General features: G+C 49.2%; 1 protein-coding gene and 1 long non-coding RNA gene across 7 annotated transcripts; one reads left to right on the top strand and one right to left on the bottom strand.

Moving 5' to 3' along the window:
- The first annotated feature begins 4,717 nt into the window (after window positions 1–4,717).
- QKI (QKI, KH domain containing RNA binding) lies at window positions 4,718–145,957 on the top strand. 6 transcript variants are annotated; one of them, XM_037520696.2, is made up of 8 exons: window positions 4,718–4,907; window positions 38,822–38,964; window positions 58,558–58,674; window positions 105,161–105,304; window positions 134,328–134,415; window positions 135,732–136,031; window positions 138,790–138,864; window positions 142,804–145,957. In XM_037520696.2, exons 1-8 carry the CDS (start codon window positions 4,766–4,768, stop codon window positions 142,818–142,820), a joined length of 1,026 nt encoding a protein of 341 aa, XP_037376593.1. In that variant the 5' UTR covers window positions 4,718–4,765; the 3' UTR covers window positions 142,821–145,957. The 6 variants fall into 6 exon arrangements, with proteins under 6 accessions (XP_037376593.1, XP_037376597.1, XP_037376596.1 ...); XM_037520697.2 differs by having other exon boundaries at window positions 4,735–4,907; window positions 135,735–136,031; XM_037520698.2 differs by having other exon boundaries at window positions 4,735–4,907; window positions 135,756–136,031.
- Window positions 88,057–94,029, bottom strand: LOC129146256 (uncharacterized). Its single transcript, XR_008552840.1, has 3 exons — window positions 93,701–94,029; window positions 91,387–91,559; window positions 88,057–88,150 (listed from the first exon to the last, which is right to left on the bottom strand). It is a non-coding gene; the product is annotated as an uncharacterized LOC129146256 (long non-coding RNA).
- Window positions 145,958–286,637: the final 140,680 nt, after the last annotated feature.

A 286,637-nucleotide genomic window follows, 5' to 3' on the forward strand; every position in this document is an offset into this window, starting at 1 on the left:
AGTATGCAATTGGACACCTGTGATTTTTAACACGTATTTCTTGTGGTTGTTTTGTGACCCCACATCTGTACACACAGTGACTACAGGCACACAAATCACATTTGTGATAGAGATAAGAGCATTTTATTCCAAATCAGAGCATTTGACAACTTCAAAACACTTCCAATATCACTTAGTTAAAATCTCAGGGGGAGTTACCCATCAATGTGTGAGCATAGAACTGACAAGGCCTTTTATACCCAGCACAGGGTTCTTTTCCTACAGGACACCAGCAGCAGTCCAATTAGATGTTTGTTTATTTTTTTTTATTGAGGTAATGTTGGTATACAACACTGTATATGGTTCAGAAGTATAGAAGTATACTATACATCTTTGGATGTATGTTACCATATCACACTTAAATGGGTAGAATAAGAAAGAAAGACTCAAAGATGATAATATTTTAATCATGAAACACTTTGACCTTGGAGCCTCCCACCTTAACTTACAGATGTCACACAGGATGCGGGAGCTCCAGTTTGAATCTTGTCCCCAGCATTTTCTAACTGTGTGACAAAGTCATACCAGTCAGTTAACGCTCTGAGCCCCGGCTTCTTCAACTGTAAAATGCGGGTAATGATCAACTCAGAGCTGTGGTGTAGACAGTGAGATGACTGGGTGCCTGGGATGTGTGAGATTCAGAGGGACTCTGTGTAGTCAATCCTCTCTATGTTTCTGGTCCCACAAAGAACTCTGTTGAGAAAGTAGGAATACACAGAAATTAATGGAAAAATGCAACATGTAGACTCTAAGTTAAGTTTTAGTAAAGGGTAATGTCACTGGAGTAGATATTAAGAACATGAGGAGGCATTTCTCTGCTCATAAAGTGTTTACTCACGGTACTTGCTTAAAACCAACTTCTGGAGTACGCATTTTTTATCATGTTAAAACATGTAATCACAAATATGTCCTGAAGGAGCCACATTCTAAAGGAAAAACAACAAGAACAGCAAATCAACCCGATCCAGGGGACACAATGGACATTGCTTTGCAATCATAAAACTGTGAATCAGCCAAAGTTGATCAAAACAAAATGCACTTTTAATTCATTTTAGTTCATTCTCATTTTCCTGTAATTCACAGACAATTGTTTTTAGTTAAAGTTTCTGTTTAAATATGGGATGAAGATTGGATTCCACGACACTAGGGCCAGCATCCTGGCTGAGATTGTTTTTACCTCTTAAGTTTCATTTTGGATCAGACACCACCAGTTAACATTTAACTGCTGCTCAGTGGTTTTTTTTTTTTTTTTTTTTAATGTTAGTATTGCTTTTGCAAGGAACATCAGAAAGCTAGAAGGGGTAGTGCCTTCATTTGACAAATGCTGTATTTTTCCTAAGAGATAGAAATATACCTCATTGAAAGAAATCCATGTCACTTTTTTTTATTGATTCATTTCCTTCTTCTTGGCTTGTCTGTAAGAACACTTCAGCTTGACATTTGAGGCTGACCTAAATCTGGCATCCACTGCTCTTTGAGGAAACACCTACCCCAAAGCCTCTACCTTACCCACTTTCCCAGTTTCCCTCACAGTGGTTCAACCTCCCACAGCCGTGGGCTCCCTTGGGCTTTCAGGCCTGGGGGGGTGGTGGAGGGTGGGGCGCTCATTTACATATTTATAGCCCTTTGTCCTCAGTACTGGCTTTTATGGGTTAACTTTTCATATGTATGTAATACTAACACCCAGCAGGTCTGTAAGTGCCTTAGGGTTAATGACAGGTAGAACTGGTACTTAAAATTTGTTGATTAAGATATTCACACTTAAAATGCATCATTTTCGACCTTTTAAATACTACTTGATAAGCCATCTCATAACTTGAAAGGATACTCCAGACATGTACTAGACAAGGAACAAACTTTACAAGGATGCTAGCAAGGCTTTGTCCCCTTTCAGAAACATGGGAGGATGAAGCCTTTGAAAAGAACGGGTGGGGTCAAAAGTCAACAAAGGCTGATTCTTCAATCCAAGGAACATTTTAGGTACTGCAAGAACTCCATGGTAAGGAAGAAGAAAAAAAGTCTGGGATACTGTCATTTTCTATTTTTAATGTCCAGAATGGCAATAAGCAAATAGAGCCGATCAAATGTTAAAGAACAGAAAACATATTTCCATGTGTGTGGTTGATTAACTACTGATGTTGAGTGTGGAACTACTTTTAGTGTCAAATTAGGTGCCATAATTCTTCACAGTGAAGAGATGTTATACGAGCCCCCAACCAGAAGCTCCCCCACAACTATCTCGGGACCACTCTGTAACTTGTGAATATCCTATTACAGTATTTGTAACAGTGTCATTCATTTTTAGATTTTTAAGCTTCTTGAGGGCAAATGATGTAGTCCAAGATTGTTGGAATTCCTCATTGCACTTGTGCTGGGTATGAGCAGTGTCCAGGGGGCCTGAATACCTGCAGGAGGGGGAGGGAATCGAGCACACTGGCTGCCTGAGGAGAAGCCTGGTCTCCAGGCAGAGCCGGCGCCTGGGGGGTGCAGCAGGGTCCTACCCTGAAGCGTCAGCTCTCTCTGAGGCCTGGCCGCTCACGGCCACCTCAAGTGTCTGTCGCACATCCGAGGTGCGCACAGTCCCTGGTGCATCCCCAGCACTTAAGACCTTTTTGGAAACCATTTTTAGAGAGCGCCTACCCGTGTTAAGTGCTGTTTTCTGGGTCTTGGGAATTTCAAAGAGAATAAAGTCCCAGCTCTCATGGGGCCTAGCGTGGGGGGCGGTGATCCACAAATCTACCCGCAGTGGGTGGATGTGTCAGGTGGAAGGAAGCGCGAGGAAAGAGCTCAGAGCGCGGGAGCAGAGGACAAGGCAGGGTGCGTGGACACAGAGGGGCGTGTGTAGACAGAGGGTGCGCGCGCGTGGTTTTACAGGGAGCCAAGAGGCGCCTTCTCCGGTCAGACCCTGGAAAGCGTGGGCGCCAGGCTGGCGGATGTCGGGGAAGGGGTGCAAGGCTCCTCGGGGACACAGCAATGGCAAAGCCCTGGAGCAGAAAGCCCCGGCCTCCTTCCGCCTCCAGAGGGGCCTCAGAGGCTGGAGACGAAGGGCCGGGGAAGAGGACATGGGCGAGGCGAGCCCGGCGGCAGGGGGCCAGGCTTTGTGGGGACTCCCCAGCCTTGGTGAAGTCGAGGGTGCCCCCTCCCCCACCCCGGGAACCACGAGGATGCGTGGAGAGGAGCGAAGCGCGCCGCGGGGTCCGGCGGGCGAAGCAGCAGCTCCCAGGCGGACGGCAGCCCTCGGGGCCCGGGAGGGGAGCGGGCCTCGCCCATTCCCAGGTCCCGGGCGCAGAGGGCGGGCCCCGTCCGACGCTCGGCCTCTCCTCCCGCCCAGGGCCGGCGGGGCCGAGCACGCGGCTGCAGCACGCGAGCCCCGGCCCGGCTTCCCGGCCACGTCGCGGCCCCGCCTACCCCCGGGCCGGGCCGCCGAGGCGCGAGCGGCGCAGGTCGGGCCCGGCCCGGGGACCCCAGCGCGGGCTCGGCGGGGGCAGGAGCGCGTGGGCAGCGCCGCCCCGAGCGCCCGTGCGGGCCGAGCGAGCCCGCGGCCAGCGCCGCGCGGCGGGACCGGCGGCCTCGAGGCGACCGCGGTGCCGCCCGCCCAGCGCCCGGCCGCCCCCGGGTTCCCCCCGGCGCCGCGCCCCGGGAAGCGCGCACCCCAGAGAGGCGCGGGGCAGCCGGGCGGGCCCGCCGCGGGGGAGCCGGCACGACGCGGGCCCCGCACGCCCCCGGCGGCGCCGCCCCGGCCCGAGCCCGACGGCCGGGCCCCGCCCCGCCCCACGCAGGCGCGCGCAGGCCCCGCCCCCAGCCCGCGCGGGGCCCGGCGGGGCGGAGCGACCCTCGGAAGGGGCGTGGCCGCCGGGCTCGCCGCGCGCACGCGCGCTCCGGCCTGACGGCGACGTGTCGGGCCACGTGACGCCCACCCCGAAAGTCCCCCGTGAAGCAACAGGACGTTAAAAAAACCCGGGGGGGGCGCGGGGAGACCGGTGAGAGGCCGCCCGCCGGCGACCGTACCGGGCGGCGCGGCCCCGGCGCGGCCCGCCGAGCGCCTCGCCCTCGCGCCCGCCGCCGCCGCCGCCCGCCCGCGCCCGCCCGCCGGCCCGCGCGCGAGGCGGCCTCGCCCCCGCCCAGTGCCAAGCACGCTCGGCCCCCGCCCGGCCCCGCCGCCGCCGCCGCCGCCGAGCCCCGCCGGAGGGCGCCCCGGCCCGGGCGGCGGCGGGAGGAGGAGCGCGCCCCGGCCCCGTAACGGCCGCCCCGGCCCCGCCCGCCGCCCGCCCCCGGCCCTCCCCGCCGCCCCTCCCCCCGCCGCCAGCGCCGCCTGAACTGAGGCGAACTCCGCCGCCAAGTGAGTGAGGAGGCGGCGGCGCGGAGGAAGAGGAGGAGCGGAGCGGCCGAGCGGACAGCGCCGCCCGAGCGCCGCAGCCCCAGGCCGAGCAGCCGGCGCGGCGCGGAGGGCGCAGCCAGCAGCGGGGCCCCTCGTCGCGCCCGCGCCACCGCGACCGCCGCCCGGGCTCGCGAGGGACGCGCCGCGCCGGGAGCGGCCCGGGAGCGCGGCGGCCGCGGGCGGCCAGCGCCGGCGGGCGGGAGCGGCGCGCGGTCCGGCCGGCCGCCCGGCGCGGGAGCGGCGCGGGACCCGGCGCGGCCCGGCCCGGCCCGACCCGAGCGGCCGGCGCCGGCGGCCCGCCCCTCGCGGCTCCTCGGCGGCGGCGGCGCGGGCGGCGGAGCCTGGAATATGGTCGGGGAAATGGAAACGAAGGAGAAGCCGAAGCCCACCCCGGATTACCTGATGCAGCTGATGAACGACAAGAAGCTCATGAGCAGCCTGCCCAACTTCTGCGGGATCTTCAACCACCTCGAGCGGCTGCTGGACGAAGGTGAGCCGCGCCGGCCCGACGCCCCGGGCGGGCGGGCGGGCGGGGGGCGGCGGCGGGGGGCGGCTCGCGGCGGCCCCGGCGCCCGCGCCGCCACCCGCGCTCGCGTCCGCCCGGCGCCCGGGGCCGGCGGCGGCGGGGGCGCGGGCGGGCGGGGCCCGGGACGCCCGGCCGACGGCGCTCGGGGCGGCCCTTTTGTCCGGGCGGCGCCGCGCCGGGGCCGGGACCTCCGTCTCGGGGCGGCGGGCGCGACCCCCGGCCGGCGGCGCGGGCCCGACTTGGGGAACTTGGGGAGCGCGGCCCGCGGGCCCCGAGCGGGCGCCCGGCCCGAGGCGGCGGGCGGCGGGGCGGCCCCGGGGCCGGGCGGCCGCGCTCCCCGGGCGGGCGGCGCGCCGGCCCGCGGCCCCTCGGCCGGGAACAAAGCCCCGCGGGCGGCTCGCCCGGCGTCGGGTCCCGGCGCGGCCCCGCGGCCGGAGTTGGGGTGTGACTCCAGAACAAAAGGCCGGAAGCGTCCGCGCGCCCGGGGACGGGGACGGCGATCCCGGCGCCTCTGCGGCCGGGGGAGTCGGGGGGCAACTTCCGAAGTCGGGGCGCGGGCCGGGGCCCGGGCGGACCCCCGCGCGGCCCGGCCCCGGCGAGGCGCGAGCGGGCCCTTTAAGGGGCGCCGCTCCCGCGGGCGCCGGCGTCGGGGCGAGTGTGGAGGCAGAAAACTTTCTGGAATGTCAGGAAAAAAAACCGCTGGAACTCGGGGCGGCGCTGCCGCGCGCGGGCGCTAAGGGGCGCCAGCCGGCCGGCCGGCGCGGGCGCGGGGAGTCCCGGCGGCGCCCGGCCCTGCGCCCCGCGGCCGCGGGCGGGGAGTGCCCTGGAAACGCCCGCGCGGCCGGTCGCGGCCCCGGCCCGCGCGGGGGCTGTGAGGAGGCGAGGCCGGCCCGTCGCGCAGGGCGCCCCCGCCCGCCCGCTCGGCCCCGCGGCCTCGGGGAGCGCGGGCGGGGGCGGCGCGGCCAGGAGCGAGCCCGGCCGGGAGCCGCGGCCGCGGGGCGGCGCGGCGCGGGGGTGCCCTGCGCGGCTCCCCGCGGCCGGCGTCTCCACACCCGGCGGCCCGCGGGGCGCCCTTGCGCGTGTCCCTGCGCCGGGAGGTCGCGGCCGGGGGCTCGCGGGCCGGGGCGGCGTCCGGGGCGGCGGCGCGAGAAGTTCGCTCCCCGCAGCCGCGGGCCCGGCCGCTCCCCGAGGGCCCCGCGGGCGGGCGGGCCTCGCCTCCCCGAGGACAAGTGGGGGCTCCCGGGGTGCCCCGCCGGCGCGCGCTGTGCGCGGGCAGTGAGTTCCTCGCGGAATCTGGCACGTTGTCTTTTTTTTTGACTCCCTCGTGGCCCGTCCCGGTCCCGGGCGAGTCCACCGCGCTCCTCCGGGGCCGGCGCTCGCCGCCGCTCGCCGGGGCTGACCGGGACGTCGCCTCAGGCTTTCGCTACACCGAGTGTGGCTGCAGCGACGGGTCTCCGTGAGCGGACGCGGCCCGCCCCGGCGCGGCCCCTGAGGAGGGGCCGGGGGAAGCGTCGGCAGTTTCAGTTCTGAGTGTGTGGCGGGAGTGAGTTTAGCAAATTGACTCAGTTTGAGAATTTTGATTTAAATTAGTTACAAATTTGGGATTCAGGGGTCGGATTCTCCTGAGTGATTAAGACTTGAAGGCTTCGACCAGGCGTTTCGATTCCGTGCCGGGCTCACCTTCGGCCTGTGGAGACCGTGGACGGGGACGGCGGCGTGTTGGCTTTCTCGGGGGGGGGGGCAGGTTTGTCAGAGTTTCCCCCAAAGTATTTTAAAGTTGTGAAACAACATTCTAGGTTGGACTCGTCTCCCAGCGGGAGAAACATCGGCTAGTAACGCCAGCCCCGGGAGCAGCTCCCTCCGGATGGACGTGAAGCCGCGGTCTCCGCACCTGACCCGCTTCCCGCTCCTTGGCGGGCTTCCAGCCAGCCCGGCCCGGGGGGAGTCTCCTTCTTCAGGAAGGGTTTCTCTGACTCTTTTTTTGTCATGAAAATAAAAGTTAAGCAACAAATACTCGAAGGTAGATTTTGTCTTTGTGTAGTACAGCGCCTGTGAAAAATAAAATCTGACTAAAAACTCCCAGATAGGGGAAGGCGGCGCGGCGGGGACTCTTGAAGTCGGAGCCTGCGTGTCCAGGCGTGGGGGTCAGCGCGGGCGCCTGGACACCCGCGCGTGGCCTCGGGAGCGGGCCTGGACCTTCTCCTGCTGAGGTCTGAGAATCAGTGGCTCGGAAAAAGTAAACAAGCATGTTGGATTCGTTTTTGTATTACTGAATTGAAAAGTACATTTTTACTTTCTTACGAACATTTTTTGGGTGGGGCAAGTGATGCATTTTCTTTGGGACTAGGTTTAGTTTCTCATTCCACCCCGTCTCCTTAGACATGTAGACCAGGAATATTGTAAATGAAAATTTGCCCTACGAGTTGATATTTCTCTGTGTTAAGGTTTCTTCCCATGTGTGCATTTTATTATTGAATGTATCATGCCCTCAGTTTTCTTCACATTTCAATTTTTTTTAAAAACATTGCTTGTGTATAAAAGCTGTGGTTTAAAAATTATAGGACTGCTTGTTGGTATGAACGGGATTCTTGCTTATCAGAGTACGGTTTTAGGGTTCCCTCTCCCCAAGAATCTTGGTATTGTTGACAGTAATCAGTTTCTGTGACAAACACATTTTACATCAGTTGAAGCGTAATTTATCTGCTTTAGGAGAAAGGGTTTGGCTTTGTACACAGAGTTTTTGAATTAGTAGTAATAAGAAGGGAGCCAATTTTTATAATTAATTGTTCTTTCCATTTTTTTCCTCCTCGCCCGGGAGGCGTCGCCAGCTATACAAGGTGCTAGGGAAATGGTAATTTGTTTCAGAGGTCATTTATTCAGCATTCATTCTGCTCTTTTGACGCCTAACTCCCCTGTAGGCAGAATACACACTCAGAGCCCACCTACTTTCTGTGATGCAGGAGGTGATTCCTTTTTTTAAACTTTATCCAATTTGTATGTTTTGTAGGAAGCGTACCCCCAAGGATACAGTGTAATTGAGTTAATAGAAACAGGTCTCTTGCTTAATCTCAGTTTCTTCCTGTGTTTGGTATGATACTTTTTCTTAAATGGTCCTGAGAATATCAAGTGAAAACAAGTTAAATTAATTTCTTAATGTTTTATACACGTTACATTTCTGTGTATATGTTCCGTTCACTAATCACCTGCTGAAGCTGAAGTGCATGCATCCGTTTTTTCCTCAGAACAATAGATAACTTTTAAAGACAGATTCTTGCCACAGAGTGGCATAAAGTGCCTGCCCCCTGCAAATCCCCCATCTTTCCTTTGACCTTGCCTGTAAGGAGACGCACAGACTGAGCGCGGTAGACGTGCACCCGGAAGGTTTCTGTCTTCAGTTGTCTTTGGTGTTGAAAGAGTCACAACAGCGTGATCACAGGGGCAGCTCTGGAACTACATTTTGATTTACTTGATATGTTCGATGTAGCTAACACAACGTGTTTGGTTTATGATGGTACAGTTTTAAGTAAAACTTGCCCTTTTCCATTGGAGAAGGAAAATGCTGTACCATTGTTGAGCTTTATTGATAACTGAAAAGACAGAACTTAAAAAATTGTAGAATGAGCAATTTTCAGCTATTGCTGTGTTAACTATTGTGAAAATATGCAAAGGTCTATTTTAGGGCGCAGGGTTGGGGTAGTGTGTGTGTGGGGCCCTGTCAGGAAGTCACAATAGAATAACATGCTTATTTTTATTTATGTGATCAGCAGGACTTATCATTTTCTCCGACACCTTTTTCTTTTTCTTTTTTGTATGACATTAAGACAGTTGAATGTGAATTTTAAGTGCAGTAATGTATTTCTCCCTTAATGAGAACTTACAGGGGGTGCTTACACTCCTTTTAAAAATTGGCATTTCAGTTCTAGGGCCCAAAATAGCTATAGATTGTTTGATGTCCAAGTAAGATATTCCCAGCTTTGTTTTCATTTAACAGAAAGTAAAAACGGTCTAACTTTTCATAGGGAGTAGTTTGTTTTGTTAGTGGACTGTGTTAAGTTTTACTATAACTATAACCTCAGTCTGTGCTAGTACCTCTGTGTAGCTATCATATTAAAAAAAAATAAGATTCTTATGTATCTCTTTTTGTGTCTGGTTTATGCTGTTAGAATTAGTTCCTTGAAGGGGAGGGGGCACCTTATAGCCTGTTTCACACTCAGGTATTTGTTGAATTAATAAATTAGTTGACATTTTTCCCCTTTTTTGTGTTTTATAAAGACTTGGTGGTAGGTCTGGACAATTAGAAAGTGTTTTTGTCTTACAAGTTTTGCTAGAAGACTTACAATGTTATTTGCACTACTTGCCCTTAAGAAGCTTAATCTTAATTGAACTTTACTACCGTCCGTATGGATGAGAATGGAAGATAAAATCGCTTTATTTAAGCGGTAGTTATGTATCAATCCATAGCAGTGAAGAAGCTATCAGAATTTAGCTCTTGAACATTTTCACATTTATGGGATTATATAGGTAAACCTTTTCCCTGGTCAGCTACTGTCAGGGGCAGCTTCACCTGATACGTCTTAGAGGACCCGTGCATGGCCCAGGCACAATTGATCGGAAAGATTCCTGTTCCCTAAGTGCTGCTTTGATATGTTCAGGATAAATAAGGATTATCTGAATGGTTTTAGTTGAGAGAGTGCTGAGCATAGATGTGGTAGTTACAGTAATTAAGCACAAATAGCAATTTTTTGAACACAGGTGTTTTCTTTAAGCTAATTTGAAGCAGTGCCATTACTTAGAAGACTGATAAATTGAAATTTTGAGTTAACTAAAAGTTAATCTTCTTAAAAGAAGTTTTACTTTTCTGCTTTAGCTGTAACAATATTTTAAAATAAATCTGAGTTTTTAACAGACATGTAGCTTATAAAAGATGATTTGTCCAGGATTCTTGTAATCCTGAAGCACAAGCTCTAGTTTCAAAATCGAGCAATTCTATCAACTCTTACATAGTAAAACTTCTTTAGTGTGTGTGATGTTGCTTCACACACTGGATTAAGCTCTCTGTTTTATTAAACCGACTGTTAAAACTAGTGAAATGAACCAGTTCATGCTGACATTGTTAGCACATTATTTACCATAGAGCAGAATTTGCCAGCTTGGCTGGTTTTCAAGGTTATTGTTGAAGCATCACAAAAACACCAGAATGCAGTTAAATTCATAGTTGTCCCATGTATTATGGCTGTGGCAATAACAAAAAAACTGTGTGTGCACACGTGTGCGCCCAAGCATGCGTGTGTATAAGTCCCTGCAGTGGATGTGAGCAGACCTTGAAACCCTCGGGAAGGGGGCAGTGAAGTTCCAGAACAAGGACAGGTTTTGAAGTAATGTAATGTCTGACTGGCCCAAGGTTGAGTCGCTTGTGTATCAACAGTGGGAAAGCGTGAGGGTCTCAAGTGTAACGCCTTGCTTTTGGCATTAGTACAGAAGCAATTCTTGTGGAGACTGGCCAGTGGCAAATTATTGGGGGAATCTTCGGCTTTCAGACTAACTTAATAGTTTAGATAGGAAAAATTCCACAATAAAAAATGACATAATGTACATAATATTTGTTACATTCAAGAGAACTAGGAAAGTTCGTGGTAAAATGCAAACTTTAATGCAAGCCTTATTTGAAACCCCCTTTCATTCTCTCTTAATGTCATAATAATTTACAAGGTCTCAAAATTGTTTTGCAGAGAGTATTTGAAGAGCTGTATCTAGGACGAAACTAAAGAGATGTAAATGTTTCCTGGTAGATGGTGTTGGGTGTAAGGACAGCCAAGGCCATATTGGAGGATGGTGGCTTCCAGGGCCTCTGAGCCCGCAGACATCGCTTGGTTTTGTGGGTGCCCATACCCAGGCCTGGAGAGGCGGTGACTTGTCTGGATCACGGGGTGAGGGTGAACCAAAGATGGAGCTCCATCCTCGGCTCTACATTGTCACCTGTTTTGTGAGTATGCATTCCAGAAGTGGATGGGACAAGACTGGCCCAGAGTAGCCCCGTGTAATTAAAAAAAAAAAAAAAACCACCTTTACCTCAGGTGGTGAATGTGAAGAAGAAAAAGCTGATTCTGTGATACGTTGCGCTTGAACAGATGTTGGTCAAATTCTTGGAACTGGAATACATTGTTTTTCATGGTAAATTCTATGACAATAAGAGACTAAAAAGTGGGAAAGGAAGGGTGTTTTTAGAGGATTCCATTCATGCACTTAAATGTCTTGTACTCACCAGAGTCGAGTCTTAGCTCCTTAAGTGATGTGGCTGAAACAACTTGCTTATCTCGTATTGCTGTCAGGATTACTATTTTAATTACTGAGGAGAAACCAGCCTTTCTGATGGGAAGATGTAACACAGGGCTTTGACTTTGCGAGGTGATTCAAGCCAGGAATGTGGACTTGCATCGGCGCCCATCGGCATGGCATGTGAGCTGTCCAGGGACCGTCAGTGGTCGGCGGGCATCTGAGGGATGACGGGAGGCGGTGGAGGATAAGGGCTTGCAGGGAGGGGGGCAGGCAGTTAGGACATTCTACTCCTGAGGCCGCCTCTGGAGCAGCTAGTACTGCTTTCAAGTATATTAAAAATAATGAATCATAAAGCACAGGTCTTGGGCTTGTTGTGTTACAGTAATTGTGTATCTCTGTAAAGACCTGTTGTTGCATGGTAGGTGAATAAATTTTTTAAGAAGCAGTCAAAATTTCAAGGCTGATTACAGATTACTCTGAAATTTCAAACAGTATCTAATAACTCTGCTCTTGCCGTGGTGACGCTTCCGCTATTGTGCAAGGTGTTCACTGTCAGCGCTGATTGCACACACATGGGCGCCCACACAAAGAAAGGATGGATCTGTGTTTCTGTCCGTATGCCGATGAGACGCTACTGTCAAGCAGCAAGAGTTCTCTGGCGGTAGACCTGAATCTGCTCAAACCCTGAATAGTTGCAGACTATTCAATAATTAGGTTGGTCGTCTTGGACACTATGTCTGACCTTTCTGACCCTCAGCCTTTTCATCTGTGTATGGAGTTATCACCTGCCCTGCCAGCCTCAAATCAGGATCCTCAGAGACTGGGGAATATTATAAGCAAGTAGAGCTTCTCAGCCTGAAAGTGAGCATCATCTAATATCTGTGTTTTTAGCTTGTTTTCGATAGGATGACTATTAATTAGGTAAGTCAAGCAGTTTGCAGAAAATGAGAAAAAGGAGAAAGGTGTGATTCATTTATCCATCTGGGCATCAGTTGGTTTTTACGTGAGGAGAATAATCCACTACTAACATCCTGATAGTTCAGAAGTCACTTTGTGGTAAAGGACCTAGGAAGGTTTTCTGTAGAAGTAGAGTCCGAGCTGTTGTTAATAGTTGGTCCCATGGGATGAGGGGGAGTGGGAAGGGGGCCTTCCAGGAGAAGGGCAGGTGCAGGGGTGTCAAAGTAGTGGTGATGGGAGGTGGAAGGGCTTGGAGAACACACTGGATATAGTGGTGTGGCGGATGCATAAAGAAAAGCACGGTAGACCCTTCACCAGCGTGGGTCCACTTAATGTGGATTTTTTGGTAAATAGATGACATGAAGTTAGAATTACACCCTGCAGTATTGTAAGTGTATTTTATCTTATGATTTCCCCCATGACATTTTAGATCCTCGTATTTTATTGTATAAGTACAGCATATAATTCATAGAACACACAATATGCGTTATTGTTTATTATTGGTAAGTCATTCATTCAACATCAGGCTATTAGTAATGAAGTTTTTGGGGAGTCTAAAGTTATACTTGGATTTTCTGTGCTGCAGGGGCAGTTAGTGCCCCCAACCCCAGGGTTGTTGAACAGTCAAACTGTTGTGAGAATAGAGTTGGGCCAGAAGACAGTTAGGGCTATTTTTTGATGGACTTTGAAATTTCAGGACAAATAGTTACACTTTATTCTGGAATTTGTAAGGAATCATTGAAGGTTTGTATTATTTTGCAGTGACATACTGAATGAACTCTCTGGAGGTAAACCAACAGGAAGATAATAGAATTATATGGGTTTAAGGAAGTAGAAATTGGATGCAGTGTTTAAGTGATAAGGATTTAATAAAAAAGTTTCATTTTTGCAAACTAAGGTTTAATTAAATTTGTTTTGAACTTTCTGTATTTTAAACTGTTCAATTTTTTAAAAATTGTTTTAACTTAAACATACACAAATTATTTTTTCCTTATCAATAAGTTACTGTATTTGTCCTGAAGTATTGAGAACATATGGGACTCTCTTGTTTAGCTGGCAACCCAGTGTTTGATTACTTAGAATCGAGCCTTCATTTCTGTGTGAATTAGAGAATTGAAAAATCTCTTGATTTGAGGGTGATTTAGGAATGGATTCTTGAATTAATTTGACTCAGAGAAAATTTTGTCCCTACTTTTTTTATCTATTGTTAAATCTGTATGTATTATTAAGTACAATGAGGATTTTCTGAGAACTTTATTATGCTTATCTGCTTTACCTCATTGTTGTTTAATTATGTTGATTTTTGTGTTTGTTATTTTAAGTAAATTAGGGTTATTTTGACATCCCACCTCTAATTTATGTATCTCTTTAAAAATGAATGTTTTCTTACACATTGAAACTATACTGAACAAAATAGATTAATTCTGACATGATGTTACAACCAGCTCATATTCACATTCTATAGTGGTACCCAAACTACATGTACCCCCATGTCCAAACTCCAATCTAACTCAAGACCACTCTGGTGGTTAAGACTTTTTTTTTTTTAAAACTTGCAGTCATCCTTTATGTCCTGAGCGTAGTACTTTGGAATTTCGACTGAAGGACTGAGCAGGCTTAGTGATAACGTCACAGGTGATTCTGTGCACCTGCTGGTACGTCCCGTTGGGGTCATAGTTTCTGGTTCCACCATTCCTGAAGCTGAGCTTGGTACCTGGTGGTAGACTGTTCCTTCCCCTGGAGAATCAGATATTCTTTAAAATGGGAAGCTTGCTTTCACCAGCGGGGAATATTATTCTGAAATAAATTTCTATTGGAAAAGCCAGATGTGAATCTATTATTGGTTGGTTTTCAAAGTGAAGTGTTGGTTTGCCAGCTGTCTTACATGGCAAATGAGTTTTTTTTGTCTTTCATGATCAACATCATCTTGGGCTCATGGATTCTCGTAGACTTAGTATGTTTAAGTCAGCCAGAGTTACTCTTTCTCATGGCCACACTGTCACTGCTTTGGCCAGTGATGATCTGACACCTGTTTTGTTTTTGTTTTTTTCTTTTTAAAGTCTTCCAGGCCAGTCCAGTGGCCCAGGCTCACCTTGGATTTCCCCTGACATTCTCCCCCCCTCCCCCAGACCGTTACACACCATCCCCCAGTGAGAACTAGCCATTTCTCCATCCTTTTTTACTCCGAGTGGTACTAGAGACATGAATTTAGGCGCACAATGCATTTATTGCTGTCAGGTGATGTTACTTCAAGGCCATTTTCTGGGGTGGAGCTCAACTTAATTTTACAATTCATGGGTTCATGCTTGTTTTCTGAATTCTGTTTTAAGATTACATTTAATTTTGTAATCATACCTTCTCTCTGCAAATACCAAGCTACTGTGGTTTCTGATAGTGTCAGAATTATTTATTGTATCCTACAATGTGAAGAAAATACTTTCAAGTAGTATTACTAGCAGTACTGAAACTACTGAATACTTTTAAACTTTCAAAATACATTTTAGACACATTGTAAATTATAGCTACAGCCATTGGTCTTTTTTGTTTTTCTAATTGATTGCCGTTTTTTCTTTTTTGCGGGGATGAGAGGGTTCACCAGAGACAGAGTGAGGAACAGAACAGGCAGATTGAATGAAATACACTGCTGAGGGGAGCAGCGGGTGAGGCAGGAGAGGTCTGCTGTGCCCTGTGGGTAGCTCCCTGGCCTGGGATCTAACTCGTGCTGCAGAGGCTGCGGACAGCTTCATAGTTGCGTCTTAACCCCTTGCGCCACCAGGGAGACCTGTTTTTGTTTTTGTAAATCGTTTTTGTTTCTGACCTTTTGATGTTTTCACTTATTAGCTAAGTTGTTTGGTTGTTATACTGCTTCCATAAGCTTTTAGGTCAAGTCCAGCAGAAATTAGAGGAAAAGAAACATATACACATATTTTTAAAATTAAGGGTCAATGATGTGTGGGTGTTATGGAGTTATGGTCCGGAGAGTTAGTTAACTTAAGGAGAAAGTTGGTTAGGTTAGTGCTTTGTATCTTGAGTATGAAAGGAAGAAGAGAACAGGGCAGACAAAAGTTTTCTTTCAGTGGGTTCTTCTGCATAGCACTGGTAAAAGAGGAAGTCTGGCTCTGTAAGCTTTCAAAGTCCTGCTGAAGTAGAGAAAACCCCTAGGTTGAAATTTTGCTTCCAAGTGGTTGGAGAATCGCTACTGTAGTTTTTGTTCCTAAGCACTTTTAATAGTAAGGAAGTTATGTTCCAGCAGATGGAGATATTAGTACACAATAAACAGTATTTGAGGATTAAAATGTATTGAGAAATAAACATTTTTCCAGAAGAGGAACTTTTTCTCTCTTAAGTTGTAAGAGTTGTTTTGGAACATGATGGATAGCAGTTACTGAATTCGTATTTGGGGTGGCATGTAAATCAGTTGTGATATTTCTTTAAAAACCTTGTTCTTTTATAGACTGTGTTGACTATATGAAATACAACTGGTTTAGGACGGTGGATTGATTACAGCAATTTTCTGAAGTAACAGTTTCTGCCCTTACAGCGTAGTGGTTTAAAGGGCTTTTGTTTGTTTTGGCAGGGGACTGAGGCAAGACTATTTAAAGTTATTTTATTTGTACATTGCATTTGCGATTATAAAGTCTTTAACCAATCTCTTGGTTTCTGCTTGTTAGTGTGAGTCTAGAGAAAACCCCCTTGTGTCATAGTTTATTGCTATGTGTTATATGAAGAGAAGATTATTTTGGGGATAACAGCTTTATCGCAGTAATAAAAATACTATCAGCAGTAAAGGTAATCTTATCTCACTTTATTATTACACTTTATAGCCTTCGTTGTCACTTTTTTATAGTTAGGTAAATATGTTTTGCTTTGACATACACCTTGCAGTTGTTGAAAGTTTGTAAGTTCCTTCTTAGGTATGATTTGGAAGTTGTCTTTATTAATATTTGATCCACTTTTATCTTTCTAGTTGTTACATTGAGCTTTGTAAAAATTGCCTAGTCAGCTGTCAAATACCTTATTACTTTCATTTACCTGAAATTGAACTCAGACCCAAGAGAAGAATATATGTTGTCTTTCTTTGTGTGCAGAGGCCCAGGGAAGAAGAGGCATGTGGTATCCCTTTGTGGAACTCATAAGAACTTGCATTTAACTTTTTTCCTCCACTGTTCTTTCTCTTCTTTTCTTTTCCTAAAATGCAGAAAATTGAAGATGCAAATATTTTCAGTTCATCTTTGACTGTACCCTAGTTTGTGAGCTCTTTCTCCTGGGAAGGGAGGCATGTGGGCAGAGAGCTATCATAGCACTGCCTTTGAACCTCGGTGTGAATTGTGATTTATCAGGAAATTCAAGAGTGGCTGACACTCCCAGACTTCAAACTATACTACAAAGCCATAATCATCAAAACTGCATGGTATTGGAACAAGAACAGACATACAGACCAATGGAATCGAATAGAAAATCCAGAAATAAACCCACAGATTTATGGTCAACTAATCTTTGACAAAGGAGCAAAGACTATGCATTGGAGCAAAGAAAGTTTGTTCAATAAATGGTGCTGGGAAAACTGGGTCGCTACATGCAAAAGAATGAAGCTTGACCACTACCTCACACCATACACAAAAATCAACTCAAAATGGATTAAAGAATTAGACATAAGACCTGAAACCATAAAATATATAGAAGGAAATATAGGCGAAACACTACGTGATTTGCACATCAAAGACATCTTTACAGACACATCACCCAAAGCAGTGATAGTGAAGGCGAAGATCAACAGCTGGGACTACATCAAATTAAAGAGCTTCTGCACAGCAAAAGAGACAATAACAAAAACAAAGAGAAACCCCACCAACTGGGAGAACATTTTTGCACCCAACACTAATGATAAAGGACTGATCACAAAAATCTGCAAAGAGCTGATGAGACTCAACAACAACAAAGAAAATAATCCAGTGAAAAAATGGGCAGAAGAGCTAAAAAGAAACTTCTCTGAAGAGGAAATGCAAATGGCCAACAGGCATATGAAAAAATGTTCAACATCACTTGTCATCAGGGAAATGCAAATCAAAACTACCATGAGATACCATCTTACACCAGTGAGAATGGCACATATTAAAAAAACTAGCAACAACAAATGTTGGCGAGGGTGTGGAGAAAAAGGAACTCTTCTGCACTGTTGGTGGGAGTGCAAACTGGTCCAACCACTGTGGAAAGCTGTGTGGAGATTTCTGGACCTACTAAACATAGAGCTTCCATATGATCCAGCAATTCCACTCCTAGGTATTTACCCAAAGGACACAGAAACATCAATTCCAAAGAACACCTGCACCCCTATGTTTATAGCAGCACTGTTTACAATAGCTAAGCTTTGGAAACAACCCAAATGCCCAAAAATAGATGACTGGATCAAGAAGATGTGGTACATATATACCATGGAATATTACTCAGCATTCAAAAAAGATAAACACATGCCATTTGCAGCAACATGGATGGCGCTGGAAGGGATCATGCTCAGCGAAATAAGCCAAAAAGAAAAAGAAAAATCCCGGATGGTCTCACTCATAGCAGGAATCTAGAAAACTTAAATAAGGGACCAGGAAAATGAATAACTATAAGAAAGTGAAAATCAAAATCAACAAAAAACTATGAACCAGAGACACTTTTAGGGGGGCAGAGGTGGGAGGGGAGGGATTGGGGTCAGAATGGGGGCGCTGCAATTGTATGGGGAATATAACAATAAAATTTATTATCTAAAAAAAAAAAAAAAAAAAAAAAAGAGTGGCTGACTTTATGTAAGTTAGAAAGCCCATTTCTTACAATTGCTGGAGAGCTTAGGAGATTAGATTTCTTCCTCCTAGTAATCAGTAAAAATTGAGTTAATAAAGAGCTAGATATTTACTTTATTCTTATTGTAACAGATAACTCTTCATCTCATGGGGAAAAAACTAAAATGTACTAGTTAAAAAATGAAAACACCCGCAATTCAGCGATTATCATGCTTATTAACATTTTGGTATTTCTTTCTAATCTTTCTCCCTCCTTCTGTGTATGCACATAACAGAATTGGAATCCTGTTATACTATTTCCTTGTGTGTTTTTAAATAAATTGCATCATGTGTGTTTTTCCCTTTTATACTGCTTTTTATGGTGACAGAATCATAAAGGTGTATTGTCGTTTACTTCTCTGTTGAGACGTTTGCCTTGCTTTCGGGAGCTTTGCTTTCAGGTAGGTTGTGTGATTATAATTATAGGTGCTTTCAGATGTTTATTACTGTTTAAAAAACTTCAAGTTACTAAATATTAAAAATTGGACCCTGTGAATACCAAGCTCTTTTTATTTTCAGTGTGGTTGTTTGGAAATTGGCATTTTATGCTGCATTCCAGAAGAAAGTGCTGTTCCATGATGTGTCATTTTTGATTCATGTCAGCTGCACATTCCACATTGTTCTAAACAAACTTAACATGTGTTTGAAAATTTTATTCTATTTACAAATATTTGAACGCGTACTATATGCAGGATGTTATGAGGAATACCGTGAAACTTTGGGTTCATTTCTTACCTTCAAGTTACCTGGTTAGTGTGAGCACGCGGATGGAAAGATGCGTGTACAAGGCAGCGCAGACTGGGCAAGAGAGGACGGAAGACCGGTGCTGAGCAGCTCACGTCAGACCGAGAAGGTTACGCGATGTTTTCGGAGAAGCGGACAGATTTCCCATGGCTTTTGTAGGAGAGAGAGCATGGAAGCAGAGACAAGGGGAGGGGGCAGTGACCTAGATGGGGAACACCATTCCACACAGGCGAGAGTAAGTGGATGGTTCTCTCCCTAGAGGTTGCGGTTTCTCGGCCTATCTCTTTGTGCCCCCCTTCTGTCTGCCTCTGTAGTTCTGTCTAGCGGATATTAATGTGATAGGTTGCTAGGCTTGCTGCATATTTTCAGATTTTCCTTTTTTAACCCCCTTCTGCCCATATTTTGCCACTTTTATTTGAACTATTTGTTTTCTGGGCATTCTTAACTCGACTTTCTCTTGTCTTAACAGTCCATTTGACTTTACTCAATCCTGTATTGTGATGCCATTTATTTTAGTTCTTTTCTCTGTGTGCGGGGCGGGGGGTGATTGCGTTGGGTTTAGGAGGGAGTACATTTGGATGAGTCAGTGAATTCTAGAACTGGTGTGTCTGAGCTCTGTACTGTAGAGGAGCTACAGCCTGTCTTCGTCTGTGTGGTCTGTGGTCTTGGCCCTGCGCCTGCCTGTCAGCAGCTCTCCCTTGGCTCTCCGTCCCGCGGCCTGCCGGACTTCCATCCTAGGTGGGGAGGGGTTGGAGAGCTGCTGTTTTGACTCTGAGCTGAGGCAGCTTTAGGGAAGGGCTTGCCAAGTGTGTGCTGGCCTCTTGAGGTGGTCTGAGAATAAGGATTCTTTAGTTAAAGAAGTCCTGAATCCTCCTTTTGTGAGTTTTAAATGTGTTGACTTGTTAAATATTCAGGATCTGAAGGAAAGAAAACTAGTTTGGTTTAACTGAGCATTTTCTGAAGTTACCTGGGAAAGGAATGCCTTTTTTTTCTTTCTCTTTGAAACTGGTGGTCTAAAGATGCGTAACTGGAGATAGTAGAAAAGATTATGGTGTGAAGACATGTGGATCCTAAGGGATGGGGGCTTATATAATACTTTTTTGGGAACCTTAACTTATTTTCAAATGAGAATGCTGGCTTACATCAGATTAAAGTACCCTTGGGGGAAAAATAGTCAAATTTCATTTCATTGGGATGATTTCAGATTCATCCTGAAAGGAAATGAAAGAAACTCTATCCTATTCTGCCTTTACTTGTGTAACAGTTGAGGCAAATGGCTAACAGTGAGTTTTGTTTGATTCAATGTATTTGTTATTTAAAGAAGAAATCAGACTTACTACTTTAAAAAATATGATTATCTAAAAAAAATTAAGGTAGCAGCCTGACACATATCAAACTGAAATACACTTTAAAATAGATATGCAGAAGAGAGTTGTTGATGTTCTAGCATATCTATGGTTTAAGTAAAATTTTTAAATTTGGAAACTAGTTAATTAATGTCGCGAAGAGGAATTGTAAGATTTGGAAAGAAATATTTATGGTAGGTTGTTTAGTAAATTTTGTGAAGTAAAATAGTAACCGATTAAGATTTTGCTGTAAATGTAGTTTAACCATATGGCTCTTAATTCCCCTTTTCTCTCTTGTTAGAACCGATAATTCAGTCAATATCATAAAATGATGTTTGATGGTATCTCTAACCTGCAGCATCCTTTTCAAAGGGGGAAGGACGGGGCGGTGGTAGCCTGGCGTTTTCCTGGAAGGCCCCAAAGGATTTTCTTTTTTTTTCTTTTTTTTTTTTTAAAGATTTATTTATTTATTTATTTATTTATTCATTCATTTATTTATTTATTTATTTATTTATTTATTTATTCAAGCACTGGGTACAGTCAGAAGCGCGGGAGGGTGAGAGAATTCACCAGAGCCAGAGCGGGGAGCAGAGCAGGCAGAAGGACCGAAGGACACTGCTGAGGGGAGCAGCGGGCGGGCGGCAGGAGAGGTCTGCGTGCCATGTGGGACTCTCCTCTGGTGACCGGGAGCAACCGGGGATCGAACCGGCACTGCAAAGGCTGCAGGCAGCTTCGCAACTCAGCGCTCAACCGCTGCGCCACCGGGGAGGCCCCAAAGGATTTTCATTACAAAACATTTTGTCCTTATTCAAAGAAAAACCGAATATTTTGGAAATTTTCAAGCGGGAATGGATCTTAGAGATCGCAGTTCCAGCCTTTCATGATACATGTAATTGAAATGGATTTACAGCGTGTTCAGAAAAATTGTGCAGATTAGAAGCTGCTGTTTTAAGGAATAGTAGCTCATTTGGCTCTCGTGACAGAAATCTGTCTGTGAGTTATATTATCAGCCAATCAGAGAGTAGCGTTGGGCCTTTCTCCTCCGGGGAGGATTATGTCACGACTGGGATTTTCTGCGGTGTGCTACCTTCCAATGTAACTAGTCTTAATTATCTTAAAATTTATTTCATTGCTTGAAATATCCTCACAGGGTATTTTTAACTTTTCGTCCCAGTGAAAGTAAAACATCTAATGCACAGAGCGAAACCGTCATTAGACAGATGTTAAATCCAGGACACAAGTCTTTCCCAGCTTCATGGCAGTCTCCGCTGGCACTTTCTATCAGGATGAGTCAATTCTAGGCACAGTTCAGTATATATTTGCATACGAACTTTCATTGTCCATATTTTACACAGTGTAAATAATTTAAAACCATTCATTAGCATAAGCTCTTCTTTCCCCCACTTGCTTACATATCTAGGTCCCCTGCTGTAGAACAATGTGATGAAAATCTAAGAAAGCAAGCCACTTAGTATCTTCTCAATCCTTGGTTCAGATGCTTTGTTGTTGCTGGGCTAAAACTTAGAGACGTTTGTGGTGCTCTTTTGGACAGTGTAGCTTCATAGCCTCCTGAAGGTTTATCTAAATGTTGAAGGGTGACTAGTTTAGGAGAGAGATTTTGAAAACACACTTTATGTTGTTGTTTTGTACCTTAAGTTAAAATGAGAAAAGGGGACGAGAATAGAAGGATGTAATGGATCTATAACGGAATGGCAGTAAGTTTGGGGGATGAAAGTAACATCGAAGCTAGAAAATCCTAGATTAGATTTTAGATTATAGGCAAATGTATATATTTTACATGATAGTAAAGAGCATGAGAATCGTGATTTTGCTATTTCGTTTTTATTCAGGGGCTAACATCTTTTGCTTTTTTTATTGAAATATATTAGCTGAATATCACAGGACAACTCAGGCACAACAGCAGTATTGTTGGTTACATGGTACTTGCATCTGTGTCACATGTTGTACACATTTCTTTTTTTTTTTTTTAAAGGTTTATTTATTTATACATACAAGCACTGGGTACAGTCAGAAGCACGGGAGGGTGAGAGAATTCACCAGAGCCAGAGTGGGGAGCAGAGCAGGCAGAAGGACCGAAGGACACTGCTGAGGGGAGCAGCGGGGAGACAGGAGGGGTCTGCTGCACCATGTGGGTCACCCACCCTGGCCGGCGGGGAAACTCTTGCTGCAGTGGCTGGTGATAGCTTGATAACGCTGACTTTAACCTCTGTGCCACCAGGGAGGCCCCAAGTTGTCCACATTTGAATATTTAATTTTTCACTTCCTTTTAAAACTGTTTGAAGGCAGATGGCTTGGAACCTGGAAGGTGGAGGGGGGAGGAGAGTGGAAGTATTGGAGTGGATGGTGACAATTGAGGATTCTCACAGTAGAAGTCACTGATTTTGTGAATTAAGATTCTCTTTGAGTGGGAATGTTATTTATTAACAAAAGTATATATGCTGCCAGTGTAACTTTGAAACAGAAAAGGTATGTATCTTCAATTTCAAAAGCTGCTTATGAAGAGAAATACTTTGTCTACATTTACAAATATACACAAATATAACACAAATGTATATGTATATACATATATGTATACATGTGTACATATATGTATATAAAGAGCTGAAAGGAAAGTTTGATGAAATACTGTGATACTTGTGATGTGATCTAGTGCTTTTTGTTCTAGTCCATTTAATAAATGCTGATTGTGAGTAGTATAGATTTAATGAGTTGCGAACTGTGTAGCTTTAGCACAACTGTTGTTGATGCCTGTAATGTAGTTTCCAAAGGTGAATTCAAGGCACACTGCAGTCGGAAGGAGCCATAGGATGGTGTGCAGAGAGAAAAGAAATAAGGAACTGCAGTAGAGTGCTTTAATGGCGGTGACAGAGCACGCGCAGGTTAAGGTGGAAGGGACCACATCACAGCCTGGCAGGAGGATGAGAACTTTCCGGGTTCATGTAAGATATAATATGATAATTCCTCTGATTACAGGTTTCACTGAAAGTGAAATTTAGTTCTCTGCTTTTTCCCCCTATAAATTCTCAGGTGAATACTATCAGGTTTACTTGAAAATGACAGATTTCTGAAATTTTGACTTGCAGGCCAAGTTTGTATAAGTATGAATTTGAAAATTAATCTTTAAAAAATTGTGCATTTCCGAAGTAGATAATTTTCCTAAATATGTCACAGTTACTAGCTTCAATACCATTTGGGAATATTCTTTATTTTCTGACTTTTCTTGGTCCTCTAAAACTTACATTGTGACTTGGGAAGAAGAAAATGCCACCTGTATTATACAGATAAAAACATGCATACACACTTATGTGCGTGTGTGTGCATGTGTGCGTGTCTTTTAATTACCTTTGACCTTTGCTACCTCGAAGATGAGAGTCATGGACTTTAACATAATGGAATTAAAAATGGCTACTCAATTATTGAACACTTAAAAATTATTGTCTTTTTACTGAAATTTGCAAATATTCTGTGTGTTGACTTACACTTAGTCACAGTAACTGAATATAAAAATTAGAATTTGGGTGCATTTTATCTAAAACAACTTTGTGTGTTATTTCTACAGAATTTAGTTTCTGTGGTTATGCAACGCTACAGGTTTCCTTGTGAGTGATAGCCCGCTGCAGCAGGCTGAGGAAGCTAACGTCTGAGTGGATGTGGTGGTTGCCTGGAATGATTTTGCCGTTAGCAGTGAAAAATGTTTCCCTTATAGTTCTTGTGCAGCAGGCCATGGAGTAAAGCACATTTTTATAATAAAGGTGATGAATTTAATCGCAAACTGGCAGCCAAATGGAAATTGCAGACCTTGATACTGGGAGAAAATTGCCTATAAAGCAACTCTTGAAAGAACAGGCTTTAAATTTATCCACCCATTTCGACATTGAAGAGAACATGGGAATCTCAGGACATTTTGCTTGGCCTGCTTAGTTCAGATGAATGACACCTGGGTCTTCTGTTGAAGAGCTGGAGATGGTGGGTTTAAAGTTGTGTATACTTTGTCCATAAAGACTTTAACATTTTTTTGTGTTTTATTAAATATCTAAGGTATCGCTGCCTTTCTGTGTCCAGCACAGGGTATGCCAAATGACAGGAAGTCTGTTTACTCCCTTATGGTCATACGCTGTGTGATTCAAGTTTCTGCCATTGCTATGCTGGACTGCAATCTTAAGGATGCAGAATACTCTGGTTATAAGTGACGCTATGCGATTAATAGACTGTTTGTATGTAAACTATCAATCCTCACTGTTTTATATTGTATTTGGGCAGTTTACATTATAGGATTTAAACACAGAATGGTAGAATTCTGTCATGGGAAATGTGGATGTTGTCATTTTTTTAACTCCCAGTGACTGATGCTGTCACTCCTGAGAATTAACCTCACCCTGGATGCTCGGACAGGATTAAATGGTGTTTAATCTTGAATCCTGGTGTATTGTAGTATGTATTTTGAGGTGTCCTTCCCCCCATGACACATTTATTAAGAGATATCTCTATCCAAGTTCAGAGAATTATTTGTGAGTCTTGGAAATTAAGAGTCCTCTGAGGAATGTTTAAGATGTAGAAATGCTTATGTCAAGTGTGAAAATAATGTTGCTGAGTGTGCTGACGAGAACCGCTGGGCTCCGAAGGGAGGCGAGGAGTGCTTCTAGGATGCCTGTCAGTTTTTCCTGGCTAGACAGCCCTGACCTGATGCCTTGTGTTTTTCTGGGCAGCCCAGTGCACTGTTTAGGGGTGTGGCTGTGGCAAATGTATGTTCCTTTTAAGTAGAGAATTTATGGAACTGTTTAGTTTTAAAGTAAATGTGGGAATTTAATGTTAATGGTTGAGAAAGCAAGACTGGAAGGAAGAAGAGAGTCTTACAGGTCCTCTGTACTTAAGAAAGTTTATTGAGTTTGTTGCACAAATGAGACCAAAGGTGTGAAAACCAAGAAGAAAGTTTAGAATTCAGAGACAGAGCCTAAAGATAACTTTATGCTGAGCCTGTGTGAGACAGAAATAAAGTATAATTACTTTAATTCTTATGCTCTGATTCAATAAATCAATATGTGGAAAGCTTACTTTTCACTTTAAAAACACTAAAACTTGGGCTTCCCTGGTGGCGCAAGGGGTTAGGACGCAACCTGTGAAGCTGTCCACAGCCTCTGCAGCACGAGTACAGATCCCCGGCCGGCCAGGGAGCTACCCACATGGCGCAGCAGACCTCTGCTGTCTCCCCGCTGCTCCCCTCAGCAGTGGATTTCAGTCAATCCGCCTGTTCTCTGGTGAATCCTCTCACCTCCCACACCTGTGGCCTGTACCCCAGCTCTTGTTTACAATAAATAAATAAATCTTAAAAAAAAAACAGTAAAACTTCTAGTATTTTTACTTATGAAATGAAATGAATAAGTTTTCTGATATATATACAAATTTTATACATATGTAATACGTGTACATCTTCATATGTTAGCGTATATTAATATATTTCTGTATAACATTACGTGTATATGTGTACATAATTTATATATTTGCTTGACATTTTAGTGATAGGAGTATTGAGTGTCGGTGTACACATGTATATATATTTTTATAGTACTCATTTAATTAAAACGTTACTATTTTTCTGTAGCAGGCTGAAGAGATGTTTATAAGCTGACAGAAAATTTTGTTCCCTTTTGCACTGGTGAGGATTTACTTTTTAAAAAAGGTTTTTTACTGGTATGGCGAAGTTCACATCCAAATGTATTATTGTGATACAGGTAACCACAGTTTAGCGCAGGATTGTTTATGCCAGAGTCTGAAACACCTGAATTATCTAAGATTCTCAGTTGTTCTGAAAGGGTTTTAGAACCATATGTTGGAACAGGCAGCTCCAGATTATGGGATTGTCTGGGGATGGGGGCGGGGGAGGGCCACAGTGCCATGCAGCTGCAGGGGGACGGGATACAATGGAGCCTCTGGTTTTTCTTTCATTTTTAGAGTGCGTTTTGGGAAAAGTGTTACAGAGAACCTTCGCTTCAAATATTTTGGGGTCTTTTTTACATAAATTGAACATGCCATGGAGTTTCTGTTTGAGTAGTTTGTGGGGTTTTCTGGATTACTTGACAATTTGAGCAGCTTCTAGAAATGAGTTGGCATTATTAAGCTGTACCTTTATTACTTCCTAACTCCTCTTGGCCGTGGATGGTGGATTTACGTGTGAGAAATGCTTGGCACGCAGTGTTTGCAAATTCTAAATAAGATAGTAAGTCAGTAATAAAGTAAATAAAGGTTCCATTTCTGAAGTATCTTTTAGGCCTGTTTCTAGATTTTGGGAAAAGACTAATCACAGATTTTAGTAGGTCAGCTTCTGTTATCTTTCAAACCTATCTGTCAGGATACAGCCTCTCCAGAATGTGTAATTCCATATCACAGTCATCATCAATAATATTGAAAGTAACTCCATCTTAAAAAGAAATGGAGGCAGAGATGTAAGAGCAGGTTTTTCCCTCCGAAAGATTACACTTCTATCAGTTTTTTCTTTATCACAGATTATATTTCATAATTATGCAGCCAGCTGCTTTGTGAATTTTTTGAAAAGTAAAATTTTACCTAACTGTGAACTGATAGTTTAGTTCTGGACAAAAATTTGATTTGGAGAGTCAAGGATTTTTCTCTTATGTGGAGTTGTTCTCCTTAACATTAGATTGTCTTTAGATTAGGTTATCTTTAAGGTGCTGTGTGTTGTCTGTGGCAATAGCTTGCTCTATTTGAAAGTGTCCTATTTTCACAAAAGACAGCATAACATATTCAGAATGCAGGAGGTGCATATTACATTTTTTCCCCAAGCTTCTTTCATTAAATACCGACTTTCTAAAAGTGGGTTCACTTTTTTGGTATATCTTGAATATTCTGATATGCCTTTTACTGAAGGTTACTTTTACTTGTCCTGATAGATTATGAAAAAGTGAGGAGTGAAACTTTACAGCCCCTCTGGTGCAATCCACAAATTCCATCCCTTTTTTATGGGCCAGGTATTTAAGTTAAGACCAGTCATTTTTAGATGCGTGTGCCTTTTTATCTCCTCACTTGATCTGAAGTCCACTAGAATTATTAACATCGATGTAATACATTATTAGTCCAGTGTTTTGAGTTTGCACAGATACAGAATAAAGGGAGTGAGCCCTTTTGCAAAGAGGGCATTTTGAGGCCAGAGTGCATTTCTGTTACTATGAAGGGAAAGCGCAAGTTGTCAAATAACCTGCAGATGTTTGGGTGAAATTTCAAAGAGTGTTTGTAACTTTGCATATAATCTCATGCTAATAATTCTAATAAAATTTGTTCAAATGCTGTTTTTTTTTAAGGAGCTAGTTGTAGGGAATGTAGCAAAAGTCAAAACCAACACTACATTTACTTTCTCAGTTTGCCTTTTTTTTTTTTTTTAAGATGTATTTATTTATGCATACAAGAACTGGGGTATAGGTCAGAGGTGTGGGGAGTGAGAGGATTCAACAGAGACAGAGTGGGGAACAGAAAAGGCCGATTGACTGAAATCCACTGCTGAGGGGAGCAGCGGGGGAGACAGGAGAGGTCTGCTGCGCCGTGTGGGTAGCTCCCTGGTCTGGGATCGAACTCGTGCTGCAGTGGCTGCGGACAGCTTCATAGGTTTCATCTTAACCCCTTGCACTGCCAGGGAGACCCTTGAGTTTACATCTAATGTAGCAGATAGATATAAATACATTCTGACCTTTATTAGGCAATATGTGAGTCATGGAAGCATAGGGTAAGAGGATTGGGGTGTTTTGGACAGATTGGGACATGTTGCAGTTCTAGATTGGGAGATCTGGTGTACCTGGTTTAGAAATTGCCATGGAGCAGAGCTTTATAGTAGGTAATGGAATGACCCATAGTGCTTTCTGGGAAGTAGCTTTCTAAGGAGAGGAGAGGAAGCAAAACTGTGAGGCCAGGACCATCAGTTCTTTTGCCCTTGACGCTGTGATGAGAGGGATCAGGGAGGACTGGTTAGGAGAGCGGGCTGGAAAGGTGAAGGGAGCATAAAGGGGAGCCCCAGTCTGTGTCGGGTCCTTGTAGAGTTTCAGGAGGACCTGGGCTTCTGTGGTAACCACCGTGGGAAATCGCTAGCACGGTGGTTCTTAAATGCAGTCCGAGCACCCTGTGGGACAGTCAGTAAGCCTGGGGTGTTGTCGTGGTCGTGAGAAGGAACCGACTGCTTCGCGCTCGTCCTCCCGGGAGACTGCAGCGGCCAGCGCGCGGGCAGCGTGCCGTGTGACCCGCAGTGGAGAGGACAGCTGCTTCTGTTAAGAAAGATATTTAAAAGATTTGTAAAACATGTAAAACAATGTCGCTTCACTGTTTTGTTGGAAATATATTACCTTCCATTAAATAGTTGTTACCGTGTGAGGAGCTTACTGTAGTTTTTAAATGAACAAAATTTGACTTCGGTTTTGATCTTTAGTCAAGTAACTCTCACAAGTTCTTTAGGCTCCTTGTAGTAATTTTGTTTTAAGTGTGGAGTGCTGAGACCAAAAAGTTCAGAACAGCTCCATTTAGAGGACTTTGAGCAGAGGTGTGATAGGCCACTGGGCTTTAGTGGCAGATGCTAGAGGATAGACTAGACTGACAGGGCGGTGATGCTTGCTTCGGTGGTTTAATGAGAAGTGATTGTGGTTAAAACTAGGGTGGAAAGGATTGAAATGGTGAGAAGGGAAATTTGAGATGTGTTTTTCAAGTAAATATACAGAATTTGCTGGTGGATTTGTATAGGATGTGTGAGAGATGGACTTGGCTGTTTTCTGAGATTTCAAGTCACAAGTTTGGTTTTGAACATGTCATGGTCACTTGCGGATACAGGCATTTAGAGTTGGTGTAGCATGTCCTTGACTAGAGTTTTTTGTTGGATTGTTTTGGTAATATTTTAAAGGATAGCATTTAGCTTCCATTCTTACAAACTTGATGATCTCAAAAAGTGTGCTCTATATTTTGTTTTAAAAACTCATTGAAATTGCTTTCTGTGTCATTAGTGTATGATATTAGAGTGTACACTGAGAGGCAGTAAGCATGTAGAAAATGTAGTTCTGCCATTAGCCTACCTGTTCTTAGATTTTCTGAATTTACAGATGCTCCTTAATTTACAGTGGGATGCCCTCCTTATAAACCCATCATGGACTGAGAATATCCCCCTAGGTTGAAAATGCATTTAACGGCCTAACCTGCTGAATGAGCATCATGGCTTAGCCTGGCCTACCTTCAATATGCTCTGAACACTTAACATTAGCCTGCAGTTGGACAGTTACGTTGAGTTTCCTCTCAAACAGTTGCCTTCCTTTTCTTACCAAAAGCAGGAGAAACAGATGGGTGTTTTATTGATATATGGGATTCAAAAATACAAAACACAAAATCAAAAAAACATAGGTCACACAGCACACTGTAGAGCTGCAGCGCCCTCACCGTGCTGAGACTGACCGAAAGCCTTGAGGGCTTCCTGCGCTTCTGCCCAGCATCAGAGAGGACACACTCGCATGGCGCACTCGCAGACGCTCATCAGCCCTCACCGGTGGTTCTGCTTGCGTCCTTTTCCAAGATCTCACATTGATGTCTCTTTTGTTTCCTGGGACAGTGTCGCGTTCTTTCATGACACATTTCCTTTACCCTATTGGTTACTGATGTTATTTTGTAGAATATTCTTCACTTTGGTTTTCCCATTATTTTTTCACAATTAGATTGAAGTTACTCATTTTTGCCACGAAACCACAGAAGTATATCCTCTTCTTGGTGATACTAGCTTTGATCACCTGGTGAAGATACTGATTACCCAGTTAGTATCCATTGACTGGTTTTTGCCTGTAATATTACTATATAATCTCCCCTCTCCACTGCCATGTTTGAGCTCAGGCCTTAGAGGCTGTTGCTCTGAGACTTTACCTGTGGACCACCATGGAGGCCCCATTGTGGTTTTTCTGCTGGTGATTTTTCTATATTCATTTTTCCTTTTATCCACTGGAATTCTGTGAGGAAGCTCTGTCCCCTCTCCCACATGTATTGTTTCTGTCACTGTGGTCTCATGGATTATAACCCACTACTATTACTATTACTATTGTAAATGGAAATTTATAGGAAAATGTTTTTTAAAAGTCACTAATTTGAAAAGATTAAACATTTAAAGGTCTGTGGTGAAAACACTCTCTTCTGTTCCTGTGTCCTGGGTACTCATTTCCATTGTTGTGAGTTTATTTTTATTCTCCCAGAATTATTAAAGGGGCTTAGGAAAGAGTTAATAAAAATTGCTAGATTACCAGATATTGCTTTTTACATGGATTCTGTTGATATCTGTAGGCTTCCTGTTGCGTCTTCAGATATTCTTTAAGAATTGTTTCCTTTTGGGCCTCCCTGGTGGCGCAAGAGGTTAAATCGCAACCTCTGAAGTTATTTGAGCTACTACAGCACGAGTTCGATCCCCAGCCAGGGAGCTGACCCACAGGGCTCAGCAGAGGTCTCCTGCCTCCCTGGCTGCTCCCCTCAGCAGTGTTTTCCGTCAATCTGCCTGTTCTGTTCCCTGCTCTGTCTCTGGGGAATCCTCTACCCCCTCCCCTGCACCTCTGGCCTGTTCTTGTATGCATGAATAAACAAATCTTTAAAGAAAATGTTTCTTTTAAAAAAAAAAAAATTGTAATTGAGGTAAATATTTGCATACCCCCATCAGGTATTGCCTCTGGAGTGCACCCACCACGAATCCTCCATAGTCTACCACCACAGTCCATTGTGCTGCCTTCCCCTCTTGGCTCCCCCCCACCTTCAGTTATGTAGTGCCCTTTCAAGAGTTTGATTTTAAGCTTGTCTTTATTGTCGACAAATGTTGACAAATGTTTCTTAAGGAGGTTGCTTAACCTGCAGATGTAAATATAAATTTTAATATAATGAGTCATAATGGAGCGTATTAAATAATACTTGATTTTAGCATGTCAAACTAACCAGGCGTAAAACTTCAAAACAAAATCCAATTTTGATGAGGTAGGGTGTCTATTCCAGTTAAGTACTACTTTCTGTTCACTTAAAAGAAATCCTTCCCAGCACACTGTTCCCGTTCTGTCTGGCGGCCTCTTTTCCATCTTTGCACAGCAGCGGTGTCCGCGTGCTCAGGAGTCTTTCCCGGCACCCTGGCCTCGGGCTCACCCCCAGAGAAAGAGGGGAGGCTGGGGCCTTTCTTGGCCCCAGTGGGCAGTGCGTGCTCTGAGCACCAGTAGTGGGCTTGCTCCATTTTCTTCCTCTCCGGGGCCCAAGCACGCTCTCTTGGAGTGAGTGGGGAGAGCGCCTTGCTCTAAAGGGCTTCTCCAGGAGGAAACAAAGACCTTGGTGACTAGTTGAGACTCTGGACCCCTTCTTTCCTCTTCAAGCCTGAATTTCCCCTTTCCTTCCCTCTCCCTGACCCCTCTCCTCTCTCCCTTCCTCGGGCTCCTCCCCCCTCCCCTGCTCCTCTCCATGTGCACTGTGCTTCAGATTCTGGGGGGGGATCTTGTTAAATTTGCATAAAAGGGATCTTTTTAAATTTGCATAAAAATATCGCAGCATGGTGAAGGTACCTACCTATATGTTAAAAAACTATAGGTCTTTGTGGTTTATTTTTAGAATTGGAATTAGTGACTTAATTCTTACTCTTTTGTAGGGAATCCATGTCACAAGCAGCATTTTGACTTCAAGTGCTTTATAGCCCCCAATGACAAAATTTTTGTTTTCTTAATGATTATTGTAATAAAATTCATAGTGTAATGTGAAAGCTAACTAGTGACTCTAAATCCTTCCAGAGATGACAATTGTTGATAGTTCTTTCTTTCTTTTTATTTCCATGTGTCTATCTGAAAATATACATACATACTTAGTAGAAATTGGATCATATGATAACTTCTGTAACCTTTGAAAGAACTTTTCCTAGGAGGTCCAGTTGCCACTGTTAAATACCTTCCATGGGACAAAACCCTTGTGAAGAACAATTACAGGATGGACATTTTTATAAGATGTATTTTTAATGTGAAATTTCACATTTTTGCAGTATTATTTTGCCAATTTAGAGAACTATGATAATTGAATTCAATTATATAGTCCTAAGTTTTGCTTATAGTTCTGAAATACAATTTAACCCCCAAAGTAAGGTCCCATCTCAAATTAAAGGATAACTTTTTTTTTTTTTTTTTTGGGCCAGTTTCAAAGCAGTTGCTTCAAAATTAAATCAAGTTTATTTGGTTGTTTGAGTAAGCAAAACATTCCACTAGATAGTGAATTAAAAAAGAATTAATTTGCTGTCTGTACTTTGTGGATGTGGCTTTTTAAAATGAGCATGGTGAATTAATGTACAATAATTTTTTTTCTCTGCTCAAAATATCTTTAAAACTTTCCCTGTATTTAGTAAACCTTGAATTAGTGGTTTCTGTACAGAAAACACTTTATTAAGCATACCTAACAGCTGCCTCTTCAAGGAGTGGTAGTTGCTCTTCACTTATAAATAGGTTCCTAATATTATTGTTTTAGGGTTAAAGAGTATCGTGTAGAGCCAGTAGTTTGTTAATTAGTACCTAAAATAACTAGACTCCTACTTTGCTTTTTTGTGTTAAGTGTACCAGTTCACTGTCCAGCAGGAGATGGGTTTCGGAAGTTGTCATTTTAGCTTAGCAAATAAAATTTATACCATGTACATCAAAGCATGTATATACTTATACATAGTTGGCTCTTACTTTACTGAATAAATTAATGGGTTTTTTTTTTTTTTTTAAGAAGCAATAATAGATGGCACTGTAATCATTTCATTGCTTTCTGTATTTTACCTCCAGCTGTATTACAATGGTAAGTAGTTTTCCTTTGGAAGGATTTAACTAAAAGGCACACAGGACAACCAGATAGTTTCCCCAATAAGATATATACACATCTATAACTTTAGCATAACTGTTTGAGCTGTTGGGATTAGCAACCACAATAGTGAGTATAAAACAATGTTTCCTATGAAAGATTTTTGAATATGTTAGAAAGTTGTCTTTAATTTGGATTGTTACAACTCCTGAAAATAGTTTTCATGCATTTTGTTTTATCATTTATCAGTATATCAGCAGCAGATTTTTTTGTTTACTTCTGAGTTAGTACATATTTTTAAAAATTTCATTTCCTGCTTTTTATTTTCTTGGTTTAGGGAAAAAAAAACAAGTTTGGTTTTTGATTTTCCAAAAAAAAAGTAAAGAAGGGCTATATTTTAATCCAGTATTGAGTTTATATATTGTCAGTTTCTCTCTCCCTCACCCCTCTACCTTTGTTAATCTAATCTAATCTAATCTACTCTAATCTGTTTGGGGGAATGACTACTTCCAATTTCTTAGTTTGGGCTCCTCAGCCTGTATTTTTCTACCTTTTATTTAATAGTTCATCATGTTTTCCTTAATTCTGATGTTCCTCTTTTCCATAGTGATGAGGTTATTAATACAATAATTTAGGTTTTAAAAGAATATGTAAAATTCTAAGGTGGCAGAAGGGTAGGTGGGATGAATACACAGAATTCAAATATAATAAAAGTAGTGAGGATGGAAAAACCAAAGGCAAAAATGAGCTTAGGCTTATGAGACATAAAATGATTTTATTTATTTATTTATTTATTTTTTAAAGATTTTTTGAATTCATTTGTACAAGCACCCGGTACAGTCAGAAACGCGGGAGGGTGAGAGAATTCACCAGAGCGGGGAAGAGAACAGGCAGATGGACCGAAATACACTGCTGAGTGAGGGGAGCAGTGGGCTGCAGGAGAGGTCTGTGCACCATGTGGGACCCTTGACCGGCCACCAGGGATTGAGCCGGCGCTGCAGAGGCTGCGGGCAGCTTTGCAGCCCAGCGCTCAACCACTGCGCCACCAGGGGAGGCCCAAGAATGATTTTAAAACAACACTTTTGGTTAAATTATAGTTAGTGAGTAAAAGGGGAAAAGCTTAAGGCAGGCGACAGAATATTGAAAGGTAACGTAACAACACAACATGGAACTGTGCAGTGACTTTTCACTCTTAGGAGAATTTACTAATAATTGAGCTTTAGTTTGGAATTGCGGGGGGGGGGGGGGGGAGGGACCCAAGGTAATTAAAGCAGAGAAATGTGAGGAGATAGTAACTAGTGTAATGAACAGAGTTTGCAGGTTCAAACCAAAGTAGTTTTCAGGATATTGAAATTTAGAAAAATGTGATCCCTGAATGTCAGGTCAAGAAAACATGGAGAATGAGCGTAGCCTGAATGCTGGAAAGCTGATTCTCCCCCACATTGAAAGATGTGATTCTAAATTTGATGGCACAATACACAGATTACAAAACAGGCCATCTCCTGTTGAAGCTAGTGGGGTCAGAGGTAGAGTCCGCTGAAGTAGATTGAGATTTCATCAGGCTGTGCCTGTACTGTAGTGTGCGGCTAGAGACGTGTGCACGATGAAACTGGGGGTGAATCCTCGCCTCATAGGTGGTTGCCCCCAGAGAATGTCCGCTGGTAGGTTAACTTCAGTCTGAAGGGATATGACTAGTGGAAAACATCTGGGAAAGAAAGCTGAGTTGTCTGCTGGTGTCTTAACCAACAATTGTGCAAATATAGATGGGGGTTTGGCCGCACCACATGTCAGCAGCCTGTGCAGTGGGAGAGCACGTGGAACTGGAAGTGGGCGGCCCTGGTCCCATCCCTGTGGGGGGCAGTGTGGTGTGGTGCAGGGTTTCACGTTGTCAGAGGACATAGACAAATGGAGTATGCCTAAATGAAGGGAAGGTATAAAGCCATGCCATTTTACAACTTGGAGAGATTGTCAAATGAAAGAAACATTTGACCTATTTTTAAAAGCTTTGAAGAGTGGAGTGGGGGCCATTGGGAGAAGATTTAGTAAAGACTTTGCCTTAGTAAACTTTGTAATAGTTAAGGACTTCAGAGATGTCTAAAACAAATTGTCTTGACATTGGGGCTGTTTTGGTATTACTGTAAAGGGTATTTGTATACAAGGTGGTAAAACACATGGTTCTGAACTTTTGGATCTCTGAACCATGGCTGCAGGTTGATGGCGGTCCTGTGAAGATGGGGGCATCTAAGCACAGTCATGTTGTGTTTCGTACACCACACGCTGGAAAGGAAGTGACCCTGTGTTTTATAAATGAACACTTCTATCTCTCCATTTATGAAAAGGTTTGATTATTACCCATACCCATGGCATGTTTTGTGATAATTAGGCTATGATCATATAAACTTAATAGGAAGATATTAACAGAAGTTCTGCTTGCCAGAACTTATGGAATGAAAAGCCTTGGAGAGATGACAAATTCTTTTAATTTTTTTTAAATTGTGGCATAACGTTAGTTTACATCATTGTTTGTATTATGTATTACTGACACAGCACACACAAGCGTCTGTGATCCACTCCCTTAGTCCTTTGAGCTCCTTCCTAAAGACAACTTTTTTTAAAAAAAGATTTATTTATTTATTTATTTATTTATATAAGCACTGGGTACAGTCAGTAGCGCAGGAGGGTGAGAGAATTCACCAGAGCCAGAGCGGGGAGCAGAGCAGGCAGAAGGACCGAAGGACACTGCTGAGGGGAGCAGCGGGCGGCAGGAGAGGTCTGCGCGCCATGTGGGACCCTCCCCTGGTGGCGCAGCGGTTGAGCACTGGGTTGTGAAGCTGCCCGCAGCCTCTGCAGCACCAGTTCAATCCGGGGCGCCGGGGGGGACAACTTTTTAAAAAACATGGGGTTATGTAGGAAATTAATAAATGGTTGGAAATCAGTGAATTTGGTTAAGTCACAACAGACTTTAATTATAGGAAGTAGAGGATCAGCGAGATTAAGATATTTGTCTAAAATCATACAGTTACTATTTGAACTGGAATCAGAACTTGTCCCACTTGAGTGCTGTAAGTAACGTCCCAAGAAGTGCTGATGATTTCTTGGCTGGAAAAGTGCCGTTGGTAAAAGTCACACTAAACTGGTTAGATTCCACGGTGAGTAAGTCTCAGTTCCTTGAGAACCGGAACGACGTCTTCCTCCTCCTTTCTTCCCATCAGTGTTGTCTTGTGGGTAATTTGTGTTCTACTATTAAAGTGAGTGCGCTGTCTCAGAGACGGAAAGAAACATGGCAGGACTGCTTCTTGCTTTAGGAGAGAGTAAGTGTCCTGATCACATTGTTTGTGCCCATCCTCCTCTTCCTTAGAAGACAAAGGTCAGCATTTCTTTCCTCTTAGGGCTCCTGGGGTCCTCCTGACCTTAGCACCCTATCGCAGAGTTGACGATTCCCTGCCTTTGTGTTACCACGGTTTTGGATCTGTCCATTTTAACAGTTTTTACGCCTTCCAGTATCTCTTTGCTCCTGTACCTTTCATAAGAGGCTGAATTCTTGGAGAGCTGGAACCGCGACATGTTGAGTTTCATGCTCTAGAATCTCTCTCCCACCTCCCTTCAGCCACCCCCACCCCCACCCGCTGAAGTGCAGCGAGTATTTTCTGCACCCCCACAGTGTTCCAGTCCTTATTCTAGGATCTGGGGTTAGAGGGGTTAATAGAACCTTCATGGCGCTTTCTCTTATGAATCAAAGAATCCTACAGATGTTTATAAAATACCACTTATGTGGTAAATGTAGCTTTTCTTCCATTACATCTTTTGATCAAATATGTGAGAGGTTACTGGCTTTAGTATATGTATATGTTATTTTAATGTAGCATTCTGCTTTGAATTTTGTTTTTATTTGATTCCCTTGGTTTTTGTAAGTTTGATGGATTCGTTTACCTGGAAAATAATTCCCCTTCAATCTATGTGTTACTTTGATTACTTCCATATTTTAAAATACTGAGTTGTTCTTACATTTATAGTTGTAAATTCCACTTGGTTTTAGTGCTTTTTTGTTTTTTTTGGAGTCTATTTAGGATGTTTGCATCTATATAAGCAAGTTTTAGCTGTAGTTTGCTTTTAAGCTGTTGTCAGGATTTTTTTTAATCAGTATTTTGCTGACTTCATAACAAGAATTGGGCAGTTTGTGAAGAGGAAACTTACGTGTAGTCACATAATACTGAAAGTGCTTTTATTCAGAGACCTATAAATTATTTCTTGGTGGCTGAAAACTTGACTTAAAAATTGTTGTCATGCTAATTTAACAAACACTAATTTGATACTGGACATCTTTGGAAGACTTCATTATAAAACTTGAGAGTTCTAAACAAGTCTTTAAGAAAACGTGTTCCCCTTAAAATATAGTTTAAAATCCTTTATTTCTTAAAAATATTCATTTACTGTTCAAAGATAAACATTTGATAAGCTTTGACAAGCAAATTGTTAAGAGATGAAATTTGTTATAAAATGAATATTGCCATTACCGAAGCCGAAAATATATTATTTTGTGGCATTGCCACTGATTAAGACCTTTCAGCTGGGTAAGAACACCTTTGATCGTGCCTTTTTTGCTGCGTTGGGTTTTACTTAACTGAAAATGATTTAAATAACTAGTTAAGGAAATTAAAATATGCTTTCATGTTTGGTAGTTATTTAAATAGCAGTGCATTAACATTCCATGTTTGGAAGGCATACAAAATACATTTCAAAATTACAAGGCATCTTATTTTAAACACTAGTGGACACGAGCCTTTTCATCAAGGAGCACACAGTGCACAGTGTGGAGAGGCCGTTACAGAGGCGCCCCGCTAGCGCGGGGACGGCAGCTCTTGTGAGACGTGGCTTTCAGCGGTCAGGGCCAAGCCGCTAGCACGCTGGGAGCCTTAGAAAGGGTGCTTGAAATACTCAGTATCTTTGTATAAGACTTGATTCATTAAAATCTATTCTCATAGTTTTTGTAAAAGAAGTATATTTATACCTGGGAACTAGTAGGTTTTTTTTTTTTTTTTTTTAAGAGAACATTGACTTCAGGTGTCTGTGCTTTCTTATGTTTTATTCATTTGCTCTTTGCTTTGCATCTTCTCTGATCACTGCTCAGTTTGTGGTCGAACCCAAGGTGCCCAGTTGTGTTCTTACCGCTCACCATTTGACGCTGTTGATAATGCTGCCCCTAAATCTGGTGTGTGTTTCTTTGCCGCCACTTGTCCCTTCCTTTTTCTGTCTGCCTCCATTTCTACTTGACTCTTCTTTTCGTCAGTCCTTAAATGTTGCTTTTTCAAGTTTCCTTCCGTCTTTCCTCTCCCTGTACTTGGCTTTAAGACATTGCTTCCATTTCTGCACCTTAAACTCCTAAATTTGTGTATCAGGCTCAGCTCTACTGAACTCACTGTCTATTGAACATCTCTGTTGGAGTAGCCCAATCCCTAAAATCACTAATGAAATGTCCGATTTAAATCTTCTTTGGACAGATTAATTCTGAGGTATGAGAGAGCTTCAGTATTCGTTTGGTCTGACACACATGCTGATGATAATTGACTGACGCTATCCTTTGGAAATAAGGACTGACCTCATGTGGGCCCGGAGACATTAGGTGAAATAACAGGTCTGTGCCGTCGTGGATGGGAACTCTGGCTCCCAAGTTAGTTCTGCTGAAGTAAATGCTTTGGTTGGCATCCATTTGGTTTCTGGTAGAAATTAACTCAGAATGTGTTCGGTTAAATGAAGCAGTAACCAGGCCAACAATTCTTTGCTTCTTTGAGTTTTAACACTCACCATTGAAATCCTCCCCACCCTCTTTTTTTTTTTTTTTTTTCTTTCTCCTGATTAGCAAGAATACTTTCTCGTCTAACACGTTTAAAATTTTTACTTTTAACAGAAATCAGCAGAGTCCGGAAAGACATGTACAACGACACGCTCAACGGCAGCGCAGAGAAGAGGAGCGCAGAGCTGCCCGATGCCGTGGGGCCTGTTGTTCAGTTGCAAGAGAAACTCTATGTGCCTGTAAAAGAATACCCGGATGTAAGTATATTTTGTTGTTTTATTCTTTTTTTTCCCGTTTGACATATTTTGGGATGAGCTATAGCAGGTGGCGACTACTTAAAAGCATTGTCAGCCTCTTAACAGTATTTTCATGTGTGGAACTGGAAGTGTAATAACTTGGCATGGATAATTTAAAAAATTTAAAAAATGTTTTCATGTGAATGCTGCTCTGACTTTTGGAAATGCACATAGTAAAGACTTGGTTTTACATTATAATTTGGGACTGGAATTATGGAGAGGATTTGGCTGTGAATGTCAGAGAGCACAAGTACAAGTCTGCTCTCTTTGACCTGACCTCAGAGAAGCCATCATCTGTGCTCTGTCACCTTTTCAGTAAGATGAGGGGTTGGGTGCTGACAGCAAGTTAGCACCTTTCACCTCTAAAATTTTTGTGATAATCAGTGTATTTTATTGTTTTTGTTTTCATCTTTGTCTTTTGCTCAACAGGTTTTCTTGATAAAGTTTGTTGTGAATAACCACCTCGTTACCAGTTAACATGCCAATGAATCTATAAATAGATCCAGAGTCTGCCTTTTGTTACACATCACTTCATAAGGTCCTTTCTGTCTCTCTGACTTAAAATGAGTCCCAACTTCTTCGGTGTACTCTGTCACCTTGGTCCTTATAGGTTGATCCTGACTTAAGGACCTTATGTTAGTTGGACACCCATCTCTACTTGCTGGCTGCTTCTTATCATTAAGATTTAAACTTAAATGTCACTTCAGAGAGCCACCCTTGGCTTTTTATCTAGAAGCCATCTGACTACCTGTTTTGTATAACTTTCCATTTCTCCACAGTACGGCTTATTCTCTGTCATATTTCTTGCTGTTTATTTTTCTGTCACCCTAACAGAATGTAAAGCACACGATCCTGTTTTTGTTATTCGTTGCTGCATTCCAATATGCATCATTTTGCCGCATAGTAGGCATCTAGTACCTGTTGAATAAGTAATGGAAAACTGGTGACTTCTTGTTCCATTTCAGAGGACTTTCTGAAAATGCAAGAAGCAGTTGATATTTTAAGGTTAAAAAATGTGATGTGTGCTCTAGATTCATTGATTATGTGGACAGGATACTTGTTTGGAGATGGGAAATGAGTGCCTTACATTGGAATTAATGGGGAAAGCTTTTGTCTCTCACAAGTTGCATTTCCAGTGCAGCTTTCTTTAAAGCTAATGCATTTACTGTATAAGTCATTTTGGTTGTAAATATACAAATAGTTCTGGATAATAGAGGCAAAAGAAAGCTTGTTGGGATATAGTTGGGTGTTGTACAGAGGATTAAAGGAAGAGCTGGAACACAAAACCTCAGGCGAGACAGGAACAGGTAGCCCAGGACCTCAGCAGTAGGATTTTGGACGTTGTTTGTTCACAACCTTGTCCTCCACGTAACTTACACGTGCTTCTCAGAGTTTACCTTCAAACTTCAGATTGCTGGGAGAGTGAGGGGGTTTCGGACCAATCGTGATGATTCGCAATGTCTACACATGATTCATGGGCCCAACTGGGCTTTGGGATGTTTCCTGCAGGTGCAAAACTGCTTTGGAGCAGCTGTTCCAACTGGAACCTGTTGTTTCAGGATCTCCTAAAGAATGTCAGCCTTCTTGTTTGCTTGTTGAATGAAACTCTAAAGGGTAAAATTTCAGCACTAGTGATTAACAGAATGTGTGTTACCATAAGATAATGTTGGAGATTGTAACCTTAATCTGCCTGGTTCCTGTGCTTTAAAAAAAAAAAAAAAACTCCTATTCAGGGATGAAATATATTTATGTTGCATTATTAAAAGACATATGTTCCATGCAGTCAGAAGGGATATATTTTATGGTGTGGGCCCAGAGGGAGTTCATTTTCACCATATTCCTATCATTTTGCTCTTTGAGATTCATTGCCATGGTCGACTACAGTTGTTGACAGGTGTTTTAGGGCATGAAGTCGTCTAGATTCTTAAAATGTGGTCCCTGAGCTACGCTATCCTCACCTCCTGGGGACTTGTAAATAAATGCTTATGCCCCAGCCAGCCTAGATGAGTTGAATCAGAAAGTAGTGGTGAGGCCCAGGAGCCCTCCTTTCAAGCCCCATGGATGTTCTGACACAGGCCGAGTTTGAGAAGTACTGCTCTCATTTGTGTAGGTCATCAGAAAAGGGGGCTGAGGCATGACCGTATGTGTGGTCAAGCCAGGTGCTGCTGCAGGATGCAGGTAGCACGTGAGCTAAGATGTCTCTGCTCTCAGGGAGCAGGTACTGCAGGGGCAGCGACAGACAGTAAATTAATGTCAACTTTTGGTGCAGAGGGTATTATGGAAAAAAATAAAGTGGGATGAACAGATAAATTGTGGTTTTGGTGGTGGAGGTGTTTATTTTTAAGTGCAGTCAAGGAAGGAATCTCTTAGAAGTTGAAGAGGATGCAGAGACATAGTCGGGGAGAGGTAGGGAGGGAAGCATGAAAATCATCTAGTGGAAGAACATTCCAGGTGTGGTGAATAGCATGTGCAGTGACGCAGTCCTGAGCATGTGGGCATGTGTGGTAAAATGTGAGAGTAGAGAGTTAGTGGTGGAGGCAATATTATTTCGGGCCCTGAGGGGTTTTAGGTACTCTTCTGAGTGAAATGGGGAGTCGTTCAGATGTTTGGAGCCAAGGAGTGACATTAGCTCAGTTGGGTCTGAATAGATTTGTTCTGAGTGCTGTGTGGGGAAAGGCTGTGGGCACTGGTGGCAGCAGGACCTCAAGTAGGGGGCAGACGAGGAACTTGAACAAGAGGACTTAAAAGTGCTTGGTGCTGTACAGATTGTCCAGTTAGAGCCAGTAGGATTTTCTGATATATTGAATATGGTGTGTGAGGGAGAGTAAAGAATAATTTTGATCAGATTTGATCAGGTGGAGTAATGGAATCACCAGTTTGAGCTAGAAAAGAATGAGGAAGGGCAGATTGGGAAGGTGGGAGTTCAGCAGTTCTGATGTAGAGTTGTTGAGTTTGAGTCCAGATACTCACATTTGGGCTTGTCAGTGGGCAAGCTGGTGTATGGGTTGTAAATGACTCTTGGCACCCAAAAATGTCTGTCTCACTAATAAGTCTTTTAATGAGACATTTAGTTATATGATAGGAAGAGAGAAGTAGGTATAAAACCATTTTGATCCTCCCCATAACTTTTTTAATACCTTGATTTTTCTGTTAAAAGAATTTAAGTTTAACAAAATTGAGATCTGCATATAATTTCACAGTTTTTATTTTTGCGTAGAAGAGCTGGCAGATAGGCCAGAGGTGCAGGGGTCGAGAGGATTCCCCAGAGTCAGAGTGGGGAGCAGAACAGGCGAATCCACTGAAATCCACTGCTGAGGGGAGCAGCGGGGAGACAGGAGAGGTCTGCCGCACCCTGTGGGTCTCCCTGGCTGGGGATCGAACTCAGGGGGTATAGGTGATAGTCCTGAAACTCGACCCCTAGACCACCAGGGAGACCCAACATACAGTTTTACTTTTTTGAGGTTATTAGTACATACCAAATGAAAAGTGACTGTTTCATGGTATATATCAGGAACTTGATTGCACTTAAATTTTTTTTAATAGTATTAAAATAAAAGCAGTCTGTGTCAGATTTTGGCAGTGTGGATAAAGACTTAAATTTCAGATTTATGAATTAGATATTGGCCACAGTGAAACAAATACACGTTGTACTTACCCTTGCTTTTCTTCACTTAATGTATTTAGACATCATGTGTGTCTCTCCCTCCCCCCATTTGTATATAAGCTTTTTTTTTTTTTTTTTTTGCATGAATTCATCTGCTATGCCTAGAAGGGGCTTTTGCTATAAAGCTTCACATGGGAGTGTAGCATGGTGTTCAGAAGTATGGACTCAGGCCCAGAGCCCTGGCTGACTTGTTACTTGTTTTTTATTTTGGGGGCATATTACTTGTCATTCTGGTCCCCAGTTTTGTTATATCTGTAGTGGAGATAGCAAGTCTCTCACAGGGTTGTGAGGATTGAGTTTATATATGTCAAGTACTCGGCAAGTGCCTTTATGCTGTAGTTGTGTCACTGCAGTGGAAACTCCACAAAGGGTGTGCACTCTGACAATTTTTATGTTTCCATTGACTAGCCTAGTGTCTGGTAGATGGTTAGCGCACAGTATGGATATGTTGGGTATATTTGTATGAAAGCCTCACACTTTAAAATATTGCTAAACTTTAACTTGTTTGTTTGCATTTGCACATGGCGACTTATTTCTAGAAGTGTGAAATTGGAGCTGGTGTTTTGGATCTGACTTTGTGTAGCCCAGGGGCCAGAGGAGAAGGAAGGCTTAGAGTCAGTGTTTGCAAAGTGAGGCCGGGCTCTGTCATGTCCATCCCGGTGTTTGTGAATTGGAAACTGAGTAATGTGGGAGTGAGAAGGCAGGGTGAGTAGCCCTCTGAACATGTATTGAAGTATTTTACAAAATTCCTATTATTAAAGTAGACTATTCTGTCTCTGCTGTGGACCGGACACTTCCTGGAGTGGGAACATTTATTCAGTTGAAAAAAACTCTGATATAGTCAAGATAATAGTCAGTTTTTGAGGCAGGCTGGCCTAGGTTTTGCTCCTGGCTTAGTTATACCTTTACTGGCTGTTTTTGTTAGCAGTTGCCACAGTAATGCTGCTACATATAATACACTACTGAAAACTCAGTGGCTTAAAATAACAAGAATTGGTTTCTGTGCTCTTGAGGTCTGTGTTGTGCTTAGGCCGAGGTTCTGCTGAATGTGCTAAGCTGAGGTCGACCTAGGCTGCTGCGGTGGGTTAGAGCTCCCTGCGTATGGTCTTGTTGGACTCGGGCCAGGGACAGTAGCCACTTGGAACCTGCTTTTTTCGTGGCAGGTCATGAAGGTGCCAGAGCTGAGCCACATTGCGTAAGCACATGTAAGGCTTCTGCTCTGTCCCATGCATTCCCATTCCTTAGTCCACTGAGTCTCAGCAGTGGATGATTGTGGCCCTTCAGGACATTTAGCATATCTGAGGATAATTTGAGGATAATTTTTGTTGGCAAAACTTGGAGGGGGGTACCAGTGGCAATCTGCTAAATACCCTCCAGTGCACAGGGCTGCTCCCACAACAGAATTGTCCTGCCCGAAATGTCTGTAGTACTGACGTTGAGAAATTGTGTCAGAAGTCACCCTGTCCACCGGGAGAAGGGACTCAGCACACTCTGGCCAGGGGGCGAATGTTTGACTTTCACTCTGTCTTTGAGCATGTTAATTTTTTAGAATCTGTTTCTCTTGTATGGAAGATCCACCTCACAGAATTGTTCACAGGAATACAGGTAACAGCGCATGGCATCTGATAGAGTGCTCCACATGGCTCTCGTCATGAGTAAGAAAAAACATTGTCCTTGAAGGGGCCCAGTCTTGTGTGAAAGATGCAGATATTGCATTAAATCATTTAGACCTGTTTGTCATTTACTCAATATGACACCCATGAATGAAAATTAATGTTATACTTAGGCAACCGAACTGATAATTTGGACAGTTAAGTTACTGAGGACTTGTTTGAATCCAAGGAGGTCTTATACGTGGAATTTGGAGTTAACTTGGATGTCAGTAAAATATGTTCAGTACGTTAAACATAAAATATGCACTAAATTTGTTGTGAGTTGTGAGGAATTGTTTTTTAGGATCTGCCGAGAGGTGCAGTAAGTTCCAGATACTAATGTGGGTGTTATGGAGATTGGCTGTCCTGTGTACTGTACAGAAGGTTAGAGTGCTATGCTGTGTGCTTTGGGGGTGACATAAAATTGTAGTGAGACTTTTTTCAGAGGTCTTATATGAAGACAGCTCTGTTCTTTTGATGCTTTAATTTAAACCATGATAGTTTTTCAAAGGTATGTCTTGGCTTTAGCCCATCATGATGACCTGTACTTTCAATGGTTTGTAAGATGGATAAATTCTTTCCAAATACATTTCTTTTCTAGCTTGGAGGGTTCCGACCTGGTAGCTATAACAAATAATAAAGATTTTCCATAATAACCTATTTTACTAATAACATAGTTATTTCATAGTAACTTTCCTAATAATCTGTGTTAATAGAGGTGTATGATTTTAAGTTCCCTTTTAGTTTTTCTGGGTTTGGAGACAAAATTTAGCTAGTCATTAACAAGTCTAAATTAATAAAGAACTATTGGTGGATTTCTTCTATTTCTCAAGATTGTTACCTGCATATTGAGTGTTGAGCCGACACTTGTTTTGGAGGAGTTGAGAAGAGAGAGGGGTTGATTCAGCTACCTTTGCTTAGACTTTTGTTCCTTCGACTATTGTGGTTCTTCTGTTGGGTTGAAGGAAATAAGAGTCTTTAAGAGTCTTCATCTAAACTATTTGTACCTTTTATTTTATCTGAGAAACAAATGGATGGTAAATCAACATTTAATGACCTGCACAATCTCCTATTTCAGTAGCTAGGTTAAGTCTTGATTTTTGTCTTGATGTGATCTTGATTATGAGTGAAAATATAATATTTAAAAAGGGAGATCTACACATCTCTCTTCTTTGATAGCTTATGCTGGAAACTTTTAAGACAAGTAGTATATTTTAAGGTTAGTATATTATATATTTCAGGAGTTGTGAAATGTTTCAGATTATATATTAGCCCTTTCAATTTAGCATGTTAATAGGATATTAATAGAAATTATTCCAAAGAAGATTTTAAGACAGATTAAAAACAAACTTTGTTGGGCCTCCCCTGTGGCGCAGGCAGTTGAGCGCTGCACTGTGAAGCTGTCCGCAGCCTCTGCAGCGCGGGTTCGATCCTGGCCAACCTGCGAGAATCCCACATGGTGCAGCAGACCTCTCCTGTCTCACCCGCTGCTCCTCTCAGCAGTGTATTTTGTCAGTCTGCCTGTTCTGTTCCCTGCTCTGTCTCTGGTGAATCCTCTCACCCTCCCGCGCATCTGGCCTGTACGCAGGTTCTTGTATAAATAAATAAATCTTTAGAAAAAAACAAACCCTACATCTTATAAAAACAAAAAAAAACAAACAAAAAAAACCAAACCAAACTTTGTTTAGCTCAGTCTTTTTCAAGGTTTAACAGTTTTTTTTTTTTTTTTAAAGCCTCAGTGTTCAAATGCTAATGCTTTCTTTTATAAATACTATCTTTTAGGGCCTCCCCAGTGGTGCAGCGGTTGAGCGCTGGGTTGCGAAGCTGCCCGCAGCCTCTGCAGCGCCGGTTCGATCCCTGGCTGCTCCCCGGCCACTGGAGGAGGGTCCCACATGGCGTGCAGACCTCTCCTGCCGCCCGCTGCTCCCCTCAGCAGTGTCCTTCGGTCCTTCTGCCTGCTCTGCTCCCCGCTCTGGCTTCTGGTGAATTCTCTCACCCTCCCGCGCTTCTGACTGTACCCAGTACTTGCATAAATAAATCTTTTTAAAAAAAAAGTTTAAAAAAAATCTTTTAATATTTAAAAAGAGCTCCTGTTCAGAATAATGGATTAAGATACTGAGCTAATTTTAAAGGTAGCATTATTGATTATGAGCAACTGTCTTCCAGGCTCAGTTGACACCAAGTTTTGGCAGTGATTTTTCTTAAAAAGTTTACTAGGATCTCATCTGTTGAAATTATTTTTTAAAGGGACTTGTGATATATCCAGTTAGATACCTAATTATGATGTCTAATAGCTTTAAGATTCTCACCAGAATAACCAAAGGGAGATAGTGCCAAAAAAAAAAAAAGAAGTGAAACATGCTTTTCATGGCTACTCATATTCCAGAAACACTGAGTTGTTTCTGTTAAGACTTTAAAGCAAAGCTGGAGGTGCTGACCTGCTCTTGGCCCGTCTTGAGAGGACAGTGTCTCTTGGACCCCAGCGAAGCATCAGTAACAGAATCCGCTTCATCGCAGTTTCTTCCCACCCCAGTTGGACAGTGGGGTAGTCAGACCACGTGAACCCATTTTAGTGCCCGCTTTTGATGCGACCTAAATGTTTGAGTTAAAGGAACTTAACATTTAGCTTCTTTTGCTTGAACTTGAGCAGAAAATTGCCTTATTTTTTTGATTGAATCTGCCTTAATTGTTCCCTAGGGACATTGAACTAGAACTTTGCGGTGACTAGCCTTGGAACTGAATTTAATTGTTTCACTGGGAATGCACATTCTGTGTCGTAACAAACCAGTCCTTTACAACAAGATACTTCATAAATAGACTAAACTCTATTGTGAAATCTAGTTTTGAATACCATAGAAAACTGCTTTCCCAGGCTCTCCCACCCACTATCATCAAGTGCACCTATCATGAACGGGGCCATCTCCATATATTTTTATTGTTTGGTAAGTAATTGAGCTTAAACAGTGTATCTATGTTGTTTTGTTTGAGAAAAATGATTGTTCTGGATTAGTTTCTAGCTTTTTTATTTATAAGATCATATAAAAACAGTATAAATTTGTAACTTTAAGACATGCTAAGTTAAAAAAAAATCTTAAAAAAATGAGAAACATGAAGGCTAAAGAGGAGATTTGAATATAAAGCAGTAATTATTTTTATTCCAGAAATGTTGATTGTGATCTGTTAAAGCAGTGATCCTGCTCGGTAAAAGACAGATGAAAATATTAGGAAGACTGTGTGAAAGTAGTGTTGGGCTAATATGTTTTGGGATGTAGTTGGAGAAGCAGTTATAGTTGGACTCATTCTGAAAGTAAACTTGAATCTGAACACGGTTTTTGTAAGCCATGCATTAAGCAGTTTGATTCACAAGAATGAGAAAACTAGACATGAGTTTCTGGTTTGAGCAGAGTAGATGGCTAAGATCTTTGGAAGAGAGCCACTAACCTGTAGGGATTGTGTCCTAATTCTTTGTTCAGTCTAGGTGTTCTAGGGCTTGACTCTGCAACCTTGCCAGCATTATATGTTAGATGGCAAAGCTAACAGCCTCTCATGTGGTGAGGTTAGTGTATGCACAGCGGCCAGTGTGGAAGGGCGCTTACACTGGAAGGCTCACAGTAGACACGCTTGCGCATCCTCAGCACTTAAGACATGTTGCACTCAGGAGACGGGTATGGAGATGGGAGTGAGAACAATGATCGATCTGTTTCTGGGACATCACTGACTGGCATTTGGAATTTATCCTGAAATCAGTCATTCAGGCTTACCATTTGAGAGATTTCTGAAACGTGTAAGGTTTTTATGCTGCCTGTCACTTAGGTAGTGATTGAATTTTTTACTCTGAGAATGAAAATCACCGTATGATTTTTGTGAACACTTTTCAATTGTATTTATCCAACAAAGTGGATAATAAATACTAGCTTTTTCTTTGGAAGATACAGACTATTGTGCTGTACATTATGTGAAGCACTGTGGCATTTAAAAAAAAAAAAAAGCGCGCTAGGACAAGGACCAGGAGCTGGTCCTGACTTCAGGGAGTGGTTTGCAAGAGACATGCGGATTATAAGCTTTCCTTGTCAAAAGGCTGTGAGAAAGGAATTCTAGGTGCTGTGATAGCTTTGATTTTGAGGAGAAAATGAATGTCTCTGGGAATTTTAACAGATGTGGAAATCACAAAAAGAACACTTGAGATCAATATTGTGTGAAGGGGAGGAGTTTGACATATTTGATAGGAAGGAACGGGAAAAAAAAAGATTGCAAAGGAAGAAAAATTAAAAGTATTGGCCATTTTTAAGAGAGCAGTCATTGCTTATTTGTCTGGAACAGAAAGGTGATAGCAAAAATTAAATGTTTGATAAGCTGTTTTAAAGGATCTTCTGTGTAAGAATTTGGACCTTACATCGTCAAAAATGTTCTCTACTTGTGTCATAAAAAACCCTACATGCTTTCATAATTTCATTTTAAATGGTTTAAATTTTTGTTTTACTAAGTACTTGTTGTTTTGCTTTTAGCAGGCTAAACATTTATCTTGTTTGGCCTAGTAAGTTGTTTTGAATGATTCAGCCTCTTTACCTATAAGATCTTTACTCTAAGAATGAAGATGTGCCATTGTTTAGGGCATCTGCGTTTATATGCCACAGGTTTATATTTTGATTATTATTGATTATTCTTGCCTCCTTAGAGTTGTTGGTGTAAATGCCTCTTCTTAAATGGCCTTGTTAGGTACATGTGTTACCAACAGAATATGTGCAAAAAGGCATAATATATGAAAGATTTTGCAAAATGTTTCCTATGATAATGTGCCATAAATTAGCAGTTTCTACAGAAGACATATTTGGCTGCTTATCTAGAATTAATATGCAGATAGAAAAGGAATTTGTCTTCTCAAAAAGCTTAAGCCATTTTTTGATATACTCTTTTCTGTTAAAAAAAAAAGACAGTAGTACTGCTAAGTAGTCATGGCTCGGAGAGGCTCACTAGTGCTGACTAGGCCACAAATGATCCATTTTTGTCATCTGCTAAGTGAGACTTCATAAATATACAGTTTTTGCAAATATCAATTTTCACAAATATACATTATATAACTGCAGATATATGCAGTTATATTTCATGCCTATGTTATGGGATACAATGTAGAGCTTGTAAGATACCAAACAAAAATGGCTTGAAATATCATATTAAAAACATTACCAGTCTACTGTGCAGAAAGCAATCCAGAGAGTGCATGTCCTTTTTAAAATTATTTTCTAAATTTTTAAGAAGAAAATAACATTTCATGGAAGTGTTTCATTGAAATGCCTTGGGAAACCCTTTTTTTTCTTAGGTTATCTGTTTTGATAATGTGTCGCAGGAGGTTTTATCTTTAATTGTACATGTCTTAAAAGGTTAATGGAAAGATTTGCCATAACACTTTGTATTTCCTCATTAGGAAAAATCTATCATTTCTGTTTAAAACGGAGTGAGTTGCAATGAACAGCATTGGACATGCTTGTTGTTAACCTCGTCTTTAGAAATTAATATGCCACTTGGCAGAGATATAATTGGTGATTCACAGAGAAGGTCTGTACTTAAATAGTAGGGTTAATGAATGTCTTTTTTTGCTTCTTCTTCCCCCCTTTTTGGCCTCTAAAGTTGCAGTTAGTTCAGGCTGTTTGAAATGATTTTCTTTGAATGTGTTGTGACATTGTTTTAATTGAATGAAGCTGCAGAACTAGCATGATAAATCAACACAGAATGAATTTCAATGCAAAGCAAACGATATTAACTTGGAAATTGGTTGCAGTAGACAAAGCAGCTGCTATGATTAATTTTTTTTCCCTTCTCCATTTAGAGCATTTTGGGAAGGATGACCTTGACAGTGTCAGTTGTATTAGAATCCCCGTGGCATGGTGGCATGCACTTTAACACACTTGAGCTGTTGTTGGTTGGTTCATGGGCAGTTGACATTGACTAATTTTTATGGTTAGGGAAATTTTGTGTTAAAGATTTAATACTTTGGTTTTAAAGCTTTTTTTCAGATTTAGTAAATAATAATGGAGGATTGCTTAGCTGTGGTAGAAGTCTTTTCCCGTGTAGTCTTAATGTGGTTTCAGGAGAAAAGGTTTAATACATGCTAAAAAGTATCTTTTAAGAGTTATATGTTGTGAAGCATAAGTAAGCCAGTTCAACAGAGGACACAAGTCTGAAACCATTACACTTTAGTTATTTGAAGTGCTTAATCACCTGCACTCATAATGCGGTTTTCCAGACATTTCTCACCATATTTGAGATATTTAATGAATATCCAGATATGAATTGCTTTTGAAAAAGGACCTGATTTGAGTGCAATTATCACTGACAGGGCTACTTATTTTAAGAAATAGCCAAAGTTAACAAATGGCATTTTCAGGGGCCTCCCTGGTGGCACAGGGGTTAAGACGCAACTTATGATTCAGCTGTCCACAGCCTCTGCAGCACGAGTTCGATCCCTAGCCAGGGAGCTGACCCGCGTGGCGCAGCTGACCTCTCCTGTCTTCCCGCTGTTCCCCTCAGCAGTGGATTTCAGTTGATCTGCCTGTTCTGCTCCCCTCTCTCTCTGGTGAATCCTCTCACCCCCTGCCCCCACACACTTCTGGCCTGTACCCCAGGTCTTGTATGCATAAATAAATAAATCTTTAAAAAAACCCAAAAAACCCCAAATGGCATTTTCAGAGTTCTTGAGAACGGAGAGACTTCCCTCTTCTTTTATTAAAATCCTGTTTCACTCTTTACCACTTCGAAAACCTTGAGCAAATATTTTATGGAGTTGAATTTGGAAGTGAAAGACTGTTTTCTGTTCTACTGAAAGATACCCAAACAAAACAAAATGAGTGAGGGTGGGGATGTGTAGAATCTTGTCTCTATAATCATGTTATTTTGAGAGGAGGAAGTGAGGGTGATGTTTTATAAAATCTGTGATGTATAGAGAGGTGAACTTAGGAGATTGAAGAAACTAGAAGAACTTGCTCTAACTGAATATAGGACCAGATCTGTTAATAACACTTTAATCTGTGATACGTTTCTCTTCTTTCTTCCTCAGACCTCCTCATTCTAATATATTTTTATTGCATACTGCCAGAAGTTATGTCAATTTTAGATCTGCTTATGTTAAAAACCACCTCTTAAAAAATAACATGGACCTCTATGTTTGTTAAAAAGGAACAGTGTAGGCCTCCCTGGTGTTGCAAGGGGTTAAGCACCACACTGTGAAGCAATCCACAGCCTCTGAAGCACAAGTTCAATCCCTGGCCATCAGGGAGATACCCACATGGTGAAGACCTCTCCTGTCTCGCCCGCCCGCTGCTCCCCTCAGCAATGTATTTCAGTCATTCTGCCTGTTCTGTTCCCCACTCTGTCTCTGGTGAGTCCTTTCACCCCCACCCTGCATCTCTGGCCTGTACCCCAGCTCTTATATGCATAAATAAATAAATCTTAAAAAAAAAAAAAGAAGGAACAGGGTAATTCAGACCAGCTGAGCAGTTCTAGTAAAATAAGACATGATAGGGGTGTTTGACTGCTTCAGAGACCCTGCCGATTGTGAAGAATTACTGCTTTAGGATCCTGAGAATAGATACCAAGAATGTAAGCCTGGCTTTGGGAATTCCTTTTCTTTTGGGTACAGCTGCTGAATTTGGAGAGGACAGCTGAGGGAATGAACTTTGCGGGGTCATGGGTTGGCATCTAGAGCTTGTCTATATGGACTTCTCCCCATGCCAGCCTTTTTTGCATGTGCCTTCCAGGAGTGAGGCTGAGCCAAAATTTTTCAGGTTGTCATAGACAAATGCATCTCAGCATCACATTGTCTCAATCTCAGTGAGTAAAATTATGTTGAGGTAATCTTGGGTTGCTAATAATAGCAGGTTTCTGATAGAAGCTAATATGTATCGCCTCTAGAGATAGGCCTTGCATTTTTTTCCTAGAGTATTAGTAAGTGCAGTGTATGGGACATACTGGAAAATAACCGAACACACAAGAAGGTAGATAACTAACAAAAACCTGAAGAAACAACAAATAGGACAAATCTACAGGGACTGGATTAGATTTATCACTCACACTTTTAAGAGCTTATTTCTAAGTATAACGAGATTGAAGCCAAGTTGGAGAAACATGGCAGAAAATGAAAACTGTAATCTTAAGAGCAAATTGAAAAAAAAAAATCCTTTATTGGAAATAACAGGATTAATAAAAGATTAGGAGTTTTGGAAGAAAAATAGTGAACTGGAAGGTAGTTTTAAAAATACACAGCATGGAGAGGCAGAATAATGGAGAGCTGGGAGTGTGAAAAGAGGAGGAAGAGAGTAGATGGTCTCCTGCATGTTGCTGGAGGATTAGGGGACAGGAGAGAGCGTGGGGTGGAGCAGGGTGTAAGGGCAGTGTGGTTGAGAACTTTCAAACCAAAGAAAGTCAGTCACAGGATTTTGGAACTCTGAACTATAAGCTGAAAACCCTGTGGCGGTACTTCATAGTAAAACCGCTATAAACTAATGTTGAGGAGGAAATCTTAAAAATAGCAAAAAGAAGACAAAGAGACCTTCAGGGAAGCAACAGCAAGTAAGATGCATAGCTCATTCCTCAGAAGTAGCATGGGAACCCGAAGAATCTTTAGGGGCTGAAGGAAAATAACTGCCAAAATAGAGCCCCACGCCCATCAATGATAGACATTTACACATAAGGAGAAATGGGGATTTCTCGCCAGAAGACTCCACTGAAGTAAGTGTGAAGGGCTGGTTTTCAGGTGAAAGGAAAATGACCCTAGTTGGAAAGTTGCAGATACAAAAGGAAAGAAAGAACAATGGAAATGGCAAACGTGTGCATTAGACTGGACAACTGTCCGTGTCAGAGTGATCATGTCCCATTGAGTTCAAAATACGTAGAAAATTTGAAAGACAACTGTTGGCATGTAAACTGGATTAGGGCAAATGACACCAGAAGTCTGGGGTCCTTGAATTGCGTGAGAGGGAGGAGTATAAATTAACACTTGTATTTGGTGATGCACATTCGGTAACCCCTAGGGTAGATTAGGCGTGTAACTTTGAAGCTAATAAGCCAAATAAAACATTGAGCACTAGACTAGGTTATTTGCACCTGTATACCTGTGCCCTCACCCCAAGGAAGACAGGAACGAAAACAAAAAGAACTTTATCAAGAAGTTGGTCTAACTCAGTCAACAAATGCAAAAATAAATTCTTGGCAAACACTGGTCAAGAAAAAGGAAGATACAGATAATCAGATGAAAAAGGGACACTGCTGGGGAGCTTGAGGAATCAAACAAAATTAGTCATAAGCTTTATAATTAATAAATTTGAAAATCTAAAGAACATTGGCATGCTTTTAGATTAACAGAAGTTTCCAAAATTGATATGAGAATAAAAAAAAATTGAATTAAAGAAACCAAATCATGATTCAAAAATAGCTTATTTAGTAACACTCAGGTGTCTTCACAGTCTTCTATTCAGGATTTAAGGAAGACATGGCACCTGTCTCCTACAAACCCATCGAGAGAGTAGAAAAAGAGGTAGGAATCCCAACATGTTCAGAGCCCAGAATAACCTTGATTCCAATACTCAAGAAACATTATAAAAAGGAAAATGCAGGCCGGTTCCATTTGTGAATGCAATTTTTTTTTTTTTTTAAATTGAGGTGAGATTGTTTCGTTACACTGTGTCTGTGGGGTTTTCCTGTGTTCATCCACCCCGTACCACCTGACCACGCAGGCGCGGGGGCCTCCTCACAGTGGGCGCCTCTCCCTCCACTGCTGCTTCGTCCTGCTGTCAGGGGCACAGGCTTCTGTGACTCTGGTCATTTGTTTTGTTTCGCTGTATTCCACATGTGAGTGAAATTACCCAGTGTTTGCCTTTCTCCTTTGGGCTTACTTTGTTTAACATAGTATCAGGTTCCACCTATGTTGTCTCAGAGCGCAAGGTTTCATCTTATTTTTGCTAGCTGGGTAGCAGGCCATTGTGTTTCTATGACAGCTTTATCCAGTCACTCATCAGTGGGCGCTCGGGGGTTTCCCTGTGTCAGCTGCAATGAAGGTAAGGGTCAGTATCTCTTCAAATGAGCATTTTCATATTCTAAAGGTACCTAGAAGGGAAATTGCTGAATCATGGTAGTTCAATTTTTAATTTTTTGAGGCGCCTCCATCTGTTTTCCACAGAGGCCTCACCAGTTTCTATTATTGCCACGGGTTCCTGGTACTTTGCACTCTTGCCAGCAGGTTCTAGCCTTCTTGACGCGGGCCATCCTCACAGGCATGTGAGGTCATAATTACGTTATGGTTTTGAGCTGAATTTCCCTGATGACAAATAGCAATATCCCTGTGCCTTTTGGCTCTCTGTATATCTTCCTCACCTCTTCATCCCTTTTCGGTGGGGCTGTTTTTGTGGCGGTTGAATTGTACGAGTTCTTTATGTATGTAAGCCTTACCCCCTTGCCGGACGTGTGGTACATAGAGGTCTTCTGCCCAGGAGGCTCTCTTTTCATTTCCCTGTTATTTTTTTTTGCTCTGCTGAAGCTTTTCAGTTTGATCTAGTCTCATTGTTTACTTTCGTTTTTGTTTTTGTTTCCCTCACCATTGGGTTTGAGTCTCCAAAGACATTTCTTTGTCCAGTGTCACGGCGCACATAGCCCACGTTTCTACTTTTTCTTCTATGTGTTTTATGGTTTCAGGTCTTACATCCAAGCCGTTAGTTCATTTGGAATAAATTTTTTGTGTACGGTGTTAGGTAGTGATCCAGCTGAAGTGTTTTTGCATGTGGTTGTCCAGTTTTTCTAGTACCTTTGTTGAAGAGACTTCTCTTTTTTTGGTACATGTTCTCGACTCCTTTGTTGGAAATTAGTTGTCCATTTATGTGTGGGTTCATTTCTGAGGTCTCAGTTCTATTTTATTGATATGTTTTTTTTTTTTATTTGAATAACGTGTTTTGATGATTATTTTCTTGTTAGTTTGAAGTCAGGGAGCATGATACCTTCATTTTTCTCCTTTCTTCTTAGGAATGCTTTGGCTAGCTGGCGTCTGTTATGATTCCATACAAATTTTAGTATTGTTTGTTCTATTGCTTGGTTAAGCTAGCCCTTTTAACAATATTAATTCTTCTAATTCATGAGCATGAACTATCTTTTCATTTCTTTGTGTTTTCTTGTATTTCGTGTGACAGTGACTTACAGTTTTTCATTGTGTCTTTCCCCTCCTTTGTTAAGTTTTGTGAATGTAAAAATTTGTTCAAGTCATCAAAATTCTAGCAAATGAAGAGCAATTTATACTTAGAATAATGCGTCATGATCAAGTTGAGTTTATTTTAGGAATGTAAGCTTGGTTTAACATTTGATAATTTTTTGTAATTCACTGCATTAACAGACTAGAGGAGCAATATTTTGATTCTCTCAAAGACGATGAAGAAATAGGATAATTTAAATATTCACTAGTGAGGTTAAAAAAACAACTTAGCTAAGTAGGGGAAGAAAGGAAATTCTCTTAATCTGGCAGTATATATCTAAAGTTTGCATATTACTTTAAATTATTATGGCTAGTTGTTGAAAACTATTCTTGGAATCTGAAGCAAGTGAAGGGTAATACTCTTTCATTTGACTTTGAACTCAACATACATGCACTGGCCAGTGGCATAAGGATGGCAAGATAAAGAATTATAAAAAATATGAGTGGAAAGAAAAATATATTTAGCAGTCACTGTTTGCAAGCGATACAGTTGTATATCTAAAGAATCCCAAAGAACATACACAAAATTATGAGAATTAATAATGAAGAAACAGGTTTGCTGGATACAATTTTTGATAAAGAAAAATCAATGTGTGTTCATAAACAACAAAAATGAAATAAAAAGATGAGCTACACTACAATAGCAAAAATAAATCCTGAAATACCTAGTAATAAATTCAACAAGTCAGGCATTACTCTAGTGTAAACGGTTTGCAGCCTGAGAGAAATCAAAGAAGACCTAACCAAATGGGGTGATTATACTGTTGGTAGTTTTGAAGGCTTTATTATAATATCCCAATTAAAATTATTGCAAGTATTATTTTAGAAAGAGTATTTCTAAAATCTGTGTAGAAACACAAAGGATCATAAATCAGTGAGACATTGTTGAAGAACAGGAAGTAGGAATGATGTGCCATATTGCTTATCAGAGTTTATTAGAAAGTTACATAATACAGCGATATTAAAGCAAAGATAAATAAATTCATGTAATAAAATTGAGAATGCACACGTAGACCCCAGACCCTAAATAAATAGTTACTATGGCAATGATGGCACTGTAGAACAGTTGAGATAGGATAGTCTTTTCATGAAAATGCCCTGTGGCATTTGGGTATCAAGGTAAGAGTTGAAGAAAGTTGTCTCCACAGATAGCAATTCATAAAATGTGAGAGGCATAACAAATAAAGATATCTTGATGACTTTTGGTTGGGGGAAAGCCTTCCTTTAACCTAGTCATCACAAAACATTGACCATGAAGAGAAAACTGATATCCTGAACCACACTAAAATTAAATGTATTTTAATTAAATTCAATTTGATTAAATCCTGCCATCATATTACACAGTAGAGCGTAAGGAGGCAAGCCACAGGGTGGGAAACATTATTCCCTACATATGACCACCAAGTGGAGATCGTTAATAAGAAGCTAAACAAACATGGTAGAAAAATAGTTAGGAAACTTCAGTTGCACATCAAATAAAAGTTTATCTGCATGGCCGATAAACAAGAAAGAATGATCAGATTTACCAGCACTCAAGGGAATGCTAATTCACACATTCAGCAAATATATCAGAATGATCAAAATAAAAAATGTTGGCAATAAGAAGTGTTGGAGAGGAAGTGGATCAAAACAAATTCCTTTTCTTTTGGGAACATATGTGCAGCCCTTTAGAAGCTAGCTTGGCACTACTCACTGACGGCGTTCTCTGCAGACAGTGTCTTCTTTCCCAGCAGTCCTTGCCCTAAAGGAGCAGTCCCTTGTCCTGCTTCTTCTTCGCATCCCGTCTCTCACGGTAGAGCTGTCCACAAATCTTTGGCACCTTCTGGATGCTTCGATTCTGTAGTTAGCTTTCAAGGTTCAGTTTTCAAGTTTTTCTGTATCTGAGTCTTAGTTTGGTTTCTCAGTATTCCACACATTAGTGACACCATCTGGAATTTACCCTTCTTCTGACTGACTTCACTTAGCATTAGTAACATTACATCTTAAGCCCTGGCCATAGTTAGTTCTAGCACAGTGCTTTGATGTAATGACAAATTTACAGTAGCCTCGAAGACAAGAAAACAGCGAGATTCTGTAAGCATAAGAATCAGTATCTATTGGTTGAATAAATAAATGAAACCACCCATGGGATTTTGTGGAACTCTTTCTTGTTAAATCTTCATTTTTTGGTCTGTTACGCAGATGACATGTGAATGAGGAAAATTTACTTCCTAATATCCAGTGTCAATATGTTTTCCCATTGGTCTTTTAAAAAAAAAAATATGTTCATGCTAGAAGTTTCTGTCAAGGGATGATAATTCTTCATTTATACCATTGTTTTTATCGCTGTCATAATTATGAAAAGAGTTATAGCTTCTCTTGCAAAAATATTCTAACTTAAAGGAAAAACTGGAAGAAATTCCTATGGATACAGGCATAAAATTGTGCAGGGAATGTGGTGAAAAATAGTGTGCTCTCAAGATTTAAACATTAATTAAGAGAGAAATCCACATTTGACTTTCAGTCCTGGCAGCCAACCCAAAAGTACAGTTCTCTCTCAGCCTTTGCTTTGGAGAAACGGTAGCTTGCTTTGTTAGATAAATGAAACAGGAATTTTCCCATTAGGATTTCCATTAAAACAATCTGTATTTAATATAATGAGCAGTTCCCTAAACACCATCATTACCGAGTTTTGTAGCCGAGATTTGCATTCTTGGATGGCATCTAAGATCAAAAACTCTTGCATAGACTCTGAAATTTGCTTAGATTACATGTTGCTGCCCAGTTCAGTATACTGCCTATTTCAGGTAGATGTTGTTTTTCTTAATTCGTGTTAATACATACAAAAATTTCATGCTAAATGATGAGTTATTGTAATTACATCCCCATACTAGCTAAGAAATTCATAGTCTTTAAGATTTTGTTTCAATTTAGTATTAAAAATTTTTGAGAAAGTTAATATATACTTAAAAATTAATTTTAACTACAGATTCAAGAAAGTAAATAATGTATGGTGACTTTTTTTTTTCCAGTTTAATTTTGTTGGGAGAATCCTTGGACCTAGAGGACTTACGGCTAAACAGCTCGAAGCAGAGACAGGATGTAAAATAATGGTCCGAGGCAAAGGCTCAATGAGGGACAAAAAGAAGGTAAGTCCTTGAAATGAGGCCAGTTTTCATGTGAATAATTTACTTGCGCCTTTGTATTCTGATGATAAAATTTCCAGATCTTTTGTGGGTATTGCAGTATCCATTATTTCATGTCAGAGACTTGAACTTTTTAAAGGTGTTGTGATTTTCCCTTGTTAATTATCAACTAAAGTTATCACTGGGTCCATTATGTTAACTTAGTTTGGCATTTCCATTTGAGATGCTGTCTATTTGGAAATTAGATTGTAGGTAATATTGTAGATATTAAAATATATAATTGAAAGTTTGAAAAAATCTAAAATGTTTCTTTTGATGAGATTTAAATGAGAACAGTTAAATGAATAACTTTGCTTGTATATTCATAAACATTTAATGGATTAATAAATATAAAAATATATGTAACTATATGAGACTCATGTTGGGTTTTCCCAACATTTATTGTTGATATGTTTTCTGGACATTTTACTTTGAAGTCTGTTCCTGTTTTTTGGTATTCCCTTTTCCCTGTCATTTTGTGCTTTGTTAGTTTAATTATAAACGTTTACTTTAACTACCGTTTTTAGGAAGGTTTTTTTGGCCTGGTTTCCTTATTATTCAGTGAACATAAACTGGCAAGTTATTTTTGAATTTCTATGTTAAAAAAAAAGTTTGACTGTTTTTTAAAAAAAGCTTAGATTTTGAGTGTCAAAGATTAAACATTATTCAGAAGGTTTTGTTTTGTTTTCAAAGAGTATTGCCTTCAAAGGGCCACCAGATGTAGAGCTGGGTCCCACTCACACTGGGGCTGAGTTCTGAGCCCCCTTGGGAGCTGACACAGCGAGCTCAGACCTCCTGACGCCCGACTTTGTTCCCCAGGTGCTTTTTCCCCTGAGCTTCCACTAGGCTCTCTTCATCGAAACGCTCTTAAGCTCACTGAGTCTCAGTCATTTTCTGTTCCTGCACAAAAACAGCAACTTTAGTAGCTAAGAGGTTGGGAGGGAAAGTCCTTAAAAACATTTTCTTTAAATTTTTATTTTTCTTGTCAGCTCAGTTTAAAGATATTTTCAAGCAAGTGTTTGAGTTCTTATTGAGCATATTGAGATGTTAGGTATAAAATAATTTGTTTTTTTAATTAGAATCTTTAAGAAACTTCAGCATATTTTGAATTAGTGTAGTGGCAATCTTGGGGTGCCATTTGGCTTTGTTTTCCCATGTTTGTACTTAGGGTTGCTTGGCATGAAGTAATGCTAACCTAACTGCTTGGGAATAATGAAATGCAATCTGAGGGACAAATAAATCTTCATCAGGAGAACAGTATAGCCATCAGTTAAACAAGTTATTCCCTATTGCTTAACAAAACATGGTTTTCCTTCTCTGCAGCCTCTTTTATTCCTTAGTAACGACCCTGCTTGCACTCTGCTCACCCTCACAGACACTGGTGGGTTGGAGTTTGGAACAGTAGTATGAGATGTGATGAATTCTGGTCTCAGTAGGTTGGACTTAGGGCCTGATGGACATTTCCTGCTATCTTTAGTAGAAGAATAGGATGATTAAGAGAGTAAAACTCTGACCAGTTTGCTTAGGTTTGAATCTTGGTTCTGTCTCTTAGCAACTTTATGACTTGGGGCAAATTTCTTAACTTTTTAAAAAGTGCTGTCTAAAATGGGGGGGGGGAATGAGGTCACATGTATTTTGTAGTGGTTGTGAGCATTAAATTTGCTGTAAACCACTTAGAACAATTTTGGGTGCATAGTAACTGATCAGTTAACGGTAATGATTGTTCTTAATTTTTATCTTAATGCGATGAATACATTTAAGCTCTTATATTGTAACATAGGGGGAAGCTACAGGTTACTAACCCTTGAAATTGGTAACGCTTTCTTGTTTGTGACCTTTGAAAGCCCATATTGTCATGGTTTTTCTATTTCTTTTCTCTGGTGGTTGATGCATCTGTGTTCTCTCTTGTCCACTTTGTTTTTATCCACAAGCAGTAGAAATTTCACACGTTTTCTTTATTTTTAATTTGTACTGTTACTTAATAAAATAAGAAAAAGTTCAAAGATATACATAATGCAAGAAAACAACAGTAAGACACCAGAATTTTGGTTGGAGGGTAGATTACATTTTTAATTTTATTAAAGTGCTACAGATGAACATACTATGTGCATGTCAGGTTAATTTGAAGTTAATATGTTTGCTATTATGTGGGATTACGTGAAGGGTTTATGTATAGATTTATACTTAATCTTAAATTTACTGTACACAATAAATTGTTAACCAAATCTTGGTTTATGCTGCAGTTAACACTAGTCATTGAACTTTTAATGTTAATAAAAGGAAGTCAGAATGGAAAGTGCCATCATTTGTTGCTTAGCTATTTTTCTGAGAAAGAAATATGGTAAACAGACGGAGTCAAAAAGAAGCATTGATGTAAGTAATAAGGTTGATTAAGATACATTTCATTAGCTTTATTTGACTTTCAGGATCAGAGAATTTATATAAAATTTAAATTTATATAAAAGCTGAGAAAGCTAGAAAAATAAATCTTAATTTTCTGATTGCCAGGACTATCATGATGGAAATGGGTTTGCTAATCTAGAGCTTTCACTAGCCTGGCAACCTCAGTGGTGGCAAATCCTGTTTGCTTGCTGCACTGTTTCCCGGATGCGTGATGAGGACCTGTTACAGAGTAGGAACTGGGGAAATATCTAGGAAAGGAATGAGTGAAAGACACAGATGCCTCTCCTCAGATAGCCCCTCCATAAAATATTTAGTAAATAGAGAAAATTATAAGCCCCATATGCTTTTAATTTGGGGGTGGGAGACCGGCAGAACTGCAGCCTTCTTAGCTGCTCAGCCCAGCCAGAAGCTGCTGCTGGAGAGCGAAGGAGTGAAGGTGCAACTTTAATTGTTATTCTCTCTGGCCGCTGTTGTTCCAGCATTGTGGATGGCACAACAGCATTGATGTTTGTTTATAAATACCCAGTGGAATGGTATTGGGTGACCTCATGGAACCTAAGAACAGGAACATGCTGTGTTCAAAGCTTGTGAAACTTGCCCACCCAGCCAGCTGGCAGAGCTGAACTATGTGGCAGGCTGGCTTACCTCGGTGTCTTTATTTAAAGTATGTGTAACAGGGCTTCTGCACGGGCATAGTAATTTTGATAGAATATGCACTTTGTGCCCAACATTTATTCTAAGTATTTTACATATATTTGCTTTAATTAATCTGAGTTTTGTTACTACCATTTTGTAGATGAGAAAACTGAAGCTCAGAGAATTGAGTAATTTTCCAAAGGTTACATGCTAAAAAGTGGCAGTCAAAAATTGAACCTAAAATCTGTGTTTTTATTCTGTGGTATGGTACCTTCTTATACACCATTTCTAGGAGTCATAGCAACTTGGGAAATATTAGAAGAAGTTGAAAATTGAGTACTCTAAACTTTGACTGCAAAAGTCAATATGACTTTATTTATTTATTTAAATGATTTATTTATTTATTATTTATACAAGCACTGGGTACAGTCAGAAGCGCGGGAGGGTGAGAGAATTCACCAGAGCCAGAGCGGTGGCCGGGGAGCAGCCGGGGATCGAACCGGCACTGCAGAGGCTGCGGGCAGCTTCGCAACCCAGCGCTCAACCGCTGCGCCACCAGGGAGGCCCATGACTGTATTTAAAAAAAAAATTTTCCAAGCTTTTTCCTTTTTCCCTCAGGGATAATACATTTTGAAATTTTGTTTCTGTCATTCTCTTGATTTTCAGAGACACTTCCTTTAAGGGGAATTCAATTCCATGTTTTCTTATACAAAACTATATGTTTGAACAGGGTAGAGATGCTATAAAGGTAGTTTTGGGGTAAAGAAAGTATTTGTCATGTCTTCAGTTGAGGTAGCAGAGGGCTACAATGAGAGGCTGTGGGAAGACGTCTTCACGACAGAAGGAATAGTCCATACTCAAAAAAAAAAAAGGTGGTACTCAGCTGGTGTCACTGTGGTAGATACAGACTCCCAAGTCATGGGACCAGGAGGGGTTTTCTTACATCACCAGAGTGGAGTGATATATTGTTAAAGTGCTAAATCAAGTCCACTATTGGAGTCTACCCCGATGATCTTTGGCAGAGCTCACTGTTTGGGGATTTGTCTTATCTACATCTGTTATTCAGCTCCGAGCCTCCCCCTGTTACAAATAGTGGGGACTGAGTGTCCATGCTTGTATTTCTGCCCACCTTGCTTCCCCTTAGCCAGAAATGAGGGGTAAAATGTCTTACATTATAGTTGATCAGAGCCAGGCTTGCAAAAAATTGTGTTCTCTGGAAATTTCCAGTGAGACTCAGCTCTTTCAGTTAAAGCACTTTGCTTAAAATGAAGGGTGTGCACTCGAGGTCAGATGGCCACCCTGCTAGGCTGCCATTAACAGTGGCCAGATGGGATCGGCCACTCCAATGATCTGTGCAGTGTCTTACTCAGACCATATGATGACCTCAGAAGCTGGGTTTACTCTGCCAACTGGAATGAAGGGGTGAGGTAATTTATCTCCTATCTCCTTTCTCACTGATGACTACACTAAAAGAATCTAAAAATACAGCTCCTGGAAGTTCAGACTCAACTGTACCAATCATTCCCATCAGTATAGAAGCTTTGAAATTAAGATCACATAAATCTGTAACTAAGTTTTAACTTTGTTTTGGAAAGATTTGACCATAGATCCTACATTTCTTGAGGATCTACAGTGTTTTGTGGAAGAGAAGCATATTGTGTATTGTGTAGTTACAAACATAGGAATTTCATTACCTTTTTGCAAGCTAATTTTAATATACATTGTAAACCTATGTTAGATATTTCATTTAGCCCTATTTATATTCTTTTGGTTAATACCTATTTTAACTATTTAGTTAGCTTGTGATTCTTGAATATAGTTTAACAGTACAGACAATCTGAAAAAAATAGGATACTGTCGTTCCAGAGAGTATCCTTGTTGATAATCTCATTATGTCATTTTGTAGATTGTTCTTCATGCAGTTAAATGTACATTCACATGTACTTTAGAGAGTGGATCCTATTATGCATGATGATTTATAATTTCCCCTATAACTGTATATCCTCTCTGGTGTCAATTTACAAAATAATTGAGTTTGCTAATGTCTTAAGACTTTGTGCTGGCTGATAAGGAAATCACACTTAAACGATATTTGCAAGACACTGTTTATAGCTATATGCAAAAATAAATTCCGTTGATTTGGGGTGGGGGTGTTTAGGTTTTATGTATATGAAAGATGCTACTGATCGCTTTCATTTTGAAAGAGATCATATTAATGTAACTTGTTGGCTGACATCCTGAAGTGTCTGTGATGGCTGGTGACAATGGCAGATGCCAGCACAAGTCCCAGGCCTGCTCTGCTCGTGTCGCTGACTACTTGAGCTCCCTGACAACGTTTCCTACAGGTGTAATTTAGTCAAGGGGGAAGAAAATTCATCCTGGAAAAATGTAGACAGTGTTTCTCCAGTACCGGGTCAGCACTGCCTGTCTCCTTGCTGGGCGTTCCTTCCCCCTCTGCCACCCAGTTCTTTGGGGAGCAAATTCCAGACATCATTTCACTGCTAAGTATTTTACTGGGCATTTCTAAAATGTAAGGGTTCTAAAATAATAATCGTGTTTGTTTTCTTATCACGAAAAAGTTTCTTTATGTCATTAGATTTCTAGTCAGTGTTCATAGTCCTCTTGTCTCACAAATGCGTTTCAAAAAGTTGGCTTGAGTGGCACCCGCCCGAGGACCACATGCATTTCATCTGAGTCACCTCTTAAGCTGTTCTTCTCCCTCACCCCCACTTCTTCTTGCAGTTCCTTTGTAACGGAACTGAGTTATTAGTCTTGGCGGATTTTCATGGGGTTTGCTGATCATGTTCGTGGCAGCGTTTTAACGCTTTCCTCTGTCTGCTGCAGTATCTTTAATTTGGTAGCTAGTAAGGTTTCATCACTTTCAAATCTTTGCCCTCCCTTGCTCATTTCCTTTTTGCTTTTGAAAGAGCATTTCGCAAGTCGTGTTGTGGTGATACTTAAGTTTGGTTTCCTCCCTCTTTGATTTTAAGAAATCATGCTTGATTGTTCTTTATTTCAGTAGGAGTTGCAGAGTAGCTGTAGCCTGTTTCCTTACTAATATTAGCTCGTTTTACTTTTTATAGGAAAGGCAGCATAAGTACCGAATTCTTTACTTACTAGTTATTAAATTATGTATTTTAAAAAAACAGTACATTGGTTCCTTGGAATCCTCCAAAGGGGAAGAATGAGTTCTTGTTTGGTTTCTTTTAAGGATCATGGATACATTTGAACAGTTGGTGAGTTTCAGTTCTGTAGCTAGTGTTTATAACTGGTGGTCATGGTGTGTAGCCGGTGGAGGCCTCTTCAGGTTTACTGAGACTTTGTGCCACCCTCCCGGTGAGCTGGGGTTGCAGCCCGCTGTGGGGTGCCATGAGATAGTCTGGGTTCATCTAATGTTCTCCCTGGATGTGGAGTCAGCCGTTTCTTAATATAACATTGTTATATGTTATAATAATATAACGTATGTTATATATGTTATAGTTATATGTTGTGTAGTCATATAACATAGTTATATGACTATGGCAACTGCCCTGGTTACTATTAGTTGATCTGATAATTGATTTTGTATCTTTTTTTAGCTTTCCACATATTGTTCTGAAATATACAAACTAGCCCCTGAATAACAATACAAACTCTGCTACCAATAGCAGTCATTGTAAACAGATTATCCTCACTTGTTTCTAGGATTTAGTACAGATACAAATGATTACCTTTCTTTTAAAAGGAGTAGTGTTGGGGTTGGGGGCGTGCAGTGCTGTGACTGGGGTTGGGGTTGGGGGCGTGCAGTGCTGGGCTGCCCCCAGCCTCTGCATTGCCACTTCGATTCCCGGCTGGCCAGGGAGAAACCCACATGGCGCGGCAGACCTCTTCTGTTGTGCCCGCTGCTCCCCTCAGCAATGTCTTCTGTCAGTCTGCCTGTTCTGCTCCCTGCTGTCTCTGGTGAATTCTCTCACCCTCCCGTGCCTCTGACTGTACCCCCGTTCTCATATAAATAAATCTTTAAAAAAAAAGGCAGTCGTGTTTTCAGTGTTTAACAATTGTACTGTCTCGTGGAGCCACAGTTATGTTCCCTTGCTTCACTTGGTTTTCTAGTTGTGGCAATTGCTTAAATTATTTTCTTGCTACTTGTAAAATATTTACTCGGTTCCAAAGACAAGTCTGTAGAGCAGATAATTTTCTGACATGTTTGGCTTTTGTCCCTGGTTTATCATTTATTCCCCCTCTCCCTTCCCACATTCCACTACCCATTTGGGTAAATTTTTTAATTTTAGTTTTTATTTATGCTTTCAAGTTTTTTTTTTAAACATAGTTATATGAATATGGCAACCGCCTGGCATGTGTATAATTTCTCATTCCCTTCTTAGAAAAGTATAGACTCTCCACTTTTACATGCCTTGCTTTTCTCCCCTGCCCCCCAATGTATATTATTTAGGTCACTATATAGAAACAGTCTTTATTCTTTTTAATGACTTTATCATATTCCATTGTGTACATATACCACAAATTATTCCAGCATTCCCTATTAATGGTCATTTAGATTTCTTTTAGACTTTTGCTATTACACCTAAAAAGAGTGCTGCATCGAATAATGGCCTTTAAATACATGTTTATCTTTGTGATAAACTGTCTTTGGGGTAGAATTCTAGAAGTGGTATTTGCTGCCTGATGCTAAATTCCTTACTCTGGGGTTGTGCTTAGGGAGTACAGCTTTCTCAACTCTCTGAGAGAACCAGTTTCCCAGCAGATTCACCAACAGAATTGGCTTCTGTGTTTTGTGCAGGGAATTCAGCATCTGTAAAGGTACTTTTGGAGAAGCCGTCCCATAAGAGAAGTGTGTGCACAAGGTTGCTGCCGTTGGGAGTGGCGCAGCCACCTCCAAATCATTTCTCAGTCATATGTTTGCACTATCATTTTTACTTTCCCATGGGTTAAGTATAAGTAATTATTATTTAAAATGTTTTCAACAGGGAAAGTGCTGTGATTTTCTAATGGTTTATACAGCCTTTCTCTGCTAGGGCCCCACTCTGAACCCATGGAGCATGGGGATTCCTCACTTTTACCATGAGTGGTTCATAACAGGCGTCATCATCGATGCGCAGGAGAGAAGTTAATTTTATAGAATGAATGCATCGGTTGGAGGCATTTTGATTTGTGGAATCCTTAGTTGGGAAAGAGCATACCCAGTATAGAATGGGCTTTTCTTTCCGCTTGATGTCTCAGCATTGTACCCCAGCCTCCCCTGCCTTTGACAGAATACGTTCCAGAGTAGCAACTTACACAGATTTTTTTTTTTCCTTAAAGTATTAATCTTATAAATTCCATTATGGAAAACTTTCATGAATCTGATTGAGATGGATGTGAAAACAGATCAGTTGATTCAGAGAAATGGTGAAAATGATAGCATTGTATAATCTGGCTTGGACGGAATCTTATTCAGACCATGTAGTCTAAGACCTCCTTATGATACTTAATTCTGTATTTCAATTCCTAATACTGCAAATGGTTGTTAACTCAGTTTTCATTACCTTCTGTCGTAGTTGATTTAGTACCTTCTGTTAGTTTCATTCCTACTTTAGCATCTGTATTTTGAATGCTGTGACTTTTGCCCCTAAGGAACTTTCACCTCTTGGACTAATATACAGTGAACTCACACACAGTGTGGCAAAGCCACAACAGATGTTACACATTATACTCTTGGAAGTCTAGAAGGTAGTGCATTCTCATACAGGCTGAGGGTTTTAAGGAGAGCTAGAGAGGATTGCACTGGGTTATGAGTTTACTAGGCAGGTGAGTAGAATGGCGTTCTGGGTATCAGAAATAGGATCAGCTAGTCCATATCCGCATGCTGATGTTTGGCCTGTTTCAGTGGAAATTGTGAGGAGAAATGATGAAGGTATTGGAGACAAGGTCAGATCTGAGGATGGAGGGCCTGGGCTACTATATTAAAAGATAGTTTTGATTTTGAAAGCACTGCATTGGCATTTTTATGATATTAAGGTGTCATACCTTATATATGTTTCCAAAAGATAACTTGGCAGAAAGGATGAGTGGAAGGGAAAAGAGATTGAACGCTGCAAACAAATGACCATTTCAGACAACTCTCCTTAGAAACTTTTTGGGGGGTGGGGGGCGGGAGGGGAAGGATTGGGGTCAGAATGGGGCGTTTGCAATTGTATGGGGGAATATAAAAATAAAATTTAATATTAAAAAAAAATAAAGAAGAATAATTGACCTTTCTACCACAAAGGATTTTTTAAAATGTTTATAATAAAATGTGTATGAGAAGCCTATAAATTTCTATATTCATATCACATTTATCTTAACACTTTTCCTCCAGGATAATCCCCCACTCATTTATAATAAACATTAGTTTTTTTACTAATCCAAAAAAAAAAAAAAAAAAAAAGTCTTCCTTGTGTGGAGATAAAATCTCTGACTGATTTTAACTTGCAATCTCTTTGTCACTGATCTAACCTCTGGTCTTAATTCTAAATTCAAACACGTATAAATCTCCTAAACCCCAGCACCGTGAGCATGTTTGCTGCCAGTGCATCTCTGCTATAGGTGTTCACTCTAGGCCTACACTAATCCCTAGTGGCATTAGCCTAATTTTTTTTTTAATGTCATGGGACATGGTCTTGATTGAACCCCAAAAGCATGTGATTGGCTTCTTTTTAAAGAGAAAGGAAGGACCTACCTATTTGGAAGAACATAAACCAGTGCTTTTCAGATAATCTCAAATAAGATTTCTGATCTGTCTTCAACCAGTCTTTTTGGGAAATGAAATGAAATTAGCTATCATAAAAATGGAAATTTATAAAGACATAAATTAATACTGTTTAAAACTTTTTATAGCAACAGACAGTATTACCCAGTTGGAATGATGTAAAAATTTCAAAACACATTTGATTCTGTATTTGCAGGCCACATGTCCAGCAGCACTGGTTTAAATACCAGTTTGCAACATGATCTGCTGATTTTTCAGGACTTGAAACTCATAGTTCCACTATGTCGTTTCCTTCTTGACTTTTGTTCTTAACTTCTCACCCCCTTATTTTTGCTATGTGTGACTTTTAAAATAAAACTGGTTTCAGAATATTGACTTTTGAGTTTCTCTTTCTGGTTACATGTTTGTTACTGAGTCAGGTAACTTCGTCTTGTTTTAAGATAAAGCAGCGCAATGGAAATTATGTTTGTTTGAGTTTAGATAGTATATATACATATATATTTTAATAGTCATTGCCTTGCCCATATTAATTGTTAAGATTGGGAAGATTTAAAGTAGAAATTGTATTGTGTATTTTAAACGATAATTGCCAAAATTGGTGAGACACTCTTAGAGGGGTAAAAGGATGGATTCAGTGAGAAATAGGCCTTTGGTTTCATTAGTAAAGCAACACTTCAAGTAACCTGTAAAACTTAAGCTAATTACTCTGCCATAGATCTAATACTAGGATGAGTTAATTACCCATGTCTAATGAAATGAGACATGAGTTTCAGTGAAAAGGGAGAGTCCATTTTATCACTAGATGCTGTTAATGAACCTTTCAAAATTAAGTCTTGATTGGATCGCAGTCAGTATAGCTAAGGAATATTTGAATACCGTGTATGTAGTTGTGCTGTCTAACAAATTTTCTTTTTAGAGGATTCAGTTCTCCATTGACAGAACCCGTAGTGAAATGTCATGTGTGTGACACTGTGGTATCGGTTGATTTTCTTTTCCAAAATCCTTTAATAATGAACTTTGGAAATTTTTTCAGTCATATTAATAACTGCCACACAGTTTCATGAGAATAGTGCACTTCCCTAGTGTGTACTGCTCAGTTAGGACAGGTCACTGTTGCTTTTAGACACATGTGTAATACTAATTTTCTTTTGAATCGCAACTTCTAATGGGTCCAGGGTGGTGTCACAGCCTAATTGGTCCCCAAAAATAAAAACTGTGACCCTCAGATTATTGAAATTCATTTTGCCAATTATTTGTTACTTAGATAAGAATAATGAGAAATTATAGAAGGTAGGAATGTTTTAAAATGTTCTCCATAAGTTTGTTAACTTAAAAGTTTTAGCTGAATTCAAATTACCTATAAAGTATTATAAGATGACAAATCGCTTCATAATAGAAAATAATTACTTTTAATAATAACCCATGCCCCCAAATCATATACAGGTAAACCAATTATCACCTCAGTTAAAAACATATAATTTTTTAAAGAATCTGATGTGGAGAAAGTATTATATAATTTCATTTTTATATTAATGAACTTAATTTGATTAATAACTTGTATTATTTGAAATTATGAGATTATGAATTTATGATTCATGATTATGAATTCATGAATTCTATGAGTTTATGAGATTATGAATTCTAAGAAATGAATGTTTAGAAGTCTTGCCTGTATGTACTGTGTAATATGGTCAAACTTACAGAAGCCAAGTGTTTAGAAAAGTTTGCGTTAAAGGGACGCAATTTTATCTTATTTTATTTTTTTAAAGATTTATTTATTTATTGATACAAGCACTGGGTACAGTCAGAAGCGCGGGAGGGTGACAGAATTCACCAGAGTGGGGATCAAAACAGGCAGACTGATGAAATGCACTGCTGAGGGGAGCAGCAGGCACGGCAGGAGAGGTCTGCTGCGCCATGTGGGACCCTCGCTGGTGGCCTGGGATCAAACCGGCGCTGCGGAGGCTGCGGGCAGCTTCGCAGCCCAGTGCTCAAACGCTGTGCCTCCAGGGGAGGCCCTAAAGGGACGCATTTTTAGAAGAAGTCACAAGTAGTGAAAACAAGTGCTTAAGTCTATTTCTTACAAAATAAATTTGTCTCTCTGAAAGGAACTTCTAGTCCTGTCTGGCACCCCAGTTTCCTGACTGCTTCCAGGGGACACCTACTTCCACATCTCCTGCCTCTGATGGTTCTGTAATGCATATATACCCCTCCTTCAGCCCACTTGTGGACTTCTGAATATTTATATCCAGTTATGAAACAGTTTAAGCTTGTGGGTCCAACAGAAACGTAACTAATGAAGGAGTTCAACAGCTACCAGCCTCAGGGCACAGCACAGGCTCCAGAACCCAAGTCTTTCTGTGAAGAAGCCTGTTGGTTTATCACCAGAGCTGCAGCCAGAGAGGCAGGCTTCTAATTAAGCACACGTTTAAGGACTGTCTTGAATCCTTTTCAGAGTTGAAGACTAACTTCCAACTCTGCCTTGCTTCAGAATGCCATGTCTCTTCAGTGAGGTTTTACCCATGTTTGGTGTCTTGATTCTTATATCTGGTGCTTAGATTTTGCCGCCAGGACACAACCCTTGATTGCTTGGCTCTGGTGGCCAGGAATCTTGCAGTTCTGGTTCCCACAGACTGTTAACAATTAGAGAGACAGTTATACCACTCCCAGGACACTGCACAGCCAGAAGACTGGATAAAACACCCCGTCTTTCTGTGAAAGAGGCCCATTACGCGACCTGGAGCATTTATCTGTGGGACAGACTGCAGGTTTGGCAACATCTAGGGCCTATTATTCTTGGAGATGATTTTTTTTTTTTTTTTTTTTTTTTTTTTTTACACTACAAAGCAAAGACTAGAAAACCAAAAAAGATCAATTGGGTCTACATCAAACTGAAGAATAACAGGAAATCCTCAACAGAATGAAGAGCCAGTCTGCCAAGGTGGAGAAAATAGCTACAGATCATGTATCTGATGAGGGGTGAAAACCCAAATATATATTAAGTACTATTACAACTTAATAAAAAAAATCAAACCTGTCTGAATAACAAATGGACAGAAGATATGAATAATTTTCTCTGAGAAGATGTATGGATAGCCAGTAGGTATGTGAGAAAATGTTCAACATCACTAATCATCAGGGAAGTCCAAATTGAAACCACAATGCCCGTTAGAATGACTGTTACTAAGAAGGCAAGAAATCACTAGTGTTGCGAGGGTGTGGGAGCAGGGAACTTCATGTGCAATTGGTGGGTATGTGGATAGTCACCCTCTCTGAAAACAGAAGAGGGCATTCTTAAAAGACTAGACGTAGAACTGAGCTAAATTGTGATCCACAATTCCACATTTGCTTACTCGAAGAAAATGAAATCACTAGGTAGAAAGATATATATGCCTACAGGTGTTCACTGCAACACTGTTTACATTAGCCAAGGAAGGGAGTAAATGGATAGAGTGTCCTGTAATGGATTAATGGATTAGGAAAAGTGGTGTCTGTCTACGTATCTACATATGTACACACATGTGCACACACACTCATGCATACAATATGGGGCATTATTTGGCCATTAAAAACAATGGAAATCTTACAACTTGGATGGACATTGAGGGCATTTTGGTAAATGAAGTCAGATGAAGAAAGACAAATACAAGATGTTTTCACTTATGTGTTGAATCTAGAAAACAAACCAATAAAAACCAAGCTTATCGATACTGGGAACAGATTGGTGGTTGCCAGAGTTGGGGGGTCGGGACTAAGTGAAATGGGTGAAGGGGAGCCAAAGGTGCAGATTTCTAGTTATAAAGTGAGTCCTGGGGAAAGTCATGCAAAATACTGGTACTAGTTAATAACACTGCGTTTATTGTCTGTCTGAAAGTTGCTAAGAGAACAGATACCAAAACTTCTTAAAAGAAGGAAACAAATGTTGAGTTATTTATGTAGAGGTAAGTGGGTTTGTAATGATCATTTTGTAGTAATTACAAATACTGAGTGATGTTACCCACCTGAAACTATTATATATCAGTTATAACTCAATTTTTTCTTAATTTTGAAAACCTTTTATGTTTAATGTAGATGAAGTTAGATAATAATATTGATGGCTATTTTAATTAAAAACTTTTAAATGAAAGTAGCATTGCATATAACATCATATAAGATTCAGGTGCACATCATTGACCAATCAGCCATCAGTGTGTTGCTGAGTTTACAGTAAGCGCACAGCACAGTCCTTCACTGTGTTGTGCCCTTAGCATCTCCCGGTAGCCATTTTCCTGGTCTTAGTTTGCCCCTTTTTTGATGATACATTTTTGGTAATTATTTTGGTTAGAGGTACTTTTCCCCACTTAAATAATAACTCATCTAAAGGGAAGATCTTTGAAACTGAACACATCCTGTTCCCAAATAATCTTGCCCAGTGGTTTTAGCGTTGGTTCAGTGACTCTTGTCCATATTCATTATCACTGTAATGCAGAGTCTTCAGAGTTTTTTCTGGCATTCCAAACATTTATTAGTTGAATTTTAATGAGCGTGTTGCCCATCCTTTGTGATAAGATTTCTTTCTGTAACATATATAGAGTCCTCCTCCACCTCCTACCCCTTCTTGTTGACTTTGGAGTTTGTATGTCCTGGCTAGACTCCCCTGACATCACACTACTTACTTAACATCCGACATCCTGACAGGGTGGACTGGGTTGCATTGGGGGTGGTCGCCACACTGCTGAGGTGGCTGTGGTGTTAACGCTGTAGCACACAGAGCGCTGGCTTGCATTTAGGTGCTGCTGCTTTCCTTCCAAGTGAATTCACCCAGTCAGTCCTCAGACAGCCCTAGATGATAGCTACTCTTGTTCTCGTTTTATTCTCTGGGAAACACAGGTTAAGTGCTTTCTTTCAACCTGGCTAGCAGTGAACTGCTTGGTCAGCATTTGAGTCCAGGCTGGCTCTAGTGCAGGAGTCATGTCACTACATTGTTTTTTCCTCAATACTCTTCTGATTTTCTATTTCTGCTCTAACCCTCCCCCCCCCCACCCCCGGCTTTAGCAGTTAGTTGATTTGAAAAATACTGCTAAGTGTGCAGTGTTTTTTTATATACACCAAGGACTTTGGTCTTGTTAGTAACTACTCTGCCTGGAATACTCTTCCTCCATAAGTCTGCGAGACTCAAGTCCTACTTCATTTCAGATATGCCTTCAATATCACTTTTTAGACGTCTTCTGTCACCACGCTGTCCCACATAGCAAACCCTGACGCCTCACTGTTACCCTCCTGCTGTGTTCTTACCTCACCCCTGACATGCTTTGAGTGTTTATCCTCTATCTCTTGAGGGCAAAGAGCTGGCTCACTGTACTGTTCAGAGTGATAGAGCTCCAAATACTTGCCAAGTAGTTGCTACTTAGTAAATATGCTTTTAATTGTTTTGCGTAAAATATCAAGTGAACAGTCAAATTATATTTTATTGTGGTTTTGTGGATTCTGCCTCTAGTGACAGGCTTAGAAGCTTTTATATTCCCCAGTAGTTTGCATAGATATTAGCTCTTTTCCGTTATCATTGTGTTTTTATTTATTCAATTAAATCTTAAATTCTTTTATAAATTATTTTACTCTATAAGGTAGGATTGGAAACCCCACTTCATCAGTTATTTTATTTTTAAAACAGTTTTGATGAGTTGACTTTTAATTGCTTTTTGTTAAAATTTTCAGTATGTACAAAATAAAATTAAAAATTTTAAAGGATTAATTCAGTAGCATATCTTTTTGAAAATTACTTCAAAAATATTTTTTGAACACCGTGATTTAGATTTTGAAGGAATTGGTTCTTATGTTTATGCAAGAATTTGCCCCAGTGATTAGTTCTGTTTTGTCCGGATGTGCTATATTTGCTACCTGAAAATCTAGGAAAAAGTAGAGTAAATAATGTTATCAAAAACATCTGTAGTGTTTCTAAATCATATTAACTTCATATGTTTTTTAAAGATTTATTTATACCAGAACCGGGGTACAGGCCAGATGCGCGGAAGGGTGAGAGGATTCACCAGAGACAGAATGGGGAACAGAACAGGCAGACTGACTGAAATACACTGCTGAGGGGAGCAGCGGGCAAGACAGGATTGCTCTGCCGTGCCATGTGGGTATCTCACTTGCCGGCCGGGATTGAACCCACGCTGCAGAGGCTGTGGACAGCTTCACAGCACTGTGCTCAACCACCTGCGCCACCAGGGAGGCCCGGTCCTCTCAGCTTTTGCTTAGACTTCCTCAGGAGTCTCTTAACTGTTCACCCCTCTTTACCCCTCCCCCCCCCCCAGCTAATTTGCACACTGTTTTTCAGTGAAGTCAGTTTTGAGTTTTTTTTTTTTTTTTTTTACACTGATATCCTTTTAGAAAATTTGTATTTATGTGTCTTTATGTCGAGGGATGTATAAAATTGTAGTGTTCTAGGTCAGGAAATAAAGTTTCTTTTCACTCATCACCAGCCAGTCCTGTTTCTACTACCTGACTTACCTTTAATGACTTCAAATTTTGTTTGATTATTTAATAGATAATTTATACAAGAAGTTTTTTTTTCCTATTAAGTTTTAGAATTCTCATTGTGTATAGGGCAAATTTTCTTTTACTTGTTTCTGTAATACAAGGGTTTTGTGCCAGAGCTTTTCATCAACTGCTGGTTCATATCTTTTCATCTTTCTGGAAACATCAGAAGGAACTCGTAGTTAATCAGAAGTCTCTGATGTCAGTTTAGGACTTAAGCTGTTCTGAAATGTAGTTTCTGTAGCAGGTGATTTTAGAAGTCACCATGTAGAACAGTGCCTGCATGTAAATGTATGTGTAGAGCCATCATGTAGAAGCAACTGGTGGAAGAAGTTTATGTGAAACACACATGTCACACATTCGGCATGAGGGCAGAAACCCAACATGGCACTGACCAGATCTCTCTGAGCGAGGCTTTTTTCCAAAGCAAATGCTCTGCTGTAGTTAAGGTTAAGGGCCTGGAATTACCCCAAAATGATCTTTTACGTCCTTCCTCCCCACCAGGTAGCAGATCCTTCCGGGAGTTTCTGTGGTTGAATCAGGAGTCTGCCCAGCCCCACCTTCCCCACTTGGCCCCGAGCCCCGGGCTTATTTATTCGGAGAGCATATTCTCATTTCTCACGCACTGGTCTCGTCTCTATATCTATACAAGTGAAATGCTTACACACATGCTGTCCAGGGAAACCAGTGACCATGTGTGGCTGTTTAAATAGAAATTGAATAAACAAAACCCAAAAAACTTACTGAGCCTCACCTTCACCCTGAAGCGCCCAGGAGCAGCCTGTGACCGGAGGCTGCGCTTCTGTAAAGGCCTCGTCCTACCAGCCGCTTTTGTCCTTCCAGAAGGCGCCTGCAGGACGCGCAGCCTGGGGAGGGCAAGTTTATATGGACAATGTGGTAAAGTAAAAGTTTGGGGGCAAATAATTCCTAATTTTGTATTTTGAAATATACAAATCTTTTTGTCAGCCCAGTCGCTAAATTTCACTCCCGCCCCCACCAAGCTCTTTCAGGATCCGTGAGTCTCTCTTTTGGCCTCACAGAGCCCCTTCATAGGCCCTCACACAATGCTCTTACTTTGTACTTTTTTAAAACAAATTTTTTGTTTTTACTGAGGTGATGTTGGTTTACATTGTTGTCTGTGTTTGGGGAGTAGACTGCTCAGGCATCAGAAAGGTGAACGCCTAGTCTTCATGGCAGAGTGGAGGCAGCTGGAGAGGCGAAGCTAGGAGGAGTAAGTCAGGAGAGAGACAAATCCCTGAAGCGGTCACTTCCATGCGGAAGACGGAGAAACCAAGCAGAGGTCTGACAGGACCAGACTTAAAAACTAGCCCTTGAGAGCTCTGAGCACAGGCTTGAGGCCTGCGGAGGGGCGGGAGCCCTATGGACCACGGGGGTGGGCTGTGGGGACTCTGGGGTGGGTGCATTGTGGGAATAAGTCATGGAGGGGGTCCTGTGCGCTCCAGATTTTCATATTTCATCACCGGCTTGCTGGCCTGTGGTTCCCACTCCCTTCTCCTCCTCCCCCCACTTTCCCTTCCCTTCCCGGGGCCTTTTAATTTGAAGTGATTCCCTAGTCTCTCTTGTTTTTCCCCTGACATTGATTGCTTTGGAAAAATAACTTTCTGTGATAAAAAATACTTAAGAGCTGATTATGGATTTTTGACAGGCTTATTTATTAAAGTATGAACCAAGTCACTCTGGACCAGTTGTAGTATATGGCTAGGCCCATGATAAAACCCGAATTTAGGCCCAGTAAGTGGATTTTATTTGGCAAAAAGATAGGAGCATTGTCACTGACTCATCATTTTTGATGAAGTTTCCTTTGGTGGAATGATTAAATGAAAAAGAAAATTACTTCACCAGGCTGGCAAGGAGAGCAGGACTTGTGCCATGCAGTGCCAGACATAATGAAAAGTCAGCGATATGGCCCTTGTGGCGTCGCCATGCTCACGCTGTGGTCTCGTTTCTCGCCATCACCAACAGTGTACATGTCATTTAACCTTAAAACGCAAATAATCCAGCCATGTCCATGATCTTCTTACAGTGTATTTTTCCAGTATCTTTTATGCTGTCAATGTGATCTCACCTAAAAAAATCAGACCATCCTTATTACCCTCTGATGTGTGTTCAGTCACATGCTTCTCTTCCCACCTAGAGCATTCTTTCTTCTACGTTAGTATTTGTTTAACCCCTGCTTTGGGATAGACACAAATGTGGGAGGTTCTTGGTCTCAGGGAGCATAACTTACGAGAAAGTTAAAAAAAAAAAAAATCACAGGTGAGTTAACAGACAAGATGTAGAGATCTTAACAACACTAATCTAGATTCTGTGGCATTATCAGTGATGAGAGGTTTTAACTTCAGGGACCAGGGAGGGCTCTGTAAGGTGCCTCAGGCGAGGCCTCAGGGCTGGAAGTGTCTGGGTGAGGTGAGAGCAAATGCAGAAGCTGTCAGGGAATGAGAGGACATTGGACTGTTGAGATGGGTTGAAGAAAGGAGCTTGAGTTTTAGAGGGTTCCAAGCAGAGCGCTGTGGCCCGATAGACTTTAACAGGATTGTCTGGGAGCATTTAGAGAATGGATGGTGCAGGGCGAGTGCAGGGAGGCAGATGACTGAGACCCAGGACGCCCACGAGAAGGTGGCTCTGGCAGTTGTGGACATGCAAGATGGAGGAAGCTGCACTGAGAACTTTATCCCAGTTTATTATTTATTTTTTTTCCGACACAGAGCGTGGCAGTCTTTGCTGATCTTCCTTTACTGAGTTTCCAAAGCACACATTCTCTGAATACACAATTCAGTGTTTAATTATTTTGTTCTTTCCTGTTTCTTTACCCAGCAGCAGTAATTTATATTTCTGATTTTCTTGATGAATTGTAGACGTAATTTATGCCCATTAAAAAATTATGTCTTGGGCCTTCCCTGGTGGCACAGCGGTTGAGCGCTGGGCTGCGAGGCTGCCCGCAGCCTATGCAGCACCGGTTCGATCCCCAGCCACTGGCGAGGGTCCCACAAAAAAAAAAAAAAAAAAAAAAATTATGTCCCTATCCAGAATTTTAGTTAGCCTGTTTCTTTAATTTTCTGAAGTAATAGGAACATGAAATGGGTAGTGTAGAAAACACTTTTTAAAATTTACTTAAACAACTGACATAAATTACAAAGAAGTGTAAAAGAGAAAAAGCAAGCCTGAAAGCAATATATTAGTTGAACAGAACTGGAGATTAAGGAGCTAAGTTGAAATTCAAAACCTAAAAATTGATTGACAGGATCGAGATAAAAATTTAGTACATTTTGCAAAGCACATCCATGGCCTCATTAGTTTACACCAGTGCCTTGTTAGTTTTTCAAGTCACACCCAGAGGCATCATTTTTTATCTTCTTGATGTGCAAATGTTCTGATCCCTCCCTCCAAAATCCTCTTACACATTTACACTTGGATATAGCTTGCAGAGTAAACCCATAAAGTAAGATGAAAATACTTTCTCAATCAAATCGTTGACGTATTTAGGAAAATTTGGTAATGGTATATATTTTGTCAATAAGTATCTTTTAATAGAAAGTTTTAAATAGTCTATTTAGAAAATATCCAATACAAATTTTTGACAGGTTTTGAAAAACAGCCTCCCTTCCTCTGCTGGGGAAGCTGCGGGGGACATGTTTCCAGATCCCCAGTGGTTTGAAAGCGCAGACAGTACTGAAACCGCAGTGTGCTGTGCTTTTTCTGTGAATACAAACTGTGTAAAGTTTAATTTACAAACTGGAAGAGATTGAGAACAATATATAGTAGAAGAATTATCGCAGTACGGTGCAATCTAAGGTATGTGAGTTTGGCCTCTCAGAATGTCTTAGACTGTGGTTTCAGTCTGTAGACTGTGATTTCAGGCCACAGTAAGTGAAGCTGGGCAACAGCAGTGGGTGGCGGGGGACAACTGTGCCCAAGAAAGCATTGTGAGTGGTATGCGCGGGCCTTCTTTCTCCACGAAGCCTCCCCACCGGGCACGCGTATGTACCCATGAAGTAGGTTGCCAAGAGAGATTTATTCTGAACATGTGTTTCAAATGTTTTTAACATTTATAAAGAACCCAAGGCATTTGAGGCATAGATGTTTTTTAGACAATAGCTGTTTAATGAGCAGCTTGTATATACAAGAGAGAAGAATGGGCCTGATTGCTCACAATCTGATGTTTGCAGAAGTATTTTTCCTGATCTTATACATTTGCATATCTAATTGCTATGTAATCAAAACTAAGTGAACTGTAGCTACTTGAAACTCTAAAATGGAAGGCAATCATCTTTACGGGGAGGAGGGGGGAGCCCCTTACATGCAAGCTAGCCGGAATATTAGCGCTGTAGTCTTCTTGTGTTTAATTATAGGGGTGTGACTGAGCAGGAATCTGTGCTTGTGTCATAAAGAAGCGACTGTGACCCCGGACACCAGCCCGCTCAGTGGCTGCACAGCACTGGCGTGGAGAGACGTTTGCGCCTAGTATATGTTTTGGTGATAAAGCATTGTGCCAGAATGCCTGTTAATCACCTACTTTGTTGGCTATGGAAAGCAGTGGTTCTACACTTGTCTTCCTGCCAGTGACAGCACTCAATTAAAACATGTATCAAGCAGCTATTATGCCCTGTGTATCTGTAGAAGAAGACAGGAGGGGAGAAAATTAGCCCAGCTCTTTCCAGTTGTGTGTTAGCAGCGTTGTTTTTGGGAAATCCTTGAAGAATAGAAAACTGTTCACCACAAGATGTGCTCTTTATGCTTCATGCTGCCTTATAAAAAGCTTATTAACTTAAGGGAAATATTATCTTCTTAATATACTTAAATGTCATTATTTTAGTTTTATAGTCATGGATTACCAGAGTTTCAGATCAGTTATATTTCAGTTTGTTTGAATTTCTAAGTGTAACACAATGTTAAATGTTTGTTGTCTTCCATTTTATTTCTATTTAATTCACTTATTTTATTGTGTTGTCATTGGTTTACATGGTTACTTGTGTATTAGAAGTATAACGTCTCCCCCCTCAGGTGTTGTTACCACACCACACCAAGACACCCATAGTCCCCCATCGTGGCCTATTAAAAGAAAAGCTATTGTCAATTCAGTTAATTACCTGTTTGGTATCAATTCACCTTTTTAACTTGGATTTGTTGATCCGTGCAGTGTGGATAATTAATCACCATTAGGACTGCAGAAGGGACATCACAGGTTATGTAGGTAAAGGATGAAAAACATCTCCATGTCCTCTGAATGCTGCTCAGTGCTACTGTATTCGCTGCCAAGTTTAATGGCTTGTTTGTCTATGAAATACTTTCCTTTTAAAAAGTGGATTAAAATGTTACAGTAAACTGCCAGTATGTGTGTATTCCTTTGCTCTGCCTGCTGTCGCGCTCTCCCAGCCGGTGAGTGCTCATTCAGTGGAATCACACTCACCCCCATTTCTCAGTGACATAGTGTGTCCCACCACAGGGTTGGGCCAGGTGAGCATTCTGCCCTTGTTGGCAGCTTACTTTGATCTCTCTGTCATTGTCTTTTGTCCTTGAAATTAGTGTTGCCCTACAGTGACTGATAAGAGCTGGATAGTATACTGAGTGAGAAAATCTGGAAATCTTCAGGGAAGAAAACTAAGAGAGCCTGCAGGTCAGCAGCAATAAGAAGGTCGTTTACGAGAGCTAGCAGAAACTTTCGGGCTCTAAAACCACTGACTCCATTGTATTTGCCACAGTGGGAAGGGTGGGAATGCATTTTTAGTGTTTTAATAAATATGTTATTTAAATAAAATTTAAAAACACCGTACCTACTATTAGAGTTACTGTAATATTACAGAATTTAGGGGTTAGAGAAGATTTATTACATTAATATAAAAGAACATTCAAGCTCCTGAAAGTCTGGGGGAAAAAAAACTTTTACATTCTCAAAACTTATTACTGTTAAAGAACGCAAGTTAGGTTCAGATTAATAGCAAGTTCTTAGTAAGTTTTATTTTAGAAATATGAGTTGAGTGAGGATTATTTAATGTAATACTCTGAATTTTTTATGATACTTTGTGAATTTTTAGAAAGCAGTTGGAAAACAACGTTTGTAATATAGTTGGCATACATATGTAAATCTAAAATTGGTTCTTGATAATGTAAGGTCCGAGGAGAGCAGGTTCTGCTGGCTTCAAAGTTAAAGGACTTAGGGTTGTACAATACAAAATATTAAGCTCTTGGGTGAAATTTTAACTATTTAGGAATTCCTGAAATTTTTGCTCACTTAGAATTTTCATGCTTAGGGCCTCCCCTGGTGGCACAGGCGGTTGAGCACTGGACTGTGAAGCTGTCCACAGCCTCTGCAGCGCCGGTTCCATCTTGGCTGGCCGGCGAGGGTCCCACATGGTGTGGCAGACCTCTCCACACCAGTTGGGCCTGCTGCTCCCCTCAGCAGTGTATTTCATCAGTCTGCCTGTTCTGTTCCCCGCTCTGTTTCCAGTGAATCCTCTCACCGTCCCACGAATCTGGCCTGTACCCTGGTTCTTGTATAAATAAATAAATAACTCTTTAAAAATAAAAGTAATTTTTATGCTTAAAAAGGAACTCCACTATAATTTGAACCTAGTAGAAAAAATGTGATTATTTTATTCAGATGAACTTTACATTTATTATATTGCTATCATTATCTTTTTTTTTTATGATTTATTTATGCATACCAGAGCTGGGGTACAGGCCAGAGGTGTAAGTGTGGGAGCGAGGGGGTTGTTGAGAGGATTCACCAGAGACAGAGTGGGGAACAGAACAGGCCGATTGACTGAAATACACTGCTGAGGAGAGCAGCTGGTGAGTCAGGAGAGGTCTGCTGCGCCATGTGGGTTGCTCCCTGGCCAGCCCGGGACCGAACTTGTGCTGCAGAGGCTGTGGACAGCGTCATAGGTTGCGTCCTAACCCTTGCGCCACCAGGAGGCCCCATGTCATTACAAAATTTTTATGCATTAATTCACTGGTTTTCCTTCCCCTTTAAAAGACATATTATTCCTGATTCCAGACACTATTAAACTTCATTAAGGAAAAAACCTCATTTTTCCTGGTCTTCTGAAAATCCTGCTTCCTAATAATTTGAAGAAAAATGATTCTAGTATTTTAATAAAGTTCATTAGCTAAATTCACTGAGATAAAGTTACAGAGAAATGTCATTTTTTTCTTGTGACATTTCCTCAATTGAGTTGACACTTCTGTTGTTTGGTTGCATAGAGTACTTGAAGTGTTATTTTATATAAAATATATAATTAAATACATAATTAAGAGGTCAACAAGTAAAATCTGAATTGATGGGTTTCACGGTTAAAGAAAAGTCCCTGAGCTTTGTGAAGACTTCTGTAGTTCCAGGAAGTTTCAGTGCACCGGTGAAGAGGAACCTTTTCATACCCCAGGATTTGTGATCTCTGCAAAGTTTCTAGGGCTTATTATTTGTTTTGGATCCTATTTGGACTTTTAAAATTTTTTTCTCTATTAAACATTATATTCAGAAAAAAATTATTTCCCAATTCACTGATCCCATACACCAAAATGTCCATTAAAGCATTTTGTGTACTCTTTGGTTGATTACAGAGTTCTTTAAGAGTAGTAACTGTGTGTTAATCATCTCTGTAACTGGCATGGTGTTTGGCAAATCGTAGGCACACAGGAGCGCTTCCTGTGGGCCGTAGTATTTAGTTTTTGTATAGTCACTATAACTCTTCAACACTACTATTGAATTAAATTACTATTAAAATTTTCATACATAATTTTAGTATTAGGTTTAAGATTTATATTGCCCAGTTGGAATGTTGGTTAATGTGTATGAATTTTTTTACCACTGTAAACCAGAAATAAGCTGTAAGCACAGACAAAATGGAAGACTGATTGAGTTCTAGGATACTTAAATGTATGATAGCCAGGAAATTGACGAGCATGGATGATGACATTGAAACCAGTTTCATGGAACTGATCTGGGCTTTGGGGTAGGCTTTGTATGTCACCTGCGCATCGAGGCTTAAAACTATGGTGAAGAAATGTTTCTGATGGTAGGAGGAAGGAAACATACGAAAGCTGTTGATGGAACTGGGGCCATACTGCTTGTTGACTTGCTTACTGGATTAATGCTATTTCACTAGAAGAAGGAACTTTGAAATAACTTGAGGCCTTCTGCTTCTAGTATTGAATGAATGCATTCTGGCTACCTGCAGAAAACAACTCTAAAATACATATACATGGCTATCCTAAGACACTAGGGAATGAGTCCAACAAGTACAGCATGGAGTGAGCCCTGGGGAAGGAAAGTAGATACTTGTCTGCTGAACTTGTGACTGGTAGCACTAATTCCAACATGAGGTAAATCCCTATTGTTGGAGACAGGGTAATCCAGGAAGAGAAAGAGACAGAAAAGGAGTCCCAAATTCTAGCTGACCCCTGGGTCGCTTACATGTGGAATAGACTTAGCGGAGCTCAACTAAAGATTTGAACATTCAACACCTAAGAAAGGATGCAGTTCTGAATTGTATCAGGATAGATGCCTACTAAATATAAATAAACCTTCAAAGGAAAAGTAACAGAATCAAGAATTGTCTTAAGATTTAAAATTAAAATCTGAAAATGAATCACATTCTCAAAAGAAAAGCAATCTCCAGATGTTGGAACTAACAAGACAGGTATATTAAAACAGCTGTTATAATGATTCTCATAATACAAGACAGAATATGAAAAGATAGATAATCCTAGCAGAGATTGAAACTATATAATGAACCAAATAGGAATTTTGGGACTCAAACTAAAATTTCTGAAACAATTTTGGATGGATTTAACTCGTAAGGAAGGAGCGTGCAGCTTTCAAGATAGAGGAGTAGACGTTCTCTATTAGAATTGACAGGGAGTGGGGAAAGGTTGATATACTAGGGAAGAGCATGTCAGATGGCCTTAGCACACAGACGTTACTGTTGGAATTCCAGCAAGAGGAGAGAGAAAATGAGATAGCAAATAGTTGAAGAATAATGGTAGAAAAATTGCACAAATTTGAGGAAAAACATCATTTGTCGATTGCAGATGCCCATCACAAAACAATCGGAAGGAATTACAAAGGAGATCACACTACAGCACATTAGAGTGAAATGTTGAAAACCGTAGATGAAGAGCCAGTCTTGAGTAAGAGGAAAATGACATAGAGAAGCAAAGATAAGATTAATGGCTGACTCATCAGAAAGTAGGGAGTGTGAAAGAGTATGAAATATCTTTGAAATGTAACAAGAAAAAATGTCAACCCTGAATTTTATAAGTATTGAAAATATCTTCAAAGTGAAGGTGAAGTAAAGTCACGTTGAAATAGAAGATGGCTAAGAGAATGTTACACCAGACAGAGACCAAGGGGGTTGCGGCCAAGAAGAATGGAGAGCAGGTGGGAGTGATGGGCACCAGGAGCAGTGACTCTGGGTAAATAGAAAGGGTTTCTTTTTTTGGAGGAGGGGGAGGGGGGATAGGAACCTTTTTCCTCTCTTGGTTTCCTTATATATGAGAGATCGTGTGAAGGGGGGAAATAATCAAAGTCCTGGGGCATTTTTTTATCCTATGTAAATATAAATATGGGCTTTTCTGCACATTATGTGAAATGCTAAGATATTATTCAGTCCATGAAGAGTTAGATTTGTGTTATAATGCCCAGAACAACCACTTGAAAATATAATATGTAAAAAGATACTAAGGAAAACTAAAATGGAATTGTAAAATATGTTGAAATAGTATAGTATATTTTTTAACTTGGGAAGGGAAGCAGAATAACAAAAACAGAGGATATAAATAGGACGCCAAGTATAAACCTCATAGATCCAGGAATAATTGCATTAAATAACAGTGGATGAAATACTCCAATGAAAAGGCAGAGATTGTCAAAATAGATTCTTTTTAGAAAAGGTCCAGCTGTATACTAGAAAGCTTTATAGTAATACTAAGAAACTTTAAGTAGAAAAATAGGAGACTGAAAGTTAAATGGGAAGAAAGGTCAAGAAAACAGGTTGGAATGGCCAATATTGCTATCAGATAAAGTCGATCTAAAAAGAAACTTATATCAAAGGGGATGCTTTGCAATGATAAAGGTCAGTTTAGCAGGAAGACACAGCATCGTGTATGTTTAGTCACTTAATACAGAGTCACTGATACAAAGTGACTGCATGAAACAAGAATTGACTAAATGAAGGCAGAAACAGGCAATTCCATTTCAGTTCAGATAATCAGAATATGATTTAACGAAACTCTTTCAGCACTTCATAGAACCAAACCAGCAATCATCAAATACTTAGAAGATCTGAACATCATTTTCAGTGAGCTGGACCTTATTGATGTTTATAAAAGGTTATACCTCATAACTGGAGAATTCATTTTACTTTCTAGTACAAGATACATTTACATGGATAAAGCATATACTAAACATTCAGGTGGAAAGATCAAAATTATGCAGAATATGAGCTACAACAAACTTGTAAGATCGAGCTAATGCAGGGCTTTCAGGGAATTTAAATCTATAAGTAAGTAGTTGACATAAAAAGCTAAATCTATTATTTTCTATCTAAAATTTAAAATAAAATTATGTACAGCAAACTTAAACCAAGTAAGTAGAAGGAAGAACATCAAAAAATAAGGACACATTTCTGAAGTACAAAATGGACGAATAGAGCAAAACAGTAAAACAAAAAAGTGTTTTTTGAAACGACCGATGAAATGAAGGTGTACTAGAGAGAGAGAAGACACAAGTTCCTAGTACTTGTAATAAAATGGGAGGCATCATTATAGACGTGGACAAGCACTCAGACTTTAAGGGGACATGATGAGCAACTTTATGCTGGTCATTTTGACAACTCATATGAAAAGTCTGTGAAAGCCCGTAGTCTAAGCAGGAAGTAACAGAAAGGTAGAATGCCCTTATCTTGACTAAATGTGTGAATTTGTCATGAAAAATTACCTCAGTGTGAACATGTAAAGCCTAGTCACACTAATGAATTTTATCAATGTTAAGGAGAAATCATATGAACCATAGAAAAAAATTTTCAGAAGCGATGAGGATGCTTTATTTTATTATCAAAAGTTGGTAATACCAGCATTATTTTGATGCCACCAAAAAAAGAAAGGTCATTATTTCTCACATGTAGAAATTCTTAATATAATTTTGGTGAATGGAATCCAACAATATATAAAAAGGATAATATATCAATACCAAGTGGGATATATGTTGGCACTCAAGGTTAGTTTAATGTCTGGGAATTAAGCAGTGTAACTTATATACATAGAATAAAGGTAAACACTATGTGATTATTTCATTAAATGATTAAAGTGTATTGGACAAAGAAAGATAGACTGGAAAAGAAGTAGTAGTATATTGTATTTTCAGACTGTATGGAACATTTTAAGTTACTTATAAAAGTTCATTCCAACAAGAAGAGATTATGATAATAAATTCATACATACCAGGTAGCAATCCTTGAAAATCTGTGTTAAAAGTTAACAACTAAAATGAGAAAAACACAATTCCACAGTTGTAGCTTATAAAATAACCCTAAATGGTTGGTTAAACAAGCAGGAGGAACTCAGGAACAACATGACGGATCTGGACAACAGAATAGCAGGCCTTACCTAGTTGACACTGCCCGAAGAAAATTGCCCCTAGCAGTGGCTTAATTCACATTCTTTGAAGGCGCATGGAAGTTTTGCCAAATTGACTGTGTTGGATCAGTTCAAGTTTCAGCAGAGTTCACGAATCAAACATAGTCATAGTGTGTTTTTTGACTCACAATGGAATTGAGCTGGGAATCAGCTGAAACTGAAAATTGAGGGTTGGCCATAAACAAGGTGTTTTAACTTAAATGTCTAGAAAGAGCACTAAAGGAGATCAAAGCAATGGAAAAGAAGGAAGTAAAACAAGGAGTAATATTTAGTAAATAGAAAATATACTGAATTGATTAAGATAAAAGTTTAAAAAAATTCGCAAAGTAGATGAACTTGTATACAACTGAGTAAGAAACAGCTACAGAACTCAATTTGATGTCACTAATTGAAACACCATTTTATGTACCCCCAGGGGACAAAAAGAAACAAAGTAAAGTCACAGCAGCTTTCTGTTGTCATAGACTTACTCAGTTTTGTAACTTACTGTGTTAGGAGATGCATGTTAAAAGGAGAACAAATGAAATTTACAAATTCCTGGGACCTCAGGGTGGTCCGGCACTTGTTCACTAAGCCGTGTTTTTCACGTTATGTTTTTTTTCCTTGCCGGGCAGTGTTACTAATGGAGCATTTTTAAGAGTGGTCCATTTCTTCCCTGGAGTTTTTTTCCCCAAGCTGTTACGAACTTTTATATACATTGTTGTCAAGAACCATCAAGGAGGGCCTCCCCCGTGGTGCAGCAGTTGAGGGCTGGGTTGCAAAGCTGCCCGCAGCCTCTGCAGCGCCGGTTCGATCCCCGGCTGCTCCCCGGTCACCAGGCGAGGGTCCCACATGGCGCGCAGACCTCTCCTGCCGCCCGCTGCTCCCCTCAGCAGTGTACTTTGGTCCTTCTGCCTGCTCTGCTCCCCGCTCTGGCTCTGGTGAATTCTCTCACCCTCCCGCGCTTCTGCTGTACCCAGTGCTTGTATAAATAAATAAATAAATAAATAAATATTAAAAAAAAGAACCATCAAGGATCTGAGATCTTTATTCCCTTTGTAAGCTAACAAATTAACTTGCCACCATAGGTTTGAAACCACAATGTCAAGGATGTTGTCAGAAAACCCCTCTCCCTCTGGATCAAAGATCAGCTTTATTATTCATGGCAAAAGCAGTAGCAGTGTGTCAGCAAGTTTGCCCTGTGTCCTGAACCCCAGGTCCTCCATGATACCTATCCTCGGCAAGCCCGTGCGCAGGGAGGAAGGCCAGCCCACACTGTGAGCAGGCAGCAGGCAGTCCAGTGTCCTGCCCAGGGGAGAGAGCAGTTGTTAAAATGTGGTCTCTCTGACTTGCCGAGATGCCTTTGTGACCCACCCTAGACACAGCTCTGTTGGAGGCTACAGATAAGCCCGCCCCTCCAGCACCCCAGGGTCAGTGGAATATGCAGGGGGGCTTGTCCAACTGCATCTCCCAGTAGTCGTTAGGCAGGGACAGCTGTGTTACTGCTGCTGCTTCTTCCAGCATCTGTAAGGAACATCAGGTTTTAAAGATGTTTGTGAATAGATACTGTAGGATAGGTGACATCAATAAGTAAAATTTAAGAAAGGAAATGAAGACCAAATTAGAAATACTTGGGTAGTTTTTTTTTTTAAGATTTATTTTAATTTTTTTATTTATGCATACAAAAATTGGGTGTAGGCCAGAGGCGCAGAGGGTGAGAAGATTCACCTGAGACAGAGCGGGGAGCAAAAACAGATGGATCTACGAAATCCACTGCTCAGGGGAGCAGCGGGGAGGCAGAAGAGGTCTGCTGCGCCCTGTGGGTCAGCTCCCTGACTGGGGATTGAACTCATGCCTACATGACTGGAGATAGCTTGCTAGTGCTGAAACTCCCCCTGTGCCACCAGGGAGACCCCAGTTTTTAAATTACGGAAAATGCAACAGACAGCTTAAAAGCTATACATTTAAAAACCTGTATTTTACAGACATTACTTGTTTTGAAGTCAATCTGTGTTCATAATAAAAAATTATTTTTTCTTATGAGAAAATAGCATTATGTGGAACTGATTGAAAATAGTAAAACTCTTCATTGGCAATTGAACCAATTCTAAAAAAAAATTAAAAGACTTGAGTGTATTTAATTTCAATTATTTAAGGTATAGCAGACCAGTGGGATTAGACGAAGAGCTATTGTAGTGTAATATGTATTTCGTGTAAAGAATAGGTAGATGTGGAGGAATGGTAAATGAGAGGTGTGACTCTTCAATAAATGATGTTAGGCTGTCATGATTTTGCATATGCAAAAAAAAGTTCCAGATGAATTAAACACTTAAAAGTGAGGAATAAACATTTCGTCATTGGGAGAAACTGTAGGAGAATACACTTAAGACTTCAAGGTTAGGAAATGTTACTGACTAAAGAACTCATAAGGGAAAATGGATATTTGACCATTAAATAGGAGAAAAAATCTCCTTATGCAAAAAGACAACATGAATCGTTAAAGGACATGCCGCAAAACTGCAGCATGTCCTAAATAGGTGCTTTAATTCAATGTCATTTTGTTACATTGTTGATGATAAACAGTGGGTTCTCTGCTGGGGCACTTCTGTAGAGTTGGCATGTTCTTCCCATGTCTATGTAGGCTTTCTTCAGGGGCTGTGGTTTCCTGTGACACATTAGGTTCATGGACATGGCTGGAGTGAGTGTTGGCAGAGTGTGTGGGTGGAAGGGCGCCCTGCCTGGAGGGGCTCCCCTTGTGCCAGGATAGGCTTTACCTCCCCTTTGGCCTTGAGCTGGAGTAAGTGGATTGGAAAATGAGTGACTACAGATGGTCACTGAATACTGGAAGTGTGTTAGGTCTTTATTGATGGCGTGTTTGTGACCGGAAATTGCCATACAAACTTGTTTATGTCTGCTAGCCTTTGGTAAAATTGGTTGTTTGACGTAAAGTCAAAGTTCAAGACACTAGTAATGATGTTAAATATGGACTCCCTGTTCTGCTTGGTCTTTGATATGGAGAAACATGAATGTCCAGGTAGTGAAGTCTGGAGTGTAAATTGGTATAGCCACCTTGGAGAGCAATTTTGGCATTATAGTTAGTGGATTTTTAAAAAATGATTTTACCTATGGAAACACCATCGTCAATTCCTTAAACTCTTGCACTTGTGTTCTGGTGGGTGGACTTGAGGACGTTTGTGTGAGTTTTGTTTATAATAATAATTATAATATACAATAATTGAATGTAGTGCAGTTGGCCATAAGTGGAGCGGTGGAAATTCAGGTCTTTTTAAAATGGAATATTATGGGTAAGAATAAAGACTAACTTTCATCAAACACAGTTGATGCAACATACACCCAATCTTGAAATGGTGATGGTCAAAAAAGGGCACAGTTTTTCACTACTGTTCTGAGTACTTTGCTGTTCGGTGTTAAAAATGATGGGCATGTTTTTGCACGTAGAACAATTTCAGAGGGAAACTGTCACAGGGAGATAAGGTAATGGGTCCGTCCATATGTGAGATGGAATTCTGAGAGATTTTATGTATAACTTACTAAACTATTAAAAACACTTTAAATATAAAACTGTGTGTGTGTGTTGGGGAGGGAGGGTTGACTAGATAATTAGCTACTGTTTTCTTTTAAAACACACAGTCCAGCAATTGTTAGTTAACAATTAGTGTCCAAAGTCTTTCACTTTGCATCTTCTCAAATCTGTCCGCTCATCGTGATGTGTTTGTTTATATACTTGTCAGAGATTGTCTCTTATGACTGAATAGTGACAAACTAAATGTGTTTGTGTTTGGGGATGTTTAGGTAAAAAAAAAAAAACTGTTATTAACATCTGTCCTATGGGCATAAGCTGCTCGTGTGGCTTCAAAACATGTGCACTGCAGCATACTCTACCTGATGGCGTGCATTTCTGTGTGTTGCTTGCAGCTCAGTAATATGAATGTCATTTTTGGATGAAGTAGAGAATCACAAATTTATCTTAAATTGTTAATCTAGTTAAATTTGTAGCTTAATGATATTTTCAGTATATCTTTAATATTTTGATGGCATTTTAAGAAAAAAAAAAACAAACAACACTTTCCCTGTCTTTAACTACTTTCCATTATGGTTATTGAATAAGGATTAATCCAGCATGTTTAATAAAAAAATTATTTTTTCATACCACAGTGAGTTCTTTTTTTCTTAACTGTGTAGATTTGGTCTAAATTATTTGACATTCTGGATTAGATATTTATTTAGCCTAAATGTTATGACCGTTTGGAAACACTTTAAGATTTACTTGTATTCATACGAGTGGCCATACTCCTAGATTGTGCGACTTACCGGGACACTGTAGATTTTGTTTTGTGATTTTATGAAGGTGAGAGTTTAACGGCAAGAATTTAACGGCAAATATATAAGTCATGGTTTAACCAGGAAGGCAGCAGGAGGAACACGCAGATTTTTTACTAGGAATTGGCACACGGCTGTGCCTGCTGCGCCAAGGGTGCCCAGCGTGGAGTCTGGAAGGACGATGAAGCGGGTAGATGTTTGGAGTTTAGAGAATCTTGAGTTTAGAGAATGTCTAATCCCTCTTTTAAGGACTCCTGTCTGAATAATTCAGGTCCACCTAGTACAAACCTCTCTTCTGAGTGATTTAAAGTCAACTAGTAGTTAATGTCTTTAATTTCATCTACGGAATCCTTTCAAAGCAGCACCTAGGTTTAAGTTAGAAGGAACTCAGGCAAACTAGGCTGGACATTATGTTTTACCTGGAAAGAATGTTTTCCATGGTCTTCTGTCTCCTGTGGCCAGTGGATGGCGTGACTAGGGGGATGCCACGGGCTTTTGAAAGAAGTTGTTGAGCTTTCCAGGATTTATTTTTTAAAATGTTGAAACATTTGAAGAGTTTCAGGATGTCAGTATTGTTTACTGAGGAGAATACCTTTAAAGGATATTATATGTCAGTGGTGAGCCAGGGATATAAATTTATATATTAACTGTTAACATTAAGATAAAAATTGTACATGCAAACAAATTGTAATACATGAGCCATAGACTTTGATGGTTAGGGTTCCTTTTAGTGTATAATAGTTTCTGCATGGAATACTTAAACTGCTCTATTTTGTAAAGAAAATAAAGTTAATTCAATTATTTTTCCTCCATAGAATGCCAGTTTTGTATTTTGGCAAGAAGATCCCTTGAGGTAATCCTAGGAAGGCCCCAACAAATCAGCTGCTTCCAAGTGCAGTAGGTGTTTATAGACACAGGCTTGCATTTTTTAACGGCTGCCTGCATTTATTTATTCAGTGTGTATTATCCATTCTTTTTAGAGTAGCATGAAAATAGTTACTGGACTTTCTGTTCACTGTGAGGCTCTATTGGTTCATGCTCTGCTCTAAGATAAAATTAGAGAGGTGAACTAGGTGTAGGGCTGGTATTCATTGAACATAGTATTTTCACTATTTCCCAGCAGATTCTTTTCATTTCACTAAATAAACATCTGAGCATGAAGAATATTCTCAGAACTATTAGGCAAGAATCCTAACCTTAAGTAGCCCATAGCAGAGATGAAAAGATGAGCTATATAGACATAGTCGCCTTCTAAAGAAATGTGTCACTGATGAGAATCAGATGAGGAGACTGCTAGGGAAATTCAGAATGAAGAACTCTTGAGACAGGTGGACAAAAATGAGCCTCGGGGATATTGTCAGCCTTCACATGAACCCAAGAAAAGATGGGGTTCGGTGATTCTGCGTCTACTGTGGCCTAATAGAGAGCGGTGTTGAGAGAAGGGGTTGGACTTGAGTTCAGATTGTGGGTTTTGACGTAGTCATTGAGGTGACTTTGTCTAAATTTCCTCATCTGTAAACAAAGGTTCATGACATAAACTATTTGGGCTAATTCGATACTGAAGTACTATCTTCGGTATTTTTTAAATAGATTTAATTTTATTTATTTATGCATGCAAGAATACTGGGGTGTAGGCCAGAGGTTCGTTGGGTAAGAGGACTCACCAGCGACAGTGGTGGGCAGAACAGGCAGATCTACTGAAATCCACTGCTGCAGGGAGCAGCGGGGAGACAGGAGAGGTCAGCTGCGCCATGGGGTCAGCTCCCTGGCTGGGGATCAAACCCTGGCCATGTGGATGATAGTGCTGAGAGTAACCCCTACACCACCAGGGAGGCCCTCTTAAGTACTTTTTTACATTACAGTTGATAGATCCATTTGTATCTGTGGTAGTTTTTGAAGATGTTTTATCCAATTATAATGATTACTATTAGCTTTATTTAAATTGAACTTCATTCTCACAATTAACCACAATAACGGTGAAAGGTAGCTTAGTTAAGCATTACAATGATTTAATATGATTATTAAAAAAGTTTTATATCTCTCAAAGTTTTCCATTGCATTCACATTTTAGTTACATGGTGAATAATGTCTGTATATTTGTTTCTTAATTAATGAAGAGGCAGTAGAACAAGGCATTTTACAAGAGAGGACTTGGGTGTCCTCTTCAAGCAGATCTTGCTGTTTTAGGTAAGACAAGGCTTAATCACTAGTGGACAAACAAGACACTGTCCTTGGCCACTGAAAACATTTCCTAGATCACTAATGAAACATTTCAAAGCTGTTGTCAAGACACATGACAAACAATATAGCTTTATATTATAGTTAGATAGATGTCGGTTGATAACAGGAAGAGGAATTTAAGAGTTATTTCAGTTCTGTTATCTCTGAAACTTGAGTGTGCTTGAGGTATTGTCTAATAAACAAAGCATTCTCTGAACTTAGATTTTTTTTTTTTTCCCTGCCAAGAGAATGACGCCTTTTGGCTGAAAATTAAGGTATGCAAAATAATCATAAAATGATTTAACATTTAACTTGAGCATTTGTATAACATTAGGTGATGTATAAAATATATAAAAAATGACGATTTGTAGTGATAAAAGCCTCCTGAGTGTACCAGGCCAGGTTTTAGTAAGTAAGTAGTTAAGAATCTTTTCAAAAATTTTCAGGGAAATTATAAATGTTGGATGCATCACTGTAAGTCATGAAGGAAAGCAAGCATACAGCTATTTTTACCTTTTAAAACCCCAGCAGAGTGGGGTGGGGGCAGTGTAGAGATCCTTCTGGAAATTGTTAATCTGACAACCGCGTTCAGATACAGCAGTGGCTGAAGTGGTGCTGATGCTGTGTCCACACTGTGCTGTCTCCACAGTCCTTGTGTATGGACTGTCTGGAGACCCACTCATGTCTTGTTACCAGTGTCACTGAAGAATAGTGTTTTTTTTAATGCTTTCAGTTCATGAATATCTTTGGCTGTGCGTCTTGGTCTTAGTCAGAAGTCCCACAGGAAGTGGAGTAATCCAGGATCTCCAAGGGAACAGTTGCGTGACAGAATGTACGCCTGTGGCCTGTTTTGCTAGTTAACTGGCAATGAAAGGGTTAAAAGAGAAAATCCTTTTTTAGTTACATTTTGCTAGATTTCAATAAAAGATTATAAGAAACGTCTTCAAAGTGTCTTGGTCGGGGTGATGGAGGCAGTGTGATGCAGGAGTAACGTAGCCCTAAAGAACTGTGCAGTGGGCTAGTTCTTCCAGCTAAGTAACACAGTCCTTGTGTTTTTTTTTCCCCTCTGGGAAGTGTGGCTGTGTTGAGTGTAAGTTAGCACTTTGGAATTACTGGGAAAAGAACTCTGCCCATAATATTATACACTAACTGTTTGGAGAAACCACTGTTGTTTTTGATTACCATCAGACGTACTATGTCATCCAGATTATTAGCCAAGAAGGATAGAGACAGATTATCCACAGTAATCACCTCTGCTCTCTTCAGAGCGCGTTTCATTTTTGAATTTCTGCCTCTTTAATTTTTTCTTTTGTTGATGTGACATTGGATTACACCACTGTATGCAATTTAAACGTATAGGATCACACTCTTCAGGTGTTATTGCCAAGCCACAGGTGTTTATTCCCACACCACACTGCACCCACCACCATGTCACCCAGTCTTCCACCAGTGTCTATGGTGCCCCTCTACCTGCACACCGCCCCTCCCCCAAGCCTTGTTACCAGAACCCAGCCGCCTCAGTGGTGGGAGCTGGCAGTGGCAGTGGTGTTCGCTCACCCTGCTGCTCCACCACAAGTCAGTTGTGGCAGTTGCTCCTCAGAGACCAGCAACTGCATTTGTGGCCGTTGTGGCCGTTGCTTCTCTGAACCCTTTTATGTAACAGTGTACTTCCTGGATCTGGAATGGGCCAATCAGGTGTGAGCTATGAGCTGATTGGTGCTAAATGGCCCAGTAAGCCACAGGATTGAAAAATGATCCAATCAGGGCCTCCCCGGTGGTGCAGTGGGTTGAGGGAGCGCTGTGAAGCTGTCCGCAGCCGCTGCAGTGCGGGTTCGATTCCCGGCCGGCCAAGGAGATACCCACATGGCACAGCAGACCTCTCCTGACTAGCCTGCTGCTCCCCTCAGCAGTATATTACAGTCAGTCTGCCTGTTCTGCTCCCCGCTCTGACTCTGGTGAATCCTCTCACCCCCCACACCTAAGACCTGCACCCCAGTTCTTGTATAAAAATAAATAAATCTTAAAAAAGGAAAAAGAAAAATGATCCAATCAGACTTGTGTTGGGGCAGCCCAAAAGAGGATATAAGCCAGGGTTGGAGGGAGCTGAGAAGACCTATGGTTCCAGCCTCTGAAGAAAGCAGGGACAGATGGTCCAGCCTCTGAAGGAAGAAGAGTAAAGGGAAGGCTCTGTTCCTGGCCTCTGAAGAAAGAAGGACCAGAAGCTGAAAGAAGAAAGAAAATGCATCCTGCAGCTGACCTCTGAGGAGGGAAGAGAAGCCGAAGACCTCTGTCAGAGACAGGGTCTCCGGTCCTGTGACATTGCCTGAAAGGTATACCAAAGGCCCTGGGCCTGGTGTCTCAAAGAGCTGTTTGTTGGTGGTGTTGCCCAACAGTTCACAAAGAGCTCTTAACACTGGTGTCTCTGACAGCGCATGTGGGAGACCATTAGTGACCATCACTACTGGCCAGTGCATTCCGGCACTTCTGGTGACCACTGGTGCTACCTGGGTGAGGTAGCGGCCATGTGTGGCCATAGTGAGCTCTTTGCTTCCCGTTTGTAAAATAAACCTCATGTTGGTGTTCCTGTAGCCTGAGGCTTCTTGCAATTGTGCATAGTGACCTGTCCTCTTATTGGGCACTGTCCTTTGTCAGGCTCTAGCCCAAGGGCCCCTATGGGTATTGTATTGCTATAGCCTTGGTTTTGGTTTTTGGCCTTTTGGAGCTTTTTGGTGGCTCGCTTATCTTAGAGCCAGGGCAGGCGGGTGGCCGTTCCATCCTTCGATCTAGCCTTCCGCCCTGACTGCTCCTATTTTAGTCTCAGTTCTTTAGTCGTATTTTTAGGGTTTGTTAATGGTTTTGTTTTTATTTGGCCTTTTGTTTTTTTCTCTGTGCTCCATATAAAACTGAAACCCTCTGTTTGTTTTTCTCCTTCTCACTTATTTAGCTTAGTATAATTCCCCCAGTTCCATCCATAATGCTACAAATGAGAATAGTTTATCTTTTCTATAGCCAAGTAGTACTCCATTGTATGTCTATACCACATGCAGATGCTTCTCATCCATCTCTGTAATAATCTCAGGGGTTACTGTGGGTACAAACAGACATATATACATACACATATGTACACATGCTATATGTCTCAACAATAGCTATATATGTGTGTATATATATATGTTATTCAGTTGAAATCAAATAGTGTTAAAATATTTAAGTGTACCAAATAATTTTATGTTACATATGTTTTACGATGACATACAAAGACTGATAATCATGGATTTGATTAACTTTTCACCATTCTAGTATTAATTCTACAATTTTCCATGGTTGAAATTCACTATTCCCCCCCAAAATATGTCACTACAGGTAATTTGGGGTAGGCATCAGTATAAATTCCAATGTATTTTATTTATATAGTTAATTTTTTTTTCTTTATGGCTTTGCTATTGAGACAGCCTTCATATTTGAGGAACTGGGATTTCCCTGCTGGTTAGTTATGGCAACATGACCACAGGGAGGAAGTCTTACAGTGGAATGGCAGGAAATCCCCTTTAGCTGGAAAGCCATCTACCTCTTTAAGGGAGCCAGGACAGTAGGGGTTGCACAGGAAAAGCTTTTGAGTTGCTGTTCTGCAAAGAGCAAATGACGTTTTAGGGTTTAGAGTAATCTTAACACTTTACACATCAAAAAATATGAAAACTTAACATGTGACTATGAATATAAATGATATTCCCATTTCACCGCGTCACCTACCTCATCGCCACAGCCACCCCCGCGTCCCCCCAGGCCACCCATCACGTTCTTACCAAGCATCTTGCAGTTCAGTTATGATAGTCTTGCTCTTCCACACACAGGGATGGACATTCTTAAATAGAAATCATAAGCTAAAACATTATTCTACACCTCGTGTTTTCAATGCTGTTTATCACTGAGGGGTTTAAGATTACATGAAGGTGGTTGTGAATTAATACTTGGGAAATATGAATACTGTAAATATCCACAGCAGCATTAGATTGAACAGGGCATTAACAGCTACAGTCCATGTGACTGTATGGATTCATCTCTGATAGCAGGAGAGACAGAATGCAAACAAATGGGACTATATCAAACTAAGAAGCTTTTCGCACAGCAAACGAAACCATCACCACTGAAACAAAAGGACACCCTACTGAATAGGAGAACATATTTGCAAATCATACATCTGACAGGAGACTGATATCCAAGGTCTACTAAGAACTCCTACCACTCAACAAAACAGAAATAATGCAATCGAAAGATAGGCAGGAGAGCTAGACAAACACTTCTCCAGAGACGGCATCCACCTCAGGGACATGCAACTCAAAACCACAATGAGGCACCACTTTACACCTGTGAGAGCAACCCATTCCAAAAACACCAGAAACAACAAGTGTTGACTTGGATGTGGAGGAAAAAGAGCCCCTTTGTACACGGTGGGTGGTCCAACCCCTGCAGAAAATATATGGAGATTTTTCAAAACATTAAAAATAGATCTGCCATGTGACCCAGTGATTTCCCGCCTAGGTATCTACCCACAGAATGCAAAAACAGTGGATGGCACTATCAAGCTATCGCCAGCCACTGCAGCTTGAGTTCAATCCCTGGCTGGCGAGGGAGCGTCCTCAAAGCTGCTTCGTCCACTGCTCCCCTCAGTAGTGTATTTCATTAGGTCTGCCTGTTATGCTCCCTACTCTCTCTAGTGAATCCTCGCACCCCCCGGATCTCTGGCTTACACCCCAGTTCTTGTATGCATAAATAAATCTTTTTAAAAAAGGAATGCAAAAACTAATTTTGAAGGGATATAGGTACTGCTGTGCTCATGGAGAAATTTACAAATTTATAAATGAGTCAGAAGAAAAAAACCAAATACCAGATGATGTTTTATATAGACTATAGAGAAACAAAGGAACAGATAAAACCAAATCAATGTAAGTCCTAGAAATCTGACTTTGGGGTAGACCAATATTATTTGACCAGAACTGGCGATAACTACATAGTTTTAATTTTGACACAGAATTATGCAAAAAAAAAAAAAAAAAAACTAGTGTAATTAATATGTGAAAATTGCAAGGAGGACAGTCTTTTAGTATCGTGTTTGTGGGAGAGATATCTCTTGTCAAAGAAAGGTAACTGGGGAAATATTTTACATAAAGCAATAGAGGCTCTATGACATTAGCAAATTGTTTCATTGAGTTTAATTTAATTTTAATTTTTTTAAAGATTTATTTATTTATACAAGCACTGGGTACAGTCCAGAAATGTGGGAAGGTGAGAGAATTCACAAGAGCCGGAGCAGGGAGCAGAGCAGGCAGACGGACGAAATACACTGCTGAGGGGAGCAGCGGGCGGCAGGAGAGGTCTGCGCGCTATGTGGGACCCTCGCCCGGCGGCCGGGGATCGAACTGGCACTGCAGAGGCTGCGGGCAGCTTCGCAGCCCAGCGCTCAACCACTGCGTCACCAGGGGAGGCCCGAGTTTAATTTTAATAAGCAATTGTTGAAGTCTGCCAATAAAGATTTTCCTAGCTGGTGATTTCAACACAGTTATTCAAAACTTCATATAATATTAGAAAATAACTTGCTTTTTATCAAACAGATTTGTTGTTGGACTCAAGTTTGACTTTTTGAGGTCATTTCTGAGGTCAGTTTTAGAATAAGAGGCAGTGAACAATGGAATTATGTTAAATCTGCTTTATACAGTTTCTCAATAAACATCTCTTAAATTTCAGATTGCATATATAAGTGGAAATGATTCCATATCGAAACTTTATCATTTGGCTTAATTAAGGTCGATATATTCACAGTAAGTCTTATTGCAATCTTGGTTTACTTAAAATATCACTTTTGAATTCCTTTCCTAGGTGGTTTTGGCTTATGAACTTCCACGTTGAGAGCACAGTAGGGAGAGAAGTCTTGTGCTCATTTGCCTGACTACAGATGTATCATTGAAAGAGTGCATCAGCAGGATGGGCCAATCAGTGTGTTCTGATGCTTCATGCTATAGAATTTGTTGTTCAAACAGATGCTGTAATTAGAGCATAATTTCAAACTTCACAAGGCAGTGATTCATTGTTTTTTAAAAATCAAAAATCTATCAGAAACAAAAGTAGTTTCTTAGATGTTCGGAATAGTTTTACTTAACATTTTTACAACACTGTATACATTACCTTCACAAATGAAATGGATGATGTTTTATTGAAAACTGATAATTAGAATGTAGTTCAGGGCATTGGTTTTCATCAGCCCAGATTTAGTAATAATGTTGGATATATGCATTGTATGTTAAGACCAAGTTTTAATTTTAAGAACCTCACTTACAGGAATTTTTAATGGCTGGAGGAATTTTGAGTTAAGTGTTGTCAGGTTTATCATTTTGGCATATTTGAAATTTAATAGGCAATTCTCTCTTCTAGGAAAAAACTTTCTTTGTAGCTGTTTCACCAGGTGCTTCTCTGACAGTTGTTGGTGTTGTTATTCATGTGACTCATTTAGGAGCTCATTTATGGAAAAGGATCACCTGACTTGAAAGTAGGCGACAAGACACACACACACACACACACATGCACCCCATCCCCTGAATCAGAATCTAGATCCATGTTTGAGGAATAGGCCAGTTTATTCACAGCACAGAGTCAATTGTGTGTCATGGGATGATGAGCAGCCAGAAATGCCAGCCTGAGTCGGTGTAGGCCCAAGCCAGGGGATGCGTGTGTGGCAGCCTCTCCGTCTGCCCCAGCTTTCCACTATGTTGCAAAGATTTTTCTACACAGCAAATTAGTTCTTGTCCTTTAGTTTTAAAAATCCACATTGATTCAGAAAACTCATTCAGGTCAACAGTAGCTGAGACATAATTGTGGCTAAATTTGTAGAAGGGAGATAATTGAGCTCTCGTGTGGAGATGTTGAGTTGACAGTGCTTCAGAGACACTGACATACACGCGCCAAGTTGGCAGTTGAATTGGAAGATCTAGAAATTGGCAGGGAAGACTGTGCTGCAAATTTAAATTTGGTGATATGTCATTGCAAAAAAAGAACCCCATGTTCTTTATTGACAAAGATTTGGTGGCACATAAGAAGAAATTAATGCATCCTTGACACAGTTTCTCATGGAGACACTGATTCTGTGGCTATCCATGTGTCATCCCGTCCCTGCTTCATTTCAACTTTTGTTCCAGGTTGTTTAAATGAAAATTTGGGGAGTAGATTCCTAATGTAGGTATTTTGGGATAGAAGGAGAACCTGCATGGATATAATTTATTGACTTCTCTGTATTTGTTGCTCTGTAGTATTTACCAGTTAATGAGCAGGTAAAGCACAGTGAGCAATAGTGATATTGAATAATTCCAGGGCTGAAAACCCACTCTTGAAGGGATTTACTCACTTTAGTACAGTTGGATAAATGTGGCTTCTGGATAGAATGATCCTAAAACCTCTTTTAAAGTTAAGTTTGATACACTCATAGATTAAAAACACGATTCTGAAAGTACATGGTTGCAGTGCTCGGCACCCTGCCCTCCAGGAGTCCTGGGCACTTGCTCTCTCCTGCTGTGTCCTGTGCTCGCTTTGCTGCTAGTTGATTTTTTTTAGAATTTGTTTTCATCTCATGCTTTCATTGTGGTGAGAAAAGGTGAGCTCTCTTCTTACGGAGGGTCTTGCACAGTTTCATTTAAAAAGTATGTATGATGGCGACTTTTCTCTTGCTTCCTTGTTCTTTTTTTGGGGTGGGGTGGGTAATAGGAGGGGAGACTTCTGTACTTCTGTGCTACAGTTCCCGACCCTGTTGGGTTAGCCCTCTCTTGTTTACACCATCTCTGCCACTTTCCTTCTCTGCCCTCACTGCTCCTTGGAGGGAGCATTTCTCTGTGTTTAGCTATCACCCTCTCTGTCAATCTTTCATTTCTGTCATCACAGTTTTAGCTTGTGGAGATCCTTTTTATGTTCTGCATTCTTTAGTAGCATTCTTCTCTTCGCAGAAGCTTCTCACAGTTTTCTGAGAAGTTTTGAGTTTTCTTCTCCCTCCTCAGGATTGCTTTCTGTTTGCTGGACTGGTCTGATACTCCAGAGAGAGCTCTTCAGACTCTGGCCACAGGGTGTGAACTGACAGCTGCATACTGGGTGGAGGGTGGGGGAGGAAGCCGCACATCTCAGCCTTCGGTGCCTGAATAATTCCATCAGCTGCACCCCAAGCCCAGGTCCAGAAAGTGGAGTGCTCTGGGAATCTGTGTCTGCCCTTCTCCTGTGAATTAGGGAGTGGTAGGTGGCTGGCTGTTTGGGGCCGGGTTCTGAAGGTGAGGGATCAGCTGTTTCCTGGTGACACTACAAGCTGGCTTCTGTTGCAGCCCCACCCGTGCCCCGCTGCCACAGCTGCTGGTTGTCTCCTAGGCCTTTCTGGGGAATCTGCAGCCTGGTCTGGTTTCATCTCGCCAGGGATTGGCTAAGTTCCTGGCTCCTTAGCCATCTGCTTTCTAACTTGTTTCCTTTCCTGTCTTTGTCTTCCTCAAGCGTTTGTACATTTTAAACTCTACAGTATTTTAGAAGAGTTTTAGGAAGGACTGCAAATGCAGGATTACATTAAATTCATAGTCTTCTTTCATCTCTTTTTTTTTTTTTTACTGGTTTTAAATCTGTAAACAAACCTGTTTTGAAGTAAACTTTAAGATTGGTGTGACTTTATTTTGTAGCTGACACTTTAGTTGTTGAACTAAAAATGTATTTTTCCCAAGGTGTTGTCCAACTCAAAAATGTCTTCCTTCAGTAAAGTGTAACGTGGGTTATTCTGCAGCGTGTTCCTTTGTCTAGCGCCCTTTTCAGTCTTCTGGCTTTTGTCTCCCCACATACACCCTTTTTTGGAGCAAATCACTTAGGAATTTAGTTTTTTTCCTTAGGTCTTTTTAAAAATATTTTTGATTATAAATGTTCCTTGGCTAGCCTTGTATTAGTCTCTGTAAGCATTAGTGACACACACCCCCCCCCCCATATCTGTTGTAGGTTAGTTTCAGTGGACTGATTTCTTACATACGTTGTTTTCTTCTTGGCACACTTTTTCTAGTCAGATGCCAGATAGTGTAGATGTTGCCTTGTTCATTGGCTGTTCTGTTTCCCTGTAAGTCTTGATCTTGTTCCGAGATGCAGTCAAATTAGTTGGAAACAGTTAATCCTTTCATGTCATGACTTAGCAGTTTTAGTTAGGCAGTACTGGAAGCAGTGTTCAGAGTAGATTTCATATTCCCCCCTTCTAACGGAGAACTGGGGGTTCCGCAGGTCTGTGAAGTCTCTCGTCTGGCTCTGTGGAGCTTGTGCTTTAACCTGAGGTCCTTTGGGTGGTTACTGCTCCACCTCAGGTATTCCCTCCAAAACATGAACTGATCGCTCTTCCCCTGAATGTCTGCATGGATTTTGTGCGGATCCCCTGAGCTCTGTGCTCCTCTTTCCGGAACTGATTTACCCCCCACTCCCTCCCAGCTCCTTTGGTCTCTGTGCTCAGCTTAGTGTCCTCACGTCAGGTGGTCACCCTGTCACACTTCCTGCAGTTAGGAGACTGGCGCGACCCTGGGGCTCACCCCTGGGTGTCCCACCTCTCAGCCTCATTGTTTGAGTCGCCTAGTTCAGGGTTGAGCATGTCTTACGCTGCGCCTGTGTTCCGGTTCTCTTATGCGCAGGAGTGAATCTTGTGTGTGCGACTTTGTCTTGACCAGACCTTATTTGTATGGATAGAGATACACTTTCAGTTTCGTCAAATAATGCACGCAACTTCATATCTATTTATAAAAACATGGATGAAGTTGCAAATTTTGGTGAGAAAATATCATTTTGACATAAAAATTAAAATCTGGATTTTGAAATTGATTTCCCTGGCCACAGTACAGGTATATATGTGATTTCTGTCTTTTGGCAAACAGATAACCCAAGTTTTTCCATTTCTGACTCATTGACACCTAGGTAGTTTTTCGTGGTAGAAAGAAAAACATCGTTTTTTAAATACCAGATGGTCTCACTCATGGCAGGAATTTAGAAAACCTAAATAAGGGAACGGAAAAAGACTAATTATAATAAAGTAAAAATCAAAATCAACAAGCAGCTATAAACCAGAGACACACTACGGGGCGGGGGTGGGGGGGGAGGGAGTAGGGGCAAAATAAGGGGAGGGGAATTGTATGGGGAGTATAACCAAGATGAAAATGCATACACTGTGCAAAAATGAAAAATGATGTAAAAAATATATAAAATAAAATAAATAAAATAAAAAGTGAGGTTGCCCAAAAAAAAGGACATCATTTTTTAAAATTAAATGGAAACAGCTTTATTAGTATTTATATCAAAGCAACTTAAACTGAAATTTTTGAAGTTGTCCTTTATTCACGGGCTGTCAGGCACCATTCAGGTTCTCAGACTTGGGAGCAGATTGGAGATGAGCACCCTTTTTTGGTTCTTCATTGGCTTTGCACTGGAGTTCAACATAGACTTGCTTTTTTTAATAGTAGCTGCTAAAACCTCGCATTGCAGAGATATGACATCATCAAAAATGTCTAATGTTGAAAAAGTCAGATATTGTGAGCTAGACATTTTCATGGTGTCTGAGAAACATTGACTATTTCCATCCCTTGAAACTTCAGATGCCCCATAGTTCCTCTGTGAGCTCACTGTGGTGACCCTGGGGCCCACTTTTTGGGAACAGGTAGATAGTCACTCGTAAGAGGGTGTGCTTTGTCTGGGTTCCGATGTCCCTCACAACGCTTGGATGTGTTTTCATACTCAACACCATCAGCAGGAAAGGCACAGACATGTACTTGACTGTTCAGACTTGTTCTATCCTTATTGGGTCAGTGCCATGAATGTTTCCTAGTATGACTTCTGCAAACTTGTAAGTTGTAGATAGCATTTGTTAATAATAATTGTATTAGTTTATATCAGTTTTTTTTTTTAATTGGAATCTCATAAGTCAGTAACTAGCGACCTTTTAAGATGAAAGGTCAGCAGCAGCAGATATTTTATCATTGGATGTGGTGCCTCACCTGAGCCAGGTGTGTTTCTGTGTACCTGTCGTACAGTTACAAATGTGTATTCTTATCTTTCAATATTTAAAAATACTTATAATTTATTATTACAAATTGTTAATAAATTTACTCATGTTATCTCTAAAACTAAAGAAACAGCTTTGACGTTATATTTTCAGTTATAGAGGCTATCTGGCGACTCAGCCTGGGGATTTCCCTCAAAGATGCCAAGGAAATGGAACATAGAAATTCTCTGTTAAACTAACTTTTATCAGTTAATACAATTTGAGTGATCTTACACTGTTTTGAAAATCAGGTCTAAAAGAAATATGATGTTTATTCCTTGTTATTTTAACGAAATAGTTCCATAATTGTTACCTGAAACACTTTTTAAAGACAAATGACATTTCTCTTATACATTAATGTCTTTCTGCCAGATACTTTTCTTAATCTTGAATTCAGCCATTGTTAATATTAGTTGAATGAAATAAATAGATCAGTGAATTTGAGAATGGAAACTTTGATTTGGCTCCTAAATTTGCAAGTTGTTATGTGACCTTCACAGGTGGCTTCCTTAAATTAACCATAATGACCTTCTATTTGCTTATAAGTAAAATACAGAAATAATAATGTGCTTTTTGTGATAGCCTAAGGGTGACACCATGTTTTTCTTAGTTCATAAAAGCTGCGTCATGATTGTGACTGCCTTGCAGTCATTCTTACATCCTTGCAGCTCTGGCTGGTGCATAGTAGATGCTCTGCAGATGCCCGTTGAATAACTGTCTTTTGATCCAGTAGTTTCATACCTAGACCCTTTGTCAGGAATATAAGTCAAAAGATTTTTAATCTCATCATAACAAAATAATGTAAACACAGTTAAAAATTGGCAGTAGGTACATATTATGAAAAACGTGTTCTCTCTTTGAAAGGAAAAATTTGTAATAGTGTGTTTCGTCAATTTTTATAGGAGGAACAAAACAGAGGGAAGCCCAATTGGGAGCATCTCAATGAAGACTTGCATGTGCTGATCACTGTGGAAGACGCTCAAAACAGAGCAGAGATCAAGCTGAAGAGAGCCGTTGAGGAAGTGAAGAAATTACTTGTACCTGCAGTAAGTGATTGTTTCAAGTGTGACATTTGGTCCCCACTCCTTTTTCAGATTAATTTATATTATAATAGTTATTAATAAAAATTGCTTATTGCTTATTAGAAGTTTTATTTGGCCACAAAATATAAAAACAGTTTATAACTCATTTCTTAATAGTATAATAGACAACATTGACATTGTTCCAATTCTTAAGTGGGAAAACTTGTTTATTTTTTGTGAATAAAGTGTTGTGAGGTGCGCAAACTCAATGGAGTAACATTCTAACAGTTACTGACATTACCTAAGTGTGGCATCTGGGGCTCCGTATTCCCCAGATAGTCTATTCTACAAATAACTTAGAAATCATAAAAAACTTCCCTTTTAATTGTCAAAATTAACTCCCTAGAAGAAAATAATTTCATGTAAATTCTGTTTGGTAGTTCATTTTTTTCTTAAGATTTTTTTTTTGTTCTTGCATACACGAACTAGGGTATAGGCCAGAGGTGTGGGGGGTGAGAGGATTCACCAGAGACAGTGGAGAACAGAACAGGCGTTTTGACTGAAATACACTGCTGAGGGAGCAGCGGGCAAGACAGGAGAGGTCTGCTGCGCCATGTGGGTATCTCCCTGGCCGGCCGGAATCGAACCTGCGTTGCAGAGGCTGCAGACAGCTTCACAGTGCTGCGTTCAACCACCTGCACCACCAGGGGAGGCCCCTGTTTGGTAGTTCTTATAAGGAATATAAGCAGCAAGTTATTAAATATAATCTAAAAGCTGTACAGTATTAATCAATGTAATCTTCCTCCTTTTTAAAAATAATTGTGTAGTATTGAAAGCTATGTAGGGAAGGATTTTTTCCTAAGCATACTGGGCATTAGTCCCATAATCAGTACAAGTTATTTAACATGAAGACATATTGCTGTGTATAATAGAAAACTTTTCAGCTCAGATAATGCTAATAAGGAAATTAGTTTACCTAACATAGCAAAGAGACCGTCTTATAATTAAAAAATGACCTATTAGATTTTTCTAATCATTTTGTAAGCTATTTAGTTATGATAGCTAATAAATTTTGTTTCCTTATTGGTAAAATGTAGTTGAAATACAATTTGTATTTTAAGGGAAAACAGAAATTGATAATAAATAAACCTTATGGAATTACGTTTAAAATTATTACTAGCTCTGAAGTAATAAGACTTTCTTAGAATTACAAATTATGGACTAAAAATACTTTATGTAGTCTATAAAATTCTTTAACTTCCCTCCAATTATGTTTATTGAGGCAAAGTTTGTTTACATCATTATATTTGTTTTAGGCCTATAGATTCACATTTCTACTAATAGATGTTTTCACACGCTGCCTAGCACCACATCCCCAATAATCCTCCTCCACTGGACCCCCCCCCCTCCACTCCCACCTCTATAAACCTCCCCTTCTGGTTTTCCTCAGTTTTGCAGTCAGGTGTCAAGGATTTGTTACTGGTTTGGTTTTGTCTGACCCTTTGTTTTTTCTCTCTATGTATTCCACAAATACATGAAATCATGTGGTGGTTATTTTACTCCTGATTTATTTTGACATCATTCTCTCTGGTTTCATCTATGCTGTTGGAAATAGCAATAGGTCATCTTTTTTATAGCTGAGTAATATTCCATCGTGTGTGTGTGTGTGTGTGTGTGTGTGTGTGTGTGTGTGTGTGTGTGTGTACATACCTTGTTTTTCTGATCCACTTTTCTGTCCTTGGGCACTTAGATTGTTGTTTCCATAGCTTTGACATTGTAAATAGGGCTGCAATGAACATAGGATTCAGTATATGCCTTTGAATTAGTGGTTTTGCACTAATCTTCAGGTAGATACGTAGGAGTGAAATTGCTGTGTCATAATGGCAGATATATATATATATATTTATTTATTTATTTAAGATTTATTTATTTATACAAGAACCGGGGTACAGGCCAGATGCACGGGAGGGTGAGAGGATTCACCAGAGACAGAGCAGGGAACAGAACAGGCAGACTGATGAAATACACTGCTGAGGGGAGGGAGCAGCGGGCACCACAGGAGAGGTCTGCCACGACATGTGGGACCCTCGCTGGCTGGCCAGGATTGAACCTGCACTGCAGAGGCTGCGGACAGACAGCTTCACAGTGAGGCCTTCAACTGCCTGTGCCACCAGGGGAGGCCCCAGATATATTTTTAATAATTTGAGAACCTCCATACTGTTTTCCATAGGGGCTGGACCAGTCTACATTCCCACCCACAGTGTGTGAGGGCTCCTTTTCCTTCACACCCTCACTAACTTTTATTGTTTCTGGTCTTTTTGAAATGGGCCGTTCTCACAGGTGTGAGGTGGTATCTCATTGAGGTTTTGATTTGCATGTCCCTGATGATAAATGATGATGAGCATTTTTTCATGTCCCTGTTGGCCATATGTGTGTCTTCTTTGGAGAGGTGTCTACTTGACTCTTCTGTCCAATTTTTGATTGGGTTTGTTTCCTTTTTGTTGCGTTGCATGTGCTCTTTATATATTTGAATATTAGCCCCTTGTCATATGTATTGATGCTTTTTCCTATTCACTAAGGTGTCTTTTTGTTTATTTGATAGTTTCTTATGCTGTTCAGCAGCGTTTTAGTTTGGTGTAATCCCATTTGTTTCTGATTGCTTTTGTTTCTCTTGCCTTTGGAGATAAAATCCTGAAGACACCTTTTTTTTTTTTTAAATTTATTTATGCATACAAGAACCAGGGTACAGGCCAGAGGTGTCGGGGGTGAGAGGATTCACCAGAGACAGAGTGGGGAGCAGAACAGGCAGACTGTCTGAAATATACTGCTGAGAGGAGCAGCGGCCGAGTCAGGAGAGGTCTGCTGCGCCCTGTGGGTTGTTCCCTGGCTGGACGGGGATCAAACTTGTGCTGTGGTGGCTGCAGATAGCTTCATAGATTGCATCTTAACTCCTTGCGCCACCAGGGAGGCCGAAAATCCTCAAGACATCTTTAAAGTCAATGTCTTGGTGTGTTTTTTGCCTATTTCTTCTTCAATGTAGTTCATTGTTTTGGGTCTTCTATCCACATTTTCAATCTCTTGAATTTTTGTATCAGGTATGAGATAGTGATAATTGTTTTGTTCTTTTTCATGCAACTCTCCTGTTTTCCCAGTACCATTTGTAAAAGAGACTTTGCCCACTGTGTGCTCTTGGATCCTTTGTCAGAGACTGACTGTCCATAGGTGTGCAGGTTCATTTCTGGACTCTTCATTTCATTCTGTTGATCTGTGTGTCTGTTGTTGGTCCAGTACCATTCCCTTTTGATTACTATAGCTTTGTGGTAGGTTTTGAAATCTGGAGTGTGATACCACCTCTCTCTTCTGTCACGGTTGTTTTGGCTATTCCGACTCATGGTTCCAAATGAATTCAGTAATGTTTGTTCTGTTTATCTGAAGAATGCCATTAGAGCCTTGGTAGGGATTGTACTGAATTTATATATCACTGGATAGGATGGCCACTTTAACAATGTTAATTCTTCCAGTACATGAGCAGGGGTATCTTTCCATTTTGGGGTGTATCTTTCTTTTAACAATAATAAAAGATTTCATTGTTTAAGTCCTTTACTTCCTTTGCTAAGTTTACTCCTAGGTATTTAATTCTTTTTGTTGTAATTGTGTTTGAGATTGTTTTCTTGACTTCTTTTTCTGAACTTGCAAATTGATTTTGCACCTCATGCAAGCATCCCTTCTTCTTGTCCATTTCACTAAATGTGTTAATTACAACATGGATGCCGTATCAGGGTATTTTTTTTAATTGAACTGCACATTATTATGCCTTTCTGATTATGATGCCATGAACAAAGGCTTAAAAACCAGACATTTTACTTGGTACTTGAAGTACCAAGGATGTTGGGAGACAGAATTCAGGGTGTTTGAAAACTGACTTGTGAATGTGAATCCCATTTTTGACTTTTTACAGTCTCCGCTGCCTTGTCTATTAAATTGGAACGTCATTAAATTCCCATATAGTTATTGGGAAATTACATGAAATATTTCACAGAGTATGGTTAGCGTAATGGCAATGCATAATTGTTCTATAAAAGTAAGCTGCAGTTTTTTGACCTTTTCTAATATTGTTTTAAAACTGTATGGGTTTATGCATTATTCTTTACAAATGCTAATTATAAAAAGGTGGATTTATTTAAGGTTGGAGAAAATAAAAGTTTCTGCCCAAGTCATTGTTCTTTTTAAGTAAATTTTAGTAAGCTTATTTGGCCCTTTTAAGAAATCCAACATAAGCTTCATTAATTAATCATTGCTTAAATATTTTCAGACAATATTTTTGGATTGAAAATATTAACAAATTTTGATCTTTGAAAAGATTTCACATATAAGTGATTTTGGTTAATTTGTATTTTTTTTTTTAAAGATTTATTTTATTTATACAAGAACCAGGGTACAAGCCAGATGCACGGGAGGGTGAGAGGATTCACAGAGACAGAGCGGGGAACAGAACAGGCAGACTGATGAAGTACACTGCTGAGGGGAGCAGCAGGCGAGACAGGAGAAGTCTGCCGCGCCATGTGGGACCCTCGCTGGCCAGCCAGGATGGAACTCGCGCTGCAGAGGCTGCGGACAGCTTCATAGCGCTGCAGTCAACTGCCTGCGCCACCAGGGAGACCCTAATTTGTATCTTTTGTTGGTGTTTGCGTAGAAGTTATAACAGGAATGATTCGGAGAACAGCAGAGTTATGTTGAGCTGTGTTATTGAAGGTGTGCTCATTGCCTCGGGAATTACAGAAAAGAGTCACTACTCTTACTCCTGGCCCTGACAAAGGGGGTGTCAGGATGGCAGCAGAAAAGAGAACACAAGGTTCTGTCTAACTTCAGGTTGCCCTCAAGTGAACTGCCAGTAGAGCTTTGCTTTTACATTTATTTTTATATTACATGAAAAAATTTTAAACTGTTCTGTGGTTTTTATGTCTCAGAATTTTTCTTGAGCATAGTGATGCTGAGCGTGTTGTTCTGTTGAGCACTTCAGTCCCAGGTGCTCCCGTGCCGTGTGAGTTTAGCAGACACTGCAGGCCTTTTGGGATTGGTGTCTTCATTTGTGCCTTTCCTGTCTCCTCCGGATGCGGTTATAGACTTGGGCATTTCCTTTTTTTTTTTTTTTAAGATTTATTTATACAAGAACCAGGGTACAGGCCAGATGTGCAGGAGGGTGTGAGGATTCACCAGAGACAGAGCGGGGAACAGAACAGGCAGACTGATGAAACACGCTGCTGAGGGGAGCAGCAGGCAAGACAGGAGAGGTCTGCGGCGCCATGTGGGACCCTCGCCACCGGCCGGGATCAAACCTGCACTGCAGAGGCTGCGGACAGCTTCACAGTGTGGTGTTCAACCACCTGCGCCACCAGGGAGGTCCAGGCTTGGGCATTTCTAGTTGGGGTCACTGTTCAGAAAAATACCAAATTTAAATTTATATCCTTCCTCTCTCAGATTTGCTCACTTTCTTTCACCCTCTTTTTCTTTACACTAATTTGAGCCATAGTTATCTCAGAACCCGCCAACTGCTGTCCCACAAAACTCCTTTGGTGCTGTCCCACAAAACTCCTTTTACATTGTAATCTGTTCATAGCTTTTCCTGCTTAAAAACTTTTTAGTGGTTTCTTCTTTCTCTTAGAAAAGTATATAGAATTCCCTAATATGGCCTTATTATACAAGTTCCTTCGTGACTGACATAATTTACCCTTCAGGTGTCATTTTCCACTTTCCCCCATCCCTAGCGTGGGCGCACATGTGCACAAGTTGCATACGATACCCACAATTTGAGTTATGCTGTATTTATTTTAAATTTCCACCTAGTTGACACCTGTGGGTCTTTGTAGTTGATTCAGCAATAAGGTTATTCTTCGCTTGTACCATGGTCTCTGTCTAGGATGCAGAGAGACTGCATAATGCCAACCAACAAAGTGCCTTCTACCGTGAAACTTACTGCTGACTGGGATGGGGTAGTGAGGCACATTAGATTACTGACAATAAGAAAAACAAATATGAACTATGTTAGGTTGTCATAAAGTTATGTGAAGAAAAATATAGCAGACTAAGGCTATAGAGAATCATGGGCTAGAGAAGTACTGTTTATACGGGATGATTAGAGAATGCCTCCGAGGTGGTATTTGAATAAAAGTCTAATTGCAATGTGGTACAGTCATTTGGAGATCATGTTTGAAGCATATCTGCGAGTCCAGTGAAAGCCTCATGAGCAGTAGGAAAGTGTTGGGGCGTCGGGTACAGGGTGGGGGTAGGAGGGGAGCAGGACCCAAAGGCCTGCAGGCCATGATAAGTCTGTTGATCTTACTCTGAGAGAAGAAGAAATTGGAGGAATGACAGGGTCTAATTTATATTGCCGAGCCTCATTCTGAATAGAGAGCCGGTTTGGGGGTGACAGTGCCGATGCCCCCAAGCACCTGTGGTGCCTGGAAGAGCGTGAGTGCCTTGCACCAGCGTTGGCACTGCTGAGTGGTCCGATTATGATTTATTTTGAGGATCTCTGGCGAATCCTCTCTCATATCCGCACCCCTCCATCCCCTGCACCTCTGGCCTACAACCCAGCTCTTACATGCATAAATAAAATAAATTTAAAAAAACAAAAAAAGACTGGGTGTTGCATCGGTGCCTACTACAAGCTTTTTACCCCGAAGATTAAAGCAGTTGTCTGTTTATACTGTCAGAGGAGATTTGAAGAGAAGTCAAGAATTGGGTTTGGAAGGGTAAAAGTTGAAACCCCAAATGTTTATAGGGCACTTGGTGATAGCAGCAAGGGTCAGTGAGAAGATGGGGCTAGAATATGCCATCTTGTAGTCATCGTCCTACCAAAACCTTTTAGAGCCGTGGGGCTGGAGATAAGTGGTCTGAGGAGCATGTCCCAGACCCTTCACCACATGGAGATCAAGAGGGTTTGGCACCGGAGACCAAGGAGGGGACCAGTGAGGTTGGAGGAAACCAGGCTGCCATCCCAGAAGCCACTGCAGTTTCAGTTTGTTGCTGAAGAAGCTTCTGTTAAGATGAGGATGGCGAGTTAGTCATTGGATTTGGCAAGAAGTGGTCCTTGGCAACCTTGCCCATCAGAGTTTTTATAATGGTGGGTTTAAAGGTGTGATCTGCTTGAGTTCAAAGAACAGGACGAGAAGAAAAGGAATCCCCAAGATTTCATTCTCTATGTAAATGAGCCTTGTAGCTCTTTCACAGCTTCCCCTGAATGACCTCCTGCCCCGCTGCATGTCAGCCTCCTGCTGCGTGCTGGTTCTGGGCCCTTCCAGGGCTGCTCACCAAACTTAAAAGCAAAAGAATGTCCAGCAGTGGACACTTCTTCTTTTCAGTGGGAAGATGCTGCATTTATTTGACAAGTAGAGTTAATTAACTTGTGCATATGTACTTGTAGGCTAAATATCTTGAATTGCAATTACTATGTAAAATGCATTTTAAAGTTTAATATATTACTCTTGTTAAAATTTATGTTACCTTCAAAAATTTTTTTGCCACCATTTTCAGTCATACCCCAGTGTCATGAAAATGCTGGTTGCCCATTAGGGTCTAAAACCCTGGGTATTATCGAAGTTTTTTATATATGCTTTTCTAAAAACCAGAAAAAGAGTAATTTTCATGATCCTTAAAACTTTGTTCCATCAGTTATTATATGAAGGAAATGTGATTTGATTTTTTTCATATCTTGAACAGGCACACAGTCCCTAGTTTCATATTTTTTCTTTGAGGGATATGATTCAGTTTACACTATCATTTGTGGAATAAATTTGTAGCTAAAGTGTGACATTGTCTTTATATTATTTCAGTATAGGTGTTTCTTACCTAACCATGTAGAATAAGTCACTTTTTTGGAGAGATGTAGGAAGATATGATGTGAATTTAAATGATTTGGACTCACATTGTGGTTTCAAAACAACATTAGAAAGTAGGTTCTTTTCCCTCCATTTTCCTAGCATGCCTATGGACAGAGAGGCCTTAGCATTATTAGAGTTGATAATTCTTTTTATAAAATGTTCAATATTCTAATTTCACTGCAAAACTTACGAGTTTTGAGATGTTCCACTACATCCATTAGTTGAGTCTGATAATATTTTACCTAGAGGATTTTTTCACTTTGGAAGCAGTACTGTTACAGGGCAGGGAGAGGGGCAGCTCAAACCCCGCACACCTGCCTATTCTATATAGGGTTCTGCCATCCACCGCATTAACACAAAACATGAGACTTTAATGGGAAGGAACTTAAATAAAATTAGGAAACAAGACAGGAAAGGCAAAGAATCTATTTTCTAAATCAAGCACCCAAAGTGACCTGTCCCCTCGTGGGTAAAACCCCATCCAAATGCGACTGGCCCAGAGCAAGGCCCCAAAGCCTGCCACAAGTCTAAAGCATCTTCCGGTGGGGACCCACAGAAGAGGGTCAGAAACAACCAGACAAGCCTGGGAGGAAAAGAGCAAAATCAAAATCAAGATAAAAACTGCTATTGTCACCTCCCCACGGGTTTCACCCACATCTGTGTCACCCCGTCCACGACCAAAAGACAATTGCAGTTTCTTCACGTGTCTCTAGGCTCCATGTGCCTCCTCCAGGTCTCCTTCTGGCTCCATCCTGCTTCCTTCCTCTGCAGCTTCTTCTCTTCCTGCTCAGCTCCACCCTCCCTTGGGTGGGGCAGGGAACCTGGAACCTCCCCCTTTCCTGGGGACCACCCTATTACAGTACCATTTTTATTTCAAATGTTTCTTTGATTTTAATAAGCCATTTTTTCCCCGACCCCTGCCAAGCCATTTTTTTTTAAGTCTTTTGTTTCTTAAATCACAAACCATGCATAACCAGGCAAGAGTTATATATCTAGTCATATGGTGGTTTTATCTGGCAAATCTAAATCTGTTACCATTGATTAATCTACTGTAAAAATATCCTTTTCATTATAAGTACAATCTATCTCATTGTTTCAGTCTCATTTCCATAAACCTGCACTGTACTTTCTTCAGATTTCTGAGGCCTTCATTAGTGGTGTAATTACAGTGTGAAACTTTGGGACATTAAATTATACTCACAGATAGAACAGTGTTTTGATTTTGCTAATCTTTGGGGATGTAGGTCATCTGTGGCAGCAACCAGCTACTGCTACAAACCTACCTCCAAATTATTTCTTGAATACCTATCTCCCTGTGGCCTCACTTGAAATATGTCACTCTTTGTTCACTGTCAGTGCATTCCTCCCATAAGTCAGGAGGCATGATTGAGAAAAACAAACAAACAAAAACCTGTAGAGATCGTCATTGACTTACTATTTCTCTTAGAGTGAAATGGAAACTCTACTGGCTCCTTTGAAAGTGGGGAGCAAGTGAGTTATCTGCTCAGAAACTCTTTGTTGTGTAATGAAGAAGAGACTTAATTGTAAACAAAGGACAGCTAGTTGTGAAAATGTTTAAAGTCAGACAAAGAAAATGTTAATGAGATCATTTAAGGGTTTTAAATAACTTCATGTAACTATTAAATTTCATGTGTGTTAAATTTTCCCTCCAAGCTGTCTTGTAAGTGGGAGGAAGAATATTGAAGTACTAGGAGGCAGAGGAAGGACATGAGTAAATGAAATTATTTCTCCTGAAGTGGTTGAGGAAATTCTCAAGCTGGCTTGTGGAAATTTACAAAATGTGAAGGTAAAGTTTAAGCAAAGGTTAGAGAAGGAGAAACACTGCCTTGTATCAAGATTCCACACCGTGATAGCTTTCTTATTTTAGTGTGCTCTAATTTAAGGAAATTAGTATTACTTGGAATTATAGGGATTTGTGGTTTCTGCTTTTATGTAACTACTTCGATATATGAGTTAGTTGGGTAGAAAAACTGGTTTCCATGACTCTTAGGATTACAATGCAGATTATTTAATAATGTTTTCTAAATATTTAGGACAGTACATGTTCATTTTTGTTTGCTAATAGTCCTGATTGCAAAGTGGTACTGTCATCTGCTCTTCTACAAATTTTGTCTTTACATCTATTTAGGCTTTACTAATATACCCTTTTAATATAACCTTTGTGATGTTATTTTTAAGTAGACAAATGGTATTTCAATTGGTTATTACTAATTCTACATATGTAAATCTGGGGATTTATACAAATATTTGTTGAACTTGTTTATTATAATTTAAAAACCATCTTGACTTGGACATTTTAATGCTTGTTCTTATACATATCCTAAGCCTCTCATGTTTCCTGTGAGCCCTTCAAAATAAATTAGACTTTTAAATTTTGACTAAGATTTCTTCTTATAAAGTCTCAGTACTTACCTAGTATGTTTACAAGTATAACTACAGAATTTTATGAAGTAATCATTTTTTATATTACTTTTCAAATCATTTTAACAGTGATTTTTATAATAGAAACTGTATATTCAATTTACTCATTTCCTAGTTTAGTTGTCAGATTTTTCATTCCCTTTATTCCTGCGACATGATAACTGTAATACGTTATAAAGTTTCAGTTTATTTTGCTTTTTATAACCCAGTGTCTAAACCTGCATGTAGTTAGCTTGGTCTTTGACATATGCCCGTGTATGCATTGTGACTATTGATGAATTGCTGTGCAGGGGCTTGTTGAGTATTTCAAAACCTTGGCCTTCAGTCTGGGATGTGTGAAATCATTGGAGGGCTTTGAGGAGAGACAGAGTGACATGATCTGATTAATGTTTTATTGGGATTACCTTGCCTGCTTTGCTTAAAACAGAGTAGAGAACAGAAGATTAGAAGGTTAGTTCTCATAGGAGTCTGTAAATAATGGCCTGTGAGCCAAAAATAGCTCATGAGCTAAGAATGGCTCTTCTATTTTCATGATGGGGTGGGGAATACAAGAACACTAATATTTCATGAAAGGTGAAAATCATATGAAATTAAAATGTCATTGTCCATTCACAAAGTTTTATTGCAAAACAACCATGTTTATGCTCTTCCGTACTGTCTGTGCTGCCCCATTGACAGGTGAGGCACTGTCTCGGAGACTGCACACGCAGCAGAGCTGTTTGCTGTTGGCTCCTTGCAGAGAAGTTTGTCACTTCCTGGATTAGTGTCTTTATCCAGATGAAAGATGAGGATGGGCTGAGCCATCGTGTGTTCACAGTGGAGCTGGCGGGGTCTGCTGATGGATTGTCAGTGGGGTGTTAGAAAGCAAGGAGCCAAGAACGGACAGCAAGGTTTCAGCCCGCACTGCGGTGAGGAGATGGCCGCTCAGATAAGGATGCTGGTGGGGAGAGACTCTGGAGAGGATCTGGAGCTCAGTGTCGGACCTAGTGAGTTGAGGTGCCCGGTGCACCCGTTACCATATTCTCCTTAGAGCATTAAGTGCTTGTTCCGTGGTGACTGTCAGGCACCATGAGCACGATGGCAAGGTCCTTACTCTGCAGGAGAGGAGCATCTTCCTAGCTCCATTCCATGAGACACCTGCTCAGATTGCCCAATAAAGGAAGCCTTTAATATACTAGCAAGTATTGTCAACTTCTAATAGGAACCATTTCAGAATTTAATTGACCATCAAATTTTTTTCCTGGAAATACATTTACATCTAATGTTCTAGAGAAATAATTTGGAAAGTCATGGGTCTGATTTAAATACAGTGAAGCAGAGGTTTATTTAATGCTGAAAAAGTCATTTTTTTAGTAAATTTTATTGCGTTAACATTGGTTTACATTGTTTTCATTTTGAAGACATGATTTAGAAAAACTTAATTCTTGAGATTTTTTCCATTTGTTTTTCTACATGTTATGAACTCGTCTCAGGTTATACTTTGAATTTTAACAACTGCGTGACCTTATAACCCCTGCCACAGTCAGGATTTCCAGCACCTCGGAAAGGTCCTCTCTCACCCCTGTGCCATCAATTAACCTCCTCCCACCGGCAACTTCTGGGGTTCTCTTTCTCTTTTCTAAAAACTTTTTTTCCAGCTACATTGATAACGCGATTGGCAAAAATTGTGTGTGTTTAGGTCGTCCAGTGTATTTCTTTAGCTATATAATAAGATGATTTGTAAATGCACATATAATAAGATGATTTGTAAATGCACATATTGTGAAGTGATCATCGCAATCAAGTGAAGTAACACAGCCATCACCATTTTGGAGTGTGTGGTGGGAGCACTGGCGGTCTACTGCCAGCAGACTGCAGGTTTATGTGCGGGTTATTAACAGTAGGGTCCGTGCGTGTGTTAGTCCCCAACACACTCTCATTTCCCAATTCAAAATTTGTGCCATTTGACAGAGGTCTCCCGCCCCCCAGCACTATACTCTGGATGTATGAGCTCAGCATTTTTTGATTCAGTTTTGCCTTGTCTAGCGACCATATTGATGAAGTTTTGTGCTTGTGGCTTTCCCTCAGCGCTGTCTGGGCTCAGGAGCTCGCTCCTTCTGTTGCTGAGGCATCCGCGTCCACCCTCGCCTCCACTGTGGTGTTCCCATCTCCCTGCAGACTGTGAGGCTGAGCCTCTTTCCTGCACTCCTTGACAGTTCGTGTATCTTCTTGATGAAGTATAAGTTTAAATCTATTGTTTCATATCGGTTTGTCTGTCTTACCGAGTTATAATAGTTCTTTTTATATTTTGGAAATAAATCCTTTATCGGAAAAATACTCTAATGGTCTTTGGTCTTGTATTTTTGTGGGAAAGCTTTAACTAAAAATTCAATTTTATTCGTAGATACAGAACTTCCTGATATTTTTTTCGTCTTTTTGTGTTTTTGAAGAAAATTGTTCTGGTCATCTTAAAATTTTTATACAACAACCCTTTTTTGTCTTTTGTAAAGTCCGTAGGATCTGTGGTATTATCCTCTTGGTCATGCTAGTAATTGCAAATTTTTTTTATTCTTATTCCGTATAACTCTAGAACTTTATCATTCTACTCTATCTTTTAAATATCAGCTTTGATTTTGTTGAGTTTATCTGTTTGTTCCTGATATTGTTCCTGTTCTGTTTCATTGGTTTCTGTTTTTTTTTTTGCCTTCCTCCTACCTTTTTAGGGACTTATTTTTGCCTTTCTTAAAGGTAGAAGGTTAGTGATTTCAGACTCTTCTTTTTTGCTTTTGACACCTTTCTTTTAAAATTATAAATTTCTCTGGATAATGCTTTGGCTGTGTCCCAAAATAATGTTATGTTGTATTTCATTACCATCAGTTCAAAATGTTTTCTAATTTCTCTCATGATTTCTTCTGGGCTATTTAACTTATTGTGACTGATTTCTGATTAAATTAGGTTCTGCTCAGAATATATTCTATAATATTTCAGTCTTTTTGAATCAAATCAGGACTTTGTTTTGGTTGTACTATAAAATAAATTATACCCAGCACATATCCTGTTTTGGTAACTTTTCTCATATAAACTTAAAAGCTTGCATATTTTGCAGTAGTTGGGTATGGAGTCTATGAATGCCATTTAGATAAAGGTGGTTGAAAATGTTTAACTTTTCTATTCTTATCCAGTTGTTCCTTAGTTTTTGTTAATTACTGAAAGATATATGTAAAGATCTCCATTCACTCATGTGAATGCACACTATTGTGCTCTCTTTGGCATTGAAATAGTGAACTAATTTGGTGTGCACACATAATTGTGCATGTTTTTAGGTGTATGTATAGCTTGCACATCTTCGAATGGGGTTTGACATCATTAAAAGATTTTGTTCTTTGCTTTATTTTCTATAAGGCAACATTTCTCTTGCTTTAATTTTGAAGTCTTGCTTTGTTCCCCCCAAAATAGCAGTTATTTCATGCAGCACATTTTCTAGAGAAATAGTGCCAAGCAGTACATAGGTAACAATCAGTGTCACAGAGAATGTTGGAGGACTCACAGGAAGACACCCACTGGGCTGGGGGGAAGAACACTTATTGGTGGGTGACTTTTGAACCGGAACTTCAAGATAGAAGAGTTTATAGAGACAGAGATTAGTGTATGTGCCAATTATGGGTAAAGAGTTATGCATTTGGGTCATTAAAAGTGGTGACAGATGCAGCAGATGTTTAATACAAATCATGGTCAGGGACTATTGCTTAAATTCAGAGCTTTTTCTTCTGTAAAAGCCCAATTTGTAAATTGGCTTATTTTTGCTTACTTGAATTAGAACGTTCATGAAGGCAGTCATTATTGTATGTACGTGGCAGTGCAAGACTCATTTTCCTCCTCTTGTTTTTATGCATGTTATATGAACTGCTCACCTCAGCGGTAGCTTCATCCTTGTCAGTTTCACACTCAATTCCTGATCACAGGCAGTACCACAGCAAAAGAAAGCATTTCTCTCTCCCACCTAGCAAATGTATCCTCATTTGCTAACCCGCCATCCCCTTAGTATAGGCTTTTATTGTGACGTGTGTGTGTGTGTGTGTGTGCGCGCGCGCGCATGCATTTAGTGGGATATAATAAGACAATTCTTAAAAAATAGTGTCATGTATAAAAGCATGTCTTCCCATGTCTTCCTCACACACACATATGCATACTCACTACAGAGGTGCATCTGTTGTCCCAGGTGTCAGATATCATCTCCCCCTTTGAGTTACGTATCATTAATTTGGAAAATGATAAGTAATGTTGTTGCTCATCACTAGCCTAGACATTATGGACACTTACTGTATGGTCTTTTCTAATCTGAGAAGAGACCTGAAATGAAGGCAGTGGAGTTAGAGGAATATTGTGCTGGGATGTGTTACTGTCGAAGGTGAGTAGAAGTGAGGGATGTGTACCCATATCTCTTCTTTCTCATTTTTTCCTCCCTTTCAGTAAGAATGGAAGCTGCTGGATAGGTAGAATACTAAGCTGGAAAGACAAAATTAATAGCACCAATCTATATTAGAGAAATTGAGTGACTTCTGACAGCTGAAATTTACATTGCCACACAGTTTAAGAGAAGGTACCAGCAATCCTAGACAACTCAGAAAGGGTTTGTTTCAGGCTTTTTATTTAACGGGTATGCCTTTTTTCTTTTATTTTCTCTTTAAACTTACTTACAGGTGTTTGAGAATGTGAACATAGTCAGTTTTGGATTTGTAACTCATCTTTTTATGAAAGCATTCATATACCTAGCACTTAGTATAATTAAACTAATTAATCAATCTAACAGATTTTGACAAATGTCCAGCTGAGAATTTTGAAATTTGCAGTTGTCACTGGTTCTTTCAAGGATTATTATGAAATTCGAAATTATTTTTCAAAACAAAATAATTTTAATTTACTTTTGATAAATTACAGATCACTATTCTCTACGACTTTCCTGAATGTTGTAGAGAAAAATGATCTGACAAGTTTTGTTTTCAAGTGTGTAGCATAAACAGATGTCAAATTATAATGTTGTACATCTAAGACCTGGGTTATTAAACCAATCTTACCACTGTAGAAATTTATTTAGAAAGTTTGCTTTCTGTTTTTCCCAAATTCTCTTTTGTCTCATACCATATGCATTTGACTCATAGTTAACTGTGCTGTTTTTTTTTTTTTTTTTTAATAAAGACGCAACAGCTTTTTTTTGCTTTTTTTTTTTTTAAGATTTATTTTTCATGCATACAAGAACCCGGGTACAGGCCAGATGCGCGGGAGGGTGAGAGGATTCACCAGAGACGAGCGGGGAACAGAACAGGCAGACTGACTGAAATACACTGCTGAGGGGAGCAGCGGGGAGACAGGAGAGGTCTGCTGCGCCATGTGGGATTCTCGCCTGCTGGCCGGGATCAAACCGGTGCTACAGAGGCTGTGGACAGCTTCACAGCGCTGTGCTCAACTGCTGGTGCCACCACAGGAGGCCCAACTGTGTGTTAATTATAATCTGAAAGTAAATGAAAAGAGTTAGAGACTAAGGTAGGGAGAGAGAATGACTGGAGAGTCCAGTCCTTTAACTTGGAGGGGAAGGTTTTTAACTGGCAGATTAATGAACTGATGGTGCTGCATCTCGTCCTTGAGCAGAGTATGAGTGATTGAAAGCTGTGGTATTTTTGTCCTCCTTTTCATTTTATTGGGAGAGAAGACAAGTATTAAAGACATATTAAAAGACATCTAGCTGTGACGCACTTGCTCCTTGATAGAGCTGTAATGTGAGAGAGCGTCTCTCTCATGCAGAGAAAGGTGTTGCTGCTGTCTGCTGCCAGGCACAGCCATTTTAATCTGAATGGGAAATCTGTCTAGGGACCAGCCGGAGTACAGCAATTAGCAGTCTCTTCAGAGTGTCAGAGCAGAATCACCATTGTAATGGTTTAGCTGCGGGATAAAAGGATTGAATTTGGGTCTGCCTGTCTGCCAAACTAAATGAGTTGCCATGGGAATTTTCAAATGTGAGAGGCGTTTACTTAAAGTGATTTGGCGGGTTTGAATAAACTCATAAATTACAGGTTTGAAAGGAGCCGGTCCTTGCTTTCTCCAACACAGGCAGGACTGGGGCTGGTCGCTTCTAATGAGAATGAGTTGATCTGTGCTCCCATGCAGACAATCTGCTTATTAAAGCTTGTCTTTTTCACTAAATTCCCTATGGTAAGCACTTTCAAGGAAAGATTGTTTGTTCCAGATCCCTGGTGGAAAAAAGTGACATCTCGTTTCCTTTCCTAAATTAAAGGTATCCTCAAATAATTCTATTAAAACAATTGTTTTGATAAATATTAACCCAAAGTTAACTTTAATTTTGCTCATTGGATGTGATAAAAGATGTCTTTACATTGTATTTGTCTCACAAAGTGAGATGTTTCTGGGAGACAAGTAGGGTAATCCAGCTGCTCAGCCAGATTGAGTTTGTGTCTGAGTACCCTCAGGGCATTCATTTCCCCTCCCCCTGCCTCTCAAAAGAACTAGGTTTTAGTGTAACGACTCTTCAGTGAGAAAATGCCCCCTTAAGTCCCTCAGGTGATGAACATCACTTAATGCCTATATAACCTCACTCATCTACAAGTTGTCAGGAATAATAAGTTCGTACATTGTTGGTTTATATGTGCCCTAGAGAAAAAAGTCAGTGTGTAAAATTTTAAGACTGTAAAATATTCTCATGTAATAAATAAGGTCTTTGGAAAAGTCTGTTAACATTTTCGAGCCACAAGGTTACAGTTTCATAAGGAAAATAATCATTTTATTGTTGTTAGCCTCAGGGGTTGAAAATACAGTTGTTGCTTTTGGAAATGCTTCACAGGGAAGTACAGGTGTGCAGAATGACTGTTTAACTCAGATAAGAAAGCATAAGATAAATATTTTTTAAGTACAGTCAATATGTTTTGCCTGTTAATCTTCACTCCGTAAGATATAATATATCAAAGCAGTCTGATTAAAATCCTGTAATGTAAGAATACTGTTAAACCTTAAACATTAATAAAACTTGACCCAATGACAGTGAAGACTTTCCAAAATTGCATTAAATCTAAAAGGCAAAAAGACCATCACGGAGGTGCCTCCCGTAAGTCGCAGGGGCGCCTGGTCACAGTGGCCTGACCTGTCATGCTTCGTGTCATGCGAAGGTGTGCAGGCTGTCCTCAGCCACAGGCACACTTCTAGCTGGAGTTTTCACTGATGGTTATGGGGTGATGTCTTTGGATGGCAGTCCAATATAACCAGATCAAGAAGTATGACGAGGCGTAGGCTTTAAGACTTTGGTCACTGTCACACTAAGGAATCATGACAATACCAGCCCCCCAACCCACCCTCCCACTCTCGCCACTCCCCCAGCCCACCCCCCAACCCCCGCAGCTCTGTGTGCTGCTCATCCAGCACAGGGTTGGCTGCCCCGGGCCAAGCCTTTTGAAACCAACAGTGGCGCGTTCCCTCAAAACTGGAGCCACTTAGTGATGATAGTCAAGTGTGTCAACTTTTGGGTAGCTGTGATGCGCCTTCACCATTAGAGACTGTCAGAAACATCCTCCTTTTGATTCTTTGATTCATGGAGTAGCACCTTCACGAAACAGTTACTGGGGCCGACAGTTTAGAGAGCTTATAACTCAAAATGTGAAGTGTTGCAAAGGAAAAACAAGTTGATTCTGGGTGGGCCTAGGCTAATAAGGCAGTGTGTTTACGACCTAAACAGGACCTTTGCAGTTTGGATGTGAGTCCTTTTGTTGTGTACTGTGTTCCGGGCGGCCTTTAGAATGGACATGTTGAATTGATGGTAAAACGTTTTCTGCTCAGTCGTACCTGTTCATTCTTAAGCAGTAATGTTTCTGTCCCTCTGTTAAATATGCTGTTCGCTAGCTGGGATAATACATTTTAGCTTTTGTTCTATCGCTCTATTAAATGTATGCTCTTCTGCACAGATACTCTGATAGACTTCAAATTCATATTTTTTGTTTAAGAATTAAAATTAAGAGAAAAAATAGCTGAGTGATTTCTTAGTGTATTGCTTTAGTTCATTTATTTTCATGCATCCTTTAATTTGTTTGCGTGCCCTTCTGGTGGCTGGGAAGCGGCATCGTGTTCCTTCTCTGCAGGCAGAGCACATTTGCCGTCCCTTCACTTCACATGGATAGACGCTGAAATTGAATTGACGAAATGTTAGGCCCAAATGTCCCTTATCTTATTTCACTTGTGTTTTTTTAACTCTCATATTTTATTTTTCTTGACAACATTTCATATGTTTTAGTGTTAGGATAATTTTAAGTAAAATTATTCAGATACTTAACCATTATGAGATTTTAATAGTATATTAATGATTCCAGATGAATGTTTTAATTTTATATTAACATTGTTTCAGATAAATTAATTTTGTAGCTCATCTGTGGCTTGACTTCTGTTTTTGATGACTGAATTTTGAAAATTTAATTTCAAAAGACACTGTAATAGCAAGACTCCTTCTTTGAGGGGTTACTCTGAAACACTGTTGTTGGATTATGTAAGTAAATGTGTGTTTTTATTCTCTTAACCTTAGTGCCTTTGTGGAAAAAAACATTTAATCTTCAGGTGCGGCAGACCTCTCCTGCCTCGCCTGCTGCTTCCCTCAACGGTGTATTTCAGTCAGTCTGCCTGTTCTGCTCCCCACTCTGTCTCTGGTGAATCCCCTCATCCTCCCCCCCACCTCTGGCCTATACCCCAGTTCTTCTATGCAAAAAAAAAAAAAGTTAAAAAAAATTTATTCTTCAACACAAATCAAATATGAAAAAGATATTGAATTGTTTTTAAATTTACACCTTTAAACTGAAATGGCATTGGCTTATTTTTGCCAAATTTGTTGGCTATTTTTGAACAAGTTAGCAAATTTCACAAATTAGCTTATTTTGTGATGTTAATTTATTTTGTGAATTGTGAAGGATGGCAATATGCTCTGTTTCAATAAAATACTTTGATTTCTGGATTTAGCGTCTATAGAATTATACTTGTGTTTATTAAAAGAACCATTTTATAACTGTCGAAAGCAATTCGCTTCACAAATTTCTCTTGAGAAACTAAGATTCAGGACACACAGACTTGGATGCAGTAATGTGGCTGACAGTAGGACAGAATTAAGAGATGTCCTACTTATCCAATCCTTCAAGTGCTTGCTAAGGGAGAGCCTTTCCAGAGCCACCGCCTCTCGCTGCCCCTTGTCCTTGTTGGGCTGTCCCGCCGAAACCGAGTCTCCTCCTCCACTGCCCGGCACCGCTCTCCTGGGCTCCTGCTCCTGCCCTCGCGGCTCTGCGGTCCATGCCGTCCCCACCTGGGCGCCAGGGTCACTTCAACGTATGCTTCCAAAACTGAAGCCACACCTTCCTGCCTCCTCTCAGAGTGAGGCCTTCACCCTTGCCTTGGCGAGTGGCATTCGCTGTCTGGGAGCGCTGCGCCCTCCGTTCCACCACCTGTTCCCTGGCCCATCCTTCCTGTCTTCTGCAGCCCCAGATTCTGTCGGATTGAGCCTCGTAATAACTCAGGGCCATCTCTGTGTTCACTACTGGACCAGGTCCAGGGGAGCCCCCTCCTAGTTTCAGCCAGAGCTGTCTTTTAACACAGAGCTCTCGTCACCCTCCACTGGGAAGATGTCACCCAGAGCATCTCCGTGTGGGCCCGGCTTGGTTTCCTGTCACTCTGGATCCATTTACCCTCTGTCCCCCACCCCACCCTACCACCCGAGTTAAATTACGTGTGGTTCCCAGAACACTTGCTGTCTCTTTGGTGTATTTTAGTGACCTCTGGAGTGGATGTAGAGGACATGGGGTGTAGGTTTTTCAGTAGAAACTAAGGGTGTAGTAATCTTCAGTAGAGATTCAGGAAGAAATACGAGAAAGATTTTCCCATAGTTCTCCAGTACATCAAACAATTTAAAACTTCCAGTACAAGACCAGCAAATAGTAAGCTTATTCCCTAAAAGCACCACATAGTACTTGTCCAGTATTTTGTAAATGGGTGTATTTTAATATGCAATAGTATTTTCCTGTGGGAATGCCAGTAATCAATTTTTTTAAATAAACTATAAATTGAATCATATAAAGCCAGATTATAACAGCACAGATTCAAAGTTGAACTGCTTCCAAAATTTGGAACCAGCAAATTGTTTCTTAAATATTCATACCAAGTATGTAAAGCACCAAGTCACCCAACTTTAAGTGCTTACTGGAATATCAAATTTTAGACAGTAGTGGCTAGCCAGGATTGTATGCTGGTCTCTCATTCATTGCTTCTGAACTCTGCTTCTTACCTCCAAAACTCAGAAAAATGCCAGTGTCTGTGTGATGCCAGTGGCGACTCTTGCGCCACTTCTCATAATGATCCTCCAAAGATGATAGAACTTGCTGAGATGAAGACGCACTTCTGTAGTTTAAGCGCAGAGTAAAGCAGTGAGTCAGATTTGCTCAAGATACAGTTATAAGTCACTGAAATTATCTGAGCCAGTCAACTTAATCTTCTGAGGTTGTCCCTTGCAATGAAATGCATTACAGCAATTTCTTTCTGAGACGTATTTCTGTTAAGTGGACCCAGTTTTTAGCTACTGATTTTTATGAATTACAAGTACTCTGAGTTTAAAACTATATTACTGAAATGTAAACAGTTAAGAGTATCTTAAATATTTATACATGACTGATATTTCTATGATACAAAGAAAATAAAACCTAGAAGCACAGGTAACTTTTTAAAAGCTGCAAGTTGCTCCCACGTGGAGAGGCGTCCGGAGTCGCCAAGCCGTGGTGCTCGCTGTGCTGTGTGCATGGTGGTTTCTGGGCGGGTTTTTGAGATGGTCCCCGCCACGCACAGTGACCATCAGATTTGCGATGGTGTTGCTTTTTTTAATGTGAGCTGGCATATTTTTTATATAGTCTTAGTAAGTCGTCAGTTTTCATGAGGAGACAATGGGGAAATTAACAGCTCTTTGAAAATATTTAAGAAATAAAAAATAAAATATCTAAGACTTTGAGTCTCCATTCAAGGAACTCTGACATTTGTCTCATTTGGTTAGTATCTGTTAAAGAAATTTAGTTGAAATAACATTTCGTAAGTTTGAGGCATGTAGCTTTAAAAAATCAACACACACACCTGCGTACTGTGTTCCGTTCACCAGTGACAGTCCCGCTCTCCTGCACCATGCAGTTGGCCTGCTAGTTACTGAACAGACTAAAATGAATACTGGAAAAGCCTTCTCAGGAGACAGTTGTCTTTTGAAATGGAGAGTAAATAAATAATTTTCATCTTGAAAAGATGAAAATATATAAAAGAAGTAACCCCTAAACGGGAACATAATTTGTGACAGCGTTCCTTGTAGAAGGAAGGTCTGATGGTAAGCAGTGAGCACCATTACACTGTGGAACAGACCAGAAGCAGGACTATTGGAACCTTCTGCTGCCACCACCTCACACGCAGTGGGCCCTGCCCTCTCCCATCTGTCCTCTTGGCGTGCTCACTCCACCCCCTGCAGTGGCCGTAGCGCAGGGTGTGTCACGTGCCATCTAGCTTGGGGACCCACCATCGCTTCTTACTCCATCACCGGCCCCTGTGTCTTACGTTTCCACACGCCCTCCTCCTCATCAAAGTGTCACCTCCACGGTAGAGACCTGAGCACAGTTTTCTGTGGGTGGAGACATGAGTGACTTCCAGTTACTCCGAGGCGCACGCCCACTTGGCGCGCACTCCTCCTACCTCCCCGAACCTGTCTGCGACGCTGGAGTCTAGATGTTTAAACATATTCTCCCTTTTCTCGTAACCACCATCACTCTTTCTCCCCTCTTTGCTCATTCTTCTCAGATTACACACACACAGAGGTGAGATACATATACAGCAATCCTTTTGGCCTCAGATTTTTAAAACATTGGATTTTTTCCTGAATTTTATTGCTTACTGAATAGTCATATATAATATATTGATATCCCCAAAGCCTGTGATACCCTGTTTATCACCGACCCTAACTGAGGGCAACGTCTTTGCAGTATGTTCTGGAAAACTTTTATTATCAACTTGTTGTTTCCAGCTTTCCCCCGTTCCTCCTTCCCCCGCCACAGGTGCACGCATGCCTGTGCGCGTGCCGGGAGGGCAGAGTTTGTTTCAGTTAAAACCTCTTCTAGAGGATGGTTTCAGTAAGCATTTACATATGGATAGAATCATTTTTAAGAGTTTCAGGGACTATAATATGAAATTTTGATAGATTGTTTCATAAAAATAGTGTATCATTGTAACCTGATTAAAGATGAATCCCATTCATAATAAAACCTGTATGGGAATAAAAGTGTTGTTTCCCTAGAGCCGTAGATTGTGTGTAAAATTTAAAGTGTCATTTTTACAGCAGTGTCAGAGCACTTGGCTATGTGTGCCTCGGGCAGTTTGTGTCTCCAGCTTGCTGGAGAGCGGGTCTGCTTCCGCCCCTGGGTGCGTCCTGCGAGGTAGAGTTATGACCTTGGCCTTGGTAGCTGAAGACGTTCTCGTTGTTTCCTCCCACTCTGGTGATACCGTTTCCAATATAGATCAGTTTTGCATGATGGAAAGAAACCTGTGAGGCACGTGAGGCCTTGGCTTGCGGAGCTCTTCAGGGTCGACAGGAGTTGCTTGTTGGCCCGAGTGACCTGTCTCCTTCCAGAGCTCGTGTTGACATGACCGGCAGCTTAAACCTCTGCTTGGGCCTTGAACTCGCCACGCGGGTCTCTCCCATGACTGAAGATGGATTGTATCTCACCTGCTCTTTGACATCAGAACCGTTGGTTTTCTTAAAATGTTTTCCAACATTTGTTATTTTCTAGCCCCTTTGCAGGTTTTGTTTCTCTTGATAATAGTGTATTACTAGAAGTTTATGAGTTCATTATGGGCACATGTATTGATTGTAGTGTGATTTTTAGTATAAATGGACATCTCAAAATACAGAGTAAATGTAGCAGCCACAAAGAGTATAGTAATAGTCAAAGCCCAAAATGTTCATAACCATTAAGGAGAGTGGCTTATTGGCTAATTATTGAAGTTAATAAGGTTCCAAGTCCTTAAGTACAGGAGCTTCGTATATTGCTTTCCTCTAAAATACTGTCTGGTGTATTTCCAGCGTAACAGCTGTTTCTCTCACAGTCACAGTTGGCCCTGCGACAGAGGAAGGAATTCCCAAGACTTCAGTTCTGGACTCCTGGTCCTGACAGCGCCTCCCTGTACCTAGCCTCCCTTGATTGATCTTGTGCCTGCTTAAAAATAGGATTTTTAGATTGCTTTGTATATAGCTTCCACTTAAGAAAAGGGAGTAGTATTTGCAGTTTACTTCAAAACTAAAATATTTTTCATCCCTAAATGAATGTATTGTTTACATTCCAAGTTTTGCTTCTTATCTGATGGTTCAAGTGTGACTAAACCAAGCCCAGCTTCCTTGTGCTTCCGACTCGGAAAAGTATTCCAGCGCTGCTTTATTCGTGGCCAATTCCAGTGAGTGAAACTGGCAGTAGTGACTTCAAGTTGTTCTGAGGACCAAGTAGCGCTTTGCCTCTGCTTTCCTTTGGGGTCTTCAGGCTGTGCTTGATGGCTCGGAAGTCTCATGAATATCTCCTCCGGCGCCTTGGGTTACTGTCGGGGCTGCGGGAGATTGGCTTTGTAAGGCATAATTACCTGGAAGTCTTTCAAGACAAATTGGCCTGAATTAACAGTTTTATCACAGATACCCTGGGTGAATTTAATTCTCACAGTTAACCCCGTAAGGTTTTGTGGAAAGTTGTGCCTCTCACTCTCGGCTGCTGCGCTCTTGGAAGAGGAAGCCTGTAGTTACCCTCAGGCCCCTGGAGCTGCTGTGCCCCTCTCGCGTGCTCTGGGTTCCGCGCCCAGTGCCGTTGTCTGGTGTCTCTCACTCTTCTCCAGACTCGCCTTACCTCTCTGCCTCCTCCTGGACTAGGGTACAGATTTTTGAAGGCAGGACTATATCTCATTTTTTTACATGCCCACGTAAGTGCTAGGTCTTTGGTACCTTGTTACTTTCTTAAAAGAAAAATCCTGTCCTTCCTGTAGCCTCAGGGCTTACCCTGAATATTTTTGAGTGTAATATGTCTTTCTTTCAGAATTTTTTGTCAGCTGTTCCTACAAGTCTCTGTTCACCACACACTATAAGGGTCTCTGATGCTCACAGTCTGTGTCACGTGGCCTTTCTCCACACTGCCCCGGCCTGGAGCTGGCAGCACGCAGGGAAGCACAGTAAACGTGAGCCGTCTTTTCCTCCCTGGAGCAGTCGTGTGGCTCTGCTCAAGCCGATCTATAAATTCAGTTGTGGAGCATGTAACCTCCCAGAGGTGTGTCGTGCCTTACTCTCACTGTAAAGAATAAATCTTCAGGTCGTGCCATGCTGCATGTGTTGCATGGAGTGAAATACATGTTTGCTTTTGTGTTGTGACTGTTCCTTTCAGAGGTCATTACTTCCTGTAGGCGGGTCTGTTCGTCCCTCGTTGGAGCAGACCGCACGTGCTGTCCGAGGGCCCTGGCGCACTGGCGCGTGTGCTTATGTGTGTTTGAGCTTTTCTGGTTAAATAAAACGCCTCGCGCTTTCTCTCTGCCTTACCTGGAGTGATCAGTGCTAGGTTGTTGCTACTGTAACCCAGCTGTGATGATTCAGTGGGCGGATGTCAGAGCGCGATGGGACGTGGAAAAAGATAGGCTCAGATTGGTTTCCCTGTTGTGCTCTGACATTTTGGCCCATGGAGTTTTCAGGGGAAAAGCTTTTGGTAGAACAGCGTAATCTTTGCGTATCCATTGAACTCAGAGCCTTCTTTATAAAGGGGAAGCTTTATGCCCAGCTGAAGTAATGGTGCAAATTGGTCTTCATGTCTTCCCCTCACGGTAGCAGTTCTGATGCCTCTTCAGGACTGGGTTTCTGTAATGATTCTGGGAATTCCACTAATACTTCAGTGGCTGACGTGCTCTTTCTATTACTTGGTGCGGTGTCTACTCATCGTATGTTCTCATTAATCATCTGTTATCTGAACATAAGAGACAGCCAGAAGGAGGAACATGAAATCAAGAAACCTCTAAATAATCTAGAGAAATAGTTAGCAGGCCGTGATAGAGTCCACAGATGATGTTTGACACAGATGAGGGTGGTCACAGGCGATCCAGCTGTGAGCGGCAGCTCAGGAGTTTCAGTTCTTCATAGTGGAGATGGGGCCACTTCTGTGCCGGGAGGCAGAAACCACGTGGCACTGCAGTGACAAGAGTTCCTAGAGGAATTGGTTAACCAGGTGTTGAGAACGGAAGGTGGAGACGGGATACACTGCAGCCCGGGAACTGCGGGAATCAACTGTTTGATTCCAGGGCTGGGGGGAGAGAGAGACGTGAGTGCTGCCACAGGCCTCCGCCAGGCGCTCGTTCCACGGCGAGGGTGGAGCTGAGCCCCTGACAAGCTGGTGCTGCTAGGCTGGTAGTAGACCCTTGGCAGTGCAGGGGACGGGGCCCTGGGTGCTGGGGTGCTGCTGCTGCACCACTGAGGGGCAGAGGAAGGGGGTGCTGGCTCCATAGGTACTGGGAAATGACTGCCTCTCATGTTTTGAAAATCTTACTCATTTCAAATTTATAGAAAAGTTAAGAATCAATCAATTTTAATATTTGAGCAAGTTCACTTTTGCATGACGTGGCGGCTGTAGAGCAGGCTGTTTGATTGGTTGCTGGTTAATTTATAAATAGTAGTCACATGAGAAGTTTCTTAAAAACTTGAAGACAGAGAAAAGATGAGCTAGCGCCCGGCTGTTTATGAATGGCCACCCCAAAAGGAGCAGTGCAGATTCAGGGAAGGGGCTGTGGGTAGTTGGGGGTGCACCCAGGGCTTGCTGATGGCGTGACAGAGAAGCAGGCATGGCATAGGGGGCAGGGACACATGGTTTTGACTAGTGCAAAACAATAGCCAGTGTGGCTGCCGATGCCCAGCACCTTAAATGCTGAGCTGGAGAGTTTGGACTTTTCTGTAGGAAATGGCCCAAATTATTTTATTAGTTGACACATTTTTATTTTATTTTATTTTTTTAAAGATCGATTTGTTTGTTTGTTTGTTTGTTTATACAAGCACTGGGGTACAGGCCAGAGGCACGGGAGGGTGAGAGGATTCACCAGAGACAGAGCGGGGAACAGAACAGGCAGACAGACGAAGTACACTGCTGATGGGAGCAGCGGGCAAGATAGGAGAGGTCTTCTGCGCCATGTGGGATTCTCCCTGGCCTGCCAGGCATCAAACCAGTGCTGCGAAGGCTGCGGACAGCTTCACAGCGCTGCGCTCAACCCGCTGCTCCACTGGTGAGGCCCAGTTGACACATTTTTAATGACTTGGAAATATTCTGACATTGGTCTCAAGTCTATTGTAATTAATTACATTGTCATAGCAGGTTTTTTTTAAATGTGTATTTTATACATTTTAAAGTACCAAATGTGATTTTCTTCATTTTTTTAAATGAAGTCTCTTTTGAGTTCAGTAGGTACTTATGCTTAAAGCATCACCACGCTGGGGAAGTGACCATGAGAACGCGGAGCAGGTACTGAGGGCAGGAAGGCAGTTTTGCTGTGTGACGTTTGCTCCCTAACCTGTCTGTGCTTTGAGTATCAGAGTAGCAGAGCTGTTAACTGTGTCGGAGTTGTTAGGACCATAAATGCTTATATGACAAGTGTCTAGTACCTAGTTTTAGGAGATACAGAAAGGTCCAAATTGTTCTCTTTTGAAATGTTAACATCTGTTTACTTACATGTGATATTGACCATGACCTGTTATCACTAACATTGCTGTTAAACATAGTTGATAACACATCTATATCTTATTTTATAACATATACATAAGTTACATATGTTTATGCAGGTCCATAATCTATAATCCATAATTATAAACCCCCCAAAGTACAGAAAAGTGTGCTAAAAGCCTGTTTTCATTCTGCTTATTCACATGTTTGTTACAGATTGGGTTATCAGACTGTTTCCTCAGACCCCATTGGGGATGTTCTCTAATCTTTGGCATATTATCTTTCTACAAATCTGGAAAATTCTCAACACTTCTGCTACTGATTTTCCACGTGGGCCAGTAGATTTGTAGAGAAATTACCAAGGGTTTGTTATAGTCCAAACTTTACACTTTTGTGTTTGAAAAGTAAAGGTGTTATTTATAATGTTGTAATCTTTATATTGTGTTTATCTATGTAAGATAGAAGTATTCATTTGCTCTATGACCCAGTGCACTCCCAAGTATTTATCCAAACACACGCAAATAGAATTTTCATAGTGGCTCCAGTCACAATATCCAAAGAAACAGAATCACCCAAGTGTCGATAGTGTAACAATGAGAAAATGAGCTCAACAGTACTCGGTTTTTAGGCATGGGCTGCGGTGACGGGGCACCTGTGCAGGTGGCTAAGGGCAGGCGGCCGTGCTCGTGCATGCTCTGTGACCCAATGTGTGAAGATCTGGAACAGGCAGAAGTGAGCTGTGGTTTAGAAATCCGATCCAAGGTTGCTTTGTGGGGGGCCTTGACTGGAATGAGGCCGAGGGTACCACTGGGGGGTGTCCTCTGTGCTTGGGCAGCTTTCATCAGGACCATCACCTGTGGTACGGAAGGTCTCAGCATTTCCCTGCATGTGATTTTTAGAAAGTATACAAAGCAGCTACCTAAGAAGCAAGGCACCATGAGGCCCCACGTGCCCACCTAGACCCCGCATTGTAAGATCGCATTGCGCGACCTGAGGTCTGGCTGCTGTGGAGCTGCCCCTGATGCTAGGGGAAAGGCAGTGTCCGTCCCCACAGGGCCTCCCTCTGAGCCGGGCTCTGCGCGGGACCTTCTGAAGTGCCCGGAGACGTGTAAAAAGGCACCGTGACTTTTTTGACAACCCAGTAAATGCATCTTTGTGCAGATTCCCAGGAACCAAGGAAAGGAAGTCTGTGCTGTCTGCATATCTTCTCCATTTTCTACTCTTGCGAGGTTTTGAAAAGTTGGCAGCGACACATTGAATACTATCTTTATGATGTTTTCACTCACCTTTTTCTTTAATTCTTCATGGCTTCTGAAGAGCCCACTCAGCGGTTCTTTTCCCTACAAATGACAGCTGCCGTGTGCTGCTGGGTTCCCAAGGAGTCTGTGGGCCTGGGCACTGAGGAAGAGTAGGGCGGGGAAGCTGGTTGTCTGCCCTGGTCCTGCTCCTTCGGTGGCTTTTCTCCCAAGTCCTGGCCTTAGGTCCTCCATGAAGTGTGGGGGTGGGACAGCTCCGTTAGGTCTCCACCACCTCAGGGTGAGCCTGGGGAGGTCGCTTTCATCTCCTTGCTTCCCTTTGCTGTAGCTAAGGTTTGTCCTGTGGGGGGCTCAGACATTTGGTTTGGAAATGAAGATTTCTCAAACTGATAATTTGAAAATTAAGTCCTAGTAAATAACTAGAGCGTGGAGTGAGTTGGGGTTCAGCATTGAAAAACAAGGAGCGGCTCTGTTCTCGAGGCCTTCACTTTGCTCATGGCGGTAGCAGCAAGCCGCAGCCGAGGGCAGAAGCAGGATGGCCATTTGCGAGACAGCGTTGAAGTTGAAGTTTGCACCTTCACTTTTTCCCATCTCGTTTTTCCCTTGGAAACAGCTGCTTATGGTCACGTGGTATCTATTTTAAGGCTTGTGCTTAGACACGGCTGGGGTGTATATGGACCATCTCAAGTCTTACTGCTCTTGTGTTTTCTGTGTATAGGCAGAGGGAGAAGACAGCTTGAAGAAGATGCAGCTGATGGAGCTTGCGATTCTGAATGGCACCTACAGAGATGCCAACATTAAATCACGTAAGAACGAGCTGAGGCCCAGGGTTGCAGCTGCCTCAGTTGTTTATCCACAAGCCTTTCTCCTTTTGGCAACACAGCACATGGGTAGTGAAAGCGAAGAGTTGAAATAATGACCACTTGATACGGGCCTGGCAGCCCCATTCTCATTGCTGTGGCCAGTTGAGGGTTCTCTTGGTTTTTGTGCTGGTATTTCACGTTTGGAGTTTATAACCTTTTATGCTTTCAATGAAATTTCCACTCCTAAATTCCAAAGTTTCAGGGAATTTTCTGTTCTGTTAACTACAGATTTAAGGCACCTAGCTTTATTTTGTTAGAGTTATGCTAAGGATGAGAAACTTTCAAAAAAAAAAAACTTTAAGCTAATATGGAATCCATGGGAATGCAGTCAGTGATCCTGAGAATCCTGGGATTTCACCTTGCGTGCATGTTTCCCGCCAGTGTTTTGTTCTCTATTGATTTCACACGTGAGTTCACAGAGAGCAGTAGGTGATGCTGTTTTTAATCCCATTTTCCTCTTTTCATGTATCTGTGCGTGCTTTGCATCAACTCTGAGAGGGTTGCTTTTTTTTTTTAAATGAAATAATGTGACATCTCAATTTGAGACAATCTAAGGTTGATACATGTATATGTATCATTTTTAAATTACTCTTTTTTAAAGAGAATGTCATTTCAAAATCCTAGCCACCTTTCCAAAATGTAGATGACCCAGTGTATTTAAAGAAGTGTCACTTTACAAATGGTTTCATTTGACTTACGAGAATGAGTATATCACTCATCGTCATGTACTTGGGAATGGAAAATCCTTTGTATTTTTTCCTGTGAAAATGGTAATTCCTATAGTTAGGAAATTTATATAATTAGTGATTATTTAATTAACTTCTAATACAGTAAAAATTACTGTTTCTTCAGAAATATACCAAAGCTGTATTTCTGTGGACTCCAATTACAAAATAATTTTTTTAACGCTAGTGTTTTCTTGGGCTACTGCATGTACCTTTAGTCTCATGAGAGCTTACACACATAGGTGTATCAGATATTTGAACTAAATATAACCTGTTTTAATAGTCTCGTGTTGTTACTATTTTTTTACAGTGGCTTTTTAATTTGCGCACATTTATTCTTAACCACCACTGGGAAGGGGAAGCTGTCTGTGTTTGGTTGGTGTGCTTTGGCGTTTTCGTGTGATCAGCGCATGTACTAATGATTTCCTTTTATTTTTCTTCTTTCCTGCTTTTCCTTTTTCCTACTTCCCTCTCATTTTCCCTGTTTATACTGCTGTCTCTATACTTCCTTCTAAATTTCTTTGCTTACTGTAGCAGCCCTTGCCTTTTCTCTTGCAGCAACAGCCCAGGCTGCTCCACGGATTATTACCGGGCCTGCGCCTGTTCTCCCACCAGCCGCCCTGCGTACTCCTACGCCAGCTGGTCCTACCATAATGCCTTTGATCAGACAGATACAGACCGCCGTCATGCCAAACGGAACTCCTCACCCCACTGCTGCAATCGTTCCTCCAGGGCCTGAAGCTGGTTTAATCTACACACCCTACGAATACCCCTACACATTGGCACCAGCTACATCAATCCTTGAGTATCCTATTGAACCTAGTGGTGTATTAGGTAAGTTCTCCTCCCTGTATGCTTAGCGACATTTTTCTTCATAACCCTTGCTGTCCTGGATTTTGAAATGAAAGGATTGTACTAGGTCTAGGGAGGCAAGAAAAGTTTCCACTAGGAAAGACTGAAGACTAAATTTCATTTCAATCTCTCATCTGGTTTCTCCTTTTAAATAATTGCATCTTAAATGTCTTCAGCTCTACTTTGATAATTCAGATTCACCTTGGTTGGTAAATTCGCTACGCACATTTTACGCAGAAAATACTTTTCACATTTGATGTCATTGAGATTCCCCCTCCCCCACTAGCCTCTGCCCTTCATCAGCGTCAGCACTTTGGCTCAGATTTAATTAGTTGTTGGCTAAATTTTATATTTCTATGTAAAGGTATTTTGAGATCTTTTAAGAACCCCTATTGTGTGGATGTTTTCTATTATTTGTAATCACTTAAAATGTGAAAGGTAAATAGTTGCGTTTTTAAGTTTCTTCAGTTTTTTGAATTCCCAGCTAATCTTAAGCCTTAGAGATACTCTTTACTTTCAGTAGTATAGTATGTCATGGGTAAGTAAATCCCAGGTCACTGAATTAGAGTCACACTTGAGGCCTAAATTAAGATCATATACTATAAATGCTCGGTTTTACGTAAACAAAAAGTGGTGTACTCGAAAAAGACATTACTGATGCCTTTTTTTTGTAGAGTGGATTGAAATGCCAGTCATGCCTGATATTTCAGCCCATTGACTTGCTGGATGAAGGACTAGAGTACAGCAGCTGTCATAACACGACCAGTCAATGTGGAGCAGACTGCTTCCTGGCTGCCCCTTTGTTTTACCACACAGAATTTGAATACTTTTTTCCTTGAATTGTATATGACCTTGGTGCTGCATGCATGCTGTTGACTTTTAGGACTTTGAGCTTTTAAAGGTTCCCCCCCACCCCAAGCATTAATCCTGATTTATAAAAATTTGAAAGCCTTTAGTGGACCTGGACACTAAGATTTAAACTTGAGAAGTCATTCATTGTTCAGTTAAAGGAACCACGCGCTCTGTATGTTATCTGTGTGTGCACGCATGCAGGCGCCTTTTGTTTCATGGCAGATACTTTTTATTGTACATGTTTTCTGTTTAAATCCTTGTGTGAAGTAGTACAGGACAGGTCATACCATAGAACTGTTGGTGAGAGGCTTGTTTCTGTTGCACATCCTTGAAGCATTTTTACAATAACATGTAACATGTAACCTGTTTACGTTTTCCTTTCTGTTAACGCTCTGTTCTGTGACCCCACGCCTGCTCCTCTCCCCAGAGCTCCTCTCTGCTGCAGCACAGCGTCTGTTCGAGGAGTTTGACTGTTGCTTCCTGCAGGGCTGGCACTCTTAGCCACCAGCTGCTGTTCCAGCACTCTCAGTGCAAGATCTCGCTGATTTTGCCTCTTGGAGTTACACGTTTAGAAGATTAGCTTATCTAAAATGAAAGGGGGGTGATGGACCAAGACTTTACTGCTTAGAAACAACAAGAGGCACTGCAGTCAAATTTGTTTCTCATCTTAAAGCAATATGTTTTTTGTTGTGTTGGGAAATTGTTACTTATAAAAATTGTTAGACAAAATTAAAAGCAAAATGAAACAAATACTGAATTGGCATTTTATAAGATGAATAAGGAATACTAAGTGGAAAAAAAAAATAAAACTGCATTATGGCCAATTTTATTTCTTGCTTTGCCACCTAAGCAGTAAAACATAATTTTTACCAGTTGGAGAGCTCAGAAAATTATTTCCAATTGCTAAGTTATAATAAATTTGCACACAGATAACATGCATGCTCTATATCAAGTCTCACATCATATTATTTTAAATAAGCAGTGCCCTTCAAAACAGATGCAGACAGTGTGTTGGTGGTAGTGAGGAGATTGGTGTTAGCATCAAATCTTCATTGATGACTAATTTTTAATTCCCTTCCTTTTATCTTTAGGTATGGCTTTCCCAACGAAAGGCTAAGAATTCAAGAACGGTCTTAACTGAACCCTCATCAGATCTGAATTTAACAAATGCTTAGTCTCAGCAGCCTCCAGGGGGTTGGGGGGGAGCTTAGCCTAGCAGTCAGTGACTTACTTGCACTTTTTGCACACTGATAGAAAGTAAAAATATGTTATTAATTTGGTTTAGTCTGTACCCTTACAAAGTAACGGTGATTTATACAGGAGTGTATAGTAGAGTACTGACTGCTAAGTGTACTATACTGTTTGCTTTACTAATCACCTAATTCATTGCAGTTCATACTTATTGACTCAAAGTTTAAAATCACAATCTGTAGGCTTTAAGAATTGCTTTTAAACCTTTTTAAGTGATAAACTCTGGAAGTGGTCTTAAGGTTAGAATATAATTGTCAGTTTTAAATGTGGCATTATTGAAGTAGTCTGCTGCAAGAAAGGCACTTCAGTGAATATGTGACTAGTAAAGCTTGACTGTGCTGGGTCTGGTAGAGCTCATGAAACACTGTAACTGGGGATTGTGAATGAGCGCCTCAAATAGGGTAAGGCCAAGATGTTTGAAGTGAATGCAATATTAATAGACGCCTAGAGACGCAATGTATTATGGTTAATTTTAAAACTACTGTGCCTTAACATGTTTCTTAAAATGAAACTTTTGTAGTAAATGAACATTTGAAATCCATTTTGATAAACCTGCTGTTAATGTTTGTTTTTTTTTTTTTTTTTTTTCCCTTGTGAATGTTTTCTAACGTTGTCTTGGTAATTGCAATTTAACTAGGTGCGGTGGCTACTAAAGTTCGAAGGCACGATATGCGTGTCCATCCTTACCAAAGGATTGTGACCGCAGACCGAGGTTAGTTTAGTTCTGCAGTTCTTGTTTATAAGAAATGCCTTGGGTGTCCGTAAAATTTGCAACACCACACCTGATGGAAAAATATAACTGCTTACCTGCACACCATTTCATTCCCTTTTCTAAATTAATTTGTAATAATGAACCAGATGGAAGGGTTGGGTTGTTTTGGTGGGTTGTTTGTTTCTCTTGCTCCCTTCATATTTTTACTTATTGAATCCTGTACTAGAATAACTGATAATATGCCTACTAAAACATAAATTAGTCTGTTTGGGGAGCTATTAAATTCTTATGTTGCCTTAATTATTTTTCAGTAATATTTTTGCTAAAATTTGCTTTTTAATTCTTCTGAAATTTTGGGTTGGTTTTGCAAAATGAACTGAGTGGATGGTGCTTTAATGAGAGAAGTAAAGGAATATATGCCTCCTGTGTCCTTGTGGAGAAAACTGAAGATTTAGTTTCCATTTTCCTTTTTAATAAGATATTTGAGCCACTATACAAACATGAGGATATACATGTCAAGTTAACTTAGCTGACATCAACAAAGTAAGGACTGTGAAGATAACTTTGATGCAGTTGGATATTTTTATAAATCAGAAAATCAATTCCCTTTTATCTTACATTCTCTTGCCAAAATGGATCCTTTGATTTCTGTCATTTGCTGCTAAAATACATTATCTGAAGGTAAACTCTCTTGAAGTTCTGTGGTGACATGAATCCAGCTGTCTGGATTTCCTTCTAACTAACCTGTGACTGGAAAATAAGTCTTCATTTTTCTCCTTTTCAACAGTTTGTAATTTGTGTCCTATATATGCTCTTGGACCCTTTTATAAATTATTTATGTTTATTGAATGATATTTTCGGTTTATTGACATTGAATTGTTTTCTAAGATTTCCAGCGTAAGATAGGAATCGAAGCAAAGTGGAGAGGGTTTTTTTATTATTTTTTTTATTTTTTATTTTTTTACAAGCTTCTGTCATGGCACATTTACTCTCTGCACATTAAGTTCATCAGAGTCTCTAGAAATTAGTGGGAGAAAGTGGTGGATTTATACTCCAGTCCTGTGTTTTTTATGGACTTCGGAAAGACCCACCTGCTGCTCATGGTGGATGTCCACGTGAGAGCAGAGACCTTTCCAAGACATCTGGTGTTTTCTTAGCATCATCCGTAATTATGGAGTCCGGAAGACTTCATCTAAGTCATGCATTATTTGAAGTGATTATTCAGTAAACAAAATAAGTAGACCCCACGCTCAGTGATCATCTATGAAAGTAACACTTGCTGTGCGCTGTGTGCAAGCTTGCCAACACCTTTCGCATCAGACCGAGTCTCCTTGTGAGGAGAAAACTTCTAAACAGCCACTTGAGGCTCAAAGAAACCAGATAATTTCCTTGAATAATTTGAAGCCTTTTCCCACATAGGTAATGTCTAACACTTGTAACGAGAACTTTTAAAGTAGGTTTTCTTCTGTTAGCCTTTCCTTTGAGGCAATTTCTCCTAATTTTGTTTTAACAAAAATAATTACTGGCCTGCTCAATACTCCAGTGCCTTGAGATAGTTAAGGTAGGAAGATTTGATTGTATTTGGAAATGACAACACATTCCGCGCATGACTCTTCTGTATTATGTGTTTTGATTAGTCCTGTCACTGTTTTTACTCAAAACGCAGTGTCAATAAACCGAAATCCTCCTTTTTTTTTTTTTTAATAACACAATACTCGTATACTGCTGTCACTGTCACTGTATGCACCCATTGGGTCTGAGGGAGATGTCTGAAGTCCTTCACTTAAATTATTTTATGATACTACTGTTTTCTCTATTTTTGAGGTTTTATTTTATTATTTTAAAATGTCTTTTGAAGGAAAGATTAATATAAGCATTCTTTGAATGCAAGGAAATTCAGCCCTGGGACATAGAACCATGTAATTCAATATAAGCATTAGAGTACTGCATGGTTGACAAACACCTAGTTCTTCACTAAAAACAAACCCACCTCTACACATACTTCAAAACTGAATTTGAAACCTTTAAAAGACCAACTGACTTTTTAGTTACATGAACCATAAGTGATTTTGCACAGTTGACACACCTGTGTGTACTGTGGAGGCCAGGACTTGGCAGAGGATATATCGGTGTACTGGGGTGTATGTAAATGGTAGCTTGCTTTGTTTCTATATTCCACACTCAAAGAACTTCAGAATTTTTCTGAATAATGATTTTACAAAAGCCATCATTTACATAATTTGTATAAAAATCTTAATACAATTTTAATCAAAATTTTAAATAATATCAAAAATGCTTTAAGATTCTGTATTTCTGGAGTACTATGAAATGACATGACTACATTGTGTTAAATATTTATTTTCTATGATTTTGGAATAACAATTTTTGTCTTAAATAAAATTCCAGTTATTTTAAGGAAGTTCAGGGAAGATTTGGTCCCATTTTGAAGATACAGTATTTTTATAGTATTTATAATCGATCCTAAATGATAGACTAGAGAAAGCATTTTTGTTACATGACGATAAACCAGTCCCCCCTATAGCTGATTTAAGCTCCAGCATCACACCTCCTGGGTTTTGGTTTCTGAAGTGGCACAGAACCTACCTTTGCACTGAATATCTTTTCATTCACACCTCCTCTGCCTTAGTCACAGTGGCAACAGTGCAGAAAATTCTAGCAAACCTCAGAATATAGTAGAAATAATTAAGCTGTTGAATAAGTCTTAAAAATCATACTACTGTTAAGTGGACCAAGTTTGGTGAAGCAGAATGTGACAGAGGTTGATTAAGGAAGGAACAACTTGGGGAGTGATAACTTTTCCACTTGAGAACTACTTTATGTTTTACTGTAATTTTTTAAATTTTTTTGTTCTGTTTGTTATTTTTCAAAAGAAAATAGTATTTACAGGTGGCTTCTTTTAAAATATAAAAATATAAGGCAGGAATGTATATGAAATGTCAGATTTTATTGTATTTGCAGAGTATTAGCTTTGAAATTGAATAAAGAAAGCTGTGTGTAGTTTTAAAATGCCTTATTGGTATCAATTAGAAATTTCTTCTATTTTTTGATGTATTTAGAGCTTTTTGAGTATAGAGTTTTAAATGGCAGGATTTTACAGTGTTTACATGCAAGTGCATTTTATAAGTGTTCTATATGTGTAAAATAGTATTTTCAACTGGAAAGCATGGGCTAGCGCGGAAGGCCTGCCCTCTTTCCGGTTCCCTTGATGTTGCCTACGTGCTAGTCGACAGTTTAGTATCGCTTTGTATCATGAGGCCCAGAAACTCCATGTTGTCTGTAAATAGAATAATTGAAAAGCAATAAACATTTATTGAACAAAAGAAACCTTGTTTGGCCCAGAGTTTATGTTGAACCAAATTGTTCATAGAAAACCAAATTTCTTTAGCTCCATTTCTGTTAATCATCAGTTATTAATAATCACATCCATCATTAATAGTTGCTTTAATGCTTGCATCTGAGAGAATACTAATGCTTAATAGCAGTCAGATACTGGTAACTGCACTGACTGTTCAGAATTCTGTATATCGGACCTATTCATCGTGTTGTTTTCCAATTTCTTTCATTGACTGCTACTAACTATTAGTTGTTAGTTGTATTTTATTTCTATTTTCCCCTGTTAACCAGTTTTTGTTTTTTTTTTTTTTTGTTTTTTGTTTTTGTTTTTTTTTTTGTTTTTTTTTTGTGGGAGTGGGCTCTCCTTCATTTGTTCAAATCATGATATAAAGTTGTCATGATTTTTATTGTATTCTGTAGATGGTGTCGATCAGTTTGTCAGAATTAAACATGCTTTTTTTATTAGTTGTGATTAGTTTTCATGTTGTCATTAAGCCGTCACTAGCTGAGACTAATCTCTTCTCTATCTTTTCTTTTCTTTTTTTTTTTTTTTTTTGTTTTGTTTTTTTGTTCCTAACCACCCAGCCGCCACCGGCAACTAACCTATGACCTTCTGACCTCTGAACTCTTCACCCAATGATGACCTGACCATGCCTGCCTGCTGATCAGTTAACTGGTAATCGCCTTTGCTTGCCTGTCGTCAGTGCAGCGAGCTGAGGCACTTGTCCGTTCGTCTTACCATCTAACCAAACAAAAGACAAAGAAATCGTTGTCCTCCAACTCAGCTTTCGTTGTTGTTTTTTCTGTTTGGGTGAAAGTGGTTCTAGAACCTGCACTGAATAGTAGCAAAGCAATAAGGCCCAATTCATCCCACAGCACTGATCATCTTTACTGTCCCACTCTAAGCGAACGGTAAGAAGGCCTCACTTCGGAAGGGGAGACAGATAGCCCTAACTACCCGGTGACAGAGGCAGTTACTGTGAGAGACTTTTAGGAACCCCTTCTCATAGCAAGTCGCAGCTCTCTGAATGTACTGTGTGGTGATGCATCATGCATGAACCTTCGGTCAGGGATGTCATTGGTGAAGTGATCTCAAAAGTATTCAAAATTTGACACGCTGTTCAGTCACTACATGCCCTCACAGGGCACGAGTCGCAGCCTTTTTAGTTGCTGCCCAAATCTGAAGTATTCGAAGTGTGCCATGAGAGAAAAGCTAATAAGGAGTTTGAAAAGTAATGCAAAGGACAAAACTGCAACACTATTTTTAAAAAGATAACTATCTGAGTTAAATTTACTGAACCTTTATCTTACACCTCCTTCAGAAATATGCGAGAGCAAGGTACATGCATTATGTGTCACATTACTGGGCAAACTGTTCAAATATTTTTTTTAAACCTCCCTGTATAGAAAAAATCATTAAGGATGTAAAAGCCATGCTTGCCTATTTGCTGTACACATGTAATGAACTTGTAGATAAAGTGTAGTGCATTGAAACACACGAACAAAGTAGATACTTTTACTATACAAGGGTGCTGGTGCAGAACAAATATATATATTTTTGGAAATGTAGCATTTTATACTTTCAAGTGTTATAAAAAAAAGAAAAAGAACAAAGAAACCCTTTATTTCATTAAATGATTTTTTCTGGTGGTTGTCAAGAAACAAAAGACCAAAAGAGCCTTTTTGTCTTTCTTTTTTATTTTTTAAGTATTGGAATAAGTCTAAAGACAAGAAAGTGCCTTATTTTCCTTCATGGTCATTTAGTCAAGTGTCTCGTAAGATCAGCTCCTCCCTCAGAATACAAGTCAGTGCATGTTACTCAGTCGCCCAGTATGTGAAAGAAGATTGGAGGGGAGAGAAATGAGTTGATGGTTGAATTGTGTGATTTTAGCCACATAACCTTGATGCAAATTTGCCAAATCTGATACTGTGAAAAAAATTGATAATTTTTCTAATGCCTGACAAGTTTTTAAAGTCATTCTTTTAAAACATAATTGAGTGCTCTGGTTATTGTAATGTTTAATGTTAGCCCCAAAGATTCTGAGATAAAGATTTTGTGTGATCTGAACATAAGTTCACAGAAAAAATTACAGAGTTTTAATTTATTTGGAGAAGGGGAGGGCATGGGTGTGTGTCTTGGATATTTTCTTATTAATTGGAGATGATATGCCAAGATGTCAAAGTCATCTTTGTTTTGATAAACAGTCATATCTGTGGTTTTCTTTCTGGAAGACAATGTGTTTAAATGACCCAAATTTAATCAGACTACTTGTCCGCACACCAGTGACTTGGGTAGTTCATCTCTTCGCTGGTTTTGGTAACTTACCTAAGCCACCCCACACACCTTTCTCTTTTTAACTTTAAAAGAATGTGAAAAACTAGCATCATTGTGCAAAGAAATACTCAACTACACGTGCTCGTAAGCTTCCAGCATCTCCAGAAGTTCAGTTAGCTTTGTAGTGGAAGCAGTTTGTGCACAGTCTACTTCTGAACACGGGAGTAAACAATTATTAATGGCTCAGTACCAGACGTGGCAAATCAAGGGCGGTGGCCCGGCTCATCAGCTCGTCCCCTCCCCACACCCCCGCAGCTTCACGGTCACAGGTCAGCAGTGAGCTTGGTAGCACCTCGTGGTGGTCTCCGCCATCTTGTCTCACTTGGAAACCGTTTTCAGTTTCTTTACTATGCAATAGACATTCATTGTTTTATATTCAGCTAGCTTCGGTTTAATGTGCCACTGCTTTGTCTTTCTGTTACACATACAGTTGTTTTGATTAATTGACAATATATGCTGTGCCATTTTGATTTTTATTTTGTTTGGTTGGTTGAATAAATTTGCGACACTCAAAACACTTGAGGTGATAGTAGTCTAAAAACGATACCAGTATTTGATCCAGTTTCATCTCAACTACGTTATACCTGGACATTTTAGATGTTTATCAAAGGTCTTTTTGGGGGAAGAAAGTAAATGTATGAAATAAATGTGTGACATTTATGAGTAATGTTGGCTCTGGACAAACTTCTAAAAACTTAGTTGACAAAATTTTGGATCAACTGAAAAAAAGCATGACTTTTGAAATCTCTGAATGCCTTGGTTCTCAGTATTATTCTTTATTGAATTTATTTCTTATTAAAATATGTAGTTTTTAAGACTTTTTTTCTGACAGTATTATGAAATTTTTAGTGTGGGTAGATGGGAGTGTCGCTTGTATGTTCCCGTACAGCTGACATGTATTTTGTCTATTCTTTGTTACCTTAGTAGTTTCATGCTGTGTATGTACCATAACCAACCTATTGCCTATGAGAAACATGTAAGATAATGTATTTACAGCCATTGTTACAAGTTTATAATGTATTTTTCTATCTTGTTTTATATGTATGTTATATAACATTCAAAAAGAATTTTTTTCTTGATTGAGAAAAGGATACAAAATGCAAAATTCACAATTTTGATAACTGAATATTGCCAATTGTTTTGCAGTACTTTATTATATTGGGAGTCTTTGTCTTTCTTGGGCTTTTAGTTAGCTAATGAATGAATACATTAGACACTTTGGGTTTTAGTTGGGATTTTACATAGCTTGCATTTTAATTCTTTGGTTCTTTGCTGTTTCTATTAACCCATAGCATTATTTTAATAAATGTTATATTACCAACCTACTAACTCTGGACTTTGTTTATTAACCTTTACGTGTTTAATTAAAATAAACAAATAAAGACAAAACCATGTTCAGGTCTTGAGTTACTGGACTAACCTGAGGAACGTGACCACAGATAACAGGCGTGGCTTGTCTTCGTGTTGTCTGTCGGCAGACAGCCGCGGCGCGGCCTCCCTTCGGGCGGCTGCAGCGGGGCGGGGGCACCACGCGCGGGACGCCTTTCCTCCGGTCTTGCCACTTGCCTCTAAGCATCTGCATTACTAATGCCACACTTTATTTTCCCTCCTCCTCCTCCGAAATAATCACTGTCCGCTCACAGCAGAGTGACGGGATTCGTTGTAACGATACACCTGACAAACCCGTTGCATTCTTTGTTGCGCCATTTCTTCACAGGGCCAGCGCTATGGCTTTATGATCAAGCCACAAATCTGGGGCTGTCCCACCTTTATTCAGATGTGCGCGTTCGTTAGACGTGTATCCTTCATCGAGCGCTGGGTGGTTGGGCCGGCGGCTTCTGCCAGCGGGACTCTGGCGGGTGGAGCCACAGGTGGGGCGACCCTTATCAGACCATCCGGGCGGGCGGGCGGGCAGGGCCGGCCCCCCTCCCACGCCAGCCTCAGGAGGGACCCGCTAGCACAGCTGGACTAGCCTCGGGTTTCCCTGCGCTCTCACCCTCTCCCCAGGACAGGCCCACGCGGCGTCAGTGCGCACAGGGCGCCCAGCCCCAGTGGCTGCCGGGTGGGCTCCGCGTCGCTGACCTGCTGGTCGTGTGCAATTTCTTGGCTTGTTCTTGCTGCTTGCGGCTGCCACCTCGCTAAACCGACCTCTGTGCATGAATTCTTGAGTTTAACTTGAGGTGCTTTTTTTATTTCACAGATTCTGGTCTTTTCCTTCTCTGTGAAGTAGTTGTCCTGGGTTACCCATTCTCAGGGTGAATCTTCGCCTTTGTAAACAACGGTCTATCTCGGTTAGGGGCGCTTTGCTTACTCTAGAGTTCTCGCGGTGGGAGCTGCGGAGAGTCGCCTGTTACAGAAGGAACAACCACTCATGTGCTGTTTACCAGCCCGGTGACCAGGCTGTCCCCGTGTTCCGCCCGTACACCCGCGGCGTGCACACGCCTGGGGCTGCGCTCAGGGGGCTCGTGCATTTCCTCCCCGCGGTGACGGCTGACCGGATCGGAACAGACCAGGCGGCCTTAGGTCAGACTGATCGTCTCGGTGGCGGGGGCCTGTGTGGCGGTCAGGTGGATGGGGCTGACACGTGGGCGGGGGGCGTCCGCGTCCCCACGGCGCAGCACACACCTGCAGTAACTGGAAGATGGCTTCAAGCTGCTAATGTGCACGTTGTCGTGGCACCTTGTCACTTCACATGATGAAGAAATGCTGCGTCACCTGCCATGCGTGCTCCGAGCCCTGTGAGCGCAGTCGCGTCTCATTTTCAATTAAGGGTACTTATGTCATTGTCACCTTTTGTGTTAAAAAGCTGTAAAGCACCATTTTCAAAGGTGAACGTGTGAATCCCGCTTTACTGCAGCTGTGTAATAGCATCGAATCCGAAACTCCCGCGTTCTTGGAATGATAAACGCTGCGGTCAGTGTAATTTATGCTGTTCTGTTGCTGGCCAAACACTGGAAGGCGTCACTGAGGAGATGGTGAAGTCGGTGCTGGGTGGTGGGGCGCATTTTTCGAGCAAACGGTGCCCTTTGAGGAGCTGGTGCCCAGTGACCCCCGTGGGCTAGCAGAGTCCGCCGGCAGGTGGGACTCTGTCACCCTGTCCACAGCCGTGTGTGCAACTGGACACACAGTAGGGAAGTGCTTGAGGTTTCCTAGGCAGATGCAGCTTGGAATTTTCTAGAGAGCACGGAAAGCAGACAGAGGGTTACATAAAATTGCTCATGACCAAATACTTTTTGCCAGCCAGCGAAGTCTTCGTACTTCGTGTGTCACAGGCTAAACTTTCTCCACTTGGGGCCGGGGAGGCTGCTGGTTGGAGAGGTCTTTCCCCCATAGACTTCGCTATTACAGTATTTCCAGCAAGTGGTTTTTGGTTCGATGAAGTGCACCGCTAAATTATGAGCCATTATTCAATAGAAAACGTTTTGGACTCAAACTTTCTCAGGAGTACAGTAAGGTAGTTGTTTTTTTTTTTTAAAACATTGTCACAGATTCCTTAATATCTTCATCTAAAATGGAAACTTTTTATAGACAACATTTAGAAATACCACGTACACTTACTCAGTGGTGTCTTTTTTCTGCAAAGCTGTCTGACTTGAAATGGCTTTGTTACGAAGAGACTTGGTGCAATTCTGTGCCACCCTGGCCCTCAGTACTGAATCAGACTGGCTCTGCCAAGTGCAGCGCCATCCCCCATCTCTGCTGCGGGCTGAGACATGGAGGAGGTGGGTGGCGGCTGCAGCCGAGGGCGCCACCGTCCGAGGGCGCCACCGTCGATGTCGCGCTGCTCGTGACTTGCTGTCCCTTCTTGACAAGAGACACTTCATTGTGGAAAAAGCTCAGCTCCCAGCTTAAAAACTGTCGTCTTGACAATGCGATTATGGAGAGATTTGATTACCAGGTACGTTTTCATGATCTGCATCGTGTGTGTAGCCGCCATTCAGAGCGTTTCCTGTGGAAGTGGGTGTGGAGAGAGACATTGGGGTGGGTCTTCCTGAGCCCCACACTTGCCGCCCCCTCCCCCCCCCCCCCGCCCCGTGCTGCTGTGGCCCCCTCTGGAGTAAACCCCCAGAATAAAGGACGCACATTTTTAATTTTTATTGCTACCGTTAACACCTTTTAAAAGAAAACAGGAGACTTGACATTCTGGAGCTCTGATACCACTTAGCTGGAGGGTGAGCGTCGTAATCGCCCTGATTAAAGAGGAAATCAGTAAATTGGCTTCTGTGTTCCCAGTGGGACGTGCATCCGAGGCCTCACGTTAATGAACTCGGGTCCAATCTGCATGCAGCTTTAGATGCAAGAATGCAGACATGTGCCGGCCCCGCGCGGACCAGCATCCTCGGCTGCTTGGGCGGAGAGAGACGTGGGAGTTCCCAGGAGAGTGTGCGCTCCTAAGACTTTGTCTTGGCCTCTTAGTGACTCCTCACACCTGAAGTTTCTCGTCCTGTTTGTTTTTTTTTTTAATGGATAATCTCCGTGTCACTTGGGCTTTCTGACCATTCACCAGAACCTTCGTTTCATTGGCGGCCTCCTCCACACGCCCTGGGGAGCGCACTGCAGGACTCAGGCACAGGATGCACCTCGCAGCCCCCAGCCCGTGGGCCTGGCCCAACTGGTCGCTCACAGAGGCCAAAGGCGAGACCCCAGATCCCTTCACAAAGCCTGTGCTGCTTCAGAAGTCAAAATACCTAAGAGGCTGCGGGCTGCATGCTCTCTGTGGCCGTCAGCTGGAATGGCCAGTGGTGCCCTCATTGGAGACCAGGCACCCTGCCCTGCGGCCATCCGCCACGCGCCTGGGCCTGTGGTGTCCCGCAGGCGCTCACATCCTCGCCTCCCTGGGGCTACCTGGCTCCCGGCCCCGAATGCATGACTCTTCACACGCCAGGCCAGCTTCTCAAAGAGGAGAAGTAAAGCAGGTTTTCATGTTTTTCCTCCTGTAAAATCAGATGCAAACGGGTTTAAGCGAAAAATACTAATCTAAACTTAATTCAAATAATACGCTTCATAGTTAGGGAGCGATTTCCATGGCGTGAGTGGAGGGACTAGAGTCAGGTTTTCTTCCTAATGTAATTTATAGTATCTGCTACCCTTGACTGCAGCTCTGTGGTCTCATTAGGAAGCCGTTCAGCTAATTGTGCATCTAACAGTTGTGTAGGAAACATTCCACATCTAAAAGAAAATGAGTCATCGTAAGGCTGAGAATACATCTTTCCAGAAAACGTATATTAAAGTCATTCTAGTTAAGTGCTACTTTGTAAGGCATATGGAGACAGCACAGGCCATAAGACCACGCGCTGCCCAACAGTTTTAGCATCTCAAAGTTAAGATGAAAATTCACTAGGGTTTTATTTCCTTAGTGTGTGTTCTGGCTACGTGGCTGGGTGCTAATGCAAGTTATGGGGCAAATGGGTAAGAGCAAAATACTAAGAAAAGTATTTGCGGGCGAATCCACTCTTATTTACAAGAAGCTAGTGCAGAGCTATTCCAGTTGATAGTCATTAAGAATTCCCAATCATTTAACTTCTGTCAAGTACTTTGGCTAGACTTGAAATCTGAAATTTAAGGCTGGCTGGTAGCCCCGGCCGCCGGCCGATGTAGGCTTGAAGGTTCAACAGCCCAGTAGTGCAAGTGGCGGGTTGGGGATGATGCGTCTCATTAAGTGACGTGGGCACTTGCCTGTCGTTTTCTCACTGAGATAAAGGGCATAAAATAATCACTGAAAATGTAAGTTTATTCTAGGTAAGAACCCAGGTGATGGGTAAACGTAAAACCTGGCGGTTGCGGTGCACATCTCCCTGCAGAAACGCCCACGCTGGGAGTTGGCGAAGCGGAGCTGGGCACAGCAGGCAGGGGCCAGATGAGTCAAAAAATCGAAGCTCCGGTGTTCACCCCTGCTCACCGCCAGGCGCCGGCTGTGGGCACGCCGTGGAGGAAAGGTGGTGGGTTGGTTTGTTTGTTTTTTTTTTTTGTGGGACCCTCGCCGGCGGCCGGGGAATGAACCGGCGCTGCAGAGGCTGCAGGCAGCCTCGCAGCCCAGCGCTCAACCGCTGCGCCACCGGGGGAGGCCCGGAAAGGTGGTTTTTAAGTCAGAGGAAGAATCAAGAAACTTACGAGTTGGACGGCGCGGCTAGAAGCCTGTCCCAGTGCCGCTTCTCAAGTGGACAGGCTCCTCCCGCTGCCCTTGGTGTGGAGACACAGAACTGGGCGTAGCTTGTGTGTTTATGTATTCCAGAGGGCATCGCATGCCCCTGCAGCCTCCACGGGGCTGTCTGACGGCGCGTGCCAACCAAGGAGAGCATCACCCGCAAGAGCGGCTGCGCTGCGCCCTCCGAGGCCTGGACCCCTCCCGGGAGGCGGTGGCCTGCGCTGGCCCAGCGGCCCGGCGTGTGTGGTCTGTGGAGACTGCCCAGCGCCTCCGCGGCTCTGTTCTGAGCGGTTCTAGCAAAGAAAACACCTGGAATCTCGAAGCACAGACTGCGCGAAGACGGAGGAGATGGGGCTGGTTTTAATTACTGAAACGCTTGAATGTGTCTACCCCGATGGCCTGTGATCAGTGAGCGGCGAGCTGGCCGGGAAGTCTCCTTTTTTAAGGGGGACCTGGGAGCTTTTTCTCTTCTTCCCATTGCTCCCCCCAGATTCAAAGAGGACTGCTTGGAGGCTGCATGGAACAGAGCGCATGGACGCCCAAGTAGGGGAAAATCTACAACGCTTGAAAGCCGGCGGGGGGCGGCGCACGAGCTCCTGTTTCGTGGGTGCTTCTTCGCTGTCTTCTGCTTGGCCAGAGGCGGCCAGGCCGCGGGCCCCAGACCTAGCCTGGCCAGCAGCTGCTCGCGGGGCATCTGCAAGTGTTGGGAGGGGCGCCCCGTGGGGGTCTGCGGCCAGGGGGCGCCAGCTGCAGGGGCCTGCTTGTGGGGCGTCCTGCCACTCCCCTGGGGGACACTCGCAGAGCAGGAGCCGCGGTCACGGTGACGGCATGACACGCAGGCGTGGGGGTAGGAAAGGACCGTGCGACCCCACGTTCGCTCGCGGCGCGGCTCCAGGGAAGCCGCCGGGAGGGGGCCCGGGCCGCCAGCCCCCCTGCGCCTCCCGAGCACCCGGCGGCGGCTGACGGTCAGACATGGGGGCTCGGGGGCCGCCCAGCCGGGAAGACGGGCCGCCTGGCCCAGCAGACGCGCCCTCGGCCGGGTGCCTGAGGCCGGAGCACGGCGTCCGCCGCGAAGCCAGCGTCCAGGCCGCTCACACGCCGGCCCGTGCCAGGGCGCGGCAGGCTTCGCACTTGCGCCTCCTTCCCCGACCTGCTGCCGCTGGCCCGCGGCGCGCCCGCCTCCGACGGCGGCCTGGTGGCAGGGGCCACGGGCCCGCGCCGGGACGGCTTTCCTTCCACACGCGGGCCCGGCCTCTGCCCCGCGCGCCGCACCTGCTGCTGACGTGCTCTAAGCTCCGCTCCCGAAGCAAGGAAGAAACAAGCGGGCGCGACAGCAAGAGGGAGATGTCGGCGCGGCCACGCGTGGAAACCCCGCGCAGAGGGGCGCCCGTGTGTGGCTCGTCTCAGCGCGGGACGGGCTCGTCCCGCGTCGCGCTGTGGACTCTGGTCCCCCGGGCAGGCGGAGCAGCTCGCCGAGCCAAAGCAGCCTGGACAGCGGCGCCTGGCCCTTGGCGCCATGGGCGGCGCCAACGCGCTGGAGACGGCTGTGGGCCCGCGGCCTGTCTCTCCCGAGGCCGCGTCACCACAGCTCCGTCTGCAGGATCCTCTCCTCAGAGGCGCCCCCGCGGGAGCACGTGGCTCTGTCCTGTCGCATGACGACCCGACTTCGCTTTTTAACCAGTTTTCAGCTCCGGGCAGACGGGGCCGAAGGCGCAGAGGCCCGGCCTCCCCACATCCACAGCCCGAGGGGCGCGTCCGCCGCAGCCAGCGGGGCGGCCCCGGCCCTGGCCACCCTGACCCGCCCCACGCGGCCTCCCGAGCCGCCGCCCCGAGCCTCCTGTGCCCCGTCCACTCGCCCTCCGCAGCCCCGCGCGCCGGCCCTGCCCTTTCCGGAGGGTCCCGTGGCTGGACCCCCGCCGGGCTTCTCCCGCTCGGCAGCGGGGGCGCGGGCTGTCGGGGCGCCCTTCTCGCTGGCCGGAGATCTCCGGCGAACCGCCCTTCCCCGCCCGCCCGCGGGGCACCTGGCCGGCCGCGTGTGGGAAGCACCGATCAAGCGGGAGCCGAGCTCGCGGCCGGCGTGGCCGCTTTTGCGCGTCTGGCCCCGGGAGGAGACGGGCCGCGGGGAGGAGACGGGCGGGCCGGCTGCCGGCTGCGGGCTGCGGGCTGCGGGCACCTCCCGGCCCCACAGCGGGCGCCCGCCGGCGCGGGAGATGAAAACCCAGCAGGGATCTTGAGCCCAGCGTCAGGCCCGCCCGGTCGGTCGACACACCGTATTTGTGGGGTTCGGGCCGAATGAAAATCCCACACGTGGGTGAACGGGAAGCGCCCCGGGAGCCAGCGTCGTCCTCCCGCCGCCGCGCGGCCGGGCTGAGGGGCTGTGAGGAAGGACGAGGCTGCGGGTCTCGCCGCCGAGGGGCTGCGCTGCCAGCCCAGGAGCCGCCGGCGCAGCCTCGGGCTCTGGGAAGGGGCAGCGGCGGCTCCGTGGACACGGCCGAGTGTTCGCTCTTGGGGCGGCCTCGTTCGGAGCCACCCGCGTCCTGACCGTCGTTCCTGACTCGCTGGCCGACCCGACCCGCAGCCCCCGCGCTGCCCGTGCCGTCTCCGGGAACGTCTCTGTGTCCTCCTGGCCTCGGCTCCCTGCTCGCAGGGGCGTCCCGGCCGCTCTCCCCCCAACGGCCTCCCAGGACCCAGAACCAGGGCCGGCCGGACTGCAAGGGGCCCCTCGGACCCCCGCCGCCGGCCGCAGCCTCTCCCCGCGGGGACAGCAGCATCGCGGTTCGTCTGAGCGGCGCGGCTGTGCCCCAAAGGGCAGCCTGGACTCAGCTCCTCGGATGACCGGTCCCCCCACGTCAAGCTTGTGCTTTGTCCGCCTCTGCTGGGTTCTGCCCCGCGGGCGAGGGGGACCCGAGGTGTCCCGGGAGGGCCCGAAAGCCGGGGGCGCCGTGGGGACCCGCCTGCTCCGTGAAGTCCTGCCCAGTGAATTCTCGCCCCCGGCGGCCCTGCTTCCAGAACTTTCCTGAGAACTGTTCATCGAGTCATAGACTCGCCTGGAGTGGGCGTGGGGCCGTGGGCTGCTGGGCTGCAGCTGCGCGAGGGGGCCGGCGGGGCGAGGCTGTGCTGACCGCCGCTCCCAGGGTGAGGCGGGCAGAGCCGGGCTGCCCTCCCCGCAACCCTGCAACGCGGGCCCGGCCCACGCCGCTCCCCAAGGACCAGGCTCTGGGGGGGGTCGTGCTCCTGTCTGCTTGTGCAGGGAGGGGAGGAGGGAGAAGCGGCTCCCCGGAGCCCCCAGATCTCAGGGGAGGCCCAGCGTCCTTCCGGGCCCCTCGTAAACAATGAGATTGAGGTCAAGACTTGATGGAAGCCCCTTAGCAACCAGAAGCAACTTGGGGTCATCAGGCTGACCCAGATTTGGAAGGAGACGCCCAGAGCAGTGCTCCCAAGCCCCAGCGAGCCTGAGAGGCCCCCTAAGTTCTAAGGATCCTGAGAGGTGCCCCCCAAGCCCCAGTGAACCTGCATCTAGGGAAGAAGCTTCTGGCGGCTTCTGGGGTGGAGGCACCCAGAGTCTCAGGCGTTTCTCCGGCCTCGCCAGGAGGCCCCTCGCCCAACACCCCCTCCCCGCCTGGCGTACGTCTGTCTGTCCCGTGGCTGCGCGGTCGGAACAAGGCCGGCCTGGCGTGGCAGGCGCCGTCGGGCGACCGAGGGCTGGTCCAGCCGTGCGAGGGGACGCGGACGGGCTCTTCGGTGGGAGCACGTGCTTCCGAACCCCAGTGTGCTCGGAGCAGAAGGGGCGCTCCCTGGGGAGCCGTGTCTGGGGCAGACCCCCTCCGGCCCTGCGCCCGCTCGCCCTCCGCCCCCCGCCCAGCCGGCCCTCGGTCTCCACGCGAAACAACACACGACCGCCAAGGTCATCTCGGGGCCGCCCTAAATGCCACATCCTTTCTGCCCCGCAGAGGCGGAGGTGGGAGCGAAAGGTGGGAGTATTAGGAAGGCCGGCTCCTGGCCCCAGGCTTGGGCGGGTGCTCCCGGAGCAGGCCCCCCAAGCTTTGCCAGCTGTGGCACGTTTAGAGACCCACAGGTGAGGGCGGCTGACGAGGCTGAGGCGCAGTGGGGGCGCCCCTCCGGCGTTACCCGCCCAGGAGACCCGAGACCGTGCTGGGGGCGGGGGCTGGATCCATTCCTGCTCCACCGGCCCCCGGGGCCCTGGGCAGGCGGGGAGGGGGTGGGGGGACCTCGGGGGCAGGCTGGGGGCCCAGGTGGGGGTGCAGTTCCAGGGCAGGTGCGGGCAGGCCGGGGCGCGGCACCTGCCGTGGGGCTGGGATCCGCCAAGGCTCGCGGTCGGGCAGGTTGGCGGGAAGGTCTCTTGGAGGCAGGACCCCGGCTCCCCTGCCGGCTCCCCTAGAACACTGCGAGCTCCCATTCGGGGCAGAGACCGCGAGCTCAGCGCTCCCGGCTAAAGCCAGGGGTCTCTCGCGGCGCGACGCCCGGTCTCCAGGGCCCCTGCCCGAGGCTGCGCATCCTGCCGGGGGAGGTGACGGAGCACCAGCGCAGGGGAGACCCGAGGGCGCGACCTCCAGCCCGGCCCGCCCCCAGCGCCCCCAGCCCCCAGCGCGCCCTCAGCTCCCCACCCCGCCCCGCCCTGAGCGCCGCTCCCGGGCTGTAGGGCTGAGGGGTCCCCTCCACCTCTGTCCAGCCCCATCTCCTCTCTCCCTTCCGGCAGGGACTGTGCCCCGGAGGCGGCCAGTCCCCCCCGAGAGTGAGAATCTGAGGGTTTGCTGCCTCTGGAGGGCCGACCCTCGGGCTGGGTTCCGCGGGGTCCCGACGGGGTCCTCCCCGGAGTGAAGTGCTCTGTGGGCGACAGCCTGGCCTCGGGACTCTGGGGTCCCCACCTTGGGTGATGACCTGGGGCTGCCTGCTGGGGCGCCCGTGCCCATGCCCCGCGGCTGTGCACGGCGGACCCTCCCGCGGCCCAGCGGCCCCCGCGTCACACCCAGCAGCCCCGAGCTGCGGACCCCACTTGTCTGACCTGACAGCAGGTCCCGCCCGCCCGCCAGGAGGACGGCGCCTCCCTCTCTGGAGCAGAAATGAACCCCCCTCACATCTGAACGCCCCACACTCCACTAACGCCCGCTCCGCACAGGCCTCGGGCACTTCTGTGAAATGTGGGTCTCCGCCCTTTGAACCTGAGCTCTGCGACTGTAACCAGCTGGGCCTGCCTCGGGGCGCAGCCCTGACACCCCAGCCCGCCGTGTCCCGGGGCAGCTGTGTGCCGCCTTGGGTGGGGGGTCAGCGCCCCCCAGGGACACCCGGCCCTCCGGAGGAGCAGGCCCGGCGGTCTCACTGCACAGACACCAGCACAGCGAGGGCTCCCAGCGAGGTGCCCCTCGCTCAGGGTCCAGCTGCAAACCGTGTCTCTAGGGGGCCCTGTAAGTGTCCCCCACACGGAGCATCTCTGCGTCAGCAGCACGGCCGCCTGGGCCCACGGCGCGTCCTGGGTGGAGTGAGTTGGCAGAGATCGGACTCAGGCCCCACCTGCGAGGTGGGGAAGCGCCTGCCCTGGGCCCGAGGAGGGTCCGGGGTGACAACCCAGCGGCCTGCCCGGCGCCTGCAGGACCAGCTTCTCCTTCTCCTGCGCTGACCCCCGTGAAACGCGTGTCTGACCCTCGGAGGGGCCGCCCTCCCCGCCGGGACGTCTGGAAGCACGGCCCTGGCCTCCCGCGCGGGCTGAGGGGGCTCTGGCTCACCTCTTGGGGCGCTGGGGGTCGTGGTGGACGGGCAGAGGGGCGCGCAGTCAGAGAGCCCTGTCCGGCCGGGCGGAGCGCGAGCTGCCGTCTGCGCACCTGGCGGGCAGGTGGAGCAAGTCCCGCGGGATCAGCCACGGGGAGACGGCTGCGGCCCTCGGCAGGGCCCGGAGCCGGCCTGGGAGCAACGTCCTCTGCTCCCCGGGGCCTTGCTCCCCTGGGCCTCGGGGTGGATGCCGCACAGCCCTGGGCCGGTCGAAGTGGGGGACGGCCTGGCTGTGGGGCGCGGACAGAGAGGGAGGCGGGGGGGTGGGGCTGTCGGAAGGAAAGACGCAGCGTCTGCGCCCAGACGGCAGGGTCGGGCCTCCCGGTGGCCCCCACGGGCAGGAGAGGGCCGTTCTGCTGAGCGCCTTTGCCCGTCGGGCGTGGGTGTCGTCCAGTCCAGAGCGGGGCTGCGGGGCTGCGAGGCAGGGGAAGCGGCCGGGGGGCTGGCGGGCACACGTGCGCTGCTCGCGCAGGGTCCGGGACACGGCCAGCCTGGGGCAGGACGCACACGCTGGGCCGCCTGCCTGCGGGTCGCCCTGAGAGACGCTGGCCCCGCGACGCCTCTCCCGGCTCCCAGGAGGCAGCACGGAGGCTGCACGTGCCCGGCCGCAGGAGAGCCAGGCCCCCGGGGATGGGGCCCGTGCAGTGCCGCGCCCCTTTACATAAGGGGCCTCCGCACCGTGGATTTGGGGTTGGTTGGGGTACTGGGACCACCCCTGCAGACGTCCATGCCAGTGGAGGTGCCAGAGAATCCCCATGCTGCCCAGAACCGCCCTGCACCACCAAGAGCCTCCCTGAGGTGCCCAGAGTCTTCCTGAGCTGCCCAGAACCTCCTGCCATGCCCAGAGCCTCCCAGCACTGCCCAGAGCCTCCGTAAGATGCCCAGAATCTCCCTGCGCCGCCAGAGGATCCCGGCGGCTTCCTCACCCCTTGGCTCCCCCAGCCGGAAACTCAAGGGCCAGCTCCAGGGCCCTTAAGCACCCAGCCGGGGGCAGCCGGTCCCTGTCTGGCCGGCGCGTCAGGACTCGGGAGACACAGCCGCTGCCGCAGCCCAGCCAGACGTGCCGTCGGGTGACCGGGAGGGGCGCCGCTCTGGCCCTGACCCCCACCCGGCGGCCGGCGCGAGGCTGGCGCGTCTCTCCCCTCTTCAAGCTGGCTCAGGCCCGTCCCCCCGGCCTCCTCCCTCCGCGCTGCCTCCCTCTTCCCAAGGCCCTGCTGGTGACGTCGGTCCCCTGGGGAATCTGGGGTCCCCCATCCAGACCCCGAGTCTCAGCAGCCACATCTGCCGAGTCCCCCTTGTCACGCTCGCTGACGTGCTTGCCGGAGCTGGGGGTTCGCCCTGGGCTTCTGCGTGGGGGGCGGCAAGGGGAGACCCAGCCCTGGGCCAGACCCCGCCTGGAGCGGCAGGGTGGCGTGTGCAGGCCCAGCCACCCCGGGGAGCACACCAGGCTGGAAATGACACGAGAAAGAGGGGGATCCGGACGGGCAGGAGGGAGCGCAGGCGGCGGTTTTCCAGAATCGACGCGGGGGTCTCCGTTTCCCGTCCGAGCTCCGGGCCGGCCAAGGCGTTTCCTCAGGCGGCGTTTCCAACAGTGACTGTAGTTCTGCCCGTCTGAGGGTCGCGCCCTGGCCGGGGCGGGCACCGGGGGGCAGGCTGGGCTTCCCGCGCCGGAGCTCCGGGCGAGGACGCTAGAGCGGAAAGCTGCCCCGCCGCCTGCGCTGCAGAGCCGCAGCCTTCGTTTCTCCTCTCTGATTCGGCATCCCCCGAGCAGCCCCAGCCTGACAGGCCGGGAGGCCCCGGAGAGCCGGGCGTCTCCTACGATGGCACCGCGGACAAGCACCTGCCAAGATGAAATCCTCAGAGGAAGACGCTCGGGGGGGAATGTGCCGGCGTTAGACACACACCTGTTTGGGGCCCCCGGAAGTTCCAATTTTCAAATTTTACTCTATGAGCTTTTTTTTGTTTTTTAAAGATTTATTCATTTATGCACTCAAGAGCTGGGGTGCAGAGCAGAGGTGTGGGGGTGAGAGGACTCCCCAGAGACAGAGCGGGGAGCAGAACAGGCGGATCCACTGAAACCCACTGCTGAGGGGAGCAGCGGGAGACAGGAGAGTCTGCTGCGCCCTGTGGGGAGCCCCCTGGTTGGGGATGGAAAATGTGCTGCAGAGGCTGCGGACAGCTTCACAGAGCTGAGGCTTCACCGCTTGCGCCCCCAGGGAGGCCCCTATGAGCTTTTTTGATTCTTGAAGAATTTTAAGATGAACCATGTCCTTCCTTTGTCTTTGTCCTGCACTCGAGACTCAAGGTGGCCTTGTGGGGTCGCCCACGACCTGGGTCCCACGTGTGGCCGTGCCCCTGCGTGTGAGGCCTGGGGCTTCTCCCCCCGGGCCCTGGGGACGCCCGGCTCCTGCCCCTTCCGTGCGCCCTGGGCGACGTGCTGCTGCCAGCCACCGGCCATCTCCACGCAGGGGCTCTGGAAAGGGACAGCGGAGGGCAAGGCCGATGGGGAGCTGGGGGGAAAGACCAGGGATGGGCAGCTGCTGGCCACACGCTGCGGGTGGCGCTGTGGGCGCTGTCCTTGCAGACGGGACGTCAGGGGGTGTGTCCGGCCCAGGTGCATGTCCGCTGTGGAGTGCGCGGGGCTCGGGCACGGCAGCGCCCACGCGGGCCCCGCGCTGCGGAGGTTTCCCGGGCACCGTGGCCAGCCCTCCTGTCCCCTGGCGTCCGTCTCTGCTCCTGCCCGCTGGCCCTGACCGGGAGCCCCCGAGGCCGCGCTCCTTTCGGCCGCCCTTTCCAGAGCGACTGCCCCGGGACGCCCGCCACGCTCGCGGCACCTGCTGGAGGAGGAAGGCGTCTCCCCAGGCCGGGCGGCGATGGGCTCGGCCCGAGGCTCCCCCGGCACGACCCCAAAGAGCCTCTTGGACGACACGACTGTCGGAGTCTTGGCTCCCGGGCTCTCTCAGCGCCGGGACCGAGACGTGGAGGGGGACACAGGGAAGCCAGGGGCGCGCGGGTCCCCCGCGAGTCTTCGTGAGCCCAGGACGAGCGGCCCTGGCCCACCGGCAGCGTCCAGCCTGGGTCGGTCCTGGGAGGCCGGGGCGGGGCTCGCGCGGCGCAGGACACGGGTGTCCCGCTCGGAGGCCGCACGGCCCGTCCCGGGCCCCGGGCAGAGCCAGGGTCGGGCCTAGCGGGGGTGAGGTCCGTGGGGCGTGTCCGATAAAGGGTTCTGGAAATCGCCAAGGTTCAGCTCCCCCACCCGCTGGCCCTGGTGCCCCTCCCGCGGGGCGCCCCTGCCGTGGGGTCGAGCACAGCTCAGGGCCGGGCCTGCGCGGGGTGCTCTGCGAGCGGAGGGTCAGCCGGCCGCTGCCCCGCTCCCCGGGCCGGGGACACAGAGCCAGACCTCCCTGGCCAGGCCCGCGCCCGCCCCGTCAGCGGCTCCCCGGGGCCTGCCGGAGCCGCGGGCGCGAGAAAGCGCTGGAGCTGGAGGATCCTTCATGTTTGCCACAGGGGAGGCGAGCTTGTCAGGGGATTCCAGAGCTGATGTTTGGCTCCAGGCGCTCGGGAGAGCCCGGCCGAAACGGGCTGGGAATCCCGAGGCGGAGTTTCAATTACAGATGGTTTCCAGGCGGGGCGGGGCGCAGGCCGCGCGGGCCGGTCAGTTCATCGTCCAGCCCTCCGGGGCGGGAAGGGAGCCCTGCTCGGGGGTGGGGGTGGGGGGAGCAGGGAGGGGGTGCAGACACGGCTGGGGACGCAGGCTGAGCTGTCCCCCTAAAGCTGCTGCTCGACCCGCGACCCCCACGCTCAGGCTGTGCCTGCCACAGTGTCAGTGGCTTTGGACCCCACCTTCTAGGGGACGCTGGCTGGACGGCAGCCCCATGGACCCCGCAGGCCTGAGCAGAGGCGGGGGGGTGTCCCCAGAAGTCCGGGGCGGCCCCTCCTCAGTGCCGCCTGCTCAGTGGAGGCGCAGCCCGCAGCCCCGGGGCTCCCCACGCCCTGGGCTCCCCCACTGGGACTCCCTTCCCGACCCCACACCCACATCTAACGGCCACGGCTCCCGGCTGGGCCCGTGGGGCTGAGCTGGGCTGAGACACATTTGGCGGCGAGCTGCGAGCAGGCAGGTGCGCCCCTGCGGCGGGGCGGGGCAGGGCGGAGCCCCCTGGAGCCGGGGTCCAGCTCAGCGCTGGCTGTGGGGCGCGAGGGGTCTTCTCGGGAACAGCCGGCGGGGGCGCTCCCCATGACGCCTGCAATGACAACGACAGCAGGTCTCCCCCGTCCCCCCGCCCGTGTCCCCGGGACCCCCGGGCCTTCCCACTCCCTGAGCTCAGGGGCTGAGCGTCGGCTGGTGCTGGTGCTTCCCCTGCTTTGTCCCGCAGCCATTTTGAGTCCCCACGGGTGACGCCACCTGGAAACCAACCGCCTCTCGCCTTGGGCAGCCCGGCCCTGGAGGCCATGGGGCCCGGTCCAGGCTCCCAGTGTGTGCGGCGCCCCCAGCCCGCCAGCGCAGCCTCGCCCCGGGGCAGCACCCGTCTTGGCCGGTCACCTGGCTCAGCCTCGGGGCACCGCGCGGAGCGGGGGCTGCTGTGGGGACCGAGCAACGGGCAGGACGATGGTCAGGACGACGGGCAGGTTGTACCAGGGTGGTGCCCGGGAAAAGGAGAGGCTCCAGGTCCCCTGCCCCGCCCCAGGGAGGGAGGAGCCGGGCAGGGAGGAGGGAGAGCTGGAGGGCCCGGGGCAGGCAGAGGGCAGGAGGGCGAGCAGGGAGGAGCCCTGGAGGCCCGTGGAGGAGACTCGCGGAAGCCGCGCTGGCGTCCTGGTCCTGGTCTGGTCGGAACAGGGGCCTGGGGGAGGTGACCGTGGCGGCTGTTTTGTTTGAAACCAGAATCTCTGTCTTTTCCGCGCTGCACACTCGTGCTAGTAAAGTCACTTCCCGCTGAAAGCCCGTGTGTTTGTCTTGATGCGGCGGACGGCAGCACCTACTTAGAGCGGGCAGGTTTGGGGGTTCTGGGGTGCCTTCTCTCTGCCCTGTCACATGATGACCACGGGCCAGGCGGGCTCAGGGGCGGCGCTGGCGGGCACAGAGCCGGGTCTCCCGGGCGAGGTGCGTGCTCTCACCTGAGGGCTGAGAGACAGAGCTTCCGGCTGCTCCCCGGGGTTCCAGCCAGCGGGCCTGGGGCACCAGCTCGGGGACGTGTGGTCCCGCTGAGGGGGTTGACTCGGGACACAGAAGCCCTGACCACGGACCCTGCCGGGCCCCCCCCTTCAGGCCCAGGCTGGAGCTGCGGCAGGCCCCGGGCAGGGCAGGGCTGGGTGGGGCCGGTCGCCTTGAGGCTGGTACCCCAAGCCCCTGCAGGGCCGGCCGTCCTGTCAGAGTCCCTAAGACACGAGCGGCGGGGGAGGCCAGGAAGAGCCACAGCCCTGATCAGGGCCTGCCTCTGCCTTCGCACCCCGGCCTGGAGAGCCGGGCATGGAGGGTGGTCACAGCTTGAGCTCTGTGGCAACAGGGACGCTGGGGCCAGGCCACTCTCCTCAGCACCAGGGGACGGGCTCCCTTGGCACACAAGAGCTGGGGTGCAGGCCAGAGGTGTGGGGGTGAGAGGACTCCCCAGAGACAGAGTGGGGAGCAAAATAGGCGGATCCACTGAAATCCACTGAGGGGAGCCGCGGGGAGACAGGAGAGGTCTGCAGCCCCGTGTGGGTGGCTCCCTGGCCAGGGATCGAACTCAGGCCTCAGTGGCTGGTGGTAGCTTGGTGGTGCTGAGACTTAACCCCTGTGCCACCGGGGAGGCCCAGGAAGAAGGATTTTGTCCGTGAGCTGCTCCAGCCCGGCGTGAGCGTCTGGCCTCCTGTTTCACAGCGTGCGGAGGAGCGAGGTGAAGCACGGAGCTTTCACCTCAGACGCTCGCCTCTCGGTGGAAAGTGCCGACGTCCCCGGGGCCTCAGCCCACACCCGGCGCAGGCAAGCGGCTTCAGGCCGGTGGGAGGCCCCCGGGCTCCCGTGGTTGGCGGCGCCTCCATCGCCTATACAGCTGCGCCGGGGCTTGCCCAGGGGTCCTGTTCGTCACTAAACATTTATCTGCAGACGTGCGCCTGCTCGGGAGACAGACGAGTTGCTCCTTGCTTCCTCTGAGGGCAGCCGAGGCCGTGCCACCCAGCGCAGTCGGTTCTCTCCACGTCACCACGGGGGCCCAGGGGCGCTTTCCGGGGCTTCCTAAGCAGCAGAAGAGGTGGGACTCGAACGGGTCAGCCCGTGACTCCCCGCAGGAAGGCATGAGAAGCTCCGGCCTCTGGGCCACGGCAGCAGGGGGGCCGCAGACGCGGGGCTCTCGCGTCTGGGAGGGCTGGGCTGGGAGGGCCTCGGCCTTGGGGTCCTGCTCCTCTTGAGGGGATCGTGGCCCAACAGGCAGCCGGGCCACCAGCCCGGGGCAGGCAGGGCTGGTCTCCGGCTCGGGAGGGAGGAAGGGACCGCTGCTGAGGGGCCCCGTCACCCCTGTCCCGGGCCTTCCGGCCCCACGGACGGGCGAAGCGAGCTGCTCATTTGCAGAGTGTCAGCTGTTCAAACGGTGGTTTTCTTGCCGGAAGGTGCAGCTCTGCTCGCAGGGCCGTTCCAGCGTCCCCTCCTCCTCGTGCCCCAGCCGGCGAGGCCCCGAGGCCACACGAGCCGTGGGCTGGACCCTGCGGCTGTCTGTCCAGCTGGTGTCGCGTCGCCAGGACACGCGGGCTGTGGGGACAGGAGACCCACGCTGAGAACTGTTCCCAGCGAAAAACCGATGTATTGGTCCACAGGAAAGGCCACCCGCCTGCTCGGAAGGGGTGAGATGAAGCCGTTCGTGTTGCGCGGATTCTTCTCGTCAGCCCCGTGGAGAGCTTGGGCTCGGCTGTCCTCTCGCTCTTGACCCAGAAATCCCACTCTCGGGGTATGATCTGCAGGAAATGAAATAGGATGTCAAAGAAATATCTGTGGCCCCATCAGTGGATGAATGGATAAAGGTGGCATGAACGCGCGTGGGCACACACACACATGCACACACACACGCACACACATGCACACACACGCACACACGTGCGCGCACACACGGACATCAGTCGTCAGGAAGGACATTCTGCCATGGTGCCGACCTGCACGGACTGAGGGCGTCATGCTGAGTGACCTGAGGCAGGCGGGAAAGATGAGCGTCACGTGACGTCACCTGGACGTGGACTCTCGACACCCAGGCCCAGAGAGGCCAGAGAGGGGGTTGCCAGGGCTGGAGGGCAGGGGCGGGCAGGTTGGTCGACGTGTGCAAACCTCCGGCTGCAAAATGAGCGAGTCCCGGGAATTTACTGGAACTACTGGTGCGGTCAGGAGGTCTGCGCTACAGCCCTGGACTTCGCTGTGAGCCACTCGTCAGTTTTCTCACAGCCGAAAAGAAACGGCGACGGCTGAGGAGATGAGGCGTGAGCCAGCGCCGCGGTGGCTCGTTCTGCAGCGTAGACGTGCTTCAAATCAGCGCGCTGCGAACGTCAGTCTCATGCAGTGTCAGCGAGCGATGATGTCAAGGGGGCCGGGGACCACGCGACGACGTCACCCCGATGGTGCTGGCGTCCTTGTGCAGACAGAGGGGCGGGACACACGCGGGGAGGCGCCTGGGCGGTGGGGCCGAGCCCTGGGTTCCTGCAGCACGAGGGCCGGAGCCGCAGAGGCCGGAAGGGGCCAGGGAGGAGCCTCCCCTGGACACTTTGGAGGGAGCGCGCGCCTGCCGGCACCCTGGCTGCAGATGTCCAGGCTTCAGTGGTAATTTGTTCCAGCAGCCGCGGGAAGTGAATACAACCCGGGAGAGAGGCGAGGTTTAATGACCATTTAAATGAACAGTCTGAACCCTTCTTTCCCAGGGGCACCCACTCCCTTCTGGAGAGGAGTGTCCACCTGGGCCCAGCCTCAGCAGGGGGAGGCGCCCACCTGGGCCCAGCCTCAGCAGGGGGAGGCGCCCACCTGGGGTTCAGCCTCAGCAGGGGGAGGCGCCCACCTGGGGTTCAGCCTCAGCAGGGAGAGGAGCCCACCTGGGCCCAGCCTCAGCAGGGGGAGGCGCCCACCTGGGGTTCATCCTCAGCAGGGGAGGCGCCCACCTGGGGTTCACCTCAGCAGGGGGAGGCGCCCACCTGGGGTTCAGCCTCAGCAGGGAGAGGAGCCCACCTGGGCCCAGCCTCAGCAGGGGGAGGCGCCCACCTGGGGTTCAGCCTCAGCAGGGGGAGGCGCCCACCTGGGGTTCAGCCTCAGCAGGGAGAGGAGCCCACCTGGGCCCAGCCTCAGCAGGGGGAGGCGCCCACCTGGGGTTCATCCTCAGCAGGGGGAGGCGCCCACCTGGGGTTCACCTCAGCAGGGGGAGGCGCCCACCTGGGGTTCAGCCTCAGCAGGGAGAGGAGCCCACCTGGGCCCAGCCTCAGCAGGGGGAGGCGCCCACCTGGGGTTCAGCCTCAGCAGGGGGAGGCGCCCACCTGGGCCCAGCCTCAGCAGGAGGAGGCGCCCACCTGGGGTTCATCCTCAGCAGAGGGAGGCGCCCACCTGGGGTTCAGCCTCACAAGGGGGAGGCGCCCACCTGGGGTTCATCCTCAGCAGGGGGAGGCGCCCACCAGGGCCCAGCCTCAGCTGGGGGCAAAACCTGCCCTTCCTTGGTTGCTCCTTTTGCAGGCGGCACCTGTGGGAACGCCTCTCTCTGGCTCTCTGTCTTTCTCTGAACTTCCCTGAGGAATTTTGCGCTCGGGAGACACAGTCTCGGAGGCCCACACTGGACATGTCCACAGGAGGACGCGCGCGGCTCTGCAAGGGAGGCGGGAGGAGCAGCGAAGGCGGCGTCCCTGCCAGAGGGCCCCGGTGAGCAGCGTCCAATCTTCTCCATAAATGAGTCTCCCGGACCTTCCCGGCGTGGCTTCGAGGTGAATGGAAATGTTACTCGGACTTATATTCAGCCCTGAAGGTGCACTGTTGTGGCACCGTGGCCAGTTGTGTGCGAGTGACACGCAGGTAAATAGAGGCAGCGGGACACAGTTCCGCGCGGACGGGGAGCTCCGAGCCAGGTGCTCCTGAGACCTGCCCCTGCGGGCGGGCGCGGGGCTGGCGGAGGAATGGGCAGCAAAGAGGCTGGCTGTGCCACCCCGAGCCGCCGCTGAGGTGCCCGCCTAGGTGCCCGCCCAGCCCGGACACGGCCCCGCACACCCGCCTTCCTCGGCCCCCTGGTGCGAGGGCCAGGCTGGTTCTCACGCCGATTCCTCAGCTCCTAAGTTACCTTCTTCCCGGCTTCCTTCTGTGAGTGCCCCCCGCTCCTTGAGATCGCTCCCCCCACCCCACATCTAAGACTAATTCTGTCGCCAGGCCCCCCGGCAGGTGATCCTCACTCTTACCTGAGGCCTTGGGCTCGCCCTACAGAGAGCGTCAGTGCAAGCCCGGGGAGGTGGCCAGGTGAACGGGGCCAGGCCCCTCTGCGTGGCCCCAGCTCGGGGCCCAGGAACCTGGCGGGGAGCACTGGGACCTTCACCCCATCGTGCCCGCCACGAGCCTCTTCCGGCTGTGCCGAGGTGGGGGGCGGCGTCCTGCTGCCCCCTCCAGCCATCGCCCTGTCCCTTCTCCCAGTCATCAGGCTGCACTGGCCCTCACTTGCTGGGGCCGTGGTCACGAGCCTGCCCACCGCTGGAGCCTGAGGTCAGCCTTCGAGGCTCCGACCCCGGCCCCCATGGGCCACACCTGAGCGTAGAGGACACGACTGCGTGAGGAGCCTGGTCTTCGGGCTTGTAGGACGCCGTTGCCAGCCCCAGCTGTCCTCTCCCAGGACCTGAGCAGACCCGCGTGGCCAGCGGGATGCGTCGCCTCCTCGGGCTGCTGCCTGTCAGCCTCACCCACTGTCTCTGCTGCTGCATCGTGCAGAGAACGGAGCGCCCAGGAGGACTGACGCCAACCGGGTTCGTGCGTGGAGGCTCAGAGCTCTCAGTGCTGCTGGGCAAGCCCGTCGCTCTTCTCATGGGCCCAGAGTGTGCTCCCCACCCCTCCCTGCTCACACCCCCGCGTGGCTGTCCCTTCTGGGGTCAGGACGCCTCCCCTGTCACCTCAGCAGAGCTCCGAGCCGTCTGTGTCCTTCCCCCTTCTGCATTCTCCACTCTCCGCTTCGGGCAGGCTCACCTGGCCCCCCACACCTCCTCCCGCAGGCTGCCCCTCCACTCACACGCCCCTCAGAGCCGTGGGCAGCGCCTGCAAATTCCCTTCGTGTCCCTCCCTCCCCAGGGCCTGTGGATGTCACCGCCCGCGTCTGGTTCCTGTCGGCAGCCTTATCGCCTCCTGGGGTAGACGCGCCGGCTCCCCAGCTCTGCTCTCTGCTGCCTCTACCTGCTTGTGTCACCAGCCCCCGGAGGATGCCCCTGTCTGGACGCCCGCCTGGAAGCCGAGTCGCGCAGGCAGACCCGCTCTCCAAAGGCCGCTTCCGCTGCGACTCTCCCCCTCTGAAGAAGGCCTCGCGGCGGCTGCGGCACAGTGGATTCCAAATCCCGTGGCCTGTCCTTCAAAGGTCAAAATGTTCTGAGTTCAATGGAAAACTACAGTTTTAATTTCCATAATTCACTTTCTCCATTTTCACCACAGCCACATGGAATTGTTTTCTCGCCCTCAGCCAGGCCCGTGGTTTGAGCCCCTGGTCTTATTCGTGTGTACACGCTGTATTAAATGCCCTCGTCTGAGGCCCACAATTCAGAATTTTATTCATCCTCCACAGCAAAGATTAACTGCCACCTTCCCCTCTAAGCCTCTGCTTTATCTCCCCAGCGGCAAGCGTCCTCGGCTCCCGGGACTCTCCCGAGGTGACTGTCTCCGCCGCGGCCTTTCCTGCCCCCGCAGTGTGATGTGTGGTGTCCGCGAGTCTCCTGGAGGACGGGCCCTGCCAGGGCACCTTGTGGCCTCCAAGTCCCTCTGCGGCCCCTACAGGACGGGGCTTTCACGAAATATTTACTTAAGAATATTTTTTCTCATTTATTTATTCTTCCTGTACTGTCTGCTTCTTACAAGCATCTGGGGCCGCTTACAGTAAAGGCCAAGCGTTTGAGGGATTGATCAAGTAAACGTGAAGGTCACACGCACACCCATATAGAAGGAGAAAGTGGACAAAAGATAGAACAGACACTGCGCACGCAGGACAGCGAGCGGCCAAGCGCCTTCGGAGAATATTCAGCTTCAGGAGCGACTGAGAAGTAAATGACCCCAGCAGCGAGTTAGGCTTTTCCACCATGAAGTTGGGTAGAAGCCGGCAGGAGGACCAGGCACCCCCAGAACCGAGTGGGGAGGGGCCACTCTCAGGGGTCACTGTTGGTGCTCACACGAATTACACGTTCGCCTCAGGCTATGGGGTCGATACGTTTTTGGAAACTTAAATATCGTGCCTCTGAAATAACCTGCTTCTAAGGAATGATTCTACAGAAATACTTGGGTTAAATGCAGAGATTCAGATTATACTATTTAAACACAAGAATATAAGTTTCTTATACGGAAAGCCTTTTTCCTAATACCATTAACATATGTGCTATTTGCTTCCCCCAGGGGTGTGCGTGTGTGTGTGTGTGTGTGTGTGTGTGTGTGTGTGTGTGTAGAGGGGGAATATATAGATCTTGATAGAGCTCTAGAAGATACCGATGGAATCGTATGACACGACTGCCTTTCTATCCTTATAGCCCCCAACTCTCTCTGTAGACACAATGTTTTTATTACTACAAAAGAGCACCAGAAATTTAGGTTTACTTTCAGATATTGTTGGCCTTAGGCTGTAGCCCATCAGGGACAGACCGTCAGAAGGTGCTTTGGGGTTAATGTAGTTGCAACGCGCTCTTCTCTGTCCTGAGCAATCCTGAGCGGCGTATCTGGCCATGACTTTCTCTGGGTCCGACGCTGCTCGGGATTTGAAATGTGGGAAATTTTCAGACATTATATTTTCCAAATTTTTTTAAAGATTTATTTATTTTTATACAAGAACTGCGGCACAGGCCAGAGGATTCACCAGAGACAGAGCAGGGAACAGAACAGGCAGACTGACTGAAATCCACTGCTGAGGGGAGCAGCGGGCGAGACAGGCGAGGTCTGCGGCGCCCTGTGGGACCCTCGCCGGCCGGCCGGGATCGAACCCGCCCTGCAGAGGCTGCGGACAGCTCCACAGAGCAGCGCTCAACCCGCTGCGCCACCGGGGAGGCCCCTTCAAATATTTTTATATCTATTGTATTTTTCAGTCTTGAACTTCCATTTGGTTCTTCTTTATTTTGATTTTTCGGGTGATACTTTGTATTTTAATATTTGCGCCAAATATGTCTCCGTTGCTTTTATACTCTGCAGTGAAATTCTTGTCACATAATTAAAAAAAACAAACCCTCTGCATGGCCATGCTGCCAGCCGGGTTATCCTTTTCGTTTTATTTCCTGTTTTGTGAGTTTACTTTCTTTTTAATTTTGTTTAAAAATGTGGTCACACCTGATACAGACTCAAAGCCGAAGCCACGTGGTCTGGCGTATCCGGTAAGATCCAGCCTCTGCCCCACCCCACTCACCCCACAGAGGGTCGCGGCCGTGGTGGGAACTGGGCTCTGCAGCCTCTTCCCGGACGGCCCCGTGGGGAGCCCCCGCCGACCCGCCCGCCCGCGCTCACAGTCGCCAGCCTCACCCCCGGCTGCCAGACCCCGGGCCGTCACCCGCCGCGCCGCTCTGAAGGCTTCTGGGAACGCAGCCTCGGCTGCTTCTGTCTCCCAGTGACCCCGGGAACAGGCCCCCAACTGGGACTGGGCGCCCAGGGCCGAGGCTGACACGCTTCGCCGCCTCCTGCCGAGGCTCCGCTGGCGGCCGCCTTGGTCCCCGCCTGCGCCCCGGAGGCCGGACGTCTGCCCGGCTGGTGCGGCGGGAGGCGGCCTCCCGTGGGGCCCGGCCAGCGGCTCTCCTGCCCACAGAGCTGGCGACGCCGAGGCCACGGCCGTCCTGGCCGGCCAGCTCGCTCCTGTTCGCCTGTCCCGTCTGTCCCGCACACGCTTGTTTTTAGAGGCGAGAACTGTTTGCTTTCCCGCCGTCCCTCCTGCCATCTCTGACCAGGCAGGGGCACCCAGAGGCGACAGGACGGTGCGACCCGCCCGGCCCGGCCTCCCCGCTGCTCCCTCAAGGGTTTCTGCCACGGGGGCGTTTCCTGGGGAGGCCCAGGCGCTGACAGCTCGTGGCGCCCCCGCCCAGCCCGCCTGGAGGCCACGCCGGGGGAGCAGGGCCGAGGGGACGACGCAGGCACCGAGGCAGCGCCCCGCGGGGGACAGGCCCCTGTCCGTGGGCCCTTCAGCCGCGCACAGCCTGCGAGACGCCCGGGCTCAGGCCACGACACCCGCCTTCACGCAGCAAACAGGGAAACACTAAGGCCGTGGCGGCCGCGCTCCCCCTGGACAGTGTCCACCGCGTCCGGAGTCCACTGCCCCAGATGGCGTCATCCCGCCCCAGGGCCCGGAGCCCGCGCCCGGCCCGCTGGCCGCCGGGTGCCCAGGCACTGGGGGACCCCGGGCACCGGGGCTGCCTGCTCCCCCTCCGCCAGGCCCTCGAGCGGGCCCGGCCCCTGTGCGGGAGTGACCGTGACCCTTCTTCAAGGTTCGGCGACTGCCGTTCCGAGGAGACAAGCTCGCCGATGTCAGTCAGGCCTTTCCTTCAAGCCCCGCGGGCGTCCGCGCTACGTCCAGGCCTCCGGCTGCAGGGCCAGGGGCCGGGCCGGGGCCGCCTCCGTCCTGCCGCCACTGACCGCTGACTTGGCTCCTCCCCACCCGAGCAGGCCGGGCAGCTGGGGAGCAGCTCCAGGGCCGGAGGCGTCGCTGTCTGGCCGGCGGGGCTGCAGCGGGACTGCGGCCAGGCCTGTGCCTGCGGGGGAGCGGCGCTGGGGCCCCGGCTGCGGAGCAGAGGCCCTGGGCCTCGGGGCCGGACTCGAGACCGGCGGGTCTCCAGGGGCTGGTTTCAGCGGGTCTCGGTGGCCTTCCCCCGCCACCGCCCTGACAGCCCGCGTCGTGACCCGGCGGGAAGGAGGCGCGGAAGAGGGGCCGCCGGCCTGGGCTCTGGGGCGGGTCTCAGCTCCGGGCCTGGGCCTGGCGTCCTGAGAGGCCCCCACCTTCCTGGTTTTCCTTAAAATTCTTGCTTCTCTTTGGCCGCCTCCCAGCCGTCAGGAGTTTCTAAGGGCAGCTGGTTCTGGAGAGAATGGAAAGAATAACAAAGAAGAGGCGTGGCCACACTTGTACCCCGGAGTCCTGGGGTCCCCCGGAGGGCACCTGAGGCCCGAGCCTCCCCACCCCCACCAGCAGTAGAGCCTGAGGAACACCCGCGTCTCTAGAACATCCCAAGGCGCAAAGGAGTCTCACTGCGGGTTTTGAAAATAGCATGTCCAGCCAACAGACACAGGGGCTTAGGGAGCTGGAAACAGCGCCCTACATCTGGAAGTTAAGAACAGGGATCACCCCACCCGGACAGCCACCACTTTCCTGAACTTTGCTATTTTCATTTGCAAGAAATCCTCCTCTTAAGTTGTGATAATGATTAAATGTGCTGATGTGTTTTTACAGCATCTGGCGTACTTCCTGGCACATAGTAAATATCCAATAAATCATAGTCAATTAGCATAACAATGGATCTGAATCATCTGCCTAAAATTAAAAAAATTGTGCGCCTCTAACAAACGGATGCTATTGTCTTTTCTCCCCATAAAGCAACATTATGATATGATGCAAAGGTCCCGTCCACTTGGGCTGGATGCTAAAAATCAGGTCTTAGGAGCACGGAGGCTACTGCCTCTCCATCTTTTTTTTTTTTTTTTTAAAGATTTTATTTATTTATGCATTCAAGAACTGGGGTGCAGGCCCAGAGGTGTGGGGGTGAGAGGATTCCCCAGAGACAGAGTGGGGAGCAGAACAGGTGGGTCTACTGAAATCCACAGCTGAGGGGAGCAGCGGGGAGACAGGAGAGGTCTGCTGCGCCATGTGGGTAGCTCCCTGGCCGGGGATGGAACTCGTGCTGCAGTGGCCATGGACAGCCTCATAGGTTGTGTCTTAACCCCTTGCGCCACCAGGGAGGCCCCCTAACTCTCTTTCTTGCAGGAGACGCTGCCTCCTGGCCAGCTGCCCCCGGCCTCTGCATGTGGCGTGGACAGCCACTGTCTGGTCACCTGCGGAGGTGCAGAGCTGCATCCTCAGAGTGTGGGAGACTCAGCTGTGTGGGCCCCACTAGACTGAGGGCCTGTCTGCAGGCAGAGCCACCCCGTCGAACATGCTGCTCTGAGCTGGTCCTCCTGCCCGAGAGGCATGCAGCCTGGAGCCCGGGAGTGGGCTCCCCCACACTGGTCCTGCGCCGAGCACCTGGGTCCCCTGGCACCAGCATCCCCATCAGCCTGGTCAGGCCCCCCAGAAGCAAGGGCAGGTGGGAGCCTGTGGGGAGCAATGCCACGTTTCTGGTAGAGGCAGGAAGCCTGGAAACTTGGGACTTGCCCGAGGGGATCCAGCCTTTCCCTGCAGGAACAACTTTAATAACCAAGGTCTCCAGGGCTGCCCCTTGGGGAGCAGGCGCCTCCCGCCAAGCCTCCCCCGCCCGCTCTTCTGCGTGGTTGGGGGCTTCGGCGCCTGAGGAGCAGACCCAACAAGGCGGGAGCTTGCAAAATTCTTTTTTGTTTTGTTTTGTTTCTATCAAGGGGCAGCCGCTTCCCGGGTACTGTAATGAACGCAGCCTCGGGCGCTCTTGTCTGGACGGGGCGCCGCGTGTCAGAGCTCGAGCGTGTGGTGTCCGTGGTGAAGTTGGTCAGTGGCCAGGTGCTGAGCCCGGCTGAAAGCTGCCAGTCCTGCCCACCGGGGCCACGTGGAAATGGGCATTTCCTGTTGTTTTCTTCTTTCTAAAACACGAGAGGCTTGGAGGATGGCCCCGTGACCCGGTGGCCGTGTGGCACTTTTAAATAAGTCAGAGGTTTTCAACCGCTGCCCTCAGTACACGGCTTCCTGCAGGGCGCGGGGGCCAGAGTAACGGCCACCAGGTGCCTGCGGCCGGCCTGGCTGAAGGGCGGGGCCTGGTTTGCAGGAGGAAGCAAGGCCGGAGTCATCCGACTGGAAAACAGGCGGCTCCTTGCATCCAGGTGGCCCCGGGGAACCCCACGGCCCCTAAATCAGACGAGAGAGGCTGGAGGTCGGGTCTGAGTGACCAGAGGGGAGAAGGACTCTTCAGGCCGCTCTTGGCTTTGACCGTGGAGGGCAGAGCTGCGAGCCGAGGGAGGCCCCGGGAGCTGGGAAAGCAGGGCGCGGATCCTGCCCTGAACAGCCTCCAAGGAGCCAGGCCTGCGGGGCTCCCGGTCCCCAGGAAGCAGACGCCACACCTGTGCTTTGAGGAGCCGGCACGTCGTGGCCATCGGTTGGCGCTGCAGCCAGGAGGCAGCAGCAGCCCCTTCACGCCACAGACTCTGAGCTGGGTGTGGACGGAGGGGCCGGCGAGACAGGGCCCGGCCGCGTGGACGTGACACTGAGGGAGGGCCAGGCAGCCGCTGTGCAGGCCTGTCCACATGTCCACACGCTGCTGGACAGCCTGCCCGCCGCGGGGAGCGACTGGAAACGCGTGGTGCTGGGCGGAGGGGACACCGCTGGGCTCCAGGCGGGTAGTGGCCGCTGGGGTGACGTGGCCGGCCCGGCTCCGGGAAGAGGCACGAGAGAGCAAGAAGCCTGGGTCGTGACGTTGCGGAGTTGCCAGTTAACGCCTTTCAATCAGCTTCACTCCGCAGCTACCTTGACTTCCCGCCGGAGCCCTTTGTCCGAGGGCCTGGCTCGGGGAAGGCCAGGCTTGGGCCCTGGAGGGCGGTCCCCGCCCCTCCCCTGGGCCTGGGGGCGGCTCTCTGGGGTTGGGAGCCTCCCTTGTCGGGCAGACGCTCCTGCTCTAAACTGTTTAGACTTGATTTTCTCGCCAGGACCTCAGAGAAGGAGGGGGCCCAGGGCAGCCTGCACTGGCCGAGGCCTGGGGCAGGACACGCCGCGGGGGAGCGTGGCCAGGCAGGGCCAGGCAAAGCCCGCGGAAGGCCCCACATCAAGGTCGCCGACTCCCAGGCTGCGCTGGGGCTGGGGCGGGCGGCCGAGCTGAGGGGTGGCGCGGCCGTTCAGCTGCACAGGCTGCGGCTGGCCTGGAGGACAGGGAAGGACGCGGCGTTCCAGGCCGAGCCCGCGGTCGGGCGTCCTCTGTCCTGCCCCCTGCATGGCCCAGGCTGGGCCGCGGCCTCCGTCGTCGCTAGCGGCCGGGCGGGCGCGCTCCTGTCCGTGCTGGCGCGGCGCCCAGTCCTTTCCCGCTTTGCCGCGCGGTGCAGCAGTGGCCGCGGGTTATCCCCACCCCGGGGGTCTCGCCTGGCGCTGCTGGGGACCGCCGGCCCCAGCTGTGTGTCTTGGGCACCCGGCCGCGCGGCACCGGGAGAGTCTGGCGGAGTCGGGCTGGAGGGTGTGTCATCCGGGTTGTGGCTTCGACCGTCACCCCGAGATGTGGGGGAGTCACCTGCAGGCGACTGAGCCCCAGACCCTGCTCCACGGCCGTCAGCATCCTCACGCCGCGGCCCCCTTCCCGGCCCGGCGCGCCAGCCCTTCCTCCTCGCCTGTGCCGGCGGCCCGGCCGGTTCCCGCGTCAGAGCCTGAGCTGTTGTTTCTCTTTTCTACGTGTGTGTTTTTCCCATAACACAGTTACATTCATCCGTCACAGGACGACTCCGTGCCTGGTTTCCGCGTGAAGACACAGTCCCTGTCCTCTTGGGGGGACGTGCAAGCTGGAGAAGGCACATGCCAGCCGCCGGGCACACGCACCCGTGGCGAGAGGTGGTGCCCAGGGGCGGGGGCATGAGGAGCTGTGTGTTTGAGGGCCAGGGGCCTCTGCGCTGGGGGGAGAGAAGGGAGCGGGCAGGGAGCCAGGGACATGCAGAGAGGACAGGGCACAAGGGGGGCACAAGGGGGCTGATCAGGCGGAGGAGAGTGGCCGATGAAGCCCCCCACCCCGCATCCCCCAGAGAAGGGTGTGGCCCAGTCGCAGGGGCGCCGGGAACTCAGGGTGCTTATGAACCCGTCCCCCCACATTCTAAGGCAACTTAAAAGCTACTTGCAGCCAAAGTGGGTTTTGAGGGGAAGGCGCTTGAACTGCCCAGACGGGTGCCCCGTCCCCTCTGGCTCTGCGTGGGGACGGTGCGCTCCTAAGCCTCCCTTTCTGGGCTGCTTCCGACTTATCTTCTGTTTGCAGAGAGCAGCCGCTCCAGACGGCGACTCTGAAAGATGCTGCTACCAGCGAAGTCTTGACTTGGGCTGAAATTAGTTGCGCTGTGTGGGGACGCCCGCCGCAGCCTCCCCGCGGGGCAGGAATGAGACAAAGTCATGATCCCATAATTCAGCCACAGTAACTGAAGCATTAATTTACCCAATAACAGGCCCTTTCTGTTTTGCACGGAGATCGCCCTGTCGGAGCAGCCAGTGCACACGACATGAAAAGGAACAATCTTTCCAGGTAATGTAGGGAAAAATGCAATTTTGCAACACTCGGTAGAGCAAGAGGCTAGCCAGGCAGGCGGAGGGAGGACGCGGGCCCCTGTCTGAGGTGTGCGGAGAGCAGGTGCCGAGGAAAACCTCTCCGGCTCTTCCTTTCTCTTTCGTTTTTAAGAATTAAAATTTTAAGTGAAAATGGAACCTATAAGGAGAAGGCGGATGGCCCTGTTAGAGGCGGGCTGGAAAACGGGAAAGGTGATTTAGATGTAGAGGCGAAATGGAGACTCTTTTTTATGAGCAGCTCATAAAACGTCCTATTGAGTAAAGATTAAAGGAATAGATCGAAGGCGATTCTTTCTCAACTTAGGAAAACGCTGATGTTATTTTTTAAAAAATAGCAGAAGACGCCGTCTTGGTTATCTTCTCTGTGTAACAATTTACCCCAAAGTTAACGGATTCAATACCAAACACCTGCCATGGAGTGTGGGCGCCGTGAGCGGGGCCTATCTGAGCGCCCCACACCCCTGACCCCGGCCTCCACTCACGGGGCTGCCGCCTCATCTGAAAGCTCAGTCGGAGCGGGGCGGTGGGACTTCCCCACCCTCCCCCCAGACGGGCCCTGCAGGACTCAGTCCTGAGACGAGGGTGTCACATGCCTGTTTCTCCACCGCACCCTCCGCTCGGCACCCCCTGCCCCTGCCCTGCTGCTTGGAGAAGCAGGAGTGACCGTGACCGAAGCTCACCCAGGGACTTTGAATTTCAGATTGGAAATGTGGGTGATAAAGAAAAGCAAGTCACGTCATTTTCCTAAAACTCGACTCACCCCTACTTTCTGAAACCTTAGCCAGTTGCTCTCCCAGCCCTTCTGCACCTGCGCTCCCGGGGAGGCTGGCCCGTGCTCCCTCCATGACAGAGCCTGAGGGATGGCATTGGTCCTGGCCCGTCCTGTGCATCCTGGTACCCCGCTCGGTGTGTCCCTGGGGCTGTGGGGAGTCACCAGTTTCCGTCTGCACGGCCCCTGCGGGCCAGGCCCTCTGGTGACACTGGAGGACACCGGTAGCCCACGGGTGGCCCCTCCTTCCGGAGCCGGCAAGTCCCCCGCATCCCACAAGCCACTGGCCTCCCTGGCTCCCCGCCCTTGGTCTTCTCAGGAGCCACTTCCTGGACCAGGGCGGGAAACAGTACCCCGAGACCTCCCACAGTCCCCGGATCTCTTGTCCCTCGGTGCTTGCCATGGCGGCAGGCTGTGCTTTGCAAGCACAATAGCCGGTGGGGGCGGGGGTCGCATCTCTGCTTGCTGTGGGCTGGGTTTCGCCAACCTGCTGCCTAACTGGAAGCTGGGTGCTGGTGTGGGGTGTGTGCTGGAGCAGCCGTGTGAGTGAGCGAGTGTGAGCAAGTGTGAGTATGCAAGCGAGTGTGTGCCCGTGTGAGTGTGCATCTTTCAGTGCATGTATGATGAGTGTGTGTGTAGAAATGCAAATATGAAAGTGTGTCTTTGAGAGTCTGGGTGGGTGTGTGAGTGTGCAGCTGCACCTCTCCAGCCTGTCGGCTGGCACTGCACTGGCTGAGATGTTCTGGGGTCAACCCTGGGCCCGGCTGGTGGCGTGGGGAGCCCCTCCTCACTGTGCCAGCCACAGGCCACCTGCAGGGAGGTGTTCCGGAGCCTGCAGGAGCCGGGGTTCCGCCAGGGGAAAGCAGGGAGGGGCTGTCCACGCACACGGTCTGGCTCCTCCTCCCCGATGGGGGTGGCCTATCCCCACGGCAGCTCCCCCAGCGCCTTAGCCCTGTGCCTCCCCCTGGGGTGCAGCCTTTTGAACAGAGCACCAGTCAATACATGTTTCTGAATTGAATAAATAATTGAAAGCAGAGAAACTAAGTGATGTGGATGACTGAGTCCAGGAAACCAGCGGTTTACGTCAAGCCACAGAGTTTCTTTGTAGAAGGCAGGTTCTCTCAGATCCTGATATTTGTAAGGAAATAACAAAACGGCTTTGCTGCCAGGATGCAAATGCCCGGCCTGCCGCAGACAGCCCTGCGCTCCCGACAAAGCAGTGTTTGCTCTAACGACGGGGGCTGAGTGTCATGAATTATTTAATTTCTCCTTCGACATGAAAATAATTCAGATCCCATCACACCTTTGGAAAATGTCAAGTGCGATGTTGAGTTGTGTTCTTATCCTCCCTGCTGGACACCCGCGTCCTGGGGTCCTCTCCGCGCTGGCCCGCGGGCTGCTGGCTGTGAGCGGTGACCAGTGTGCGGTCACTTCATGTGGAGCCAGCGCGCCGCTCCAGAGAGGTCGCACTACCTGCCCCCCTAGGCCCGGGCCAAAGCCTCTGACCTGCGTCAGAGCAGCCGTCTCGAGGCCCCGCCAGCAAGCAAGGGACTGAACCTTGGGGCCCGGGGGGCGCAGCGTCCTGCCAGAGGACAGGCCCGTCCCTTCGAGCGGCCGGGGCCTCCGCCCCTTGACTCTTCTCTCACCACCTACGCCCCGACTTCCGCTTTTCTCCCTGTCACTCCTGAACTGACCTCCCCTTGGGCACATTTTAGGTTTTCTCCCTGAATCTGTGCGCCCCAAATTGCAATTCTTTGATCCCAAATAAATACGCTTTGTTTTTCCATTTTACTGAGTTTTCCCCCTTTCCTCTCCCGCTCCCTGGGCCGCCGAGCCCTCGGGCCGCCTGCTGCTGTCCCGTGGTTTCTGAGAATGTTTTACAAGGTCACCGCAGGAGACCTGGCCCGGCCCCGGGAGGTGTCCACACACGCGGGCCTGGCCCCGCACTGCGCCCGCCGCGCGGCAGGAGGAGCTGCTGGCTCCGCAGCAACGTGACGTCCAGGAACGGGACAGAAATCCCCGTCGAAGGATAATCCAGGTGGACGTGTGGGGCGGTGGCCCCGTTCCTTGGGGGGTGGCGGGAGCTTGTGAGGGTGAGTGGGTGCCTGTGGGGCTGGCCCCTCCTGCACCCTCGGGGGGTGAAGCCAGAGACGGGCTGGGGCGGGGGACCGTGGGCAGGAGATGCCCTTCCTGGCTTTGGGGGCCCCTCCCCCCAGGACTTGGCTCTCACCTGCCTCTTAGCAGGGAGGGGGCAGAGGAAGCACCCATGGGGCGCTGGGGGTGCAGGTGGGGCTCCATGTAGCCCCGAAGGCGGATACTGTTTTCAGAAGCACTTGGTTCAGGGGTCCGCCGGCTTCTTTCGCACCCTGGCGGCATTTACACCCCAGAGTCGGTTTTAAATTATGTATTTAGCGTCACTCTCAGTCACTGACGAGTATGGGGGAGAGCCGCGCCCGTCTGAGGCTTGAGGGAGGGGAAAGGACTCTCTGGATACGGAAATCCCGAAAGGAAGAAGCGTGAAGAGTTGAAGCAGTTCGACGTCTAATCAGAGTGAAAATAAGTCTATTTTTAAAATGTGGGAGTGAGCCACGCCTCGTTCTTCGCCCTCTTTGCCGAAGCAGACACGGCCTCGGTTCACCCATAAAGAGCTGCTGAGATGAGAAAAATCTGTATTAAAATAAAATGTAGGTGAATTTTCAGTACGGGTGAGGAGAAGAATCCACAAAGATTCATTGCTATTATTTCAAACACCAGTGGAATGAGACTTCATTATCTGTGCCATTTGCTGGAACCAGCATTTTAGCATTTTTGATCAAGTGTCTGTCATTCATTTAAAAATAGAAACGCACCAAGCTTTTTAAAAACTCCCCCAAAACATAATTGCTAAATTGTCTGTTAAAAAGCCTGTTCTTCCCCTCCTCATCGGGGGTTTTCTCCACCCCCACATCTGAAATGGACAGACGGGTCCGGCTCTTTTTTTGCTTCTTTGGGGTCACTTTCGAGAGCCAGAGGCCCTGGGCCAGCCTCTGGAGACGCTCCCTGGCTCCGCGGGAAGACGCAGGCTTCGAGGGAACACGGGTTAGTGGCTTTGGACTCCTGGGGTTGTCCTCGGGGTCAAGGCCTGTCGTGTTTCCTCGGGGACCCCGTGTCTGCGCCGCGTGGAGAAAACCAGCCTGGCCCTTTGGGCTGCGCGCTCAGCTCCGAGGGGGCTTGGAGAGCTCGTCCCCCCAGCTGGCAGGGGGGCGTGGGCGGTGCTCCCCCGGGCGCCTCTTGCTTCTCTCCTCCTCCCCCTGGAAGGCCGGGTCACCCAAGAAGCCCATCGCGAGGGTGGGTGAGCTGCGGGGCTCCCCCATGAGCCCGGCCTGGCTTGGTCCCGCCAGGCTGTGCTGTGTGCTCGGGGTCCCCCACCGCCGCCCAGAGCTGATGTGCCAGGGCGCTGTCTGCCCACTGCCCTGCCCACTTCCTGCCTAGTCCCTCAGGGTCCCCAACAGCCCGGTCACCACTCTGTCTGGTCACCTCCTCCCTGACTCGCAGCTGCCTCCTCCCTGACAGCTGCCTCCTCCCTGACTCGCAGCTGCTGCCCAGGGGCTCCCGATCTGTGTGGCCCAGCAGAGGGGCTGGTCTGCCAAGCCTTGCCCGCTGCCATGGGGAGCGGCTCCTGTGGGAGGTGGGGGCGCCTGGGGGGCAGAGCAGGGCAGCGTCTGGAGTCAGACGTGGACGGTCACGACCCTTCCACATTCCAGGAGCTTGTGCTACACAGATCGTGCACCCCAGGGGGACTCTTGGGGACCACTCCGAACCCCCCCTGGTACAATGCCGTGCACCGGCCCTGCCCCCACCAGCACCCAGGACGCTGGGCAGTGCCCCACGGGTACACCAGGGAGGGCCTGCTGCGCCCCAAGGAGCTGCCTGCCCCTCAGGTTTGGACCCGCCGTGCAGCCTGGGGCGCTCCATCCTCTGCTGAAATGGGGCAAAGACAACCACGCCCGCTCTTCTTCCTCCGTGGGGTCTGCTTGCAGTTGGGTCGAGGTGAGCGGGCAGAAGCGGAGCGAATGAGAACTGGGAATAGACCCGCCGGGGCGCCGTGTTCCGAGTCCCGTTTTATTTTAACCGGCAGGACTGGGAGGTGCACGTGGAGCCCCCCGAGGGCGGCGCCCCACGGACAGGTCTGTCCTGCGGCCTCCAGCGTGGCGGCAGTCGGGCGGCCTCGGCGGCCGGGCGGCCCCAGCAAAGCCGAGAGACAACCAAGGGCTGGCGGGGCGGCCTCCTGCCTGGTCTCCCGAGCGGCCGGAGGCCCGTCCTGCCCCTCTCCTCGGTCTGCGGGGCCTGCGGGCTCAGAGCGCTCGCCCTCCAGGCAGCCCGCAGGCCCGCGGCGAGCCGCGAGGGGACGGCGCCGTGGTCACCGCCAAGGCGACACAGCGCGGGTGATGGAGGGACTCACCCCACGGAGCGGCTCCCGCGCTGCCGTGGTTAGTGCAGACGCGCCCCTTGCTGCCTCCACGACAGCCCCGGCGGCCAGGGGCTTTGCGGACGGGGAATGCTGAGGGTGTCCCTGGGAGCTCCGCGTGTGCAAGTCGCGGCGCCGCCCCTTCTCCAGGAGACGCTGCCTTGTTCCCTTGGACGGATTTCATTTGCAGGAAGGAGCGGCTGGTTAGAGGCCCCCGGCCGCGCCCGCGCCCGCGCCCGTGGAGAGGGCCGCCGCTGTCACAACTCGGCGGGACTCTGGGGACAAGCCAAGGGACCCCTCAGCTGCGTCCGCCTGTGGGTGTGCGTTTGGTGTGTGTCCGGGGGACGCGCCAGCCGCAGAGGATTCAGTGGAGCTGGAGTCCCTGGCCGGCCGTGGGGGGCTTCCCCGCTGCGGGGAGACGCCCCTGGGCTGAGCGGTGGGAGATCCGCCTGCGGAGCGGCGGGCCCAGGAGTGGCCCCCGGGGGCGCATGGGCCAGGGGCCTTGTCCGGACACGGCGGGGCCAGGGCTGGGCAGGACACCCAGGCCAGAGGCCGGAGCGAGGCTTCTGCAAGCTGGAGTCACGTTTCCCGAGTGTGGCCGTCAGCTGAGTGTCCCGTGCCGCCTGGAGCCCTGGAACCCCACCTGCCCCGATGCGCTCGTCGGCTCAGGATCTCCACCGGCCCCACCGTCTGGTCCTCCGGGGTCTTGCTCCTCGCGGTCTCTGTGGGTCTGTCGTGTGCCGGCCTCCCGAGGGCAGCCGGACACAGCCTGCCCCAGACAGGCTGAATCGGAACCTGCAGTTGAAAGAGCTCCCGAGTCTCGCGTACCCCTTGGCTGGGGGAGGCCTCGCGGGGAGCAGGCTCAGGCTTCTGAACATGAGCTTCCAGGGCCCCTCTGAGCCCCGCTGGCCAGAGGGCCAGAGACAGGCCTCTGTGTTTGCTGAGAGGGCCGGGGTCCTCTCGGGACCAGGCAAGTTGTGTGGAAACCACTTCAAGGAATGAGACAGTGGCGTCTGCACTTGGGGCAGATCAAGGAGGGGCCGACAGAAATGCAAAGGAACAGCGGGTTGGCTCGCAGAGAGAATGGGGTGCGGGAGTGCCCCACTGGCAGGAGCCCGCAGCCCCTGCGGCGTCAGGCTGCCCCCAGGTCCCAGGCACACGAGGGGCGGGGGAGAGAGACTGGCCCACGGGAGGCATCTGGCAATGTCCAGAGGGGCTTCTGGTGGCCACGCATTGGGGTGCTGCTTGCATCTGTGGCTAGGAGCTGGGGTGCTGTTACATGCTGCAGTGCACAGGACAGCCCCCACCACCTGTCGCCTCCAGCTGTGCTCCTGGCGAGCTGTCTGTGGCAGCGCCCCCCTCAGAAGCCGGGAACCTTGTGGGACATGCAGGTGGGGGCACAGTCAGGGCAGCCGACCCAGCGGGTGGAGCCTGGTCAGCAGACTCTTGGGTGATTCTGTGCCCCCTGGGGTCTGGCAGCACTGCGGGGGGGCAGGGGGGGATGTGAGGTCATTGTGCAGGAAACCCCACCAGGCAGAGGGCAGCCTGGAAGCTTCCAGGACTTGTGGGATATCTGGGTTCAGCTGTCAGACCCGCCTGCCAGTGTCTCTGAAAGGGGGGGGCGCCAGCACCTTGAGGGGTGCTCTGCCCGCAGGCCAGCAGACCCAGAGGTGGCGGCTCTCCGGTCTCCTTGCGCTCCCTGCGCGCCCCGGCGTCTTGCCCTCGAAGGAGCTGGGGTGAAGGTCGTGCTTTCTCCCCGACCCTTCCCGGGCTGCGGGTCATCTCCCCGCGCTGCCGCCAGGCTTCTCCCGTCTCGCCTGATTCCCGGCTCCGGCGCTGGCTCTGCTTCCCTCGGGCCGGCCCCCTGCCCCAGCCTCGCCCCGCGCCGGAGAGGGCCGCAGGGGCCGCTGCTCACGCCTGCTTTCAGGAGGGTAGTTCTTGCTCTTCTCTCCCGCCCCAGAGAAGCCCCGTTTTTCACCGTGTGTGCCCCAGGCTTTGGGGAGAAAGCTCCGTTCCGCCTCCAAGGGCCGGAGCTCCCCAACCTCCCTGAGCTCTGCACACGGAGAACCAGCTGCGCCGTCAGCTCAGGGACGAGCCTGGCCCTGGAGCCCGGCGCGCTCAGAGGCTGGAAGGCGCCGCTGGGCCAGCAGCCCCGGAGCCGGCGGGGTCTGGGGCGCCATCAGCCCCGCGCACCTGATTCCTGAGGGCCCCGGGTGTGGGGAGCGCCCCCTTCCTTATCTGCACTTCCTTATCTGGGGCTCCCCTGAGTGCTGCCGAGCTTGGGGCTCCAGCCGCAGCCCCCCACCGGCCGTCTGGGCACGTCCTGTGTGCCTGGACGGGGCGGGCCTGTGCCCCTGGGGCACACACCAGGGATGTGAGCGCGGCCCCGCTCCCAGCTCCGTGGGTGCCCCAGCTAGACTCCCCCGCTACTCCACCTGCACCCCCGCCTTCCGGGAGGGAGCACGGCAGGCCGGGAGGTCAGCTGCCTGGAGAAAGGACTCCAGCACCTCCGGCAGCGTGGCAGGCCCCAGGGCTGGTCAAATCCATTTCGGTAGCAATCACTGAGAACCCGGGACACGCGGAGGCGCTGCGTGGGCACCGTGAATGCCGGGAAGCGGGGGCACTTCAGGAGATCTGCCCGTCCAGCGCCTGCTGCTGTGAGTCTTAATAGTATTTCAAAAAAATCTGAAGGCTCCGCGCGGAGAGTGCGCAGCCCCACCAGAGCCAGGGGGCGCCGGGGAGCGCATCCTTCCCCCCCAGCAGGGAGAGCCCGTCCCTCCTGGCTCACGCTGGGCCACACCAGCTGCCCTCGAGGGGACGTTGCCAGGTCGCCAAGGCCTAGCTGGACACGTGGGGCACGTGCCACGTCCAGGCTGCCCGTGGAAGGCCCCAGAGGCCAGCCCTGTGGAGACAGCGTGAGGTTATAAACAGTCAGGCTGCAGATGACCCGGCAACCCCATCCCTGGGGGCACCCGGAGAATGCAAAGCCCTAATTTGAAGGGCGTGTGCCCTCCCGTGCTCACGGACGCCCTGGTTACGGTACCAAGCTGTGGGAAAATGTGCCCAACGACGGAGGCCTGGGCCAGGACGGGACCAGCGCTTCCTCACGGGGCGCGACGCAGCCAGCGACAGCGGGTCTTTCCCTCGGCCACCACGCGGCCCCGGCGCAGGGGGCGGCCACGCGGGCTCAGTCAGAAGGGCGAACGCCAGGCGGCTTCGCTCCTACGGGGAACGTAGAGAAACAAAGCAAAAGGGGCAGAACCCGACCAGAACAAACTCTAGAAACCGCACTGTAGAGCGAGGCCGCCGCAGGGCAGGAGCTCAGGGGCGGGGGCCGTGGGCTGGGGCGAGGGTTCCGCTTGCCCGTGGAGAGACGTGAGACTGACCCTAAGGCTCGCGCAGGCGACACACCGACGTTGCCTCCGTGAAATTCCGTAATTAAAAAATACGTGACAGCCCCGCAGGGATGGTGCTCGGGCGCCCGCCTCCCCGGCTGGCCCAGGGGCTCTGAAGGCCGGCGCGGAGACGCGGAGGCGCAGGCAGGGCGGGTGGCGCCCGTCCCGACCACCGTGACGGGGTCTTGCCGACGATGGCGTGGGCGGGAGTGGACACACCTGTCTGCAAAGACCCTCCCGCGTCCGTGCCTGGGCCCTGTAGGCCAGGCAGGGGGCCCCGGTGAGTCCTCAGCCGGCAGAGCCGACCTCCCCTCTGCCTTGCGGGCGGCAGCTTTCCCAGGTGGACACAGGGGGGCCACGGACCCGGGGCAGGGGGATGGCTGGGCCCGTGCCGTTCAGCTGCCCAGCCGCGTGGACGTCTGCGGACTAGCGGTCACCATTCAAAAAGCCAGAAGATTTCACATGAAAATGTTGGTTTTCCACCTTTCTGGAAAGTCAGAGGACCTGGACACGGAGCCAATCTTCCCAGGGGGACCACGACAGGCGCCCCCTAGGCCGTCCCACCAGCCCCACTGCGTTGCTCTCCGAAGAGCACTTGAGTTTTCAAATCTTGTGCTACGCAGTGACGCTCCTCTCATGGCTACAGTCGTGCGACAGCCCAGAGGCACCGCATTTTGGGCGGAGCAATGGAGAAGAAATATAAGGGGCTGCAGAAGGGGACGAGGGGTGACTCAGGGTTTTGGGATTCAGCATGGGGGGTCAGCGGGTTTGTGCCCCCACCACGCAGATCTTCCAGAAGGCTGTTGTGGGCCTCTGAAGGCCGAGGCTTCCAGCAGCCAACCTCAGAGAGGAGGAGTTTGGAGGCTTTGCGAGTAGCTGAGCGACTGAAACTGTTTTCCGGTTTTGCAGCTGTTGCAGCCTGGAGGGCAAGGCAAGGACCCGCAGCCAGCGTCTGACTGAGAAGCGCGAGTGAGGCCATTTGTTGGGTTATTTGGCCGCTGCAGCTGCTGTTTTGAGTGTCACTTGTCTGGCGCGTGTCCGCAGTGGCAGGAAGAGGCCATCTTGGACACGTGGCCTATTGCTCCAGAGAGGAGCTCCGTGTCCTCAGTGGCGGGAAGACGCCATCTTAGCTGCTTTTGTTTAGGACTTGAAGACACTGGGCACGGCTGCGCCACCAGGGAGGCCCTCCTTGGCCAGTGTTAGTGCCCCTTGCTGCCCGGAATCAGTAGCTTAGATCACATGTAGAGCCTACATCAGTTCATGGAGCGCAAGAAGGTGCTCCAGGCTAAGCAGGGGGCTAGTGGTTGGTTTTGCCCAGTAATAGCCTGAGGCTGATGGGAGGAGATTCTGACACACAGGGGGACTTAGGGGGAGCCTCCAATTATTAGGCATTCTTTGCTCTGAGTCCCTGGGCTCAGCATTTGAGCTGAGCCCATCACTTTGGGCCTTCGCCCTTGTGGAGAGAAGTCTTGCCCGGTCCCTGGGAGGCAAGAAAATCTCGCAGCTTCTTAATCTCTTCTGTTTCCTCTGAGCTGGGCTTCTTTTCCCAGTTTCCACTGGATGAGATTATAGGGAGCCTCGCTGATGATCCACAGGCACCCACGTTTGGGTTGGGAGTGCAGAGCCTCATTTTTGGGCTTCTATGGGGTCCACATTTAGAAGGTGCCCTGTTATCTCCTGGGGGCCCAGCGATAGGGTTGGGGGTAGGGGCTGTCTGGAAAGGCTTAGATGACCCCCTAAGCACAATTGTCCCCCCAGGACTGGCTTGGGCAGTCCCAGGGGCAAAAGAGCTTGGGAAGCCGTCAAAAGCCTGTGAGACAGAAGAAGAACCAAATTTGAGAAACGGACCTCCGAGGGCCAGCCATGCTTAATTCAGAGCTGAGCTCGAGCCGCCCGGCTTCGGCTGCCGACCGGGAAGAATGTCCTTGCCACTTGGAATATAGTTAGAGGCTTGATTCTGTGAAAATGAAGACTCTTCCTATACAAGCAAAGAAAATAAGCTGGGAACATGGGTGTCCGGGGAGTCTGCTAATGGATTCCAGGCAATTTATTCCAATTCCACCCCATTCAAGAGATCGGTAGCCATTTATTATTCTACCTTGTTTGGAAATGGTATGTGCTTCCTATTTTTCATCCTGGTTATGAATAAAATAAGTCCTTTAGTAGGAAAATATGAGAAGATTCTTGCTGCAGGGAAACATTTAGAAACATTTAGGAGCTGTTTGTGCACGGCCTGCTCGGGGCTTGCGAGATGGAGAACGGTGCCGTGTGGAGGGGCGCTCTGAGGTCAGGCCGAGGGCCACGGGGATGCAGGCTGACCGTGACTCACCGGAGCAGAAGCAGCAGCCAACGGGCACAGCGCTGGGGGGCTCAAACAGGCTGACTCAGCAGCGCTGCAAAGAGTCTTCCTTCCATGCTCTGTGCTGGGCAGCCCGTGGATGATGCACTTTGCCCATGGAGGCCTTCACGGACCGGTTCAGGCTAGAGGTCAGGAGAAGGTCACAAAGCTGTCTCCATGTGGAAGAGAAGGCCCCAGAGGAGAGGCTCAGGCCTTCCTGTAAAAGTAAAGCCTCTGGGAACTTGCTAGAAGGTACAGGCCTGTCTGCACCCCAGCTCCACCCCCCAGAGTCAGAAGTCCGGGCAAGGCTGGCTGTCTGCCTTCCCAGGGCCCCGAGGTCATCCTGACGGGGTCCAGTGCGGGACCCCGCGTTTGTGTTCAGAGACAAGCTTAACGCGCCTTTCGCTCCCCTGGCCCCTGCCCTGGTCCCACCTGTGCTGTTGAGCCCAGGCCTCGGCCCCCTCTCTGAGTGGAATCTCGCTGCGGCTGCTCAGACTTGCGGCGGCTGGGCCACGTGCTCACGTTGGGCTGGCGGCTGGGTGTTGTGTTTCTGCCCCGCTTGGCAGGACACTGGGAGTTGTTTTTCCAAAGACGTGTGGTTCTCTACCATGGTGGCTGGCCTCTCCCCAAGGACGGTGCTGTGGACCTGCCCCACGGCCTAGGGAGGCTGCTGGGGTCCCGGTCGTGAGCTGAGCCCTTTCTTGCTCGGGTTCTGCGTGTCTGTTGTGTGTGTGTTGGGGGGTGGGGGGTCACGTGATCCAGAGCATGGGCTGCAGTTTTCACCTTGTGAAATCAGAAAACAAACAGACCCGAGGTCCGTGCTAACGGCGTGACAGCTGGTGTTGCTTGTCCCTGTGTCCATCGGGCTGTGGTGGCCAGACACGGCTCTGATGAGCTGCGAAGGTATTTCGCGGCGAGGACATCTGCAGTCGGTCGACTCCGAGCAGAGCTTGCCCTGGGTGGGGGGCCGGCTTCCTGGCTTCCTGTGGTCAACTGAGGGCAGGTCAGGGCCATGCACTCAAGCGTCTGCCCCCACCCTCAGCCTGTGGCCGCTCCCTGGCTGCTGTGGGTCCTCCTGGGAGGGCCGCCCTGGCTGCCACCCAGGCTGGTGACGCTGTGAAGGGCAGGGCCCGCACTGATTCCTGATGTTTCAAAGCTCTCATGCTGGCCCCACACCACCCCTAATGACAGGGTTCCCAGGAAAGAGCTCTAGCCCTAGACCGCTACGGAAATCCTGCCTGGACTTCGGACTTGGCCACCTGCAGAGTCCAGCACTGCCACCCCCGGCTGCCCTCCCCTCCAGGAAGGGCCTCCTTTTCAGCCTCTCCCTGCAGACCCTCCAGGGGTCCCGATGGACACACATGGCCCGTTCATCCACGCGCAATAAAGACTAAAGGCGAGCCTGGATGGAATGCATGGCTCTCGAGACAAACCAAAATGAAAGCAGAATAATTGAACAACTGACTCAAATACTTAAGCAGACCCCGAAACAGGAATAATTAAAAATGTGATCAAAATGACACAAGAAGAACTCGCCTCCCAAGTGCTGCCACAGTTGTACGCACAACCTGACAGCGTAAGTCCCTGTGAGTGACGGCTGTCCTGTCCGAGGCTTCACGGGGGGCAGAGGCCTTGGGGCTGACCCTGCCCAGTCGGCCGTGCACACAGCAGCAGCAGCTGGACGGCGGCTGCAGATCCTCTGGACCCTCCAGGGGGCCGCCTTAAAACCATCAGCATGAAGCAGGGCTTGTTCCCACAGGTGCCTACTGGCTGACATTCAGAGATCTCATAATATCATCTATTTTACTGTTACGTCCAAAGCGATGGCTGCGTCATTATCTCGAGGTGGTGAGGGCATTTTCTTAAAAGGACTTCAAGTTGCATTTCTCTCTAAGCTCAACGCGAGGCCTTTGTGTGCAGGCGCACCTGACCTGGCTGTTGTCCCGGCAGTTGGGGCGCATGGGTGTGCGGAGGGAGGGGTGCAGAGAAGCTCCTTGATGCTCCTGGTGGGCACAGCCGCCGCCGGGCCTTTGCCCAGATGGGGGTCCTGGCTGGATGCCAGGCACCTGCTGGTGGCGACCCGTCCTGGGCGGAAGTGCCTATAGGTCCAGGCCCTGCGGGGTTGGCCCACCCCGGCTTCTGCCTCCACACACGGGGTCCCGGCCCCCAGTGCACGCTGCTGCTGGAGCCGCCCGCGGTGTGAGGAGGAAACACACAGGAGGGACAGCTGCCCTGGCACCACCGGCCTCACGACGGCAAGGCCGCGCCGAGTCCCTGCCCGTCTCCTCCAGCTCTGTCTCCTCCAGGCGTGTGTTCTGTGGCCACGGGGACGTCCTGCCGCCACCGGACACACTGGGGTCTCAGCCTTCGTCAGGCATCTGTGGCTGCGGGAGTGAGAGCCAGCTGCTGCGAACGGACGCTGTTCCCAGGGGGGCCTGCCCGTTCCCACCCTCCCGCCTGGAACGTGCCCCTGACTGACCTGTCCAGAGACGTCCACTCTCGTACCTGCCCAAAGAGAACTTCAGAAAACGGGGCCACGGGGGAGCTTCCTCACTCATGCGCTCTGTGAGATCCCAGGGACGCTCGGTAATAACTGTGTGGGTGTTTCCATGCTGACCCCATTTTTTAGATTTATTTTATTTAATTTTTTATTTTTATTTATTTTTTATTTATACAAGAACCGGGGTACAGGCCAGATGTGCGGGAGGGTGATCCCATTTTTTTTAAAAAAGTGAGCTGAGTGCCTGGGAGACTGGAGCAAGAGTTTAGGGAAATGAGGTCTCAGAAGCAGGTGGTTTACCTGGCGCCAAACCCAACCCAAACATTCCTTGGGCTGTTCTGTGGGGGGAACTGATTGCACCTGGGGGAGGGGGCCTGGCTGCACCCCAGCGTCCGCCACAGCCAGGCCCTCCTGGGCCTGCAGGGAGGACCGTCGTGGGGCCGAGAGAGGACTCGCTGCCGGGGCTCCCGCACGTATCCCCGCCCGGGGCTGACAATGCTTTTCCTGCCCCCCCCTCTTCTTTCTTTTTCTTTCTTCTATTTTTAAAAACCCAGACCCGGGCCTCCCTGGTGGCGCAAGGGGTTAAGCACCGCACTATGAAGCAATCCGTGGTCTCTGCAGCACGAGTTCCATCCCCGGCTGGCCAGGGAGCAACCCACAGGTGCGCAGCAGACCTCTCCTGTCTCCCCGCTGCTCCCCTCAGCAGTGGATTTCAGTCAGTCTGCCTGTTCTGCTCCCCACTCTGTCTCTGGTGGATCCTCTCACCCCCTGCACCTCTGGCCTGCACCCCAGCTCTTGTGTGCATAAATAAATAAATTTTTTTTAAAAAGAAGCATTTAAACAAGCAACAAAAAAAACCACCCAGAGCCCCATGCAGAGTCGAATCACGCTGCTTCCCCCCCAATTTCTTTCTCCCTGTTTTCAGAAACAGTCACTCCCAGCTCTTTCAGCAGATTATTTTGGCTTTGACCTCTGTTTCTGCAGAGACGCTCATCTGACTGGTTCCTGTTTCGTTTCAGCTGCGAGCGTGTGCTGGCTCCGCTCGGGGGTGAGGGTTGACTTGTTTCTTGCTCTGTCCACTCCCTCCTTCCAGCTCTTGCTAAATGCTGCCCGCCCGGCCCAGCTCCCGGGTCATAGGAACCTTCTCGCACGTCCTCAGACACTCACCAAGCTCAGCGCCTGCAAGTCTCCGGAGACTCGGCCCCGGCCAGCCCAGCGTCCACTCAGCCTCTGGCGGCTGCCGCTGACGGCTCTGCCGCCGGCTTTGATGCTCTGTAAGGCACCAGCTTTCTCCCCTTCCCGAAAGGTCACAGAAACCTTTCTCTGTCCCTAGGGACACAACTTTAGGAGCTGCGCTTGGGGTGCACCTGCTCTCGCCACTGAGCTGGACACGCGTGACCTCCCACTTGTCAACAGGCATCTGGGCTCTGGAAGCATCTGGAATCCTTTGGTGGACGGCGTCCTTGCTTTTTTCCTCTGCCTGGTCTTTCTGGGATTCTTATTACTTGGATGTTAAATCCAAATAATTCTGTCCTCTAATTTCCCTCTCCCTCCATCTCCCCCGTGTCCCTCCATCCTTGTCTTCCTCTCCCCCCCCCCCCGCCGGCACAAAAGCCTGAGCACGAAGCCTGTGGACAGAGCCCGACGGATCCCCAGAGCCCTGGTTCCCGCAGGGCCCCCTGGGAGCATGGCTCTGGGTGCGCCCCAGGGTCGGGCTTGGGGGCGCCACTGCTGCTCCCGGGGACCCTCCTCGCCACCACCCACCACAAGCAGGCAGAAGGTGGACTCTTGGCGCCCCTTTGGGGCCTGGCACCGCAGCCTCTTCCTGGGGCTGGGATGGCGGGAAGCGGCTGCGGCACCCAGGCTCAGGGGGCCCAGCCCTTCCCGGGTGGTGCAGTTCTCTCGACACCTGCCAGTCCTGCCCCTACTCACGCTGCCCAGTCCCATGCAGGACGCCAGCCAGGGCTCTCCGCGGACACCTGTCGGCTCGAGAACTCGGTTCGCCCCTCCTACCCCTGCCCTGGGGGGGCGTCTGAGAATAAAGGGCTTGGCTGCGTGGCCGCCCCCTTCCGAGCTGGCCTGCAGGAACTGCTGCTCCGTGCTGCCCAGGCCCCCTGGGGAAGGCAGTCAGCGGGTGCGGGGCTGCCACCTCTGCTCCCCCTGGGCCGCTCTTGGCGGCTCCCGTGAGTGTCTGGGCACAGGGCGTTGGCGTCTTCCCCTCGGAGCTGCAGGCGGCAGGTCGCAGGGCGTGAGGCTCAGCTGCGGGGGAACCCTGCTCCCACCCACCTCTGCTTCCTTCCCGCTCCGGGGTCCCTGGGACTGTCGTGGCTGCCTCAGTGCGGTGCAGAGACCGGGCCGTGCTCTGGGCACTGGGGAGGGGGCACCGGGAAAGCGGGTGGAGGCTGAGGCGAGATGGTGTTGTCTGGGGACCCCTGCGGTCTGGTGGGCAGCCCCGGCCATGCTTTCCGGAAGGGCCTGCGCAGGAGGACGCGGGCTCATCTGCAAACTGGCCTCTCGGGAGCGTGACCGTCGCACTGAGGACGAGGGGGCTCTGGAAGTCACTGCAGACACCAGGAGGGGCGCTTCCCTGCGCACCACACGGGCACCCTCTCTGGCCCTGGGGAGGGCGTGGGGGACCCCCAGCCTGGAGCAGGGGCCGCGGCAGGCAGGCGGGCCTCCAGGGTCACCCGCTCGCGCGGCTCCGAGCAGCCCGGCCAGAGCTGCAGAGTGCAGGCCTCTTTTGTCCTTGAGGGTGAGTGAAGCTTAGCAGAAAAATTAGTTCCTTTCCATATCTATGAATCTCCGGGCGGCTAATGCCTGCTGCAACCGGAGCAAGTCCGCGCAGGCCGGGCTGATTCATGGCGTTACGGGGAATGAGCTAGAACAGATATGGCCCTGCTGGCAGGGATCCAAAGCTCATACACTCTCCGCAGACCTCTGACTTGAGTAATGAAGAGTCAGCTGCTCGATCCAATTGGGAGCCAGGTAAACAAGCGCGAGAGGTGAACGGGAGAAAGGTAAATTAAATCACGCAGCAAATGTCAAGCAGAGGTCAAAGCAGAAGCCGGGCCCGGGAAGGGCGATCTTTGAAGCACAGTCGGTATTTCTCACAGGCCCTGACGGGATCAAATTAAATGGGGTCAGGACAGGTGGAGGCGCAGAGGGACCCGCGGAATCCGGCGCAGGCCCCTGGCGGGAGGGGGTGCTGCTGGCTGAGCCTGCACCCGTCCCCAACCCCCCTCCTGCGCACGCCTGCGGCCCCCACCCAGGACTCCCTGCGCCCAGGGTGGAGGTGGCAGAGCGGCCTCCTCGGCTGCGGCCTCCTGGCTTCGAACGCAGCGGGACCAGCCACGGCCCATCCTCCATCTCGCGCAGCCTGACCGTCCTGAGGGCAGTGATGTCTCCCGCGCGGACGCCTCTCCCTGGCTCCGTCTGTCTGCCAGGGAGGGAGGGGCCACATGTGGTCTCCAGGCCAAGGCCCCGGCCGGGTCACACATTCCCTGCTCCGGGCTCAGGGGACGCACCCGAGGGCGCCCCGAAGGGGGTGTCGTAATGCAGGGGTGGGAAGCAGAACGGCCCCGGTGGGTCCTGCGAAGGTGGAGCCAGCCTGGCCAGTGGACCGCGCTCGGAGAGGCCTGACCGGTGCCCGGCCCTGTGGCACTGGCCGCGGCGCAGGGAGAAAGCAGCACAAAGCATCAGGGCATGGCTGACCCAGGCCAGGGCCCGGCAGGGGGCGGGACACGGCCCAGAGCTGGTTGGGGCCAGGCATGGCCACGGCCGAGGCCGCTGCGCCGGCTGGGGCTGTCCTGACTCTGCCACCCTGGGGATGCTAATTGCTCGCTTTGTGCCTCAGTTTCCTTACCTGTCCCCATCTGTGCTGCGTGCACAGCCCAGAGCGCGGCTTTGGAGGGCTCTGCTTTGGAGACGTCTCTGACGCGGGGCCTGCAGAATGCATGGCGTGATTCATCCGTGCCGGTGGGCTCCCTGGAGGAGGCAGTCCCCACCCCAGCTGGGTCTTGGAAGTGTAAGATTTTGTGGGAAAATCAGGAAAAGGCTCCGGCAGGGTGAACGGCAAGAGCAGAAGCCAGGAGGCCTGCTGGGTGGGGGCACTGGGTGCTGAGGATCACCCACCTACCTGGTGGTCAGTGCCTCTGGGAGGCTGGGGAAGCAGAGGAGCCCAGAGCGTGGCACACAGGCCACTGGGCTGGGATGGGGGGACGGGCGGGGCCACGGGGCCTCAGCTGCTGGAGAGAGGCCCGGCTGGCAGGAGCAGAGGCTGGCTCTGGGCCTGAGGAGGGCCGCGGGGGCAGGACCAAGCAGATGCGGTTGGGGAGGGCAGGAGGGCTTATCCTGGGGGCAGGGAAACAGCGGGTTCTGCTTGGATTCAAGTCCACATCGGGATACTTGGGGGCATCGTGGGAAGACTTTGGGGGTCCGGTGGTCATCCTCACCTGGACAACTCCCTCCAGCCCTGCCCTGTGCTGAGGCATCATCACACGAGCCCAGCACGGTCCCCGGGGTGAGATACCCTCTCTCCTGCTTTGGCTGTCCCTCCGGTGCTAGGAATGGGCTCCACAGCGGCCGTGGGAGCTGCCTCCAGGCTGCACCTGCACCCGCTCCCGGCACAGGCCCCGGCGCGGCAGCAAGGGGGCCGGGACCCAGGGATTCCACATGTTGGCAGGTGGGAAGCTCCCAGCTTCCAGGAGAGGGGACGTGAGGGCAGGGGCCAGGAGTGCTGGGCCCTGGGGCTGGGGGCGGGATCCTGAAACGTAGGTCCCAGGATCTCACTTGGGCTGAAAACACGCAGAGCCCAAAGCCTGCCTTGAGCTGGGCCTGGGCCCTCGCAGGCATCTGTGGCCCTGCGGCGGCTGCGTCCTGTGGAGAAGATTCCTCCTGGGAGGCGACAGCCAGCCTGGTGACTGTGCCCAGATGTTTGGGAGCAGCTGGCCCAGCATCCTGACCCCACAGGCATCGGGGGTGGGGAGGGCTCTTGGCTGGTGGGGCTGTCCCTCAGGTAGAGCAATTTTGGGGCAAATATGGTCTTTCCCACTGTAAGTGCAGGAAGCTGAGGACCGGCCAGTCAGCGTGAACGGCTTAAATAAGCAGACTGGACACCCGGCCCGAAAGAGCTGGTCTCCACGGGGACGGGCCTCACAGCCCACCCCGAGCCAGCCGGTGAGGACACGTCCACGCGCTCAGCACTCTTGGTTTCCTAGGGATTAAAAATAAATTAAGTAGTGGATTTTGAGTGTACGGTCGCTAATACCCGGACTAATTCGTCTTGAAGGGACAGAAACCATCCAAGAGCAAGGGGCATTGACAGGAGGGCTGCGTGGATCCATCAGTCAATCGACAGGGCCGTATCGGCACGTGATGAACTCTCCAGCCGTTGCGATCACCCGGCTCCGTCTGCATCCGGGCCTGGGTGCTGGGAAGAGCGTGTCTTCTGTGCGACCCGCCGGTTCACAGATGGGGCGGGGGGCGGTTTGCATCAGTTATGTTATCTTTTTTTAAAAAATCGAATATCTCACTGTTCAAGGGAGTTTTTAGAACTTTGCTCCATGCACGCTCTCGAGACACACACACACACACACACACACACACACACACACACGCATACTCTGCCCTTAAGGAATTTTGCATAGATGCTTCTTTGATCTTTTGAAGGAATATATAGCAGCAATTTAAATCAATTTAGCTGGTGAGGCAGGGGAGCAATCCGTCTGTCTTCGGGGACCCTGGCAGAGGCAGGAAGAAACCTGGATGAACGCCCTCAAACACCCTCCCTGCCCCTGCCCGATACTCACCCGAGCTAACGGCGCCACTTCCCCCACACCCCGCCCCGCGGTCCTGCGGCTTATATAATAGACCTCAATAACTCCAAATGAGCTATTATATTCCTCCATATAATTATATATTTAGGACACATGTATGGTTAAAAAAAGAAATCCGCAGAAAAACACTGAAACAAATTGCAGAGCAATTTCAGTGACTGATTATATTTAAGCTGTGGGGTGTCAGCTGTTCTCAGAGTTTTTTTCAGAGTTCCCAAATCCGTTAGACAATATTCTGGAGCGATCAAACGCTGGTCTTTATTTTTAAATCAAAGTCATTTTGGAAACGAGAGAAGCACGCTTCCCTCATCTCTCATTTTTGAGACTCGTGAAATATAAAAATGGCATCTCAATTATTTCTCCTGGACAAGCCTTTCATCTGCTTGTCTCTTCAAATAATAATGATGCTAACAATAAAAATAAAGCTGTGGTCACTCGCTGAGCTCTGCCCGCCGCCAGGGACTGTGCCGGCACTGTGTCTGCCGTGCGTGTCGGGGACCTTGGCCCCGCCGGCGGCCGGAGGACACCCCAGCTGTCAGCCAGGGAGGGCTGCTGAGGGTAAGCCCATTCTTATTATTTTTGGCAAGAGTGGCAGCTGATATATTTCCATTTTATGAAATATTCCCCATACATGGTCGCGTGACCTCCAGGCCAGCTGGGGGGAGAGATTCGGGGCTTTTCCCCTTTTTCCGGGGAAGCTGAGTCAGGGCCGGGCCTTGCTCAGGCACTTCCCACAGGGCTGCAGGGAGCCCGGCTGCAGGGAGAGCCGCCGGCATGGACATGGGCACCCGACGCCGAATCTAGTGTCCACTGCACTGAAAAAATACCCAACAAGACAGGACACCAATAAGCCACGCGTGGCATCGGGACGTCTCCCTGCCCTGCCCGCCCCAGGGCCAGCCGGGCTGGGGAGGAAACTGTCCACACGGGCCCGTGGGGGCAGAAGGCCGCCTGGGAGACTGTGGGGGCGGGGGGCATGGAGCCAGGGGTCTAGGCATCTTGGGGCGCTGCAGAGTCAGGCAAGGGCGAGAGCTTGGGCTCACCTTGACCCTTCCCCTGGGCCAGGCTGTGGGAAAGGAGAAACCGAGGTGGCCAGAGGCAGGCAGGGGGGAGGCCGGGGGCTGGTGCCCGCGGGGGTGGTCGGGCACGGGGAGCCCTGAGGGGGGCCAGGCAGGACCTGGTCTCAACCTCCAGGGAGCTCAGGGCAGTGCGGGCGGCTCCAGGGCCTCGGCCATTCATTTCCCTGCCGATGAGCTGTCGCAGCCACACTGAGGAAACCACTGTTCATAATGGAAGCCCTGGCAAGCTTCCTTCACAATCAGCAAAATGGGGTGCGGACTCAGCGCGGCACCCTCGCGAGCAGCTCTTAATTATGAGGGTGTTAGATCACGCCGCCGCCCGAGAGCCGATTCCGGGAGGGATGGCGTGAGTCACGGGCCAGAGGTTAGTTTTTCTTTTTTCATTTGACAACCACAGTCAGCGGCATGAGCCGAGCCGTCCCGGGAGGAGGCGCCGACGGCCTGCTGGTGCAGGGCTTCCTGAGCAGGCCCAGGCAGCAGGCGGCCCCTGGGCACGGGACAGGGCCTCAGGCTGGCTGCTCCCGGGGTCACCCGTGGCATCCCCAGGTTGGGCTGAGCCTGCTCAGCTTTGGCACAAGTCTGATCAGACCCAGTCTGGTCTCCTGAGAAATCTGACAGACCCCTCTGCATGGAGGGCAGGTGGTGCGGGACACACGGCATGTCCAGCTACCGACCGAGGCGCGTGGCCACCTCCTCTCCTTTCTGGAGCCCCAGACTGAGACCTCAATTGTGGGGGGATGCTAAGGACCTGGGCAAGACCCAAGCAGGGTCTGGGGAGTCAGTGGCATGCTCATTTGAGAAGCGAGTTCATCACAGCGATCTGTGCTTGCAGGCAAACCGTGAGGAAGACGCCGCCACTTTTTGTGGACAAGTTGACTCTTTGAGATGAGATTAGGTACCTGGACCTCTGACCTGGTCCTCCACACCCCCTTCCCTTCTGTCTGGCCACAAGGACGGTGACTTACCTTCCCAGTGAGCGCTTTGGCTGGGGAGCTTACTCCCTAGCATGCCACTCTTGAAATAAGTATTTTTATGCTCATCAAAAAAAGGTATACTTTTAAAAAAAAAAAATTTATTTATTTATGCAAGAACTGGGGTACAGGCCAGATGTGTGGGAAGGTGAGGATTCACCAGAGACAGAACGGGGAGCAGAACAGGCAGACGGACTGAAACCCACTGCTGAGGGGAGCAGCGGGGAGACAGGAGAGGTCTGCTGCGCCATGTGGGAATCTCCTTGGCTGGCCAGGAATCGAACCCACGCTGCAGAGGCTGCAGACAGCTTCACAGCGCTGCGCTCAACCCGCTGCGCCACCGGGGAGGCCCAAGGCTTATTTTTTTTAACAAGGAAAGAAGACTGATGGAAAGGCCCCCAAGCTGTCTTACAGGAAGTCACCCCGGGGGGTCTTTATGACATCTGGGGTCAGCTGGGCTTCAGAACTATCACAAGTGTCCTCTGAGGCAGCCACGTCTGGGAATGCTGCTCTCCTGCGCTCTCTGAGGCATTCTTTGGCATATCTGCTTAAAAATTCCTTAACGAGCTTTTTGGTCTCTTTTCCTGACTTGATGCTCCTGCATCTTCTCGAGCTTGTTCGGATGGGTCACAACCCACGAGGCAGGGTGGTGCTGTTGTCGCACGCAGCCTGACCTCTCAGCCCAGGGCACTGCACGTAGCAGGGCCTCAGGGACACAGGTTGACCAGATGCCCATGTTGGCTGCGCTTCCCGTCTCTGCCGTGGGCGGAGGGGCCTGGCCAAGTGGACGCTGGTTCAGCCAGGGACCTGTCACTTGAGTTCTTGCTTATGAGTTAAAGAAAGTTGGGGTTTTGTTGTCTGTCAAAGGGGTGTGAAGCGCAATCTTACCACGTCTCCGGAGGAAGGAAACCAGAGATATTTGGAGAACAGCAACAACTGTGACACCTGGATTTCTGATTTTGCATTCAAAATTCTTTCAGTTAGGCTCATTCTGTGAAGACTCTGTTTTTGCTTAAAATTTTGAGAGTTAAGGGATTAAATTACTGCTTCAAAATAGAAATGCTCTTTTGATCTGGACCCAGGAGGGTGGAAACCTCTGGCTTCTCCTTCTTTGTAACTCATTTCTTGAATTGCTTTCTCTCTTAGGAATGCCCCCGCCCCCCGCCCCAGATGGCCCTCCGGCAGGCCTGAAATGGCTTCTATTTTTATGCCTCTCATGGCCGAAGAGGGGGTGCCAATAGTCTAGGGCAGGGCCTGGGTCATTCAGGACTCGTGTGCCGTCTAAATCCGCTGGCCCTGGCATTCCTGCCTTTGCCTTCAGGCTACTGACCTGTGGCCACAGGATGGGAGCTGCCCCCCAGACCCCTAGGCTGTGAAAAATGCAGATAAAAGGCCGGGACACGGAGGAACAGGGTCCAACAGGTTCTCTTTGCAAGGGTTTGCGTCTGCGTTTGCAGGGTTTCCTCTCTGGGGTGTGCCGCCACCTGATTGGCCTGGGTGGGGCCCTGCACCGGAGCCTCCTCAGAGCCGAGAGGGAGGCCGGGAGAATTCAGTCTGCAAATGCCTTTTGCGGAGCCGATTTCCACAAACGCCACCAGGAATGGCTGGATCAGTGCTGGAAATGCCAACGCGAGGTCCTGAGCCATCATCCTGGTGAGCCACAAACACCCGAGTTAATCTCTAGTAAGTGAGCTCAGAAGTGAGCCCCAGGCTCTCAGCTATGAAAGGAGCAGATGGACGGGCTTTAGTCACAGGGGGGCTTCCAGCCTGGGCAGTTCTTTGCAGCCGAGCCCTGCTCATTCCGGGCCGCGGCGAGCCACACTCGTGGGTTGGTATTGAATATCAACAATGAAAAATGTCGCTACCAACACGGCACGCCCGGGAGTACATGGGCTCGGAGGTGTGACGAACACTGAGGCTGGAGGTGGGGGGTGAGCCTCTCCCTCGCCCGCTGAAGTGAAGAGGGGATTGAGAAGATCACCCCGCACTCGGGGCAGCAGGAGGGTGCCTGTCTTTCCGAGCAGCGACCTCCTAGCGTGCTGGCCTGTCGCCTCCCCGAGGCCACCCGGAGGAAAGCTGGGCTCTTCCCTTCTTTCCCCTGGACCACTGGGACTTTCCATTTTGGATCAAAATGCTTCTGAGGAGTTAATGGCATGAAGACGTGGCCTGGTGGCTGGCGGGAAGCTCGTCTGTGGGAGCAGACGGCACAGCGGCCTTGAACGGAGGCTGCGGCAAGGCTTTTAATTGAAAACAATCGGCCCCCGCTGGATGGCAATGGCCTCGGCTGCTCGCGGGTAATATCCTGCCCCACGCTGCGAGGGGGGAGCTGGCGTGGAGGGAGCAGGAGCTGCTTGATCTGCATCTAATAAGGCGGGAGTCCCCAAGCTTCTTTCTCTGGAGTCCGCCGGTGAAAGGAGTTAGAAACGAAGAGAATTTGCCATCGCGAGAATCGTGAAGACAAAGCATTCATGGGTAAGGATCCTAATGGGCCCGCATTTACTTGGAGAACATTGGAATTGCAGTTACCTTCAGGAAGAAAAATCACTTTCAACACTTCTTTCTTTTCGCCGTTAATGATAAACTCGAGTGGGGAAGATGCCTCCTTTGGGTGATATTCTTGAAGGTGCTTGGCCAGCCCGCCTGGGAGCTGCGGGGCCTGGAGGCCGGCGGAGCGGAGCTCGGCTCTCCGCTGACCTCACATCCACTGTGGGCCTGCGACCGCGGGGGCCAGTGTCCCCAGAGCCCCGGACATGGCTCGGTGGCTTCTTCCTAAGAGTCAGTGCTCTGTGCCGCCTCGTCTGTGTCTGTCCCTTAAAGAATAGAGAGATCCGGGGCCTCCCTGGTGGTGCAGGGGTTAAAGACAGCGCTACCAAGCTGCTGCCAGCCACTGCAGCACGAGTCTGATCCCCGGCTGGCCAGGGAGCAACCACATGGCACAGCAGACCCCCCCTCAGCAGTGTACTTCAGTAGATCCGCCTGTTCTGCTCCCCACTCTGTCTCTGGTGAATCCTCTCACCCCCCGCACCTCTACCCTGTACCCCAGTTCTTGTGTGCATAAATAAATAAAATCTTCAAAAAATAGGGAGAGATCTGGTAAAGAAGGAGAACATGGGTCGACAAACCAGGAGACTTAGGTGCTCAGTAGGCAGCCATGGAAAAGCCCCTCGGGCTTGCTGCGGGCGCGGATGCTCGAGCACATCTTGGCCCGAGACTAACTTCTAGGCCTGAACAACAAGAACGGAGGTGCTGGGGGCAGGGGGTGAGGAAGGGTCTTCCAAGGTCATCGGCTCTGGTCGCCCCTGAGTGGGCTTCGTGGGGCCCAGCCTGCACCCCCGGGGCTCCCGGGGCACTTTGCCCAGGGCTGACCTGGTGCCTCTGGGCTGTGAGCAACAGGGCCCCCCATCCCGCTGTCGCTTCCTGGAACCCGCCGCTCGCCCCCGCGTACTGGGGTCCAACGTCTAGAAAATCTTTACGCTGAAGACACCCCCCCAGCAGTTCTCACTCTTGGGGTGTGGTCCTCGGAGAGAGGCTCACCCCCTTTCTGTGAGCCCCGCTCAGTATGTGGGATGGAGCCTGTCCTCCGGGCAATAACAAGGGCTCCGCAGCCGCTATTTCCCCCGGCTTCACGCCAGGGCCTCTGGGCTCCTCCTCGTTGGTCCATTTGAACACTGGCCCATGGCCTTGTAAAGACGGAGCCTTGGAGCCCGAAGCCAAGATAGGTGAAGCCTCGTCCCCATCCGGGAGCGACCCCAGAACCCGTGCTGTAGAACCACGTCTACGCGCGCAGCCGGACTCGGCCTAACACACTGCAGGAGCCTCCCGCTGCTGCCAGCCTCATCGCTGCTCTCCCCGTGTCTTTCTGCTCTCTTCTCCCTTCCCCTGTCTCCTGCCCTCTCCTGCCCGCTCTTGTGCGCTGTGGTGTGGGCCACGGGCCGGCTGCCGCCCTGCCCAGGGCTTCTGGCCCTGCTGAGCGGGCCGGGCCGCGGGGCTGGTGCAGGGCAGCGCGCACAGGCGCGTCTGGGGACAGCGGTCAGGGCGCCTCGCGCTGCGCGGGGCCGGGGACGCGGGGGCTCCAGAGCGCCTCGCAGGACTCAGGGGCCACGGGGCCAGCCCACGCCTTGAGCATGGGTCCTGGTCTCGCTGCAGCCTCCGCGGCATCTGCCCCGGGACCCGAGGGGCTCATGTTCTGAATCTAACCTTTGCTTCCCTCCGCGGGGCCCGCTTGGCGCTGCCAACGTCCGTCTGGGGGACCGTGCCCGAGCACGTGGCTGGAGACCACAGATACACTCTGGCTGTTGGGTTTTGTCTGAGAGATGCACGGGGAAGCCAGTAAGTTGCAAACATCCCATCGTTTTTCACGGGCAGTTAAGCTAAGGACTCGCCGCGGGGGTTCTGCTCTGTGACCGTGCAGTGTAATTGCTTCTGATAGGCCCGTGGAGTGTGTCCAGCAGCTTCTACGTTATAGGTATTGTAAAGTGTATGTTTTATTGATCGGGCATACACACAGCAATGAGCTGTTCTTGGATTGATGAGATACTAGAGTGAAGCTGAAACATTTAGTGCATTGATTCTTAATCTGTAAAGACGGTTATTTGCAGTTCTGCATATATTTGTTACTATGGTGTAAATAATGTTAACAGTAGAAAGGATATTTGGGGAGGGGAGGTGTGTGCGTTCCCGGTCATAAATGAAAAATTCCATGGTTTGCTCTTTCATGATGCTGCCCAGGTAAGTCTAGGCCAAGGGCAAATGACCAGTGCTCCACCTTCCAGGCAGGGGCTGTGGGCGTGCAAGCCTTTCCACGTCTCGTGCAGTGCGTGCGTGCACGCCATCGGAGCCTGGGTAATGCTGGTTGACTGCCTGACTCAGGAGAGGTTACTATGGAATCTTCCAGAAACTAGCACAGTCAAATCATACATGTCCTCCACCTTTATTTTCCTTGAACAAAAAATGGGATGATTCTGGTTGTCTCTTTGAGGAGACAAGGATGTCACCCACTGTGCACGTCTCCTCCCCGCGTCCGTGCTAAGACCTCCTGCAGGTCCTTTCTCGGTCTCTGCTGTTTGCTGACGTTTCCATTCAGCAGGTGCCAACCCTGCCTTCTTTAGACCTGACTCCGTTCTGGCCGATCTCTGCTCTCGGCTGTGCTGCCTCCATGCTGACTGAGGAGCGTGTGCGGTTAGGAGACTGAATTTCACGTGAGAGAGGGACCAAGGCTTCTCCTTGGAAGTGATGCTGGCGTCTCAGCGCAGCAGGGGCTGATTCTGCATGAAGCTCAGCGTTTGACCTGCCCTCGATTCTGTTTACACACGTGACTTGCTGAGTGAAACTCAGGGGGCCGTGCTGATTTGTGCCCGGAGAGGAAAGATGGATGGAGGGGTGACGTGGGGAGCAGCTGGCAGGGAGTCGTTGGCCTGTGCAAGTCTGGAGGGGGCCTGGCTTAGCTGATCTCTGTGGAAGGCGGCTAACTCCAGCGGCCGGGAAAGGTTCACCGCTCCCTGAAAAGTGAATAATTTATTCCCTTTTCTCCGATAGAATGAAGTGGTTGAAGCCTTTGGGACTCTTTGGATAAAGCGCTCTACAAACATGCCAGAGAAGTTTTGGTTTTATTACCGAGGAGCCTGGTTAGAAAGGAAAAAGGAGTTAAGTTAAAGAGAAGGATTTATTGCCAGAGGGAGCCTCTTTTAACCTAATTGTTTTAAGAAACAAATATGAGATTGAAGAGCTGAAATCCCCTGCATGCTGTACCTTTTAGCTGTGCAGGTACATCTGCAGGCAGGTGTGACTCATTTTTGGGGAATAATTAAAATTGTCTCAGGCCTGGCAAAGTCCCATGTTATCACTTTGAATGCGGTGATTTTTCTCAAGATCGCCAGCTAATGCTCTAGCTATTGTGCCTCAGAGTCTAAGCGTGTGCACAGCAGAGGTGCGCACAGAGGTGTGCACAGCAGCCCCAGCTCACCAGCCTCTGGCTTCTGCCGGGAACTGGCAAGGAGGGTGCTGTGTGTGTGTGTGTGTGTGTGCATGTGGGCACGTGTGCACGCGTGTGTGCGTGTGTGTGGTTGGCTGGGGAGGGCACAGGAAGGGCTGTGGCAGAGAGGACGTGGGGGAAGGAGTTGTGGGACAGAGCTAGGAAGCCCCGAGGAACTTGGTCTTTGAGCTCTCCGTGTCCTCCTCAAACGCAACGAGGGCTCAGAGCGTGACTGTGGTCACAGGCAAGAGGGAGAGGGAGTGAAAAGCTGCTCTCGTTGCAGAGCGGGACAGGGCGTGAAGCTGAGCTCGCAAAGCGTTTTCTGCCGCAAGGGGAAAGGCCTTGTGTCAACATCGTCCTCGTCGGAAGTGGTCTTCAAAAGACGGAAGTGAGAAAAAATGAACAATAGATGTCTTTGAATGAGCTTTAGCATTGCGCCTGGCAGCGCAATTCCAAGGAGACAAGTAAGGCTTCCTTTTGTGGGGATGTTGACGTTTTCCCAGCGACTGCCGCGTTACATGTAACTGATCAGCGTCGATTCTTGGAGGACTCCGGGTCAGGGCCCATGACTGGGTGTTGGTCTTGATAGGCCAGAAGACTTTCTCTTCTCCCCGCCCAATACTCGCTTGTAAGTGGTTTTTGATCTACTACTATATGTCGGGCATTATATACTATATAAACTGTACATTTATATTATTTATAATAACACCAGATGCTTTACAGATACTACTTTGAGATGGCCTATGTCCTTTATATATTATTCATTCTCCATCAGTTCCCAAGGCTGGCGTAAAGGGGACAGCAGCCCAGAGGCCCCTCCCTGCCCGGCACAGGGACGCTTAGACAGATCGCAGCACTCCGGGACGCTTCTTCTGTTTACTCATAACACATGCCGAGCTGACCAGCACCAGCTTGATGAAAGTTTGGAAACACACGTGAACGGAGGCTGCCTGCTGCCCAGTGACCTCCCTGGGCAGGCCTCTCCTGAGGGAGCCGCTCTGGACAGCGCTGGCCAGGCTTGGGCCTCAGGCTCACTCCTTCTGCTCCGTGAGGTATTGAGATGCAGATGCAGTGAAACTGACGAGAGCTGCTGGGCAAGTGACTGGGCCCCGGAGCTCCTGCCCCCACGGCTGACCGCTGTCCATGTGTAAGCAGCAGCCTGGCGAGATGAAGTCAAGGATGAGGAATGTGTCAGGTGAGGGATCTGTGTGGCCATTGGTTCTCAAAACTCTCCTCATTTTTATTATTTAGATGGTGCATTTGGCGCGGGATGGGCGGCCATAGTTAAGCAGAGACAGTGTGTCCTGCTGCTGTGGCTGTCTGGGCGCTTTGTGGAGAGAGTTGGTGGTCAGCGCTCACTTCGCTGGCCAGGCCAGGGACCAGCGGTCACGGGTAAGGTGGAGGCATCAGCTTCCTGACCCCACAGCCGCTGGGGAATGTGCTCTTGACTTGGGCTCCAGGGGGAGGCTGAGAAGTAGCTTCCCTTGGGGAAGATCTGAGGTGCTTTGGAATCTCGCTCCCAAGTCCATCCTGGAGAGGCTCTTTCAGACATTCCAGCAACATCTAGTCCCATTTCCATGTATTAAAGTCTTTATAGCTTAAAACACCTCAAGGGAATGCCACTGAGCCTTGGCGCAAGGGCTGAATTTGCCTCAGCACCGATGTCTTTTATTTATGTATCTTCTCTTATTGATCAGTCTTGCCAGAAAATTAACCATGTCTTAAGCCCTTGTGAAAAATCAACTTTTGGATTTATTAATTTCCTATTCTGATAGCTTTGTTTTCTATTCCATTAAGTTCTGCTCTTATCTTCCTATTTCTTCCCTTCTACATTTTTAAAAAGTTTTATTCTAGGGCCTCCCCTGGTGGCGCAGTGGTTGAGAGCTGGGCTGCGAAGCTGCCTGCAGCCTCTGCAGCGCCTGTTCGATCCCCGCCCCTGGAGAGGGTCCCACATGGTGCACAGACCTCTCCTGCCACACCCGCTGCTCCCCTCAGCAGTGTATTTCGTCTCTCTGTCTGTTCTGTTCCCTGCTCTGGCTCTGGTGAACTCTCTCACCCTCTCGCGCTTCTGACTGTACCCAGTACTTGTATAAATAATAAAATAAATCTTTTAAAAAATAAAAATAAAAAAAAAGTTTTATTCTATTATTCTTTATATAATTACTAAATTTGCATATTTAATTCACTAACTTTGTCTTTTAAGATTTTTTCCCCAAAAATAATCAGTTTAAGCCCATACATTTCTCTTGAAGTAGCAGATACCTACTTGAGTTGTGATATGTAATATATTTATGGTTGCTTAGTTCAGAGTATTTTTATTTGCAACTATGGTTTCTTTGAACTAGGGCTATTGAACAAGATGGTTTTAACTTCACACATGTAAGGAGGTTAAAAACCTTTTGTTATTGATTTCTAACTTATTTGCACTAGACTAGACAATGTGTTTTTCATATTAATAATTTGTAGAGATGTGTTGAAACTTGGTTCATGGCTCAGGATTTGGTCAATATTTATAAATATTCCATGTGTGATTGAAGTTTTTTTTTTTTTTGCAGTTTTAGGGAACAAGTAAGGATAGTTAATTTTGTTATTCAAATATGCTATTTTTTTTTAAAGAAAAGAACATTAAAACAATCTTTCTATATATGTTAGATTGGTCAATATCTCCTGAAGTCATGATGGTGAAGAAATATTTTCAAGTTATATCAATACAACAGGTTTAAGATTTTGCTATCCTCCTGATGTAATAAATTTGAACCTTTTGTTATGGTCTAATTTACCTCTAACATTCATCTTTAAATGTTCATTGCTTTAAAGATAATTTTAATTTTCTGGCTAGTATTTACGTATATATACGTATGAATTTTCAGCTTTTCTGAGTCTTTCTATCTTAAATGTGTCTCCAGTATACTGTATATATACTTACAAAAAAATCCAGTGTGACAATCTGTGCTTTTTAACTGATTAGTTGAATCCATTTATAGTTATTGTGATTATTAATACATTCTATTGATTTCTAAAAATCTTATTTTTGTACTTCCTGCTTGTTGTGCTTTTCATAGTACTTTTCTTCTGTCTTGCTTGTTTTTGGATTGACTGGGATTTTCTTCCTTTTCCCTTATTGTAATTTTTCTTTCTACTAGTTGTAAATAATATATTACCTTACAGAGATGTCCCTTTAAAAAATGAAATTTATTAACAAAATCTGAAGTCAATATTTACTTTCCTCCTAAGGCATACAAGAACTTTACAATGCTTTACTTCCAGTCACGCCCCTCCCAACTAGTATGCTACTGTCTTTCGGTATTTCAGTGTTCATCTTCCTATTTGGAATTTGTTGGGGTTCCTAAAGCTGAAGATTTACATCCATTACTAATTTAGGAAATTTTTTAACTAATGTCTTCAAATAGATCTTCTTTAGGGCTTTAGTCTTCATCGCCATATTTCTTAATTCTTTGATACTATTTTCTTTCCTTCTATCTATCTCTGTGATAAATTCTGGGATATTTCTTAAAAAGCATCTTCTAGGGTCTCCCTGATGGCGCAGGGGTTAAACACAGCGCTATCAAGCTATCGCCAGTCACTGTAGCATGAGTTCGATGCCCCGGCTGGCCAGGGAGAAACCCACATGACATGGCAGACCTCTCCTGTCTCATCCACTGCTCCCCTCAGCAGTGTATTTCAGTCAATCTGCCTGTTCTGTTCCCCACTCTGTCTCTGGTGAATCCTCTCACTCCTTGCACCTCTGACCTGTACCCCAGCTCTTGTATGCATAAATAAATGAATCTTAAAAAAAAAAGCATCTTCTAGTTCACTAATTCTCTCTTCAAAAAGATCTAATCTTCTGTTTCAACCCATCTTTTGCATTTCTATTATTTTTTGTTCATTATGTTGTTTTATTTTTTATATCATCCAATTTTAGAATGTTTGTTTTTTCAATTCTTAATGATTTTTAAAAATAGTTTCCCATCATGTTTGATATCACCTTTACTTTCTTCAGATTTACTGACATGCTATTTTGTACTTGATAATTCTAAATTCTGTGTATTTGTGGGTTTGGTACTTATTCCTTCTTTTGATTCTTATTCATGGTAGCTCACATTTTTGTATGCATTGCCTGACTTTGAATTGTGAAATAGAATACTTGGCGTTTATATTTCAGAATTCAAGTCTAAGTTTATGGGTCTTGTCCTGTGCTTGTGACACACACACTAGGGTCATTGGGACTACACAGTGTGATTCTGAGGCCAAACCACAGTGAGGGCCAGAGTGTGATTAGAAACACTCATGGTGAAATGTTCCCTTCATCCAGGACCAACGCTGAGGCGATCTTTGCGTAATGTCTCCTTTTGTGAGTGTTATTTCTGGGGCCGTGGTATCCACTGTGATGGTATCTGATCTGATTTGATGTCTTACACAGAGTCTAGACTTGCTTTTCTGTTTTCACTGCATAGGCCTTAACAGTTAGCAGATCACGGGATCCTCTAACCTTAGTCTCTGCTGGCCAGTTCTATTCAGGATTTGTCATCATTTTTGATATGTGAAAATTTCATTTAAATTCTTGCCATGCTAGTAATAAAAGATTTAAAGATGAGAAATATATGTGTGCGTTGTAATATTTCTGTATTTGAAGGCTTTTGAATATAGGCTGTTGGTTATTTTAATGAAAATAGAAGACAATAAAGTGCCACTGGGGCTGGGGTTACCGGATCCAATAGTTGAAGTGTGACTTCCGCTGGCCTCCTCTCACATGGCACTTAACGCTGAAAATAAAAGGTGGGGGCCTCCCTGGTGGCTCAAGGGGTTAAGTCACAGCGCTGTGAAGCAATCTGCAGCCACAGCAGCCTGAGTTCAATCCCCAGCCAGGGAGCTACCCACAGGGTACAGCAGACCTCTCCTGTCTCCCCGCTGCTCCCCTCAGCAGTGTGTTTCAGTAGATCCACCTGTTCTGCTCCCCACTCTGTCTCTGGTGAATCCTTTCACGCTCCCCTCCCCCGCCCCGCCCCACACGTCTGGCCTACACCCCAGCTCTTGTATGCATAAAAAAATAAATCTTTAAAAAAAAAACAAAAGGGATTGCGGGAGGCAGAGTCACACCAGGGGACCGTTAATCTTTTTTCTCATTAGTGCAATCCCCTCAGTTGCAAGTCTGCTTAGAGAAAATAAGGTTCATCATGACATAAAAACAGTCGCAAATCTATAGAATGGCCAGACCGCATGGGAACCCTGGCACATGGGAACCCTGGCTTCCTTGCCGTAGTCTTTGTTACATCAGATATTGATATGCAAACACCACAAAACATTTGCAAAGCCAAATCCCAGGTCTTGTTGCGGACAGGGTTCTACAGAGTTGATGGAAGTGGTGCCCGCGAAGCTTTTGGTCTGTGCGAACCCTGAAGCTGCTCCAAATTCTATTCCAGCCAACAAGGGGATTTTCTTTTTTTTTTTTTTAAAAGATTTATTTATGCATTCAAGAGCTAGGGTACAGGTCAGAGGTGTGGGGGGTGAAAGGACTCACCAGAGACAGAGTGGGGAGCAGAACAGGCAGATCCACTGAAACCCACTGCTGAGGGGAGCAGCGGGGAGACAGGAGAGGTCTGCTGCGCCCTGTGGGTAGCTCCCTGGCCAGCCAGGGATCGAACTCGTGCTGCAGTGCCTGTGAATTGCTTCATAGTGTGGTGCTTAACCCTTTGTGCCACCAGGGAGGCCCCAACAAGGGGATTTTCAAGTAGCAAGTCGACACACGGTGTTTTAAGAGATCACGAGGGATACTGGGGAGCCTTGATGAATTGCTCTGACTCTTTGAAAAGCAGCCGCCTTGGCTTGAGCCAAGAAAGCTGAGTATAAAACGTGGGCTCTCACGCTGTGCTCTCCCTATCAATACTTGATGTGCTGTTTGGTAATAACCTCTAATAACTTACATTAAATACTAACAAGACAAATTTACTTTTATGATTTTTCAGTTCAAGACACACCCCAGTCTTTATTTTTATGTTATTACCGTGAGATTGGGATTTCTATTTTGGGGGGGTTCACTGAACCCACTTTCCTCCCTATATGGACTTGATAACGCAGCCTCCTGCATAGCCAGATCCTTCACGGAGGAGTTGGGTTTGCGGGAGTCCTGTCCAGGGGCGGGAACACACGCTGTGCTGCTCTGGCCTGAGACTTTATGACTTACTAAGGGAACATTCTGAGTCTGCAGAGCAAATATTCAACAGGTGCTCAGAGGACTGACTCTCTCCTGAGGACACTCCTGCTGCTGTGCCTGTAGCAGGGACCGCTAATTCTGTCACGATTTCCCTGTGCCTCGGTGGTGCCTGCTTTCTCTGCAGGTGCTGTGGGTCGACTGGCCCCGGGTGGTGTCTGCTGGCATTTCCTCGCGCCCTGTTGTGGCATGCTGTGGGGACGGGAGCATCCTTGTTGCCTACGGCTTATGGGAAGACTCACTGCAGTTGGGATTCAAGCCGAGACCAGACTCCATATGGGGCAAAACTCACCCAGTGTCTTGACCTTGGTGCACAGGTGGCAGGAAAGCTCTCGGTGCCTGTTGCCCATTTCATGACCAGGACGGCAGGTGACATAACAGTTAGGACTGAAGACTCGCCCCCCGTTCCCCACCCCTGGGGCTGAGTCTGAACCCACTTGCTCCTCTCTTCTCTAAGCCTTAGAGAAGTGACTTAACAACCCTGTTCTGCCATCTTGTTCACAGGAGGGGCATAATTATGGCTCCTAATTAGATTTGGTCTGAGGACAAAAATGGATGACTAACTGGGAAGTGCTGGCTGTGAATTTCGTGTTGGAATGCACCGCGCCGACGCCGTCACGTTGAGAATGAATTGATGCCGAGACTTTAGACGAGAAGTGACGCTGGGAGCAGCACAGGCGCCTGCTTGGAGACGACCCTGAACTAAGACACACTCGGCGCCACCGAACCTTCTTCCCGAGTCAGAGCCAACACTGGCACCTAGGAAGCGAGCTGAGTCTCTGCTGGGAGTCGCGCATTCTCAATTATTCACGAGGGCTTTGCCGTCTTGAATCCTTTAATTCCATCGCATTGCTGGGACAAAAGGCAAAGCCAATGCTTTCTGGTTATAGATTTCGTAAAATAAAATCCCTCAGTTGTGCCAACCTGTTGAAGCTTTTTTTTTTTAAATGTAAGGTATCAGCTGCTGTATCTCTTGCTTCAATTAAAGCCCAGCGCCGGAGAAACCCAGGAGTCACCTAACGCGAACAATTCCCGAGCAGAGGGTTTTTAGTCTTTGGCTGTGGTATCCAGCTTGTGGGACTGAGCTTTGGATTTCAATGCAAAGACAAAAAGACTCAGGGGCGTCAATGAAGCCTCCCCAAGGTGAAGCAAGTAACTAGCTGGGGACTTAAATTTGGGGGATTCTTGTTGACCTAATGCCATCATCCTGTGTCTGGTCTGTGTCTTTTGTCCACGGGCCTCTCCCCTTTGTGCGCCGCCCCAGCGCCCATCCTGGCCGTGCTAAGATGCAGACGCCTTCTGCCTCTTCCCCGGGCCTCCCCAGGGCCTCCCAGACCATGTGAGGAGTCATCTCCCCCGCCGAGCTCTTTCCTGAAGCCCGGTCTGACAAGCGTTTGCGGACCAGGTCCCGTCTGTCTGTCTCAGATTTCCGACTACAACGTACTTTCAGCAAGGGAAGGAATCGCACTGAGACGTGTTAAAGCCCCACAGTCGAGCATTTCAGATATAAATACATGGATTCCCGAGGGTCGGACCGGGGCCTCCACTCCAGTCCCACCAACTGCTTAAAGTAACTTTAGCTTTCCGGCCACACGCATCGTGACACTTTCATGCCTAGTCATGAAACACACACACACTTAGGAGGGCCCGGGTCTTGGTCCCGGCCCAGAGCATCTGCACGCAGGGTCCGACCCGCAGGTGCCTCACCTTCACTGTGAGAGGGTGGGCGGCCTGGGCCTCAGAAAACCCCCCAGCAGCAGCCGCTGGGTGTGTGACTGGGTGGGCGACAGTCCCGGGGATCCAGCCCAGTGTGCCAGGGTCATCCTGAAGGTGCGAGTCCCTCCTGGGGTGACTTTCAGAGGATGATCTGGAGTCTCCAGGCCTGACTTAGACTGTGGGGCTGAAGGCAGGGCCGAGGCTGCCTGCACTGAGCTCCCTCCACCCGAGGCCTCCCCTCCGGTCTCTCTGCCCCAGGATTTCTGAGCAGCTTCGCCACCCCCCACCCCAGCCCCACCCCAACCCCACCCAGCCCCACCCCAACACCCACCCCAGCCCCACCAGCCCTACCCCAGCCCCAGCCCAGCCACACCCCAGCCACACCCCAACCCCCACCCCAGCCCCTACCCAGCCTCACCCAAGCCTCACCCCAGCCTCACCTCCCCCAACCCCCCCAGCCCCCCCCCCTTGGAGGCCTGCAGCCAGCCCCACTGCCTCGTCTCCCTCTGGTCCTGCTGCCCGGTGGTTGGCACCAGCGGGCATTGCGCTCCGCTCCCTCTTCCCAGCAGGCGCCCCCTGGTCCTGGGCACCTGGTGTGCCTGCTTATGGCCCTGCCCGCCCACGGCGGACCCTCCTTCTCCTCTGCTGAGGCCACTCGGCGCTGGCTTTGCGCAGCGTGGGGGCGCGGGCCCACGTCCCCCCCGGCCAGGAGGGAGTGGCTCACCTGCCGGCCGCGGTCCACAGCCTCGGCGGGCACCAACCCCGAGAGGCGGGGCCAGAGACGGTCCACTGGGGCTCGCATCTTCTTCGGAACCGTCACTTAAAAAGGCTTGTCCGGCAGCTGCAAGGCCCAACTCTCTTTCTCCTAAGCTAGAAGTTCCTGCATGTCCGCATTTGGGGGGACGAAGGTTGTGTGTGAGTGTGTGGTCAGCCCGGGGCCTCCTCCCTGGTGGTCAGCCTGGGCCTCCTCCCTGGTGGTCAGCCCGGGCCTCCTCCCTGGTTGTCCACCGCTCCGAGCACGTGTGCGCTCCACCGTGGGAATCGCCATCAGAGTCCCGTCCTCATCGCCCCGTCCACCCCCAGCCTTTTTCTTGTTGCCAAACAGTCTGACCACAAGCAGAAGCATCCTCCTGGCAGCGCCGGCAGCCAATGCAGAGCCCAGGACAGCGCGTCCAGCTGGGTCCTGTCCCTGGAGGCAGGGCAGGCGAGGCTGGTCCCTGCAGGGAGCGCGGGCGGCAGGGTGCAGCTGTGCTTCGGTCTGTCCCATCAGGGCTGCCGGCCTCCCGGGCTGGCCCCTTGGGCGGCCCACGCTGGCCTGCCTGTGCCCTTGCCGCCTCCTCAGCAAACCCCGTGCACAGCGGCTAAGGCCCCCTGCACACCTGTGAGGACTTCCTACACACCCACTGTTTTTGGAGTGTTGCCAGAAAGACTAAGTCAGCTTGCACACCTGCAAAGTGAGAGCCAATATTTCTCAAAATAACCAATACAAGGCGTCCCTTTAAGATCCCTCTTGCTTTGTCTTGACTGTGTCAGCATTCGAGATGTTAATACCTCCAAAGGCCGACCCAAGGCGGGCTCCTTCCACGCCGAATTCTCACACACCTGTGAAACTAATAAGAGCGAATTATAGAAAGTAAAATTCAGATTAACATTAATTTATCGTGATGATGATTTGTTGGAAAAGAAATCTAATGGATTTGCTTTTAACTGCCCATGAATTATTCTGATAGATGAATTCACTTCTCACTGCAACCCAAATAGGAATCATTTTCTTACAAAGCTTTTACCAAAAGTTCTTTCTTGCATAGTTACTGTTTTCTCAGCACTCACTGCTGATGGGCTGTGGCCAGTTGGAATGCACAAGACCGGGTCCAGACCCCACATCTGTCCTGTAAGGATGGCCACGGGTGCTGTGTGAGGCGCGTGCTGCTGCCATGCCTCCGTGGACAGCCCAGCGCGGCACTGTCCTCGCCCCAGGTGGGTGCACATCCTTTTTTTGTACGGTCAGGGGGAACACAGAGCTCGCGTGTGAAGACAGCAGCTTCTGTCCTTTCCTTGCCAGCCCCTGCCATCATCACCCTCCTCAGCTCTATCTCGTTGGGCTAAGGCACAAGGTTATCTTGTGACCGTCGGGAAACAACAGTCACCAGTAGAACACGAGAGGCATCCGTTAGGAGAGGAGACACGGAAAATGGCGCATGTTGGAATAAATGCAACACGGTGAGTCAGCACCTTTCATGCGCCAGGCATTTTTCCAATGTTACGCCCAGTCATTCCTTCACCCCAAACACCCTGGGAGGAAACGAGCTCGCCAGACCAGGCTGCGCAGACACACGGAGCTCAGAGGCTTCCTCCCGCGGGGCAATTTCATGAATGTGTGCCAAGCCATTGGGGAGGCTCCACTTCCACCTGAGGTCACCTCCAAATCAACCCGAGTTTCCAGGGCTCTGTCGCCAGGGAAATAAAATTTGGAGAATTGTGCACAAGTTCTCAAGTGCTGCTCACTCCAAATCACTCACAAACGTTCCACTGATATTCCAGCGGCCTGGTCTGTCACACCCACCAACGTCGAGAAGACGCCCGCGGATGCGGAGGAGAGCGAGTCACTGCTGAAAGGGATGCCTGCCGCGGCAGATTGCGCCCATTTTACAGTCAAGAAGACGGAGGCTCAGCCAGGTGCACCAGCCCCCTCCGCGGTTAACTGGTGTCAGCCCCGGGATGTAGCCTGTAGCAGTGCTGTGTCAGCTGCCCACGCTGCGGCGACCTCTCCCTCAGCTGCTGGGCATCACCGCCCTGTGGGTTTCATGATGCCCATTAGAACCTACTAAATAATCTCAAAAACTAAGCTTTCAGTATTTGGAAAATGCTTCTTGATGACAAGTCAGCACTTAAGAACAAAGCAAAACAACACAGGACACTCCGCAGGGCTCCCCTGGAGGGGCGTTCCAGGAGGCCCCCGCAGCCAGAGAGCCGGAGCTGCGTCCCGGCTCATTCGCGGTACGACAGGCGCAGGCGGCCCGGGCCCTGAACGCAGACATAAACTTCAACTGGGTTAAAGTGGGTTTCCAGAGGCAGCGCTGAGGCTTTGCACAGACTCACCTTTCCTTGCTTCTCACCTCTCCCGCCGGGCCCCAGGGAGACGTGCGTGGCTGGCCCTGGGGCACCCTGGGGGGGAGGCACCCCGGGGGAGCTGGGTGAATTGCGCAGGTGTGGCCGAGAGTCCCCAGGCAGGGGTAGGTGCCCCAGAGCTCAGGCGAGCAGCGCCCCCCCAGCCAGCCAGGCGAGGGGCCGGTAGAGGCGGAGCACAGGTGCGTGCTCATCCCAGGGACGTGGGGGGAGGCTTTGGGGTGGGTGGGGCACTTTCACCCCCTGCACTGCAGTCTTGGGGGGGGGGGTGGGATCTGTGATTTCTGGAAGACGCCGCGGTGACAGCTTTGGACAAGTTCCCCGTCACCCCCACTGTCATCCATCGCGGGGGACACAGGCCGGTGGGTGGAGAGACGGAAGGGGGCGATCCTGCAGGAGGGGTGGGCTCTGGACGGGGGGAGGAGGCTGTGAGGCTCAGCGGGACCCCCGCCCGGGGCAGAGTGGAGGGGAGCGGGCACCCCGGGGCCCAGCCGCTGCAGCATCGCGATTGGAAACCATTGCGCTAATTGGAACACGGGTCAGAGCCTAATCCAGCAATTACCGGGCTCGCTCTTCAGAGTTTAGAAAGAGCTTGTGGGATTCCTGAGAGGGTCTGGTTGGCTTAGCACGAAATGAGTCAAACATCTCACCTCCCTCTCTCCCCGCAGCCCGTCGGGACCCGGGAAACCGCCTCTAGCACCCCGTCCTGCCAGCGCCGAGAGACGCTTCGCTGCGTGGGCAGAGCCCATCCTGGCCCCGGAGGCGCATCTACTGTGGGGACACTGAAGGGACAGGAGGCAGGGCCCCCGCTGAGGCTTGGGGTGCTGGAGTGTGCTGGGTGGGGGGACCCCAGTGCCCAGCAGGAATTTTCCCCAATGAGCGGCCGGCCGAGGCCTCCGTGGCGGGTGACCGTCTCAGCAAGGGCCCCGCGCGCCACAAGCTCGGAGGCCAGTGGGGAGGATGTGTGGGGCCCAGACGAGCTCAGCGCGTGCTGGGTTTAGCTGAGAGCAGGGAGGGCAGCCTGGAGGCAGACCCGGTGGAATGAACGGCCGTGGGCAGTGGCGTCCACGTGGGGCCAGGGCCCTGGCCAGGCTCTGGGAAGCGGGTCGGACATTGTCAGGCGAGTGTAGACTCGTGGAGGACCAGGCCCATGCGGAGGACGAGGCCCCTGGAGTGGCTTTCTTCCCGGGGTCAGTGGGCTTGGAGAGCGGCCCTCAGGCCCCTCATTCCGGTGAGGATTTTAGCTGCAGGCAGGGGGTGGCGTGGGGGGGACAGAGGGAGGGGCGAGCAGGGAGGGACTGGCAATGACGCGGGATGGGCATTTATCTTCCTGAGAGAGGGGGGCCCGGTCTCTCTCTGGGCCAGGGCTACAGAGAGTCTGCGAGGGGCTCAGGCCCAGGTGGACAGGCCAGGAGAAGTCCCCAGGGGAGCGTGCAACAGGCTTCCTGGACAGGAAGGACCCAGGCTGCAGCTTGGATGCTGTAGTTTGGACACTTTATGCCCCCAAAGCCAGAAAAACAGCCCTTCCAGTCCCTGACTCAGTATCTTCCTACTCCTTCCATTTTTCTTATCAAGAAAAGAATAATTTGGGATGGGGACTTGGGGGAGTCAGGCCAGAGTCAGGCCAAGCCCCCCTTGGGGCTCAGAGCACTCTGGGAACCCAACATAGGTGTGAGGAGGCGCCCGAGTCTCCTGGTGGTGGCCAGCACAGCACAGCTTCAGCTACCTGGCCGCGGTGTGCTCCACCCAGCTGGAAGGCTATGTGTTGGGGCCGCTGGCTGAGCCAGCCCTAGCAACACCCTCCTGTTTCTGGGGGTCCTGAGAACTAGCTGAGGCCCGACTCTGGTGCCCTGCATCCACTTGCATCCACCAGCCTGCATCCACCAGCCTGCATCCACTTGCTTGCATCCACTGGCCTGCTTCCACCTGCCTGCATCCACCTGCCTGCATCCACTGGCCTGCATCCACCGGCCTGCTTCCCCTGGGTCCCCGCGGGGCTGAGAGTGAGAGGGGAGGGAGAGGAGCGGGAGGCAGGTCAGGAAACGGGAAGCTCGGGCAGGTTGCCTTCTCAGCTAGAGGCCGGCAGCAGGACCATGGGCGCTGGCATCCCCCCGTGCTCCTGGCCCACAGCCAGACCCTGCTGCTTTCCAAGTGAAACCAAATGCTGTGGGCTCCAGAGCAAGGGTTCCAGCATTGCTTGTGTGCATGAACTTCTTTATTTATGCATGAGGGTGCACCAGTGAATTAATTTTCATGTCAAACCTCTCTCAGACAGCGGATCTCCAGCCACGCCTGCTGCAGGCTGGGTGACCGCGGCGCTCTGATCTCCTGGCCTGTGTCGGGATTCAGCGAGATGCCCAGGAGTGGAGCACGCCACCTGCCGACTCTGCACGGAGCAGGCTGCTGTGGCCCCATCCTTGCCAGCACTTGGTGGTGTCTGTGGTCTGGATTTTGGCCACTTGGAAACTTTTTTATTTTGAGGTGTGAGGTCAAAGACTGGCCTTGCCTCTCCCAATGAGAGAATTTCTTTATGCATCGGGCCCTGGGATGGTGACAGAGAGAACGAAGAAGCTGCTCTAGGAGCCTTAGTGGGTCCTTCCAAACGGGAAAGCGGTGACTCTAGAAATGGTGACATCCATACACGTCACAAATCTGACTTTCCTTCCTTTGCCATTTTTGTCTTGTTTTTTGGGTTTATCAGCTCAGAGCTTGTTTAATTTTCAAGCTTTGAGCCATGGAAGAAAAATAATCTCCTACTTGATTTCTTCCAACTCAGAGGCGATGTGAAGGCTCTCATTTGCATGAAGATTCCCGAGCAGAGTTCCAGGCTCCGGAGTCACAGAAACCCCTGGTGCCCCTGTGGACTGTCCAGCGGGCAGCGTGTCCCTCCTGATATTTCGGCTTGTGAGGTGGCCATGTCCTCCCAGCTTTAGCTGAGCAGGCCATGGGTCAGGCAGCACTAGGGGGAAGCAACCCTAGTCTCAGTGGCCCCACAGGGAGTGTCAGTCCTCCAGGGAGCAATCTCTGACCCAGGCAGCTGGCCAGGGTTGGGGGTCCTTCTTCTCAAGGGCTGGGCACCAACCACCCATCAGTGGATAGGATCCCGATCAGTGGATAGGATCCTGGTCAGTGGAGAGGGTCCTGGTCAGTGGAGAGGGACCTGGTCAGTGGAGAGGGACCTGGTCAGTGGAGAGGGACCTGGTCAGTGGAGAGGGACTGGAGAGGGACACACATGGGGTGCAGTGGGCTTGGCTGCTGTCATCTGGGGTCTGGGGCGGAGGGCTCCTGTCTCAGTGCTGCTGCTGTTGCTTCTCTTCCTCCTTTCTCCATTGTGCTTCACCTGCTTATTATATTTTTTTAAAGATTTATTTATTTATGTATACACGAGCTGGAGTACAGGCCAGAGGTACAGGGAATGAGAGGACTCACCAGAGACAGAGTGGGGAGCAGAACAGGCAGATCTACTGAAATGCACTGCTGAGGGGAGCAGCGGGGAGACAGGAGAGGTCTGCTGCGTGGTGTGGGTAGCTCCCTGGCTGGGGATCAAATTCATGCTGCAGAGGCTGCGGGCAGCTTCATAGGCCGTGTCTTAACCCCTTGCACCACCGGGGAGGCCCCACTTATTTTTTTACTCGTGGTTAAAAAATATATATAATTAAACTTCACATCTTAGTGGCGTTTTACAACATGGTTCAGTCGTGTTGAGCACGCTCGCATGGTTGCAGACAGATCTCTGCAACTTCCCCATCTTGTCAAGTGCAGACTCAGGAACCACGAACCCCCTCCTCATCCTTCCGGCCCTTGGTGAGCACCGTTCTAGTCTACGATGTCTTGTCTCTCGGGCCCTTCGTTTGGGTGGAGCCACGCGACGTTTGTTCCTCTGTGACAGACTTCACTTAGCGCAGTGTCCTTGAGGCTCATCCCCGCGGGCGCAGGCGACAGACTCCCTTCTGTTCAGAGCCTGCATCGTACGTACTCCTCTGCGGGGTGCATCGCCGTCCCCCCTTCCTTTCTCCTGTCCCTTCCTTCCTTCCGTTCTCTGCTCTGCTTCTTGCCACTGAGCGTCTCCCAGCTCTCTTCGCCTTAGTTCCCTAACCTGCAATGTGGAAACGGTGACATTTCCTCCCTCAGGGGGTTGTCGGTGTGGTTAACTGAATTAACACAGGCCGAGAGCATGGGGTTGTACCTGGCCGACGTGAAGTCCTCCATGAACATCACCTATTGTTACCTATTGTTATTTTGCTCTGCTCTTTACCTCTTAACCTGGCCTTCGGTCCTGAGAAACATGATGCCCTCAGTCAGCCCGTGTGGCTGAAAGTGTGTGTCTGACGGCAACACTCTGGGAAGGCATGTTGATCCGGGCGCTGGGTTCTGCCTTACCTTTAGGCTAGTACATGGCTGTGACCTGGTGGGGTGGGATGGCAGGCGTGCACGCTTTCTGCCTGTGCCCTGGTCCGTGGCCTGGGAGGTCCCCTGTCCTAGACACTGAGCCTTGGAAGAACTTTGGAAAATTGGGATCCAGAGCACAGAGCTCTCCTGGGCGCTCTGGGAAACAGGCCAGTGCTGTCTACAGAGGAATCTTGCTGTACGATCTTTGGGCAGGAAAATTAATAGGATTTTATAAGGCACCTTGCAGCACTCTGAGAATGAGCTCTGCAAAGATGCAGCTGTCATTCTCTAGACAGGGCTTCTTGTAATCTACATTCACATGTTGCTGCCACAAGGCTGTGAATTTTTTGATTTTTGGGACATGCGGATCTGATAAAATTAAAAAAAAAGTTTCCCCTGCTAGCTAAATGGCAGAGGCAACTTCCCATACAGCTGAAGCCCGAAACCTGCTGGGTGCTTTGCCTGGTGGGACAGGAAGAAATTTCTTCATTCCTATTAACTTCAGTGCCAACCAGGACAACCCTGTGCCTGAGATTTCCCCCATTATCCTGCAGGACTTGCAGCTCCAATTCCCCTGGCCAGTGGGTGCCACAGAGCAGAACCACCTGGTGCCAAGCCTCGGGCCCCTCATCGGCAGAGAGGTCTCCTGTCTTGTGGGAAGTACAGACTCAGCCCTGCCCAGCCCAGCAGCCAGGCAGGCCCGTGTGCAGGAGGAAATGAGATCTGTCAGGACTTGAACTTTTCAGGGGGGAGCTGGTGGCTTCCACTTTTCTCTGAGTTCAGAAACACCCAGGAGGAAATCTCTTATGTTTTTGAACTTTCATTAAAGAGGCCTTTTCATTAAAACCCTTTCAAAAGGCCTCTAGAGGTTTGCGCAGCCAACTGAGGTTCAGGACCACGGACAGGGCCGGCCCCTCCTTGGCGCCCCTTCTCCTCCCCCCAGGGGTCGCCTCGCTAGGTCCCCTCTGGCAGGATCCCCCTTTCCTGCAAGGAACATGGTCCCACAGCTCCAGCTGGAACGCTCCGGGGAGCACGGAGCGTATTGATTTCTACGTCTCAGGAAATGGGGAGGAAGCAATTATTTACTAAAACACCCCGGCTGTAGAATAACTGGGGCTGGAATGTTCTTTCCTTGGTTTTGATCTCCGGGGTTCCTTTTCACTGAGTGGAAGTGAACGGCTGTTTGGAAGGAGCATCCCCTCGTCACCGATGATCTCAGTGGGATGAGGATGGTCCCTGTCCTGGGGCTGAGGGAGTGTGTGGCCTGATGAGGGGGGAGCACATAGTCGCCATTTTGGGGACCCCTGGAATCCAGATGGCGGGGGGGCTCCCGTCGCGGTCTCCTGTCTGAGCAGTGACGCCTGTTCTGGGTGGGCAGCACGGGGCCTGGGCTGCTCCGGGCAGGAGAGATGGGTCTGGGCGTCCGTTCCAATCGAGGTTTCTGTGTTCGCGGGTCTCCTGCAGTCTCTCCGCGGCTGCCTGTGCGTCTGCTCCCCAGAACACAGCGTTTTGGGCCCGAACCCCACGGAAACCCCCACAGTCAGCTGGCGGGCACAGCTCCTCCGGCTCACGCGTGTGGCACAGGGACATTCATAAAGCTGGGGTCAGAGCTGGGCCTGGGGAGGGAGGTGATGTCCGGCCGAGGGACGCCCTCCCGGCCAGGGCCCGGCCAGGAGAGAACGGGTGATTCGGGATGCAGGGTGGAGGGAGTCTAGGCAGCAGGTAGCCGCTTGCTAAGTAAGGTTGTCCACTGCAAGTATTTTTTGCACCAGGTCCAAGCCGGACAACAGAGAACAGCCTCGCTTCCTCAGGAATTCCCACACACAGCAGGGGGTGGGGTTTGATGTGGCCCCAGTGAGGGCGGGGCTGGGAAAGGATCTAGAACAATCCCAGGGCTCGCCAGCCTGCACCGGCTGCCCTGGCCCCAAGGAGCCTGCTCGCCCTCCCACTCCCGCTCTCTGGTCTCTGAGCTCCTTCAGGGGGCAGCCGGAGCCCCCAGGCCTGGCCTTTGAGGGGCTGCTCTGTGCTGTCCAGCTCGCCGCGGGCATCTTTGCAGGACTCGAGTCCTCCCATTAAGAACGAGACTCCCTGCCCTGGCGCTTCCTCCTCCACCCGCCAGCCCAGAATGTGCCCGGTGTTGGTGGTACAGGTAAAATCATTGTCATTTTAAGCTGGAATGAGGGAGTTAGGTGAACTTTCTGGTAAGCTGGAAATTTGCAGACTTCTGAGGATTCTAGTCAGTTCTTGGCCAAGAATCCTAACTTGTCTTTCAGGACAAACCTGCCATGGGGCTCTCTGAGCACTAGTTTGGGGACTTGTTGTCCCCCTAAACAAGAGGACCCCTCTGCTTTCCACGGGCAGGTGTCACAGGAGCCCCAGGACCCATGGGTGGAGGCGTCAGGCCGTGAGAATGAGAACTGCCTCCCTCTCCCCAGCCACAACCCAAGCTCTTGGGCAGGATCTGTCTTCTGTCCAGTCCCGCTTCTTAGCCTCGTGCCTGTCACCTCCCTGCTCAGGGATGACCCACGCACGGGCTCTGTGCGGGGTGGGCACCCTGCTGCAGGGACATCCTTGTTTGGAGGCCTCACCAGCCCTGCCAGCCCCGGGGCAGAGACGACTGGGCGGTGCTGTCCACCTATCTGGCGTGACTGGCGTCGCCAGCACCAGGGGACACGTGAGCCTCAAGCCTGGGCCTGGGACCTGCCGTTTACTTCTCTTGAGGTTCAGTGTCCTTATCTGAAAAGTGGGGAACAGTGGGCTCAGCTGAGGGTGCTGCCAAAGCCCTTGGTTCTGGTGCCTCCCCCCACCCCCAGGCAGCCCCAGGGCAGACATGCACGGCTGGCTGAGCTGTGTGTGTGCAAATGTTGGGGGATTGTGGCGCCCAAGCTCTTCAGGGCTGGCTCGCATTTGCATGAGTCTTGATTGGAGGCATAGACAGGAGTTCTTGGGTCTACTCCAAACATCCCCTTCTGTCCATGAAGGCTCTGCATGGGGTCACCTCTAGGGACTGGGCCGCCTTATGCCCTGGCAAAATGGCTCCTGCTGGAGCACCACCCCCCCCAACATGGCCCTGGCGCCCACATCTCCAGCCATCTCCAGGTGAGGGCAGGAGAACACTCTGCTGGGAGATAAACGGGCACCCGGGGTGTCTTCACACCGCACCCTGTACAGTGCGTGCAGTGGGGAAGGGCCTGTGGGCTGCGTCCAGCTCTATTAAACACCGTTAGTAAGGATCTGGACGTGGGGTGGAGACGGACATTAATGAAATGCCTGCATGCAAGCTGGGAGGTGTCGCCAAAGCTGACCGGTCACTTCCCGTGCACCCCTGTACAGGGCTCGGCGCCGCGGCTCTGCTGGCAGAGGGAGGCCCGTCTTTGAGGACGGCAGCATCTGCCCACTGGGCTTTCTCCATGGTTTATTCTTATCCTGGAAGCCTTTCTTTTTACGTAAGTGTCAAATATGAGTCACCTGTTTGTGTACCAGGGACCCAAGGGCAGAGAAACATGAGAGAAGGGTGAGGTGAATCGGGGGGCACAGAGGGCCACGTGGTGGTGGGGAGCAGCCCCGTCTCGGGCGGGCCCTGGCGCGTTCCCCCTGCCCTGGGTGGTGCCTCTGGTCTTGGGGACCCACTGGCTCGGCGGTGGTGCTGGGGCCCTGCAGGGAGGAGCCCTGACAGCAGCTCACAGCCGCGTGCGTGGAGACTCGGGGTCAGGACACTGCATTTTCATCGCCATCCTGCCTTTTTCTGGTTTTGTGGCTCTGACAAGCCCCTTGGAACCTCAGGCGTGGACACTTTGCCCACAGCGGGGCCGGACGTGTAGGCAGAGTAACGGGGAGCACGGACTAGGCTGGGATCCTTGAAAGGCCCTGTGACCTGCAGACCTGTCCGCAGGGAGTGTGGCTTTGGACTCCTTCTCCAGGAATGACGTGTGCTCTCCCGTGCGTGCAAACCACTCCAAGTAATTACCAGCAGTCGGCCAAGAACACTCAGAAATATGGATGGAGATTCAATCTGGAAAAATGCTAGTGAATACTTGGGGACAGGAGAAAATTGGCAGGGGTTTGAGTTGGCAAAATTAATCAAACTATTTTTCAAATGCTTGGGTTCAACAAACTATAACGAGTTTGCCAAGTACCTTTTCTTATAAATTTTGGATCCTTTGTTTCAGCAAAAACATGATCCATAAGCTTCTGATTCATTTGCACTTAATTTGCTAAAAGGCTATTTGTTACCGGCAATCAGATGCACCGACACCTGCTGGGCCTGTTGCAGAAACACTTTCCAGATTCTTCCTTCCGAAACTTCCCAGCCCTGGTGCCCAGGGGAGGTCTGGGTGCCTCTCACCACCACTGGTAACGACTCTTCTAAAAAATTCTTTCTTTGTTTCCTGCTTGCTGTATATACTTTGTTTTCCAGTATTTGAGGGCAATTGTATAAGATATGAAATATCTTATATATGTAAGTACAAAATGTTGGGTTTTCAGGGTGGAATTTACCTGCAGGTTCCTGGAACTGGCCCTCCCCGTCGGGGGTTCTGACTAAGAGGATCAACGTGCATATGCACGACATGGGCACATGCAAGACATGGGCACAGCTCAGAACACGAAACTTACCCCTGGGGAGGCTGGGCTGGAGAGCGGAGCTTACCGGGCCCGAGTTCGACCCCCTGGCCCTGCGGGAGAGGCCTGGGCGCGGCCTGAGCCCTGGGGGCGCTGGAGCGGGAAGAGCCGTCCTGCAGGCCCACCCCAGCAGCCCTGAGAACCAGGCCTGCTCTTTCCTGCAGAGAGACGAGCAGGAAGGCGAGCGGGAGCCAGAGGCTCTGCGCTATGCCCCCGGGAGGTGAGGCCCCGCATGGAAAGAGGGTGAACACCCCAGGAGTTCTGAGGACACCCCGGGCCAGCCGGTCTCCCCTGGGCCCGGCCGGCTGCTCCTCTCCTCCCCAGCGGGGGGCGACTCCGGGCCGGAGCGGATCACCCACGCCCGTGGGGTCTGTGTTGGCTCGCGGGGGGCGGAGGCGCCGTCAGCTGAGTCGGAAGCAAGTGGGGGAGACAGAGCTGGTTCTTTGGACGGACAAATAAAATTGATAAAACCCGAACCAGGCTCGAGAAGAGTAAAAACCCTGGACAAAGGATCCGAAACGAAAGCGGCCACGCTGCCAAGGGTATGGCAGAAAGACAGCGGGTCCAGAGGCCACCGTGGCCACCCGCGTGCGGACAAGCGGGCACCTTAGAGAAAACGGACAGCCGCGGAGGCCCCACGCCTTCCCAGCCCGGGCGGGGAGGAGCGGACCAGCCAGACACAGACACGGAAACGACGAGCCGGAGCCTCCTCTGAGCACAAACCCAGGCCACCCCGCGTCCTCCGGGCGCCGAGAGAAAGGGTGAGGCGCGCCTGCCGCCGCGGGGCCCAGGGCCGCCCGTGGGACACCCCGCGAGGGAGCCCGCGCACCGGCGGGGGACACCTGCTCGCGGCCGCACCTGCCAGCCTGTCCCCCCCGCTGCGGCCGGCTCCCCCCTCGGCTGCCCATTACTTTAAATCAAAACTAAAGTTCACTGTGTCTCTTCTGGGGTGACGTTTCCCCTTCACACGTTGTCAGCCTCACCGAACAGCAGCCGCTCGCGGTGGCACCTCTGAGGAGACACACACCCAACCGCGGCGGCTCGCCCCACCCGGGACACTCGTTGCCCCTCTGCTCCCCCACTCCCCCCATGGCCCTCCTCCCTCTCTCCCGCCCAGATCCCCACCTCACCCGCAGCCTGGCCTGGGCTGTGCGTGGCTGACTGGACGCCAGCGCCCTCCTGCCCCGTCTCTCCATCCTCTGGGGGCTTCAGCGGACCCAGGGGTTGGAAACGCCTCACAGCGCGTCCAGCCTGACCAGCACCCGCGCCTGGGAGAGTCCCGGGAAGGCAGGAGGGGCCAGTGTCACTAACCTAGAGGAGAGTGGTCGGAGCCCCAGGCACAGTGACCGGCAGCCCCGGGGCGAAGGCCACTCAGCGCCAACTAGAGCGTCTGGGGTCACGTGAGGACCCGGGCACGGGCTTCTCTGTGTCGAGTGTCTGCAGGCGCAGGCCGGGCTCCCCACGGACAGAGGACGGGCCTGTGTGGGCTGACGACTGACTCCCTCCCCAGCTGACCCCTCTCCGTGAGCTGCCCTGACCTCCCTGGCTTCAGGCCTCACCCCCTCCACGGTCCTGGAGCAGCCTCACCAGCAGCGTCTCCTGGGAGCAGGAGGAGAGACTGGACCAGGGGCCTCTGATGGGCGCCCAGCTCCCCCACGCCTGGACGTGGATGTGGGCTCGAGTCACCCCTGGGCCGGCCTCCCAAGTCTGAGAAAGCCAGCTTGACCTTGACGGAGGAGCCCAGGCCTTCCTGAAGCGGAACGCTGCCCCAGGAGTGACTTGCACCACTGCGCAGCGTTAGCTCAATCGGAGAATCCAAACTCTGGGCAGAGAACTCGGGTCCTGTTGAGGCCTCACCCCAGGAGCCGCCCACGAGCGGTGTGAAGCCGACAGCGCGCAAACCCTTTCGAATGTTAGTCAGGACGTTTCTAAAATGAAATTAATGTCGCCAGCTACCCTGCGGGGTGCTCCCGAGATTGCGGCAAGGCCTGGAATCCCCGGGTCTAAGCCGGCGTCTGACATAGAGAGCCCCAGAAATGCAGGTCTCCCCGCCTCTCCCAGCACCCTCAACTTCTCCTGTCACTGGAGACACGCTCGGTTACAGAGGCCGTCCCGTCTTAGGACAAGTCTGAGCCTCGAGTCCTGTGACTGTCCGGTGTCCATTTTTCAGACAAAGCCCGCGGAGAGCGGCAGGAAAAGAGACGAGGGGAGGGAGGCAGAGCTCTGGGGACCAGCCCCCCGCAAGGTTCCTCTGGGACCAGCTCTCTGCTCCCCTTTCTTGTGAATGTCAACGAACCACCCTTTTCTCTGTTTCTGGTCCAAACTAGCCACTTGGTTAGGGCGCCTGTGACCCCCTAAAGACGGACATGAAACAATCTGGCAAAGTCAAAGGCGGAAGCCAAGCGAGCCGCTGAGCTTGACGAACAGAATCTGAGGGTTTGGCTGAGAATTTCCAAATATTCTTTAACCAGGTAGCTGATCACAAAGGTCCTACGGTTTTCATGACAAAATGCCCCAGACGGGATGATTTAACTTTGGAATTAATTTTCTCACAGTGCAGAAGATGGGACTCCAAGGTGAAGGCACCTCAGGGTGGGGTCCCCTGGGCCTCCCTCCGGGGGCCCCACAGGGGTGGGTTCCTCGGCCCCCCCCTGTGTACAGGTTTCTGAAGACTTCATGTCCTCCTTGCGGAGACACACGTCGGATGGGGCAGAGCCCACCCAGGGCCTCATTTGAGCTGAATCACCTCCTTGAAGTCCTTACCTCCAAGTGACGTCATATTCTGAAGAACTGGAGGTTAGGGTTTCGGCATGAGTGACGGGGTACACACCATTTAGCCCCCTCAACTCTCAGGTACAGATAGGCTTTGTCAACTTATTATGCATGAACATTTCTGATGTGTCAGGAAATCCACTGACTTTGATGCAAGTTCAGTAACAAGCATGGCCTCGGGTGGCCTTGGGACTGGGAACCGTGTGCATCTCAGGGAGCTGCGAGGGGGCTCCTTAATGCTCAGAGAGCTTGGAGGGGGGCTTCTTAATGCTTGGGGAGCAGGAAGGGGGCTCCTTAATGGTCCCTTGGCCATGCTGGGGGGTGGGGGAGCCATGGCCACCACCAGCATCAAGGCAACTTGGGAAACCAAACTCAGGATTTTTTCCCTGAGTTGATGTCAACTCAGAGGAAAACTACTAAGCCTTAGAGGGGAAAACCACTGCCTCTGCACCCGGCTCCAAGAGCAGAGACGAGTGTTTAAGGACTGTGTTTAGTCCGAGCATCGTGCAAGGGCAGAGCGTCTGGAGGTGCTCTGGCCTCAATATGTCCACAGACTGTCTGACCAGCTGACCAGCTCTGTAAGGACCCACTGGGCACTGAAAGAATGTCCTGGAGCTCTTGCCCCTCCAGACGCCACCTCGCAGGGGCAGCACTATTTTCGGTTGGATATTTTCTGCTTTGACTTTTCCCTTTGAGAGCAGAAACTAGAACCTCAGGAGCTCAAATTGTTATGAAGAGCAGAGTCCCGGGCGTGCCGGCCAAGGTCGCGAATCAACACGGTTTCCTTTCTCCGCTTGCAGCAGCGGGGCCAGGACGGCGGCCTCGGCGCGGGCAGCAGCACGGCTGTGTTTCTTCTTGTCGTAATCTCACTTCCCGGGAAAAGCCGCTCATCTTGGGGTTCAGCACGCTGGGGGGTGGGGTGAAGCGGCCGGGAGAAGACGCACGTGAGCGCATCACGCTCCTCTGGTGGCTGGGAGTGGGCGCTGCAGGGGGGCCGTCGGCCAACGGAGGTGGCCACCTGAGGGCCCCGGCTCCTGGCTGCTTGAGGGGTTTCTCCACACAGAGCTTGCTCCAGTCGCCTGGCCCCAGCGGGCATCCGCGTTAGCAGACCAGGCCTTTCCTTCTAAAAACAGCAGGCAGGTGGGTCCAAATGTGAAGAGTTTCAAGTTATTTTCAACTTTTCTTTAATGATTTCACAGGGAGCGACTTTTGCAAGAGCGAGGGTCCTGTGAGCAGACGCCGGCTGCGCGTGTGAGGGAGGACCCTGGGGACCCGCACCCCCGTCTGTGGGACTTTGCCTGGTTGTCTGCTCGGGACCCAGGCTCTCCCGCCCCCCTCCCGGCCTGCGCTGTCTGTGGCCTGTGGCTGAGAACCCGGGGCCCCAACTCCGTCCTTCTCGTTTGTCTCATCGCCAAGCTTGCTTGGCCTGGACGCCGCCCCAGGGTGTAGGTAAAGCCCGAGTGCCCCTCGAGGCAACTCAGCATCTCTGGCCCTGAAGCTCCCCTCAGCTCCTCTCCTTCCTGGCACCCCTCACGCCCCACGCAGGCAGGACACCTCCGTCTCGTCTTCAGTCAAGTGCCCCCGCATCTCTCGATGCTGCCCCCGGCTTCCCTGCCTCCCGGGGGCTGCCAGGGCCACTGTCCAGGGTGTCTCCTGCTCCCCGGATCTGGGGCCCTGGCAAGACAACCAGGCCCGACAGCCTCACGGCGTTTCCAGAACCAGAGCCCCCACCGTGCAGCAGGCAGGGCACCTGGCCCGTTCTGGCGCTCACAGAGTTTGTGAAATATGCTCTGAACATGTCCTTGTTTCGCTTCGCCCCATCTAGGTGAGCGGTCGTGACTGCCGCCCTCCCAGCACCCCGGCTGGCTTGGGCAAGGTGGGTGCTGCGTGGGGCCTGGGGCGCCGCGCCTCCCTGGACGGGGCTGTGTTCCCCTCTAATGCAAACACCAGCCCAGAATGAAGTCTGGGCCCGACTCCGGCGATACACAGCATGCCTCCCGGCACTTCCTGACCCTCCCCGGCTGTTTGGGTTTCTCGCAAACATCCTCATGGGCTTCAGGAAGGGCGGGCCGCCATTGTTCAGCTGTTCAAGGAGTTCTGAGGTCTCTCTCATCAGCCAGCAGTTCCTCCAGGAAGTCGGGCCAGAGGAGGCCCTGGGGGGCGGGGTGCAGCAGGCCAGGGGCTCGATGGAGAGAAAAGCAAAGGTGGCGTCTGGCACGGACGGGCAGGTCCAGGAAGGCTGGTCATGGCAGCTGCGCTGGCCCCTAACGGCGCCTTCATGCTCGGCCACAGGAGCCGGAGCGCCTCTTGCTCTCACAGCGGGGATGCCCCTGCCCGTCCACCTCAGCCACAGCAGGACTGCCCAGACCACCTTGGTGCCAGAGGACCGTGGTCAGGGGGACATGCCATTAAGCCTGTCCTTGCTGGGGGGCAGACCCTGGGTCCGGAACCTTCGGCGTGGCTTTGTGGGTCCTGAGAGCTGGCTGAGGTGGCGTGCGCAGGTGACCGAGCCTGCGAGAAGCGGGTCCCCCCCTCTCCTTCGCTCCCTGACGGAGGAGCAGAGACAAAGGCGAAACAGGTTGTCTCCGGTCTTCGTGGGAGAACAGCCATGGCGTGAATGGCAGACAGGCACAAGCAGACACCGGGCCCAAGGACCCAGCTCTGCCCCTGGCTACACGTGGAGGGCTCGCGACTCCGGGTGGTTCTTAGAACAAGTGCGGGCCGCCCGCGCCGTCCCCTGTCGCTCTGTGTTTAACCGCCACCTCCCGGCGCCTGCAGCCGGCGGCCCTGGACTCTGGACTTGTGCAGGTGCCCGCCACGCGTGTCCGGACACCCACTTGTTTAATTTTGAAACTGCAGATGGTTGACTTGAAAGCCCCAGAGTAGACCCCAAGCCCACAGGGGAGCTCCCTCCCTGAGTCCCGGACTGTCCTGCGGGTTTGAGCAGCCACCGTTGCCCCCTGTGCAGCGAGGCTGAGCGACTCTCCGTCTCTCTCCAGGCGCTTCCCGGGAAAGTGGCTTTGGAGTTCACGGGCCCTGGGGGATCTCAAGGCCAGCTTAGGCGATAACACGGCGGTTACGAGATGGCGCACACAGATTCTGCCTCTCCGCTCCTTCCTCCCTAAGCTGCGCGAAGGGGGTGCCCCTGGGGGCCAGCTTGGGGCTGCCCAGCGGTCTCTGGACTCATGCTGTGGCCGGGCGTCTGTTTCTCCGCCACTTGTTCCTGAGGACGACATTCTCCAAGTGGAATCGTTGGGTAATGCGTGGCAGACAATCTCCCAGGGGCCCAGCGAGGGCTGGACCTGGTTGTGTTTTGAGGGAAACGCGGCTCCTGCAGACCAGGACTCCCCACCTGAAGGGGCTGGGCAGTCGGGGACTTGTGAAGGGACACGCTCGCTCCACCGTCCCCTGGGGAAGCTCTCTGTCAGGTGGGCTTGGGGTTTTGTTTGGGTGAAAATGGCATCATGACAGTCTTGTCCATTGTCTCCATCACAGTCCAGGAGGGCTTGGCTGGCTGGCCACCAGGCGTGCCTGGACACTCGCTCCCTGAACTGGGCACTTATTTAGAGGCACCGGAAAGGGCCCGGGAAGACTCGTTGGCAAATCTTGCCTCGTGTCTGGTGATGAGGGTATCAGTGAGAGAAGAGACTCTGGGCCCAGCTGAGTTTTCATGACGTGGAGGAGCTGGAAGCTGCAGGCAGCTCCTCTGGGGCGTAGGATGGAGGGAAGACAAGCGTCTCAGAGTCAAGTCGCTGTGCATTTCGGGGTTAGCGGTGCTGAGGAAAAAGCCCGGGGGTGTGCTACGGTTAGCTTCCCACCACAGCTAGTAACAGGACCCATTAAATGGGTTCAAAGGCTAAGGATAGTGTCAAATTTGCTGATTAATAAATATCTTAATAGCACACTTGACTATACCCCGTTCAGTCTAGTCTCAGAATTTTGCTTTTGGGTAGATTGTTAATCAAAAATGATGGCAACACTCGCCAATGATTCTTGTTATTTCAAGTTTGGTTTGCAATTTTCATCCCCTGTAGGTAATGACACGTTTCTTTAACATTCTGTTATTTTTTATGATTGCCACGTTGTGGATTCTGAGTTTCTGTAGGACGAGAGGTCTTTGCTATCCACGTGAAACAAGTGAACATTTAGAAAGTCCTCCTTGAACGCCGCGGCGGGGCCTTCCCAGGCAAACGGGGCATGCGGGAGTGTTTGCTCCTTCAATAAGCTGTGATGGTCACATGAGATATTAGCTACAAAAGCACCTCGTGAGCCCTAATATCAGCAAATGTGAGTAAATCACATAAATCCTAGGAACATTAGTTGATTTTTATTAAAAAATATTTCCTAAATTTAGGAGGTTGTAAGGACAATGCTTTTTTTTGGCTTTTTGACATATACAAGTCCATGTTCTTGGTGAGGACGTAGGTCTATTCCAGGATATTTTTTTGGCTCTGAGAATCAAAAACTATGATAAAATGCTAAAGAAACCCCATTCATATTTACAATATATTTTTTGTTTGTTTCAATTATTAGTACAATGCTATAAAAACTAAAGTGGCAGGCTCTCCCCTGGTGGCGCAGCGGTGGAGCACTGGGCTGCGAGGCTGCCCGCAGCCTCTGCAGCGCCGGTTCGTTTCCCCGGCCGCCGGCGAGGGTCCCACAAAAACAAACAAACAAACAAAAAAACCAAAAAAACAACCTAAAGTGGCATAATCTGAGCTTTTGATACCTTTCTAATATTTAATTTTCATGTTTAAAATCTTTTTTTTTTATTAGAACTTTTGCTTCTGGCAATATCTCAGAATAAGTTCATAATCTGATGGGCCATTTGCTGTAAAAAGCTAAATCCTGGCTATATGACAATAGCCATAACTTTATGTGTCCCTGAGTTCACTAGCGCTCAATATTTATTTATCAGCTTTTAATAAAGATTGCAGGGGGTCTCCCAGTGGCGTGGGGTCAGTCTCAGCACAATCACTGCTGTAGCCTGACTTCCATCCAGGCCAGGGAGCTACCCACAGGGCGCAGCTGACCTCTCCTGTCTCCCCGCTGCTCCCTCAGCAGTGGATTTCAGTGGATCTGCCTGTTCTTCTCCCCACTGTCTCTGGTGAATCCTCTCACCCCTGCACCTCTGGTTTATACCCCAGTTCTTGTATGCATAAATAAATAAATCTAAAAAAAAATACAAGTCAAGATAAAGGTTGCCATTGTCAGCCCCCGTGGGTCTGTCACCCACATCTCTTCCAAGATTCTCCTTCCATGTCCCCCAAGTCCAAGGCTGAGGAACAAGCATGCCTCTGCTCCACAGGCCTCCTCCAAGCCTTCTCTTCCCCCCTGCGGCTCCGCTCCACCCACCCGAGGTGGGGCCGGAGTCATGGCCCTCCCCTGTCCATGGAGATTACTCTCCTACAGGAGGAGATATTTACAGGGTTGTTCCAGGAGGCAGGGTGGAGGCGAGCGGTGTCATGGCTTGTTCAGGCCTGGCTGTGCCCAAGCGTGAGCAGATGGGTTATAATCCAACTGTGCAAGCTGCTCTTGGCAGTTGAGAGAATCATTAGACAGGATCTAACCCTTTTCTGTCTAGCATGGACCCTCACGGCCAGGGTAGCAGCCAAATTGTTTGGACAAGATGTAGGGATAGGATCCGCTGGTTCCTGTTTATTCTGTCTGTTCAAACAGGTGCAGAAACACCTCAGCCCAGCTCAGCTTTTGACTCAATCCCCTTGTTCACCCCAGACTTGGGCCTCTCGTCCTACTGGCTCTCAATTTCTCTCTCCGTAGCTGTCTCCTTGGGTCTCTCCTATCTCCGGGAGGGACACTTGTTATTATGGAGCTTCTGTTTGGTTATTTCTCTTATCAATCTCTGATGTTTGTTTGATTTGTCAGTCTGGAAGAACCCGAGAGGTGTGGGATGTTCCTGACATCACGTAGGGGCAGACTGCTTCACCCCTGGGCTATTTTCAAGAGACGTTTCAGGCAGGAACAGGTGCCCTCTGCCAGCTTCTGTCAGTCTCTTTGTGGAGGAAGCCCCGCATAAGCAGCGTGGGGGGCTGGTGAGGCGCCGCCATCCATCTACACTGCAGCTGTAAAGGCAGGAGGTCTGTGCAGCGGGTCACTAAATGCTTCTGCTCCGGGCTCCACGGTGAGCTTGTGAACCCTTCGCCTCTGCAGAGGGGCCGGCAAGGGTGGGGATGCTGGTGTCCCTTAGAATCCACAGCTGTGTGTGGAGCCATGAATGCTTGCCGCCAGCCCACATGGTGATGAGGATTTAGTCACGAGCCTCCTCGGGCGCGATCACACACCTGTCGCAGAGCAGAGGGGGAGCTTGGGCTATTCTGGTGAAGAGAATGGGCATTTGCTAGAAGAGACCTGGCTTTAAATCTGAACTTTGCAACTTTCTAGTCATGTTGTCATATCATGAACCCCCCGAGGCTCAGCTTTCCTGTCTGCAGAACGAGAAGCAGAGCAGAGTGTTTGGCAAAGGGCAACTTTTTAAATTACTAATGATGATAATGATGAGGGTGACAAAAACCATGAAGGTCAGGATGATGTTGATGATGACAAGGGTGAGGATGATGGTGACAATGACAATGGTGAGGGCGAGGGTGGGCAGATGTCTTCAAAGTCATGTGATTGGGGAAAACGCCACACCCGTGAATCAAACATCCCTAAACACCCAGCTATCTCTCACTTGTTCTTGCATTCAGCTCTTTACTCATCAAGGGCCCTACTTCTATTCTTCTGGGCTCCAGTACCCCCAAAATGAGCTCTTTTCTAAAGCAAGTTTGGAGGCTGTTGACCTAGTTTGCATGCATTTCTAGAGCCCTTTTGAGCTGGGTCTGCTAAAGTTCAATCCCCAGTAATGCTAACAGGCCTTTCCACTGGCGACTGCAGCCTTCCATGTAAGGTACTTGCCACCGCCTCTACCTCCTGCAACTGTCTGACAGGTAACCACAGCCCCGAGTCAGGTCAGGGCGGGGCTCCCCCAGAGGATCAGGTTGCCAGCTGGGAGCAGGAGTGTGCGGGCTGTTGCCTGTGGGCTAAATCTAATGGCTGCCTATTGCGTGAATAAAGTTGATGGCCCTGAGCAGGCCTATTTGCAGACTGTTAGGCCTCCCTCCTACAAGGATGGACGGAGTCCAGTAGTTGAAACCCAGACTTTCCAACCCACAAACCTAAAAGTATTTACCACCTGAGCTTTTATAGATAAACTGTACTGCCTCCTGGCTTAGCATGAAGGCACAGGGGACTGTGGTGACAGTGCACAGGTGAATTGGTGAAGGAAATTCTGTGGGAATTACCCCGGCGTGGGGGAAGCAAGCGTTGTTTAAAAATGAACAATGGTGTAAAATACATATAAATAAAAAAAAGAACGAGGTAGACGCTATCAAAGCTCTTTATTCAGCATATAACATGGACAAGGGCATTTTGAGAAATAAGTTCTTTCCTCAACCTCCTAAGTTTTCAAGCCAGGTGGTAGAATTATTGCTGATTTTTTATAGTTTGAGATGTTGCAGAAGAAGCATGCTCAGAAAGGTATTTTCTTTTTTTTTTAAAATATTTATTTATTTATTTATACAAGAACCGGGGTACAGATCAGATGTGCAGGAGGGTGAGAGGATTCACCAGAGACAGAGCGGGGAACAGAACAGGCAGACTGACGAAACACACTGCTGAAGGGAGCAGCGGGCGAGACAGGAGAGGTCTGCGCACCATGTGGGACCCTCGCCGGCCAGCCGGAATCGAACCAGCGCTGCAGAGGCTGTGGACAGCCTCATAGCGCGGCACTCAACCACCTGCGCCACCAGGAGAGGCCCAGAAAGGTATTTTCTCTAAAGATTTGTGTCAGTATTTTTTCAGATGCTTTTGTCATGCTCAGATTTCAAGTTGCGCTAACCATACTAAGCCATTAGGGCGAGTTCATCAAAATTCCTACAGAAACCAGGTCACTGGCTCCATGTTCAGCTGCCCCTGGGACCCAATGACACAGAGAGGAAGGGGCAGTGTGTACAACACAAAGAAACCCCCCGACAGAGGGTATTACAGAAAAGGATCAAAAGAGAATGTGTCTGAATGGAGAGAGAAAGCCATTGAATCACATCACTAAATCTTAAATTCTTGTGCAGATCGATTTCCTGGAAGACACAGGAGTCCCTGAGACCCTACACAGTGGTGGGGAGCCAAGAGGTGGATGGATGGATGGATGGATGGATGGATGGATGGATGGATGGATGGATGGAGAAGTAAAGTAGTGAGACTCACACAGGGTGGACCAGGAGGGCGCTGAGCAAGGAGGAACCTGGAGAGCCAGGAGGGCTCTTCTCTCTACTACCCTTTGCTCCAAGAATCTTTGGGACTAGAATATCCACGAGCCCCTTCCCCTGGCTGAGCACCCAGGATCAATGGTGTGTGGCCCGGCAGAGGGTCAGGAGAGGCTTCCAGTTACTATTGCTTCCTGTGGATGTTTTTACTGTAGCTACACTTCGTGTTGAAGGTTCAAGTACATCCTCAATTTATCTATTATTATTATTATTATACTATTATCATTTTCCTCTCTCTCAATCCAGCTTTCATTATCTACCTAAATATCTTATTTGTTATTATTATACTATCATTATCTTCATCTCTCTTCATCCACCCACCCATCCATTCATCCACCCATCCACTCCCTGACCCATCCATCCATCCATCCATCCATCCATCCATCCATCCATCCATCCACCCACCCACCCACCCAACAACTCCCCTGGGAGTGGAAGAACACTGCCACTGCTTTTTTTAACACTGCAGGAATAAAATACAATTTTTGTGTGGTTTGAAAATGCCTGTTGCTCTTAAGAGTTTGAGCCAGTCCACGCAGCTTGCTTGCTGTGAAATTTCAAATTTTATGAGTTCAGCTTTTTTCACTTCGTGGTAGAGTGTGAATATAATATGTAGGAAAAAAATTCTAGCAAGGCACAAATAAAAACAAGTGAAACTTCAGGCATGTTTTGAAACACACATTCATACTTCGAGAGGCACAGCGCGGCTGTGATTCGATGGGGTAGGAGGGCAGTCCTGGGAGCAGCCCTCCACCTCCGTGGGGCGCGTTCCCTATCCCCTGGGGCCTGTCCTTTCAGATGCACGCTTGCCACTTGTTTGGTGTTAGCTCAAGTGTATGCGTGCATTTTAGTGACACTTGCAGAAGCCTGGGGAGTCCTCATTTAGCTGAGAAAGACAATCCGTGCGGGGAGTCTTCCTAGCTTTGGTTTAACCTTGAAGAAGTAACAGATTAAGTAAGTGGTACTCTAAAAACTACCTTTTTTTTTAAAGATTTTATTTATTCATAAATAAATAAACAGGCTGGAGGTGCAGGGGGTGAGAGGATTCACCAGAGACAGAGCAGGGAGCAGAACAGGCAGACTGTCTGAAACACACTGCTGAGGGGAGCAGCGGGGAGACAGGAGAGGTCTGCTGTGCCCTGTGGGTCAGCTCCCTGGCCAGAGATTGAACTTGTGCTGCGGTGGCTGCAGATTACTTCATAGTGCTGCGACTTAACCCCTCGCTCCACCAGGGAGGTCCCAAAACTACCTGTAAGGGTGAAAAAAAATTGCATGAAAAAATTGCATATTGCTGTATGGTTCTCATTGAATTAAACTTGAGTCAAAATAATGTGCCCAGTTTAAAAAGCTTCCCGAATGGCCTCCTTCTGCTGACCGTGCACGCCTCTCAGTGAGCCGGCGTCTCCTTGTTAACTGTTGGGCGCATTGAAGAAGTTCCCCTTGGTGAAGGTCACTCTTAATTACCAAGTCTCCCTGATCAAGGAGTCTCCCTTGTGTGGGAACAGCTGATTGTCCAGAACCACTTGCATAGCACCCTCTGCTTGCACTCCCCCTCCTGAGGTGACCCATCACCCCACTCTTTTGTTTCGTGCGTGGGAGGGTCTGCTACATGGGCCGTTCACCCCCTGGAATGCACGGCCGAGCACACGGGATACTCCGGCAGTTCTTATGATCCTCACATAAATGATATTTTGTGAAAGTATGGATTTTATTAGGTTTTTTTTAAAGATGTATTTTATTTATACCAGAACCGGGGTACAGGCCAGATGCGTAGGAGGGTGAGAGGATTCACCAGAGACAGAGTGGGGAACAAGAACAGGCAGACTGACGAAATACACTGCTGAGGGGAGCAGTGGGCAAGACAGGAGAGGTCTGCTCGCCGTGTGCGCAGCCTCTGCAGCTCTGCGCTCAACCGCGTGCGCCACCAGGGAGGCCCCAGGTTTTTTTTTTAAGATTTATTTATTTATGCATACAAGAGCTGGGGTATAGGCCAGAGGGGCGGGGGGTGAGGGTATTCACCAGAGACAGAGTGGGGAGCAGAACAGGCAGATTGGTTGAAATCCACTGCTGAGGGGAGCAGCGGGGAGACAGGAGAGGTCTGCTGCGCCATGTGGGTAGCTCCCTGGCCGGTCCAGGACCGAACTCGTGTGCAGAGGCTGCAGGTTGCTACATAGTGCGGTGCCCAACCCCTTGTACCACCAGGGAGGCCCCTTATTAGTTTTTTTTTTTTTTAATTAATTTTGAACTTTTTACCTTGGGGGACAAGTCTGCATTGTCCAGTCCGAGTCGTGCACCGCCCTCGTAGCTGTCCTGAGACAGCAGCGCCAGGGCAGTCTCCAGCCGCCCCAGAAATCTCCTTTGTGTTCTAACATGGGGGACTCAGACCAGGGCTCCCGGGCCCCCGGGGGCAGCTGCGGGAAGTCGATCCCTCTGGTGTGCTGGGCCGCTTGCAGCAGCTGCCTGGGCCGCCCAGTTAAGGGCAACCCCCTCTAGCCTGCCCGGCCTGGAAACCTGGCCACCCTGACAAATGCTCGGGAACAACTGGCTGGAAAGAAGGGCCGTCTGGTGCTCCCAGTTGTGGGGCCACTTGTGGGGAGACTGAGCCAGGCCAGGGCGGAGCAGCTGTTCCCGGCTTGGGTTTCCAGCCAGGACGTCAGCGGCGGCGGCAGGAGTTTGATCTGCGGGTTGTTGAACTCAGCTGTTGGCATCTGGGGGTGCGACTCTCCCACCAGCCCAAGGCATCTGGCACTTCAGGCCTGGTCAGCTGAACCGGGGACCAGCCCCAGTGACCCCTGCTACCTCTGCGGTTCGGGGAGCATGGGGTCCCCATCCAGCTCGGGAGTGTCCGCACCCGCAGAGGGCACCAGCCCCACAGCTCTCGCGGCGCTGGGTGAAGGGCAAGGCTCCCCCGGGGTCGTCTCTGCTGGCCCTGGCGGCTGGGGAGAGGACTTCCTGGCAGTGGAAATCACATGGGGGACACACACTCCCCCCCAAATTTGATGACGGAAACTGAGTGTCCTTTGACAACAGGCCTGAAGGCCAAACGTGGGTCTGGAGCCCTGGGCCGAGGACAGGGGAGGCCGTGGAAGGTCCGGCCAAGGTGGCGAGGGGCCTGGGGCCGCAAACCTAACACTCCTCTGGGGAAAGGACTCCCCGATTATTAGAAAGGACCCTCGAGGTCTGTGGGAGTGGATGAGGGGTCACCGAGGCCGGCCCTGTCTTCAGGAGATGGTCCCGTGGGCCTCGGACCTGTGCCCTGAGCTCCCGCAACCCGCTCGCCCCGCCCGCCCTGCTGCGCGGCCTCGCAGGGGAGTGACGCGGGAAAGGGGCCAGGCCAGGGGCAGTAGGACAGACAGATGGACGGCGCCACCGCAGAGCACAGCAAGATGGTGATGAAGAGCACGGTGGACTGGGCCGCAGGGCTGGGGGCGGGTGCGTCTGTCACAGAGGCTTCCACAGAAAGGGGGCGCCCAGGACAGCCCACCCCGGGAGGGGCGGAGCTGAGCCAGCAGGGGATGCTAGAGAAGACCCGGGGAGACCAGGGGTAGCCCCCCTGGAGCAGAGGCATGTGAAGCGGGGCCTTGCTCTGGGAGAGACCCGTGGCTGGAGACATGAGAGACTCTGGGAGCCGCGGGCGAGGGACGCGGGGCCTGATGGCGTCGGCCTTTGTCTTGATTTGTGCTGGGGTTTTGCTCCCCTTTTGCCCCCTTCCTTGTGGGTCTCCCCAGGAGGGGCCTTAGACTGTGGCCGGCCTTCGGGCCTCAGCCATCCTGCTTGAAGCTGACCCTGCTTGGTCACGCCTCTCCCTGCGAGGGGACAGGCGACCTCGGGTGCCCGATTGGGAGACCGTACCCTTGTCTCTCCTTCCCGCCCGGGCACAGCACCCTACAAGCCCCTTCTGTGCTACGTCTGCTTTGTCTTTGCGAGCGCGGATGGTCAGACCCCTCAGGGTATGCAAGTCTGGGGGTCCTGGGCCCCCTCAGTCTGCCCACTTACATGGTGAAGAGTGTGACCCTGCACCCTTAAATCACATGCTGTGTTGAAAACGGATGTTACCTCAGCAAACACGATACAATTTAAAAACTTTAAAAAAAAGCAAAAACAAGAGTGAAGGGAGAGTAAGAGTAATGAAAGCTATCATGACAGTGGGGCCTCCCTGGTGGCCTAGTGGTCAGTCTCAGCACTGTCATCACAGCGGCCTGAGTGCGGTCCCCAGCCAGGGAGCTACCCACATGGCGCGGCGGACCTCTCCTGGCTCCCCGCTGCTCCCCTCAGCAGTGTGTTTCAGTCAGTCTGCCTGTTCTGTTCCCCACTCTGTCTCCGGTGAATCCTCTCACCCCCACACCTCTGGCCTGCACCCCAGCTCTTGCGTGCATAAATAAATAAAAACAAATCTTAAAAAAAAAACAACAAAATAAATAACATGAGAGGAAGTTTTAAAGAGAAATACATTTTCCCCACAATCTCACCAATGCCTTTTCTTCATCTTCTTTTTTTTCATTTTTTGTTATATTTCTCTGTTTATCTTCATATTTATTCTTACACAGCTACAAACATATTTTATGTTCTCTTTATTTACATCATATTTTAGGGTAAACCTTCTCCCTGCCTTGTATATTTTTTGGAGATGGTGGACAAACAGGACCTCTGCTTTTCCTGTTCCAGTTTAAATAAGCTTGAGTCTCCCGGTGCTTTCTCAAGGGCTTTGTTTCCATTCACTTGCCCGTGTTGCTTCTCCTCCTGGATCCCTTCCAGATGTTGCACATTCCTTAGCATCTGGGTAGCACAGCTACACCCCTGTACGTGCTGACCCCTTGTTTTGTAGCTTTGCAGAATAATCTGTATTGTTCCGCTCCCATCTCATTGCCGGGTGTGCCCTAGTTTAAGAAAATTAAGTATTTGAAAACCCAGATTCATGGAACAGACTAACTGGGGAGTGAGTTTTAGTCACAAAGCCTTCTTTGTTTCTGAAAGGATTTACTGTAAAGTATCTTTAAAGAGAAACAATTCTGGTTCTTGTAAAATGATTTGAGGGAGAACATCAGTTACGTGTAACTTTGGGGAACAAAAGTGCTGTGTAAAGTGAGGTGCATTTTCAGACACTGCTCAGAGGCAAGTGTCCACGGCAGATGTCCCCGTGTCCTTGATTCTAACCTTAGAGCTGAGACTTCTGACCTCACTTTCAGGCCCCAGTGCTTCTCGCTCAGACCCACATGGGCAGGGTGCTGTTCTGATGTAGGGCTTGGCTGGCTCCATGGTGTTGCTCATAACACAAAAATAATTGCTTCTTGAAATTTTCATTTAGCCTAAGGGGAAGTTAATAGAATCCTTTAGTCTCTGATATGGCTATTTAATGAATTGAACTATAAGGGTCTACAGTATTTGTATAGTTAGATTGTCTAATAATGTGCTTTCTATTTGTCCCGCATGCAAGATTATTATTTATTATAAATTCTCACCTCTTTTCACCTTTCTTTTAATGCTAATACTTAGATAACAGTGGAATTGCACATGGAAAAATTACTATTGTCTTGATTAATGCACATTGTAATAATAATACACAAAAGAATTAAGCTTGGAGAATTTCTGAAGAAAGAAAGACTTAAGCAAACTTGCATTAGGGGAAAATGCTTTCCAGAGTGTGTTTATCTTTTTTTGTGAATTTGTTGGGAAAGGAATTGAAAAGAAAATTCACAGAAGAGAAAATATTTGTAAATTTTATATTGGATAAGGATCCAGTATTCAGAAAATATAGAGAATCCTTAGGACAATAAAAAAGACAACCCTACTAAAAAGTGGGCAAAAGATTTAAATAGGGATTTTTTCAAAGATAATTTGCAAATGGCAAATCAAATCATGAGACAATAAGCTCAATGTTGTGAATCTTTGGAAATGGGAAAGCAAAACCACATGATAGTTGTTAACAGTAATAATCAGATAATAGCAATAATAAGCGTGGTGAGGATGTGGAGAAATTCAAGCCCTCATCCATCCACTCTATAGGAATTTAAAATGGTACATGCACTATGGAAAAGTTTAGCAGATCCTCAAAAAGCTAAAGATGGATTTATAATGCCAGCATTTTCACTGGTAGGTACATAGTCAAGAAATTTAAAAACATGTTCACACAAAAACTTGGGCATGGATGTTCACAGGTGCATTGTTCATGATAGCAAAAACGTAGAACCAACCCAAGTGTTGAAAGGGAAACAAAAGCAGCATATCCATACATTGAAATATTATTCAGCCATAAAAAAGAAACAAAAGGTAATACATCAGCAACATGGGTAAATCTTGAAAACATTAAACCCATAGACAGAAAGAGACACAAAATAGTAGATACTGTGTAATTCCTTTTATTTTTATTTTTTAAAAAGTTTTTTATTTATGTGTATAAGACCTGGGGTTCAGACCAGAGGTGTGGGGGTGAGGTGAGAGGACTCACCAGAAACAGAGTGGAGAGCAGAGCAGGTGGATCCACTGAAATACACTGCTGAGGGAGCAGCGGGGTGACAGGAGAGGTCTGCTGCACCCTGTGGGTCACCTCCCTGACAGGGGATCGAACTTGTGCTGCAGTGGCTGCGGATAGCTTCATAGTGCTGATGCTTAACCCCTTCTACCACCAGGGAAGCCCCTGTCATTCCATGTATATAGACTATTCTAGAATAAGAAAATCCAGAGATAGAAAGTAGATTAGTGTTTTCCAGGGGATGACTAGAGATGCGTCTTGGGACTGACTGCTTAATAGCTGTGGGATTTCTTTCTGGAATTGTTGGGGAATTAGATAGTAGTGGAGGTTACACACTAGGGTGACTATACCAAGAGTCATTGAATTTTATACTTTAAAATGGTGTATTTTATGATATGTGAAGTATTTCTTAATTTTAAAAAGGCCAGAGGGAATAAGGCTTATTAAAGTTATTTGTGGGCACTATAAACCAAAAAGACATTGGTAAAAGAATTGGCCTACATAACCCAAAAGAAACAAGAGTGAAATGAAGTGATTTGCTATGCAAATTATTTCCCCTAATTATTGTTAATGGTCTCTCCTTCAACTCAGGCTGAAGACTGACAACAAAGTGTCAGTGAGAAACAAAAGTATCTTCACCCACAGAGCTTACTGACTACTTACTGTGAATGTACTATTGTGCTGTGCTTATTAATATGTTTTCATTATTTCAGGAAACTTTTGTCCACAGGATCAAAAGTTATAAATAATCACTTGAAAGTTGACAGTGATAAAATTAAAGATATGCACTATAATCCCTAAAGTAACTGCTTAAATAACACAACTGAGTAATAATAAGCCAACAAAAAATGGAACGAAATCATAAAATAGGCTTAACTAAACAAAAATAGGCAGAAAGGGAAAGAGCAATTAAAAATAAAGCCAGCAAAATGATAGATTAAGCCCTAATCACATCTACAATCACATTAAATATAAATGATTTAAAAACCCCAGTTAAAAGGAAGAGATTATCAAATTGAATTAAAAACCAAGACCCAATTATAGGCTGTTCACAAGAAAACTACTTCAAATTTTAAGGCAAAAATAGGAAAAAGATATTCCATGCTAAGTGATCTCAAAATAGAGCTACAATTGTCTATTATAATATGAAAGTATCAAAGAATATTATCAGGAACAAAGAAGTTCATTTCTTCTCTTATCAAAGAGGGAACACTAGTCAGAAGTGCCTAAAAATTATGCATGTTTAAGTTCTATAACAGAACTTAAAAATATATGAACCAGAAATGGAAAGGACTGCAAGAAGAAATAACAAACCCATAATTATGGGTGAAAATTCCAGGAGTCATTTCTCATAGTTAATAGGACAAGTAGACAGAAATCAGCAAAGAATAAACAAGGACATCACTATGATTCACCTTGGCATTAGCGTTTACAGAACATAGGACCGCACGATGGTCAGCACTATCAGTCATTAAGGAAATGAATTAGTTCCATGACAAGGCGTCACCGAACACCTATCAGAATGGCTCAAATTAAAAAGACCTGACCTGCCCAGTAATGGCGAGGATGTGGAGAAGATGGAAACTTTGCGCGCTACTGCGGGAATCTATATGACACAACTTTTGAAAACACTTGGACAGTTTCCCAAAAAGGTATACAGCAATCTTTTTACCCCATATTCCACTCTTGGGTCTTTATCCAACAGAAAGAAAACATATGTCCTGGCAGAGACTCCTACGCAAATGCTTAAGAGCAGCTTTACTTGCAAAAGCTCCAAATTAGAAGGGATCCAAATGTCCTTCAACAGACAAGAGCTGATGCAGCCACATGACAGGCCGCCTCTCAATGGTAAGGGAATGGATTCTTGACACTCGAAACATAAATGAATCTTAAAATAATTATGCTAAGTGAAAGATGCCAGACAAAAAGAGCAAATCGTGTAGGGTCCTCTTTATGTAAAACTCTAGAGTCTGTGAGACAGAAAGCAGCCCAGTGCTAGTGTGGGCTGAAGTCGTGGGGGAGCTGGGGGGGATTATCCAAGGAGCAAGTCAAGACTGTAGGGGTGACGCACATGTCCAGGTCCTGGTTGCAGTGCTGGTTTCACGGATGTACGTCTTTGTCCATCTAAATATGTGCAGCTTATTACATGTCATTTACACCCCATTAAAGTTGCTAAAATATAAGGTATTTTGAAAGAACTGGAGGGCCTCCCTGGTGGCCTAAGGGTTAGGTCTCAGCACTATCACAGTATCACTGCTGTGGCCTGAGTTCGATCCCGGCCAGGGAGCTACCCACAAGGTGCAGCAGACCTCTCCTGTCTCCCCACTTACCCCTCAGTAGTGGATTTCAGTCAGTCTGCCTGTTCTGCTCCCCACTCTATCTCTGGTGAGTCCTTTCACCCCCAGCACCTTTGGCCTGCACCCCAGTTCTATGCAAAAATAAATAAAACCTTTTAAAAATAAAAAAATAAAAGAACTGGAAATAGAAAATTATTATTCCATGATCCTTACCCAACTGAGCCAAGTCTCCAAATGGGAGGACTCCCCTTAAGCCAGATATATCAACATCTCAACCGAGCCTGGACGGAGCCAGGAGCCCCTGCAATGCAGTGTGGCTCCATAGAGCGGGGCTCTCCTCGACCCCACCAAGCAATAAGCTCCACTTTGACTGATGCATAGGTTGGTTTGGTGGTACTTTGGGGCACCATCTTTAATAGTACCTCCATACCACGGACTGCTACGCAGCTGCTAAATGGAAGGCGTTCTCTGCCTCTGGACAGAGGATTCGGGACGCCAGGTGAAGTGAGGAAAGTGTTAAATCTTTGCATTTTAGCAAGGTGTTGGTTAACTCAAACAGCATTTGAGATGAAGACATTTGCTTGTGCCGGGATCCACGGACTCATGGAGAAAGCCATGAAGGGAATTGTGCCGGTTGGTAAACACTAGGGATCTGAGCAAAGTGAGAAGCCAGATAAAAGGCAGATAAGCAAAAAACATCATCTGTTTAAAGAAAAATGTGAAAATCAAAGCAGCATTGATATTATGAGCCCGTTTCTCTGCTTAACCAATACCTTCAACTCTAACAGAGACCGTGTGGGCTCTTGAGTTTTCCTGAATTAAGCACACGGTCAAAGTATTATTTTGTAATATTCTCTGCTACCTTTCTAACCTTACAGGCCTAATACCTCATTTATTAAAATAATTCTAGTGTAAATAGTAAATTTTGAAACAATAAGCTCTTGATCGAGATCTTTTTCCCACAAACAGCCATAACTTTTGCTTTATCATTTGTTTTATAAATCTCATTAAAACTTTGCAGCTTGATCAATGTTTCCTGAATTTGTCTACATATAAATCTTCCCTAATATTTTTTGTAGAGAAGACGGCTCCGGCGCTCACACCACCTCTTGCACAAAACTAGCCTAATTCCACACAAATTGAAAAGACCTTGGCACCCCCTTTGTCTGCAGTGACAAATGAGCCCTATTTGATGACTGACCTTCCCAACAACTGTAGCTTCCCTGGAAATATATAGGACCTATCGGCCCGCAGCTGTTCCGGGGGAAGAGTCATTACTCCCTGCTCAGGGGAAAGCCAGTTCGGCGGCGGGGCTGAGCCTCTGGGACCTCAAAATATACCACAACCGAGCGGAGGCATCTGAGCAGAGCTTTTTGATTAACATCCCCCATTATGCAAGCGATTCCAAGTGGCTGCTTCTCACTGCCCTTGTGCAGAGCGGACATGAAGGGAAAATTCACAAGCGATGATGTTTATATGGCAGACTCGGGAAGAGCCGCACTGGCTTCTTTGCTCTCTGTGGGCTCTTGCTAAATGCCCGTGGATGTGGGGGAGACGGGGTGTCTCCTGCTCATTCCTCTTCCCACCATGGACTTGTGGGTGACGGAATCACTCCCCATCCTGAGTGAACAGATCCCCAGAGGGGTGGCCACTGCCCCTTCCCTGCTCCCTGTACATGTGGGACGTTTCCGCTCTGCATGGATGTGGATGCAGCTCTGTTACAGCACAGGTGTTTGGTTGCTGACGCTCTGATCACATGCCAGAGGTCACCCGGGGGAGTTTGGGTCCATGATTTATTTTTTTAAAGACTTATTTATTTATGCATACGAGAGCTGGGGTACAGGCCAGAGGTGCAGGGGGTGGGAGGATTCACCAGAGACAGTGTGGGTAACAGAACAGGCAGACTGATGAAATCCACTGCTGAGGGGAGCATCGGGTGAGACAGGAGAGGTCTGCTGTGCCATGTGGGTAGCTCCCTGGCCGGCTGGGGCTCGAACTCGCGCTGAGAGGCTGCGGACAGCTTCATAGTGTGGTTCTTAACTCCTTGTGCCACAAGGGAGGCCCAGGGTCCATGTTTTATGTTGGTTTAGGATGAGACACTTAACTAACGATGTGAAGATCAGACGCACCCACTTGGGTGTCATTTTCACGGGAAGCCTCTTCCTGCCTTCTGGCCAGGTTCCTCTGCCCCCACCTGGCTGTTGGGAGATTTGCTTTATTGCTTGGCTGCAGAGGCAGCACAGAGATGCAGGGAAGCACCGGGTGCTGACAAGAAGGCCTTGCACATAAACAGAGGGAATTTTCTAATTAAAACTAACTAACGTGACATTGGAGTTTCTGGTTGATAATCGGGCATCGTCCGATGGACGTTTCTGAGGCTGCTGGGCCTTTGCACCAGAGATCTGATCCCCGGGGTTCTGGGTGTTGCCATTGCTGCTGCCTTTGCTGGCAATTTCTTTACAGCCTTTATTTCCACACTGCACTGGGCTGAGAGAACGCCGGAGGACAGAGGCAGGGGATGGGGGGGAGCAATGTGGAGCCCCGACTGCCCCCCTCCCCTGCCCCCTCCCCTCAGCTCTTGCTGGGTGCCCGGTGTTTCCTTCCTCCCTGGCAGAAAGGGAATCCACGCAGCTCTATGGCCTCTGTGAGCCTTTCCAGTGCTGGGGGCTGAAGGGGTCAGTGAGCAGGAGGCCAGAGGCCACTCAGGCCGGGGTCCCCGTGGCTGTGGTCTCCCTAGGTCCTGCGCCCCAACCTCCTACAAGGTGGTCATGCCAGGAGAGGGGCAGGTGCAGTGTGCTGGGCCCTAAAGCCTTTCTAGCCTGTTCTGGTGGGTTATTTTTTCTGTGCTAGGGCCTGAGTTTTGCTCATTCTCCCATCTTCAGTGTCCATCCTTCTTTGGCTTATGAACATGACCTTAGGGCATCTCCTGCCGATGCAGGGTCAGGACACTGTAGGCAGGTGGTGGAGCATCTCCCCTCCCTGGAGTTAGCAGGTTGCTCCCCTTGCAGCCAGTGGGGGCCCTGAGACGCTGCACCCCCAGACCCGGCGGACGTCCCTTGAGGTCACGGCTGGCCCTGCAGGTTCCCGTCCTCCATGGGGCTGACTCAGCGGCCGGCTCACATTTTGCCCTGAGCCAGGCCAAGGGGAGGGTGACGTCACCTGTTCAGCCTGAAACACCCGCTTCTTCATTTCTAAATTCAATTGAGAAGAGTGGTCAATTTGGAGATTAAAATGGACCCCAGCCAGTTAAGTCTTTTAAATAAATTACCCACTGGAGCTAAGCCAATAAGAGGAACAGCAGTGAGAGCTTCATAAAACAGCTCAGGAACATTTAGAAATGAAACTCATTCCAGTTGACGATAAAAAAGTCCAGATTTTATTTCTCATTCCCTTGACAAGGCCACTCCCGGGGACGCAGCAGAACCAGGGCAGGCTGGGCACTGTCGGGGACACAGCAGAACCAGGGCAGGGCTGGGTGCCGAGCCCACGCCGAGGCTAGCACGCTTCCTCGAGACACGTCAGCTTCTGGCGCTGGTGGCCCTGCAAACATCTTTCCTTCTCAAATTCACGTCCAGGTCAGAAGCCACTGAGTGTGCCTGGATTTTCGCTAAGACCTTCTGAGGCCTCAGACATGACTTCCAGATATCAGGGCCGCTGGCCCGTGGGTGGACGTGGTTCTGCGCATCCAGCTTCCCCCACAAGACAATTAGATTTTTCTGTTAAAAGTAGCTTGGGTGTGAAATTTTAGCCTCCCCCCTCACGCAAGGTGGTCCGCCTTACACTGGGAAGCTGAGCCTCTGGCAGGTGTCGGGGGCTCTGTGCAGGTATGAAGTGAGAAGGGAGAATGACGCTGCCATGGCCCTTAGGAAAATGATTCTGAAAACTGGAGACAATTTTTCAAGGCCCCTTTAGATCCGGGGCAGCGAGAAGAAAGGACCCCCAAAATCTCAGACCCCGGCCTTGGGGCCTTTTCAGCTTGGTGCATTGGAACCTGCTTGCTCAGTTGGCGGGAAGGGCCGTGCGTGCGGGCCTCATGGAGCGGGCTGGGAGGGTGCCCGCTGGAGAGGGCCAGACTCGGGGAGAGGCCCCGGAGCTGGGGGGGGGGCATGGCACCCCACTAGGGATGTTCTGGAAATTCACTCGTCTTTACACAAACTCTTTTCTCTTTTTCTGTCTCAAGGGACCAAACAAAACCCAGCGGTTCCGAGAGCCACGGGCTTGGCTGTGCCCTGGAGGCCACCGGGTAGGTCCCCTGGCCCATTGTCCAAGAGAAGGGACACCGGGAAAACACAGCAGCGCAGAGAAGACCCCTGGCCCTACTCCGCAGCAGGCCCGAAGCACTCTGAGTTGTCCTGAGGCGACCGTCCGGCTGAATGTTCTAAGCCTGGGGCTGCCGTTCAGCCCCGAGGGGGCGGGACCGTCGCATGGACCCCGCAGAGCTAACTGCCACGTGAGGTGAGACTTACTCAGTGGAAGTGCTCCTTGCAGTCCTGAGTGGGTGTAAGAAAAACCCAGTGATGTCTCTGGCCCGTGAAGCTGTTTCCCGACGCGGGTGTTAAGATCTGGGCGCCTTGCACGGGGGTCCCTTGCTGTTTTGAGGTGGGTGGCTCCTGGCTGAAACCAGCACGGCGCAGGCCCTGGGGCTGGTGTGGGTGAGTGCAGCGGGGAGCTCTGGGGTCAGCGACGGGCTTGGGGATCCAACCATGAGCTGGCCTCAGTCTGTAAAGAGCCACCGAGCTCGTGAACCGCTCTGTCTGCATGAGTGTGTGTGGGAGTGCATGTTACACACACGCGTGTGCATAGCAAACCCGGGTGCCTGCTCCACCAGGCCCACGGGCCTCCTGTGCGGGGCTGTTTGCTCACAAGCACTCACTAGTCCTGAGTCCTCGTGGGTCAAACCCAAGAGTGGAGGCCCCAGAGTGGGGGATTCATACCGAGGGGGACCGGAGTGGCTGTGCCTCGTTGTTAGAGTTCAAGGAGAGGCGGGTTTTAATGAAAAGCTAAATGCTCCAGCACCGTGCAAGAGAACGGGAGGCTGACACTTTGGTTCTGCCCATAAATTTCACTTTCTCAGTCTCTGCTTTGGGGTGTGGAGGTGGCTGTGGCTGGGGCCGCAGGTGCAAATTTTGCCCAACATCTAAACCAGGTCTGAGGGTAACGAGAGCCCACAGCGCCTTTGCCCTGTTCCGTGCGTTCCCGGCACACAACGCAAAAGTTGCCCTTGGCTTTGGTATTTGTATCAGGCTGACCGTTAGACCCTCTTCTTCTGGACCAGCTGTGCACACCGGCACACGTGTGCACACGCAGGCACACATTGCCGCACACACACTTGTTTTTCTTATTATTATTCTACCACCCGCAGTCACAGGAAGGTCTGGACGCAGCCGCCACGCAGGCACAGGGGACTGAGTGTGACGGGGTGGGGGTGCAAGTGTTCCTCCTCCTGTGCAGGCGGGTGACGTAGACACGGTGCTATAGCTGCACAACTCGCCTTTGCACCTGGTGCAGCTCTGCAGACAGCAGGCTCTTCACGGGCAGCACAGGGGTCTCAGCTCTTCGGCCAAGCTGCAGACAAGCTCGCCAGGCTGAGGTGGCACCGGCCCCACTGTCCAGGCAGGGGTGTGGCTGCCATTTGCTCTGGTTCTTGTAGTGACGACGGAACCCCAGGGTGCGTCGCGCTTCTTTTAATTACTGTGTCTTACCCAAATCTTCGTGATGTGCTGTTCTCTCTCTCTGTCCTTGCTAACATTTGCTTAGTTCAGCACTTGGCAAAAATTAGCATTCTGTGGAATGGATAAATGAAAATATCTCAACTTTTCACAAACAGCTGTTAGTAGACGCCAGGCAGAAATAGGGTCTCGTCAAACTCACTTGGGATCTACCAGGCTCAGCAAAGCTGACGGCTGCTCTGCCCAGGTCCTTGGAGAGGGCGTGTCCACCCAGGCACGTTGTTTGGGGGCGAGACCAGTGCGTGTGTGCTGAGCCCCTAGACGCGAGGGTTCTTAGGACAGAGCCTGGCATGAGAAGGGTGTGTGTGTGTGTGTGTATGTGTGCACCCGCACGCACGAGTGCTATTGTTGTTATCGCCCCGTTTGTCCTTGAGACCTTTCCAATGGATCTTCTCGGGACCAGAGCCCCCCTAGAACACGCCTTTGGGAAAAGCTGCCATCCCCCCTCGTTGTAGCCAGGGGACTTGTGACTCATATGACATTAGCGAGGAACCTGAACTAAGTCACCGGGGCTCGCCTGACATTTCTCGTGTCCCGTCCACAGCACCGCTCTTTGCTGGGAAATCAATAGGGTAAACAAACTTCCGAGCGGCGCTTAATTTTAAGGGAGTAGATTCTTCACGAAGCCCACGCGCCCTTGGAGAGCGCCCATTTATCTCCCCGCAGTGCCGCGGCGGTGGCCTAAGACCACCCGGCCTCCTCCAGCGATGTTTACATCAACCTACTTTGTGTGTTGAGAATAAGGACACGGCGGTGGTCGCCTGTGGCTGGTCAGGCCTGGCGACGCAGCTTCTCAATTAATTTCTTGTTTGCAGCGTGTCCCGGTGTTAAATGTCATCACAGCTCCGGGGCTGGTGGATCATATTCCTCAAGGTCACCTTGGAGCCCTGCCCCTAGCTGTCCCCTGTGAGGTGGCCGTCAGTGCCTCACGCGGTCGGGCCCGACAGGCAGCCCATCGCGGGGACCCTCACGGCCCTCCACCCTCACCCGCGGCCCCTCGGGAGAGCCTGTCTCCGGCTGACGCTCGCCTTTCTCTTTTGTTTCCAAAATTAGCTTCGCGCTGAAGCGCTGCTAGCTGTCCAGGGCTCGCCTGCGCCTCTGAGCCATCACTGTCAGAGAAGGAGCTAGAAGGGCCGGGGGTCTCGGGGTCTCGGGGTCTCAGGGAGCACCCGCGAAGAAACACCTATTTAAAGTCTAGTGTTAATCCCGCATCAACCGTCCATCGATTGGCCTGTCATTGCCGCTAACACGGGCCTCTCTCCCCCCTCCTGCCCCTCCTCCCCCTCCCCGGCTCCCCTCCCCTCCCCCTGCCCGCTCGCCCGCCCGCTGACAGCTCCCGGGAGCCCGCGCTGATGTGCCAACGTGAAGGCGCAGCTTCCCCGGCTGCCTCTGCTCCCCTCATAAATCTGACCGGAAAGAAAGGCCTTTTGTTCTCTGGATTTACGACCAGAAGCCCCAAGAAAGCTTTAAATTCATAAATACACGTTTATAAGTAGGATTTTAACACTGATTTTCCCTTGTCAAATTAAGAGGAAGATTTAGGGTTGCGTTTATTACAGCTGGAGGAGCGGACACGGACTCGGGACCAACAGGGTGGGCTCGGGACGCGTGAGGTCGCCGCCCTGGGGCAGCCGCCAGCCTAGCTGGGAGCGGAGCTGTTCCTGGAAGCTCGTCTGACTCACCCCCTCGGGAGGCTCTCAGTGTCACTCCCGTCTGCACACGCGGGTGCTTATTCACGCCCTAACCCCAGGCTCCCTCGAGTCTGGGCCCGTCTGGGAGCCTCCCCTCAGCCACTGGGCACGGCCTGCGGAGGCCCCAGGCTGAAGGGCCAGGCCCGGAGGGGAGGTGCCCCCGCGGGGCCGGGATCTCCCGTGACGCGGGCCTCCTGCTGCCTGGACTTTGTGGGGATGGGAAGCCCCAGCGCCTCTGGGTTTGGGGCCGAGTCCCTGCAGGGTTCCGGGGAGAGCTCGGGAACGCAGGGCACCGGGCATTTCTGCCGCTTTGCAGGGTAACAGCTTCCTTTGGCTTCAGAGAAACTTGGGTGGGGCGCGGGAAGGGAGGGGCCGGGGTGAGGCCGCTCGGGCTGTCAGTGCCAGAAATGGAGGCGCAGCCCTCAGGCGTGGTGGTCAGCCGGGGCGGGGCCAGAGGCAGACTCTGCAAAGCTGCTGGTGCAGGGGAGTCTCTTTGCCAGTGTCCCTGGATGCTGGGGTGACAGGGAGGATGGAGGAGCCGTGGCACAGGGCCCTGGCACACCAAGTCCACCCGGAGGGGTGGTGACACGCAGAGGGTCCTCTGGCCGAGTGACGCTGTGACATCCTGTGGTCACCGCCCGCTGGACCACACTGTCCCCTCCAGGGGTGAGAGCAGACTGGCCGCACCTTCTCCATGGAATTTAAGGTTATTTCAGACCATTCACCATCAAGAGTTAAAGATGACTTTCTCCTCTTTGGCTGTTCTCATTAAGAAATCACCGTTTGGTATTTCTCTTGTAACGCGAGAGGGGTAATCAGCGCAAGTTCAAGCCTGAATCCTTGTTCAAGGGACAAGGGGCGGTGTCACCCCTGGGGCCAGGCGCTTGTTCTGAGCAAATAATAGCTGGTAATTAAGTGCTAATATTCTGGGGTCTCAGGTTTAAAGTGGTTTCGTCAATTCATTCTGATCAGCACTGAGCAGAAAACATCCTCAGCCCACTCCGCTGCTCGCACCCGCTTGGGCCACCTCCACCGGGGCCACCCCCAACACGCCCAGACTCCCTGGCCCCTCCTTTTCTGGAACCACCCGGAACCAGCCAATACATGAAGGCACGGACCCACCCCACCCTCGCGAGGCCCCCCACCCCTTTCCCTGAAGGGACACACCAGAGGGAGTGAGCAGAGGTGGTCCAGGGGGCCCGGGGAAGCGGTCTTCTCTTCCAAAAGCCTTACGCTGGACGTTTGCTTATTGACAATGTCTGGTCATCACTGTGCCCAATAAAAAGAAGACACCCCTCGAGTCATGGTCATCATAGCCCACGCCCCGCAGTGTCCCCTGCTGTTGGGTCACGGGGCAGCAGCCCAGGGACTCAGAGCCACATCACCTGGGCTCAAGCCACCTCTGCGGGGTGAGGCCACAGCCCTTCATCTCCGGGCCAGAGCTGGTCAGCGGCACGGGGGACGCGCCTGCCGCGCTGTTACAAGGAGGAGATCCCAGGGCTAATGTCAAGTGCTTAGCTGCTACCTGAGACTCGGTGGCTCTTTATGTGGGCCGATGGCTCAGTCTGGCTGAGCTTCAGAACATGAACTCAGGGAACAAGCTTCTGCAACTCAGCCACTGCCAGCCCAGACTCGCTTTCACGAGGGTCGGTAGCCAGACCTAAGGGGCTTCAGTCTGGGCTGTGGGGGCTGCGTTAGCCAGGGGCAGCCCCGGCATCCACAGGGCCCTGGGGCTGCGTCCCCCCAGGCCGCGGGGTGAGTTGAGCTTGATCCGGAATGAGCGGATTCTCTGGAGTGAGGCAGCTTTGGGGGCGCAGGGTGAGGAGGGCCACGCCGCTGCCCGGACCCTCGGTTCCACCCGCGCGCGTGTGATTTATCTGTCTGCAGTGCAGTCAGCGTTTGTTCGAGTAAATAACATCCATTTCAATTTCTGCTGAGGAACGACCTTCTGTCCTGCTCCCAGATGCTGCCGGGCCCGGCTCATCCGTCTCCGGCTCCCGGGAGGCGCTGTGGCCCCGGCTCGCAGCTCCCAGCATCAGGGCTGAGCGGGCGGGAAGGTGGGGTGTAGGAGGGCGAAACACGGCGGCTTCTTGGGGGCGGTTTCCCCTGTAGTTATCTTCAGAGGCTTTTCCAGTTGAGCACAAAGATGAAATAAAATCCAGTGAGCTTCGGGACAAACAGGCGAACGAAGTTGTTATCTCTGCTCTGTTTAAGGCATCGGATGGGACAAGCAGTGCCTGCTCGTGGGAGCACGTCTGGGGGGACGGTAGAATCAGGAAAAGAAGAAAGTGGACACATTCGAACTGTTACCAAGATCAAGGCCTAACCCTAACCCTGTTAATTTTCTGACACGTTTTTGCGCCCTGCTGGCCCTGGCTCCCGCGGCTGCCTGGCCCCCTCCTCACTGCGAGGCCCCACCCCCGCTGCACCTCAGGGCTCCCCGAGGCTCGGGGTCTGCAGGCAGCCCCGCCACGCCCTGCCCTGACCATCCCTCACTGCTGGGATGCTTTCAGCGTGGGTGGCTGCGGCCTGGAGGCGTCTGCCTCCTGCTCTCTGCCTGCCCACCCCGGCCCTGCTGCGCGGAGCAGGCCCTTGGCAGGCGCTGAGTTGGGGAGTGGACTCTGCCCCGAGTCCCTCTGCGCCTCCCCTCCTAGCCCGGACCCTTGGACGCACCTCCTGGGCCCTCGCTCGGCGTCCTGGTTCTGAGTGCTCCTGCGTCCCTGCACCCCCCCAGCGCTCCTTGCTTGGACATCGAAGGGGTTCGCGTCTCAGCACCCCAATTGAAGGGTCTTGAGGACACGCGTGCGCCTCTTCGCCTGTTTCTGCCTGGGCATGTGGAGGGGGCGGTGGGGTGCACCTTGGGCTCCCTCTCTGGTGGGGGTCAAAGTCCATTCTTTGAAGAAAGTAGCACGGCTCAGAAACAGCACCCCTAGGAAGGGCACCCTGCTCCGGTTCATCACCAGGTTCCCGGCCCCGTTCCTCCCCTGCCCCCGAGAAGCTGAGGGGTCGGCGTTGCCCTTGCCAAGGCCTTGAGCTTTTCCCTTCACGCACATTTGTTAAAGGAGTGGAGACAGGACTCCTCCGGGGGTCTCACGCAGCGAGTCCTGGGCTTGGGGGGAGCTGGGCCCTCCAGGCTGGAGGGACAGTGACGGCTGTAGAGACAGAGGAGAGAGAGCGGGCTGTGGATTCTCAGACCTGCGTGGCCAACCTCAGACGCCCCAGAGGAACCTGTGTGGATGAAGGTTTTGCTTGTCGCCTGCCCCTTCTAGGCGCCGCCTAGAAGGTGATGTCTGTTTCCTCCTCTGTGTCTGTCAGGGAAGCCATGGAACCGCAGGCAGCGGGCAGGCTGGCGCAGAGAACGTGCAAGAAATGCAGCCGTCAAAACTCCAAAACTGACGGAGGCGTCTCACCTTGGACGGTGGTGGCGAGGGTGGGTCCAGCAGGCCTCCCCAGCAGCGCTGGAGCTCGGAGGACACCCAGGAGCCCGGCCGTCTCCCCTGGGCTGACCAGAGCCACCTGCTCAGCACTGTGAGCCCCGGGGACCAGCCGCCAGCCTTCCCGCCAGATCACAGTGTCGCTTCCTCCATTCCGGGGAACACACTGGACCACCTGAGGGATTAGACTGATGTCGGCGTGGCAGGGACACCAGGAGGTCTGTCCACGCCTGTGGTCACAGTGCCTCGGCTCAGAATGAAGAGAGAAAAATCTCCTCTTTGGGTTTGCCTCATGGAAGGTGGACGAGGTTCTCGGGACTCCGTGATGGAAGGTGAGCGCTGGGAGCACCCGCGGGCGGTGTCGCTGCGTCCTCGGACCCAGCCCCCACGCGCGTGACAAGAGCCGACACCAGGTCACACAGGACTAGTACTGAGACACGAGGGTCCGGGACGGTGCCTGGCTCTTCACCGACGTGCCCGATCCTGCCTGGCAGGGCTTGGAAGCCCCACACGAAACCCTAAGAGAATTCTGGTTCCAGGAGAAGGGGAGGCTGCAGACAGCAAGATCTCGGCAGCAGCCACCCCGAGGCTGCTTCCTGGTGTCGTGCGGTTGGAAAGCATCCCGCCGTGACGAGTGGCCCTTTCAGGGCAGCAGGGACACTACACCATAGCAGGGGCCTCTGGAAGGGCTCTGCGCGGCCGGTCAGGGCACATCACACGCACGAATGTGTCCAGTGCGGAGAACTTCTCCCCAACAGCCTGACTCACGCACCATGGGGCGCAGGCTGACAGGTGCCGGGGGGGCATGGGGAGGAGGCGGCCCCCTCTGCTGGGGCGGGAGTGGCGGGCGCATCACTGCACAGAGCGGATGGCCATTCCTCAAGAAATTAAAAATAGAAACTGCACTCCATGCAGGGAGCGCACTTCTGGGCATTCGCCCCAAAGCACACACCACCACCCCAGAGCGCTGCACGCCCTCCCGCGCCCACGCAGCGCTAGTCACGATACTGGGGGCGAAGCCACCTGCGTGCCCCTCGCCGGGTGGCTAGAGACACGGGCCGTGTGTCCGGGAGGGCGTCCTCTCAGCTCTGTGAGGAGGAGTCTCGCCGGCTGCATGTGTGGACCTGGAGGGAATGAGGCCAAGCCAGGAGGCCGGACAGAGAAGAGGCGCCGGGGCTCGCGCGGGAGGGCCCGGGAGGGAAACAGAGGAGCTACGCGTGGCAGACGGGAATAAACTCTTGGGCTGCGGGGCCGTTTGTGAACCTGAGGGACGAGGGACGGGGGTGGGACGCGGGGACAGGAGGCGAGCCCGTGCCGGGGCGCCCTGGACTTGCCGCGCCTGCGACGCAGCGGGTGACGCCGGCCGAGTCTCCCGCGGAGCACGGGGATCGGCCCCGTCACGAGGAATGTTACTTCCATTAAAAAAAAAGCAAGAAAACGGGGTTTTGTTTGTGCAGACAGGAAAAGGTGCTTTCCAACGCGGGGCAGGCAAACAGCATTGACCCCGCGCCCAGCACGTGCCCAGCCACGCCGGGGCCAATGTTTTCCTTGACAGAGGAGGAAACTGAGGCTCAAGAGGACGAGCAGGGCGTGTTGGAGCCTTGAGGGAGCTGGAAACAGAGGCAGCCAGCCAGGAGAGAGCCGTGATGTGGAAGCTTCTAGAAGGGTGGGGGGCTCAGCTGGAAGACGCCCTTCCCCCAGCCTTCCCTCCAGCAGCCCCTTCTGTCGACGCAGCTTTGATCGTCAGGGTTCAGGGGCCGCCAGCGCCGCGTCCCTTTGGGGTCAGCGTGTTTCCTTGCGGTTAAACCCGGTCACCTGCGGGGCCCTGGGATGTCGGGCGTGTCCCCCTCTCCGAGAGACCGTCTCCCAGGCTGTCTCCTCTGCGGGGGGGACCTGCGTTACTGGCTGATGCTGAGGCGTTTCAGTCCCACGAGGTCTGTGGTCTCCTTGCTCTTCCGCACACTGTGCTGTTCCCCTGTGTGGAGGGAGCCGATTCTCTAGAAAAAGGGAATATTGATGATTTGGGACAGGTTGAAAGTCAAGAGCAGAAAGGCCGTGACTTTCACACGCTGGGAAGAGGTGCCGGGCACAGGCAAGTGGGGCCAGGCAGCCCTCACCCCCGACCCCCTGTTCTGGCTCCTGGTGACCAACGTGGACACGGGCACCTCTGGAAGGGACAGTGTGTGGCCCAGGCAGCCTCTCCTGTGGGGCAGCTCAGGGAACGGGGTCTCAGCTACTCCTGAGGCCCTACCGGGGCCTCTCGAACCTTCCTCCAGCCGGGAGCTCAGGGCTGCAGCTCGACACGGCCGCCACCTTTGCCTGAATCCCATGTCCTCTCACTGGCGTGTCCTTCAGGTGACATATGTCCTGCTTTCCTCCTCCATTGAACCTTAATATTATGTCTGAAAAGAATTACAAGGCGTTGCCCTAATTGCCTGTATTAGTTTATCTACTTAGAATGCAGGAACTTAACTGTACGTGGAAATAAACATTGGTGAGGAATTTGAAATTTCAGCAGGAGTTACATGATCACAGTTTTCCCATAAATTCTATTGGGCCAACCCTCACGCTCTACACGCCAGCGATGTGTGAGTGGTCGGGGTACGGGGGGCCGCAGTGCTTAGGAAGAAGCAGCCAGGTACATAGATGCACAACGATGTCACACGCAGGCGCGTGCCAAAGAAAGACGGAGGCGGCACCGGTCTGATCAGAGCCAGCTTCCGCAGCTGCCCCACGGCACCTGGGGACAGAGATTCTCCGCCGTGGGGCACCCTGGGCTCGTGGCACTGAGGGATGCTCACAGCTCCCTTAGCCTCCGAAAGCCAGAGGCCCTGTCCCCGGGGGATCGCCCGCGCTATCTCCGGATAGTGCTAAATGGCCCCAAGACACCAAATCTGGTCAGAGCCCCTGATTGAAAGGACATTGGGGGAGCTCTCTGAGGAAGACGGGGCATCCAGGAGAACAGGGAGGGGAGCAGGACCAGGCACGTGGGGCCCGAGGCAGAGTCCTGGTGCCCTCCCCAGGGAGGAAGTAAACTCAGGAACACAGAGCCAGAGACGGGTCGTATGGCAAAACAGGTGCCATTCTTCTGGAACTCTGATTTTTTTTAAAGATTTATTTATGCATACAAGAACTGGGGTGTCGGGCAGAGGTGTGGGGGGTGAGAGGATTCACCAGAGACAGAGCGGAGAACAGAACAGGCAGATCTACTGAAATCCACTGCTGAGGGGAGCAGCGGGGAGACGGGAGAGGTCTGCTGCGCCATGTGGGTAGCTCCCTGGCTGGGGATTGAACTCGTGCTGCAGAGGCTGCGGCAGCTCCATAGTGCTGAGACTTAAGCCCTTGCACCACCAGGGAGGCCTGAGAACTCTAATTTACTGAGTACTAAGTTTATGGCAAATCTTTTAAATGTGTTGCTTCACGTAATCTTCGCAACCACTAGTTTCATACATGTGAGGATGGAGGTTTGGAAAGATGCAGAGACCTGTTCAAATCCCGGCTTCCTGTTGGCACATCCAGGCCTCTCTCTCGGGGCTTCTCATCCATCAGGATTCTAGACGTGGCTCGCGTCCTCTGCCAGACGCCGGACCGGACCTTCCCAACCCCCAGACAACCGGGATGGGAAGCGGGAGACTGTCTGGGCGAGGCGGAGGCCGGCAGGAAGCAAGGCTAATGGGGAAATATGCTCTGAAAACTTCCAGGCCTCCGTGGGAATGTCTGTGTCTCCTTGGTGGGAGCAGCCCTCCGCGACGTGTTGTTTCAGGCAGAGTAAGAGTCAGATCTCCATGGCAACCGCCCTTCCCGCCCCTGGAGCCCCTGCTCCTGCCCAGCCCTTCCTCAGCCACTTGGGTCACTTCTGCTTGGGTTCCTGGAGCCCCGGGGCCATGTTGGATGCATCATTGGCCTAAAATGTTCGTCCTGTAACTGCTTGGCTTCGCCCCCGCCCCCCCAGGGCCTACTGAGCAGTGTCCTCCCCAGGCAGCCGCCTGACCACTGCAGTCTGTGTCCCTGCTGCCTGCTCTCCCCTTCCCACCGCCGTGGGCCGCAGAAGAACGCCAGTCACGCGGCAGGTGCTCTTGGAAAGCCTGGATCCGGGAGTGGATTTCCCGCCTTGACAGGGTGTGGGGGGGTGAATGAAACGTGCTCGTTGCATCCAAGCGTGTGGGGGGAGCCGAGGCGTCTTGGGAAGTGGGTGCTCAGCCGCCTCCCCGGGGCTGCTCCCTCCCACCAGCCCCGCGCCCCAGGGCCTGTGGGATGCTCAGGACAGGCCTGGGGCTGTGGGGAGTGTCATGGTCTGCTGGGTCCTTGTGAGCTCGGGCCAGCCTTGGCATGAGAAGAATAATCCCATTTGCAGTAATAAAAGTAATTACTCCATATTGCTTAATACATCTAATAACTGTTTAATAAAGGATATAAAAATTTCCCTCTTTTCACCTTAGTAAATGTCACTCCATCTATAACCTAATTACTTCAATTTTCCATTTAGAAAATTAATTCATTTTAAAGGCATGAAAAAGCAGCTGAGAAATTTTCCTTTCTGGCCAGGGACCGAGAGACGCAGATGAGGTCAAAGCCCTCCCGTCCTCCGAGGTCAGGAGCTGCGCGTCCAAGGCGGCTAAATGGGTTTCCACTTACCCCGCTGCGCCCTGGCCTGACCGCGCGCCCATCGGTGGGAGCGGGCCCCGCACCCCCTTCCAGCGCCTCCGCGTGGGGCCGGCTCGGCGCCCCGGAGCTCAGGGTGGGGGCCGGGGGCTCTGTGGAGACACAAGCACGTCAGCGGACGAGGCGCGGCGCCGCGCCAGGTGCTCGGCCTGGCCCTCTCCCTTCCTCGCGGGCCGCGTTCAGCCAGGAGACCGGCGGGAGGGAGGCGCGCGGGAGTCGCATGGCTCCAGGAGTGTCTGTGATGCGTGTCCCGTGGGCCCCCGAGCCCCCTGACAATTCATAAGCAAGGATCATCATGACAGGGTGAACCCCGCCTTCTCGGTAAAACGCGGGTGCAGTGAAGGCGACAGTTGGCCCGTGTGGCTTAGTCTGTAAGTAGCAGAGCCCGATTTTCCGGGGACTGCTATTTTCTCCTGGCTGAAACAGAGCTCCCCGTGTTCAAGCCCTTCTCCACGTCCCGCAGGATCGCACCCGGCGGGTGGCCCGGCAGAAACTCGGGCTGACCTCACACGTGGAAGACGCCCGGCGGCCCCAGACAGAGCCAGCGACGCGGGTGGGGGAGACGCCCTTTGCCAGGCGGGGAAGGGAGGCCAGGGGCCTGTCGCGGAGCAGCGCCAGCTTCGGGGAGAGCAGGCGTGGCAGGTAGGAAGTGGGGCGCTTCGGCGTATGCAAGTTGGAATTCGTTTCCGCTCAGCAGGACCAAAGGCGTCCCGGGCGGTGGCTGGCGGCCCGGGGCCAGCAGGAGCTCGGGCCTGGCGGGCGCTGTTTGAAATCGGACCCTTCTTGGCCGCCTCGGGACTGTGCTTTATTTACCTGCACGTCCCCTTGTCTTTATAGTGAGAACTTCCCAGCGTTGACAGAGAAAAACGTGTGTAAAGGAACACGCGCTCCGTGCTGCGGCCTCTGGGACAGGTGTGGTTGCCGCGGCCGGGGTTTGCGTTTGCGGATCCGGCGCGGGCGGGAGGGAGGTGCTGGTCACCGCGGCGGCCCACGGGGTGCTGGGCCTTCGGGAACCAGAACTGCCACGACGATGCCTTAGTTGCCTTCCTGGTTTCTAAATTCCTTGCTTGACGTCGGTTGAATCACATGAAATTGCTCACGTGTCCGTTTCTGACCTGCAGAGATGACGATTTCATGCCCGTCGGCTGCCCGCGCAGGTGGGCACGTGTAAGCGGGTGATAGTAACGTCCCCGGGCCAAGTTACCCGTGGTTACCTGGTCCCTGGGTGAGGTGGGGGCCTGGAAACAGGGCACTAGAAAGTGTGGGGGGCTCTTCCCCTGGCCCTCCTCCCGCTTCCACGCCCTGATGGGGGCAAGGGAGGACCCCAGAACCACAGGGCAAGCCTGAGGAGACGTGGCCGGACCTGGCCTGCGGTGGGGCAGCGGGCAGCAGCGTCTGTTGACTGTGAGCCCTGGGTCTGCTCCACACCGCCTTGGCGCAGAGCCCTTCCTTTGGAAAGTGGGGTATTTGCTTATAATGGGGTTCCCAGGGGAGGGAGGGCTGCATCCCCCTGCCCCATGCTCCGTTGCTCGATGCAGACTGGGAGAGACTGACTTCGGTTCCCTTGAACTAGCTGCATCAGGGCATCTCGACCCCTTACAACTTCTTTAAACCTGAACACTTACTTGCTGGTGCTTTGCACAACGCTAACTCCGGAAACAGCCCGTCCCCAGCACCACCTGCAGCCTGGCGATGCCGGTGAGGCGCCACCAGAGAGTCATCATTTTCGCCCAGCCTGTGAGCTGCATGGATGTGGGCAAACTCTGTTTTCTTGTGACATATTTCTGGACTGGACTCCCGTCCTTCTGAGCCACTGTGAGAAGGCGTGTTCCCTAAGCAAGATGTTCTTCCCCTGAAAAGGTTCTGAAAAATCAATATTGATTTCCAGGGCGAGGCGTAGGATGCACTTTCCCAGACTTTGCTGTATTAGAATCAATTCCACGCCAACAGACATGGCTTTGAGCTCTGAGATTGGCGACCTTAATAACTTTGTCAAAAGGTTTTGTGAGACGTTACCGTGGAGGATTCTTTACTGTTCCCTACCTCGTGTGGGAATGACCCCAAGGTCCCCTTCCAGGCGAACCAGTATCGCTGCCACAGGAGAAGACACACCCTCTGACTTCTTGACTATGTTTTTGTTTTCATGCTAGCAGCTCTAACAGGTAAGCCCCCAAATCCCAGAGGCTTAGCGGTGTGGATGCATCGCTTAGGGCCGCTCCCGACAAGTGTGTTCAGCACGTGGTGCTCCACACAGTGACTCAGGGATCCGACCCCTCCCTCTGCTGTGGCAGCATCACCTTTCAGAGGTCGCATCCATGCTCACCGTGGATGGGGGCGCAAGACTTACTCATCTGCTATCCAGTTACTTCCGCTTTCAGTCTCCAGGGCTGAAGCTGTCAGAGCCCCTGCTAGAGGCTGGAGAAGCCAGAAAACTCATTTCCTTACAATACAGCTACCCAGCGGGCAAGGAGCACGTCTTTGCCACAGTGGATCATAATCCCGTGATTTGTCGTCATTAAGGTATCAAGACACCTTAGTGGTGTGCTTGCAATTTTGTTCTGGGGGAGTTTGAAGCACGTGCACGCCTGAAAAGCTGCTGCTTCTTGCAGACTCTTGCTTCCCTCCAGCGGGCAGACAGCACGGGGAGACCCCAGAGCCCTGCAGGGACTGCCTCCGGGGCCTCCTGCAGGCGGCTGACGCCCCAGGAGTGAGCAGCCGCCTTCGCACCGGAGGTGGTGTTTCTGTTCCGAGTGCTGCGTTCATGTCTGTGACGTGTGGCGCGTGGCATCACTAGGGAAAGGCTTTTCTTGGGCCATTATAAACATCAGATTTGGTTCAGCTGGAAAGCCCTGTTGGAGGAGTGGCTGGAGCTGGGCACGCAGGGCGATCCCACACTCATCCAGGAGACCCCGCGCTGTGGCTGGAGGGAGCTGGCACGGGCTGCGCTGGCACGAGATGTGCTCCCCGGCTCCTGATTTCATCAGTAAAATCTGAATCCCTAAGCGATGCCTGATGCCTAACGGCTCTGGTTCACGTGCCCACGGTTCTGCCAGTGCGTGAAATTGTTATTCTTTAGCATCAAGAAATATGGAGGGGTCTTTTGAAAAGCACAGGCGGACACGAACAGGAGCTTTGAAATCAGAGCTTGAAGCTTTTAAACTTCAGTTTGCTCCTCCGGCGGGACAGGACCGCGTCCACGCCACGCAGGACCCGAGGACACGGCGCCCGAGGACAGGGAGGGGTCCCGGGCCCTGGCCAGTGCTAAGTGCTCAGACAGCACTGGCTCTTTCTGCACCGATTTCCTCTCACTGTGCAGCAAGTTGCTACAAACAAATTGGGTGTTTTACAGTCCTGAGAGTAACAAGTCCAACAGGGGCTCAGGGGGTTAAAGTCAAGGTGTTGACTAGGTCCTCCTGGAGTCTCTGGAGCAAAATTTGCTGTCTTGCCTCCTCGCACTTGTAGTGGTGCCCACACTCCTTGGCTTATGGGCCCATCCCAGATCTCCAGCCAGCACCGGGGGCGGGGGGGGGTGTGTGGAGGGGGGCTTTCCACACCACCTCATCTGCCTCTGACCCTCACTCTTCCATTTGCAGGACCTGGGATGACACTGGCAAGTCTGATAATCAAGAACCGGCCCCTTGAAGGTGAGCTGATTTTCACCCGTGACCACAGCCTGGTGTAGTCATGGCTTGAGTGTCAGCCTTTGGGCATCGCTAGGGCTGCCACACCTTCTCCTTACTGTTTTCAAAATGTTTGAACCCCTTAAATTTTGATTTACTCAGTGCTCTGCTTTTTTATTTGTTATAGAATAAACTTCTCTTAATACAGGAATCTTCCAGAGCAGTTGGTGTCTAATTCCTGTTTCTGCTCCAAAGCAACTATTTTAAGCACAGTGGACCAGACAGAGAAATATCCTATTGCTTCCCAGAAGCAATGGAAAGCAAGATAATAGCACATGTTATCATTCCCCCTCGGAGCCGCTCATGGCCCGGAACACAGGCCACGGCGGGCGGTCAGTACTGACCAGCCAGGTCACCAGGCTCTTGAGATGGGAGGCACTTACGTCTGCGGTGACCACATGCCGGTGCTCACGTGGCAGGAAGCGCAAAGGATGGAACTAAACGTTGAGATTCAAAGCCCCGTTGCTGCCCTGGGTGTTCTCTGACACCCCCTGGGGCATTTGTGCTGCAGTTGTCAGCATCGTTGGTCACGTCAGGGAGGGTTGGAGGGAGGTGTCCAGGCCACCGGGTGGAAGAGGGTTTGAGGGTCCCACTGGTCACACCTAAGGACCCCTAAAGTGCTGGTCCTGGCTTGGCTTCCATGCCTGCCCGCCCCCCGCCCCTCTGCTCCTGTCATGTCCTTCCTCTTCTGAGGGACTTGGACGGAGGCTTCGGCACAGAGCAGCTCCTCGCTCGGGGGGAAGGTGCCTCTCTGACCCTCGGTGTCCACCTGCGGGCTGCGATGCCCCCAGACTCTTGTCCACTTTTCTGCTGGACTCCTCCTCCCTGGTCCCTTCTTCCTGGGGTCTGCTGGCCGGGCTGGGGTCACCCTGCCTGGCCTGGACCCAGGCTCTGGCGGGAGGAGGGAGGAGCGGAGGCTGGACTTGGCGGGGGCCGCCAGCCGGGGAGCACCAGGAGGAAGGGCGGGGCGGTGGGGTGCTGACGGCCGCCATCGAGCCAGAGACGTGATGCGGGTGCAGGCGCAAAGGCCTTTCCGCGGCGACTCTCTGGCCAGCAGCTCTGCTGCGAAAGACAGGGAAGGAGCGGGGCTGGGAGCGGGGCTGGGAGCGGGAGAGGCACCCGCGGCCCCTGCGATCAATGCGGCCCTTTGTGCGGCCTGGCGTCTGCGGGGCTTGTGATCAGGATTCCGGCTGCCGTATCTACATGCTTCTCCCCAGCTGCCAGGCGCGCAGAGGGGCAGGGCCCGCGATGGCCCGTGATGGCCCGCGATAGGGCCCCTCCCGCCGGCGGGCGCTGTCAGCTCTCCCGTCCTCAGGAAAACGCCGCTGTCTCCGTGTCCTTGCTCTCGTGATTGAGGAAGAGGCCAACAGCCAGCCCTGACCCCCAGCAAAACCCGCCAGCCCTCCCCAGCCGCGAAGCCTGCGCCAGAGGAAACCCGGGGTCCAGGGCGGGCAGACGGCGGGGGGACGCGGGCAGCGTGCGATTGTGCATTTGGACAAATGTGCCCCCTTCCGCCCCCGCCCCATGGCTGTCCTCTGCCCACTTGATCAGAAGCCGCCTGGCCTGGCTTCCGTCCAGTCTACACACCCCAGCGTGAGGCTCCCTCTGAGGTGGTCTGTGTCCCCCTGACCAAGCGTGACCTGCTCCAGACCTGCCTGTGAGCACGGCCCAGCCCCGCCAGCACCCCTGTGTCCCTGCTGCTGGAAGGTGGTCCTGGGGCACGCGGGTGACCCCGGCAATATGGTGCCAAGACACTGAAAGTCATTTAAATATGGTGACAATCAAAAAAAAAAAAAAAAAGACAAGCACTGATGAGAAATGGAAACGTGCCGTGGGTGGTGGCGTGCAGACTGCGGCAGCCATCGCAGGAAACAGTGGAAGTGCCTGGAAAAGTGAAAAGTAGAGCTGCCATGCGATCTGCCAATCCCATTTCTGGGTATTTTAAAAAAAAAAATGAAATTAGGGTCTTTAAGAGATGCCATGTTTGCAGGGCCAGGTCCACCTGCTCCGTTTGCAGTGGCCCAGATATGGAAACAACCTAAACTACCCCGTGGAGGATGAGCCGGTGAAGGAAATGTGACACACAGGGAATGGAATACTGTTCGGCCTTGGAAAAGGTGTCAATTCTGCAACACGCAACAGCATAGATCAGCATAGTGGAGTGAATAGACGCAGAGTAGAAAAACTAGGGCAGATTCCACAGATTCCACGAGGTCTCCACAATCTGCAGAGCCTAAGAACTGGATTGTGGACGGTGGTCACAGAGGCCTGGGACAGGGGAGTGAGGAGATGCTGGTCAAAAACATTCCAGATTGGCGAGATGGGTCAGCTCCGGAGTCCTGCGGGACAACCTCGGCGCCAGCAGTCAGCACAGATGTAGGGGCACTGAGCAGCTCTGAGAGGGGGTTGCCTCTGAAGTGTTGCTGCCAAATAACAACATTAAAAAAAAAAATAGTGAGGTCTCTGGCACCAGGCAGCCTTAAAACTCCCCATTGCCACTTCCACGGCCACCGCACCCTTCCAGACCTCAGTTTCCCGTCTGCAAGGAGGTGACTATGCATCGTCTCCAGGCCATTGTGAGGACCAGGAGCGCGGCTGCTGATGGGCGCCCGCGCGTGGGGCGTGCAGAACGCAGAGGCGCTGTCCGGCCCACTTCCCTCGGAGGCTGCGCTGAGGCTGCTGTAACGCGCGGGGCGTGTGAGCTTGTCATTGGGTGCTTCCAGGAAGAAAGTCCTCCCAGCACCCGGGGGAGAGGATCTGTATCAGCGGCTGGTCCACTGCTCCCTCCTCTCAGTCCTCTGGGCACTCCCTCCCCGCCTTTAAAGTAATTTCCTCCATCGTTAGCCTGCGGGCCCTTCTGAGGGAAAATAAACAGCAAGAACGAAGAAGTGACTTGTGTTCCAGAGCCCTCTGCATGGCTTGTAGGAGAGGAATGCAAGAGAAGGGCGGACTGGCTCTAGATGTCTGTCCATGACCTGGCCAGCTGTCCATCTCTGCCGTGTCCAGCTGTCTGTCTGTTCATGGCCTGTCCAGCTGTCCATCCATGACCTATCTAGTTGTTCATCCATGGCCTGTCCAGCTGTCCATTCATGGCCTGCCCAGCTGCCTGTCCACCCCTGGCCGTCCAGCTGTCTGTCTGTTCATGGCCTGTTCAGCTGTCTGTCTGTACATGGCCTGCCCAGCTGTCCGTCTGTGACCCGTGCAAGCTCCTCCCTTCTAGATGTCCATGCGGCTCTTGTCGAGACATGTTAAAATGACCCCTGCTGACCTGCAGGGGGCCGCCACCTCAGCGTGCTGCGAGGTCACACTTGCTAGTGACTCCATTCAGGTGGCATCACTGGTGAAATTAACATTTTTTTCCCCTGATGTGACTGTTTCTTCTTGTGCTGTGTGAGAAAAGCATCATTTACACCAAAGATAGTGCTGGGGGGCCACAGAGTCGCCTTCTCTTCCCTATTATCTGCACAGGACAAAGGAGTCGTGGCCAGTCAGGACCGTGACCAGCTCTGCATCTCCAGGTCTGGACTGTCCCTCCTTAGAGCTCAGGCCCGAGAGGGGCTGCCTAGCCACCCTGGCCACATGGCGCTTGGGAAACAAAACGGCGGCGGTGTAATTATCAGCAAGAGACCGGTCAGGTGTTCGTGACGTGGCTTGAGAATCTGGCGTTTCTTCTCCAGAGGAAGCGGGTGAACAGAAGGCTGGAGATGTGGTCCATGGCAGAAATGAGAAAATAACACCCCCGCGATCAATGCCCTGGGCACCATCCTGCGCAGGGAGCCACACCCTCTGAGACACACCTGGCATTTCGGATGCCCGGTAGCCCTGGGCTCCACGGCCACTGGCTTCCCACTGGCTGCAGGACGCCGCATCCTGTTATGCTGCCACTGCTGGTGCCGTGCGGGGACAAGCCAAGCGTGAAAGGCCACCTCTGCTCCTGGGGAGCCGGGGTTTGTACCCCGAAGACCCAGGAAACATGGGGGTGCCATTCCTGGAACAAGAATATAACATGCAAGTCATGAAAGTGTGTTGTGTGTTCTGTGATTTTTAAACAGAGACAGACCAGACTCTGCTGAGCTCTTAGTCTCCCCTGAGTGCTCAGTCATCATCCACGTGCTCCCTGTCGCCTACCTGCCCCCCGCCCCAGAACACCCTGCAAGCCCTCTCCTCAGCCACCCCCTCCGGCATATGTGGGGCTCTACCCCACCCCCTGTGTGATGCCAGCTAAGGGAGGGTTTCTGCCGGGGGGCAGCTCCGCCCACGGTGTGTCTGCACCAGCCGGAACTTCAGAGCGCCTGAATATTTATGAGTTTTGGGGGGCTGAGCTGTGGGCTCACACCAGCTTCCAAGGCCACGTCATCTCTGAGCGTGTGACCCCTGGGCCTGGCCATCCCACCCCGCCCGCAGGGACCCCTGTCCCAACCTTTCCTAATGCTGCGACATCATTCATTAGGACAGCCTTAATGAGCTGATAATTAGTCTGGTGGGAGGAGGCAGCAGGACGGGGACAGAAATGCCAGCCTCCAGCAAGTCAGCGGCTGGGGCGTCTTAAAGAGCCCACAGAGAGCTTTTTGTCAACAAAATGGATCGTGCTTGGAGGCAGTAAAACTTTCAAATGACCTTCATGTCAAAATATTAGGCTGCTATTTTTCGCCGGATGGTAGTTTCATAAACATAAAAAGCACACATATCATTCAGAGGGCAGCGAAATTTGTCTCAACTATGTGGTGCTCCCCTTTTTTCAGAAAGACTAATGTAGACTCCGCGTAGTGGAGAAAATGACATAATGTCCCAGCCTTCAGCTGAAATGGATATTTACGGCGGCCGCGTGTGCGCTTCAGGCGGTTGTTTTTTTTTTAAAGGAAAACACTACACGCTGTACCTTGACGTATAAATAGATAAGAGAGAAAGACACACATTCTGGAGAAATTTTGCTTATTTTCATTCAGGAAAATGGCCCATCGAGTTGCAATTTACAGGAAAGGCGGGGACAGGAGCCTTCGACAGCCAGTCAGGAGGGAGCCGGGATGCTCGGCCGCGGGGACTCTTCTGATGGGAGCGAACAAACCCCAGCGACGAACAATAGTTATTTTTCTTTTGCTGAAATCATTTCTTCTCGAGGTCAGATCTCAGGCAGGAAGATAGATTTTTGGATTTGCATTTGCTTAATGACAAGAAATGTAGAGAGCTTACAAAAAATTTGGAATTCTCTCTGCTTGAGCCCAGGAGCACTCCCTCACCTCCGGAGCACTCCCTGATCATGCCGGGTGCTCATGAGCCGGAGGAGCACCGAGGACGCATGAGGCCCCCCGATTCCAGCTGCAGAAGCAGGTGTAAACAGCAAATCCAAGACTAAGTCTCCGGGTGGGGGCCTGAGAAGGGCGTTGGGAGGAAGGCAGAACATCCAGTTATCGATGAAGATAAAAACAGTGATGACGTCATTTTTGCAGTTTCTGGGTGACTGTGCAATGCCCAGGATGCACATCGTAGTGAAAGAAGAAGAAGCACCCACCAGTGCTGGGTTTTATTGTTGCCCCAGAATGAAGAGGAGCCGACTGACCTGGGCTTGGGGTGGAAGCGCGAACCGGCCTTGTGTCTTCCCGTCACCTTCGCCTTCCCTGGTCCAGACAGAAGTCCGTCTCCCTGCAGACCCCAGCCCCACGCGCCCTGCATGGACACGTCTGAGGCGCCTGCCGGGACTGTGCCAGCTGCTCTCTCAGTATATCCGTGCTCGCCCTCCGCCCGTGCTCCCTGCACGACCCGCTCCAGCCTCCAGCAGGACAGCCTGAGCCTGGCTGCGGGGCAAGGCCCTGGGGGCACTTGGTCTAGGGTGACAGGTCTCCTCCGCCATCCAGAGGTCTGCGTCCTGGCGCCTGGGGGCCTGAGCGTGGTGGGTGTTCCACAAGGGCGTTGGGGTGCCCTGTCCTGTCTTCTCCACGACCGCGGGCCTGGGGCGGGGGCAGCCTCCCTCTCACAAGGCAGGGATTTGTGCAGGGCTGGCTGCAGGGCGAGGGGCAGGGCAGTGGGGAGGCACGGCCCAGGCCACACCTTCCGCATGAACCTGGGGAGCCAGGTTGTTCACCTGAGCTGCTGCCTTGGTTTTCCCGAACCTTCATCTGGTAAGATCCTCCTTGCTCTCCCTTCTATGCTTCGGTTTCATGGAGGAAGTCCCTCCTCCCTGATGAGCAGGACGGAGCTCTTCCAACTCCAGCATGACTGAGCTGCTAATGTTAGAAGCAAATACGCAGAGGCGCGTCTCTGGCCGAGAGCAGCAGAGAGTGAGCTGGGCGGGCGGCAGGTGGGGTGCCACCGAGATGCCTTAGGGGCCTCGGCCCAAAACTGGGGCTGCTGTGAAAGGCCTGACTCTCACCGGGTCATGCTTCCCACTCTAGCAGCTGGGGAGCTCGTCCAGCAACTGGGGAGCTTGTCCAGACTCCTGACACGGCTCAGTGGTTTGAATTTTTTTATTAGAAAAATTGTCTCCTGCCTGAGCAAGACCAGACTCCCCCATCAGCGGCCCACAGGAAAGGGGTATCCCCCCAGCACCCACTGCCACTCCCTTTTAAGACTCAGGGGTGCCACCCACTTTTAAGACTCAGCCACCTCAGGTCTGGCTGCCGGGTGGTGCAAGGCCTGCGACAGTCAACAGTCGGATGGAACAGACCCCTCCGGGGCTGCCTGACCTCGGCCTAGCCCCGCACCGCCCCCAGCGCCCTCTGACAACCACTGTGAAGGAGAATCACCCTCCCGTTCTCCCAAGTATTTCTGGAGGATTCATTTACGCAAAAGCCGTAATTGTCAGGAACAGGTCATTTTAATCTATTCATTGGAGCAATTCAATCCCCAAATCTGAGCACGAGCTGCCCAGACCATGCGAGCGTCCTTGAAGTGCATGTTCCTGGACGGGTCACACTTGCAGCCTCGCAAGTATACAACGCAGGTTTCCCTCTCCTTCAGCCTAGCCATCTTGATATTTTTATATGGAATGGTACTTTAGTTTTTACTGTTGTCCTTTTGATTATTTTACGACGGCAGGCTGCTTTCACTCCATCCGAGTGAAGGTTTAACTACTCTGCTCACTGCATCTTAAAGGACTGTGGAAACCAAGTGTTCATCGAACCATCTTTCGTGAGGCTCCTCTTAGCTGGCCCGGTGCAGCTCCTGCCGGGCTCCGCGAGGCAGGGGGTCTTCTGTCCAAACGAGGCCCTTCAGGGTCCGGGGAACTAAGTCTAGATCTAACAAGGTGATTTCAGGAACCGGAAGACGCCAGTATTTAAGTTTACCAAATACATGCAGTCGAAAAAGGTAAAGCTTCCCAACTCCTGCTTCCCAACTCCTCTGCGTGATATGTGATGGCCGCTCGGCTGTTCTTCTCTGTCCACGCCTGCCCCGGAGGCAGCACTACAGGCTCCACGTCTGCGCACCCTCTCGGTCACCCTCGGGGCAGCCAGGATGGGCGGCCACCCTACAGTGCCCGTGCAGCGAGGACACGGTCCTGGGCGGAGGGCGAGCCAGGCAGCCTTCCCCAGGGAGTGTCCTGGCCGGGCCCCGGGCGGCCCCGCTTGACCCCTCCCTGCCCCTCCCTGCCGGCTTGGGCTGTCCTGGCGCCCCCATGGGCCCCCTTCCAATCTCAGATTATCTGCTTTGTTATTGTTGAGGTTAGGAGTGCCTTGCTCTGGTGGAGGACAGCCCTTTATCAACGCGTCTGAGCAAACATCTTCTCGCAGCCGAGGCTGCCTCTCCCCCTCCTGACGTCGCTTGCTGTGCAACAGAAGTTCTGCATTTTCATCAGGGGTTTCTTCCCAGGGTCACCTCTTTGGCCCCGGCTCTCAGGAGGCCGCCTGGGTTTCTCCTGTGCTGTCTTCTGGGAGTTTAGTAACTTTGTGTTTTACATCCAGGTCTGTGACCCACTTGGAGTTGATGTTTGGGTGCAACATCTGTATTTGGATGTAGCTTTTTTTTTTCTTTCTTGTTTTTTTTTTTTTTCTCACGTGGGCGTCCAGTTATTTCCGCATCTTTTGTTGAAGAGAGAACTTTGCTCCATCACGGGTGATCCTTTGTCAGGGGTCGGCCGACGACATTCGTGTGGCCTAGTCCTGGGCTTTCTGTTCTGCTCCATGTTTCTACTCTTGTCTTTTCTTCCCCCGACACCACACTGTCTTGATGACCGTCACTTCCTACTAGGTCTCGTCCACCCTTTTACAAATTTCCCCACATGCTTAAGTAGAAAGTACCCCAGACCCAGTTATATCAGCCATCCCAGTTGAGAGACTGAAAGCTGTCGTGCTCTCCTTTGTGACTTACGAGATGCGGGGAGGCCCCCAGCAAGGACGGCTGTCCCCCTCAGACCAGGGAGAGAAGGTCGTGCGGGCCCAGGGCGAGCCCCGGGTCTCCTGGGCTTGGGGCCACTCTCTCTCTCTCTCTCTCTCTCTCTCGCTCTCTCTGCGTCTATTAGCCGGTCCCATCTTCCCTGCAGACAGGAACTGAGCAGTTTAGGTAGAAACATACATTTATCAGTTGCGAGAAGGGCGCCAAAACCCGGCTGCGGAGGCTCTGCTCCCCGGGACTTGCTCCTTTATTTTCTCTGTCCACCCCTCACACCGACTCCCCCTCCTCAGGATTCACCGGGAGCACGGCTGTCCCCCCAGTCTCCACGTCACACAGCACCACGCAGGCGGAGATGAAGCAGACGAGAAGACGATGCCGGGCACTGAGATTCCCTTTCCCACCGCCCTCTGGAGGGCTCCCTGGTCTGCTGTAGGCGGGGCTGCTACTTCCCCGGGTCCCCCGCAGACGCTGCTCCCTCTTCTGCAGACCAGGAGCGAGGACACCCGCCCCCGAGGTGCACGCGCTGAGCGGCCCCGGGTCAGGCAGAGCATCGCGGGCGGAGAGCCTGGTCTCCAAGGCCAGAGCGCGCGCATCTGAGGTGCGCATGGTCCAAAGCAACGGGATGCAGTCTTCCAGAACCTTCTCTGCCCATGACGCTGGTGGAAGTCAGCCCCTGCTGCCTTCAGTTCCAGGTAAAGCTTTGTGACCCGATCACAGCCCCTGGAAGTGCGCGCTGCTCGCGGAGACCCTGTGTAACTCCTCCGGCCCCGCGCGGGGGGCACGAGGGCGCGGCGGGGGGGGGGGGGCTGTCCGAGCACACAGCGGGGCGCCCCTCTCCAACGGCGGGGGAGAGCGTCAGACAGGGAACCCCGCGCCGGAGGCTCGCGGCTGAAGCCCGGGTCAACGGCAAGTGTCTCTCCAAGACACGGAAAGGCGGCCCGAGCCGGCGGCCGCAAACCAGGTGCGCGGCGGCGCCAGGTTCCCCTACAGTCGCCGCAGCTGCGCGCGTGGGGCTGACAGCACGAGGGGAGGCGCCCTCCTTGGTCCGCAGGGCGAGAATTAAATGAAGATCCTCTTCCAGCGGAGCTGGGGGCGTCTCTGGGCGATGGCAGGAGCCTTCGGCCTGATGCGCCAGTGCGCGCCCGCGTTCCCTGCCTTCCTCGGACACCTGCGCCCCCCCCACCGCGGACACCTGCGCCCCCGGGCGGACACCTGCGCCCCCCGGCGGACACCTGCGCCCTCCCGCGGACACCTGCGCCCCTCCCGCGGACACCTGCGCCCTCCTGCGGACACCTGCGCCCCTCCCGCGGACACATGCGCCCTCCCGCGGACACCTGCGCCCCTCCCGTGGACACCTGCGCCCCCCCCCCCACCGCGGACACCTGCGCCCCTTGGCGAGAGGGCAGAACTTGCCCTATAGTGTCGTTCCAGGCAGCGTCAGTTTGTAAATTTTCATTCGGTTTATTTTTTTGTCTTGCTGCGGAGGTCTAAGCTCACATCACGCTGTTGCGGACCGGCCTCTTCCTGCTGGACCTTGAAGGGAGCGCGGGTGGTCTGGACCTGCTGTCCACCGGCCAGGCCCACTGAGGCCCAGACTGGACCCCCGCGGGCCCCACAGCCCTGCTCCCCCTCAGAGTCCCCCAGGCTGGAGCTGAAGAGGGACTGCTTCCGCCAGGATCAACACTGGGGGTGAAGTCTCACACTCCTCAGTAGAAGTTTCCATGTGTGTTTTGAGAAGGTTGCAGAGGAATTTTTTGTGCCTCTATTTTGTTTGTTATGAGAACTTGGCTTTTCTCCATTGTGCGGGGGCTGTTTGTCCAAACACATGTTTGTGCCCACAACACAAATTTAAGAACACATCCAGCCCTCACCTGTTACCACACACATGCATACACACGTGCAATGCAAGCACACATATGCATTTGTGCCAGCACGTGCACACATACACGCATGCACACAAACACAGTGCACATATGCCTCGGTGTGGACACACACATACACGTTTGTGCACATGCCTGTCTCTATGCAGGCACCCCCATGCACAGTGGGTGCTGCAACCCGCCCCTGCGTGCATGTGTGTGCATATGTGTGAGGTTGTCCACACCCAGCCCTGGACACAGCGTCCATGCCCGCCGGGGCCCTGGCTGGAGCCTCCTGCTGGCGGCCCCGCCCAGGCTCTCACAGACCCGCCTGGATGAGCTTCTGGGCGGCGCTTCCTCAACCAGACATTTATGTTTTTTCTAGCAATTGTGACACGAATGTTTACCAAGAGCAATCGATTGGCAGACAGGTAACTAAAAGAACATGGCTCGGAGGAGATGCTCAACATTTTTAAGTGTTAAAATCCCTTTTCCTATTAAAATGTACATGGAGCCTGGTGAGGGGCTGGGCCCGGCTCTCCTGCTCCTCCCCAGTGTCATGTCTGGAAACCTGGCCGGACAGGAGGGGCTCTGAGATGTGACTGGGGTTAGATGAGGTCACGCGGGAGCGGCCCTTGGAAGAGGACACTCCAGGAGCTAGAGGGCCTCCCTGCAGGGCGCCCTCCCTCCCTCCTTCCCTCCCCAGGCTTTGAGAGGCCATCCCCAGGCCAGCACAGGATGGGGCCTGGCCAGACCCACCCCACCTGCCCCTGCTCTGGACGTCCAGCCTCCAGAGCTGTGAGAATCCAGGCTATGTGCTTGCACCGCCCACTGCGGTGGCTTGTTCCAGCAGCCCCAGCTGACCAGTGCACCCCATAGCAGATGAAAGTGGCACCTGCTGTGCTGTATGTCACCAAGGGAGCATATTCGGCAGATCAGTGCACTGCACATATCATATGTAAATGTCTTTTTTTTAAGATTTATTTATTTATGCACACAAGAACTGAGGTGCAGGCTAGAGGTGTGGGGGGGTGTGAGAGAAGATTCACCAGAGACAGAGCGGGGAACCGAACAGGCAGGTCGACTGAAGTCCACTGCTGAGGGGAGCAGCGGAGAAACAGGAGAGGTCTGCTGCGCCCTGTGGTTCAGCTCCCTGGCCGGGGATCGAACTCATGCTGCAGTGGCTGCAGACAGCTTCATAAGTTGCATCTTAACCCCTTGCGCCACCAGGGAGGCCCTGTAAATGTCTTATAAATACACTTTATAACATCTACTTAGGATAAAATCCGGGGCTGACAACGCTGGCTGATTTGGTGCACTGGCAGGGTGACCTTTGGGCTCTTCAGGGGGCCCCAGCTCTCATGGGGTGACACAGGCCCTGGCTGTGCTCCATGCTGCCCCCACAGACTCCTCTCCTCTCCTTCCATTGTGAAAGGGGTTGCTTTAGTCCCCAGGGCTGTGAGAACAAAACCCCACAGGCCGGCTAGTGTAAAAAAATCTCCTGGGCCTGGGGGTCGGAAGGCCAAGCTCAGGTGTTGGAACCAGAATAGACACCTTTGCTTGCGATCCGGGCCCCGTCTGATGACCCCTGTCATCTCGATCACCCCCACGAGTCCTGGCCCCAAATACAGTCTCATCAGCCTTGAATGTGCGGGGACACCACTGGATCCAGAACAGGGCTGGCCAGGTGCTTGGCTGAGAGGCCCGGCGGGGCTTGCAGTGATTTAAATGCAAGTAGGACTCAGAGGTGAGCACCCAGAGGAGCACTGAGTAGTCACCAGCTGCATGCTGTGTTGGAAGACCATGGCTCCCATGGGTGCCCGTCCCTGTCACGCTGAGCAAGGCGAGTCAGGGGAGAAAACACCGGATCACCTGACTCTTGTGTGCAAGAAACACAGAGGAACAGCACAGAGGAACAGACAAAACTGAACCGAGTGGAGCCCCAGAAATCTGACTGCAGGACTGAGACTTCTGGAAGGGGGCAGGGCGCTGGCTGAGGGGGAGGATGATGGTGGCTTGGTGGGGGGTGTGGAGCCCTAAACCTACAGATGTGGAAACCTGCACCCCTAAATCATATGCAGTGTTGCAAGCCAATGCTACCTCTACACAAATGGTACAATTAAGAAAAATTTAGAAGTGCAATTAAAAAATTTAAAACAAGGGCCCTCCCTGGTGGCGCAGGGCTTCAGTCTCAACACTATGAAGCTGTCACCAGCCACTGCAGCACGGGGTCGATGTTTGGCCAGGGAGCTACCCACATGGTGCAGCAGACCTCTCCTGTCTCCCCGCTGCTCCCCTCTGCAGTGGATTTCAGTGGCTCTGCCTGTTCTGCTCCCCACTCTGTCTCTGGGGAGTCCTTTCACCCCGTGCACCCCTGGCCTGCACCCCAGTGCTAGTATGCATAAATAAAAATAAATCTTTAAAAAAATAATAAAAAGATGGTAGACAAAAGAAAGAACAGCAGCCCCATCGTTGTGAAGAGGGTGACAGACCTCGGGAAGCGGTGGATACCTTCATGGCTTTTGCTCAGCCTGGCTGGGGGACAGGCCTGGTGGCGCCCCATCTCCTGAGCCTGGGCGGGGCACCGGGCCCTTGGGCAGCTGCATCTTCCCTCCTCTGAGCAGAGGGTCGGAGAACATGACTGGGTGTCATGGATGCCTCTCCCCAGCAGACCCACCCGTGGGTGGGGAGAGAACAGGCCGGTGGGTGGGGTAGGAGGCCCAGCCCAGGCCAGAGAGCCAGCAGGGCCCGGCACTGTGCGAGGAGGGAGGGAAGCAGCAAAGCCCCTGGGAGCTGCCAGGGCTCCGGCTGCTGCTGTTCCGGTAGAGGGGCAGGGAGAAGGGGAAGGAGAGAAACAGGGAGGGAGGGAGGGAGGGCGGGAGCTCACGGACGCGTCATGGCTGCTCAGGACTCGCTGTCACGCCTCCCTCCTGTCTCACTTGTCACTGTGTCACCGGATGAGTGACTTTCTGCTGTGACGACCGCGCTCGGAGCCCCTGGGCTGTGGGGGACGCCCCACCAGGTCCTCTTGATGAGGGAGAGAGAGCGGCTGCCTCAGCCAGGCCTGAGGATTGGGTCGGAGACTAATTAGTCAGGACAGGGCAGGAGTAGACGGGAGGAAGAGATTTCTTGCAGCTCCACTGGCATCCGCGTCATCCCTTCTCCTCTAATGCTTTTCCTGGCACTGGAAAGCCGGGGGCAGAGGGTAAAATTCAGGGGTGCGGGCGGCTCCTGCACCCTTCAGCCAGGTGCAGGCCAGGCTGGGGGAGCCGGGAGGCAGGCTCCATGGCACACAGCTCTCTCTCACACAGAGAGAGCTGCATGGGTGGGGGGCCTGTATACACAGCTTTTGGGGGAGACATTTGCACAAAGGGTAATGTCTCCATTTTCTCATCTAAGACACAAAATTTAGGTGCTTCCAAGGCCCCAGTCTTCAGTGTTGCTCCATAGCGTCACCTTCTGCTCTCAGACTGTCTCATCCCCGGGGGAAGCTTGGAGAGCGGCAGCCTGAGGGCTGGGCTGGGCCTTCTGGGGACTTCTCAGGCCTACAGGTCACTTTCACTCCATGTTTCTGTTCACGCTGCAGGGTTTGTGAGACAAATTCTGGTTCCCATGTCATATTTGCTGCTATTGTTATTTAAGAGGATAAGCAAATAACTGAACTCTGCTCCTTAGACGGGACGTATCCTCAGTAGGTTCTTTCCAGCTGCAGCTGCGCATTTACTTAGTCATGATGCTGCTGCTGTAACAGGTGTGTGTTGGGGGGAGAGGTGTAGTAAATTCCCCTTGGCCAAGTCGGTGAAGCAAGTATCTGCCCAAATTGTGTCTCCAAACTCACGCGGACACGGCCGTGCTGACCCAAGTCCTGGCCTGCCAGCTGGGGACAGCAGTGGGAGCGTGTCAAATGCTCATTTGTTTTCGTAGCAGACATAACGTTGAATGTTTTGCTCAAGATAAGGAAAGCCACCGAGTGGCTGCTGTCAATCATTCTGTTATCTGCTCGAAGCCCCATAGTAGAGGGAAGTAAAGCAAAATAAAAGTGATTTCATTGTAACAAAATAAAGCAAATGCCTCATCTGAAAAGTTTTATTCAACCAAGAAATCTGCCGGAAGTTTCATTTAGCTGACTAAAGAGAAAATGTAGTAAATAACTAAAGGAAAATTACTAAGAAATGCTTTAAGAAGGCTTAGGTTAGCTGCTCAGGGAGCAGCAAAATAGCAATTAAGTTTATAGAATGAAGGGATTAAAAGGAACGTAAATGGAAAGTAGAAGGAAACGCACTCCCTTCTAATCTCTAAAAATGGCTTAAATAAAATGCTCATTACGCACGGGGGCTTCCAGGCTCACGGAGCTGCGGGGTGAGGATGCGGGGCCTGAGGAGGCCAGGAGTCTGCTCCTGAGGCTGCAGACGTGCGGGGGGCCTTTCTGGGGCACTGCGTGCTCCTGTGAGGTCGGGCTTCTCTTGGAAACCAAGTGACTTTTCAGTTGTGTCATCGGTGTTAATGATAAACATTTCCAACTGATTCAGTCCTGGGTGAAAATCTGTGTGAGCTCACACACCACATATATGTGTGTACATATGCATGCAGAGCATGCACACATGTGTACAGAACATATTTGTGTGTGTGTGTATAAAATATATTTGCTTTTGAAAGTCCTTTCATATTAGAAATCATACCAGCCCTGGGCTGCAAGATCACGCCTGAAATAGAGTTATTGTAATTGGGGAATGGAAAGCAGATGAATAACCGAATCTGAACTCTAATCTGAACTCGGAGGCATTTCCATAATTGGCGCTCCCTGAGGTTTCTGCGCCAGGTGGGCTTGACAGCTGAGAGTTTCAGTTTGAAAAGCCTGACACTGTGATTTATGGCCACGTTCCTCCACTGCCAGCCTATCTGCCTGGCACAGAATCTGAGGGGCACCGGGGAGCTGGGGCCTCCCGTGCCTGTGCAGGGAGCCTCATTATGTGGCTCGTAGGGAAGCCCGGCTCCCTGGCACACGGGGCCACCAGGAGCCCCAGGAGGCGTCTGCACTGGGGTTTCTCTGCACTGAGGGTGGGGCTGGCTGCAGTAACACCGCCTGGAGAGGCCTGGAGGCCAGAGCCCGCTCTGGCCAGGGTGCTTGCTCTCCGGTGGAGCTATTTTGTATTTAAACAACTCATCAGTGCACACTCATCTTCCCTTTGGTGTGCTAAGCACTCTTTTTAGGCAGGTCCTGGGTGCCAAGAAGCGATTCACCGCCCTGTAACTTCCGACTCCTGTTACAGAGAAAGAGCTCTGCCCGGTGAGAACTGACGGGCCACGTATGTCATCACTAAAACGGCTTCAAAACTTCCACTGTTGGAGTCTGTAACTCTGGAAATCTGTAATTCTTTCAGAAGAGTAAGACAATTAGACACCCGGACACAACTTGCTTCCATGAGGCTTGGACGTCTGGAGCGTGTGTTGAGTCCGAAGTGGTCAGGGTCAAGTGCGCCTCGCGCCCACCTGCAGTAAAAGGATTTGCTCAGCGCACGAATCAGGGCCACCTGGGGAAGGGCTGAGCCGCGCAGCCCGGAGGAGACGCGACTGAAGCTTTCAGAACTCAGCTGTGCTTATGGTCTAGAAACGGTGACGTGGCATTTTTAAAGAACTCTGAATGACTGGGAGGTGTCACTGAGTTGATAGTGCACAAGCCCATAGGCGCCAGTGGTGGGCACAGGGCAGCGTGCGTTTCCGGGGCCTGGGACCCCGCGGTGAGGAGCTGCTTTAAGGAAAGCGCACAGGCCGGCCACTCCGCTCCCACCCCGTGAGCCAGGGGCGTTTCATGAGGTTTGCTTGTCCTCTGCTTGCTCTTTTCTTTCTTTTCAATCCTTTCATGCCACAGCTGAGCTGGTGACCCTCCTCCGCTGCTGGGGTGCAGCTTTCTCCTGCCTGTTGTGTTCCCTAAATCGAAGCCTCTGGCAAGAAACCTACACACGCTGAAGAAGGACCTGCAGGACATAGTCCAGCTCAGCTAGAAAATTCTTCTTATATTAAGAGGAGAGATGAGCACAGCAAAGAGTGCAGGGATCTTGAGAATGTTCCAGAACAGGTGGAGCAGAGGCCGTGAATTCTCAGCTGCCGCCACATCCACACTCACAGCAACAGCTTCTCCTGGCACAGGCGGGGGCGCCAGGGCTGAGGGGCTGGGGGAGGCGGGGCTGTTGTCCCCTGGAGCATCTCCTGTGTGTGTGTGTGTGTGTGTGTGTGTAATTTCTGCCCGGGTAATCCACGAGTTCTCTTCCAGGTCTCCCCGCAGCTCTGTTCTGCGCTGAGGGTGCAGGCGGAGCCGTCCAGGTTGGCCCTGTGGTGGCGAGTCACCTGAGTGCGCCTTGCTTCCTCCTGCTGCCCCGGCCCCTCTCCTCCTGCAGTGCCTCTACCCAGAGGGGCGGCTCCCTGGCTACGGCCTCCTTCCCATCCGCTCCAGGGGGAAGTGACTTCTGGAGAGTTCTGTGGGCCCCCATCCCAGCCCCCACCACATTGTCTGTGGAGGTTACTGTGGAGGGACCGGCTGATGGATGAAGCAGAGAAACCCTCTGAACAAGCCTTTGGCTGAGTGACCCCCAGGAGCCGCCAGTTAAGTGCTGCCACGTGTCCCTGGGGGACTGTGAGCCCCAAGTCACTGAGGCTGAGTGGCTCTTGGAGGCTCTGGGGACGTGCCCCGGCCCTGGGGCTCCATGCCGGTGTCACCAGGGAAGGGTAACTCCCAGCACCCACTGTGTGCAGGCAGGGGCTCCCGCCCTGGCCCCCGGAGTCGGCAGCGATCTGCTTGTCCCCCGCCCCCCGCATCTCAGGACTTCGGGTCAGGGTCACAGGGAGAGTTGTTTGCCCCTCGGGGGAGAATCTGGGAAGGTGTGAGAAGCTGAAGAAGTTTCCTGTCTCACAAACAGGCGCCGGCAGAGAGAGGCTCTTGGAGAGGCCGAGTGGGCGTCCCCAGCTGGGGAAGGCTGGGGTCAGGCTTGGTATCCAATTCTCTTGCCCCGGGCTGTCCACTTATGCCAAAGTATGGCGGTGTCACTTGTCTGCTCAGACACACATGTATGCACAGGCTTACACGGTAGGTGTGTGCATGTGTGCACCTGCCTTTGTATGTGTGTCCGCTCTGTTCATTACACACACGCGCACATGGATATTTCAGGAACTCTGGCTGGAACATCACCCACTTGCATCCAGGGACCAGCTCCTCCTGACTGCGCGCCAGTCTCTGCTGTCCGGGGGCGAGTGGCGCCTTTCCCTGAGCACTTGCAGTGAAGACACGCGGTGGGGCCCTGTCCTCCGGGGCGTGATGTAAATGGCCAGGGCTGCTGCCAGCCGTGTGGCCCGTCACCCGTGAGCCACTGCGGCTCCTCCACTGCCTCATCGACAGGAAGACTTGATGATTCTCTCCGTCCTCTGCATCCGTCCTGCTGTCTGCAGTGATTGCTCTTGGCAAGGCTGAGGCCGCACAGCCGTGTTGGCAAGAGTCATGATTTGTGATAACATGTTAGAGTAAGTGGCTAACCAGCATTTAGCTCCCCTGCAGGAGAACTGATCGCAGTGATACATTTTATTCTTCCAGCTCTCAGCACGTCATGATATTTTGCTCATGCATATCAAGGTTTTTTCCCCCTAAAATGCAAAGTAGGAGGGAGGGAGGGAGGGAGGCTGTGAGGTGTGGGTCAAGGCTAAGAACACGATTCAGAGCCCAGGCACGCTCTGGTCAGGCTGTGACTGTGGAGGGACCAACCCCTGTGTTTCCGGTCCCCCCTGTGCGTGTGGGGCTAAGAAGCCAATCTCCGAGGCTCAGTGTGAGGATTAAACACTTTAATGCACGTGGGTCTTCAGCAAAGCATCTCATAGCTAGTAATTATATCAGCTGCCTAATTCTGATAGAACCAGGCACATCCTGGGACCCTAAATAAAGGGACTGGCTTTCAAATTACCAAATGTTTCATAAACTGCTGGTTCTCGTGTCATTTTCCTAGTAGTTTAAGTTGGTGTGAAGGTGTTTATGTAGATTTATTTGTCAATTAAGTTGGCTTATTTAAAATTATAAAACAATGCATTTTGATGTGTAAAATATATATATAAGACTTGAGCTAGAATGGCCGTTCCTGTGAGTCCTATTCCCTTGCTTTTTGTATTTGGGATAGAGCAGTCAGAGTCGTTAGCATGAACTTCTCTTGGATGAACATAAAATATACACACGTGCACATGTGCTCATGTGCTGTAAGGCTCTGCATCATGTGATTTTCCCCAAATAATGTATCGTAGGAGTTCATAAAAGTAAGATGCAGATAGGAACACGAAGGCACTTTTGTCATTTGAAATTTACAGTAAAAACATTGTGGCTTCTAGAAGATTCCAGTCTTTGCCAGAACGTGGTAGAGGAACTTGGATTACCTCTGGTGGGGAGCAATTGACACATTCTCATGACCAGGTGATCGGGCTTCAGTGCCAAAGAGTTCCATCGTTAAAAGCATAATTTTCAGCTTAAAGATATGTCAACTTTGCAAAAAGTAACCCAAAAAAGCATACATTTTATACTTCAAATTTGGGCAGATTTTTTCCCTTCTGTTTTGCTTGTGTGCATGAGAATGCTAGCCTCTGAGAGCATGTTTTTTATTTTTACTGTGAGAAGTGACAGAAACTAGTCTTATTAAAAAAAAAAAACAAAAGTGAGACTTAACCTAAGAGTGTAGTTTTAAATAAAGTTAGTATATTATGTATTCAGAAAATAATAATAAAGAGAAATTTATATTGGCTTATTGCCAAAACTCTGTTAGAAATCAACACCAAATTTCGTGCTTTTCGTAATTCTTCAAGTTTTGTCCATTCAAATCAGCCCTGCTTATGCTGAATGAACTAAAGTGACCCACAGAATGACGCCATTTGCCAAAGGACCGTGCAGCTGGTTACTCCTACAACGGACTCGTGAGCAATTTTTAGACAGCGTTATGGCCCGAGGGGGCGCCGGTGAGGATGCAGGCGACGGTGTAATGACTGCACTTTGCTGGAACCGTTGCCAAGAGCGGGTCGCTGTTGAGGACCCTCTCCCCCCTCCCTCTTCTCACCGCTGGGAAGGTGTGCTCTCTCCCTGTGTTTTGAGAATAGGAAGCTGACGTCATCAGACAGGCCTGGATCAGCACCCAGGTCCATCACTGGATCGGAAGCCTTATCTTGTTCTCAGAAAAGTCTTTCCCCATGTGAGCGGGAGGGGCTCCCCGCAGTGGGGAGGGTGCTTGCTCCCTGCTGAGCCGCAGCGGGGTTGGGGGGGCAGCCACACTCTAATGGTTGCAGGACAAACCCGGCATCGCTTCATACCCCGCGGTCCCAACCGCACCCACCGTCAGAGCCACTGCCGTGGGGACCAGCGTGCGGGTCAGAGACACAGAAAGAAGGCATTTGGATGCTAAGAAAATCAAAGACAAAAAAGCACCCGAGCCACCAGCGCGAGCGTGGGAACACCGCTGAGGCTGGGTCCCAGCCTCCAGGATGGAAGAGCCGCTCACTGCGCTTTCCACAGACACCCAACTTGTCTAGATTCTTCTGGAAAGAAGCAGTCCGCCGCCTCATCCTGCCCTCACTTTCCCCTCAGGCTCACAGTCCCCCGCACACCTCAAGGTCGTGCCTCTTCTTCCCCTTGTGACTCCAGCACACGCGCTGTTTCTTGGGGGTCTGTGTCAACGCACGTGTAAGAAGCGTGCACACCGCACCGTGTGCTCTGGACGCCCCGGGTTCCTGACCCTGGGGAGCTGCAGCCCCGAGCACACCTCGCAAGCTGAGAGCGCGCGGCCCGGGGGCGAGGGCGTCCAGGCAGCTCTGCTGCTTCCTGCCGCAGGTTCCGTCTCCTCTTCGCCGTTGGAGTCTCGGGGGCGCCGCCTTCCTCTCCCACCAGTTACCCCTGAGGATGACCCTTGAAGTCAGTCTCGCCCGCTGCGGAAGCCGCGCCGCGATGGACCCACCTGCAGAGAAAGCTGCGCAGGAGAATCACTTGTCATCGTGTTGTCAACAACTGGATGTTAATGTTCGTGACACGGAGATAATGCACTTTTCCACGCGCTGGGGGCGGTCACTGTGGCCCTTAAACATGCAAAGACTCCGTGTGGAAAGGGCAGAAACCAGCCCTGGACCCACTTCGTGAACCCGCCACTTTGCGAGACAGCAGGCCTCGCGCGGGCCTCAGGAGCGGAGCAGGCTGCTTCGTCCCTGCTGGGTTTTCTCCCACCTCCTCCCTGGCCTCCCCGGGTGAGCTGACATGTCTCTCGTCTCCTCTCCTCCCTCCCTCTCCGCTGCTCCTCCTCTACCCGCCTCTGGGCTCCGCTGTGGCCAGCGGTGACTGTCCCTCATGTGCCGCCCCGCAGGGATCGGTCTGGACCCGGGCAGAGACCGGGGGTCTCCCCACCCCGCCGCGTCCCAGCAGCTCCAGAGAACCCGGCGAGCAGACCTGGGGGTCCCGGCGCTGCCTGGCGGGGGTGTCTCACGCCTGCCCTCGGCTCCGGTGCTGTCTTCACCACACCGCCTCCGACGCCCCGACTTTCTTCCTCACGGCAGGCAAACCCAGTAATAAACCCCAAAGTGCAACTTTACAGTTAGTTCTTTACTCTAGGATTAGTGGAAGGCAACAGAAATGGACGCAGGTGGCGGCACTATCTTGCACACAGTAGGGATTTGCCGACGCGCTGTCACCTGGCGGGACCCACTTACAGGCGCTTCAGCATCGGGCGCTACTAGGAACAGCAGCCGGCAGGTACCAAGGGCAGATAAATTGTCCACCGCCGCGCCAGCACGGACGATGAAATCGACTTGCTGCCTTTTGGGGAGCATAGTTTTGTAATAAGAACAACACAAAGTTCAAAACTAGCACTTTTGTTATTTATGCGGGTGTTGCTCGGAGGCGTCATCCCCACGGCCGGCCCAGCTGTCCTGGGGGTCGCTCCCCTGCTGATGGGTCAGTGTCTTTCCTGACGTCTTTACAGGGTTGAGCCGGGCACCTCTTTGGAATCGTGCTCTTCAGAAGCGGTGCTGGGTAGCCTGGGCCGCGTGACGGGCCACCGAGAACCTCGTGGCTTGAAGCAACAATCGCTTAGCTCGTGATTCGGTGGCTGGGATTCATGCTACGCTTCGGCCAGGCCTGCTCCTGCGCTCGCAGCTCTGGATCTACCGGGGCCGCGGGGCTCACTCAGCTGGCATTAGCTGGGAGGGCTCATGTCCCCTGGGGGCCTCTCACTGCCACCAGGCGCGCCTCGGCTGGTTCTCACGGAGGCTGAGGGGGCTCCCAGAGGGCGAGTGGACGAGTCAGGCATCTGGATGGTGAGCTTGCAGCTTCCCGGGGCCACCTCTGCTGCCCTGACCAGAGCCAGTCCCGAGGCCAGCCCTGACCGAGAGCAGGGGCGCAGACCACGCTGCACTGCGGGAATGCAGAGTCCCAGGAACGTAATCCTGAACACAAGTGTGTATTTCCCGGGAATTAAAATATTTTACCTTTTATTATTAATAACAGTATTATTTTCAGTACCTCTTCCAATGTCACTACTAAGATACAGGTCATTTTTAGCTGAAAATCATGATGAGTAACAAGTATTTGCAGCATATTACTTCACAGGAGCTGGCTACAGACCACAGCCTGTAAGCTACAGGTGTTCACATAGTTACTTCACTTTTAAATCATGCGCCTGAGCAATTCATCCTCCGTGTAGAAATTCACAAGAGGAATCAGGCTTGGCTCTGCCAGTCACGCCCCCTCCCAGGGGGCACCAGCTTCTGGAGACCGCCCCATCATCACCCTAGCCACGTGCTCCGGGGTCAGCCTGCAGACGTGATCATCCAAGGCCTGGCGTGCGGGCACAGACCACAGCCTGCCACTAGGCCCGGCCGTGAGGCCACCGTGTCCAGTAAAGAATCCACTGGCCTGAGGGTGATGCAGATTCTGGCTCATCTGGCCAAGCTGGAGCGGTGGTAGGGCCCGATTGTCTCTCCTGAAAGTAACTGGACTGGCTAGTAAAGGGGAATGATCGCACCCCGGTGAGTAAACATTTGCACTTTTAGTCCATATCACGGAGAAATGTTCACAGACGTGCTCAAGGGTATCCCCGGGATCATTATTCATGGTGGTGAAAAGCTGGACATGACTGAAATATCCACCTGCAGAAACCAGATTAACGAAGGTAGATTTGTCACTGTGGAATTAAGCAAATATATTAATGCTAACGTGTCAACACAGGGAAATCTCAGAAAAATAATCCTGCTAGCGGAAAGCAGGTTGTGAAGGAACACGCGCCACGTAATGTCACGGGACGCCCCACCGTGTCTTATGGACGCGCCCTGCCTGAGTAGCTGTGATGCTGAATGGGAATGGGAACGCCAAGCATCAATGTCAGCATAACTATTATCTCCAGAGAGGGAAGAGGTCACCCGGAGGAGGAGCTGATGGAATTCAGTTCTAATCGTGATATTTTATTATCTAAAGAGAACCCGCAAGTGACCACGAGCACCGTGAGCTGACAGAGTCGGCGGGTGGTGAATGTTGTATTGCATCTCCACATGGAACGATTTTAACATCTCATAATACAAACATTACAGAAACTGTCAGGGTGCTCACCCATCAGGTTCCAGAACCCCTGAGCGCCCACAGCCAGCCCAGGACCCCAGAGGGGCACGAGTGCCCGAGGTGGGCCGCAGAGCAGAGCACAGCTCTGTGCTCGCAGCCTCGGAGGCCCGAGAGCCCGCGGAAGGTCAAGGCTGAATGGCCTCGCCCCAAGGGAACTTGATGTTCGGGGCAGCCTCGCTGCAGGGACTGAAGTTCAGGAAGCTTATTGTCACCCCTTCGGGGCTTCAGAATAGTCAGTAACATCTGGGCAAAATTTCATGGCTCGCCCTTTGTTTCCTGCCTCCTCCTTCCTCGTTGTCTGCCTCCACTTCATCTTTTGTGAGTGGCTTGTTTGTTTCGCATAGGTCTGTTTGGTGCATTCCATGTTGATATTTTTAGTTCAAGGCTCACAGGGAAGTAATTTTTTTCCCATTTTTCTGACCGAGGTGTGGGTGGAAGTGCATCCACGGAATCCCCACGTACTGACAAGACGCAGCAGATTTGAAACTTCGGCTGGGAGTTTGCATTGCATCATGCCTAGCAACTGCCAGATTATTGCTGGTGCAAACCCCGGCTTATGTCAGTGTTGACATAGGTCTATGGATTTTTTGCATATGATTTATATTTTGAATAGATGGGATTTATTCCTGACCATCAGTTCTCATCCTGCATAAGAAATCACAGTGGGCTTTTCATAAAATTAGGACTAGTTTATCTGCAACGGTCCTTGGGGCGAGTGGTGCTGCTTTGCCAGAGTCCGAACGTGTCTCTTTCGTCAACTGCTCTCCTTTTTCTGGCTTCCTCCTTGGTGGGGTGATGGGTGGACATTCTGAGGTTCTGGGAAGATAAGTCGCTTGACGGTTCCTCTGGTGTCTAGTATTCTATTCCATTTCTCAAACTGCCAGACGCTAAATGAGAAAAGATACATCAACCAGTAAGAGTCTCCAGACGCTGGCATTTCAGATGAAAGTCGGGATTTTGCCGGCTGATAAACACATGGCATGATCTGGCGATGAAATGTTATCATTACGGCCACTGTTGATGGAATTCTGTGGGGAGCTTTTACCGTCTCTGGTGAATTATTTATTAGATGATATTTTGACTGGAACTATTTGCTACAGTTTCTACTATCTACACTAATAAAAAGGGAAACCTATATTATATTATTTCTATAGTTTCAGAGTCCGGGGAAAACGCAGTTGGCTTCAATTATGAACTTGAATTCATAGGAAGCAGAAAATGAGACCAGGTGAAACAATTTTAAGGTTATTAAAAAAGTCAAACTTGACTAATTTGGAAAGAAGCTTTAAAATTAAAAGTAAAGAAAGTGAGTAGAAATGAGGTCTGACCCTGCGGTGGCAGCTTCCTGTGTCGGGGCACCCGCGGTGGAATGAGGAGTGGATGCAATAAGGGTAGTTTCTGGTTTACATTTTTTTTTTAAAGATTTATTTTTTATTTATACAAGTGCTGGGGTATGGGCCAGATGCGCCGGAGGGTGAAAGGATTCACCGAGATGGAGCAGGGAACAGAACAGGCAGACTGACGAGATACACTGCTGAGGGGAGCAGCGGGGAGACAGGAGAAGTCTGCCGCACCATGTGGGATTCTCGCCGGCCGGCCAGGATCAAACCGGCGCTGCAGAGGCTGCGGACAGCTTCGTAGTGCAGTGCTCAACCGCCCCCGTGACCAGGGAGACCCAGTTTCTAGTTTTCTGATAGAAAAAAGCTGTAGGTCATGGCCTAGAATCACCTATTAATATCCAAATCTCAGTCCAACTCAAGATGCATCAAACCAATAGATCCGACCAGGCTGGCTGACGTGGTGCACTCTGACCTCTAGGTCAGGAAGGCGTCCTGGAAGACCACCTTAGATTGTAAACTCTCTGGATGCAGGGAGCACGGAGCATGGCTTGGTCAGCTTTGGGTCATCAGCCCAGTACAGTGCCTGGAATACATCGTAGGTACTTTATCAAGGTTTGCTGGACAGATGGAAGGTTCTGGAATGTGGTGGGGAATAAGGACTGTAAAGCAAGTGATAGAAGGGTCATTGTTATGGAGAAAATCACTTCTTGTATCTTGTTTAGAAACATATGCTTCCCAGATGTGTAAGGAATAGGGATAACTGCAGTATAAAAGGCAAATAACATCATTTTACACTATTTTCAAATAAGCATTTTGTGTGATTCTCTTAACCACTTTAGAGGGAACATGTTTTCAAATCTTCCATTTCATCAATGAGGAAAAGGAGTTACTAGAAATTGGAGCCTCTTTCCCTCACATTTCCCCAAGAGGAACATATCCCAACACCTCACAAACCAGCTTCACCTGTGCTAGTGTTTGTGCTGCGGCTAAATCAGCAGGTGGTGCCTGGAGCTGATGGGACTATTTTGGGGGAAGTCCAGAGAAACTGGGTGACCCAG

Source organism: Talpa occidentalis, unplaced genomic scaffold, assembly GCF_014898055.3.
Source record: "Talpa occidentalis isolate TD23 unplaced genomic scaffold, MPIMG_talOcc4v2.1 talOcc4.2, whole genome shotgun sequence".
NCBI classification, from domain to species: domain Eukaryota; kingdom Metazoa; phylum Chordata; class Mammalia; order Eulipotyphla; family Talpidae; genus Talpa; species Talpa occidentalis.

Bases quoted from the DNA above. Each gene is read 5' to 3' on its own strand.
- QKI (XM_037520696.2), top strand. From the start codon at position 4,766: ATGGTCGGGGAAATGGAAACGAAGGAGAAGCCGAAGCCCACCCCGGAT. The intron at 105,305-134,327 runs GTAAGTGATTGT...TTCTGTGTATAG, and splicing joins AGAAATTACTTGTACCTGCA to GCAGAGGGAGAAGACAGCTT. The intron at 134,416-135,731 runs GTAAGAACGAGC...TGCTTACTGTAG, and splicing joins AGATGCCAACATTAAATCAC to CAGCCCTTGCCTTTTCTCTT.